General features: G+C 56.4%; 10 protein-coding genes and 1 long non-coding RNA gene across 25 annotated transcripts; 6 read left to right on the top strand and 5 right to left on the bottom strand.

The window, feature by feature from the left end:
• Positions 1–1,093: 1,093 nt before the first annotated feature.
• THAP4 (THAP domain containing 4) lies at positions 1,094–43,065 on the bottom strand. 4 transcript variants are annotated; one of them, XM_082396036.1, is made up of 6 exons: positions 42,930–43,065; positions 39,639–40,825; positions 16,336–16,495; positions 14,499–14,608; positions 13,587–13,690; positions 1,094–1,383 (listed from the first exon to the last, which is right to left on the bottom strand). In XM_082396036.1, the coding sequence occupies exons 1-6, from the start codon at positions 43,004–43,006 to the stop codon at positions 1,264–1,266; spliced, it is 1,758 nt and encodes a 585-aa protein (XP_082252162.1). In that variant the 5' UTR covers positions 43,007–43,065; the 3' UTR covers positions 1,094–1,263. The 4 variants fall into 4 exon arrangements, with proteins under 4 accessions (XP_082252162.1, XP_082252163.1, XP_082252164.1 ...); XM_082396037.1 differs by lacking the exon at positions 42,930–43,065 and adding an exon at positions 42,515–42,737; XM_082396038.1 differs by lacking the exon at positions 42,930–43,065 and adding an exon at positions 42,076–42,226.
• Positions 43,066–43,155: 90 nt separating this feature from the next.
• On the top strand, positions 43,156–65,341 carry ATG4B (autophagy related 4B cysteine peptidase; the record flags this gene model as incomplete). Its single annotated transcript, XM_082396040.1, is given in 14 exon segments — positions 43,156–43,638; positions 43,641–43,677; positions 52,880–52,981; positions 53,133–53,204; positions 54,814–54,912; positions 55,304–55,405; positions 55,931–56,003; positions 58,158–58,237; positions 60,584–60,777; positions 61,287–61,365; positions 61,561–61,706; positions 62,882–62,938; positions 63,208–63,301; positions 64,223–65,341. Coding segments are annotated over 14 exon segments (1,692 nt in total). The 3' UTR covers positions 64,297–65,341.
• A 2,294-nt stretch (positions 65,342–67,635) lies between these two features.
• On the bottom strand, positions 67,636–84,208 carry DTYMK (deoxythymidylate kinase; the record flags this gene model as incomplete). 7 transcript variants are annotated; one of them, XM_082395904.1, is made up of 7 exons in its annotated part: positions 84,057–84,208; positions 79,124–79,772; positions 77,397–78,321; positions 75,966–76,074; positions 72,343–72,433; positions 70,598–70,795; positions 67,636–67,908 (listed from the first exon to the last, which is right to left on the bottom strand). In XM_082395904.1, exons 3-7 carry the CDS (start codon positions 77,572–77,574, stop codon positions 67,798–67,800), a joined length of 687 nt encoding a protein of 228 aa, XP_082252030.1. In that variant the 5' UTR covers positions 77,575–78,321; positions 79,124–79,772; positions 84,057–84,208. The 7 variants fall into 7 exon arrangements, 6 of the variants coding, with proteins under 6 accessions (XP_082252030.1, XP_082252029.1, XP_082252031.1 ...); XM_082395903.1 differs by lacking the exon at positions 84,057–84,208 and having other exon boundaries at positions 79,124–80,857; XM_082395905.1 differs by lacking the exons at positions 77,397–78,321; positions 79,124–79,772; positions 84,057–84,208 and adding an exon at positions 77,220–77,389.
• A 116-nt stretch (positions 84,209–84,324) lies between these two features.
• ING5 (inhibitor of growth family member 5) lies at positions 84,325–106,697 on the top strand. Its single transcript, XM_082395902.1, has 8 exons — positions 84,325–84,440; positions 86,811–86,882; positions 89,348–89,514; positions 90,605–90,716; positions 90,882–90,975; positions 101,512–101,647; positions 101,740–101,801; positions 103,338–106,697. The coding sequence occupies exons 1-8, from the start codon at positions 84,404–84,406 to the stop codon at positions 103,378–103,380; spliced, it is 723 nt and encodes a 240-aa protein (XP_082252028.1). The 5' UTR covers positions 84,325–84,403; the 3' UTR covers positions 103,381–106,697.
• A 2,360-nt stretch (positions 106,698–109,057) lies between these two features.
• Positions 109,058–130,871, top strand: D2HGDH (D-2-hydroxyglutarate dehydrogenase). 6 transcript variants are annotated; one of them, XM_082396828.1, is made up of 10 exons: positions 109,058–109,115; positions 110,282–110,649; positions 115,537–115,594; positions 116,827–116,966; positions 117,725–117,918; positions 119,053–119,221; positions 121,178–121,321; positions 122,621–122,763; positions 124,095–124,260; positions 129,684–130,871. In XM_082396828.1, the coding sequence occupies exons 2-10, from the start codon at positions 110,292–110,294 to the stop codon at positions 129,941–129,943; spliced, it is 1,632 nt and encodes a 543-aa protein (XP_082252954.1). In that variant the 5' UTR covers positions 109,058–109,115; positions 110,282–110,291; the 3' UTR covers positions 129,944–130,871. The 6 variants fall into 6 exon arrangements, with proteins under 6 accessions (XP_082252954.1, XP_082252956.1, XP_082252957.1 ...); XM_082396830.1 differs by having other exon boundaries at positions 109,074–109,119; XM_082396831.1 differs by having other exon boundaries at positions 109,091–109,115; positions 110,287–110,649.
• Positions 130,872–149,644: 18,773 nt separating this feature from the next.
• Positions 149,645–156,551, top strand: GAL3ST2 (galactose-3-O-sulfotransferase 2). Its single transcript, XM_082397639.1, is given in 7 exon segments — positions 149,645–151,021; positions 152,153–152,174; positions 152,176–152,213; positions 152,215–152,401; positions 153,098–153,298; positions 153,302–153,565; positions 153,569–156,551. Coding segments are annotated over 7 exon segments (1,425 nt in total). The 5' UTR covers positions 149,645–150,836; the 3' UTR covers positions 154,097–156,551.
• Positions 156,552–156,965: 414 nt separating this feature from the next.
• On the top strand, positions 156,966–162,929 carry NEU4 (neuraminidase 4; the record flags this gene model as incomplete). The annotated part of the gene is given in 14 exon segments (XM_082396765.1): positions 156,966–157,011; positions 157,282–157,439; positions 159,714–159,951; positions 160,459–160,661; positions 160,737–160,822; positions 160,824–160,981; positions 161,926–162,063; positions 162,066–162,170; positions 162,173–162,402; positions 162,404–162,527; positions 162,530–162,634; positions 162,637–162,809; positions 162,813–162,837; positions 162,840–162,929. Coding segments are annotated over 14 exon segments (1,839 nt in total). The 3' UTR covers positions 162,890–162,929.
• Positions 162,930–170,073: 7,144 nt separating this feature from the next.
• On the bottom strand, positions 170,074–181,245 carry PDCD1 (programmed cell death 1). Its single transcript, XM_082397638.1, has 5 exons — positions 181,069–181,245; positions 174,633–174,992; positions 174,050–174,211; positions 173,299–173,333; positions 170,074–173,023 (listed from the first exon to the last, which is right to left on the bottom strand). The coding sequence occupies exons 1-5, from the start codon at positions 181,142–181,144 to the stop codon at positions 172,793–172,795; spliced, it is 864 nt and encodes a 287-aa protein (XP_082253764.1). The 5' UTR covers positions 181,145–181,245; the 3' UTR covers positions 170,074–172,792.
• Positions 181,246–187,301: 6,056 nt separating this feature from the next.
• RTP5 (receptor transporter protein 5 (putative)) lies at positions 187,302–193,462 on the top strand. Its single transcript, XM_082396469.1, has 2 exons — positions 187,302–189,971; positions 191,710–193,462. Exons 1-2 carry the CDS (start codon positions 189,820–189,822, stop codon positions 193,196–193,198), a joined length of 1,641 nt encoding a protein of 546 aa, XP_082252595.1. The 5' UTR covers positions 187,302–189,819; the 3' UTR covers positions 193,199–193,462.
• A 19,418-nt stretch (positions 193,463–212,880) lies between these two features.
• On the bottom strand, positions 212,881–225,268 carry LOC309631042. Its single transcript, XR_014246032.1, has 3 exons — positions 225,162–225,268; positions 215,573–215,721; positions 212,881–213,109 (listed from the first exon to the last, which is right to left on the bottom strand). It is a non-coding gene; the product is annotated as an uncharacterized lncRNA (long non-coding RNA).
• LOC309630519 (uncharacterized protein) lies at positions 217,575–225,026 on the bottom strand (the record flags this gene model as incomplete). Its single annotated transcript, XM_082395830.1, has 5 exons — positions 217,575–218,155; positions 218,394–223,004; positions 223,687–223,930; positions 224,067–224,553; positions 224,887–225,026. The coding sequence occupies 4 exons, from the start codon at positions 225,024–225,026 to the stop codon at positions 222,259–222,261; spliced, it is 1,617 nt and encodes a 538-aa protein (XP_082251956.1). The 3' UTR covers positions 217,575–218,155; positions 218,394–222,258.
• Positions 225,269–244,402: the final 19,134 nt, after the last annotated feature.

The following is a 244,402-nucleotide window of genomic DNA, read 5'->3' as shown; positions in this document are numbered from 1 at the left end:
GACCGCCCCAGGGGGGCCCGGAGGACAGACACGGAGCCACAGAGGATCGTTCCTCTTAAGCCTTAAGGTTTTGGACTTGCTCAGGACCTGTCACGCCTTCTTCTTTCCTATTTCTCCCTTTTGGAAAGGGAGTGTCCATCCACTCCTCTCCTGTCGTTGACTTTCGGAGGCAAGTAACTTGTCCGGTTTCCCAGGTTCACAGCTGGAGGGACGAACTGTGCCTGAGTCTCTGCTGACCTGACTCTCTCGGCAAGCCCAGCCCGGCCACCACGTCCACCCTGCACGCAGGGGGCCGGCCGCCTTCCTCACGCTCCGGCCACACTCCTCTGAGGGTTCAGCACCAGCCCCGGTCCCTCCTCTGCGCTCCCAGGTACTGACAACCCCCGCGGTGGTGACTTTTGTCCCCAGGGTGTGTGACAAGGGGATGTGTGGCTGCAGACACTGACCCCTGCTCTTGAGCACGGCCTTCTTTCACCCCGTGTCTACGTTCCTGGTGAGGCTCCTGATACCGTGCTGTGCTCCGGAAAGGAGAAAGGCGCTGTTTTGCTTTTACACACATGCTGAAGTGTTCCAGAGAAGTGACACTGTGTGTGGAATTCGCTTTAAGATGCTCCAGCCACAAAAAGGGGGCAAGAGCAGACGGAAGCACCGGTGTGGCCACACGCTGGCAGGAGCTGGAACGGGGTGAGGTCCAGGGGTCAGTGTATGTCTGGAAACTTCCATCGTAAACAAACAAATGAAGGTGATATTATATTGCCGAGAATAAATCAAATTTACAGAATGATGATAAATTCACTACTATCCTCTTGCCTTGGGAACACCCTTCGTCCATATGGAAATGAGGTCCTTATACTCTCAGCTCTTTAAAAATAAAGGAAAATTAACTGCAATCCTTTTTGTCCTACCTTTGTCTTCACCTTGTTACTGACTACTGTAGATTTATTAATATTTTCAGATCTTGTCAAAATTGCACAAAGGAAAGGAGAGTCACCCCTTTTCAATTTTTTAGGGAAATGACTCTGAAAACAAATAGTCACCAGCAGATGAAAGAAACGTAGTCTACGCAAGTGATAATATTCAAAATGCTCAGCCATAAAAATAAAGGCCTTTTATTTGGTTTTTCTGTGCCATTACAGGAACACGTGGCAACACCCTTGAACCCATGGTGACCTGTGGCCACACCCACACCTGCTGCGGCGTCTGCTGAGAAGCCGAAGTGTCACCACACAGGCCGGCCCCGCCGGGACTCAGCTCTACCTGGGGTCATGGGGTCACCTTCTTGTAGGTGACGTGCAGATGCTGAGTCAGGGGCTGCGTAGTGGTTGCCATGGAGACCGTCTGTTCAAGTTTGCCTTCGGAATTCAGCCTGAATTTTCGGGTAATCTGAGCAGAACAAAACAAATACAAAACACCTTAATTTTACCTTCCAAAGATTCAACAACCGCTGAGGTGCCACCACAGGCCACACGCTCCCGCGGCAGCTGCAACGTTTCACCTCAGTGGTCAGGGGCTTGTGAGCCAGGCAGTGTCCCCGCCAGGGGGTGCCAGACACTCGGCCGGCAGCCGTGACGGGCGTCCTGAGCCCTGGCCCGCGCCCTCTCCCTGCCGCTCAGCTGTTCCCAAAAGACCGAGGTGAGCACGGGCGTCAGTCTCGCCGTCTGACTAGGGGCCGACTGTCCAGCGCGTCCCTCTCCACACAGCTTGAACTGATGTCAGATGTGTTCTCCGAAGACTCGGTACCAGCACTTTTGGAACCCCCGATTCATCAGGGCCAATTACGGCAGCTGTTTCTAACAGGAACACAGATCTGCAGCATCCGAGCCCCCGATGAGAAAACGGGTTTGCCTGGAATGTCTGTGAGCAGAGGGTGAAAGCCCGACGACTGTGGAAGCCGCCTCCAGGGGTGGGGGCCCACGAGCGCCAGAACCCGTGCTGGCCAGGCCCCAGCGACCGTCGGGCAGAGAAGAGAGGAGAGCCAGATCCCAGAGCCTGTTTAAAGCAGCCAGGCTGCAAGGCCAAGGCCTCAGGGGGAAGGACGTGCAGGGGAAAGACCCAGCTCAGAGCAGCCGCCCCCTCTCAGAGGCCACCCAGAGGCTGGCGAGCCGGGTGGGTGCGCCCGACCCACGGGGCTGCGCGGCACGGGCCACCCCCTGGAACCGCTAGAAGGAGGCGTCTAGAAGGAGGGGCCGCGGAAAACCGCCCGGCTGTCGGTCAGGACCCCCTCAGGGCCGCACCCCAGGAGTAAGAGTTCCCCAGAAACAGACTGGGAAGTCCAGTTTCAAAGTAGTGCTGTCTCTGTGGACAGGATCTGCCCTTCCTGGACAAACCAGCAGAAGCGCAAGAACTGCCCTTTGGTGGGAGACAACATCGAACAAGGCCTCAAGTCACCCACGGTTTTCACACACGATGTCTAGAATTCAAGAAATTCAACAGAAGGGATGGAAACTAGAAGACAATGGAAGGACATCTTCAAAGCAATGAAAATAACTGTCCCCCTGGCATTCTGGGTGCAGTGAAAATACCCTTCAAAAGTGAAGGCAAAATAAAGACATTTTTAGACAAAAAATCCACAGAGAATTCACCGCCAGCAGGACTCCCCCCTTCTGTACACAAAACACTAGAGGAAGTTCTTCAGGTTTTAAGGAAAAGGGTGGAAGCAGAGATGCAGGAACGAAGGAAGAGCAGCAGGAGGGGTGAACGCGTGGAAAACCGTGCGGAACCCGAGGCTGGAAGTGAGGGTGAGCTGTCACGTATCCAGCCTCGTGGGGTCTCGTGTGCATGCGTAGCTACAACACGGGACGGCAGACGCAGAGGCGGGAGGAGGACACAGAGTCAGTGTCCCACGTCCCTGCTACTCGGTGGGCTCCAGGCACCAGCCCCACCTGGGCGGCTGCTGGAAATGCAGAGTCTCAGGCTCCGCCCCAGACCTGGTGCCTCAGAATTGCCACCCTGAGCCCCAGGGACCACCCCGCGTGGTGGTCCGAGCGGCCCTGTCCTAAGGTCCTTGCCACCGTCCACAGGTGTCAAAGGTCAACGCGGTGTCCTCGCCACGGTAACCGCTGAGGACGGGAGAGGGCTGCAGAGGGCAGGACGTGGGGGGGGGGGGCACAGCCCCAGACGAGGCGGACAAACAGAAAGCAGACGGGTGGCGGGCCAACATTCTCACACTGGGCTCGCTTCTTCAACTCCACAGCCTTTGTTCTGGAATTTAATTGAAAAACAAAGTCAAGGCTCTTACCCTTGAGACCACTGTGCAGAGGAAGCAGAAGTGCAGTGGAGAGAAACAAAGCCCGCGTTGCCCGCGCCACGGGCCACGTGCTCAGCTTCCGCAGGACAGCGGCCGCCTGGCCTCAGAGCCCACGGCCTGCGGGGGGCCCGCTCCCCGGACGCCCCACTGCCGACGCGGGACACGGCCTCTCGCCCTCACGCCGGACGCCCGGTGCCACACGTGCCGGGGCAGCGCGGGCGGGGGCAAGGGGAATGCCTCCCCGGGGACCCGACGGCGGGGGCCCCCCGCGCCCCGTGAGCCTTTCCACATTACAGGGGAGACACTGCGTATCTCTCACGCGGAGCCCGCCCGACGGGCCGAGGCTGCGGTCACCCCCGAAAAGCCGCACCTGAGGACGGACGACCTGGCTTCCGGCGCGGCCCTGCACCCCCCGTGCCGCCTCCGCGCTGCCGCGCCGGCTGCTGGCCACGCCGCGAGGACGCAGCCCATTTCACCGCGCGCTGAACCGAGGGCCGCCTCTCCCTCGGCCTTCGGCTCTGCCTCTTCGTGCCGAAGTCCGTGAACATCCGGTAACAGCCACCGGGCGGCAAGACGCAGGGCAGCAGAAGGCGGGAGACGGTCACGGGGGAGACCCCACGGCGGAGACGCTGGTCCCCCACGACCTCCGCAGGTCCCAGCGCGAGGCTGTGTGAGGGCTGTCCGGCCGCTGCAGCACACGCGCGGGGCTGTGTCCAGCGTGGCGCCCTCAGCGACGACACGGCTCCTGCAGCGTGCCCCCGTGCCCGGGAACCACCCGTTAGGTTCCTCTGGCCTTGGCAGCCTCTTGGATGAAATTTCTTGTGCTATTTTCCTCTTCAAATGAAAGTTATCTGGAAGAACTTAAAGTTGAGGCAGGTCGTAGATGGCATCGCTCAGGCTCAGAACCAGACCTCTCGCGGCGCCCACGGCCTCTGCTGGCAGTGATCCTGAGGTCACGCCACGTCTACCCTCAGGATGAGAATCCACCTGAGCTGCAGACTGACCCTCGTTTAAACAGGTTTAAACAAGGTGGGGTTGGAAGCAACTGTTTGCCTTTAAACCGTCAAAGCGGAGCCTGTCGGGGCCACTGGGTAAGCGGAAGCTGCGGGGGCCGCATTCTGGAGAGAAGCCCGCACAGCTGGGGCCCAACTCCGACGGCAGAGGCAGGTTAGGAGGCCAAGGAGCCTCTGAACACAGGGACAGAGGCCATCTTGACAACAACACGAGTTCTTACTTTAGCCAAGTGTGCTCACTTCTCCTCGACTGCACAGACCAAAGAGAAATATTACTGCAGAGAGAAGCTTGATGTGAGAACTTCTTGATGTTTTAATGATTTCTCAAACTGTTTTTTTTTTTTTCTTGTTCCTGTTATGTCTTTTCCAGTAGGGAAAAGGTGGAGAAGGAAAGGCCAGGAGAGAGTAAGATGGATTTGACTTTGTTTTAGGTCCTAAAATAAAATACCGAGAAGCCACCCCATGCAACACTTGAGGCATCAAGGAGGGGGCTGAGTCACGAAGAAAGGGGCTGAGTTTGATAAACAAGGACATCAGGACACTGTTGGAGAATTACAGACAGTGCAGGCCTCGCGTTTCTCTCGCTGACTTGCAAGAGGGAGGGGATGTATGTATATGTGCCGCTGACTCACTTCACTGTACAGCAGAAGCTAACACAACATGGTACAGCAACCCTACTCCAACTTAAAAAAAAAAAGAATTAGAACAGATGCAGGCTGCTTGCTGCCAATACCGGCTCCTTTCCCCTCCTTTGCCCCCTGCTTTATTGAGATATAACTGACATGTAACACAGTATAGGTTTAAGTTGAAACATGATGATTTGATACATGTGTATATGGCGAAATGTTTACCGCAATAAGGTCAGTTAATACATCCATCACCTCACAGTTATGTCTTTTTCCTCTTAGCAAATTTCACTAATACAACAGAGCCCTGCCAACTCTAGTGCCGCACTGTCCATCTTACACCTGGACGTTCACACCCACTGAGCAACACCTGCCCATTTCCCCCACCTGAGCCCCCGTAACCAGCATTCTACTCTGTTTCTGTGAGTTTTCTTTCTTTTTTTTAAATTTCACATATACTGGGCTGGCCAAAAAGTGCCTTCGGTGTTTAAGTAAAAATAAAAGACACATTTTTCATTTTTACCAAGAACTTTATTGAACGACGTTTTCACCCTTTTGTTCCACTACCTTCTGCCGTTTTTCAGGCACCTTCATAATCTCACCTTTCCAAAACTTTTTACCTTTTTGAGCAAAGAACTGTTCCAGGTGCCTTTTACAGTCTTCAAGGGAATTGAAATTTTTTCCATTAAGAGAATTTTGTGAAGACCTAAATAAATGGAAATCCGAAGGTACAATGTCTGGTGAATACGATGGATGAATCAGAACTTCCCAGCCAAGATATAACAGTTTTTGCCTGGACATCAAAGAAACATGCCGTCTTGCATAATCCTGATGGAAGATTATGCATTTTCTGTTGACTAATTCTGGACACTTTTTGTTGAGTGCTGCTTTCAGTTGGTCTAATTGGCAGTAGTACTTGTTGGAATGAATCGTCTGGTTTTCCAGAAGGAGCTCATAATACAGGACTCCCTTCCAGTACCACCATATACACAACATCACCTTCAGACCGGACTTTGGTGTGGTTGGTGGTCGTTTATTTCCCTTGCCCCACGATCTCTTCCCTTCCACATTATTGTACAGTATCTACTTTTCATCACCTGTCACAATTTGTTTTAAAAACGGAACACTTTCATTACATTTAAGTAGAGAATCGCACGTGGAAACACGGTCAAGAAGGTTTTTTTTGCTTAACTTACGTGGAACCCAAACATCAAAGTGATGAACATAACCAAGCTGGTGCAAATGATTTTCAGCGCTTGATTTGGATATTTTGAGTATGTCGGCTATCTCCCGCGTGGTATAACGCTGATTGTTCCTAATTAATGTCTCGATTTGATCACCATCAACTTCAACTGGTCTACCCGACCGTGGAGCATTGTCCAGCGAGAAATCTCCAGCGTGAAACTTTGCAAACCACTTTTGACACGTTTGATCAGTCACAGCACCTTCTCCATATATGGCACAAATCCTTTTTTTGCATTTCGGTTGCATTTTTACCTTTCTTGAAATAATGAAGCATAATATGCTCAAAATGTTGCTTTTTTCTTCCATCTTCGATATTAAAATGGCTATACAAAAATTCACCAATTTTGATAAGTATTTACTTATTTATTTATTTGGCTGCGTTGGGTCTTTGTTGCTGCGCTCGGACTTTCCTCTAGTTGTGGCGAGCGGGGGCTACTCTTCGTTGCGGTGTGCGGGCTTCTCATTGCAGTGGCTTCTCTTGTTGCAGAGCACGGGCTCTAGGCATGCAGGCTTCAGTAGTTGTGGCACGCAGGCTCAGTAGTTGTGGCTCGCGGGCTCTAGAGGGCAGGCTCAGTAGTTGTGGTGCACAGGTTTAGTTGCTCCACAGTATGTGGGATCTTCCCAGGTCAGGGCTCGAACCCATGTACCCTGCATTGGCAGGCGGATTCTTAACCACTGTGCCACCAGGGAAGTCCCAATAAGTCTTTTTATAAATGCACGCTGGTATGACAGCTGTCACGCACAATCTAACAAAATTGTTTTGAATGAACTTAAAGACAACTAAGTGCTAGTAGAGCCCTCTTAAGGAAAAAAATGAACGAACATTTTGGCCAACCCAATACAAAACATTCCAGAAAGAAATTAAAGAAGACATAAATAAATGGAAACACATCCCATGTTCATGGATTGGAAGACTTAATATCATTAAGAAACAAATACTACCCAAAGAGACCTACAGAATTAACAAAATTCAAATCAAAATGCCAATGATATGTTTTGTAGAAATAGAAAAATCCATCCTAAAATTCATATGGAATCTCAAGGGACTCTCAACAGATTTCAAAACTTACTACAGAATGACAGTGACCAAAACAGCGTGACACTGGCATAAAAACAGACATATAGACCAATGGAACAGTTTTGAGAGCCCAGAACTAAATCCTTGCATATGTTATCAAATGATTTTCAACCAGGTTGCCAAGACCATTCAATGAGGAAAGGACAGCCTTTTCAATAAATGGTGCTGGGAAAACTGGATATCCCCTCGCCAAAGAATGAAACCGTACCCTTACCTAACATTAATACAAAAAACGAGTGAACAAAAAAAACCCTCAAAACGAATCACAGCCTTGAAGGTAAGAGCTAAAACTATAAAAACTCTTAGAAGAAAACATAGGGAAAGTGTAATGACATCGGATTTGGCAATGCTTTCCTGGATACCAATTTATAGCCAATGAAGAAAAAGCAGACAAACTGTAATTCATGAAAATTTAAAACTTTTGTGCATCAAAAGATACTATTTACAGGGAAAAAATACAACCCACAAAATAAGAGAAATATTTGCCGATCATATATCTGATAAGGGATTCATAAACAGAATAACAGAGAACTCCTAAAATTCAACAACAGCAAAAACAAAAAACAAACAACCCAATTCAAAAATGGGCAAAGGATTTGAATAGACATTTTTACAAAAACGATATACAAATGGCCAAGAAGCACATGAAAAGTTGCTCAATATCGCTATCATTTAGGGAAATGCAAATCAAAACTACAATGAGATACCGCCTCTCACCCATTAGGATGAGTGATATCAAAAAACCAGAAAACAGCAAATGATGAGAATGCAGATAAATTGGAACCCCTGTGCACTGTTGATGGGAATGTAAAATGGTGCAGGTAAAGTGATTGTGCACTGTTGATGGGAATGCAAAACGGTGCAGGTAAAGTGGCGGGTCCTCAAAAAATTAAAAATAAAATTAACCACGTGACCCAGCAATTCCTCTTCTGGGGATACACCCCAAAGAACTGAAAGCAGGTCTTGAAGAGATATCTGTACACCCATGTTCACAGCAGCTTCATTCACAATAGCTAAAAGGTGGAAGCAACTCAGTTATCCATTGATGGATGAATGGAAAAGCAAATGTGGTCCATCCATACACTGGAATACTACTGAGCCTTAAAAAGGAGGGAAATTCTGACCCAGGCTACAACATGGATGAACCTTGAGGACACTGTGCTCAGTGAAATAAGCCAGATGCAAAAAGAAAAATAACTGTATGATTCCACTGATGTGAGGTACCTAAGAGGTCAAAATCAGAGAGATGGAAAGTAGAGAAGTGGCCGCCAGGGGGTCAGGGGAGGAGAGGACAGGGAGCTACTGTTTAGTGGGCCCGAGTTTCAGTTTTGCAAGGTGAATGTGTTCTGGAGATGATTAACAATGTGAATATATTTAAGTGTAACCTTAAAAATGGTTAAGATAATTAAGTTTTATGTATCTATTTTTCCACAATAAAAAATACTGAAGAAGAAAAAAAAGTTGGGGGTGAAATAAACTCAAAAGAAATATTGCCAGACCTATACTACAAGAAATGCCACTAATGCAGGTTTAGAATGAAGGGAAATGATACCACAGGAAACTCTACAGAAGGAGAAAAGAGCAACACAAAGAGAAACTAAGTGGGTAACTATAAGAGATTACTCCCCTGCCCCCCCCACTGTAATTTCTTTGAAAGTCAACCGATTATTTAAAGCAAAAATCCTAGTGTGAAGGTTTATAATGTATGTGGATACTTTTTATATGTAAAAGGTATGATGACAACAGCACAAAAGGAGGATAAATGTAATTCTACACAGCTGTAAGATTAACACACACGTGAAGTGGGAAATGTAACAGTGTATCACTGATTATAAACAGACTTTGATAAATTTAGCATGCATATTGTTAGCCTTAAGTTAACTATTAAAAAAAAAGATACAGTTAAGCTAATAGAAGAAATAAAACAGAATGCTAAAAATACTTAGTTAACCCAAGAAAACATACTGTAGGAACAAAAGAGGAACAAAGCCAAGAAAGAAGCAGACAAATCAAGATGGTGGATGTACAACCACCCATACAAATACTTATGTTAAACATAAATGAACTAAATACTCCAATTAAAATACAGAATTTTCTGACTAGAGAAAAAAAGCAAGACTCTATAAGAAATGTACTGTAAGTATAAAGACACAATTTGAATGTGAAAAGGGTAGGAAAAAAGATATACTGTATAAATGATAAGCATAAGAAAGCAGGTGCGGTTACATTAGTATCAGACAAAGCAGATTTCCAGGTATAGTATTACAAGCTATAAAGGACATTTCATAAATATAATACATATATCATCTGTATGCATCTAAATTACAGAGCTTCAAAATTATGAAGCAAAGATGGAACCAAAGAAAAGAACTGAAATATCTTCAGTCATAACTGGAGATTTTAATACCTCTCAGTAATTAGATACAACGAAGAACCCCCCCACCCCCAAATCCTCTAGTATACAGAAAATCTGATGACATTATCAATCAGTTTGACCTAACTGGCATTTTCAGTCCACTACAGCCAACAATTGTCAAATACTTATTCATTCTGAGTGCATATGAAATATTCACCAAGTTAGATCATATACGGGGCATAGAATAACTTTCAAACAGACCACGTTCTCTGGGTTTTATAGAACTGAATTAGAAATCATAGCAAGAAAGTCCTCCAATAGTTGGAAAATAAGTAACATTCTTCTAAATAATCCTGTTCAAGGAAACAAAATCATTGGAGAAATAAAATATTTTGAGTGAGGATAAAAATAATAAAAATGGGTTAAGGACTTCCCTAGTGGTGCAGTGGTTAAGAATCGCCTGCCAATGCAGGGGACACGGGTTCGATCCCTGGTCCGGGAAGATCCCACATGCCACAGAGCAACTAAGCCCATGTGCCACAATTACTGAGCCTGCGCTCTGGAGTCTGAGAGCCACAACTACTGAGCCCTTGCGCCACAACTACTGAAGCCCATGCGCCTAGAGCCCGTGCTCCGCAACAAGAGAAGCCACCACAATGAGAAGCCCGCGCACCGCAACAAAGAGTAGCCCCTGCTCGCCCCAACTAGAGAAGGCCTGCGTGCAGCAACGAAGACCCAACATAGCCAAAAATAAATAAAGAAAGAAAGAAATTTATTTTTAAAAAGGGTTAAATATCAATGATCCAAATTTTTCCTTTAAGAAGCACCCCCCCACAAACCAAACAAACAAAAAACAAAACAAAGAGGAAGAAATTAAACCTGGAATGATTAGAATAAAATAAATAATATGACACAAAAATTTTCCAATTTACATATTTCAGTAATACATAAATCCGGTAATATAAAAAATGACAGATCATCACAATCAAAAGGGGTTTATCTGAAGAATGCATGGTTGGCTCAACATCAGAAAACCTATTACTGTAATTCATCATGAGCATCTGTCAGAACTTAATACCCATTTATGATTTTTTAAAACTAGCCATACAACCATATATAATAAACAACAAGGATTTACTGTATAGCACAGGGACCTATATTCAATATATTACAATAAACTATAACTGAAAAGAATAAAAAAAAGAATATACACATATATATGCATAACCGAACCACTTTGCTGTACACCAGAAACTAACACAATATTGTAAATCAATTGTACTTCAATAAAAAAAAACTAGCAAGCTAACATCACACCCAGTGGTGAAAGACTGAACACCTGCTCCTAAGACAGAGAACAAGGTACCAACGTCTATTCCCACTACTTTTACTGAATACTATACTGGTGGTCCTATCCAGTGCAGTCAATGCAGGAAAAGAAATAAAAGGCATCAGAATGGAAAAGGTACTGTCTATAATAGCAAATGATATGATTGTCTATGCAGAAAATCCTAAGGAATCTGTTAAAAAACTACTAAAATAAATAAGTGAATTTAAGAAGGTTATATAAGATCGATCTACAAATATCAATTTTATTTCCATATACTACAAACAAATAATTGGAAAAATTTTAAAAATCACTTATAATAGCATCTAAAACCATGAAATTAGGAAAAATTTAACAAAATATGTGTACGGCTTGTACATTGAAAACTGCAAAACAATTTAGGGTGGAAAAAACCTAAATAAATGTAGACATTTACCTGCTACTGATCACAGGACTAAGTTTGCTGAAGATGGCAGTTCCCCACGTTCATCTAGAAACTCAAGCAATCCCAGTAAAATTTTTTCTAGAAATTCACAGGCTGATTCTGAAATTCATATGGAAATGAGAAAGATCCTGGATAGCCAATTTTGGAAAAAGAAAAAGAAAAAAATTGGGTAACTTATATTACCCGATTTCAAGGATTAATACAAAGCTATCGCAATCAAGACAGCGTGGTACTGCTGTAAAGACAGCTTAGAGATCAATGGGATAGAACAGAGTCCAGGAAAAGAGCCACATAAATATAATGAGTTGATTTTCAATAAAGCCACCTACCTACTTCAACAAATTAAGGATAATTTTCTTTTTAAAAAATGGTGCTGGGCGACTTCACTGGTGGCACAGTGGATAAGAATCCGCCTGCCAATGCAGGGGACACGGATTCGGTCCCTGGTCCAGGAAGATCACGTGCCGTGAAGCAACTAAGCCCGTGTGCCACAATTACTGAGCCTGCGCTCTAGAGCCCACGAGCCACAACTACTGAGCCCACGTGCCGCAACTATTAAAGCCTGTGCGCCTAGAGCCCGTGCTCCACAACAAGAGAAGCCACCACAAGGAGAAGTCTGCGTACTGCAACGAAGAGTAGCCCCCGCTTGCCACAACTAGAGAAAGCCCATGAGCAGCAACAAAGACCCAACGCAGCCAAAAATAAAATTGTAAAAAAATAAAGTAAAATAAAAATAAAGAAAATAGTGCTGGCACAACTGGATATCTATCTAGGAAAAAATGAAAGCATCTTGACCCCTACTTCACACCATACAAAAATATAAATTCCCAAATAATAAACCTTAAAGTAAAAGGAGACACTGTAAAAATTCTTGAAGAAAATGCAGGTGAAAGTGTGTGTTAGGCAAAAAATGTTAAGACAGGGCACAAAAAGCACAAACTGTAAGAGAAAAAACTGATAACAGAACTTCATCAAAAGTAAAACATTTTGTTAAAGCAATGAAATGGTAAGTTTTAAGTTGAGAGCACAGTCTTATCAACACGACTACCTGATAAAGGACTTGTGTCCAGAATACGTAACAAACTCTTACAGCTCCAAGATAAGGCAAACAAGCTGCTGGAGAAAAAGGACAAAGGATTTGAACGCTCACGTCATGAAACAAACAATACAACGGCACATAAGCACGTTGAAAGGCTGAGCCACATCACTCATCACTGGGAAAAGGTAATTAACAGCTCACTGCAACAACGCCACTCGGTAGCCACCAGGACGGCCTAAGTTCAAGGCCCAGCCCGGGACAGGGTGTGCGCTGCTGCAGGGCAGGGCTACAGAGTGGCAACAAGAACCACAAAGCACTGAAGACTTCACCATGGAGTGTCCAAGGCCTCTGTGGTTGACGCCAGAAAGAAACCAGCTTTGGTATCTACACCAGAAAGAAACCAGCTTTGGTATCTACTGAGATACACCGAACAAGATCCGAAATCCCTGCAGCGCACCCCCGTGCTGCTGTGCGCGGCTACCTGCGGGGTCTCTGGCGCCCATCACGTGAAAATAAAAGTAAGAGAGACTAACGGTCTACGCGTAAAAAAGGAAAGCTGTGACAGCACAAGAAAATGGAAGAATAATTTTATCCTTTTGGAGCAGAAGACATCTTCCTGAGCAAGAGCCCAAATTCATACGGCATTTAGGAAAAGACCCCGAGAGGCAACTAGAGAAAGATGTACAGCCTGTGGGTAGAAGACATCGTCAATCAGGCTAACCTAAGTCACCGGATGGGGGTGTTGTCACAGATACAGCAGACGACAGATTGATATCCACAGAACATAAAAAATCTCCCAGAAATCAACAAGAAAATGACACCTCGCAGAAAAACAGGCAATGACTCTGAACATCAAGTATCGGAACAAGAAATACAAACAACCAGTGAGCACGAAGAATGCCCCCTCACTCATAAGTTAAATTTAAAACACCAATGAGATACCACCTTTTATTTATCAGATTAAAAAAATCAGAAATCCTGAAAACACACCGCACTGGTCAAGGAGTAGGGAACAAGGTCCCCCCCATGCAATGCTGGTGGGGACGTAATTGTTCAACAAACCTGAGGACAGCCAACCGCGCACGAGCAGGGATAGATAATCACATCACGGCCTGTGTGAGCGCGAGAAAGAACCAGGTGACAGGAGACAGCCAGGCCTCCAGGATGGAGTGCAAAGGCAGGGGTGCCGCGCGGTCCCACCCGGGCTCACCTGCTCCACGTGGGGCTCCTTGGCGAAGGAGATCCTGGCAATGGAGTGGGACGCGATGCACAGCTCCTGCCCGTTCACCTCGCCCTCCTCCACCTCCACGATGCCTGCAAGGGACACCGTCAGTCCACGCAGCCTGCCCGGGGCTCCCGGCTGCCCTGCGCTGACCACCCTCCTCTGCAATCAAGGGCTCAACCAATCTGAACGTCACGGCCATCGAGGCAATAACTGCCCAGTCACCTGCGATGACCCCCCAGGTATCAAGAGGGAAAAGACACAACTCCTCCTGCAGCCAGGGCAGGTGATCTCTGGGGGTCGCCCTGACCCTGGCCCTCCCACTCCCCCCAGCGACCTGACAGGAGGGACACGAGGCCAGGGGAATGGACGCCCCTCTGGCTGCCCACCGATTTCCAGGCTGCCAATACCCTGGGCAGCTCGGCTGGCCCTGACTGTCCACCTGCTTCCTGGAAGTGAGCGCTCACTTGAGCCAGTGAGCAAGGTTAAGGGTCACGTAGGTGGGTGTTGAGTAATTTCGAATTCATGAACCTGGTTAACTATTTTAGGATGAATTCCCCCTGGGGGCAAAGCAAACTTCCAGACATAACTTTTGCTCCCTGGTCTAGGTACCCCCAGAGCCCCACCTGCCTGGGAAGCTGAGCGACAGCACAGATGTGAGCGCAGAGGGCCGGAGATGAAGCCGGCCTGTTCCCACAGAGCCACTCCCGCAGCCCCCCGCCTGCCGGCCCCCCACTCTCCAGCTCCCCCTGAGCCGTCCAAAGGCCCGACACTGTCCACCCTGAAAGGCACTCACGGGGCCACGTCTGCGGTCACATAGAAATCGGGGGGCAGATGCCACCCCACCTGCTGGCAGCACGCAGGGCACGTGGGTGGAAGGCAGGCCGGCAAGGGGAGTACCTGTGTTCTGGGCGCTGACGAAGGCCACCTTGTTGGTGTCGGGCTCCAGGCGGATGAAGCCACACTCCCTGTGCATGGGCTTGTGGGTGTCCGGGTGGAAGGCGTTGAACCTGGATGGGTAATGCGACAGGTGAAGCCCAGGTACCAGGTGCCCACCAGAGCACATGCCAGACTGTGGCCCGCCCCCTCCTCACTTGGCAAGCGTCCCACCCACTGAACGTGAAGCACTGCGTGGAAACACAGACACGTGTAAAGGGCGCCGTGCGGAGACACGGGAGACGACAGGTGCGGGCACCCCCGCTCCCCCGTCTCTCCTCCCTCCCCATCCTCCCACCAAGGCCTTTTCAGCCCCAGCACCGCACACACTTCTCGGCCTAAGCCCTCCACCCACACAGTAAAGTCCCAGCCAATGCCGGGCCTTCCCTCTTCTGAGCTATTATCTTGCTTAGGAGCCCAGTTAATTCATAGGGTAGGAGAACAGAGCAGGCGATGAGTCAGCGTCTTATCACCCGGCCACTGCTGCAAGTTCACGGTGGTGGTAAGAGCTGCCCCTCGACCCGAGAGCACCGACTCACAACTTCAACACCAACGCTTACAGTCTCACCAGCACGACGTGGGGGAATCTACGGCCGCTGCGGATGAGCTTCTGACAGGCTGGTGGTGTGGCTACGGCTTACACGCCCTCTTGCGACCACAACCCCTCACTGAGAAATACTTCTACTACATACACGTAGACCACGACATTGACCAAAATACGTATTTTCTATTCTATTTCATTTTTCTTTAATGTTAGTCACAAAACTGAGTGACCAGCATTAAAAGAAAATTAATTAATGCTAGTCATAAATGTCTCTAATGGGTTACAGCTCATAGTTTAAAAAGACTGCTTTCGGGGCTTCCCTGGTGGCGCAGTGGTTGAGAATCTGCCTGCCAATGCAGGGGACACGGGTTCGAGCCCTGGTCTGGGAAGATCCCACATGACACGGAGCAGCTAGGCCCGTGAGCCACAACTACTGAGCCTGCGCGTCTGGAGCCTGTGCTCCACAAAGAGAGGCCGCGATAGTGAGAGGCCCGCGCACCGCGATGAAGAGTGGCCCCCGCTTGCCGCAACTGGAGAAAGCCCTCGCACAGAAACGAGGACCCAACACAGCCAAGAATGAATGAATAAATAAATAAATAAATGTACTATTCAATTAAAAAAAAAAAAAAAAAAAACCTTTAAAAAAGACTGCTTTCTATTAGGGGTTATTCTGCATTATCCAGAATTTCCACCTTTTGTTTATGTGCAGGATATTCTTTCCCTTCACCCATTCAGTCAAGAATAATGCAAAAAGGTATGAGACAATGTATCCTCCGCCACCTCCCCACCACCCCACGCCCCGGGGTGCCCCCACCTAGCCGCCCTGCCCTGCGACCCGCTTCCTCAGGAGTGGCAGGGAAAAGCTTTGCTGCACGCTACGAATCTGAGAGCCACGATACACCAGCTTCTCTGAGCCCTCGGCTGGCTCAGGGGTAGGACTAAATGAAAGCCGGGCCCCCTATTTTCAGTAATCTTGGGGTGACTGATTTCCACACAGGAATACCGCAGGAGATGAAGGATTTAATCGAGCACACGCACTTATCTCCACGTTTGGATTACCGAGCCTGAGATTCTGTGGTCACCTTCACGTTGTCTAAGACCCAGGAAGGTACCATTTCCATCCAGTGTGTGTCTCAGGGGCCGGTGCAGGGCAGGAAGAGGGCACCTTTCGGAAAGAGACCACCAGGTGCCCTCTGTACCTTCCCACCTGGCGTTCACCTGTCTCATCTCAGAGAGCAGCGCGGCGGGCGGACTCACGAGAAGTTCAGCACGGGCTGGCCCACGTGCGAGATGTGCACCTCCTCCAGGTAGGGGCAGGGCTGCAGGGTCGGGAAGGTCCCGGCTCCCGGCGGGTCGGACAGCCAGGTGCCCAGCATCCAGGACAGCGGCTCCACCACGGGGTTCATTCTGGGGGGCTCTGAGGACGGAAGGAAGAGGGCGTCAGCGGCTGCCGCCAGCGGTCCGCGGGGAGCTGTGTGCGGATACTCACACTCCGTACTGGGGCAGGCCCCAGTCACTGCAGCTCACCCTGCGGGCCCTGCACACGCCACCAGCCACCTGTCAAGAGGGGGAGAAAAAGGCCAAGCAATTAGCAAACGTCATCTTGCCAGATGCAGCTTTGGAGCCCTGCAGCAGCCCGACACGGGGAAGAGAAGGAGAGGGCCTGGAGGGCAAGGAGAGTCCAGAGGCCCTGGGGCCTCCGAGGAGGGCTGGGAAAGCGGCAACGCCAGGCCCCACGCCGGGTGAGCGTGCCCTGGCACGGCGGCCCGGCGATGGAGGTGAAGGGCAGAAGGAAGATGCGGGGAGCGGAGCGGGGGGCTTCGGGGCCAGCAAGACGTGAGAGCGCACGGTGCGGGCGAGACGCGACTGTGGACTCAGCTTCCCGGGAGAAGCCGAGGGTCTGCCCCAGCGGCTCCCGGTGGGCCTCCTTTAGACCATTACCCAGACGGAAAGGACCCTCAGAAGGACCCACCGTCACTGAAGAGTGAAGGACGACAGCAAGGCCTTGAATGGGGAGGAGCCAGGTGGCAAGGCCCCAGCGACAGGACCGCGGGCGAGGGTCAGGTGGCCGCTCCCACCTCCAGGGGCCCCCAGGCAGCAAGCCCAGCCCCACGCCCCAGTCCTACCGGCCAGCAGTCAGGGGATGGAGGCTGACTAAGGGCCACGTGCTGCTGAGCAGCTTTTCAGAAACGGGCTCACGCGATTCTCACGCCCGCCGTGTACGGTGGACTCGCCCTGAGACCACGGGAAGGCGGGGCTGGCGCCCGCACCTGGCCCACCGGGGGCACAGGGACAGGTGGTCTGAGTCCCAGATGCAGCCAAAGTGCTTCTCCCGGTACGCCTGCTTCCCACACCCTGTCACGCCTCAAACCCAAGTGCTTTCAGGCAAACAGTGCAAGCAATACAAAGCAAAAGCAGAAGAGGAGAGAGGCCGGTGTCAGCTGAGCCGCGTGGGAGGCTACACTACTTTTTTTTCTTGGCCGCACCACGGGGCTTGCGGGATCTTAGTTTCCCTACCAGGAGTCGAACCCGGGGCCCTGGCAGTGGAAGTGCGCAGTCCTAACCACTGGACCACCAGGGAATTCCCAAGGCCACACTACTGATTTCTGGGTTCTATCAACAAGCTCCAAAATGCCAGAGCAAAGGAACCCGCTCCCCAGTCACACACACCAAGGGGACGGGAGTTCCGGAAGCATCTCGGCCTCTAAAATCACACAACCTTCGACTAGATTGAAAGCAGTCTGGGAGAATGACACCCAGGGGAAAAGGAGCTCGAAGGGCTCTGGTGGTGGAGAAGCGACAGACAGCATCTAAGAACAACTGGGGACCACGGAGGAGGGCCGAGCTCCCGGCCAGGCCTGGGCATGCGGCGCAAACCAGAGGGTGGGGAACAGGGACTCACACCTGTGACTTCTGAGCCTCACGAGGCAAAAAACGGGCAGGCTTCGGGGGGTGGGGCGGGGTGAAACTCCCCTTCTTCTCCAACCTGGCTATCTCTTCCGGTACTTCCTTTTCAAACTGCCCGTGGAAAGTTAGAAAGCGAGGATGGCAACACCGGAGGCTTGACTCATCAAACCTTCATAATTAGACAGCAAAAGAAATTTACATCAGGCTTCTAGTTACAATCTTTGATGGAAGCAAAGAACAGAGCTTCCGAATCATCAGTCTGGGCTCCAGCAGACCCTGCTGCTGCTGACTCTCGGGGACGCATGGCTCATTCATTCACCCGTGCGACGTGCCACACGATCGTCCAGGGAGAGGGGCCCAGCAGCCAGCGGACGGGAGACAGACACTCGTCCCGGCGAGGGGAGCCGGCTGGACACAAGGAGAAGTAGAAGGGGCGGAACCTCCCGGACACTAGGTGATGAGCCAGAAAGGGACCTGGGGGCTGTGGGGACCTTCTGCGATCTTACTAAGCGGGGCAAGTTTGGCCCCTGGTGGGCGGGGAGCAGAGCCCGCGCTGGGGACTGGAGCCGACGGCTGCTCGGGGGGGCGGACAAGCTGCAGACACAAGTTCCCGCAGACACAAGGCGGGCTGGCCTTGCTGGGCAGGAACAGGCAGCCAGCGTGGCTGGGGAGGGCCGGCTGGGAGAGCCTTGTGAGCCCCTGGAAGGGCTCCGGCCTTGACTCTGAGCAGAGCCTGGAGGTCTGAGCAGAAGGGCCGAGGCCTCTGGCTGCAGGAAGCAGCTGGTGGTAGAGGAGGGTGGCCCCCGCGGCCGCGAGGGAGGCGGCACAAAGGGTAGGAAGCCACGACCGGGCGGCAATCCTGCCCTCGGAGCACCCGAGAGAGACGGAAACACGCCCACCCGAGACCTGAACACGAGGCTCATCTGGGACACCCCAAATGTCCTCCAACGTCGAGGGAATCAACAGATCACGCAGACACGGAGTGCAACTTGGACACAAAAAGGAGGGAAGCTCTGGGCTTCCCTGGTGGCACAGTGGTTAAGAATCTGCCTGCTAATGCAGGGGACACGGGTTCGAGCCCTGGTCCGGGAGGATCCCACATGCCGCAGAGCAACTAAGCCCGTGTGCCACAACTACTGAGTCTGCGCTCTAGAGCCCACAAGCCACAACTACTGAGCCCACGAGCCACAACTACTGAGCCCGCGTGCCACAACTACTGAGCCCGCGTGCCACAACTACTGAAGCCCGTGCACCTAGAGCCCGTGCTCCGCAAGGAGAGAAGCCACCGCAATGAGAAGCCTGTGCGCTGTAACCAAGAGCAGCCCCCGCTCGCCACAACTAGAGAAAGCCCGCGCGCAGCAAAGAAGACCCAAGGCAAACAAAAATAAATAAATCTAATAAAATTTTTTTAAAAAAAGGAGGGAAGCTCTAGATGAGGACGACCTTGAAAACGTGGACGACCTTGGAAATGCAGGCTGAGCGAGGGAAGGCGGACGCTGAAGGCCACTCGGTGCGCGATCCGGTTTGTAGGAAAGGCCGGAAGGGCAGGCCCACAGAGAAAGCAGGGCAGCACTCTGCACCGCGACACGGGGGGGGCTCCCCAGGGACGCGGGGAGGGGACGCGGGTCCGAGGGTCCTGAGGCCACCAGAGCCCTGCCTGCCGTCCAGGTACAGGCCGGGCCATCCAACACTGAGCCTGTGAAAGGCGGCTGGTCCGCTGAGACACGCTCTAAGTGTAAGACACGCACTGAATTTCAAAAACTCAGTCCAAAAAAAGGAACTTCACGTAAATCAGCAATTTTCAAGTATTGGTGGTTACACGTTGAAATAATAATGTTTTATATAATATTGAGTTAAATAATTTACTAAAGTTAACTTCACTTGTTTCTCTTTACCTTTTTAATACGTTTAGTAGAAAATTTAAAATTAGGTAGGAACTCACGCCACATTCCGGTTGACAGCACTGGAAAGGCCAGTTTTCAACACTCAGGGAATGCTGTCCTGTGAGTTCTCCCTGAGGGTGTTCCTAGAAGACAGACTTCCCCAAAAGGCGATGGGAGATGGTGGCAGAGGAGTTGCCGTAAGTCCTGAACACGTTCCACGGGACAGCAGAGGTGAGCACAGGGCATGGGTGGGGGGTGCCCCAGCCGCACACAGAGACCGCGGGAGGAGTGGGAGCCCGGGGGGCAGGGCAGGCCGGCCGGTCCCTCATGGAGAGTCCGTGGCCCCGAGGCTGCCCAACCAAGAACAGACCATGCGGGAAAGATTTACTTTAAAAACAAAACACAGCAGGCACACTATAAAGCACTAAGAACTAACACCAAACACACCTGAAGTCACATGTTGAAAGAAAAAGCTCTTTAGAATGAATCACAAAGCAAGATCCTCAACACTTGCTGTAAACAAGAGATACAAAGGCAAGCAGCAGGAAATCAGGCGTCATGACCCTAAAATCAGGTAAAATGAAGTTCAAGCCAAGACGCATTCAAGCAGACAAGGAACAGCTTCTCAGAATGCGAAGGGCGCAGGTCACCATGGAGATTATGTGTGAATACGCATGCACCAAATGCCGGCAGCAATGTTTATAAAGCAGAAATTACTGAAGACGCTCAGATGTTGATAGAAAGAAACTAAAGGAAATCTCCATTCATGTCTCTCTATGTCCAAGTGAATAATATTCAAATAATGAAATAGAAAGCCTATACAATATAATTAATGAGGTGGTTCTGACATACACTGAACTTTGTAGCTTAAAACTAAAGGATACGCCTTCAAGTTCCTCTGAAAGACTCATGAAGACTTACCTTATAAGGGGTCAGAGAAAACCTGTAAGTTTCAAAAACTGAAAAGAGTTCCCACCATACTGTCCGATCACAATGAGAGACTAGAAATTAAAACAGTACAGATATTCCTTAAAAACATGTCACGAAAGAGACGCCAGACACAAAAACGTACACATTCCACGACTCCACTTGTAAGAACGTCTAGATCAGGCCCGCAGATCTACGGGAGGGGAGTCAGGAGGCACAAAAGAGCCCAGGGGAGCTGGCTGAGGGGTCTGCACCCATCAAACCTCATCCAGGGGACACCTAAGCTGTCTCACTCATGTAAATGCTACCTCAGTAGAAACGTTAGGAGGTGAAACTTCCGTGAAACAAACAGGCATCAAAAGAAAGCAGAGACGCCCGCCTTTCCCTGGCCTGCTGGCTGTGCGACAGCAGCATGGGGCGGCCTCGCCTCCTGGGTCTCGGGTCCCCGCAGGCGGACTGCTGCCCCGCAAGGACGGGCTCTCTGTTGCAGGTATTCTGGTATTTTAAGAGAAACCAGAAATATTGACTTTGGGGGTAAAATATCCCGGTTTCTAAACATGTGTTCAAATTAAAACAAGAACAGGCTGTGGTGAGTCCCACCCCCTCGTCCCCAGCGGTCCCGGTCCATGAGCTGTCACAGCCTTGGCCTCACGACACAGGGCTTGTGGAGGGCCCGGCGCTCCCCTGGCCCCAGGGTCAGGGCCCGTGAGTGCCCCCCTCGCGGCCTCTCGTCCCTTCTCTCTTCCAGCCTGAGTGAGAGGCTGGTGACACCAGCGACCCCCCTGCAACCTGAACCAATGGCTTCCAGAGTGTCAAGGGACATTGCAGCTGCCCTCAGCTGGGTTTCTAAGTGAGGAAGGAGCTTTCTGCACTGTCTGAGATGCACAGGGAGCTGCTCTGGACACAGGGACGCTGCCCGCGTACGGACAGGCCCGCTGCCCTGATGTCAGCACGAAACCAGCAGCCTGAACAGTGCAGGAGGAACAGCCCCAGGACCTGCCGGGAGAGGCCTGTAAGGACGCGGTTGTGGCGGTCCACGAGGAGGAGAGCACAGCCGGTCCAGCGGGAGAACGGGGCTGCAGAGCCGGTGAAGTCTACTGCAGGGGTGCTCCGCCGTCCCCAGCCCCCAGGGGCCCAGGGACTCGCCGCAACACCGGCACCTGGAAGGTGGGGGGAGGCGGAGCAAAGACGGATTAAAGATGGACCTGGGGGGTCTCCACTGCACCCTTGTTTGCTAGGAGGCAAGAGAGGATGTTTTTATAAGAAACTCCAGCAAGATGCAGGAACTGCCTCAGGGACGCGGAGACGAGACAGGAGGAGCACAGGTGGGAAAGGGTTCCACGGAGGGTCCTCTGAAGGGACAAGAGCCCAGCTGCTCTCGAATGGGTGGGACGGGGCATGGGGGCGGCTGGCCGACATACGCAGAGCCCAGCTCGTCCCGGGAGAGTTGGGCTGGGGGGCCTGAGGCGGGCCCGGACCGCGCGGTGTACACCTGCAGGGTCGTGGGATGAGATGGCAGCGCTGGCCGGCGGCCCACCACCACTGGTCCCGCCTGCCCTCCTCGTTCCGGGGTAGCGGCCCCGGGCCGGGTCTGAGCGAAGGCTACCACCCACCAGGCTCAGGCAGGGGAGGAGCTGGGTGTGCAAACCGCAGCCAGGTGAGGCGAAAGGCGGGGCTGACCAGTCCCGGGGATGGGGACCAGGGAGGTGGCCAAGGGGACTGAGGGTGGAAGTCAGACACCTGGAGGAGAGTCGCCAAAACCAGAACATGGGAAGCGAGGCTTAAGATGTGACGTAGGTTAGGGAGTGAATGAGGACAGAAGGTGGGGGGGGGAGGCGGGGGGAGAAGTCCAGGTGCGGCTGGCGTCCTGGGGGGTTGGCACTGTCAGGGCGGCGGTGTGGGCCACACGAGCCAAGGTGGACACTGCCACCAGCACGGGTCAGAACCACCAAAGAGGCGGACTCAGCCAGGCACAGGCCCCTGGACAGAGGGTGGCAGGGTGTTTCGGGAAGAGCAGGCAGGGTGGGGTGACTGCTGAGGGCCTTGCTCCCCGCCTCCAGGAGACTCAGCCCCACACGCGCTCATCCGCGGACTCGGCAGGGCCGGATGGTGCCCACGAGGCCATGTGGAGCCTTCCCGAGCCGAGGTTCCTTGAGTCCTCGGGAAACAGAACCCTCGCTCAGGTGTCGGCTGTCGCTGAGCACGGAGCTCACCTGTGATGGACACTGTCATCACACTGAGAAAGTGGAAGGGGCAGCAGTGTGTTTATAAGACTGCATAGTAAAAAAGACTAGAAAATTCTAAGATGACTCTTCTTTTAAAAGCCAGAAGAAATACTGTGAGTAGAAATGGAGCGCTTGCTTGGAAAGGAAGGGGCACGCTGTTAAATAAACGTCAGGAGACTCCTGGTGCGGCCCGAGCGCACGGTTACAACCCAGAAGGTCCGACACCTGGCTCTGCTCCGAGAAACGCTTCAAATCCAGTCCTCCTGGGCTGCTGTCACTTGCTCTTAATCGTAATGAACTTCACCGTGGACAACAGTCAACAGGTGGGCGTGGGCAAGTCCCCGAAGGTTGGCTGCCCCGCCCCCGCCCCCACGCCGAGCTGCCACCGATGGGTAGCCACTGCCAGCTCCTTGTGTGCACTGAAGTGTTGCAGGGCAGAAAGACCAACAGGATACTTCTAAGATCCGAAGGTCAAGTGACATGCGCCTATACATATGCCAGAATCCATCCAACTATATCCTTAAGATTTGTGTATTTAACTCTAAGTTATACTTCATTAGAGAAACAAAAACAAAATGAATTTAAAAGTCAAACAAATGAGAAGTATAATAAATAGGAAATCTAGCCTACTTGCCACTTTCAACCTCTTCAAGTAAACCAGACAGGTTTTTCTATGCACTTTTTCCCCCGATTTGATTTTTCTTTTATTAAGATCTCAACCAAAACGCAAAAACAAAAATTTAAATTTTCTCCAAGAAATTTAAATTTTCATTTTTTTTGGCTCAAGACAGTGAAAGCAGGCTTACCCATCCCTAAGTTTTCTACCCTCCAGACACCGTCAAGGTTCTTCAAGGTTGTTTTCTGCCAATACACGGGAAATGTTTGCACCTGGCTGTTAGCAGCTCGACAGGAAGTGACTGCCAAACCTGAAGGATGCATTCTGGGAACTGTAGTTCCATGATAAAAGGGGATTCCTCAGGAGAAAGTGGAAGACAAGGACAGACCAGAGACGACCGAATCTTAGAGCTGAGAGGGGCTTTGGAGGTCAAGGTGAATTTATGAAAGTCAGACAGGCCAGAGGGGCGAACCGTGTGGAACAGAGCCAGGAGTGGGGCCTGCACCCTCCGCTGCTCCCACTGATGACCAGAGGGGACTGCCCTGTTCAACAGGGAAAGCACGTGGGCCAAGCACGCAGCAAAGGCTCTTTCTGGAACACACACTCTGGAAACTCCTGCCGTGTCCCCTTCTGTGTCTCCTGGCAAATGTGTCAGCAGTGTACAGGCCCAGGACCCCCAGGGGCAGGAAATGAGCACACCCGTCCATTGGGACCTAGGGACCGATGCCTTCCTGGTGCCACCCACGCCCACATCGCTTTGCGTTGATGCCAGCATTCCCGCCAGGGCACAGAGAAAATGACGTCAACTGCACACACATAGGGTGCAGAGCCCAGGTGGCCCAGCCAGCGCTGACTGTCCCAGGCAGAGAGGGCATACACGCAGCACACATGGTCCGGCTGGTTCCCACTGGATGGGCACCCCAGGGGAAACTGTTCTTTTAAAACGATGGCAAGGCCTTCACTTCATCACCCAGGAAATGGAAAGGCACCCATGCACACAGGGGGAAAAAGGAAATGACAGAAAATAGAGCATATTTTCTGTAAAATACAAAAGACATAAAAAGAGGCCAAATTATTATTATTTGCGGATAAATGTTATGGTTGGTTATCTAGTTAATCCAAAAGTCTCAACTGAGAAACTATTAGAATTAATAAGTGAATTTGTTAAGGTGGCAGTTACTAAAATGGGCAGCTTTCCCGCAAATTAAACTCAACAGGGGAGGGGCCGCCATCTTCCACTCTGACACGTAGAGCTTAGAAGTCATAACTCCTGTCTTTACAAGAAAAACACTGAAAGAACTGAAAATCAATGACTGTCCTTGGACCCATCAGAGAAGTGCGGCCACAGATGTCTCCCCCAAACCTGCAGAAACGTGCTCACCTGGAGCAGAAGATGGCGGGAACCCTGGACCAGATGCCGGGCTGAGTGCGCGAGACTGAGAGAGTAAGCATCTGTGGGGCCACAGTCCTGCAGGCCCCGCACTTCCACGGCGTTCATTTCCAGAAACCCACCAAGTTCTCATCACAAAAAGCCAAGAAAAAATCACCTGGGTCCTTGGCAGGGGTAGGGGAAGGGAACCATGTTGAAATAAGCCCAGAGCATTCTCCAAAACAAAGGCCTGTTCTGCAGTGAAAAGACTTCACCAGAGCTTGATCTCACCTGGGGGAAGGGCTCTTCCCCACTCGGCCCGCTGGCCTTCCGGTCTTACCCCAGGGAGGGGAAAGAAGGGGAAGAAACACTTGTGAAGGTCACAGCCCAGGAATACAGGCCACTAAAAGGCTGAAATTTAATCATAAGATTATAAAATGCTTCCCTTCCCCCTCACCGCTACTCAGGGCTCCAGCGTAACAACAGGATTACAGGGGAAAATGCCCCAAGGTACGGACTCTATGAAAACAGTCTTCAGAGAAACCCAAAGACAAGAGGGGAGACAAAAAATAAGGACATGGAGGAATCTGAAGACTTGGTACGTACAGCTGCAGCTGCAGGAGAGATGAGACGCTGCCCAATCGCTAGTCAGGTTATGGTGACACTTCAAGCGGAGAGCCCATCTATGTCAGTTTCCACTGTGATACATGACACCATATCCACCTCTCCAAAAAATTACATGGTATGCTAAAAAGCAAGAAAAAAAAAAAAAAAACACAGTCTGAAGAGACAGAGCCTGACTCAGATATGGAAGAAATTCTGGAATTATCAGATTAATATGCTAAGGATGCTAACTGAAAAAGTGGACACCATGCAAGAAGAGATGAGTAACATCAGAGGAGAGAGGAAATGTGGACAAATAATCAAAAACACTGATGGACAAGGCTGAGGAAAGAGAGAATCTGAAGATATGTCCATGGAAACTTCCCCAACTGAAATGCAAAAAGAAAAAAGAACGAGAACAGAATATCAGGGAAATGTGCAACAATAAAAAAGTGATACGTATGCATGATAGGAATAGAGAAGAAGAAAGGAGATAAAGAAATATGTGAAGTAAAAAGAGCTGAGAATTTTTCAAAATTAATGACAGACACCAAACCACAGATCCAGGAAGCTCAGACAATACCAAGCACAATAAATACCAAAAAATCTACATCTAGGCATATCATATTCAGACTGCAGAGAACGAAAGACAGAGAATCTTGAAAGAGGCCAGAGGGGAAAAAACCTCATCTACAGAGTTAAAACGATAAGAATTACAGTGGACTTCTCGTTAGAAGACATGCAAGCAGGAAAAGTGTAGAGTCCTACATCCAGTGAAACTATCCTTCAAAAGTAAAGAGGAAATAAAGACTTTTTCAAACAAAAACTGAGAGAATTCACTGCCAGCAGACATGCCCTGCATGAAATATTAAAAGTTCTTCAGGGAGAAGGAAAATGATATAGGTCAGAAAACTCGCATCTATATAAAGAAGAGAGCATAGGAGAAGGAATAAATGAAGGTAAAAATAAAATGCTTCCTTTTCTTATTCTTAATTGACACAATAGACAAAGGTTTGTTCAAATTTTTAGTAGTAACAGGGTGATTATAGCATAAGTGAAATGAATGACAGCAATTTCATAAGGGACACTCTGTTAAAGGCACCTACACTACCTGTGAAGCAGTGTAGTGTTATTTGAAAGTGGACACAGATTAGGTGTAAATGTATATTGCAAACTTTCGGACAACCACTAAAAAACTTTTTTAAAAGAAGTATAATTGATATGCTAAGAAAGGAGAGAAAATGAAATCAAATAAAATGCTCAATTAAAAACAGAGAAGGCTGAAAAGGAGAGGAAGAAAACAAAAGAAGCAAATGGAAAGCAGTCACAAACATGATAGACATCAATCCAGCTGAAGCAATGACCAGTTTATATTTGAGTGGCCTAAGACCACCCATCAAAAGATGGAGACCATTAGAGCAGATTGAAAAAAAAAAAAGACCCACTATATGTTGTCTATAAGAGACCCACCTTAAATATAAAGACAGATTAAAAGTAAAGGGATGTAGAAAGATATATCACGCTGACAAGAATCAAAAGACAGCTGGAATAGCCGGAAAGCAGACATTAGGACTAGAAAAATTACCAGGGGTAAAGAGCAGCAATAGTATATAATAACCAAGAGGCCAAGTCTCCAAGAAGATTAATAATCCTCAATGCTTATGTACCTAACAACAGAGCATCAAAATACATGAGACAAAGCCCGACAGAACTGCAAGGAGAAATACACAAACCCACTATCACAGCTGGAGACTTCAACACACTACGAGGAAAGGACAGATCCAGCAGGCAGAAAATCAGCAAGGACACAGATGAACTCATCAATCAACTGAATATAACTGATCTCTATGGACCACTATGGTGGCTAATTTTAGGTGTCAACTTGACTGGGCTAAGAGAATGCCCAACTAGCTGGTAAAACATTTCAGGGTGTGTCTGTGAAGGTGTTTCCAGAAGAGATTAGCATCTGAATTGGTGCACTCAGTAAAGCTGATGGCCCTCCCAATGTGGGTGGGCCTTGAGGGCCTCAACAGAATAAAAAGGCTGAAGAGAGGCAAACTTGCTCTCTCTGTTTTAGCTGGGGCACCATCTCCTGTCCTGGGGCCTTCAGATGGACCAGGACTTCCCTACCCCCTCCCAGGCCTTTGAACAGGGACTGAATTACTCCACAGGGTTTCCTAGTTCTCGAGCTTGCCATACATAATGGTGGGAGCCAATTCCTGTAATAAATTTCTGTGTACACACACACACACACACACACACACACACACACACACACACTACTGGTTCTATTTCTCTAAAGATCCCTGACTAACCACTAGTTCAATCAACAACAGCAGAACACACACTCTGCTCAAGCTCAAGCTCACAAGAAACATTCACCATGACAGGCCACATTCTGGGCCACAGAACACATCTTAACACATTTAACAGAACAGAAATCATAGAAAATACGTTCTCAGATCACTGGAATTAAATCAGTAACAGCAAGATACCTGAAAGATTCCAAAATACTTGGAGATTAAACAAGACACGTCTAAGAACAAAGTGGGTCAAGAAGGAAGCCTCAAGAGAAATAAAAAACACTTAAACTAAATGGAAATGAAAATAGAACTTATCAAAATTTGTGGGACGCAGAAAAAACAATACTTAGAGGGAAATGTATATTAGAAAAGTAGTATCTGAAATTAATAATCTAAGTTTTCACATTAGGAAAGTAGAGAAAGAAAAGCAATTAAGTTGAAAGCAAGCAGAAGAAAAGGAAAAAAATTAGAGCAGAAACTAATGAAATTGAAAACAGGGAAAAAAAGAAAATCAACAAAATCCAAGATTGGTTTTTCAAAAAGATCAATAAAATTGATAAAACTCTAGCCTGGTTAACTAAGGAAAAAAAGAGAGAAGACACAAATTACTAATATTATAAATAAAAGAGGAACATCACTACTATCCCATGGACATTAAAAGGTTAAAAAGGCATACTATGAACAACTTTATGCCTACAAGTTTGATAATTTAGGTGAAATGGATCAATTCCTTAAGAGACACATACTAGCAAAATTTATACCAGGAGAAATAGATAATCTGAATAGGCCTATCTCTATTAGAGAAATTGAATCAATAATTAATAACCTTCTAAAACAGAAAGTACCAGGCCTAGATGGGTTTCTAGAATATTGGTGAATTCTACCAAACACTTAAGGAAAACATTTTACCTCTTCTTTACAATCTCTTCTGGAAGGCAGAAGCAGAGGGACTACCCCCTAAGTCATTCAATTGAGGCCAGCATCACCCTAATTCCAAAACCAGACCGAGACATTACAAGAAAGGAAAACTACAAATATCTCTCATCAACATAGATGCAAAACTCCTTAACACGAGCAAATGGCATCTAACAACGTAAAAAAAAAAAAAAAAAAATTATACACCATGACCATGTGGGTTTATTCCAGTATACAAGGCTGGTTCAGCACTCTAAAATCAGTTAATACACTCCGTCACATCAACAGGCTAAAGAAGAAAACTCAAATGATCATATCAATGGATGCAGAAAAAGTGACAAAATCACTTTTCATGAAAAAACTCTCAATAAACTAGGAATAAAGGGGGAACTTCCTCAACTTGATAAAGAATGTCTATTTAAAAAACCCTACAGATGGGAATTCCCTGGCAGTCCAGTGGTTAGGACTCCGTGCTTTCACTGCTGAGGGGAGGGTGCAGGTTCAATCCCTGGTCAGGGACCTAAGATCATGCAAGCCGCATGGTGTGGCCAAAAAACCCCCCCAAAACCAAAAGAACGCTACAGTTAATGCCATACTCATGGTGAGAAACTCAAAGCTTCCCTACGAAGATCAGAAACAAGGCACGGATGTCCCCTCCCCACTCAAACAATGAACTGGAAGGTCCAGCTGATGCTGTGAGAGAAGAAAAGGAAATAAAAGGTGCACAGAGTGAGACAGAAAGATAAAACTGCCTTTGTTCTCAGATGACATGACTGTCTGTAGAAAATCCTAAAGGATCCACAAAAAAACTACTAGAGTTAATCAGCAATTATAGCAAGGTTGCAGGATATAATGCTAATGTACTAAAGTCAATTGTTTTCCTATATACTAGCAATAAACAACTGGAATTTGAAATTAAAAAAAAAATAACATTTATACTTCTGCCAAAAAAAGAAGGAAATATTTAAGTACAAATCTAACAGAATATGTAATAAACAACTGGAATTTGAAATTAAAAAAAAAATAACATTTATACTTCTGCCAAAAAAAGGAAATATTTAAGTACAAATCTAACAGAATATGTAAAGATTTATAAGGAAAACTACAAAACTGATGAAAGAAATAAAAGAAGATCTAAATAAATGGATGGATATTCTATGTTCCTAGATTGGAAGATTCAATATTGTTAAGATGGTCAATTCTGCCCAACTTGATCTATTGATTCAACACAATCCCAATCAAAATCTCATCAATCATTTTGTGGATACCGACAAACTGATTCTAAAGTTCATATGGAGAGGCAGAAGACCCTGAATAGCCAGCACAGTACTGATGGAAAAGAATAAAGTTGGAGAACTCACAGTACCCTATTTCAAGACCTATTATAGAGCTACAATCATCAATAAAACGTGGTATTGGCGAAAGAACAGATATATCAATCAGTGGAACAAAACAGAGTTCAGAACTAGACCACCACAAACAGAGGCAACTGATTTTTTACAGAGGAGCAAAGGCAATACAACGGAGAAAGAACAGTCTATTCAACAAATGGTGCTGGAACTGGATGACTGGACTGAAAAAAGCATCTAGACACAGACCTCACACCTTTTACAAAAATTAACTCAGGATGGATCACAGGCCTCGATGTAAAACGTTAAAGTGCAAAACTCCTTAAAGAGACATAGGAAAAAATCTACGTGACCTTACTTGGCAATGAGTTTTTAGATACAACACCAAAAGCACAATCCACGTAAGAAAAAAACTGATAAGGACTTTATTAAACTTAAAAATTTCTGTTTTGCAAGATGCTGTTAAGAGAATAAAATAAAAAGAGAATAAAAAGACAAGCTACAGACTGGGAGGCTATATTAGCCAACCCCTACCAACCCCTCCGACGCCCCCCACCCTGCCTAAAAGCTGCACTCGTCACCTTCCCTGCCTCCTTCTTTGGACCCTAGTTTTAGAAAAATTCATGTTCCTAACCCATGTTTGGTTTTTTCCTACCATTTCTATCCCATATATTTTCATATATTTAACTTTATTACATAAAGAAGTAAAACAAAAAAGGACTTGTACCCAAAATACACAAAGAACTCTTAAAACAATAATAAAACAACCTAATTTAAAAATAGGAGAACCATCTTTGAAAAGATGAACAAATTCAACAAACCTCTAGCTAGATGCACGAAGAAAAAAAGAGAGAAGACTCAAATTACTAAAAATAGAAATGAAAGTAGGGACATTACTACTAATTCTACAGAACTAAAAAGGACTATGAAAGGACTATGGACAATTGCATGCCAACAAACCGGATAACCTAGATGAAATGGACAAATTCCTAGAAACACAAAACCTACTAAGACTAAATCACAAACAAATAGAAAAGCTGAATACACCTACAACTAGTAAGGAGATTGAATCAGTAATCAAAAACCTCCTGACAAAGATGAGCCCTGGACCTGATGGCTTCACTGGTGAATTCTACTGAACATTTTAAGAAGAACTAACAACAATCCTTCTCAAACGTTTCCAAAAAAATTGAAGAGGAGGAAACATTTCTAACTCATTGTATTGAGGCCTGAATAACCTTGATACCAATGCCAGACAAAGATACTCCAAGGAAAGAAAACTACAGGCCAATATTCCTTCTGAATACTGATGCAAAAATCCTCAACAAAATACTAGCAAACTGAAGTTAGCATCATATTAAAGAATTACATACTGTGACAACGTGGGATTTATTCCTGGAATGCAAGCATAGTTCAACATACAAATATCGATCAGTGTAATATGCCACACCAACAAAATGAAGGGAAAAGAACACATGATCATCTCGATGCAGAAAAAGCATTTGACAAAATTCAAAACTCTTCCATGACAAAAACACTCAACAAAATAGGGATAGAAGAAAACTACCTCAACACTATAAAAGCCATATATGAAAAGCCCATAGCAAACATAATAATCAGTGATGAAAGACTGAAGCTTTTCCTCGAAGATCAGGAACAAGGCAAGGCTGCCCACCTCACCTCTTCTATTCAACATAGTACTCGAAGTTCTAGCCAGAGCAATTAGGCAAGAAAAAGAAATAAAAGGAATCCAAATTGGAAAGTAAGAAGTAAAATTATCTGAGATAGCACGACCTCATATGTAGAAAATCCTAAACACTGCACAAAAAAGCTATTAGATTATAGGTCATATAACTCAATATCAAAAAACAAACAACCCGATCCAAAAATAGGCAGAATACCTAAAAAGACATTTCTCCAAAGAAGACATACAAATGGCCAACAGGCACATGAAAAGGTGCTCAACACTGCTAATTATTAGAGAAATGCAAATCAAAACCACGATGAAGTATCACCTCACACCGGTCAGAATGGTCATCAACAAAAAGTCTGCAAATAATAAATGCTGGAGACTGTGGGGAGAAAAGGGAACCCTCCTACACTGTCGGTGGGAATGTATATTGGTGTAGCCACAATGGAAAACAATATGGAGGTTCCTTAAAAAACTAAAAATAGAGCAACCATAGGATCCAGCAATCCCACTCCTTGGCATATATCTGGAAAAGATGAAAACTCTAATTCAAAAGGATACATGCACCCCAATGTTCCTAGCAGCCCTATTTACAATAGCCAAGACATGGAAACAACCCAAGTACCCATCAGCAGACAAATGGTTTAAAAAGAAATGTGGTATATATGTACACAATGGAATATTACTTGTCCATAAAAAAGAATGAAATACTGCCATTTGCAGCAACATGGATGGACCTAGAAAATAACATAATAAGTCAGACAGAGAAAGACAAACATTACGTGATATTACTTATGTGTGGAATCTAAAAAATAATAGAAATGAATCTATATATAAAATAGAAACAGACTCACAGACATAGAAAGCTAACTTCTGGTTATCAAAGGGGAAAGGGAGGGGAGGAGGGATAAATTAGGACTATGGGATTAACAGATATATGCTACTACATATAAAATAAATAAGCAACAAAGATTTACTGTATAGCACAGGGAACTATATTCAATATCCTGTAACAACCTATAATGGAAAATAATCTGAAAAAAAAAAGACTGAATCACTTTGCTGTATACCTGAAACTAACACAATATTGTAAATCAGCTATACTTCAATTAAAAACAAAACAAAACAAAACATCAATAAACCCATGGTGATTCATGGTGAGCCAGCTAAGGTAATTTGGTAATCCTTTAGGAAAAAAAAAAAAAGCTGTTGGATCTAATAAATGAATTCATCAAATTAGCAAGATACAAAGTCAACACACAAACATCAGTTGCATTTCTATACACAAACCATGAACATGAACAATCTGAAAAGGAGATTACAGAAACAATCCCATTTATAATAGCATCAAAAAGAATAAAATACTTTGAAATTAACTTAACCACGGAGGTGAAAGACCTGTACAATGAAAACTACAAAACACTTCAGAAGGCAATTAAAGAAAACATAAATTAATGGACACACATCCCATACTCATGCACTGGAAGGCTTAATATTGTTAAACGTCAATATTAACCAAAGCAATCTACAGATTCGGTGCTCTCTCTCTCTCAAAATCCCAATGTTTTTTGCAGAAATAAAAAAACCCATCCTAAAATTCATATGGAATCTCAAAGGACTGAGAATAGCCAAAACAATCCTGAAAAAAAACAAAACTGGAGAACTCACATTTCCTGATTTCAAAACTTACTACAGTAATTCAAAACAGTGTGATATTGGCATGAAGACGTATATAAACCAGCGGAACAGAAGAGAGAAGCCAGAAATAAACCCCCACATATATGGTCAAATGATTTTTGACAAGAGTGCTAAGACCATTCGGTGGAGAAAGGACAGTGTTTTCAACAAACGGTCCTGGGAAAGCTGGACATCCACGTGCCAAAGAACGAAGGTGGGCTCTAACTGGTCCGGTATACGGTTATCTAACACCATATGTAAAAACTAACTCAAAATGGATGAAGGACCTAAACGTAAGACCTAAAGTAATAAAACTCTTAGAAGAAAACATAGGATGAAAGCTTCACGACACTGGACTTGACAATGATTTCTTGGATATGACAACAAAGGTACAGGTAACAAAAGAAAAAATAGACAAACTGGAGTTTAAGAAAATTGCTATAATTTGTATATCAAAAGGCAATATTCACACGATAAAAAGGCAACCTACAGAATGGGAGAAAATATTTGCAAATCATATTTCTGATAAGAGATCAATACCTAGACTATATAGAGAACTCCTAAAACTAAACAACAAAAAAACCCAAATAACCTGATTGAAAAATGGGCAAAGGACTTGAACAGACATTTCTCCAAAGAAGATATACAAATGGCCAATAAACACATGAAAAGATGTTCAACGTGACTAATCATTAGAGAGATGCAAATGAAAACCACAGTGAGATATCACCCCACACCCATGAGGATGGCTATTATCAAAAACACAGAAAACAAGTGCTGGTAAGGATGCAGAGAAACGGCAACTCTTGTGCGCTGTCGGCAGGCATGTAACGTGGTGTATTCATTATGGAAAATAGTACGGAAGTTCCTCAAAAAATTAAACACAGAACTACCATATGAACCAGCAATCCCACTTCTGGGTATACACCTGAAAGAATTGAAAGTCAGGTCTTGAAAAGTCACTTGTACACCCACATCCATAGCAGCATTATTCGCAAGAGCCAGTGGGTGGAAGCAACCCAAATGTCCATTGATGGATGAGTGGCTAAACAAAATGTGGTCCATCCACACAACGGAAGAAAATTCTGCAGTATGCTACAACATGGATGCACTTTGTGGGCACCAGGCTAATTAAACAGCTAATCACAGACGGACAAATACTGTACCATGTCACTTACATGAGTCAAAATCATGAAGACAGAAAGTAGAATGGTGGCTGGCAATGGCTAGGCGAGGGGAGAGGAAGGGATATTGTTTAGCTGGTATAGAGTTTCAGATTTACATGAGTTATGGGGATGGGTGGTGGTGACGGCTGCTCAACAACGTGAATGTATTTAATGCCACTGGACTGCACACTGACAAACTGTTAAGAAGATAAATTTTTTGTTATTTGTACTTTAACTCAATATAAGAAAAGGAACAACAACAAAAAAGAAATGAACTATCAAGCCATAAAACGACAGAGGAACCCTAAATATATACTAAGTGAAAGAAGCCACCCTGAAAAGGCTGCATGCTCTGGTTCATAGCAACCAGACATCCCAATCACACGACAGCCTAGAAAAGGCAAAACTACAGAAACAGTCTAAAGATCAGTGACTGCCAAGGATTGGGAGGAAAGGCATGAACAGTGGACGGAGAGGTTTTTAGGGCAGTGAAAATACTCTATGATATTGTAATGAGGATACATGTGCTTATGTATCTGTCAAAATCCAAGTATAAGGCGTCCTGCGGGCTGACCTGCCCGAGCATCTCCAGGGGCGCACAGACCCTGGCCGGGACTCAGACGCGTGCAGTGGTCGCCTTCCTCCCCAGGCCTTCAGTGGGGAGGCCGGTGCTCCTGTGTTTGTGTTTGTTTGAAAGATTCCTCTTTTTGTCCCTTTCCCAGCCGTGTTTTTCTTGCCCAGCAATGATTCATCTTCAATGGTTTGAAATCACAAAATTTCTACCCACCGAATCTTTTACTTCATTCTACTGAGTTGGTCTTAAATAAAATCCTCTTGAGATTTGTATCTTTGAAAGATATTCTTTCTTGTTAACAATGGTTTGTCAGTGGACGAAAAAAATCCAAGTATAAGACAGCGAACCTGAATGTAAACTGTGGACTTAGTTAATAACAACGTGTGTATATGGGTTCATAACTTGTAATGAACGAACCACACTAACACAAGTGGAAATGCAAGATGTTAGTAGCAGGGGCAACTGTGGGGGAATTTCCTGTACTATCTGCTGAATTTTTCTGTAAATCTCAAACTTTCCTAAAAAAAACCTCTATTAATCAGAAAATAATCAATGGAAGGTAGGGAGTAGGTAGAAATATAGATGAAATAAGAATATCATAATACTGATAAATGTTGAAGCTAAGGGGTAGGTACAAGGGAGTTATTATACTTTTCTGCTTAATTTGTACATGTTCAGGATTTCCACAATAAAAAGCTTTTAAAACTCCAGATTAGCTCAAGAACTGTCTGTATAATGAATAAAAGAGCGGGAAGAAAACTGAGATATTTTTGGAGCAAGTATTAAATTAAAACTGAGGGCATGGCTGAATCACACTTGATAGTGGACATCCTTGTCATATCAGGGACATTCACAGGTCAGTGAGCAAGGCGGGAATGGCACGGGCAGGGAAGGACGGAGAGGGGATGAACATGGAAAGATGTTCATCCTCACTGGTTCACAGAAAGGCCAGCAACGCGGCCTGGTGCAGCATGATGCCTGGACTCAGCACGGGCTCGGGGACAGAGCGCCCCATCCTGTGGGAATGCCACTCAGCACCAGCTTTCTGGAGGGCAAACTTCCCAGAGCCCGGAACCTGCAGGCCCACTGGCCGGGCGTCTCTGCTTCAGGGACTCTGTCCAAAAAAATGGGACTGGCTGAAGGTCATGGACTGAATAAACAAGTGTACAGTCCCTTCAACACACCCTATAAAACCACCAGAAGGTTCCTTCACCGATGAACGAAGTCATAAGCACACCGGGAACGGTCAAGGGAGCAGACGCCAAGGAGAGCCGCAGGCGGTGACCGTGGCGCTGAGCGGGGCCCTGGGTGGCCTCTCTCCCTCCCGCCCCTCCCACTGCCCCAGCCCAGCTCCTCCTGCAGCCTCTCCCTGCACCCCAGGGAGCCCGGGAGCAGAGGTGCAGCACCCCCCCCCGCCCCTCCTCAGGGCCCAGCACGCTCCCCTCCGTCCTCACGGCTCTCCCTGCCCATCTGGGCCCCAGCAGACACCTGCTCCCTCGTCCCCATCCGACACACAAAACCTCCCTGTGGAGCCGTGCTCCCCTCTGGCTACTGCCCACTGTCCCCACAGCTCAACCTCTTAAAGTGCCTGGTCCCCAGCCACCCTCACCGGCCCCTCCCTTCACCGGCTCTACACCCAGCTCCATTCCCACCACTCCACGGAGACTGCGGTCACCAGTGACCCCATGTGGCCGAGTCAGCCATCCTTTCTCCATTCTGATCAGAGCTGCTGCAGCCCAGCAAAGCACCCCCCTTTCTACAACACCTTTTTCCCCCGCCTCTGCAGGCACACACATGCAACCTCAAGAGGCTGGGTGCTGGCTCTCTGGCATCAGCACCTATGAAGCATCTCAAACTGGATTCCTCTCAAAATTTCTCTGTCATTTGAGCTCCCCCCAAATCATTAACTATTTCCCCAAAAGAGGGAAAAATTGGTAACAATAAATCATGGTGAATAAAGTAACCAATACCACGTGTACGTGCATCTACTGGGGAGATGAGGATACGGAGCTCAGATCAGAGACGACCTGCACTGGGGGAGGGGGCACAGGAGCCAATCAACTCAAGCATTTACAGAAAGACAGGATGAAGGCTGACAGACACCCATCAGAATAGAAAGAGAAGCAATGAGAAAGCCTAACAAATTAAAAAATAAAATTAAGAGGCAGGCCCAAGTTTCAATTTATCAATAATCCCAGTTGTAAATGGATTAAATTACTTTATATATATATATATATATATATATATATATATATATATATAAAGGCTCTCAGATTGAGCTAAAATATAGCTACAAAATAAAGGGATATAAAAAGGTTGAAAATAAGGAGACAAGTAAAACTTTAAATGGGACAAAATAGGCTTTTCTGTTTGGTAACACGCAGGCATACTCACGTATCTAATAACACGGCCTATAAATACAGTTAAACTGAACATTCAAGAAGCAATGGCACCTCAGGAATCACAGTGACAGACCTACCTCACCTCTTAAAAATCAACAGATCAGTGGATACAATAAGTTTGGAAACAGATCAGTTGACCAATAAAATAAGCTAGATCCAGCCTCAGCCCGACAGAACAATGTAACCAATCGATGGACAGGACACATTCTTCTCAAGCTGTAAGGAAACAGTCACAAACACAGAGCGTACTGAGCCACAATGAAACCTCAGAAGATTCTATAAAGCATGTATCTTTAAGTCACTGAACCTTAACAATAACACAAAAAATTAACTCCCTTCCCCCAATCCATCCACTTGAAAACCACAACACCCTCCTAAACAACTCAAGTTAGAGAGAATCAAGACTGAAATTACAAACTCTTTAGAAACTAAGGGCAAGGAGAGCGACAGGAGGCGGGTCTGTGGCGCAGAGCCAAAGGGACAGAAGGAGGGATCCAGCCTCCACTCCAGGTACCGGGAAACATTAACTGTCCCCGAAGACGTTATGCACTTCCCTCCAGGAGCCAGAACAGCTATAAAACCCAAGAAAGCAAAAAGAAGTCAGGAAGAAGGAAGCAGAAACAACAACGGAGACCTGATCAATGCAGGCTGTTTGGAAAGACCTGCAATAGTGACAAACTTTGGGGCGTCTGACCAAGAGGAGCAGAAAAAGGTACCAAGAAGTAATACCAGGTACAAGAAACTACAAAAAACACTCTGAAGTAACAGGAGGATGTAGCGTGTAACTCTGACCAGTACATCGGGATGGCTTTGGGCTGTGCTTTTGTTTTTGGTTGTGCTGATGGCTGTTGACCCGGGGGGTCCAGGAAGCCCTGAACAGCCTGTCACACACTGGAGCCTTTTCTCACCTGCAGTGTTAGTTACAACCTGGAAGACAAACGCTGATGCAGACTAAACGCACGACGTGGTAGGAAAATGGTTTCCACCTTTATACACGTAACAGGCAAAAGATACTAACCTCAGAACTGATTCTACAAGAAATAAATAGTAGACTAGGAGGAAAAGCAGAAACATAAGCAGTAATGTGTGAAATATATATCCAACCTATTTGTATAATAGACACAAAAACATGTAAGTGAAAGCATAAAAAAATATGGACTTCCCTGGTGGTCCGGTGGCTAAGACTCCACGCTCCCAATGCAGGAGACTTGGGTTCGATCCCTGGTTAGGGAACTAGATCCCGCAGGCATGCCGCAACTAAAAGTTGGCATGCTGCAACTAAGAAGCCCGCATGCCACAACTAAAGATCCCACGTGCCGCAACTAAGACCCGACGCAGCCAAATAAATAAATATATTTTTTAAAAAGCATTAAAAAAAGTCTAAGATTACACACTAAATTTTAACGGCAACCAGGAATAAAAGTGGGGAGGTGAGTGGGAAAGGAGAATTTTCACCACTTCTTAGCCGATATATTTCTGCAGTGTTCTTACGAGAGAACATACTCTACTCGAATAGGTGTTTAAAATTTTTAAAAAGTTATTATTAACGTTCAAAGTGCTTTAACGTCAGGATATTCATCACAACCCAACTGGAAAGAACCTCCTCGTGATTTTAAGAGTCTCCTGCGATCTTTCTAATGGCTCACCGCATCTGTCTAAGCTTACGTTTCAACCCTAACTCGTCAGCAATTTCTGTCTGCGGGAGGTCTGCGACAGGAAGGGACCCCGGTGGGGCGGAGGACCAGCCGTCCAGGCCCCACCACCGTGGTTCTGGGTCTCCCACCCCTCCTTGCTCACCGGCTAAAGCTCCCAGCTACAGCCACCTCCTGAGTGCCCTGGAGCCCAGCCGGCGAGGCGAGCTCGCCAGCCTGGCTCCCCTCTCGGGAGGCACCGCGCGGCGCAGGCCCCGCGCTCGCGAACCCCAGCCGTGCGGGCGCCAGGCCCGGGTACTGACCGCGGCCGGGGGCCAGCAGGCTGCTCAGGTGGGGGACGCTCAGCCGCCGCAGCCGGTCCAGCTTCTCCCGCAGCTCGCGCACCTGGCTGTCCGAGCGGCTGACCCTCTGGCGCAGGGCCCTCAGCTCGCCGTTCTTCTTCTCCACCTGCTCCTGCAGGCAGCACACCTGGCTCTTGCTCTGGCGGGAGGAGAAGCAGTAGGAGTGCAGCGAGTCGATGAGCTTGCAGGCCCCCGACGCCGACAGGATGACCTCGTTGATGGACATGGGGCTGGCGTCGCTGTGCTCGCTCTGCACGGCCTCGGCCGCCGGCTTCGGGGTCACGTCGGTCGGAGGCGCCGAGGGGCCCTGCGTGGGCTTCTGCGGCGTGGCCGTGAGCGATGAGCTCGCCGTGGGGGGCGCACGTGGCGGGCTCTGCGCCGGCCCCTTGTCGGGCCCCGGGCTGCTCCCGCTGCAGCCGGGCTCGGCGTCTCTCTTCGGCCTCTTGCGGTCCACGGGCTCCCGGGGGACGGCCGGCCTCTCGCGGGCGTGCTTGGAAGAGAAACTGTAGGAATGAAGCGAGCCGATGAACTTGCAGGCCCCGGACCCCGGGGGGGTAAAGTCATCCACGGAAATGCCGCTCCTGTCCACCAGGTCCCCGTCTGGGGAGGTGGCGTTCTCGTCGCCGGCATCCACAGCACAAGCGTTGGCTTCTCCCCGGCTGCCGGACGCGGTGGCGGAGGCCGGACCGGCATCTGCGTGTCCTTCCGGAGGCTGTCGGGCCCGCTGCGGACCGGCGGCCTCCCGGGTGGCCCTGGCTGCGGTTCTGCCCTGTGACGCGCCCCGCTTCAGCTTGCGGGACTCGGACTTGGCCATCAGGCTTTCACTCGAGGACGACGACGACGACCCTGCAGCTGCCTTCCCGTCGGCAATGTCACTTGCATGTGCCCTCAGACCCCCCGAGGCCTTCCTGGCGTCCTTTCTCCGGGGGCGGCCATGGCCTCCGGGCCCCCTTTTCTTCTCAGCCAGGTGGAAGATGGACGGCACGGCCGTGGGCTTCAGCAGGCGGTGCTGATCCTCCAGTCTCTTGGAGAAGCTATCTTTGGTGAAATGTTCACTACAGAGGAAAGAATACTTAGTGGGCGTCCAGTTATCCCTCTGAACAGCCTTCAACCACTGGATCAGACGTTTTGAGTCCTTTAGGGGGAATCTGCAAGACAAATGACAAATTAGAAAAAAATAATTAAGTGCCTCCCCCTACTACTATCAACTATAAAAGCAGAACAAGTGTATTTGCAAACACCCAAACCTGTGCTGACTTTACCCATTTAAAAACTTAACAAAGAACTAAGGAATACCTTCTACTTGCAACTTATTACTGAAATAGAAAGATGAAAGACGCATTGTCTGCCCTTAAGAAGCTTACAGTCCGTAGGGTGGATAAAGAGTGAAGGTGAATACCTCCTCCCAGGCTGTGATAAATGCCCTGCAGGGATACAGAATCCTTGGAGAGACAGCACCAGATGGCATCACGACAGCGGGAAACGCTTCAGGAAGCCCTGGAAATAGTTCCTAGAAGCTCATAGCTGGCCAACCCTCCTGGTGTGCCTGGGATACAGGACTTGGGGTGCTCAAAGGAAGATGGTTGCCCCTCCCCCCACCCCATTTAGAAGTCAAGCCAAGCGTCAGACAGCAGAGATGGGAGCAAGAGGCCAGGAGAGCGTCCCAGACACCCCCACGTGCCCCAGCTGCGGCTCGAGGAGCCGAGGACACGAGACCAGCTCGCAGAGCAGGTGAGACTCAACAGCCACGGCTCTGCGGCTCCCTCTGAAAAGCAACCAGTCCCTGGCAGATACTGAAAAAGACACTTAATGATCATTTTTTTTCTCATTCAGGCAAGATGTCTACTTAGAAAACTCTGGCGAAACTACACATACGAGGGTGGGAGTGGGGCGGCCATTCCGGAGGGCTGTTCTGCTGCACCTGAGGTCACCTAAGCCACCTGCCGCTGCTGGGGATCAGGACCGCGGGGACACCAACTCCTCACGAAGCTCCAAGCAGCAGGACCCTCTAAATTTCCTCACTGCTTTGGGAGCCCGTTACCTGAAGCTCCCCTCCACCCCCAGTTCCCACGTCCTCGGCCATTATGAATGCCAACAGCAGCCTTCTCTGCAATGCTTTGCCTCCGTTTTCAAATACAGTAACAAAACTAAGGGCTCTGAAGGAAACTCAAGTAAGCATGCTGGCTGACCGCTGAAACAACCTGCTGTTACTATCTTGATAGGTTGTAACGACTGAGGACTTAACGCAAACCACCATGAACTTTCAGTAAGACTACACAACAAATGTCCTCCAGGTTTTCAAAACTTGAACACCATCCCGCAATATCAAAAGGAAAACAGAAAAGTATCCGGGAGGAGGTTTTTAAGGTGGAGTTTCTTCTGCTCACGGTTCTGGTACCTCCAGCGTGGAAGTCGTAGAAAAGGACTCGCTGTAACGGGCTGAACTCCAGAGCCTTCACGAAGCAGGCCAGGCCAGAGAGAAGGCCAGTCCCTGCCCTGCCTCGGGCCGGTTTCCGTGGGCGCCCACGGAACGGAGCCCTCCACGGCTCGCAGCTACGCCCCGGCGAGGAGCGGGCTGGGCCGGCCCCACGCTGGGTGCTGCCAGGGACCTCCCGGGACTCACCTCCGCGCGGCAGGGCTACCTTCCCCGAGGCCGACCGCGAGGCCCCTTCTAGGACACAGCGTCTGGAGCGCGTGTTAATCCATGAGGCACATTTGCTCGGCCACATCTCTGATCGCAGAGATCAAGACGGGCTCCCCCGCGACGAAAAAAGCAGAAAAGTCACAGCAAACGCAAGACGACAACCGACCGAAGGAAGCGCGATTCCAGAACACACCGTTTCTGGAGACTGGCGGCGCCAACCCGAACCCATGGGGCGCAGGGTGGCCACGGGGTGGTGGAGGGGCTGCCGAGGCCGCGGCGTGGGCGCCGGGCGGCCTCCGAGTGGGCATGGGGCGCGCACCGGCGGCCGAGGGTCGCGGGGGTCGGGTGGCCACGGATGGAAACCGCCGGCCGCGGTGGCCCGAGGCGCCCGGCCCAGAGACGCCGGCCGGGCCAAGGTCACACAGCGCCGCGCTGACTCACTCGCGGGACCGGCCCGGGGCCCGCGCCCTGAGCGACCCCGCGTCCGACCGGGCCGCGCGGCCTCAGTCTCCCCGCGGGGCCGGGCCGGGCCGAGCCGGGCCGGGCGGGGGCGTGGCCCGCGGGCCGCGCGGGCGGCGGGCCGGCGGCGGCGGGCGGGGCCCGGTTACCTGTGGAAGGAGACGGCGCGCTTTTCCCCCTTGCCCTGCCGGTTGGAGCAGTTCGCGGCCGCGCAGCAGATCACCATCTCGGGCCTCGGGCCGCCGCGCCGCCGCCAGGCTCCGGCCCTCGTCTCGCCGCGCCGAGCCCCGGGCGGGACCGCCCCGAGGGGAGGGCGCGCGGCGACACGGCTGCGGGACGTGGGAGCCAGCCCCGCAGCTCCCGCCGTACGGCAAGATGGCGGCGCCCGGCCGCCCGCCGCCCGGCCGCCAGGCCCGGCCCTCGGCGCGCCCTGGATACCCGGCACCTGGCGGGGCGCAGCCCACGGCTCGCGGCGTCTGGGGTGGGCGGGGGCGCCCCGGACCGGCAGCGCCCTGTGGAGACATGGCGCGCGGGGGGCATCCGTACGGCAAGATGGCCGCGCCGGCCGGCTTGAGGGCACGACGGGCTCACGCTCCCGCCCCGGTGCCCTGCTGCCCGCTCGCGCCTGCTTTAGCTGCCCCGGCGGCTCGCTGGTGGGATCCCCGGAAGCACGGCGCAGGCCGCCGTGGAGCCGAGCGCGCGGGCCCGGGCCTCCGCGCTGGGTCCGCCGTACGCCAAGATGGCGGCGGCGCACTTCCGTCGCGTACTTCCGGCCCCGCCCGCGCCCGCGCCCGTTCGGTCCGGATTGGCCACGGCGGCGGCCCGTCGCGTCGCTCTGCGGAACCGTCGGAGCGACGCCGCGCTCAGTCGGCGGCTCTGGAGGGAAGATGGACGCAGGTGAGGGCCGGCGGGGCGCGGGGGGACCGGGGCGGCGCTCGCCGGGCCGCTTGGCGCCGGGGCCTGGGCCGGGGCTTCGCCGGCGCGGCCTGGGCGCGGGTCGGAGCGGGGCCCTGGGGCGGAGCGGGGCGCGGGAGGCGTCCGCGGGAGGCCGGCGCGGGTCTGACAGCCCAGTTTGCGTGTCTCGCGCTTTTCTGGGCCGCCCTCAGCGCCCCGGCCGCCGGTCTCCCGGGTCCGCGGCCGGCTCGGACGATCGAGGCAGCGCGACGTCCGGGACGGCGGGTCGGGACGCCAAGCGGTGCTGGGGGCCGGGCGGAGCCGGTCCATGACACTGCGGTGGAGAAGCTTTTGTCCTTTCGTTAGGAGTTACGAAGGGGAGACTTTAACTCTTATAAAGTTACGGGGGTGGGCTGGAGGCGAGCAACATGCTCCACCACTCAAAATATACGCATTTTTTTTTTTTTCAAATTTAGTGATCAGTAGATGATCTAAGCGTTTTCCGTGACTGAAAAGACAGACTGAATCCATCTCATCATGTCTTAACTCTCTAACACAAAGTGTGCGGGGTCTGGGGAGGGTGTGTGCGTATACGTACGTATGTGTATATCTGTGGATGTGCTGTTTTGCTCTGTTTCATCATGTTTCTGCTCCAGGGGGGAGAATTGTTTAATTTTTGCTGGCACGCTATTTTGGATTTTGTCCAGTATCCTTGAAAGCATTCTTACACCTTGAAAAGCCCTCTTTTTCATCCCACAGCAGTTTTAGTTCTTTTATAACTTGTAGGGAGTGATTTGTGTTCAAGTATCCCCCCATCTGTAAAAACTTTCTTCTGGTTTAATTCCACCTACCATTCTGGATGGCATTGTTTTTGCTTTTTTTTTTTTTTCTGGCAGCTGCAATGTAAACTTAGTGAACTCTCAGTTTGGAAACTGTAATATAGACCTGTATGGCCAATATTTCAGTGACTTGTGGCATCTTGTCACTGGAGTGTGTTAGGTAGTAGGACAGAATGGTAGCCATGACTCCAGAAAGATGATGTTAACCAGATGTATTGTGAAGTTGTTCAAAACAGGAAAAGTACTAGGCCCGGGGTCGGGGAAGGAATAGAATTATTTAGTTGGCTACTTTCTTTTAGGTTATGACTGCTTGGGTGCCTAAGAGCATTCACTTGGGAAACTCGGTTAGGGTGGAAGGCACAGTTTTGTGATGGTCGTTTTACGTTAAACGTGAAAACCATCATGTTAAAGTTGAGTAGCCGCATGGTGATACCCTCATGGGACACTGATCACTGCTTCAAAGCAGAAAAGGTGTTTGCGTTTGAAGGCCTCTCTTGATGCTAGTAAAAACGTATATGATATTTGTAGGGTGTTGTGGAGAGTGTTCTTTCTGACGTGGTGCTGTACCACCTTTTAGGATGATTAATGGTCCAGCCTCCCCTGACCCCTGGAGTCCTTACAGGTTCTGCCTTCCTTGCCAGATGTTATGTAGTTCCTGGTTGTTTTTATAGTCATCCATTCAATAACTATACTTATTACTGAGTGTGGGTTTGTGTCTGGCATTGTTCTAGACCCTGGGGCTAGAGAAGTGAACGAAATAGATAAAAACCGTGTGCTGGCTGACATGCTAGACATGACACCCACGGTGTGGCTCGTGGGAGGGTGACATGGGTCAAGCAGGAGGGGTTTGCAGTCGCCAGGATGGCCCGGAAAGGTCTCACCACAGAGGTAACTTTTGACCAGGACTCAGAAGCAGTGCAGGCGGAGGGCAGGTGTCCTGCTCCGGGAGCAGCCAGTGGCCAGTGAGGCCAGGGTACAGTGGGTGGGGGTGAGAGAGCTGAAGGTGGAGCAGTGATGCGGCCCAGGCGAGGCCTTGTTGGCTCGTGGTGCTGGCATCTGAGCTGGCTGGGGGTGCTTCGGAGACTTTTGAGAGGAGGAGTAACGCGACTTGCTCGGGCTGCTCTCCTGCAGACGGGCGACGGCGAGGCCAGGAGACCAGTTACGAGGCTGTCGCAGTACGCCGCGCGCGAGCCCTTGGAGGCCTCGGTCAGCTTGGGGAGAGGGCGTTGACCTCTGGCTGCCTCTGCAGGTTGAGACAGTGGGGCTGTACCAGTGGGACGTGGTGAGGGCGGGGTGGAGAGGGAGGAGTTGGAGGTGGTGTGAGGTTTATGGCTTGAGCTGAGAAACTCATGTGGGGAGACTTGGGGAGATCCCGCTTGGTGGGGAGCTGTTAGCGGTTTGGTCTTGTACATGGTGACCATGAGGTACCTGCTAGATGTCCATGTTGTGACATCCAGAGAGCCTTGGGTCTGCAGGCCTGGAGCTGAGGGAGGAGGGTGGGGCTGGAGGTAGAAGTGTGCGGGGGCCACTCTGGACGAGGTCGCTGAGGGTCTGAGTGTGGGAGGAGAGAGACAGAGCTGGGGATGGGGCCCTGGGGCTGCTGCGTAGAGGTCTGAAGGCGGCAGGCAGGCCCCAAGCACTGTCCGTTCAAACACGCTCCAGGGACTTCCCTGGTGGTGCAGTGGTTGGGAGTCCGCCTGCCAATCAGGGGACACGGGTTCGAGCCCTGGTCCGGGAGGATCCCCCATGCTGCGGAGTAACTAAGCCCGTGCACCACAACTACTGAGCCTGCGCTCTAGAGCCCACGAGCCACAACTACTGAAGCCCGCACGCCTAGAGCCCGTGCTCCGCAACAAGAGAAGCGACCGCAATGAGAAGCCCGCGCACCGCGATGATGAGCGGCCCCCGCTCGCTGCAACTATAGGAAAGCCCGTGCGCAGCAACGAAGACCCAACGCAGCCAAAACGAAACGCTCCACTTGGCACTTAAATCCACATGCTGTCCGTTCCTTGAGGACAGAGCCGGTGTCTTGTGCTTCATCTCCGGTGCTTTGTGTTGTGTCTGGTGTGTGGCTGGCGATCGAAGAAGCAGAACTTGAATTGGTGTTAACGCACACATCCTTGTCCTGTAGATGTTCCTGGGCTGCAGAGTCTGTGTGTAACGGAAATCCAGTGTGTTGGTGTAAAGTGTGGCTGATGAGGGCAGCTCACTGCAGGGCAGCGGGGCTCACTGTGGACGCTCTGTCCAGCGCGGTCACTGAAGCGGCGTGTGCAGTATTCTCATGCCGCTGAAGTTCCAGCTTTTCTTCCCTTCCATCCTCCTTCCTCCCTTCCTTCCTTTTTTCATTCAGAACTGAACCACCAGCGTTTTCATATAAACTATTTGGGATTTGAAAAAACTAATTATTTGCAAACCTGTTATCTTTTTTTTTTATATATAGGTGTTCAACTTTTTTCCAGATTTTATGTTTTTGGTATTTATTTTAAATTTTTTATTTATTATTTATTTTTGGCTGTGTTGGGTCTTCGTTTCTGTGTGAGGGCTTTCTCCAGTTGCGGCGAGTGGGGGCCACTCTTCATCGCGGTGCGCGGGCCTCCCTCTCACTATCGCGGCCTCTCTTGTTGCGGAGCAGAGGCTCCAGACGCTCAGGCTCAGTAGTTGTGGCTCACGGGCCCAGTTGCTCCGCGGCATGTGGGATCTTCCCAGACCAGGGCTCGAACCCGTGTCCCCTGCATTGGCAGGCAGATTCTCAACCACTGCGCCACCAGGGAAGCCCCCAAAACCTGTTATCTTAAACATAAGCATTTTCTGAAGGAAAGGAAGATCCCTTCTTTTAATTTTTATTCATAAAGCATATATAATATATGTATTTACGGAGTATAATCTCTCAGAAACATAAGCATTTTGGGGAAATGTCTTTGAAATGTGGTACATTACACAGAGCTCTAAACGAAAAGTAATGGTGCATAATTTTTGTGGTTCTCCCTGGTTGAGTTATGTAATTGGGACTAAGTCTTCTGGTTACATTTATTGAGCACAGTTTGCTGTTTTCTACCACATTAATAACATTAAATTGAAACATTTTAAAAATGGAATTGCCATTCTGTTAAAAGGCTTTCCACTTCCTCTTCTGGGTGTGATCAGGGACACCCTAGGGAGGAAGAGGTGGAAAATCAGGCGTCTGGGACCCAGGTGACCAGGTGGGAAAAGTGTTTCTGAAAGGCTTTTTTCTCAAGGTGGATGGTGCCTGTCTTGCTTCTTCTGTGTGTCATCTTATTTCAAATTAAAATCATGGGACTTCCCCGGTGGCGCAGTGGTTAAGAATCCGCCTGTCAGTGCCGGGGACGCGGGTTCAAGCCCTGGTCCGGGAAGATCCCACATGCCGCGGGGCAACTAAGCCCATGCGCCACAACTACTGAGCCCGCGCGCCTAGAGCCCGTCCTCTGCAACAAGAGAAGCCACCGCAATGAGAAGCCCGCGTACTGCAGCGAAAAGTAGCCCCAGCTCGCCGCAACTAGAGAAAGCCCGTGCACAGCGACAAAGACCCAGCGCAGCCCAAAATTAATTAATTAATAACAAAAAATAATTAAGTTAAAAAAAAGATTAAAAAAATTAAAATCATTACCTGGGCATCTGGAGACTGGCATTCTTTGGGAAGTTGGGCTCCTTTTAACTCAGGAGGTGTGTGAACTTCAAATGAAATGATGTGGGATGTGAAGGTGCTGAGGTTATCACAGGGCTGGGGTGTGAGACGAGGGAGCCTTCTGGGCGGAGTGCAGAGGCTGCTGGCCTCAGTCCCCAGTGGAGCTGGTCAGTCTGAGAACAGAGTCGATGAAGGAACCTTCGAGGGGGGGCTCCTCGTGTTGGTCGGTCTCTGTGAAGCTTAGTGAGTGTGAACTTTAGTTTTAAAATGGAAAAGTATCAGTTTTTCTGTTGGAGTCTTTTGTGGACTGGTGTTCTGTAACGTTTTCTGTTCTGCACAAACATGAATACATATTTGTGCCTAAATTAATACCGGTGATAAAACAAAAGTGTTGTTTGGTTCAGGGAAGGGGGAATTTAATTTCATCTTGTAAGTAATGAGGTCTGAGATCACACGAGGAAGAGGCACAGGAGGTGCTCAGAGCCATGGTTGGGGGTTGCCCACGGTGCTGGAGCCCGTCCTGTGTTCTCACCCCACTGGGCAGAGCTGGCAGCTTCTCCCCATTTCGTAGGTGAGGAAACTGAGGCTTAGAGATTTGAGTCGGGTGTCATACAGCTAGCGTGTGGGTTCTCTGTCTCCAAAATCAAATCTTAATACAAATTAGAAAGTTGAACACTGGAGGTGAATGGAATTCAGAAAAGTCTTTCCTTTCTCCGTTACAGAGGCTGAGCCGAAGGTCAGGGAGCTGGGGGTCCGGTCCAGGTGCCCCGGCCCGTGGCCTCGCGGCTGGGTGTCGGGAGGGAGGGTTGGTCCCGTCCTCTGCGCAGGCCCGTGGGGACTTTCTGACAGCGGCCCAGGAATGAGGCCCTCCGCTCGCTGCTCTTCTGGTTGAAGCCGCCGCAGGTCCGTGGACTCTGTGCTGGTTTCCGGGGTGGAAGCCTGAGGACAGTGAAGCAGCCCGGGAAGTGGCCGGCGGCCCTGCCCTTGCGAGCGGGCTCCGTTACCGGCTCCAGGTCTGGTAAAGTCACTCAGGCGGTGGACGTCGTCCCGGGTGTTGCACCTCGCTGTGGTCGCGGGCTGTGGAGACGAGGTCTCCTACCCGCTTCAGTGATGCCCCGCGTGCGCTGCCCGTCGCCACCCAGTGAGGATCGGAGCTCCTCGCGTGTGTTGACGTGTTTGTTCCTCCCGTGAGCCTCGAGGAAAGCAGCACCGCTCCTGCTTTGCCAGCGAGGAAACGGGCGCGGAGGGTTCCCAAGGAGGGAGCGTCGGACTTCTGGCCCTGTACGCGGTCAAGTTCAGGGCGCGCTGTTCGGACGCTCCGCCCGGTGCCCCGTGTGGCACGTAGAGCGGGAGCGGGGCCTGCGGGGTGTCTGCGGCTGGTTCAAGAGGCAGGTGTGACCCGCACCCGACAGGGGGCAGGACTCGAGTGGTCCTGCCGTCAGGAGGCGCAGGGAGGTGTGGGCCCAGGGGACTCGGGGACCACCTGCACTGTCACCTCCCGGCTGCACCTGAGCTGCCGGGCCCTGCGGCTGCCACCTGCCCATTTTTTCCCTTCAGGTGCCTCACGCAGTGAAGACGCTGAGGCTGAGACTGCTCCGCCCGTTATTTTGTTAGTTACAGCAGGAAGCTCAGTGATGTGTTCTAACTTAATGGGTAGGATACCTGTTGCTACCTTCCCTTGGAAGTTGGCTTTGTTGCCTATAATGTTGGCTCGGTACCCTGAGAAATGTGCCTGCTTTGCATGTGGTGTCTTTGGGTATGAAAAAACCCCTCTACAGCAGGGCGGCCGGCCGTCGTCACCTGGCTTTCAGAACGAGCCTTGTTTCCTTCTCTTCCTTATCTGCTTGTCTCCCTCGTGGTGGTAGTTTCCTCACTGTGGGAAGCTAGGTTTCTCAGGAGTGTCTCAACGGTCCTTTGATGCGTGCCGCGTCCCTCTGCCGCCCAGAGCCTCCAGCATTTAGAAGGCATGTCTGCCTTCAGTTCAAGGCTGCAGTCTCGGTGGGGTCTCGGTCCAGCAGGGGGAGAGTTGCTGTCCCACAGTGCTGTCCGTTGAAATCAGGTCTTGCTTGCGTGCTTTTTCCTTGGAGTAACCTTTGTGGGTTTTGAGTGTACGTATCGTTTAAGCCTCGAGGTCAGAGAAGGCCGTGCTTTCTGAAGATGTGGGGTGGCTTTCGAGGGGCAGCAGAGACACGTGATGTTTTCAGCTCCTTGAAAAGGTAGAACTTTAATTCATCTCAGCTCGGTTTTTATAATCACCTGCAGAAACAAGTAATCTTATGTAAAAAAGGGGAGAGAGAAACTTGGACATTAAATTGTTTACTCCTGATCCCAAAGCGGCCTGGCCGACAGCGTCTGGGGAAGTGTGGAGAAGCAGACACATCAGAGCAGGGCCCCTGCCTTGCACCCGCCCTCTGGGCGGCAGAGCTCGCTCTGGAAGCACGCGACTCCTCTGACCCTGTAGGAGTTCCGGTGAAAAGAAAAAAGGCAGAGCTGGGTCTGGGTTCCCAACGTTCGAGAATTGTATTTTTTTTTTTTTTTTTGCAAGGGGGAAGATCCCTTTTTTAAAATAATTAATTAATTATTTCTGGCTGCGTTGGGTCTTAGTTGCGGTACGGGGAATCTTTCGTTGCGGCGCGCGGGCTCAGTAGTTGCGGTGCGCAGGCTTAGTTGCCCCGCGGCATATGACATCTTAGTACCCCGACCAGGGATCGAACCCGTGTCCCCTGTATTGGAAGGCATATTCTTAACCACTGGACCACCAGGGAAGTCCCAGTTTGAGCATTTTTGAAGCGGTGAACACAGGGCCTTCTGTTGATGCGGATTTGTTCACTTAGTGAGCGCTGCTTTCCCAACCCTGTGACTGTGAATTTGCTGTGCATCCAGTTAATCCTTTTGGGTGTAGTAAAATTGCTTGTCTTCGTCCTTGATGTTAGTGACACCAGCTGACCTTGGAGCCTTTTGTCTGCCAGCCTCCTCGTGAGCCCCTCATGGGCAGGGTTTCAGGGACACTTCAGCGCTGCGCTGCAAGGGCATCCTGTTACATGTGCCGTTTTATGGGTGAGGGGCTTTCCACACCGAGGGGCTAAGTGCCTGCTCGGGAACTGCAGCCCGTGAAGGCCGGAGCTGGGAGGTTGTGGGATGTGGGCTGGCAGGGATGTGCGTGCAGCAGGACACTGTGAGGCCCTGAGACGTCTGGGTGGGGCGCTGTGACCACCGCGTGGAAAAGGATGAAGAAGAAACCGCAGGTGTGGCGTGGCTTCATTTATGGATCTACACATACAGGCTTCTGGGAGGAGAGTCAGTCCTGGGCATGAAGCTGAGAGTGATTTTTTTTCTTTTTCTTTTTTTTTTTTAAATAGAAGATTGAGAAAGGTGGCATTTTTTTTTTTTAATTTTTTACTTATTTATTTATTTATGGCTGTGCCGGGTCTTCGTTTCTGTGCGAGGGCCTTCTCCAGTTGCGGCGAGCGGGGGCCACTCCTCATCGCGGTGCGCGGGCCTCTCACTATCGCGGCCTCTCTTGTTGCGGAGCACAGGCTCCAGACGTGCAGGCTCAGTAGTTGTGGCTCACGGGCCCAGCCGCCCCGCGGCACGTGGGATCCCCCCAGACCAGGGCTCGAACCCGTGTCCCCTGCATTGGCAGGCAGACTCTCAACCACCGCACCACCAGGGAAGCCCTGAGAGTGATTTTTTACATTTTGTAGTCTTCAGAGTTTGTTTTTTTTTTTTTTTTATAAATAGTATATGTCATTTTTACCAAAAGGTAGGGCTGTTGAAAAATAAACTCAGGTGTGGGGGAAACGCATTTAATAATATCTTTGATTTTCCAAAGAATTGAATGGAGTTGCAGGTGAAGGGTAAGAGAGCACTGTGGAGCTGGCGAGGCAGCAGCTGGGGAGATGGGATACCCGGGACACACCGTGTGCCCCTCACCTCGCGGGCAGTGGCTGAGCTCTGTCACCTCCGGGGCCGTGTGCAGAGGGAGGGTGTCCTCCGCCGGAGCTCCGGGGCGGGAGGGACGCGGCCTCTCGAGCTTCTTTGAGGAAGCCCCACAGAAGGGGGTGCTCACAGAGGGGGCGCTCAGGGCTTGTAGGCACAGCAGGTGGCCGCGGCTGTGCGCACGGCACCTCCTTAGGAAGTCGGGGTGCGCCCCCCAGGTTCCAGGCCTCGCGGCGCCCGGGGCCCTGGAGGGCTTTGCACTGGTTTCGGGAGGTCAGTGTCCCTCCCAGGAGTAGCGCTCTGCCCCTCTGCCGCTCACTGCGTTACGGCTCCTAACCCAGAAGTCGGATGGCCTCGGAGCCCTGGGGCGGCCAGGAGAGCTTGCTCGACCTTCTGTGCCATCTGGGGCCGCCCTCATGTACAGAGATAAAGGTTTGGGCTCTTGTGTTTTTATCTTTTTAGAGTTAAATCTAAAATAGCTAAGGGCTTAAACCAGGTGCCTTTTTTTCCCCTCCTTTCTGTGCCCTGGGCCTGGCCCCCAGCTGGTCTCTCACCCTTGGGTCTGCCAGACAATGACTCTGTCTTGAATTTGAGAGGCTCAAGAAGTGGGTGCAGGGCCGCTGCCGGGTCGTGAGTGTTTGATTTCTCAGTGTAGTGGTGTGGCTGGTGCACTGAGGTGCACAATTCCACGTGGGCTCTGTGTACGGAGATGCTATAAATGATCTCTGATATTGTTTTATGAAATCATAGAACTGTCATCAGAGTGTGTCTTTGGTTTCCATAGCTACTCTGACCTACGACACTCTCCGATTTGCCGAGTTTGAAGATTTCCCCGAAACCTCGGAGCCTCTTTGGATCCTGGGTAGAAAGTACAGCATCTTCACAGGTACCAGCCCTGCCGGAGCCTGCTGTGCTCTGCGTGCTCAGTCTGCAGAAAGAACTGTTTGGTGATGCTAGTTATCTGCTACCTCTCTGTACCATGTGCCCTAGAAACTTACGGCTGTGTGTGCATGTTTCTTCTCTCGAACGCTCTCTAGAGAAGGACGAGATCTTGGCCGACGTGGCGTCGAGACTTTGGTTTACATACAGGAAGAACTTCCCGGCCATCGGTGAGTACTGTCTGCTACAACGTGGGGTGAAGTGCATGTGGTTCAAGCAGAAAACTTAGGTTTCTAGCTTTGACTTCAGTGTGTCAAGTACTTGTCACTTGGTGTCATCCTGAGGCAACCCTAGTTAAATAAACCGGCTGAGGTCTTGTGCCTGGTCGTGGTAGAGCTGGATTCCAAACGCAGGGCTCCTGATTCTGCTGAGGCAGTGATGTTTCTGACTGTAGGCCACACTCTATTACTGGGGCCTAAAATCTGGATAATGGGTCACGACTGGCATTTGAAACGTAGAGCAGAACGGGGCGGGAGGTGGTGTGGCACGTCACGGTGGCGCTGCAGTTTGCTGCTCCCGGGGGGCTCGTATGCCTGTGCATCTGGCGTTGCCTGGGTCGTAGCTGTACAGCGTGCTTCTTGCTGTTGGGCCAGGATGTTGGGACGCCCTTGCTCTGTACCTGCTGCCTTTTCTAGTATCTCCCACACCTAGTTGTGGTGGGAGCTGAAGGTGGATGTGACGGGTTTCACATAATACGAAAGCATGTTCCATTGAAGTGGTTCTCCTCGCGGTACCCCTGGAGGTAGACAGATGGGGCCTGGCTCCGCGCCTGGCCTCTGCCAGTCGGAGAACCCCAGGCCGGAGGTTCGGGACCAGGAGACGGCCCTGCCTTGGTGGCCTGTCTCGGTTGGTCCCACTCCTAGATGTGCTTCCATCCATCCCCCAGAGCTCGACGTCCGGGAACGCTGGAAGGTAGGGGATGTGGCCACTGTCACCAGGGTTAGTGTCTAGCGACAGGGCTTGTCAGACATGCTCGGGGAATGTTGGTTCATCCAGCAAGTTGTCCTTTCACCCCTACTTGGCCCTGGACGCAGGGGCGGGGTCGCCTGGCCTGTGAGGCGCACTCACTGTGCTGTCAGGAGGACGGACCCCTGACCTACAGCGTCCTGAACCCACAGGGCTCTGAACCCACAGGGGCAGGACGGGCTGGAGGGCAGCCCTGTGTTTGGAAAAGCCATCGGGTGGAGCGCGGTGGCTCTCCCGGCCGTGTGGCCTGTGTCGGCCTTGGCCGCGTGGAGCCCACCGTGTGGGGCGTGGGTGGGTGGGTGGGCGGGGCTGAGTCCACGTGGGCGGGGGCTGTTTCTGCGCACCCGGCTCTGCCTACCCCGATCCCGCTGCTGCCCCGGGAGGCGGGCCTTGTCCCCTGCGCCTGTGTGCGGGAGGGGCTGCTGGAGGGGCGGGCAAAGGATGCAGCCCCCCCACGGCGGCCCGCGTGGTCTCAGCCCTGTTTCCTGTCATCTTTGGGCCTGTCTCACGCACACCTGGTACCGCGGTGCCCGGCGTCAGCGTCTCCCTGTGCCCGGGCCGGCGGGCGGCGTGTTCTCCACTTCTCATGAGGCTGGGCATCTTTCCATGCTTCCAGACGTTCTTTTCTCTCTGTGACGTGTTCACGTCTTGGCCCATTTTGAGGGGGTTGTTAAGATGTTTCACTTCCCAGCAAACGCAGCCTTGGCGTGAGCAGGTTCAAATGGCGTGTGTCGCCTGACACGGAGGTGACCCGTGCGTGGGCTCTTGGCCTCGGTCTGACGGTGAGTGCCTCTCTCTCTCTGTCCATGGCAGGGGGCACCGGCCCCACCTCGGATACGGGCTGGGGCTGTATGCTGCGGTGTGGACAGATGATCTTTGCCCAAGCCCTGGTGTGCCGGCACCTGGGCCGAGGTGAGTCAGCGCTGGGGCGGCCACGTCCTCAGGAAGCGAGGAGGATGGTGGGGCGAGGTCAGCGGAAGTGGATCACCACGAGACGCTTTAGGATTTGGGGTTTTCTTCAGCGATGACCCAGTGGTTCTCGTTGATTGAAGAAAGTGGCTTTAAAGAAATGCTGATAAACGTTTGTCTTGTAGAAATTATTTTTAAACTACTGAACCATTCTCTCCTTTCTGTATGGATTTGTCTTGATGTGTTGGCATCTGTGTATTTGAAATCCCGGAGAACTCGGTTCTTAAATTTAGAAAGGTTCGCAAGAGGTTTGGATACCACGAGCGCCTTAGAAAACTGAAGGCTTCTTGCCTGTATTTTGGTGAAACTGAACTTGCGCACGTGTCTCCCGTAGACTGGAGGTGGACGCGGCGGGCGAGGCAGCCGGACAGCTACTTCAGCGTCCTGCGCGCGTTCCTGGACAGGAAAGACAGCTGCTACTCCATCCACCAGATAGGTGGGGGGTCGCGGCGCGCCGGCCCCGTGCCTTGGGGCGCTGCGGTGTCGGGTCCCCGAGAGCTCTGCTGTGCCGTGAGGCGCAGGCCAGCGGGGTGGGGACGGCCCCGGGCCCATGGTGAAGTGCTGCTCTGCGCCCCGTCTCCGGACACCAACTTGGTGGCCTTGGAGGCCGGTCCTCTCGGGCTCCGGCCGGGAGTCCGGGCGCTCCTCTGTCTTAATTCAGCTTCTGAGCGTCGTGTTTCCACCTGTAGACGGAGGTGCGGGTAGAGCCCTGAACTCGCTCACCTGAGCCGTGTCCCCAGGGCTGCTGCTCGGTGGAGGTCTGTGGGGAGGGAGCACCTTGAGGAGGAGCCTCTCCCTTGGGGAGGAAGCGTCCTGTGCCCGTCAGGAGCTCGTGCCCAAGGCAGGCTTCCTGTGACGCGCTGCTCACGCCGCACGTGCTGGGATGGGCCTCTGCGAGGCGCGGGGAGGGGTGTGGGGTTGGCGGGGCGCGCGTGCCGCTGACTGGCTCTGTCTCCCGCAGCACAAATGGGAGTCGGCGAGGGCAAGTCCATCGGCCAGTGGTACGGGCCCAACACCGTCGCCCAGGTCCTCAAGTACGTGCTGAGCGCGCCCCCCCCTCCCTCCGGGGCAGCACGGGTACCTGGGCGCCCAGCCTCGCCTGAGTCTGTGCTGCTGAAGGAAATAGGGGTCTCGTCCTCGTTTCAGGACCCTCAGGAGGGTCCTCAGAGGTGACCGTGCCGGTGGTCTTGTGAACTGGAACTTCCCTTCCTAGTGAGGCTGAATGCCTTCATCCGGATGCAGCCACTGGATCGGGCCTTTGCTCCTTGTGTGCCGCGTCCCCTCCTGTGCCGTGGTGTCTGGTGGCCTGGGAAGTGGGAAGTGGTCGTGGGGCGACAGCATTCAGGCGGGCAGCCCGTGGCCGCCGTGGGCCTCCGCCTCTGTTCCCGCCCACCCCCTCCCTTGAGACCGCTGTCCTGGGCCGTGGCTCCCCGGGCAGCCGCCTCGCGCCCCTGCTGCCCGCTCCCGCCCTGCAGGAGTCCCCGGGGGCGCCTCCCGTGGCCCCTGGGCCCAGCCTGCTCGTCCTGCTCGCCTGCTGCTGGGGTCCGTTCCTGGGGTCCAGGACACTGGCTCCCCTTCCTGTGCAGCTTCCAGCTGACCCCCAAGCCCACTGTCTCTTGTGTCTCCTTGCCCAGCCCCTGGGATTTCCAGCCCCCACTGCCCTTTGGCGTCCTGGCCCAGCCCCGCTGCCCTGAAGCAGCCCGGTCAAGGTCACAGTCAGTTCCGTCATCACGTCCCAGGGCTGAGTTTCAGCCCCGACGTACTCAGCCGTCTGCAGGCAGCCCCTGGTGTGGGTGCTTGCCGCGCTCCTGGGAAACTTGGGCTGCTCGGCCGTCCTCCTCTGTCCATCTGGGCGCCTGCTCTGCTGAGCCCTGCGGGCTTGTCTCACGCCTTTGGTCGCGGCTTTTCAGCTCCTGTTTGCGCACGCGCAGCTCCTGATTTGTCCCAACTCCAGACTCACATCCAGACGCTCATTCGGCAGTGCCCCTCGGATGCCCAAGGGGCACGTTGACCTAATAGCCCAGACCCAGAGCTGGCCCCGCCCTCTCCTCCAGCGCAGCCCACTGCCCCTACGGGACGCAGCACCGCCCTTCTGGGGGCTCAGGCCAAAAGCTGGGGTCACGCCAGACCCCTCTTCCCTTCAGCACACCCCGCCTGCATGTGCCCGAGCTCTGAGCAGTGCTCCCTGCCCCCGCCCAGGCCCCCCCCCTCGCCGCCTCCTCTCTCTGCCATCCTGGCGCCTCCCTCCAAACTGCAGCAGAGTCACCCTCAAGAAACAGACGGTGGCCATCTGTTCCTCCTCTCTCAGCTGTCCCGGGGTTCCCCGCTGCACCCGGGAGGGCGGCAGGCACAGGCCAGCGTGCCGGCCCTGTCCTCCCCCCGCGGTGCTGTGCCCTTCGCCTGGAGCCCCCCCAAGGCCTGCCGCGTTGCTCCCCGGGCCTCCGCGCCGAGGCCGCTCCCACCCAGGCCTCCCTGCGCTTGCGTCAGAGGAGCGCCCTCCCCTCTGCCCCGGCTCTGTGCTTTCCCCAGGCACTTAGCTCCCCTGGAGCGCCAGCCTCTCCTGGGACCTGGTCTCCTGTGTGTCCGTGTCTCTCAGCACGGGGGCCCACCTGGCCCTCGGTGAGCCCGGGAGGGAGGGGAGGGAGGTAGCCGGTGGAGCCCTGCAGGTGGCGTCCGCTCTGGCCTTCCCACCAGGAGACCAGGGGCCTCCGCCCTCCACCCGTGTCCCCAGGTGCGCTGGGTGCTCTCCCACCTGGGGGGCCCCTCTGCAGCCCCCGAGGTGAGCTCAGAGGCCCTCCCGTCGTGCCTTCGGTCACGGTCTGCTCCTCTTTCAGAACCGTAATTCCTCGGCCACAGTGGCCCACCCAGCACGGGGACTCCCTGCTGGGCTCTCCGTCACCCGCAGGTTCTCTGTGAGGACTCAAGCCGGCCGTTGGCTCAGGGGGCCTGGGGGATAAGGCGGGGCTGGGCCTGCCTCGGGCAGCGTCCGAGACCTGGGCTCACGTTCTGGTTCCTGCCCGTGTCCAGCCCGATCGGGAAGTGACACCCGGCAGGCTCCTGCGCAGGACCTTCCCTGCACGGTGGCGGCTGGGCGTGGCAGGCGTGGGGCCCGGGCGAGAAGCAGCGGCCGGCAGAGGCCACAGGTCGAGCTGTGAAGGCTCCTCAGTGTGTTCTGCCCTCTCTGGTAGGAAGCTCGCCGTCTTCGACACGTGGAGCGCCCTGGCCGTTCACGTAGCGATGGACAACACGGTGGTGATGGAGGACATCAGTAAGTGAGCCAGAGCGCGGTGTCGTGGCGGACGGGACCAGGGCAGCTCGCTTCCCTGCCTGGCCCGCGGGCCCTCGAGGGCAGTGCCGGCCAGGCTGAGCGGAAGGCCACTTGGTGCCCCACCCTGCTTCTGCGTCTTCCTTACAAATAATTGACGCCCGTGTGCTGGGTTCAGCTGCAAGGCCCTGTGTGTGCCCTGATGCGCCACGAAGAAGGGCGATTCAAACTGGCCCTGGCCATCTTGTCTTCTGGCCACGCCAGGCGCTACCGGAAGTGTTGAGAATTCTGAGGGGCACCTGGGTTCATGAGGTCTCCTGATGGAAAAGCAGAGAATTTAGACATGTTGACAATGCTAATGGGGCTAGAAAACTACAAGTGGGGGCCTGGTGCAGCCGGAAACCCACCCCTTACTAACAGGGCGTTTGTAGGGGACAGGCCACGCGAGGACGCAGTGAGCCCCGAGCTCAGCAACGACAGCCCCACTTCTCTGCTCTTGTTCCAGAGACACCAGAGGGGCCGCGCTAGTGGTGACCATCTAGTCAGCAAGGAAAATGTTCTCATCACAAAAAAGCCTCAGAATCAGCGAAGCGAAACTTACAGTAAATTAAGAGAGACTGTATGGCAGATCGAATATATAAAAATAAAGTTACAAGGATCTGAATAATACAGTAAGAGAGCTTAGTAGAACATGTGTCAAACCCTAGATTCTGGTGGCAGAGCATACCTTTTCAAAAATGTCCATGGGACATTTATATAAATTAATGCAAGAATAGATAGAAAAAAGGACAAACTCTTATTACCTAGAAATGTCAAACTTCTGTCTTAGCTTTTGGGTCAAAAAGAGTCAAGTTTACAGACTACATATCAGAATCTGATGTGTACTGAACTCAGGAGAAAACACGTACCTTTAATACTGGTGACCAGATCATAAGAAGTGAAGATGAATGGGCATCCTGCAGTTCAGCTCAGTTCTGGCCCTGTCTGCACACCTGGAGATGGCATCAGACCCACAAGACTGCCCTCTCACCCCCAACTTAAGACCCCAGTGGCAAGTCCAGGTGGTCACCTGTGCTTCCGACAGACTGGCTATGGATTGGAGGTTCCCACGACCCTCTCCTTGGCTCCGTTACTTTGCTGGAGCGGCTTGGAGAACTCAGGAGCACGTCCCTCACTAGGCCACAGATGTGTTCAAGGACACACCTCAGGAGCAGCCCGATTGAGGAGATGTATGTGCCTGGGCCTCCTGGAGTCTATGGAGGCTTCGTGACACAGGCCCGTTTAGGTTTGGATCGGGCGTGTGACCAAGAGCGTGCCTGGTGGTGGTGTCCGCGGCAGAGCGACACGGGAAACGGCTTGCTCCCTGTCAGTAGCGCTGCCTCGGTCACCTGCTTAGGACGCGCCCCTGGTGCCTAGCGGCTCGCAAGTGGTCTGGAGGGGATACGTTACGCGCACTGAGGGTTTACTACGTCGGGTCTGGAACAGTGGTCTCTCTAGGGCGTGTATCCCTTCCACATTTATCTGTTGGCACTCTTCTTGGGAAGAGCCCTCTTTTCTCCCCTCTTCCCTCTCCTTATTTACATTTGGAAGACCTATTTTTAGAGTCAGCATCTTCATGGATTCTATTTTTAATTCAAGGTGTTACCCCTTATGGTCATTACTTACTCCTTGTCCCAAATTTGGCTGGCTGTTTGACAGAGTCCTGTCGTTTTTGTTGTTCAGCGTTTTCTTTCTGGCATTAACTAGACTCAGGCTCACCTGGTACATTCCCTGCCCCATCCCTGGAATCAGCCATTTTCCCCTTGGTTCCTTTTAGTGGGGAAAGGTGTTTAGGAACCACGGACGGGGTGCCTGGTGTGCTTGGGGTACTGGAGTGGCTCTCTCCTACCACTAAACCCCGTAGTTAATCCGATTATTGAAGGATTACCCAGTGTGTTTAGACAGAAGAAAAAGGAAGGAGAAAAGTTATCGCTCGATGCTCTCCTTGCTTAGGGGGGACCAGAGGGGCCCTGGGTCAGTGCTGCATCCACTAGGCTGGTGGCTCCGTGGTGCCTGTTTTATTATTGCTTCTAAGGTGCACGTAAATGTTTTCTTGCATTATTTTGTGTGTATGCTTTATTTCACAATAAAAAATTTAAGTTAAACGCATAGAAAATGTGCAAATTTATTTTTTTCCCTCTGGGCAGCAGGGTTAGTGTCATACTTTATTTTCCAAGTTTGAGGTGTACTTTAAGTACTTGACTTTTTTATACTCGTTTCCTGTTAACAGTGTAAATTCTGTACCTGTTTCTCTTGGGTGAACTTCTGCCTACTTCTTTTAGCCCATAAAAGCACGTCTCCCTTTTTCAGGAAGGTTGTGCAGGAGCAGCCTTCCTTGTGCCGGGGCCGCAGCGTTTCCTGCAGATTCCGACCGACACTGTAATGGGTTCCCGGCTGGGGCCGAGGTCAGCAGCAGGCCGTCGCCATGGAGACCCCTGGTGCTGCTCATCCCGCTGCGCCTGGGGCTCACGGACATCAACGCGGCCTACGCGGAGACACTGAAGGTGGGTCTGTGCTGGCCCGTGCCCTCCCGCCTGTCATCCCTGCCCACCGGGGGGCTGAGACCCCGCTTCCTACTGGAAGCCCCGGTTGTCACCGTCTTGCCCGGCCCCGCCCTCTGACCGCCCTGTGGGCCCCCGGCCCCGCCCCTCCCGCTGGCCCCTGGCCCCCACCAGCTCGCTCTTCCCTGCGGCCACCTCCTGGGGCCCTTGCTCGTTGTGCTGACGTGGTGCTGCTGGCCTCCCGTCTCCATCTCTGCCCCCCGCCCCCGCGGGGTGCCGGCCCCTCCCCACTCCTGTCCGCCCGGCGTGCAGGCTGGGCCGACCCTGTCCGCCCCGCCAGCCTCCCCTTGTCCCTTCCGGCTGCCCGGGGCTTTCCTGAGGACCTGCAGCCTCGGTGTCCGGAACCCGCACCCTGTGGGTCTGGTCTTCCGTCTGCGGTTGCCCACGCCTGGCGCTGCAGGGGGAGCGGGGAGCCCCTCGCTCAGCGGCCCGGCCTGTCTTCCGCCCCGCAGCACTGCTTCATGATGCCCCAGTCCCTGGGCGTGATTGGAGGGAAGCCCAACAGTGCCCGCTACTTCATCGGCTACGTGGGTGAGTGGGGTCTGCAGTGACGTCGGAGGAAGGGGCGTGGCCTCTCGGGCAGCCCCCCCCCCCCCACTTGACAGGCAGCGTGCCCCCACCTGGCCGGTGCGACGTGTGCCCTTTTCCCGTCCAGCCGCGTGGCGCTGGTGGCTGTGGTGAGGCAGCTCTGCCCGCCTCCCGCTGACCTGCCTGCTGCCCGCCCAGGTGAGGAACTCATCTACCTGGACCCTCACACCACGCAGCCAGCCCTGCAGGCCGCTGAGCACTGCCCGATCCCGGACGAGAGCTTCCACTGCCAGCACCCGCCCAGCAGGATGAGCATCGCGGAGCTCGACCCGTCCATCGCCGTGGTGCGTCCGCCGCTTGGTCCCGCTGCCGCCAGCTGCGCGTGCTTGTGCCCGGGTGCCCCGAGGCATCTGGGCCCAGTCCTGCTGCTGCTTTAGGATGAGAAGGAGAGCATCCCCGTTTCTGTAATCTCAGCGTCTTGGAATAAGTATTGTGATCACGGGGCTTAGAACTCAAAAGAGCACAAAGGGCTGGCAGCCTCAGGCGTGGCCCAGGCAGGCGTGTGCGCGAGTGAGCGTCCCACGCCGCTGCCCTGCACCCCCCCCCCCCCGCGGGGCTTCTCGGTTCGCCTTTACTTTTTAGAGTAGCTGCATCTGCAAGGTGGTCCCTAAGAATGAACCTCCTTGCTCTCTCTCTTTTGATTACAAGGCTGGAATTGTTGGTTGTTCTCAAAATATGTTTGAAGGAGGCCAAAAACACCTAGGAATCATAACACCCCTAGGGGAGTGATTAACTGAGTTGTGGACACGACGAGGCACTCGGTCCTGAGAAGGGATGACCCCAGACACACTGCCCATGGGTCTCGGTCGTGCCCTGAGGTCGGTGGCGGCGGGCTGGCGCGTGGGGCCTCTGCTGTCACAGGAGCCCCCCCCGTGAGCTCGTGAACATCAGGTCAGGTGGGAGCGCGCATCCCAGCTCTCGGGGCCGCGGAGGACGGCTGCTCTGGGGAAACAGGCCTCCGTCTTCCGGCCGCAACCCGCGTGTCCTTGCACCAGGGCCCTGAGCAGAGCCCCGAGTGCCTCTCTGCGGTTCCCCGGTTTCTTTTTCTCCACGTGGCGGGTTGAGCGTTCCCAGTAGCTCATCCCAACCCTGGAGTCCTGCAGACGGTAGCTCCAGGGGGGACGGGGTCCGCACGCCTGGTGTCCCCTCGGGAGGGGTCCGCTGATCCCGTTGTGCCCCGTGCGTGCTGTGGGCCACTGAGGCCTGCGGCCCAGCCCCAGCGGCGCGGGAGGAGCGAGCTCCCTGCTTTGCCCTGACTTGTCGTCGTGACCGGCTCGCTGCCCGGTTAGTCCAGGCAGAGGGCGAGGGTGGAGCCGTGGACGCAGCCCGCGGAGGGGCGTAGGGGCTGGAGAGGCGAAGGGGGCCGGATGCGCGGTGGCCACCACGTCCAGGACGCACACGGGGGCCGGCGGGTTGGACGTGTGTGCCGCTCTCCGCTTACCGCTGGCTTTGGTTTCAGGGGTTTTTCTGTGGGACCGAGGACGACTTTAACGACTGGTGCCAACAAGTGAGAAAGGTCGGTGGGGCCCCGCCCCTGTGCGGGTCTGGGGGTCCTTCCTCCCCTGCTCCGCTGGCGCTCGGCTGCACAGCGTCTTGCGCGCCTTGCCTGGCCCTTGGACGCCAGGTGCGTCCCTGCTGGGATCAGGGTGCGGGGCCGGACTCTGCTGGAGGCTCCCTGGGACTTCCGGTCCCGAGTCGAGGTGGTGAGGGGCGGCGGGGTTCCTGCCTGCGCACGGCGCCTCGCTCCGCCCGCGGGGCCCCTGACGCGCTGTGCCCCGCTGACAGCTGTCCCTCCTTGGAGGCGCCCTGCCGATGTTCGAGCTGGTGGAGCGGCAGCCTTCCCACCTGGCCTGTCCTGACGTCCTGAACTTGTCCTTAGGTGAGTCCGGACGCCCCAGGGCCCCGTCTCAGGTGGGGACGGGGGCGTCCCCTGTCTTGAGGCTGGGGGTGCTGCCTGCGTGATGCTTCTGCCCTGCCCTCCGCCTCCCCAGGTCCCGTCCCAGTCACCTTTGGCCTTTCACGTTGCACGGCCCCTCGGCGGCCCCTTGTGAGTGGGACCAGGGACGCTGCCGGTGCCACCCTCCCTCCTCCCACCTGCGTGGGGCAGCACGCCTGCAAGCCCGCCCGGCCCCTCCGCGCTCCTCCCGTGGCCCCTGGTTCTGAGAGCTGGAACAGGCCAGGCTTCCTGTGCTGGTGTGGCATAGGTGGCTCCGTCCCCCCTGCCTGGTGGCTCTGGGCTTGGGGGCACCTCGCCCAGAGTGCATCGAGCACGTGGCACGTGGGGAAAGGGGACCCGCCGGGGGGCCCTGAGCACGTAGAGACCACCCTGGGGAGGACCACAGCCCACGGCCTCACGGGAACCACGGGGGTCGGGGTGCCAGTGCCAGACTCAGGACAGATGCCCCACCAGACCTGGCTGGTGCAGGGGGCGGGCACCCCTCCTGGGATGGGACTCTTGCCCTCCTGGCCCCCGTTGCTTCCCTCTGGGCTCTGGTGAGGGGCGTGTCTGCCCCCAGCCGCACATGCCCTCACCCGCCCAGGCCGTCGTCCCCATGCTCACAGGGCAGGAACCCCTCTCCCACCTGCTCAGACCCACCGCCCGGGAGGAGGGCGCCTCAGCCGGGCAGTCCTGGCATCCTCCGACCTCCCTCCGCGCCCTGGCCACCCTGGATGGTCAGGCCCTGGGCGGGACCTGCTCCTTCGTGGGGCGGGTGTGCTCACACGGGCCCTTGTCCCTCGGCCCACACCCCAGACTGACCCACGCCTGGCACCTGGTGAGGTTTTGTCATGTTCCTTCTAGATTCTTCTGACGTAGAGCGACTGGAAAGATTCTTCGACTCAGAAGATGAAGACTTTGAAATCTTGTCCCTCTGAGGATGCTGCAGCTAGGGGACGGTCTCACTGGCCCCGCAGGGGCGCTCGGCCGCCGCATCTCATCCCGCCCGCCGTCCGCCGCCCACACAGAGGCCCGCGCCACCGGAGACCCAAGCGCCAGGCACCCACGAGGGGCTCTCCCGCCACACTGCCAGCCCTGCCCGGCCCCGCTTCCTCCTGGGCTCCAGGCCCGGGTTCGCTTTGGAATTAAAGTCCTGTTTGAAGTTTCGTGACGGACCTGGCTTCTGTTGGGCGTGTCCTGAGCCAGGCTCCGAAGACACGGCCTCCAGGGCCATCGCGGCGGGAGAATGGGCCGAGGAACCACGGCCCGGGTCTCCTCGCGTTGGGAGGAGAGGAGCAAGGGGTGGGGGCGGTGAGGCCCAAAGACGTCGCCGTGCAGGTGGCGCCGGGACAGACGCGCCGCCAGAGCCGCAGGTGAGGCCGCGGGGCCCCCGAGCTGCTGCTTGCCTGTCGCTCCAGCTTCCCCGGGGCCTTCCTCCGCCTCCCGGTCAGCGAGGCTTCGGATGGTTTGGGGCCGGAGGGTCAAACCTCAGCTTTGTGCCTCTGCCCCTCGCGCCGCTGGAGACCTTCCAGATGGACGCCAGCACCTGCCTCCTTAAACCTGTGTTCTGGGCCCCGGGCACCGCCCCGCGCAGTGGCTTTTGTCCCACCAGGGAGCGCAGACGGGGGTTTGGGAGCCCAGGAGGTGGCAGCCTTCTTCCCGGGGACCTTCCTTGCAGAGCCCCGGCTCACTCCCCGTGAGTTCTTCCCTCCGTCTCCCATTCTGTCTCCCCCTCATCCCCCGTCATCCCTCAGGTCGAGTTGGGTGGGAAGGTTTCCATTCCTTCTGCTGTGCCACTGCTGGCGGGGCCGGGGGTCTCGCTGCAGCTCCTGCTGGCGGCACAGACGGCGGAGGTGGGGGCCCCCCGAGCAGCGGGGGCTCTGTCTCGTGTGCGTCAGGAAAGGCTCACTGAGGAGCATTCACTCTTAGCTGTATAGTGCGCGATTCTTAACGGCAAATAATAACAGTTTCAATAGAAAACAAGGTTCGTCTGTGTCTTGATTTTCTCGGAGCTGTAGTTGGACATGGTAAGAGCAAGAACAAGTGTTTTCTGAGCTCACGAGGGGTCTGAGGAAGGACTTGGTGGATGGACGCGCTGAGCTCGTTCGTTCCCAGACCTGAGCGAGCGGCGCCCTCCTGTTCGGACCTGGTTCCGCCACGCTGACTCTCAACTCTCTCTGGCTCCTGTGGTTTGCGGGGGAGCTTGGTTTTGGGAAGACGCTCTCCTTCCTTCATAGACGGGAGGGAGTAGCTGCGGTGCCGGGAGGCGTGTTGGCTCCCTGGGCAGCGTCCCTGTAGGCGCCCCGTGCCTCAGCCGGTCACCCCCGAGCGGGCCACCAAGGATGTGAACAAGGGCCTCTCGCCCTGCCGGGAAGTCCTGGTGGGACGCTCGGAGCGACCCCGGCCCACTCGGCTCCCCGCTTCCGCCTGCCCGCCCACCCTCCAGTCTGGTGCAAGGGGACCAAGGCCAGACAGGACAGCAGGAAGCGCCATGGCTCAGAACCTGAGTCCTGGCCTCTAGAAATGGTCGCGTTGGCTTCTTGAGCTGCGACGCCCTCCACACGCAGGGGCCAGAGACAACACTTACCTCCCAGGGTCCTGGCGGGCAGAGGTCAGCAGGGCTGTCCCCCTGGGGCCCCAGGGAACTGGCTACCTGTCCTTTCCGGCTCCTAGAAGCCCCCGCGTCCCCTGAATCAACACCCGCCCCCCCCCGCACCCCCCGCAGAGCCGTCATCGTCTCCTCTGAGCGGGCCCCTCCCGCCTCCCGGGCGATCTAGGGTGGCCTCCCACCTCCTGGTCCCTTTGGCCAGGTGGGCGCCCTACTCCCAGGCTCCAGGGGTCAGGACGAGGATGTCTCTGGGGGCTGTCATTCTGCCGGCCGTGGGGCCCAACAGGCTTCTTTAGGGGAAGCCAGAGGGTCAGGGCGCCTCTGGACACGCGGCCCCCTCGGCAGTGCCGGCTGCCGCAGCCCTGGCGAGATGTTTTAAAACCCGTGCTGGGCGTACTGAAGAAAGTTTAAGTGGCCCGTTAATTTTGCGGCCTCCGGGGCCATTTCTGTCTTCACACCATCCAGCTGCCCGTGGGCCCCACTCAGCTCCGGCCTCTCCTCCCCTGGGCTCCGGCCCGCCCCCGCCTGCACGGCCGAGCCCTGAGAGGGTCTGCGCTGGGCCTCCGTGGCCCCGCTCCTGGCCTGGGCCAGAGAACTCTCGTCTGGTGCCCAGCTCCCACTCGGGGGCCCGCCCGGCGCGCTCCGGGCGTCCCACCCAGGTCCACAGCCGACGCAGCCTCCCTGACGGCCCGGTACTCTCAAGACCCCCGCCCCACGTTTCGTTTTCTTCACCTAGGACGTGGCCTTGGTCGTGTGAAAGATCAAAAGGCAGGTGGATGGGAGGGTTGCCAGGCCACGCCCACGGGTGACCCTGGGACTCCGGAAAGAAAGTGGTCTGACTCTGCGAGCGGTTCCCAACTGTTTCTGTCACTGGGTCACGGGCCCCAAGTTCTGACCTCGAGCGTGTGCTGCACGTCGGGGTGGACACAGCCAGGCCCTTCAGACAGACGGGCGCCCAAGGCCAGCCTGGTGCCATCAGCAGGACCCGCTGTGAACTGACCGCACAGCCGTCCGCGTGCACAGCTCCAGCCACCCCCAGCGCTTGTGTCCTCTGTCCTCCCTTGAGGGCTGGGCTGCCCCCACCTGCCAAGCACCTGTGGATGGGCAGCCTCATCTATTCAACCTGGACGAGAAGGGACCCTGCCCGGTGCGGGGAGCGGGCGCCACCGCTGAGCTGGGACCCGCTTGGCCACATGCGGGTTTTCCCTCAAGCCCTGGTCAGACTGTCTTGTGACACTTTAAACTGTCACATCCTCTTGTTCTGCTCGGAATCCAGTCTCCTGGCACGCACAGAAGGGCGCTGAGACCTGTGGTGCCCTGCAGACGGGGGCTCTGCCCACCGTCCACTGCAGGGCCACTGCATCCTGGAGTAACTTCACAGGATGCAGCGACTACACACCTGCGTCTCAGACCTTAACAGAGGGAAGAGCAAAGCGAGCACTGGGCGTGCTCTGAGGAGACGGGCGCCGCCGCTCGGACGCAGCCCAGTCAGGCCTTGTGAGGTCGGCACGTTAGGCCGGCGCTCAGAGCCCAGGCACGGCTGATGCATGCCAGGCCCAGGGCTGCCCACAGCCGTTTTCATTTCATCTTTACGGGTATCTGAAGACGTCCACAAGGAGATCAGCGACCCCGATGGAACTGCCTGGACACAGTCACTGTGAAACTTCAGTAAGCAGAACACAATACCTAATTTATTAGTATCTTCGGGGCACAGGTGAGGGCAGGAGAAGGCCGCCCCGCAGGCCGCTCCACGGGGAGCCCTGCTTCGCCCCCCGGTCGCTGTGCACACGCGGCTCCTGCCTTGCGGATGGCAGACGGGGGTCCTGTCCCTCTACGTCCACAGCTGCCCCAGCGGCCTGTGTGCAGCGGCCCGCATGGCGCCCTCAGACAGCACGCAGATTTCCCGGTGGACGTCCTCGATGCTCCTGGAGGCGTCCACTGTCTGGGCCGGGGCGGGGGCGGGGGAGAGACAGGTTAATGTTCTCAGTGGGCGGGTCAGGTTCCGGAGGGCACGGCTTCCGCTCCTCCGGGGTCCTTGACCCCTGGCCTCCCCTGGGGACAGGGAGCTGGACGGGTCCTTGGGACCGAGCTGCCCGGCCCCCCGGCTGCAGCCCTGGCCAGACGCTCACCCCCAGGGGACCCCGGTGCCACCAGCAGAGGCGGCGAGGGCAGCGCCCATTCCCGCCCCTCCACGGCTGCGCCCAGACCTGCCTGGACCCCAAGTTCTGCCGGGAGCCCAATTCGGGTCCGACTCCTCTCCCTGGTACGACGGGCTTCGTCCCGACAGCTGGCTGCCCCCCTTGCCGACCCGTGGGCCTTCGGTCACCGGGGAGCCAGCCCACGGGAGGAGCGACCCTCCACCGGAGGGAGGGACACGTACTGGGCCCCACGAGGGTGGACGTGCCTGGGAGCCCCTCCTCAGCCAAGGCTCGGCCCTGGGCGCCAAGAGCCTCTAGGCAGCCTCTGGGGCAGCAAACTCCGGAAAAGCTCCAGGGTGTAGACACGCTCAGACAGCTGTAACCGCTGCACGAAGTCTATCAGGAGCGACACCGCCTCCCCACGGGCCCCCCTGCCCCGCCTGAAGGTCACCCTACCGTCCACAGCCCCAGCGGCAGAGCTCTGGCACAGAACCAACCCAGGCAGCTCACGGTGCGTGGCACCCCCCGTGTGAACCTGTACGTGGATACCCCTCGTCCTCTGGGGGCCCAAATAACCGTCTCTATCTCTTTCTCCATAAAATGGAATCAGGAACAACTCGGGACGCTGGGCCGGGAAGGCACAGGGTGAGCCCAGAGATCGATCGTAATGGGCCGGGAGCGGGAAGGGCCCGGAAGTGAAGGGAACTGATCAGAAGGCCCCGGGGCTGGGGTGGGGGTCACCCAGGGGCCAGACCTGGGGCCATCTGCGCCTCCAATTGCGAGGAAAACGGGTTGCTGGTGAGTAAGCCATACAAACATGAGTCCGTGTAAGTGTAAACATATAAACGAACTGCAAATCTATGAGCAGCGAGGTTTTTACATGGCTTCAAAGCACCACCTCGCAGAGGGACGCGGAGCGACTTCACCGTGAACCGCTTAACCCAGAGGTCAAGGGGAGCGTCGCTGGAGCGCGACACACCGAAGGCGCGCAGCCCGTGACGGGGCAGCGACAGCCCACCAAGGACACACGACCTGATCCAATCACAAAGTCATTCTGAGGTTTGGCTACAAAGCGACTGTTGCGACCTTCAAAAAAGTCAAGGTTGAGAAAGTCACAGGCTGGAGGCCAGAGAGTGTGCCTGTGAACTACGTCCTTTGTTACAAGGGTCACTAGCAGGACCAGGGGGGTCAGGCACTAGGAGCAGATCCATGTGACTGGCCCCCATTGTGACAGGGAGGGGGTGTCAGCTACTAATTTATTCTCAAATGGTCCTGGGGAAGAATTCCTTGTATCGTACTTACAACTTTTCTGTAAGTTTGTGACTGTTTTAAAAATTTGAAAAATAAGTTTTCAGATAAACAAAAGCTGAGGATGCTATGCCAGGAGACCTGCCCTACAGGAAACATTAAAGGAAGTTCTTAGAGCTGTGGGAAACGAGACAAGACGAAAACTCAGTGCAGGAAGAAGAGGAGAGCGCCGGCTGGCCTTCCCCTTTCACGTTCCCGATGCTGTTAAGTCTTGTCGTGTTCCTCCTAGCAGGTGCTGAAATCTAGTATAAATCAAGAGGAACTCACACCATGTAGAACTAGTTAAAAAAAAACAGAGAGGGACTTCCCTGGTGGTCCAGTGCTCTCAATGCAGGGGGCAGGGGTTCGATCCCTGGTCGGGGAACTAATCCCACACACAGGCCGCATGGCACAGCCAAAAACAAAACCCCGAGAAACGGAGGAAAGCTCTGGAATTCAGTAGCTGATAGAAGCAGCCAGCAGAGAGGTGACGGGGATTTGAGGCACCACACTGCAGCCTCCGTCTGGGGAAAGACACGCCCTTCCTTCCACCCCCCTGAACACACAGGAGACAAACGGAAAGGTCAAGGGTGTACTTCGCACCTGCACACAGAGGAGCCCCGGCCCTGGCCACAGACCAGCACCACCCAGGGCAGGACAGTGGGGAGGCACAGCCGGAGGGCGAGGGAGAAGCACGAGGTGCCAGAGCCAAGAACCCAAACCCCGGAACCTGCCCAAGTGGCGAGGACACCACCAGCAGTGAGAGAGCAGCGGCCGTGCCAGGCGGGCGCGTGCAGGGAGGATGGGCCGGGGCGCCGGGGCACGTGCCCTGAGGTGGGCGGGCGCCAGGCTGCGGGGACGGAGAGCAGGGAGGCGGCAGCTGTGGCGGGCGCGGGCTGCCTGGAGCCACGTGGAGGGGCTGGGAGGCCCCACGCTCGAGCCGGTTACGCGGGAGCGGAAGTGCCGCCGCCTGACCCCTGCGGACTCGGCGTTCTGGACACTGGCCTTGCACAGCTGACGCCCAGCAGGGGACGGGAGCCCGCTGGACGGCCGGCTCGGCACAGGGTCCCCCGCGCGGACGGCTGCTCTGGAGCCGCTGCCCGTGCAGCCCTGCCCTGGGCCAGCATCAGGGCACCGACCCACGTCCTGCACCAACCCCAGGACCAGAAAGCGCCGCCCCCAGGAGGGCCCGGGCACCGCGCCCACCTTCCACGGCAGACTGGAGTCTCCCAGGAGCTGCTGGAAGCGCTGCAGGGCCCGCTGCTGGAAAGGGCTGCTCTCGTAGCGCTCACGGCCGAACTCGCCCCTCGCGGCGGCCTCCGGCAGCTGCAGCTGCAGGAACACGACCAGGTCCGGCTTGGGGAGGCCCACGTCCGCCTGCTTGCACCAGTCCAGAGAGAAATTCTGGCGACGAAGAACCCAACCGTTATGGAGCCAGCCTAACGCGCTCTCACTCCTGGTTTCAAAATTCATCAAAAACGGGGAGAGGCGAGCTGACGTTTGAGGGGAGAGTTCTTACACAGCAGCAGCTCTGTCCTTAGGTCTCCAGCGTTTTGCTTTCTCTCCCATCACCTTCCTGTGTTTTGACGTGTGAATACGTACACAGTGGACAGAACACCCCGGGGCCCAGGACGCGTCACTCAGGGCCCGGGACCGAGGGCATCGTGCGTGCGCCCCACACCCTCTGGCCAAGCAGCGGCAGCAGACGGGCCAGGGCGTCACCCCCTTCCACAGAGAGGGGAGGACCCCAATCCTGGAGACGCTCGCCAGCGCCCCGTGTGCTGTCTCCTGCACGTCCCATCTCATTCATCCTCGCGACTCTAAAAATAGTGTCCCCACTTCTAGAGGAAGAGAGAGCCACACAGCTCTGAAGATTTAGGGTTAGAACCCAGCTGTGGGCCCAGAGCCTTGTGCTGCCAGGACGCCCTGACGGGAGAAGGGGGCCCGTCGGCCCTGCCCGAGCCCGCGTGCTTTTCACAGACGGAGCCGTGTGGCCGGTGCCTCGGGGGACCGCCCTAAAGGAGGACCCAGCTCGCTCGTGCGGGAGGACTGGCGGGGCTAGAAGGCTGCCATTGTGCAGCGCTTCGTGAACTAACCGCGATAAAGACTGTTAGCACAAAACGCAGACAACCAGGCATGCTGGGCCTCTTGATGGGCGACTTGGGAAAATAAACAATTCAAACATTTTAGCGGAAGGAAGAAAAGAGATGCAGGAACCTACGTATCGAGAGATTCAAGAGACGTTTCAAGAATGGACCTTAACTGGCTGGGTTCTGATTCAATCGAGCTGTAAAAACACAAGCCGGATCACCCGGCTCCTGAGAGCGCTGGGACCTCTGCACTGACTGAATGATGACATTCCGGAATGGGGTGAGACGAGGGTTCTGAAAAGTTGTTTTGGGGATGTGCACCGACATGTTTATGAAGGGACTGATGATGTGTCTGGGGGTCACAGAGACCAGAAGGTTCTGAGGCAGGTGACGGTGCTGGGTGGCTTCTTTTCTCTGCTGGTGTATGTTTGAAAATTTTTAAATAAAAAGCAGGAAAAAAGGGCAGTGTAGTCACTGCCATTATGCCTGTGAAACAGCAGCTCCCTGGAACAGGGGGTCAGGAACACAGCATGAAAGCAACCCAGACACTCTCACCGTCTTTTCCGAAAACAAGACGCTGGATGAAACAGGTCTGCCGATGGACCATCTGTGTAAATGTATCATGTGAAATGTGTCGGCCAAATGAAAAACGCAGTTGTTATCTGTGAAAACAACCTGCAGCTACAAAAAAGGTCTCTCTTCTCGTCAATAAAGACCAAATTAACCTGGCGAACACGGGGATCTCAAACCCCTAGAGGCAGTGACATGAAGAGACTCGTGCTGCGACTGCTCTGTGCCCACGGGGACCACACTGAGTCCACACCAGGCACAAACCACGCGCTGGGGCCGAGCTGCACTCACCTCCTTGGCGCTGGTGAAGGCGACCCCGGAAAAGGCGTACCTGTCCACGACCAGGGTGACGCCCTGGCTCAGTTTCTCCTTAATTAGCGGCCTACAAAAAAGAGAATGCCTGTGAGCCATGGTCCTGGCTTCGTGGGCCCTGAAGTCTCATGCTCAAATCACCCTGACGACACAATTCAATTCAGAAGCCAACATGATGAAGGAATCATGCACGGGCAGCAATCTGTAGCCTGACTGTCATCCCCCAAGGCTCTGACTCTTCACTCCCAGCAAAGCCCAGCACGAAAAGACAACTCCACTAAAGGGGATAAATACAACTGGCATTGGCAGCTGTCCAGAGGCAGCTCGGCTGTCCGGGAGCGGAGGGGCCGGGCCCTGCGGGGAGAGGAGGGGCCGGGCCCTGCGGGGAGAGCAGGGGCCAGGCCAACAGGAGGGAAGGCTGGACGTGGCCCGGAGGTGATGAAGGATGCTCGTGCGTCCACCTGGGAGCCAGGACACCCTCCAGCAGGAGGCAGCAGGTCCCCACCACCCTCCGGCCCCGAGACCTTAGCAAGGTGGGTGCAGACAGAGGCTTGGCATCGGCCAGAAGCACTGCTTGTACTTGGGGAACAAAAGGCGTCTGCTACTGTCACGGTGAGAAGCTCACAGAACAGCACGGCAGGGGCGCCTCCAACAGTGAGACGCGATTCCCACCACAGCGTCATTCCTAAGTGCAAATTATCAACACTTAAAACTACCTCATCTTGTGAACAGAACGCTGGTAGAATACGGCACGAGCACAGAAGATGCAACTGTACAGAGAACGAGAAAGATGCCCCATAAACGCCCTCCTGACACGTTGCTAACAAAGCAAAGCACATTGAGCACACAGGTGGCTGCCTTTATATCAGACAGAAGGTGAGTCAAGACAACAGGTATCTGCTGACTTTGTTTAGAAGTGAATGGGCCTGCTTACCGACAGGGGAGGGCAGGGCTTGGATGGAAAGGGGATGGGCAGGACAGTGACCTTTCTGTATGATTCTGACCCTTAGAACCATTTCATGTTTTACGTATTCAAAAACTGAAATCAACAAGAATGGGAAAAAAAAAAGAAAAAAACCCCTAAAATTGTATACAGTCAAATGAACCTACCCATATCCCAAATGAACACAGTGGAAGGGCAAAGGCATGCTTGAGATGTTTGGACACAGCACCGTGTGCCCTCGTTCTAACGACAGAGCTGCAACCACCCATGAGCCCCAGGCAGGCTTTACATAGGTGGGGGCGGTGATCCTAAAACCAGCCCGTGGAGGGCAGGCGGGGCAGAGGAGCCCGGGTGCTGGACGAGATGGCAGGGGTCAGACAGATGCGGGGGACGTGAACACGTGCAGACGCTGAGGAGCAGACGTCGGTCTCTGAAGTCCACCCTCCACAAAGCGGAGAGAACAGCTGGCCCCAGCTAACGCAGGAGAAGGCACGGAAAGCCGGAACACCTCGCCATGCTAAGAACACGTCCAAGGGACGAAGGAGCCAGCCTGAAGGGATTCCCACAGGCCAAGGCTGGGACAATCCGAACAGCAGAACGACGACCACTAGCGCTTATGACCCAGAGTCCGTACTGACGATGGACGGACGGATGGATGGACGGGGAAGGCAGGAAAGCTCTTCCTTACACAGAATGCCAGCTGATCAGTGTGGAGGGAATGACAGAATCAGAAAATCACAATAACGGACTCCAGCAGGATGACTAACCAACACAAACTAGGAGGTGAGTTTCATAGAAAGGGGATATTTATGGGTTTATGAGTTCCCCTTTTGACTATTTACAACAGGAAAGAGAGTCACTTAGTGGAAGAGCCTGGCCAGCAGCCCCCTTACTCATCAGGGGAAACCCAAGTGGCCTCGCATCCTGCCACGATGCCCTCAAGAGGACCCAATGGCACTTCTGCGGTATTCCTACCAAAAATGCAAACCCAAATCTACTCGTGAGGAAACATCAGGTAAACCTAGCATTTCATAAAATAGCCCTTGATTTTTAAAGAGTGAGCAAATGGTAAAGCAAATGTGGCAAAATGTTATTAACGGGTGAAGCTTGGGGAAGGGCACCGGGAATTCTCGGTGCTACTCCCGCAGCTTTCCTGTCTGATTGAAACTATTTCGGAATAAAAAGTTTAAAAATAGGTAGAGAAGAACATTGCTAAATTGCTATGGAAAGTAAGAGATATTGCTCATTGCCAGGAATTTAATTCCTGGATGGCCCTAGAGGATCAGTAGGTTTTGGCAAACAGCCGGGGAGGGAAGCGGAGGCCGTTACCAGAATCGGTGCCAGGGAAACCGCACAGCAGCTGGGAGGGGAGATGACTTCCACGACCAGCAACTGACCTAGTAAAGACGCAGCACAGCAAAAGAGCAGAAAACCAGGGGCTGAGGAAGTAACCAGAGTTCCCTCAGAAAGTGCTCCGAGCACCAGGGTGGACTCAAAACAGCCCAGGTTAACTGAGCACCCATCCCAGGCCCGCCCTGCACACCAGACCTGAGGGGTACTGGGGGCCACAGCGCTGGCCGGCATCCGACCTGTCAGCCAACGACTTTCAAGTGTCAGCAAACCTGATCTGATGGCAGTGGCTGGAATAATCAGAAGGGGGAGCTGTGGCAGAACAAATGGCCCAGAGACTTGCAGGCCTGTGTCCTGGAAGCAGACAGCGTTAGGGAATGGAGTCAGAACCGTTTTTCATTTTCAGTTGCTCTGACATTACTTTTCTACAAATCCACAAAAAGCGAAAAGCACAACATTTACGTCAGTAAACTCCAGATGTGTTAACGATTGTAAATCTGCCCTCATTTTCATCTAATACACGGAGGGGGAGGCCTTTCCAGACTAGACTACCAGCTAAGCCAAAGCCAGAGGAGAGTAGTGCCAGCTTGCTTGTGAGAGGGAACAAGGCACAACCAGCTGAACGTCCGTCCACTGGCATCACTTAATCCAAGGTGGAGCAGCCTTTCTGGAGAGCAGGCCGCCGGGACGGGAGAGAAGAGGAAGAGTGTAGATTGTGAGGCGGACTTAGGAAGCCAGCCGTGAGGGAATCTGTACGGTAGGATCCCATTTGTTCACGTTAAAACAAAACACCTCCGATGACATATGTTACCTACATACGTGTGTAAATGGAAACAGAAGCACCTGAGAGTGTACCCCACAGGCACTTCGTCAACAGTTGTGCTGGGTGAAGAGGGAATCCACCAAGATGATGTAAATCAAAAAGAGGGCGTGAGAGGGCACACCCCAACACAAACTCACCTTCACTTAATGATGTGTCAACACTGGTTCATCAAAGACATAAATAAGAGCAGCTCTGGGCGAGGAGGAAGGGACAGGGGTATGGGGGACTCTTTTCTGTGTATCTAAAACTACCTACAGTCTATTAATTACAAAAAGCCAGGGGCGGGGGGGGGGGGGGAGAAAAAAAAGCATTAACTAGTGCTCTTTGGGATCTGTGCATAAAAGAACCTTGTAAAGGTACAGTCTCCAGCATGACTCTCAACCACTCAGAAGCAAGAGCCGCACTCAGAGTCCCAGGGGGAGGCACAGAAGCGGGGGTGGGGGTGGGGGTGGGGGGGGTGGGCGGCAGAAGGACAAGGTTGTTTACACGTGTTCCCAGCGGTTCGCAGAGAAGAGCAGGTGCACCGAGTGGTCCTCCACCTCGCTCTTCTTTTCCAGGTAGGAACTCAGAAGCTTGCCAATTTCAGTTGATCTTTCTAAAAAAGAGAGCAACACACAAGAGTGACGTCAGGCTCTCCATCCACATTAACAGTTTGTGCCAGATTTCCAGGCCCTGACCCAAGTCTAACTTTGAGTTTTATTTTACAACTTTAGACAGGTTCACCTTTTCCTGAGAAAGGGCAGCAGTGTGCAGACACTCTGGGATGAAAAACGCTTCAGGAAGAAGGAACTCAGGTAGGAAGCAGCAACTGCAAAGGCACTGCCAACCCAGGGGGACCGGCACCAGGAGCCACCTTGATACCAAAAGAAGGGTATTCAACTCCCAGAGTCGGCCCTCCATATCTGAGGTTCTGCATTCTTGCATTCCACCAACCCAGGACTGCGTGGTACTGTAGGTGTTTATTGAAAAAAATATGCATGTAAGTGGACCACTGCAGTTCAAACCCATGTTGTTCAAGGATCAACTGTGTAAGATTTGTAGACTGGCTGGCTTAAAGATTAAAATGATAAATATTCAAAAAAAGCACTTTCGGACTTCCCGGTGGTTGAGACTCGCAGGGGGCACGGGTTCAATCCCTGGTCAGTGAAGTTCCACATGCCACAGTGTGGCCAAAAAAAAAAAAAAAAAAGAAAATTTAAAAAAGCATCCCCCCATCCCCCTACCCCTGGTTTGTAAACCTTGAACTTCTCTTGATTAAGTATGGATATTTTTACAGCATTTTCAAGATCAATGTTCTACCTTAAAAAATTAAAAATATGACACAAAACCCTTCACAGGGTAAACAACCATGCAAGGGCGGGGGGCGGGAAACCCAAGACAAAATGGAGACTTGGATTACAAAGCAGCACCAGGAAACTTTCAGGGGTCACAGATACACTCATTCTCTTGGTTGTGAAGACGCTTTCCTGGGTGTACATGCGTCAAGACTCACTAAACACGTGACTTTATGCACATCAGCCGCGGGGCAGCTGCGCAAAAACAGAACCACAGACTAGTCCCACTGAGGCTCGGGGACCACAGGGGGGCCCAGTCCCCGCGCTCCGACCCGCGGACAAACGAGGGCGAGTCCAGCGCAGGAGGCCTTCGCTTCTCGCCCTCAGGAGCCGGCGAGGCCCCCGTAGCCCCCGGATCCCCTCCCCGGCCCCCGACATCCCGGAACCCCGCGCCCGCCGCGCCCACCCGGGAAGCGCAGCAGCTCGGCGCAGTGGCCCGCGGCGCACAGCGCGTCTACCAGCTTGCGGCTCTGCGTGCTCTTCCCCGCGCGGTCCACACCCTCCAGCACGATGAGAGCGCCGCGCCTGCCCGCCATCGCCGCGCTTCCCGCCTCCGCCCCCAGCGCAGCGGGGCCGCCCGGACCTCTCATTGGCTGCAATGGGCCGGCGCCCACGGCGCGCGCCGGGATTGGCTCAGATGGGCCGGATTGGCTGGGACTAGTCCGGCGGAAGCGGCGCGACTGGCCCGACGGGGCCTCGGTCGCACCGCCTCTTGCGGGCCGGAAGCGGGACGCGCCTTCTGCCGCGCGGGCCGCTGTCATGGGCGCGGGCTCCCGTCCCTGCTCCTAAAGTTCGGGGCTGCGGCCTCGGGGCCCACCCGCCGCCAACTCCCGACGGCGGGGACCTTGAGGGCGGGCGCCCCGGCACCGGGAAGCGCTCAGTCAGGTTGGCCGCTGTCGTCTTAGGGGCGGTTCCAGGTGAGACCGCGTCCGCCGCCTTCTCGTCGAGGGGTCCCGCCCTCTGGGCCTCATGGCCCCGGAGGCCTGTCCCCAAGTACTGTCACGGTGGGGTCAGGCCTCAACCTAGGGGGTTGGGGCGGACACCAGCGTTCGGCCCGTGCCAAGCTGGGAGCCGCGTTTCCCAGAACTGCCTCTGGAACGTTCGAGTTTGCCGAGGAGAAATCCGGAGGCAGCCGGCAGCGTGGCCGTGAACTTCAGGGCTGCTCTCCAGGGAGCCTTCGTGAAGCACCTGCTTCCCTGCTGCAGACGAGAGACGGGCGAGGGCTCTCCAGGGCTGGGGACGGCAGCGGACCCCCGCGAGCTCCAGACCGTCCACCTCGGTGCTTGGGCTGAGGTCGTGGCAACAGTTTACCTGACTTTCCTCCCCCACCTCATTCGGTGCAAGCCCCTGATTTCCCGTGACCCCAGACACCTATGGTCGCTTGACGTTTTCCTGATGGACCGTTGCTTGATTTGGTTGTGGGTTCCAGAAGGGTGGTAGATTCTATCATTCCCAATTATTGGCTTTCTTCCTTGATGTTGAGCTTGGCCCTGTGACTTCCAAGGCATCTGTAAAGTAACCAGAGCTGACTTTCAGGAAGAAACTTTAAAAGCTGTTGTGCGGGTCACCCCTCCCCTTCCTGCCGCCAGTGTGAGAACAGCATGTGCACGATTAGGGCTGCTTTTTCACCCTGGACCTTGGAATGAACAAACAGCCACAGCCAAGCTACAGCCACTGCAGCTGACAGGTGGCACCAGCAAGAAATAAACAGTTGTGATGCCGGGTCCACCGAGACTTTGGGGTCCTTTGTTACTGCGGTACAACCTAGTGAAAGGTCATTGATACAAACACTAGTACTTAACATTGCCTTTGAATAATCAGTCTTGTTCTGAAATTTTCATCTCCTTGCCTTCAAAAGGATGAAGGGGTTAGGGATTACAGTACACAAGAGAACCCTCCTGGGGTTGGGCAAGTCCCAGGACAGCCTTGTACCACATCTGTAGGATGAACTTACCAGGCAGACGGGCAGGAACACGTGCAATACCTCAGCTTGTGGCCACATAGCCTTCCTGGTCACCCATGGAAATGCGGGGAGCCTGGCTGCTGGGTCCTTGTATGCGGGGGATGCCCTTTTGATGGCAGAAATTGCTAAACTGGCACAAGTACAGTGAAATTTCTTATTAAGATACAGGAAGCAATTTTGCTTCCACCTCTTCCAACATGCCTTTGACTGCAGGTACCAGAATGCCAGCCTAACTGGCTTAAATCACCAGGATATCTAATCATCTCACATAACACAAAGTCCAGAGTTAGGCAGCCAAGAACTGTTTCTGCTACTCAGTGACGTCAGATGTTGGGTCAACAACTTACCAGTTCTCTTAGCTTGTCCCTCGTGGTCACAGGGTGACTGCAGCACCTGCATGCATGCCGTCGTGACCTCACATCCCTGACGCAGGTACAGGAGAGTCCTTGCATCTGTACATCCGTCTCTGTGCTTGCTATGCTGAGAACCGTCTCCGCACAGTCTGCCCTGAGCAGTGCGAGTCTCCACTGCCACGGAGGCCTGGTAGCGGGCACAAGGGCATCTGCTTCATGGAGGCAATGCCAGCTAGGGCGCTGGGCCTGAGTGTGCTTGGGGCCGGTGAAGGGCCAGAAGCTGGCAGGAATTGCTGAAGCTGGCTGATGGGCATGTGGAGTTTGTTAGGTCCTCTCTGCTTTTGTGAGTTTGAGACTTGCCATTAAAAAAGAGGCCCCATAGCTCTCTTACTGTCCTACTGCAACTTCCATCACAGGAATTGGTCAGACTTTGCTACTACCCATCAAAGACTCTCTCCCTGTCTTAGCCGGGTTGCAAGAGCAAAATGCCACAGGCTGAGTGGCTTAAACAGCAGAACATCTTCCTCACGGTTTTGGAGGCTGGAGGGCCAAGTTCAAGGTGCCAGGAGGGTTGATGTTCTCCCTCTGGGTTGCAGGTGGCCACCTTCTCACTGTGTCCTCACATGGCCTTCACACTGTACAGCTGTGGACAGAGAGAGAGAGGTCTGGTTTCTCTTCCTCTTAAATGATCTCTCAAATACAGTCACATTGTTGGTTTAGGGATTCAGCCTATGACTTTTGGGGGGGATATTCAGTCCATAGCACTCATCTACTTCCAGAAGAATAAGATTGTGCTGGGCACATCACTGCCCTGTTAGATGCCATCGCTCAGCCCTCCCTGCAGGTAGATGGGGCCAGGTGGCTACGTTACTGCCAATGAGATGTGAGCAGCAGTGGTGTGTGCTCCTTCAGACAGTGGACGGAGCACTTTCCCTCTCCCCCAACCCCCCCCACCACCTTCTTGCAATCCAGCCTTGACCATGAAGACAATGGCAAGGCCCTTTGGGGGCAGACGCCACGCTGGAAGGAATCTGGGTCCCTGAGGAACCCCACGGAGCATGGCTGCCTGGCCCCTGGACGGTTACATAAGGAATAACATTCCTTCTGTGCTAGTGGGTTTTGGTTGGGTTTCTTTGTTAGAGTAGCTTAGCCTTCCCCCAAAGCACTGGCTCTTGACTGGGGGACATTTTGACTGTCACAGCCTGGGGGGGGGGGGGGTCTAAAAGCATCTAGTGGGGGAGGCCAGGGATGTTGCCGGCCATCCAAGCACAGGAGAGGCGCCCCCCCACCCCAGGAAAGACTTACTGGTCCCAAACTGTCAATAGTCCCAAGGTTGAAATTTGTTATCAAAGATTTATCTAAAGTATTGCAACATACTGAAAGAAAAAGCATGGATGAAAAATAGTCTCTGCCGCATCAGTAAACAAAGGATGTTGCAGCCATCAAGCCGGCAGCTACTGCAGACACCCTTGACGGTGCACCCTGAGGGGATTCAGGAGGGAGAAAAGCCGGATCCTGGCCCTAGATAGTTAAGGTGCACATCAGAGGAATGATTTCAGTGAGCCCAGACTCTTGAATTTTCCCATACATAGAAAAGTGTTAAATCCATTAACTTGAGGTGTCTGGTTTCTTTTAATTAACAGTACTCTTTTGATGTTCCGACTGCGCGGTTTTTGTTGCAAAAACTCTCATATATCCTGGCTCCTCTCTTACCTCCTCAGAGCAGTCTCTCAGAAAGTCTGACAAATAAAGCTGAATTCTCAACTTTTAGGTTGTGCGTTTTTTTTTCAGTCGACAATAGTTAGGGAATCATCTCTCATTTTTGCAGTTTCTAAAACGGTCTTTGTAAGAGAATTCATCACTATCTGGGAGGAGTTATTTTCATTATATGATACAGGAAGACCACTACCCTTCATAATAAAGAATTTTTTTTTAGATGAAAGGCATGAAGACCAATTTCCCCATCGATAACAGTAAAGGACATAAAATGATAGAAGAACTACAAACAGCCAACAAATGTGTGAAAATCTGTTTAGCCTCACTTGAAATCAAAGAAACACAAAACACTGAGTTTTTTTTTTTTTTTTTTTTCCCTATCATGTTAAGCAAAGATAATAAAGCCTGGTGAAATCTAGGGTTAACAAAAGTAGAAACATACTCAAAGGAGTGTCAGTATAACCTTCCCCTCGGGCAATGCATTTAGAAATATCAGCACTTAGAACACACCCTTTGAGCCAGCAATACAATTTCTAAGAATCTATTTTGAAGAACTAATAAGACGGGACTTTCCTGGTGGTGCAGTGGTTAAGACTGCACGCTCCCAATGCAGGGGGCCCGGGTTCAATCCCTGGTCAGGAAACTAGATCCCACACGCTGCAACAAAGAACCTGCATGCCGCAACTAAGAACCGGCGGAGCCAAATAAATAAATAAATATTTTTAAAAAAAAAAGAACTAATAAGACAATGTGGCAGATTAAGATGGCCACAACTGCGCTATTCCTCCCATTGAGAGGTGGGGGTCCACTTTCCCTTCCCTTCGAGTCTGGGTTGGCCCCAGACTCAACCAATAGAATGTGGTGAGGTGATGTCCTGGGATGACCAAGGTGAGGTCACAAGAGTCTGGCAGCTTCCACCAGGGCCTCCTGGAAATCTCCAGAAGCCCTGAGCAGCCACATAAGAAGCACAACTGGGCTGGAGAGGCAACGTGTAGGTGCTCTGGTCCCTGGTGCCAGTTGAATGCAGCCTTCCAGCCACACCAGCGATCTCTACCACATCACAAAGAACAGAAGAATCATCTAACTGAGCCTTGCTGGAGTGCCTGACCTACAAAAATTGTCAGCTCTAATAAAATGCTTCTTTTAAACCACGAAGTTTTCAGGTATTTTATTATGCAGCAGTAGATAACTGGAACAGATACATACAGGTGTATGAACAAATGTTCACAAGAGCACTATTTATGGTAATGAAAGATTGGGAACAATCAAAATATCGTTCATCTATTAGGAGTATGGTACACTAACACTGTGAAATATATCTAATAAACAGAATGACATAAAATTAAGTAAAACATGGCCAGAATTTATGAAGAGTATTAAGTTAAAAATGTAAATGGTAGAAAAGTGGATAGTGTGACACCAATTAAGAAAACCAACAGCTCAGTTTAAAAACTGGGCAAAAGATCTGGAACAGACACCTCACCAAAGAGATGTACAGGCAGCAAATATGCATGTGAAAAGGTGCCCAACATCATTTGTCATTAGGGAATTGGAAATAAAATGAGATACCTCTACACATCTATTAGCATGGCCAAAATCCAAAACACTGACAACACGAAATGCTGGCAAGGATGTGGAGCAACAGGAACTCTCATTCATTGCTGGTGGAAGTGCAAAATAGTACAGCTCATTCTGGAAGACAGTTTAGTGGGTTCTTTTTTTTTTTAATTAATTAATTTTTATTTTTGGCTGCACTGGGTCTTTGTTGCTATGCTCGGGCTTTTCTCTAGTTGTGGCGAGCGGGGGCTACTCTTCGTTGTGGTGCACAGACTTCTCATTGCGGTGGCTTCTCTTGTTGCGGATCATGGGCTCTAGGCGAGCAGGCTTCAGTAGTTGTGGCTCGCGGGCCCTAGAGCGCAGGCTCAGTAGTGGCACAGGGGCTTAGATGCTCCGCAGCATGTGGGATCTTCCTGGACCAGGGCTCGAACCCGTGTCCCCTGCATTGGCAGGCGTATTCTTAACCACTGCGCCACCAGGGAAGTCCCAGTTTGGCGGTTTTTTACAAAACTAAACATAATCTTACAGTGTGACCCAGCAATTAACAGTTCTTGGTATTTACCCAAAGGAGTTTAAAAAAAATGTCCACATGAAAACCAAAACATGAATGATAATAGCAGCTTTATTCATAATTGACAAAACTTGGATGCAACCAACATGTCTTCAGTAGGTTAATGGAGGGACTTCCCTGGTGGTCCAGTGGTTAAGACTCTGCTTCCACTGCAGGGGGCGCGGGTTCAATCCCTGGTTGGGGACCTAAGATCCTGTGTGCTGCGCAGCATGGCCAAAAACAGGTAACTAAATAATAGGTGAATGGATAAATTGTGGAACATATAGACAATGAAATATTCTTTAGCATTAAGAAGAAATGAGCCATCCAGCCACGAAAAGGAATGGAGAAAACTTAAAATGCCTATTACTAAGTGAAAGAAGCCAATCTGAAAGGGCTATATACTGTATGATTTCAACTATATGACATTCTGGAAAATGCAGAACTAGAGACAGTGAAAAGATCAGTATTTGCCAGGGGTTCGGGGGCAGGGAGAGGGATGAATAGGAGAAGCAGACGAGTTTTAGGGCAGTGCAAATACTCTGTATGATACTGTAATGGTGGATACTTAACATAATTGTACAACACAATAATTCGTAATGTAAACCATGGACTTTAGTGAATAATAATGTATCAGTATTGCTTCATCAATTTTAATAAATGTACCCCACCCATGGAAAATGTTTATAATAAATGAAACCGTGTGTACGTGTGGAGGGGGTGTATAAGAACTCTATTATTTCCTTCTCGATTTTTCTGAAAACCAAAAACTGCTCTAAAGATAAAGTCTATTAATAAAAACACTTATCTACTTAAAACAATAAAAAGGTGGGTAGAGTGCAATTATGTACGCGAGCGCGCGTGTGTGCATTTTCACATCAAGCATTAAATGGGGCCAGAAAGGTTGCACCGAAACTGCTATCATTTAGATTGAAAGGTGAGCAAGATAATCACAGTCCTGTAACTTCGGGAGGTTGGGAAACTGTAAATTCCTGTACAGTTTGAATTTCTACAATGAAGATAAAATTGCCAAAACAATGAACGTGTTTCCACTCTTAAATATCTGCCTGGGGTTTAGTGAAGCGTTCACGGAGGAGGGTGTACCTTTAAGCGTGCATTTTCAGTGATAAACGACTGCCCCCGGCCGACCCCCGGAATCGCAGGGGTCTGGGTCCGCGGGGCCCCGGAGGCCGCTCCTCCTGTGGGTCGCGACGCGCTCGAGCTCCCCGCTACCCGACACCTGCTCCACCCGCCCCGCCGGGACCGCCCAGCTCCCGCGCGACACCTCGCGCGGCCCCGACCGGAAGCCGTGGGGCGGGTTCAAACGGCGCCCCGCCCCGGCAGGCGACCAATCAGCGCGCGGGGCTCATTAATAGTGACCACGCCGGCCCCGCCTCCGCCTCTCGCGGGGCCACCGCCCGCGCAGACCCAGAGCGCGGCCGCGGACGAAGATGGCGACTGCCATGTACTTGGAGCACTACCTGGACAGTAAGCGCCCCTCGCGCCCCCTAGGCCCACCGCCCTGGCCGGGCCGCCCCCGCCGCGCCCGCCCCCCGCGCACTAGGCTCCGCGCGCGGACCCCGGGGCACGTGGGGGCGGCGGGACGGCCCGGAGGCGGCGGGAGCGGCTGAGGCACGCGCGGGGCGGGAGGGCCCACGAGGGAGGGGCGCGGGAGGTGCGGCGCGGGGTCCCGCCGTCACGGCCGCGCCAATTCCAGGTGCGTCACGGCGGGGCGGGGCCGGCGGGTGCTGGGCGGGGCCAGCGCGTCTCGGCTCCACCCCCCCAGGCTCAGCCCCGCCCACTTTCGCCATAGGCCTCACTCTTTCCTACCTAGGACCCGTTTTCCTTGGCTGGGCCCCGCCCCTCATTCACTAGGCCCCGCCAACTTCGTCGTCGGGCCCGCCCTCTCCGCCCCGGCCCCGCCCTCTCCGCCTAGGCCCCGCCCCTCCGAGTCCCGTCCCGCCCATTCCCGGACCCGCCCCCACCGTGGGGACCCGCTAAGGTGGTCGAGTTCCAGTCCCCTGGGACTCTGGGCCGGGTTTGGGGGGGCCCAGGGCCTGAGGGTTCTGGGTTCTGTGCCTGCTTGTGCTGTGACCTGGGAGTCGCTTCCAAGCCTCAGTTCGTGCATCTGCAAGGCATGATGGCGCGGAGGGTCTCTGAGGGCACCTGTCTTTTCGCAGGGGGTTGGGGGCGCTACTTAGACGTGTGGGTAGGGTGTTCAAGGCAGTGGTCATCACAGTGGGCCAACGTCCCGAGGCGTCACACAGATTGCACCCTCTGGAGGACTCCTGAGCAGGTGGTTATTGGCCGCATTTCACAGCGGGGGTGACGCTGCGTCAGAGGCTAAGTAGCTTGTCAAGGTCACTCGCTGGAGAGTGGCGATCCCACGTTTGAGCCCTGCGGTCCGACTCCAGTCTGACCCTGGCGGGGACATGGCCTGGGGATGCGGGCTGGTGGGGATTTTGCCTGGTAGTTCTGGAGCCCTGTGCTGCACTGGGGATTTTCAGTCATCCGGGCCTGGGCGCCCAGACCCCCACCCGAGGTTGCTGAGAGTAGGGAGTGAACCCCGGCTCCGGGGAAGGCAGTGGGGATCCAGCCCTCCCCAAGGGGGTCTCCCAGGCATGGCCCAACCTGAGCACAGCGTCCTGGGCCGGAGAGCACCGTGGAGGGAGGAGCTTCCGCCCCATCCTCACTGGAGAGGCCTACACCCAGGTGCCTGTTCGGGGTGCTGCGGCTCACCCTCTTCTGACCGGTGCCTGCCCAGGGGGCCCCAGGAGGAGGGTCTGAGGAACACAACTCCTGTCCCGTGCGGGACACCCACGTGCAGGCTTGCGGACGGAGGTCACTGCTCACTCCCTGAGCACCTGCTGTGTGCCAAGAAAGCAGACATGATCCCTGTTTTCCTGGAACTGGCTCTCAGATGGGAGAGACAGAATTTTTAAAAGTTCACAGAAGTTTAAAGGTCATGGAGGAGCCCAGCAGGTCTGAGAGTGCAGGGGTGGCACTGTCTTGAGAGCCCTGGTAGGACAGCAGGGGAGCCCACGGGGAGGGCGTGGTGGGCCTGGAGGCCGTGGGTGGGTCTGTGCTGCTCTCCGCATGAGCTGGGAAACACTGGGGCTTAAGCAGCAGCTTTGTACAATTAGACAGAGCTCTTAGAGCGGTCATCTGTGGAGGGGGCCCGTCCTGGCTGCGGGCAGGTGGGGAGCTTGGCCTGGACCAGGAGCCTGGCCATGCGGACAGCAGAGCAGTGTGGGGCAGGGTCCTTACCTGTGCTGTCCCGCACGGTCTGTTTGATTTTAAATAAACTCAAGTAAAATGAGAAGTTGAGTCCCTCAGTTGTACTGGCCCCATTTCAGGTGCTCAGTAGCCCCGTGTGGCCAGTGCCTGCTGTGTCGGGAAGCTCTGTCTTGGCATAAAGTTCTACCGCACAGCCCTGGTGGGCACCAGCCAATGCCCTGAGTTCAGAGTAGAGTGGGGGGAGAGCAAGGAGGACCCCGGGGTCTGGGCTTGTTCTCTGTGGCGGGGCGTCTGCAGGGGAGGAGTGGCCTGCGGTCTGCGGTGGGAGAGTCGCACAGGCATCTTCCCCCCTCTGCCCTCTGTTCGCCTCAAATTTCTCGAGTTTCTGACAAGTTCTGAAGCGCATCAGCCTATTACCAGTGTGAAATAGGGGAGGGCTGGATTCCCCACTGTCTTCAATGTTTGGCTCGTGTCCCTGAAAAAAGATACCTTGATTCTTCTTCTCTCCAAACCCTAACAGAAACAGAAGCCAGAGTGGGCTTATTGTTTGTAGCCTTGAAGTATGAAGCTTGGAAGGCGGGTTTTTGTCCTGCTGTTGAGAAGCATGTGTCTGTGTTTCAGGTATCGAGAACCTTCCCTGTGAGCTTCAGAGGAACTTCCAGCTGATGCGAGAGCTGGACCAGAGGACAGAAGGTGGGTTCAGACCTTTCAGAACAGCCAGGGTGTGGGGAGCAGCTCCCCAGGGCCAGGAGCGGAGCACCCGGGTCCTGGGGGTGGCGCACTGGTCTTCCAGGCACCTGGGGCAGTGGGGCTGCTGTCCAGCCCTGGGCCGCAGGTGTTGGGTAGTGTGTCAGAGAGAGGGATGAGTCTTTTTTTTTTTTTTTTTTTAATTTATTTTTAGCTGCGTTGGGTCTTCGTTGCTGGGCGCGGGCTTTTCTCTAGTTGCGGCAAGCGGGGGCTACTCTTCGTTGCGGAGTGCGGGCTTCTTATTGTGGTGGCTTCTCTTGTTGTGGAGCACGGGCTCTAGAGCGCAGGCTCAGTAGTCGTGGCACATGGGCTTAGTTGCTCCGTGGCATGTGGGATCTTCCTGGACCAGGGCTCGAACCCCTGTCCCCTGCACTGGCAGGTGGATTCTTAACCACTGCACCACCAGGGAAGCCCCTAGTGCTGAGTCTTTAAAGTCAAACTTAGTCCCTTGTGTCCCTACACGTCTCCATGTCACATCTTTATAATCGTCATCCCCTCCCGCAGTCAAAATATTTGTTACCTTTTCTCTCCTTTAAAAGATTTTCTGTTTTCAAACTATGTGTACATAGTTTAAACAGTTAGTCCTTTTAGATCTTTTGGTATTTAACTCCCTATTTCCAAACAAACAGGTCATTTTTGCTGCTGTTTCTTACTTTATTTCCTTTTGGTTTTAGACTTTATTTATTCAGTTATTACAAAAAGTGAAGATTTACGTCTCCAGTTGTGCCCTGCTCGGTTCATGCGCACACGGCTCCCTCCTCCCGTCTCCTGGGTGGAATGGACTGGGATTTGAATTGTGGTGGTGCTGGGCTGTCCGGCGGTGCTGTTTCTTTCCTGGGCTGCTGTGTCGGTGGTTTACCGTACGCTGTGCTCACATGCCCTGTTGGAGTAACTGTCTTTTTCTTGGAGTTCTTAATGCTTTGCTTGTTGGTTTTGTTTTCCTCGTTTTCAGTGTGCCTGCTGCACCAGGTTACCTGCCAGTTCTGTGCGTGCTCTCCATGGAGACCTCTCTCCTGGAGCCTCTGTCCTGCGGTCCTGTCCGGGCCGACTGTTTCCGGGCCTGCCACGCACGCCTTGCCCTAGGTATTCCGAGGCTCTCCCTTTGTTCCTCTTCGGCGTGGAGCCCTGTTTCCCAGATTGTAAACATACCACTTCTTGATACGCCCGTTTGTTTCAGAGGAGCCTTTTCTCTGGGAGCTTCCAGGAAGAAATTTACGGCAGGGTAAATTTCTTATACCGTTGCATGTCTGAAAATGCAGCAGTGAATGGTTTGGCTGGGTATAGAATTCCAGATTGACAGGCATTTCCCCCAGAATGTGGCAGGTGTTGCCGCATTGTCTCCCAGCTTCTGTGTTGCTGTTGAGAAGTCTGATGTCATTTGGATTTCTCATCCTTTGAATATGTGATCTTTTTTTCCCTTTCCTATTTAGAAGCTTTTAGGCTTTTCTCTTTATCCCTGAGGTTTTACATTTCATGGTGATGTGCTTGGGTATGGGCACTTTTTCACTCATTGTGCTAGGCACATGTTTTGCAAGATTGGAAGAGCTGTGGTTTTTCACTAAGGAACAGCTTCCTGACTAGTGAATACAGAGATTTCTTTTATGGTGAGATAAAGCATTTATATTCAGAAATAAGCATAAACATTTGTAGATTGCTTAGCAAATAGCACCCGGAGAACCTCTCCCCAGATGGAGAAATGGAGCCTCTAGTGCCTGGGGGCCTGTGTGATCCTCATGAGCAGGCCCCCCTTCCCCAAGGGGTACACCCTGAGTTTTCACCTGCAAGAATGGTTTTCTCACCTCTCTAAACCAAAGAGTTAAGAGTTGCGTCTGTCTTTGCCTTTAACATCAATGTAATCATACAGTGTGTCTTCCTTTGTGTCTTGCTTTTCTTGCTCAGTGTCACCTTTTGTGGGATTAACCGATGTTGTTATGTTTTTTTTGTTGCTGGGTAGCGTTCTGTTGTGTGAATGGACCACAGCTTATTTATCTGTTTTACTGTAGATGGGACGTTTGGGTTGCTTTCTATTATCTGCAGTTATGAATGTTTTCCCATGTGTACCCTGGCCTCTAAATCTTTAGGGTGTGTACCTGAGAGTAGCCTGCCGGGTCATAGGTAAGGTGAGCACATCATTATTCAAACGATAATAAATGGACTCTTCAGACTTGAGAGACCAAGAGGGCACGATGAACCCTTGCTGGGGCAGTGTCATACGTTGGGACTGTCATGGGCACACTGCCCTGGTCGGGGTGTCTGCTTGTCTCCCTGATCCAAAGTGTTTGGGAAGGCTGTGCCCGCCACCGGCGGCCAGTTTGGGCCAGCCACTTCTTTGCTGGCCCTTGTCATTGTCAGGCTTTATTGGTTGCCAGTCTGGTGAGCGTGTCCTGGCTTTTCGCCCCTTACTCTCTCAGACAAGAAAGCCGAGATCGACATCCTGGCCGCAGAGTATATCTCCACGGTGAAGTCTCTGTCCGCGGATCAGCGCGTGGAGCACCTGCAGAAGATCCAGAGCGCCTACAGCAAGTGCAGGGAGTACAGCGACGACAAGGTGCAGCTGGCCATGCAGACCTACGAGATGGTGAGCGGGAGGGGGGGCGGGGGCGGGGCCTCCCCGCCCGCACGCGCCTCCCTTTCACGCAGCGAGGGGGCGTTGAGGTGGCGGCTGGGCTGCGGCAGAGCGATGCTGCTGGAGAAGGTGCACGTTGGAGGAGGCCTCGTCCTGGGACCGTTACTGCGGGCTTGTGTCCTGTGCCCGTTTTGCTTGTTCGTTTATATACGCTTTTAATGCTTGTTTTTGTCAGCTTTAGGTAAAGTCCTAGAATTGGTTTTGTCCAGTTTCCTCTCAAGTCCGCTTCTCTTGGGGTTTGCAAGGTGGCACAAAGCCGTTCTGCGACGCACCTGAGGTCGTGTAGTGCGGCTCCCGTCCTTGCCTCCTCCGATAAAACAAACAGTGATTTCTTAAAGCCTGAAATCAGTCGTGTTTGAGAAAGAATCCTCTAGGAGGAGAGCTTAATGCCTGTGTGTGGGACTTTGATGCTCCAAAGTGCTAAATCCTTTGAGTAATCAGCCTGTCTTCCAAGGAGTTAGGTGTGATCAACGTCCTTAAGGCAGTCCGTTTTCTCTCTGACGTGTAATGAAGCTTAGGACTGTGGTTCATTTCCAGTCGGGGGCCGTGATGGACGGTGTTGGACGGCTGTCACCAGCCAGCTGGTGCTGTGTCTCGTGACGTCCTTGTCGCTACAGGAGCCCCTCTGTCACGGGCAGTTGTCCTGTGCGGTCCTTCCTTCCAGCTCCGGCCTGAACTCCGTCTTCAACAGTCATTTTCTGTTGACAAACCCATAGCTCTTCACATTTTACGTCAGGATCTAGTATCCAAGGTCCTCAGCCCTTTACTTCATTGCATCTTACGGCTCTGTTTCTCATTGTTGCCTGCCTTCAAGTTTTTTTCCCTGAGTAGGATTTATTCTGTTGATGGGGAACAGAATGTGGGGAAAAAAGACCCTTGCATCAAGTTGGAAATAGCAGGCCTTGTTCTAGCAGAGTGTTGTTACTTCTAGACTCAATTTAAGGGCCAGACACTGCTTTCTGCTTGACGTCAGGAGCATTTGTGACCCTGAGGCGTTTTGCTCTGAGTTTCGAACGGAATATGTGAGCATCCTTCTGTGTAGGTGGATAAGCACATCCGGAGGCTTGATGCGGACCTGGCTCGCTTCGAGGCGGACCTGAAGGACAAGATGGAGGGCAGCGACTTCGAAAGCTCTGGAGGACGGGGGCTAAAAAGCAAGTCTGTTAATTTGTCTTCATTTTGTTATTGTTAACTATGGAGTTTTGAAGAATTTTGTCTGATAAGTGTGTTAGGAACATTATGGTAAATATCATATTTGGATAAATCTTGTCCTGCTTCAGTGAAATCTGTGAACAAAGTTGTGGTCTTTGTTGTTTCAGAAGGTCGAGGTCAGAAAGAAAAGAGGGGCTCCCGGGGTCGTGGCAGGAGGACCTCAGAAGAAGACACCCCGAAGAAGAAGAAGCATAAAGGAGGGTGAGAGGTGCTTTTTTTCTCTTTTTCCCTGAAGAACACCATTGGTATTTGCTCAGAATGGAAGCACCGGTGACTGCTTAGGCTGAGGAAGTGCTTACCTGTGCGAGGTGTGCTGTAGCTCCTCCTGCTTTACCCGTGCCGGGTGTGCCGTAGCTCCTCCTGCTTTGCCCGCGCCGGGTGTGCCGTAGCTCCTCCTGCTTTGCCCGCGCCGGGTGTGCTGTAGCTCTTCCTGCTTTACCCGTGCCGGGTGTGCCGTAGCTCCTCCTGCTTTGCCCGTGCCGGGTGTGCTGTAGCTCTTCCTCCTTTACCTGTGCCGAGTGTGCTGTACCTCCTCCTGCTTTGCCCGTGCCAGGTGTGCTGTAGCTCTTCCTGCTTTGCCCGTGTCGGGTCAGTTGGTCCTCACAGCAACCTGAGGGAGCAGTGTTGCAGTCGTGGAGACCGAGGCTTCGGAGCTGTTGGGTTTGCACCAGGCGGTCTGACTCCAGAACCCATTCTCTTAGCCACTGCGTGCCCTGCCTCTTAAGGGACACGGTGATGTTTGGTGCGGTTCAAGCTAAGCCACTTCCTAGTAGTTGAATACACATCAGTTGATCATTTTATATATAAATACATGTTTTAGATGTATTCATTTTTAAATTGTGTGACTGCATTTATTAAATATCCATGTCATTTAACTTGAACTTCAGAATATTTCATTTAAAGCACTCTCTCACTTGCTACCCCCTACCCCCCAAGATAGCTTCATAGAATATGAATGTGATTGCTTCGTCCTCCAAGATAGTGTAACATTGCTTCATAGAAGATGCTGAAATGCCAAGTGGCTTCTGTGGAGATGATTCTGATGGTTATGGGGAGAGCTCAGAAGAGTTAGTTTTTGACAAAAGAGAAGTTTTGGTTCTTAAACCTGATGTTTAAACTTTTATCTTTAAAAAAAAACAAACAAATCCAAATAGCGTCTTTGTAAAGTAATGCACAGATGCAGAAGACCACACAACACACGTGTAGTTTAACGAATTACTGTAAGAGGCACATCCTTGTAATCATTGCCTGGTCGGTGACTAATGCTCCCTGGGGGGCCCTTCCCTGTGCCCTGTCAGAATCACCACTTCTCAGCCCCAGACACACAAGACCCAGACAGACAGGGTGTTCACTTCCATTCTTTCTTTGTAGTTTTGTCCCCGACACGTGCACTCCTGGACCCTATAGTTTAGTCTTGTTGCTTTTTTTTTTTTTAAGTTTTAGATTAACTTCATTAAGGAATAATTTACATAACAATAAAATGTTCTCATTTTAAGTATACAGTTTGATGCTGTATTCAACTTCTTTAAAATTATAGAACTAGTCAACCTTTCTATTTCTTCTTGAGTCAGTTTTGGTAATCTACATCTTTCAAGGAATTTGTTGTTTCATATAAGTTGTCACATTTATTGACATCAGGTTATTCATAATATTACTTTATTATTCTTCTGATGTTGTAGGTTCTGTACTGATGCTCACTCTTTCAGACCTGAAATTGATGATTTATGTCTTCTCTCATTTTGCCTTGATCTTTTCAGAAAACTAGCTTTTGGTTTCATTGATTTTAATTTTTTTCTCTACTGTTTGTTTTCTATTTCACTTATTTCTGCTAATATCTTTATTCTTTCTGTCCTTCTGCTTGGCTTGGATTTACTTTGCTTTTCTTTTTCTAGCTTTTTAAGGTGGAAGTAGCTTAGATCATTGATTTTCATACTTCCCTTCTTTTCTAATATATATATTTAAAGCTATAAATTGTCTTCTAATTACTGTTTTAGCTGCATCACACAAATTTTGATATGTTTTTATTTTTATTCCATTCAGAATATTTAGAATTTTCTTTCGTGATTTTTCTTTGACCCATAGCTTATGTAGAAGTATGCTTCTCAGCTTCCAAATAATTTGAGATTTTCCAGCTAACTTTCTAATTTCAATTTCTAATTTAATTTTGCTGTGATCAGAGAACTTCTGTAATTGAAATCATCTGAAAGTGATTAAATTTTGGGTTATGGTTTATGGTCTGTTTTTCTGAATGTTCCATATATACTTGAAAGCAATGTGTATCTTACTGTTGTTGGGTAGATGTCAATTATATAACTTGGTTGACAGCACTGTTCAAGTTTTATGTATCCTGACAGATACTCTGTTTACTTGTATAAATTACTGAGAGAAGAGTGTTGAGATCACCAACTCTAGACATGGATTTGTCTATTTCTCCTCCTGCTGTGTGGGTTTCTGCTTCACGTATTTTGAAGCTCTGTTATTTGGAGGTACATACACATTTAGGTTTTTTAAAAATAATTGACTCCTTTATCATTATTTATTTTGTTGTCCTTCATAATATTCTTTGTTTTGAAGTCTGTTTTGTCTAATATTACTATAGCCATTCCAGGTGTCTTGCAGTGAGTTTTTACATGGTGTGTTTTTTCCCTTTTTCATTCTTTTACTTTCACCACATTTGTGTTTTTGTACTTAGAGTGAATTTCTTGAAAGCAGCAAATAATTGAGTGTTGCTTTTTTATCTAGTCTGAAAATTTCTCCCTTTTCATTGCACTATTTAGACCAGATTTAATGTAATTAGTGATATGGTTGGCTTTAAATTTACTATCTTGCTATTAGTTGTCTCCTTGTCCCATCTGTTCTTTTCCTGTCTTCTTTTGGATTAATCGTGTATTTTTTCAGTATTCCATTTTTTTTAAGTGGGTGTCAATGGCATCTCAAAGAAGTCTTAGTTTTCATTTTATTTACTTTTTATTTTTTTGTTTTTTGTTTGTTTGTTTTTTGGCTGTGCAGCATGGCTCGCGGGATCTTAGTTCCCTGATCTAACCAGGTCCCCGGCAGTGAAAGTGCTGTGTCCTAACCATTGGACCACCAGGGAATTTCCTCAGTATTCCATTTTAAGGACTATTCCAGTGTGTACACCCTGTTTCATTAACTTATCACAAAGAATTTCAAATAATACTATACTATTTCATGTTTAATGTAAGAGCCTACATGGTATTCTTTTGTTTTCTGCCTTTTGTCCTTTGTGCTATTATCAAAAATTTTACTTCTACATATGACATAAGTCTCTGAATATATTGTTGTTATTGTTTTAGGTCTAAATCATTGCTTATCTTAAACACATTTTAAAATATGAGAAAAAGTTTTATAGTTAGTCCATATATTTACCATTTCCAATGCCCTTCACTATGCGTAGATGCAGATTTCCATCTGGTATCATTTCTCTTCTGCCTGAAGAACTTTCTTTAACATTTTTTACAGTGCAGGTTTGCTGATGGTGATTAATTTTCTGGTTTTGTTTCTCTGAAAATACCTTTATTTCACTTCCATCTTTGAAGGATATTCTTGTTGGATATAAAGTTTTAGGTTGACTTCTTTTTTTCTTTCATCACTAAAGATGTCCTGTTGTTTTCCATCTTGCATTGATACTGATGAGAAATTAGTGGTAATTCTTATCTTTGTTCTTCTGTATATAAGTGACTTTATTTATTTTTGCTGTTTCTAAGGTTTCCATTTAGCAACTTGATTTTTTAAAAAATTTATTTGTTTTATTTAATTATTTTTGGTTGTGTTGGGTCTTCATTGCTGCACGCGGGCTTTTTCTAGTTGTGGCGAGCAGGGGCTGCTCTTCGTTGTGGTGCGCAGCTTCTTACTGTGGTGGCTTCTCTTGTTGTGGAGCAGGGGCTCTAGGCGCACGGGCTTCAGTAGTGGCAGCACGCAGGCTCAGTAGTTGCGGCTCGCAGGCTCCAGAGTGCAGGCTCAGTAGTTGTGGCGCACGGGCTTAGTTGCTCCGCGCGGCATGTAGATCTTCCCGGACCAGGGCTCGAACCCGTGTCCCCTGCATTGGCAGGCGGATTCTCAACCACTGCTCCACCAGGGAAGTCCACAGCAACTTGATTTTTAACAACTTAATTATGATGTGTCCTCGTGTGGGTTTTTTGTGTGTTTTCTGTTTGGAGCTCATTGAGCTTCTGGGAACTGTTAGTTTATAGTTTGCATCAAATTTGTAATTTTTCAGCCAGTTTTTCAGATTTTTTTTTCTGCTCTCTTTTGTCCTTTTTATGGGACTCCAATCATATATGTGTGTTAGCTTGATATTTTCCTACAGATCACTGAGGCTCTGCTTATTATTTTGTCAGAAATTTTCTTTCTACGCTTCCATTTGGATAGTTTCTATTACTTTATCTTCAAGTCTTTTCTTCCTTGTTGTCTAATTTAATCTTAATCTCCTTTAGTGAATCTTTCATTTAAGAAATTTTCTTCTCAGGAAGTTCTGTTTGTTTCTTTTTTTATATACCTGCCCTGTCTATTATTACACATATACTTTCCTTTATGTCTTCGAATATATCATTTTACAACAGCTTTTTAAAAAACTTTCTCTTCTGATTCTGTGTCATTTCCAAGTCTATTTCATTTTTTTTTTAAAGCCGCTTTATTAAGATATGATTGATATACAAAGAACAGTATATAATGCATACATTTTGATGAGTTTGGCAGGTCTGTTTCTGTTGACTGCTTTTTCTCTGGTTGTAAATCACATTTTCCTCCTCCTTCACATGTCTAGTAATTTTTTAAAAAATTAATTTATTTTTGGCTGCATTGGGTCTTTGTTGCTGCACACGGGCTTTCTCTTGTTGCGGCGAGCGGGAGCTGCTCTTCGTTGTGGCGCACGGGCTTCTCATTGTGGTGGCTTCTCGTTGCAGAGCATGGGCTCTAGGCGTACAAGCTTCAGTAGTTGTGGTGCGTGGGCTCAGTCGTTGTGGCGCATTGGCTTAGTTGCTCTGCAGCATGTGGGATCTTCCCGGACCAGGGCTTGAAGCCGTGTACCGTGCATTGGCAGGCAGATTCTTAACCACTGCAACACCAGGGAGGCCCCCATCTAGTAATTTTTGACTCGATGTTAAGACAGTGTCAGTGTTATGTGGTTGAATATCAGGATTTTGTTGTCTTCGTTTAATGGGTGTTGAATTTAAAAAAATCATTTAGGGGCTTCCCTGGTGGCGCAGTGGTTGAGAATCTGCCTACCAATGCAGGGGACACGGGTTCGAGCCCTGGTCTGGGAAGATCCCACATGCCGCGGAGCAACTGGGCCCATGAGCCACAATTACTGAGCCTGCGCGTCTGGAGCCTGTGCTCCTCAACAAGAGAGGCCGCGATAGTGAGAGGCCCACGCACCGCGATGAAGAGTGGCCCCCGCTTTCCACAACTAGAGAAAGCCCTCACACAGAAACGAAGACACAACACAGCCATAAATAAATTAATTAATTAATTTAAAAAAATTCATTTAAATTTTTGTCACCAGTTTAATCACCTGTGGAGCAGCTTGATCCTTTGTAGGCACATTTTTTTTTTTTAATTTATTTTTGGCTGTGTTGGGTCTTCACCGCTGCGCGCAGGCTCTCTCTAGTTGCGGTGAGCGGGGGTTACCCCTCGTTGCGGTGCACAGGCCTCTCACTGTGGTGGCTTCTCTTGCTGTGGAGCACGGGCTCTAGGCGCATGGGCTTCAGTAGTTGTGGCACGTGCACTCAGTAGTTGTGGTTTGCAGGCTCCAGAGCGCAGGCTCAGTAGTTGTGGCGCACGGGCTTAGTTCCTCCGCGGCATGTGGGATCCTCCCGGACCAGGGCTCGAACCCGTGTCCCCTGCATTGGCAGGTGGACTCTCAACCACTGCGCCACCAGAGAAGCCCTGTAGGCACGTTTTTAACGTTGGTTAAAAAAAACCTTTTTCTTAATATGCCAGATAGTAAATATTTTAGGCTTGTAGGCCATATTGTCTCTGTTGTGACCACTCAACTCTGCTGTTGAGTATTGAAAGCATCCACAGAAAATATGTAGATGAATGATGTGACTGTGTTTCATTAACACTTCATTTGTAGAAAAGGCAGCCAAGTGCAGGCTGTATTTTGCCAACCCCTAGGTTAGAGTAGCCTTTACTCTAGGCTTGGTTAAACCCTCCTGCTAAGGTGTGACCCTTCTGGGTTCTCCTCTGAATGTATTTGGTGTTTGACGAGGTCTTTCCATTCTGGCTGGTTGGAACTTGAATGTCACCCAGGCTGCCTGTGAGCTCTGGGAATTGTTCAGCTCACGGGTCCCTGGTATTCTCTGCCTGGCCTAGTGGATTGTCACTCTGTGCACAGGCAGCTTAATTTTTAGCTAAAAACTCAAATGGATCTGTTTGCAGGTTTCCGGAGTGCACTCTCTGTGGCTTCCTCCTTTCCAGCACCTGCCCCCAGGTTCCAGCAGCCTCACCCTCCCTGAGCTTTGGTTTTTCCCTCCTTCTAGACATGCAGGCTTTGCTCCTCTCTAAGGACTGGCGTGTGGAAAGTGCCTCCATGCAGAAAGCTGAGAAGGTCATAGGTCTCACCTGGCTTGTTTACCTTCTCAGGAACGCTATCCTGTGCTGCCTTCTGTGTAGTGTCTGGAAACTTCTACTTCAGGTATCTTGTCCAGTTTTCTACTTGTTCATAGTAGGAGGGCAGCTCAGTACCTGTTATTTCGTCAGGGTCTTTTTTTAGGTAAAGTTTCTTTAATGTGTAAGTTATTCTCCATCCCTTTCTTTTCTTCATAATTTTCCTTCTTGAAGGACCTGCGCTGTTTGGCTTGTAGCATTCTCCAGAGTCTGGATGTTGCTGACGAGATGTGAACCCTTGTGAGAGCTTCTTTGTTGAGCATTTAGACAGCGCATCTCCTTCTTGTTTGCTCTGCAGGGTGACCCTGGGGAATGCATCGACCTGTGTGTGTTCTTACTGAAGCCGGTTTTGTAGATCTGGCGGGACATTTAATGCTGGGCCATGAGACCTGTGTCAGAGGTGATTGAAAGCATCTGCCTTATGGGGGATGTTTGTTGACTGTGTGGGAACAGTTAGGCTGTGTCTGTTGTAGATGGATGAGACCATAAACGTTACAGGTGACCCTTGAACAATGTGGGGCTGGGGGCACCAGCCCTCCGTGCAGTTGGAAGTCCGTGTATCACCTTACAGTCAGCCCTCTGAGCCTGAGGTGCCACATCCGAGGGTTCATCCAACCACGGGCCACGTAGCACTGTACCATGTACCCACTGAAGAAAACCTGTGTGTTAGTGGGTTTGCGCACTTCAAACCCGCCCTGGTCAAGGGTCAACTGTAAGTCCGCGTGCTGTAGTCTTCATTCTGGAGCACCCATTTGATTCCTTTTTTACGGATTTTAGTTCCTTTTTGAGAAGTCTCCATATTTGCATCTCTCTTATTTACATTTTCTTCATAACGTGTGTTTAAAGCCCTTCTCTGCTAATTTTAACATCTGGGTCGTCTCTGCGTCTGCTTCCGTCTGCCCGCTTTCCTCTGGTTACCACTCCTGCTTTTTCACGTCATGTGCTTGTCTCGTCGTCTGGCCTTGGAGGCACGTGGAGAGGGAAGTTCTGCGCTCCCCCGGAATGGCTTGCCCTTCTTTGGTCCAGGCAGATGGAGCAGGCTTGGGGCGGGGTGGTGAAGGTGGCAGGGGGCCTCCCGGCTCTTGACGGAGAAGCCGAGCGTCTGTTTTGCTGCCCCAATGGCCGTCTGCGGGCGGTGCTTGGCTTTCCTCTCCGCGGAGGCCTTCCTGCGGAGCTCTGGAGGAGGAGGCTGGCTGCTCAGAGACCAGGGATGTCACTCTGCAGCCTCTGCATGGCCCCAGGGTCAGGAAGCGGACCGTAGGGTCACGGCCGTGTGTGCAGGGTCCTGCAGTGTCGGTGTGGTCCCCGGTGGGCATCTGGGCCTCGGCCGAGCACGGGAGGTGGATGGCCTGCTCCCTCGGCTGCTGCCCCTTCCTCAGCCCTCGGGCATCTGGCCTGTGTCACTCCACAGCTGTCCAGGGTCTTTAAAGTATGACCTTAGCAGTCTGTCGGGTTTGTCTTTCACCTCGTGGTGGCAGCAGTGTTCTGCGCCTTCCTGCTCTTTCCTGCTTAGGGCCCAGAGTCATGCCGCCCTCCTCTGGGGACGAGCAGGTGTCCTCCTGTGTCCCTTCCTCTCCATGAGTCCCCTTGGAGGGACAAGACGCTGGCTCCCCGGTGCAGTGGGAGCCTCCCCGACGGGCGCGTGCCTGGCCGCGGCGCAGACCTCGGGGGTGACCCGGGTGTCTGACCCTGTCTCTGCGGGCGCGCTGGAGCCGGCCGGGCCCGTAGCTTTCCCCTCACTGCGGGGGCTGGCATGCGTGTCGCTGGCTGCTGTTCGTAGCACTGGCCGCAGCAGCAGCAGGTGAGAAGGGCTGGTCAGGGGCGGCGACGTTGGCAGAGCCCTCGGTAAGTCAGGCTGGACCCGGCGCTTCCGCGTGAACCGTTTCCTCTCCACGGCCACCCTGGGCGGCGGTGCCGTGACCGCCCCGATTTACAGACAGAGGGGGCCGGGGGTGCTGAGGCCCGCCCTGCAGTCCCGCTCTGCCAGGTGACCGGGAGCGCCCTGTCCCCAGGGGCCATTGGGGCAGGACGGGGCTGGGCGGTGTCTGGAGAGGACAGGACACCCGCGGGCTGGGTGCGCGCCAGTGTCCTCCGTCTGCCGGCGCTGGGGCTTCACAGCCTGCCTTGGGGTGTGGCTGCAGTTCCAGGGTCAGTGGCAGGTCCTGTCGCCCTGCGGGGCCAGACAGGGGGGCCACCCGAATGGCGAGCGCCAGACCTCGGGTGCGTCCTTGCCGTCTGTACGGCCCGTGAGCCAGGCAGGATCTGCTTGTGGATGTGGGGGCCGTTCCTTCTGAGGATGAGTAGCCGTGCCTGTTGGGGGGCGTGTCCTGAAGCGCCTGGGACGCGCGTGGGGGGCGAAGCGTGTGGGGCTCCCTGGGGTGGCTGCTGAAGGGTGCCCACCACATCCCGGGGTCCGGAGAGACGGGCAGCACTGCTGCCTGGGGCGTCACCCTGGCCTGCCCCAGGGATGGGCTCGGCCAGCAAGAAGGGCCCTCGTGGGCTCGTCCCCCGTGACCTCCTGGCCGCTCCCTCCACCCTCCCACCCTGGAGCCCCCTCCAGGTCAGACTGGAAGGGCGGTGGTGCGGGGTCCCGGGCCTGCTCGCTGGCTGGGGGGGTCCTCGCTGGGGGGTCCCCACAAGCCCTGCAGCCTCTCCTACTGCCACGCACCCGGCCAGTGCCCTTGAACCCGGGGTGACGGGCACAGGTTGCGCGGCAGCTGGAACTGTGCAGCGCGGTCGAGCCTTAAGCAGACGCATGGAGCAGGCGAGGCGAGGTCTGTGCCGGAGGCGGGAAGCACCGCAGGAGAGGCGCGAGTCCGCTGGTGGGTGCCTGCCGCGAGGGTTTGCACTGATTCCCCGGGGGGCGCCTGGGAGGGAGGCCCCTGGCGGCAGGACAGGACCCCGTGGACGGTGACACAGCACCCCAGCCCGAAGGCCTGCTCGCGGCTGCGCCTGAAGCAGTTTGAAAGCACAGGGGCCAGGACGCGTTTCCGCGACATCCCCAGAGACGGAGAGCAGGGCCCACACAGAGGGAGGGCCCCGGGGGGCAGCTGCGCGGGCACCGAGCGTACTTGTGTCGGACGGTGTGCGGCCGGGGCCCTCGCTGGGCCGGGAGGCAGGTCGCAAAGGCACAGCGTGTTTCTAGACTCTGGTGCACAGGGAGCACGTGAGCAGTGAATCCCTTTGGGGACCAGATTTTCTTCGTTTCACCCCGGTCAGTATATTCAGATCGCCCGGCGGCCGCCGTGTCTTAGCTTTCCCTTTGCCGTGTTCCTCGTGTGACTTGCTGTGTTTGGTTAGCAAGTACGCATTTGAATCTGCGCCTGTACTTTTTACTTTGGGGGTGGGGGAGGGAGGGTTTTCTTTCTGTACTGTTGGGAACGTACTGTCTGTCTACACCAGCCTGAGCTCGCGGCTTTTGTTTTAAATAACGAAACACATGAGAGTCGATTCCACGAGCCCTTCCCTGTGTGCAGCTGCCGAGCCGCAGGCTGCGGATCGGAGGGCGCTGTGGAAGGTGCAGGGGTCTGGCTGGGCTGTGGGTGGAGCCCAGAGGGCAGCTGGGGGGTGCAGGGCGACAGGACGCTTCCCTGGCGTGGGCAGGTGAGGGCGGCCCTGCTGACAGTGGGCAGCTGGGTAGGTGGTGGTGGGCTCCTGGGGGTTAGAGCCAGGGCCGGGCGAGGGGAGCAGGGGCTCCCGTGGCTTTGGTGGCGGGGCGGTGGCCCTTCCTGTGGGGGAGGTGCAGGGCGAGCTGGCGGGGTCAGGGCCGCTTAGACCCCTGGGCTGCCTGGATGGGCTCAGGTGGGTTCTCGGACGTTGCCAGGTGTCCACTGGTGGTGGTGACGTGTGCCTGCCCCGGCCGGGGAGAGGCCACGGGAGGCTGGGGGCGCTGACCCAGGCTGGGGGCGGAGCTTGGGGAGCAGGCCCCGTCGGGCGGGGGCTGGGCGGGGGCCGGGCATGGTTCTGGTCCCCGGGGCGACTGGTCTGGATGCTAAGTGGTGAGCGCCTGCCCCCGACACCCTCCCACGCCTTCGTGCACGGCCTTGTCTGGCGTCATCTGGGGCAGCTTGTCCCCGTACCCCCCCGCTCACCGCTGTCGTTTCCCCGCAGGTCCGAGTTCACTGATACCATCCTGTCGGTGCATCCCTCTGACGTGCTGGACATGCCCGTGGACCCGAACGAGCCCACCTACTGCCTGTGCCACCAGGTGTCCTACGGGGAGATGATCGGCTGTGACAACCCGGACGTGAGTGGGGCCTCGCTGGGGCCTGGGGTGGCGCCCTCGGGGCGGGTGGCACCCGGAGCGCGGGGCTGACCACCTCCTCCCTCGCCTTGCAGTGCCCCATCGAGTGGTTTCACTTCGCCTGTGTGGACCTGACCACGAAGCCCAAAGGAAAATGGTCAGTATGGGCGCCGGCTTTCCTGGAGAACTGGGTGAGCGGCTGGTCCTGGTCCCCGGCGCCGAGCTGCAGGGGACACCCACCCACCTCACGCGGGGTCGCGGCTTTTATTACGTTTGCATAATGTAGGGACCCGTGAGCAACATGGGTTTGAACCACTTAGATGCGGATATTTTTCAATGGTAAATACTGCCGTGCTCCGTGATCCCCCGTGGGTTGGATCTGCGGGTGTGGAGGAACCGCGGGTGTGGACGGCCTACTGTAAGTTATATGTGATTTTCAACTGTGCAAAGAGTCGGCGCTCCAACCCCTGCCTTGATCAAGGGTGACCTGCACTTCCGGTTCCCCCAAACCACGGCCATTCTGACTCTTGAGCGAGGCAGAGATGATCGCAGATGCAGACAGGGAATGGGGAGTCCTCCCGGGGAGCTCTGACGAAAGACGAAGAACGTTAGCCAGGCCTTGGCCGGGCGCAGGCCAGGCACCCTCAGCGCCGCGGGCTTTCTGTTCCACCGAGAAGACATGCCGTGGGTCATGGCTCCATCTGTTCCGTCCTGTGTTCAGTGGGCAGCGGCAGCTTTGGTGTGCATAGACGTCTGGTTTTGCTGACCTGCGCTGAAGCGAAGTCCCGGGAACAGGAGGCGGGGAGGGCGATTTGAGTTTGACTTGGACGTGGTGGGTTCGAGTTGTTTGTGGGACTTCTGGGTGGAAGAGTCTAGTAGGCACTGGAAAATCATTTCCTTCTGGGAGGAGAGGGTCTGCCCACCACTTGCTGGGAACAGGGCGGGACGTGCAGAGCCAGCCAGGCAGCCGGGGCGCGGCCCCCGCCCGCCGCTGTCTAACTCCCGGCTCCCCCTGGGCTCCCCTGGGCTCCCCTGGGAGATGGCAGAGAGCAGGCTGCTTCCCGCCTAGGTCCGAGACCTGAGCCCGTGTCTGGGAGTCTGCACGCTGTGCGCGCTGGTGCAGCGTTGCCCTCCGCCCCGGGGCCCGGCAGGGCCGGGCTCACTCGCTGGCCTGGACCAGGTGCTGGTGGCCGGGGCCGGGGCAGCTGCATCACACGGGATCAGCTGCCTCCCTTCTGTTACGGGGCTGCCAGGGCCCAGGAGGGACCAAGAGCAGCCCCCTGTGTCTCTGGCTCTGGAACCTGCTTGCCCAGGGTCACCAGCGCCCGCTCAGCCCCGCGGGGCGGGCAGGGTTCTGCTCCTGCCCGGTTAAGGGGCCCTGCTCGACTGCTTGCCTCCCGTTCAGTCCCAGTGGGTGCTGTCATCGCGCAGGGAGGACCCATGAGCTTGGTCGAGAGGAATGCTCGTGTGTAAACACCATTCTGCTCGCCGACCCGTATCTTATCCACCGACTTCAGAACAGACGTGCTGGATGGAATGGCCCGCGTCGGGGGTTTTCCCCGATGGGAAGGCTGCACTCTCTGTGTTTGTGGGTCTCTGTCCTGGTGCCGTTTCAGCAGCGTCCAGCCATCCTGGAGATGGGGTCTGGCTGCCCACGTGCAAAGGGCCCCTCACTGTGCCTTTCTCATCACAGGTTCTGTCCACGGTGCGTTCAGGAAAGGAGGAAGAAGAAGTAAGGAAGAGGTGGACGCCCGGACCAGAAGAGCACGTTAACACATCCCTTCATTCACGTCGCAATATTTTATCTTCATTTTAAAACGACCTTGTTTCCAATGATATTTAATAACTCAATGGCCAGTTGTAATTCTGGATATTTCCTAAAACAAACAAGAAGCCACCTGAGCCCTGTTGCCCAGAGAAGTGACCCTAGGGGACTTACCACAGTGACTCCATTCTCATGACTTTTCGTACAGACCCGTGGCCCCAAGCATGGCGGTCACAGCGAGTGGCCCCAGGACTTCGAGGGGTGTGCGTGCCTGGTACACTGCCATCGCTTTGCAGCTGGAGGTGTGAGCCCTGGTCATCTGTCTGTGGTTTCCTGGGGCTGCTCCCCGAGAGCCCGGCACCACTACAGGCACCTCTGACCCTCACTGAGAGCGGTGCACGTGGAGCCTGGTGACGAGCCTGGGAAGGGCCGGCTCTCCCCGGGGCGGGCAGGGGTCTCAGCCTCGCTGTGCGCTGCCTTTTCGTCTGGACTCCCGCTTCCCTCTGTGAGGGGTTTACTTTCTGGAGTAAACGGCTCTCCATTAGCGAACGATAAGAGATGGCCCCGCAGACGGGCTGATGTTCTGTTTCCCTGGGAATTCCTGGCGTTTTTACTGTGAAGGTGAATTATCGTGGTAGCATGAAGATAGTGGTCTGTGTGAATATGAAGTGAGTCCAGGCCACTAGGGGCTGATTTGAAACCTGTTCATTTGCACAGCAGATGAGCAGCTTAGATCAGGAGACAATTATGTGATGTGATTTGTGAATTTCTTGTGCCACAATAGCAGTTCTGGATGAATCTAGGAAACTAGAGTGTCCTTTCTTTTTAAACAGCATTCACCAAACCGACTTTGAACCGTCTTTTTGGTAATAGTTGGGGGAGATTGCGTACCTTTGGTGTGTTGATTCTGTGTGTGATGATGGTCCATGAAGCGTGACTTCTGCAGGTGTCCTCGGACTTGAGAGCCTCCGGCGTGCATTTACGGAAGGGGAAACCTGCTTCTGTCTTCAGGCCAGAAGTCCGTGAGACAGACTTGGGGCTGAGATTCCCAATTTCGAAGAACCTTGTTTTCTTTATAAGGAAGGCCATCTGGAATGATACACCCGCTTCCTCCTGAGGCCTTGTTACTATAGATGCTTCTCCTATTTTCTAATACCAAGGAGAGGAAAGAAAGCAGAAGGGAGCCTGTGAGGCTGTGTCCTAGACCGGGCCACTCCCCGCAGAGTTAGTTAATATTCAGCAGATGAAAGCGGGGTGTGGCCGAGGTCTGCATCTCAGCTTCCCAGTGGGGCGTCGCCTGCGCCCCGTGTCCGACTCTGTCCTTTCTGGAGGGAGCTGACGGAGTGGCACTTGATCCCAGGTGACCGCGGGCAGTTGGGTTCAGCACGTGTGGCCTGTCCAGTCTCGGGCTGGGGGTGGGGTAGGGGGTCGGCCGCTGCTGTAGCTTGTCCCTGGAGGATCCCGGAGCCACACGGCTTTCTAGAACCGATGCCCTTCTGCTGCCCCAGAGAAGGGGGGCTGTGTCCGGACGAGTGCTGTCAGCACCCTCAGTCTCAGCATTGGCTGGAAACCCAGGGGCGTTGGTATTTAACTTAGGTTTTTGTTAACACAGGTGTTTAAGGATTGTGGGGAATAAATGTGGAAAAAAATTTTTTCTTCACTCTTTTACCAGTTTTTGTGGAGAAGATAGGTAAGTACAATAAGCTTGTGGTGATTCTTTAGAAGCTAATTTAATATTTGCACTTCATCTGTGAACCCTTCACACCCGCTGTTACTGCGGGAAAGCGATGGTGTTTGTGGATGCGGGTTGCTGGCTGATTCAGTTGGGATTGTCACCTGGTTTCCTGAGGCCGCGGTCGTTTCCCAGGAAGGATGACCGACTTCTCTGTCTTAAGCTTTTGTTTAAAGTCCGATGGTACCATCCTGCTTGTCGCTGTGTAACATCCCACGTGTGGACCTTTTTTTTCTTTTGTTGTTGAAGTTTCTGTGCTTATATGTTTCTAGTGTTTACTTTTTGCTGGTTACAATAATATCACCAAAATAATGTGCACGTAGCCTAGGAGAAAACGGAAAACACGAGCAGAGTAGAAAGAGTCCCCGGAGCATCGTTTGGCCTCCCCGAACGCCAGTGCTGCCTGTGACAGAAGGTGGTGGCCACGTGGTCGGGAACGTCCTGGCCCGAGGGGTCGGCTGGAGCCCACGCCGCTCGCGCCGTCGTCTGAGGCCCACCGCCTTCCTCGGGATGCTCGCCGGGCCCCGGGGCTGAGGCCGGAGGCCGCTCTGGAGCCCCGCCCGGCCCTCGCCGAGGAGGAGGCTGCCCTGGGCCATCGCAGCATTTCCGAGCGAGCGAGAGCACCGGCGCTGTGTGGCTGTGGGGCTGGCTTGTGAGGGAAGAGGTTTCTCGTGCAGAGGAGACGCACAGTCGTTCCCTTGTGTCCAGTGCTGTCTTATCTGTCGGCCGTTGGAGAAACATCCTCTCGTTTTCCTGCAGGAGAACACATGCTGCACCAGTAAAAGCAGGTGTTAAACTGAGCCCCCAGTCTCTGTGGCCAAGCTCGTGGGGCTCGTGGCTGGGACGCGGACACCGAGGCCTGTGTGACTGTCCCCACTGCAGGCTGGGCCCCCGAGCAGGTGGCCGTGAACCTGGTGCTGGCAGGGCCACGTGAGCCGGGTGGCTTCCCATCTGCTCAGGGCAGCAGATGCCGGACGCGGCCCCAGGCAGCAGTGACGGGGGTGGGCGTGAGGGGGTTGCAGGGGTGTGTGGGGACAGTGGCCAGCTGTGTGTCAGCCCTGCCTCCTGACCCGTCACTGGCAGCCCTTGGCGGGGACTGCGTCGAGCAGTAACGCTGTCTGAAGAGCAGCTTCCCCGTGTGGCCACAGCCAGGGCCTGCCCCGGTGCGGGGCTGGGACGCTTGTCACGGCGTGGAAGGTTTCAGGCTTTCCTCAAGTTCTAGTGAACAGTGGTTGGGCTTCATTACCTGTGTCGAGAGGAATTTTAAAATGGGACGTCTAAGAAAAATGTTCTCGTTCAGGAGAGAGTTCTGTGAAGTTCCTTCCTAGTGTGTATTTGTGGTGTTCATCGTACCACATCTCATCCAAAATGATGCAGCTTTAACATGAATGTTACATTGTATTTTCAAGGAATTATTATTGATGTTCTCTTTGTAAAGGAAAGATAATATTGTAAATCTTTTTATTAAATAATGTAAAGATGTATATCTGTATTTTTGGATCATGTTATAGATTATGGATATATTGTTTAATGAATAAAGTATTTTTTGGAACAAACATTTGAGAATGCATCCTTTCGGGAAACGATAAAACTTCAACATCGTGTCCGGAGATGAGAAGTACATCCTGTGTGGCCTTTTGAAGGGGACGTGCAGTGGACCAGAGGGGGTGTGTCACTGCCACGGGCCTGGGGATCCTGCCACACCTTGGTCGGTGGACAGCCTTGGGCCTCAGCTGTGTCATGGCATCACAAGTTGGTCCCCAAGCTCACAAGAAAGATAAGTGGTTAGAGTGCTGTGGGCCACTTTCTAGAGGCTTAAGGCGCTTCCTTTGGAACAGAAGTTTCACCCTCTAGGCCTGCTTGGGCGCCAAGGCCCTGTGGGAACTAAACAGCTCTTAGGACGTTCCCTTGATGAGTGTTAACAGTCAGGGTCCAGAAACCCAACCTGGTCACGGTGGGTTGGGAGAGCACAGCTGGGCAACCACTTTCCAGATGAAGCACAGACTCGGGTCCTTGGCTGGAGGGGCGCCTTCGGCTCTGGAGGAAGGCCTGTGACCTGCCTCTCCCTGCACCATCTTGCCCCACGCACACCAGGGCTGCCTGCCTGGGAAAAGGAGGCACCAGCTCTTTGTTTCGGGGGTGGGGTGCTAGTCTGCACTGTTGCTGATTCCCAGAGGTCCAGGATGCCACTGGTCTGGTCAAAGCGAAGGCCCACAGCAATCAGGTGCTTAGGTAACATTTGTCTGGATGGGTCCACAGGCCCCTCTGTGGTTATCTTCCCAGTGCCTGAGTGTGTCATTGAAATAGGCAGACGTAATGGCTGGCAGGATGGCCACATTGACCTGTGGAGTGAGGGTCGTCAACGGTAGGAAGGGCCAGGTGGAAGGCTTGGAGTGTCCTCTCCCTGCCAGGGCATAATCGAATGGCAGGATGTCTCCTTGACAGGAAGGTCAGGGGTGGTGTTCCTAGCACACCCCATTAACATACCTGTGAAGAGGTGGGCGGGCTTAAGGAGTATGGTTTACTGAAGATGTGGGTGAGACCCCCGCTGCAGCTGCTGTTCCTAATAAGGCATGGTTACCAGAACAGAACGTACACTCTTGGCAGGTGGCAGGCAGTTGTTGATCTGGCCAGTGCCAATCTGCAGGGACCACCAGAATCTTTGTTCTGTTGGTACTTGGCCGAGCTGGCAGCACACCGTCCCGGCCCTGCCTTGGGCCATGTACACACGCTCGCTCTCCGCAGTCCCCGGGCCAGGGATCGTCATCCTAGCATCCCACGGAACATCCCTCCTGTCTGCCTCACCAAGAACTCTGCAACTGATGAGCCAGACACATACTGGAGACGCCTTGGTAGGACACGTGGGGGCCAGAGGGTGGGAAGAGAACTCTACTCTGGGTACTAGGGACTGTGTTAGCCAGCAAAGTAGAAACCACTGTTAGTTATTGTAACAATTTAATTGAGGGCATTCCAGGGCTGAAAAAGCAAAAAGGGAGCACTGAGGTTAACAGTAATTGGAGGAAGCAGCTGCCATCCCTAAGTCGGCGAGGGGGGCGGGGGGCGGGCCGGGTAGGGGGGGGAAGTTGGAGTCTGGATTTGGCTGCTTGGAGGAGGGGCGCTGATTAGGATTCAGAGCTCAGAGGAGGGCCGGCCGCACGGCCACCTAGAGCAGGTGTTACTTGGGTGGCCCCGGGCCTCAGGAGCCCCGGGAAGGGGTGCCCCATGGAGCTGGGGCACTCCTGAGGGAACGTGATGCGGCTGGGAACTGGCACCGTGCTGCTGGGGTGACGAACATCCATCAGGCCGGAAGCTTCCCCCTCCCTTTGTCCCCCTTGGGTGGGTGCACTGGAGCTGCAGACGGCAGCCCAGCACCGGGCAGGTGCAGACCTGGAGGGGCCAGAGGAGGCGGCAGGCTGGAGAGGCTGCTTCCCTCCTGGTGTGGTTCAGGCCTTCCTGCAGCCGGGTCACCAACCCAGCCCAGCTCCTCTGAGGCCCCCTCACTAAAGAATGCTTGGGCAGAGAGCTTCTGGAGCTCCGCGGGTTCGGCCTGCCTGCAGTGCGTACCTGACCTGCACAGATGTCTGCCCTTCTGCCAGAGTGGGGGCCAGGGTGTCCCTGGGGCAGAGGAGGGGGGTGGTGAGCCAGAGTCCCCTGGGGACCGCCTGTAGGATGAAGGAGTGAGCAGTTACTCTCTCACCCGGGGCCAGTCCTCGTGGAAGGGGTGGGAGGGTGCGCCGGGACCCCCGCTAGCCGGTGCCAACGCGGGTCAAGGCCAGCTGTCCCCCCGTGGAAGCTGCATCAAACCGCGCTCCAGGGCGCAGGGGGCTGGAGGCATCAGGGGCGGGGCCCGGGGACGGGGGCGGGGCCCGGGGACGGGGGCGGGGCCCGGGCCGGGGCCTCCGGCGCAGGCGCAGTCTCGCCCGTCCCGCCCACTCTTGCTGTGGCGGCGCGAGGCCTGCGGCGGGGACGCGGACGTGAGTGCGTGCGCGCGGCCGCCCGGGGTCCGGGCTGAGGGGCTGCGGGGCTGCGGGGCTGCGGGGCGCGGGTCCGGGGCGGCGGGCGCGCGCAATCGCGGCGGGGCGGGCGCCCGCGGGGTCCTTGGGCCCGACAGCCCGGGCTGGTCCCGTCATGTGATCGCGCAGGCCGCGCGCTCCGGGCCCTCCGGAAGAGCCGGGGTGGCTCTGCGCCCCCGGGTGCGCCGAGGCCACCGCGATTAGCCGTTGCTTCCCAGCCGGGGCGGCCCCTCCTGGCCCCTGGTGGTCACCTGTGGGCTGGCCCGACGGCCGTGGCCCCAAGCTCCTGGTCCCGGTCGGGGGTCCCAGCGAGTTCCTTTCCTGAGCTCGCCCACCTGTACTGCGTACCCCCTAACGGTGAGGGTCACCGTCCGTGGTTCATTTAATCCTCACCCCCACCGGTGAGGCACATGCTGCATCAAGGCACAGAGAGGCTCGTTCGTTTTCTCAGGGTCACACAGCGAGTGTGAACCCACGCGAGAACGCTGCCCCCGCTGCCGACTCAGGTTGTCTGAGCACCAGGTGAGGTGGAAGTATCCAGAAAACGGGTGCTCCACCCCTCCCCCCTCCCCGGGGGGCTGCAGGGCTGTGTGGTGTTTGTGCGAATCCCGGCTCTCCCACCGTGGGCAGCCAGAGGAACTTCTCCCTGTCCCCACTTTCTTTGATTCCGTGGTTTTTAAACTTGTAACATATCCACGAAACATATGATTTATCATATTAACCATTTTTAAGTGTACGATTCAGCGGTATCTGTCCCTTTCCTTTTAGCACCTTAACTCCTGGTTTGTTCTGAAGGAAGGGGGGTAAAAGGGAGATATGGTTGTTGCAGATGTTAAAAGCTGACACCCAGGGGTGGCCTCAGCGAAGGGCGTACATCTCAGTGACTTGTCAGGAGGTGACTCCACACTGGGTCAGGGTGAAGGCCTCGTGTCCCTTGTCCCCCCCACCCCCAGCCCACATCTCCTGGGTGGTCCAATCTCACTCCGCCACCACCACCGTGGAAACTGTTGTCTGTTTCTGGACCTTTCCTGGGCTTGGGCCCTGCCGAGGTCTCTCCCCAGCAGGTGCTTCCCTTTCCGTTGCTCCGTAGTATTCCAGAGTTCCAGGTCCAGTCACTTGCTTTTCAGGGCAGGAGCGATGATGTCCCGTCTGGCGCCCAGGTGGCCTGCGTGGCTCTTCTGGTGGCGGGCGGCCTGCGCTCAGGGAGTCTCCGCACAGCAGAGGACATGGGCAGGGGCGTCCAGGATCCCTGGGCCGGGCGGCCCTTGGGGGGCCACGGGCACCAGCCCCCTCGTTCGAAGAGGCAGCTCCTCGGCTTCCTCCGGTGCTCCCGAGGTGACGCTGACCCGGGAGCGCTACTCCGTGCGGCGGCTGCCCTTCTCCGTGGTGTCTGAGGACGACCTGGCCGCCCTGGAGCGCATCGTCCCCGGCGGGGTCATCACAGACCCAGAGGAGCTGGAGGCTCCCAATGTGGACTGGCTGAGGACGGTCCGAGGTGAGTAAGGGTCTGTTCGTGCTTCTTGCTTGGCGGGGCGGGTGGGCCTGAGAAACAGCATGAGGTGAGGTGAGGCGGTGAGGAGCTCTGGGTGGCGCCACCTAACGCTTTTCTTACGCCCGACATCTACACATTAAAAGATGAAACAGCGCCTCCCCCGCCCCCGCCCCCCCCACAGCTGCTCCGAGGTGGGGGTGTGTGTTAACTACTGCTCACTTCCTCTCAGCGCCTGCATTAGTCTCCCGGGGCCACTGTGTAACAAAGAACCACAAAGCAGGCTCAAAACGATGCATTCATCCTCTCCATTCTCAAGGCCAGAGTCTGAGATCCAGGCGTGGGCAGGGCTCCCTCCAGGGGAGGGCCCTTCCTGCCTCTTCCAGCTCCCGGGGGATCCAGGTGTCCTCGGCTCGTGACAGCATCACTCCAGTCTCTGCCTCTGTCCTCACATGGCCTCTCCCCTGTGTCCTCTCTCCGGTCTCCTGTGAGGATGCCTGTCCTTGGATTGAGGTCCCACCCTTATCAGGATGATCTCATTTCAAAGATCCTTAACTTAATTACACCTGTAAAGCCGCTTTATCCAAATAAGGTCACGTTCGCGGGTTCTGAGGGGTGGGAGGTGGACGCATCTTTTGGGAGGCCTGTTCTCCCCAGTGCAGCTCCCTCTCCTCCACTGTGCCAGCGGTTCTCCTCCTGGACCCAGCACACCCTCTTGATAACAGAGATTTCCTAATACCCTGTGTTCTCTTCTGAAATGATTTCAGAGGTAACGTGACCTAGTCCCTTAGTTACCGAAACCAACATGACGTTCTTGCTACAATATTAAGGAGAGCTAGGAGACAAGCAATTTACAACATGGTGACATATTTAAACCTGTAATTCCAGGACACGCTGGGCGGCCAGGTCCGCAGGCTGGGCCTGGATCCAGCGCACTCGGGACTGGACAAGAGTAGTGGAGGGTGTGCTGTGCTGTTGACTCGGACACCCTGAGGGCTGCGCTGCCGGCGGGAAAACCTTCGAGTGAGGTTCCAAACCACAGTGCAGAGTCTTGAGCGAGTGGAACTGGGGCGGAGGCACAGATAACGGGGCGGCCCTGCCCCTGTGGGAGGCCCGAGGCATTGGACAGCCTTCGGCTCTACTTCTCTGCTGGGGCGCCCTCGAGTGGAAGGGCGTCCAGCCCCGCCCTGCCCACAGGGGTGGCGCTGCCCCGTTGAGAGGCCCCGCCCAGCAGGCGGTGATCCTGGAGGCCGGAGAGGGTGATGCCCACCCCGGCTCAGCCAGGCCGGTCGCGGTCCCGCCTTGGTGCTGCTGTCTGGGCGGACGGACCTCAGTGCCCAGCCCCACGCAGGGCGCCGCACCTGCTCGTCCCCGAGGCCCGCGTGCTCCTGCTCCGGGGTGCCCCGAGCGGGCGGGGGCTGCAGTCTCCTGGGGGCCCTTCTCCCTGTCAGCCGCCCTCCTGGGGGCCGGGCAGTGGGCAGCCTGCCCTGCGTGCCCGCGTGGAGGACCCCCTCCGGGCTTCCTGTCTCCCTGGGTTCGGGAAGGTTGCACGGGGCCTGCTCAGCTCTGAGTCCGAGGGCTCAGGGCCCAGCGGCTGCTCAGTGGGTGTCTGTTGGGGGACTTGGTGAATTTTTGTCGAAATACTCCTTTATGTGGCTTTCTTTTGGAGAGAAAGCCTGTCTAAATTTTTGATCATTTTAATCTCAGAGTTATGTAGAAAATGTAAGCTAGCAAAAGCTGATTAGGGTCTTTTAATTTTTCTTAAAAAGTGAGATTTTATTTGAAATGGAAACTTATTGAATATTTCTTCCTTCAAAACTTAGACCACTCGCTCGTGGGTGAACCCCACAAACTTTGCGCCTGCACTGAGTGAAAGGCTGGGGCCCTGGCCATGCAGATGGACATGAGGCTGGCCTGGGGGAGGCAGCAGGAGCAGGGAGTGGGCTGTGCTCCACGTGGCCGTGAGTGCCCCGGAGGCCGCCCCCCAGCACAGGCCCTTTTCTCCAACCGGGGCAAGCCTCTGGAAGGGCGTTCCTAGAGCAGGAACAGCCAGCCAAAGCCTCAGAGCAGGGCTGCACTGGGCTCCTGGGAGGAGCCGTGAGACCCGAGACCCCATGAGCGGCCGGAGTGGATGGAGGGGGGGAGGTCGGGGAGGGACGGGTCAGTGAGGCCTCGAGGGCCCCGTGCATCCTGACCTTTCCTGCGAGCTGATGGGGAGTGCGGCCGGAGGGCCACAGCAGAGCGGGCCTGCGCTGTGACCGGCCGCGGTGGGTGTGCGAGAGGCCGGGCGCCTGGGGGGGGGGCTGGCCGCTGAGTAGCGAACGGTTGGCTCCGGGTGTGTCTGGAAGGGAGGTCGGCTGATGGCTGGATGAGGGTGTGAGGGAAAGACGGCAGGCACACAGGGACGTTTGGCCTGAACAGTAGCAAACACTGGACCCATCTGCTGCGTTGATGAGGAAGGTGACCGGAAGGGTGAATCTGTGCGGGGAGAACCAGGAGTCTGGGTTTGGACGCGTTCACATGGCCACTCGAGGGGGCCTGTCGGGCCGTGGAGCAAGCTAGTCTGAGGTCTAGGGCGGGGCAACACCGGGCGTTCCGAGGAGGCGGATGACCGCTGTGGTCAGTGGGGGGGCGACGGGCCAGCCAAAGGGGCGGAGCACCAGGGGCCGGGGGAAGAAAGGCAGGGAGGCGGGGTTGTGGGGTCAGATGCGGCCGCAGGGACAGGCTGAGACGGGTCACGTGGGCGTCCTTGGGGACACGTGGGAGGTTCTCCATGGCGTGAAAGGGACGCATGCTCCCCTGGAGCCGGCCCTGGGGTGTGAGGGACCAAGCGGGGCAGAGAAATGGGTGGGGCTTGCAGGGCTTGGGGGGTGAAGAGAAGGGACTTTCCGTCTTTGGTTCTAGGATGAGAGCGCCGTCTCGGCAGGTTTGTGGTGTCATCGGGGATGACCAGGTGGAGAGGGAAACGTGGATGACACAGGGACAGGAGGGACGTCCTCGAGGAAGCGTCGGGGGGGGGGGCACAGTCCCGTGGGCGGTGCAGATGCTGGGGCGGGGGGCAGCTTGTTCTGCGGGCCACTGGACGCCAGGAGGCCAGGTCTGAGTCCTGCTGTTGACAGTCTCCATGGCCCGGCCAGCAGGCTCCTGCGGAGGGTGGGCAGGAGGTCCTGGGCCTCAGCTCTGCCCCCTCGTGTGCAAGCAGCCCCGACGTACGCAGGGGGTGGCAGCCGGGCGTGCTGTGCTGGCCCTGAGGTCGGGGGGCACTGACACCCCTGGGACTCGGCTGGGAGACCGAGAACCGGGGTGCCGCCAGGTGCGTGTGCACGAGGAGGGTGCCTGGACGAGGCCCCTGGGGAGGAGGGCGCCTCTGGCACCCCAAGCCCGGAGGCGTCCTGAGGGAGGGAGAGGGGCCAGTGCCCTAGGGCTGCAGGGGAAGCAGAGGCAAGAGGCAGGAGTCTCGGCAGCCGCCGGAGCAGCTGCACCAGGGCTCCGGGCGCTCAGGAGGCAAGGAGAGCGGATGGCCTCCTGGGGGTGAGGCACCTGGAAACGCTGGGATGCCGCTGGCAGGTGGTGGGCGGGGTGCTGAGCGAGCTGGGATCCAGGGCGGTCCACCTGCAGGGACAGCCCCCAGAGCACTGTGAGGGTGTTGAGAGGGAGGAAGGCCGCAGTGGGGTGGTGTTCTGAGCCTGTGCAGCCGGCCTTTCCGCCTGGCCCCTCGCTGGCCTGTGCGTCCCGGCCTGTCCGGCCTGGACGCTCCTTCCCTCCGGTCCTGGGCGGTTCCCCTGAGTTGCCTCTGATGATTCTCTGCTCTGTGCTCCGTTCTCTTTGTAGGCCCCCCTTATTAACACGTTGGGCCATTTTCTTATCCTTTCCCCCACGAGAAAGTAAACTTCCCAGGGGCGGGAGAACTCGTCTGTTTTTATTCTCTGTGCCCATCACAGGGCACATAGGGTGGGCACTCAGGTGTTGCTGAGAAACAGTGTGTGAGTGAAACCGACAGGAGCCTCGGGGGTGACCAGGGTCCCTGGACTGTGCTGTCCTGAAGGGCTGGATGCCGAACGGCCAGCTGCCTGGGCAGACGTGGTTCATTTGATGCAAAGCAAGTGAGAAATGGCTTTCAGAATAGAAAAGGGTGAGGTAGACACTACAGCCCGAGCTCACAGCTCCATGAAGTCACGGACCAGCAGGAACACCTGCCAGACGCCCCCCTGTCCTCCTGCCGCCTCTTAGCTACTTAAAGTACTGATACTTCCCACAAAATTGAAAGGGTGGAAAGAGACTCGATTGTCTTGGAGGCAGTGGTCAGGAATGCCGACAGACGAGGCCACGGCTGGACAGCAGATACATCGTGACAGCAAAGAACTGTAACCAATGAACAAGCTAAGAACCCATGAGCCCGCACTGCTGTGATTAAATAGCCAAGGACACAAATACGTGAGAGGGAAGGGGAGGCCCCTTCTTACAGCAGAAGGTTGACTCGAATGCAAGCGGATGGATGGATTTAGAAACATCACCTCTGGTACCTGTCCTGAGAACAGATTCAGGTAAGGATGGTCAACAGACGCTAAAGTTCACGGGCGACTGTTTGCGGGGCGACAGGGTATTGACATAACCTCAAGTGTCTCTGCACGAGACATATATTAATTACAAGGGAAACCCAGTAACTTTCAGTGGGGAAGCCGGACAGACGCCCCTGCCCCGGGGCCCGGCCACCCTGCTTCCCAGGGCCCAGCTCGGGACCACAGACCACCACCCACTGGCCCTCCACCTCCTCCAGCTAGAGACGGGCCGCTTCTGCCATCGGGTTTTGGCCCTTGAGGTTTGTGGGCCAGCTCCGCCAGGAGGTGGGATGCGCCCCCGCCGCGGGGTGACCGCGCAGCTTCTGTCTTGCAGGCTCCAGCAAGGTGCTGCTGAGGCCCCGGACGTCCCAGGAGGTGGCGCACATCCTCAGGTACACGCCCTGCCCGCTCTCTCTCCTGTGTCGCTCACCAGTGGTTTCCTCACAGGCACAGGACACAGAACAGGCAGACCCCGTGAAGTGGGCAGTGACCGGGGCCGGGGAGGTGGTGGGGGCAGTGCCAGCCTGAGCAGGGCTGAGCCCGGAATCTTGGACCCTTGGGGTACCAGGTGGGCCTCGGGTGGGGAGCGGCTGCAGACTCGAAGCGCAGAGCAGGGAAGGAGATAGACCTTTTCTTGAGAAATGTGTTCTTTGATGTTTTATATCAATACACTCTCGTGTTGATTATAGAAAAATTGGAAAACGTACAAAACCATAAAGAAAAAAAATGCAAAAGCAACCAGTAATTTCCCCTCCAGAGAAAACCACCAATGACCTTTTGGTGTGTTAGCTCAGCATCTTGCTTGCGCGGGTGAGGGTTTTTAAATGTTACCACATTGTATCTACAGCGTCAGAGTCTTTTTTCCCTTCCATTTGGCAATATCCGTGCCCATCTCTTGTTGCTAATTATTCTCCCACGCCACTTTCATTGCATGGAAGGTGTGCGCCCTGTGAGTGCTTTGTCCCCACGGTGGCACGTTGACATGTGTCCAGTGCGTCAGAATAGCTGGCAGGTGGGCGGGCGCCCCGGCCTTCTCTGTCAGAGCCACGGCTGGAGGCTGACCGCACGGCAGGCGGCTTTTTTGACGCACGTGGGCAGCCTGCCTCTCGGGGCAGGTGCCCTGCTGCCCAAATCCTGACCCATCGGGGCCCTCGTCGCTGCAGGTCTTGGCGCGGTGGGAGCCTGGTTGGGGACGAGGTGCTGCTGATGAGGCTGACGTTTGTCTGGAGGGCGGTGGGCGAGGGAGGGGCATGCGGCCAAGGTTAAAGGGGAGAGGAGACGTGGGGCGTGGAGGTGGGAGAGGGCCCAGAGTGCCTGGGGGCTGCGGCTCTTCAGGTGAACAGGGAGGGCAGCAGCTGTTGCTCGGACTGTCTGTACTTGGAGCAGTGGCGTCTCAGGGCAGCTGGGGCCTCAGCCGTGATCTGGGAAGATGCTGGCCGCCAGCTCCCCGGGGGATCGTGTGATGGACGTTTGTCCCCTCAGACTCCCATTGTGCGTGGGGACCGAGGAGGCACCCCCTCGAGGCTGTGGCAGGAGGGCCTTGGGGTCTCACAGCCCCGAGAGTGTTCCCCTGGGCTGCTGGTGTGGGAAAGGGGCCCTGACGCTGGTCCTGTGTGTGTCCCAGGTACTGTCACGAGAGGAACCTGGCCGTGAGCCCACAGGGGGGCAACACGGGCATGGTGGGGGGCAGTACCCCCGTCTTTGATGAGATCATCGTGTCCACCGCCCTCATGAACCAGATCCTCAGCTTCCACAACGTGTCCGGTAAGGCCAGCTGCCCGTCAGGACCTTCCCTCTCAGCCGCGGGGCTGGGCCATGGGGGACCCGGGCCGGGGAGGGCCCAGAGGCCACCACCACTCCACCCGAGCCGGGCCCCCGGGGGCGTCTGCAGTGGGGGCTGTTATTCAGTTGGTTACTGGGGTGACTCACCCCTTGGGCTTGAGCTGTCCCCGCGGCCCCTTTGGATTGACATGTCCTGACTGTGCCGGCCCTTCCCAGGGCGTGCAAGGCGTCTACGGGGCTCCCTGCTCATGGAGCTCGGGGCCCGGCAACGGCGAGTCGGTGCCTCTCGGGCAGGACATCTGGGTGGATCGTGCTGTCTGGCAGGGGTACCTGGACACCGGGCGGTGTCGAGCAGCACCCTGGCCTCCACCCACTCGATGCCAGCAGCACCTCCAACCCAGATCGCCTCCAGAATTGTCACGTGTCCCCGGGGGCAGAATCACGCCCACAGTTGAGGGCCACAGCCTTGTAGCAGCCCTCCGTTTACGGCTCCCTTGCATAAGCGTGTATGTGTGTGTGGGGGTGTGGTGTATGTGAGGTTTTTTTCCTCCATTTTGCCTCACTGTTTTTTTCTTTTCTCACGAAGGCATCTTCTGGGGAGGGATGGGGGACACGCCCCTTTCCCTCCTCGCCCGAGTTCCGGGCGGATGCCCCTTCTGGGGGTTTTCGCCAGCAGGGCCCCCCGCGTGGTCCGGCTGGTCCTGAGCTGAGTTCCCGCGGGCGCTCTGGTTGCTTGGCAGGGGTCCTGGTCTGCCAGGCGGGCTGTGTCCTGGAGGAGCTGAGCCGGTATGTGGAGGAGCGGGGCTTTGTCATGCCGCTGGACCTCGGGGCGAAGGGCAGCTGCCACATCGGGGGGAACGTGGCGACCAATGCAGGTGGCCTGCGATTTCTGCGATACGGCTCGCTGCGAGGGACGGTCCTGGGCCTGGAAGTGGTGAGCCGGGGACGCTGTCGCGGCTCGGCGCTGGCCCTGCTTCCAGGGGCGCTGGCCCTGCTTCCAGTGACACTGGCTGGGCTCCCTCTGGCCCCCCGGTCGGTCCCAGGGTGGCTGACCTTCCCAGTGGTCAGCACGCGAGGTCTCTGGGTGAGACCCCCTGCCAGGTCCACCCTTGCTCCCTGCAGACACCTGGGGTGGTGCAGGCCCAGCATGGGGGCTGCCCTTTTGGGCCCCGGGTGGCGCAGGTGCATGAGGCCACCTCCGGGATGGGGCCTCGTCCCAGCCTGGAGATCCAGGTTCCCACCGTACCAGCCCCGGTCTCCTCTCGGTCCCAGCAGGGCCTTGGGGGTTACACGTAGCACCCCGCTCTCTGGCTTCCCACGAGGTGATGGCGTGCCCGCTGCCCTGCTGCCCCTGTGAGCAGCTGCCGTGGGAGCCCGAGCGGGTTCCCGGACCAGCAGCATCCCGCCCGCCAGCTTCCTGGTGGCTCGCGCTCAGAGGAGCCCCGTGGCGCCACCGTCACCACCCCTAGGGCTGCTGAGTCTGTGAAGCACACCTCGGGGCTTTCTAAAGCCAGGGCCCTCTGTTTACCCAAGGAGGGAACGACTTCCATCTGCTAAATCACGAGGTTCCCGTAGCTTTGTCCTCTGGACGCAGGTTATTTTTTATTGTAACTCACTTTCTCATTTTCACAAGCTGTTTCACTAAGCTTCTGACTAGATGAACCAAGCAAGACTCAGGACGGGCTTACAGAGCATGACCGAGGGGCCTGTGGATGAGGAGTGCAGGGGTGGGGGGCCTGACGCACTGCCGTTCTCTGCCCTCCTGCACCCCAGGTGCGCCCGCTTTGGGCCAGCTTCCCGTGAGCACTGAGCCCTGAGCTTCCTGATCGTGGTGGTGGGGGGGGGGGTCGTCACTGCATCCGGGGAAGACAAGCCCCTCTTTCAGCCTGTTAGGGTGACTTCAGGCCTGGTGCCACCCTAGGGACCGCTGTGTTCCTGGACCAAAGTGGGGCGGGGGACTGATGGCTGGCTCAGCTTTCTCAGGGTGCCCTGGGCTGGGTCGGCCTCCCCAGGGCGTCTGCTGGGGCCGTGGGCTGATGCAAGAGTGCCCGTCTCTGCTCCCTCCCAGGTGCTGGCCGACGGCACCATCCTTAACTGCCTCACGTCCCTGCGGAAGGACAACACGGGCTATGACCTGAAGCAGCTCTTCATCGGGTCGGAGGGCACCCTGGGGGTTATCACCGCCGTGTCCATCTTGTGTCCGCCCAAGCCCAGCGCTGTGAACGTGGCTTTCCTCGGTAGGTGCCCTCCGTCTGCCTCTCGAGCGGGTTCTCAGGCTGTGCTGCCATGTGCGGTCCCTCCTGTTTCTCCGGGCTTCTCGCTGTTTCCAAAGGTTTTGGGACCTGGCCTTGTTGGTGTCCGCAGTGGGGTTTGGGCAGAGCACACTCTATTCTGTAACAAAACCGGGGCTTTGCACGTTTCATCCACCCAGCGTTTGTTATTTAGGCAGCTTATGCAGTAAGATTCACAGGGAAATGATGTGGTTTGGCGCAAGATCAAGGGCACGAGTCCGTTCATCACGGGGTTGGTGGGGGGGGGGCAGTAAGTAGTACCCTCTGTAAGCCAGCGGCTTGCCTCCCCCGTCTTGGACCACCTGTCTCTGCGAACGCGTTGGGACATTCCCCTCGCCGGCCGTTCACGTTCTCTGCTTCCCTTCACAGCAGGCTTGAAAAACGGGCTCATGTCTGCTTTGTTCCGATCCCTCCATCACCTGTTTGCACCTCCTTTCCCGCCGTCGTTCAGCTGCGTTAGGTTGACCGCGGCCTCCGCTCCTCTGCTGGTCCAGAGGCCCGTCTCTGGGAGGTCCCTGCGCCTTGCCCGGCGGCGGGATCCAGGGCCCGCGGTGGCTCCCGCCACGCACGGGTTCTTGTCTTGAGTCCGTCAGTCTCTGATCTCTGGTGGTCCTTACTGTTACTTTCCACACGTGCCATTTTCTTCGTCTCCTGTGTCAGGCCTTCCTCCGGAGGCCGCGTGCTCGTGAACACGTCCTCCGTCACTTCCTGTCGTGGATGCCTGCTGCTGTCCGTTCTCGCTTTGAGTCTGTCCAAAACCATCTCCGTTTCACCGCATTCTTGGAAGACACTCTCGTGAGCACAGGCTGGCATCTGTGCCCTTTCGTCCTGTGAGGGCGTCACTCCGCGTGGCTCCGTGGCTGTTGGTGGCGTCAGCCAGCCGTCCTCTGTGCCGCTGCTCTGAGGGACTCTCTGTCTTTTTCTTTGGCCGATTTAAAGATTTTCTCTTTACCTTTGGCCTTTTATGGGTCTCGGTGTGTTGCATGTGAGAGTACGTCTCTTTTTCTCTCTGGGTTTCCTGAACTTCTTAAACCCATGGCTTGGTTCTCCCACTTCCAGAAGTTTCCTGCCACCCCCCCCCTCGTCAGCGGTTGCCCCCGTTTTGCTCCCCTCTCAGGATTGCGATTAGATGCACGATAGAGCCTATCAGTCTGTCCACCCTCCCTGTGTCTTACCTGCACCCGAGTTTCCATCCTGTCTCACTCTGTGATGCGTTCTGGAAGGTTTCTTCTGATCTGTTTCCAGTTCACTGACGCTCCCTGTGGCTGGAGTTCATATATCACCAAACCCGCCATGTCCAGCCCTGCGTCCAGCTGGGGGGCCTGCACGTGTTCCTTGGGCCTCAGCCCCTGAGCTTCACTCGCCGGATCTTGTCTCCAGACCCTCCTCCCTGACCTCCACACGACCTCTCAGTGCCTTCCCGTCCCTGCCCTGAGAGGCCAAGTGTGCCCACCCCTCCCCCCTGCTGACATATCCACGTCCCCTCTCTGCCTTGGGCCTCTTGGTGGTCAGCTCCAGGCACCGGGACACCACGGAGAGCTCAGGGGTCAGTAAATGTGCCTTGAACGACTTGCTGGGCCCTGGGTGTCGTCAGGGACGCACAGCTAAGCCGTTTTCCGGGGCGGCCCGTTGCTGGCCCTGTGTTTGTGGACTTTCCAAGTGGCTTTCCCGAGCGTCGGGGCTCTCAGGCAGGCTTTTCTCTTCCTCTTCGATGCCTGTGACCTACGACGTGGCGGCTGACCCGGGTGGCTTGTCCCGCTCCGCGAGGCTACCCAGCTCAGCGGCACTGTTGCCGGGAGACGGGTTGGTTTTGCTGCTTGAAAGGGGGCTCAGGTGGGCCCGTAGGTGAGGCCCTGCCTCCGCATGACCAGCTCGCTTGTCCTTTCTCCACGTCTGTTGCAGGCTGTCCTGGCTTTGCTGAGGTTTTGCAGACCTTCTGCACCTGCAGGGGCATGCTGGGCGAGATCCTGTCCGCATTCGAGTTCATGGACGCCGAGTGCATGAAGCTGGTCGGGCGCCACCTCCGTCTCGCCTGCCCCGTGCAAGGTACTGTCCCCGCCTGCTGGCAGCGCCCACCGCCCCTATTGTGCTGTTTGATGTGTGGGCTGATCGGAGCCTCCGTCCTGTCCGTGAAGTAGGAGATGGCAGGGAGCGTCGCCACGGTTCCCGCGTCCCCGTAGTTGTTGAGAGCAGAATTCTCCCTTAAATTCGTTTTATGTACGCCCCGGGAGTTCAGTCAATGCTGTCGGCCGTGCTGTAGCCCTGGGGTCTTTGGAACAGCCAGACGCACAGTCAGGGGCGCCCTCCTGGCTCCTGCACTGGGAGAGGTGTCATCCCATGAAGTGCTGGCCCTCGGAGCTCAGCCAGCTCGTTCTGATTTAGCCAGTGAGCTCGTCATGCCCAGGTCTTTAGTCCGCGCTCTGTGTAAAGCTAAGTCCATGCAGCTGTACACCTTGGTATTTTCACTTCTGGAATCGACCTGGAAGAAATGATCGTTGTCTTACCCCAGGCTGCCCTAACAGAACACTACAGCCTTAAAAAAGGAAATTTATTTCCCCCAGTTCTGGAGGCTGCAAGTCTAAGACCAGGGTTCCATTGGGGTTGGGTTCTGGTGAAGGTCCTCATGGGGTGTCTTCTGTGTGTGTGTGGGAGAGACCTCTGGAGTCTCTTCCTCTTCCCATGAGGGCACCAGCCCTGAAAGATCAGGGCCCCACTCTTAGGACCTCAATTAACCTGAATTACTTCCCTAAAGGCCTAATTTCCAAATACAGTCACATAAGGGGTGGAGTAGGGCTTCACCGTGGGAATTTGGGGTGGGCGGTTACACAGTTCAGTCCATAATAGTCATAAATGTGGAAAGAACTCTATGCTTTAAATTTTTACTGAGGTATTTGTTTTCGTATAAAATAGGAAACCACCCGTCCAGGGTAGAGAAATAAGACATGTACAACCATTGGAAAGATGGAGGGTCCCTGGGGGGTAGGGGCGGAAGGTCCCTGGATGGACAGAAGGTCCCTGGATGGTTGGAGGGCCCCTGGGGTGTTATCGGCCATTGCAAAGCGCTGGGCCTCCCCTTTAGCCTACAGTTTGGTAAGAGGAGCCCCTGGGGCGCCTCCCGCCCTATCCAGGCACCAAGAGTACAGCTTTGTGGTGTCTCCAGGGGGCATGGTTTCTCTTACAGTGAAAGACCTATTTTTAAACTGTCTGAAATTCAGCCTGAGTAGCCAGCAGCTGCTCTGCAGGCAACATGAGAGCCGTCAGGGGTACTAGAGCTGCGGCTGGCCTAGACCTGTCCTGGCTCTCGGCCGACCGCCTTCCCCTCCGCTTTCCCTCTGCCCCCTCCAGAAAGTCCGTTCTACGTCCTCATCGAGACCTCGGGCTCCGGGGCAGGGCACGATGCGGAGAAGCTGAGCGGTTTCCTGGAGCAGGTGCTGGGCTCGGGGCTGGTCACCGACGGGACCCTGGCCGCCGATCAGAGGAGGGCCAAGGTGTGTGGAGGCTGCGGCCCTCGTCCTTCCCATGACGCCTGAGGTTGGACTGTGGCCTGTGGCTGAGCGTGAGCGGGCGTGCCCAGCGGGGCCATATGTCCGGGCCGGGCGCCGCATCCCTGGGGGGTGGTGCCACCTGCCTCGGTGTCCCCTCTGGTCCTGCCCTGTCTGGGCTGCTGGCCCCACAGCCCCGTTCTCAAACGTCGGTGCCAGGGGCCCGGCCGGGTGGCACAGGAGGGGCCTGGGCCAGCATCCTTCCTGGGTGGGTGAGGGGTCAGGAGGACGTCCCTGAAGGGGCATTTGAGCACAGATGGATGGGGGGTGGGGAGTGAGGTACCTGTGCATGTGCACAAAGGCCCTGAGGGGCTGGTGCCTGCCGTGTTCCAGACAGAACTTTCTGGAGAGGGTGGGATTGGAGCGCAGTGAGAGGGGGTGGACAGACAAGGGGGCAGCAGGTCTTGTGGACGTGATGGACATAGGTGGCCGTGAGCGGGGGTTGAGGAGCCTGTGGGCACGGGGGACGGGCGGGGCCGGCCGGCTCAGGCTGGCCGTGCAGGGCTGTGGCTGGACTCCGGGTGTGAGGGCGTCAGGCCAGAGGAGGGGCTGCCGATGAGCGTGCGGGAGGCGGGTGCCGAGTGACCCTCTGCTGTAAAGGTCTGTGAGGCGGCTGGGGAGGTCCGGGCGCTGGCTGGGTAGTCCGTGGTGGCGAGGAATTATTGTTATTTTTTCAGGGGTGATCATTGCACTGGGGGTATGTTAAAAAAGCAAGAGAAAGGAGCTTTTGCCTTGCCGAGGAAGTTGGTTTGCCAGGAGGTTTCCTGAAATGGGGAGTGGGGAGTGGGGGGTGGAGGGCGGGGCAGGGATGAGGCCCAGGTGGGACGGGCGTGCCCAGGCCCTCTGTTCTCTGACGCAACAGGGAAGGCGTTCTCGCGAAGCACAGCATGACCGTGATGAGGACACCCTGCCTCTCTGCTCCCTCAGTCCCTCCCCGTGTCCCCCAGCCCAGGCCCATGATGTCCCCCCTGTCTGCCATGCTCCTCCCGCACCTGCCCTGCCCCCGCCCTCGCTCGGGGCCCTGTCATGGGGGTCACAGGATCTGTTCCGATTGTCCCGAGAGGGGCCCTGGGTGCCTGGGTCCCGGGGGCCAGCCTGTGGCCTCATTCGGGGACCTTGTCCCATATGGACTCTGGGACAGAAGCCACACACCTGTCACGACACAGAACGTTTCTGTCACCTGGAGGGTTTCCTCGCGACCCCGCGGTCACCCCGCAGCAACTCAGCATCGCTGCCCTGCCTGCCGCAGGTGACCGTGCCCGTCCCCTCACTTCCAGATGCTGTGGGCCCTGAGGGAGAGGATCACCGAGGCCCTGAGCCGGGACGGCTATGTGTACAAGTACGACCTCTCGCTGCCCCTGGATAGGCTCTACGACCTCGTGAGCGACCTGCGGGCCCGCCTCGGCCTGCGTGCCAAGCACGTGGTGGGCTACGGCCACCTGGGTGAGCGCCGCCCGCGGTGTGGGTGGGGACCCGGGGCCGGGAGGGGGAAGGGCGTCCTCACCACGCGGTCTCTGGGGCCGTCTCGGAGGTGGAGTGCAGGGTCCGGTCTTGGCTGGGGCAGCGGGAGGTGGGCCCTGAACGCGGGGGTCTCGAGGTTTGATGAAGGGGCCTCACCCCTTCCTCCTCAGACGTAAGGATCTTAAAACCAGTTTAGATAATTATTTTTTGCAGAAAAGTCACGCAAAATGAAAGGAACTGTTTCATTCCCCTTCATTCTCGGCAGCCTTTGGAACTGGGCGTCTCAGAGCCCCGTCCACAGGGCAGGTGTGCTGGGGTGGGCCCCTCTGGGGCCTCCATCCATGTCTTCAGGGTGGGATTCAGCAGTGCCTCCTGGGATTGTGAGGGTTTGAAGAGGTGCGGTGAGGGGCACATGGTGGAGGGCTGGCCCTGGCCCGGCATCGCTCTGAACGCTTGAGTGGAGGGATTCCACTTTCAAGAATTGAGGAAGAACGTTGGATTTGTCGAATGCTTTTTCTGGGTCTGCCCAGGTGCCCAGTGCTGGTTTTCCTTTGACCAGCCAACAAGGCTCATCACTCCAGACCTCTGAGGGCAAGTGGGCCTGTGTCCCAGGATAAGCCCAGCGTGGCCATGATCCTTTTTGTGTCTTGTTTGATCCCGTTTACTTATCTCATGTAGGGCTTTCTCCATCCTGTCCTGTAAGGCTTCCTTCTTCTGTCCAGGCTGGATGTTGGTCTCAAAGTCCTAAAACGATTTGGGGGTCGTCTCTGGAAGAGTCTGTCGGGTTGAAATTACCTTTTCCCTGAATGTTTGGTAGAACTTGTAAATGAAGGTATTTGGGCCTGAAGGTTTTTGTGGGTATTTTTTGGGGGGGTGGGATTGACTACAGAGAAATTTCTTTAACAACTAGAGGGCTCTCCTAGCTTTCCTTTTCTTCAGAATTGGTTGTGGTAATTTTTTTTCTGGGCATTAGTCCATTTCTTCTAAGCCTTCGAGTATATTGGCATTACCTTGTTCATATTATTCCTTTTTTGCCTTTGTGCCATGTCCAGCCTTTGGGGAGAGGGGCTATTTAACTGCTGATTTGGTTTGTTTCTTGTATCTGTCGACTGAAGAAAAATGCACAACCTAAAAGTTGTGAGTTAAGTTTTATTCGGGGACCATACTGAGGACATAGGCTGGGAGGCAACCTGTCGGATAGCTCGGAGGGACGGCTTCAAAGAGGCAAAGGAGGAACCAGGATATAGAGGAGTTTTTGTAGTCAAATATCAAAATATTATTGCTAATCATGAAAACCAGACCGCTGAAGTTAATGATTTTAGTGCTTTTCTTTTCTTTTTTTTTTAACATTTATTTATTTATTTTATTTTTTATTTTTTGGCTGCGTTGGGTCTTCGTTGCTGTGTGTAAGCTTTCTCTAGTTGCAGAGCATGGGCTCTAGGTGTGCGGGCTTCAGTAGTTGTGACTCACGGGCTTAGTTGCTCCGCAACATGTGGGATCTTCCCGGACCAGGGCTCGAACCCGTGTCCCCTGCATTGGCAGGCGGATTCTTAACCGCTGCGCCACCAGGGAAGCCCCAGGTCCCACCCTGTCTGATGGCACTTTCATTATCTTTCGGGTCTGAATATTTTCTCATTTCCATTGTCATTGCTTCCTTGACCCATGAGGTAGGCAGAATTGTGTCTTTAAATTTCCAAACATATGGGAGTTTTCTAGCCATTTTAAAGATCATGGGCTTGTTGACTGTGCTGTGGGCAGAGAGCTGGGTGGAACTCATCTTCAGTTGAAGCGTGGTCCCTGGCCCAGAGTGCAGCCAGTTTCCATGGCCGTTTGGTGGGTGCCTGAGAGGGGTGTGCCCCCTGCAGACCCTCCAGATAAAGTGTGCACTCTGTGCCGCCCCCTTCCTGGAACCTGCTCGCCTGTCAGCTGCCGAGAGGAGCCCCCACTGTGACAGTAGACCCCTCTGCTTCTCCTGGTGCCTCTGCTAATTCTGAAGATAGGAGATGCGGGCTGTCAGTTTGATGCCGAAAGCTCGGCCTCGGTGACCGGCGCCGAATGGAATCTCAGAGACAGAGTTTTGGGTGAAGTAGAAAAGAATGGCTTTATTGTTTGCCAGGCAGAGGGAGACACAGCGGGCTCCTGCTCTGAAAAACTGTGGGTCCCAACGCGGGAGGATTTGGTGAGGAGTTTTGTAGCCATGGTTCAAGGGTGGGGTTGCTCATGAGATTAGGGTGTGTGCAGGGCCTGCGCTCCTTTAATCTGGCCTCAGGTGGTCTCCTGATGAGCTTCTCTGGTTCCTTTAATCTGGCCTCAGGCGGTCTTTTCTGGAATGAAGAATGCTGACATCTTCCATTTGTTGGGGGTTTTAGTTCTGTAAAGAGCTCAGATACATTGTTCTGTGTGTCCAGTGAGGGGGAACCGGGACCTGCCCCAGGGCTGCACTGTTGTTTCTGGGCTGCTCCTCCCTCGTCTCTGCAGCCCCTCCCTTCCCTGATCAGCAGCTGTTCGAATCTGCCCTTTGGAGCTCAGGGAAGGTCATGGAGGCTGAACAGAGGGGCTCTCTTGCCCAGGAGCCCCACAGGGTCCTGCTTGGTTTCAGTTAGAACTTGGGCTTATAGGGCATCTTAGCAAAGAACAGTACATCTTTGGAGATGGCACAGATGAAGAGGACAGAACTTCTAGGCAGCAGATTGTGGGAAGGTGCATAAACACACGGGGAAGCTAATGGACATGAGGCTTGTGTAGACCGAGGCCAGAGTTGTCTCAGGTGGGTACCGTGACCTTGCTGGAATGTGGGGACACCTTTACACACTCACGTCCTGCTTTTAGGTGGACGGAGGGCAGAGAGCTTCTCTTGTGCCTGGTTCTTTTCAATTGCCTTCAGCTCAAAATAATCCTTACGCCAAAGCAGGCTGTTTTGAGGTGGCATATTTTGTAATTTACATAGACTGTAATTACTCAGTGACCTGGATTTGTCTGACTTTGGGCCTTCTATTTGTCCTTCATTTCTTCTATTTCTTTTTCTCTGATTTATTACCTTCTTTTGGTTGGTGTTTTTTCTCATATAACTTGTTTCCATTTACTAATGAGGGAAGCGTGCCTGTCTAGTCTTTTGGCAGTAGCCCTAGAATTGTGGCCTTACCAGGGCGGTCCTGCCTTCCCAGGGTTGGAAGTTAATCAGTGTCATGATCCCCCTCCCAAACAGTGTGGTGGCTCATTTTGTGTGTCAGCCTGGCTGGGCTGTGGTGCCCAGATGCTTGGTCAGACACCAATCTAGATGTTGCTGTGAAGGTATTTTTAAGATGACATTAACATTTAGATTGGCAGACTTTGAGTAAAGCAGATTACCCTCCATGATGTGGGTGGGCCTCATCTAAGCAGTCGAAGGCCTGAAGAGGAAGGCACAGGTGTCCCCCGAGGGAGAGGGGGTTCTCCCCATGGCCTCTGGACTCGAGCTGCAGCGTCTGCTCGCCCCCAGGTCTCCAGCTGCTGGTCTGCCCTGCAGGTTGGGCTCCCACGTCCCCACAGTCGTGGGCCAGTTCCTTAAAATCCACCTCTCTTTGTCCCTCCGTCCTCCTAGCCCTCTCCCTCCCCCCGACCCCCACTCTGTACATTGCGTGCATCTGCAGGTGTCCTACTGGTTCTGTTTCCCTGAGAGCCCTGATCAGTACTTGGGGCAGGGACCTGGGGACCTGGGGACCCTGGGACCCTGTCACTTTGATGCTACCATCTGCTCCTGGTCACACACTGTGTTTTGGAGTGTGTTCCATCGTGTTTTTTAGCCCCAGATAGCAGCAGTGCTGTTGTTATTACTCCACGAGGTCAGTGTTTGTCTAGACTCACCCACACCTCTGGTCCTTCTTTGACCTGGGGTCACAGCCCTGCCTTTAGAATTGCCTCTAGTGTGGGAAAGTAGGTGACAGCATGTCTTGGATTTTATTTACCTGAAAATGTATGAATTTTGTTCTTCAGTGGTTGTTTTTCCAATGGATTTCAAAATTCTCTGTTGACAGTTCTGTTCTCTGCAGAGTGAAGACATCATTCTGCCGTCTTGACTTCTGTTGCTGCAAAGTTAGCTGTCAGCGAGTGTGGTTCCATTGAAAGGAGTCCATTTTTTTCCTTTTTGTTCCTTTTAAGATCTTTCCCTTTTCCTCGGGGTTCCTTGGCTTCACTCTGCTTTGGTTTAGGTGAGCGTCGGCATGCCCTGCTGGGGTCTGGTGGGCTTGGCTTTTGGAAATTGCTCCCCTGTTGTCTCTGCAAATATTGTCTCTCCCCACCCGCCCCTTCTTTCTGGAGCTTCAGTCGAGGGCTAATGATGTCCCCACGCGTCTGTCTCTCTTTCCTGTTGTCTGTAGCTCTGATCCTCTGTGTGCTTGATTTGTTTTCCATTTCATTAATCTCTCTTTGCTTGTTGACATTTCAGTGACCATATTTTTCATTTCTAGAAGATCAGCCTGGGTATTTAAAAGCTTTCCCTGGTCAGTGTCTTATATTTTTCTCTCTCTCATTTCTTTAAACACGTGAAGCATTTATTTTCCGTCTCTGGAAATCACCAGGTCGCAGGTCCTGGCGGGTCTTGGTCATCATCGTTTCTTTTCTATGTGTTTACAATTTGGGGCTCACGTATCTTAGGCTTGTATCTGTGGGAATTATTTGAGGCCGAGGTGGGGTGATTTGCTTGTGCAGGAGGTGGGGAGGGTGGGAGTGGGGCTGGGTCCCGGCCCGCAGCCAGGAATGGCCTTGGGGCCACCGGGGCCCTGTGAGCTGTGCTGCAAGCCCGTGCAGGCTGGCTGCTGGTGTGGATATCTGAGTGTCAGTGGAGATAAGGTTCTCTCTCCCCCCGCAGTGTTTCCCTTGGGAAAGACCCTTGTTTTTAGAGCCTTCGCCCTGAGGGTATCAGCGGGAACCACTTTTGGTGGGAGAGGGATCCCTGGTTCGCTCCCTACATTTGACAAATGTGCATGGAGGGAGGGGGTCTAAGAAGCCCCAGGTCACAGGGTCAGAGGCCCCCAGGTCACCTGGTCCGAGACCTCCTGGGCACTGGGGACCCAGGTCTGTGGCGGCTTCGGTGGTCCAGCCTGGGGCTCTCGCAGGTCGGGCGGGTGTTTGTCCCTCTCAGTCCGGAGCCCTCGGGGAGGGGTTGGGGGGTAGGCTGTGCGGGTGGAGATGGGGGGCTGGGGAGAACTTGGAGAGAAAAGTACGTGAGGCCAAGGGAGCTGCAGCCCCCAGAGGAGGGGAGTGGTCACCAGCAGGTCAGTGGCCAGTGACGTGAAGGGCTGGAAGCCGGCTGTGAGGGCAGAGGCGGGTGGGACCAGCACTCCCCCGGGCGGCCTCCAGGCAGGGCAGGGGCGGGGCTCGGGGCTCCCGGGAAAGGGGGCCCCAGCCTGACCTGCGCGTCCCTCCAGGGGACGGCAACCTGCACCTCAACGTGACGGCAGAGGCCTTCAGCCCGTCGCTGCTGGGCACCCTGGAGCCCTACGTGTACGAGTGGGTGGCCAGGCAGCGGGGCAGCGTCAGTGCCGAGCACGGCCTGGGCTTCAAGAAGAAGGACGTCCTTGGCTACAGCAAGCCACCCGAGGCCCTGCAGCTCATGCAGCAGCTCAAGGCCCTCCTGGACCCCAAGGGCATCCTGAACCCCTACAAGACGCTGCCCACCCGCACCTGACGCCCACTGCGGTCAGCGGGAGACTCGGGAGGGGGCCTCGATCCTTGGCTTTGCCTGTGGGGCGCGCCCGCAGGCTGGCGTGGGCTCACAGGGCCTCCATCCGACGGAGCCAGCGGCAGGCGGGGTGACCGGCCCCCTGGTCGGCGGTGGGGAGCCGGCCCTGTGGAGCCTGGGATACGTGGCTCTCGGCAGGATTCCTCCGGCTGCTCTGCCGGTTCTGTTGGGTGGGTCGAGTGGAGAGGGCTGCTCGGTCCTCACTCCATCCTTGGGGCGGGCACTCCGTCCCTTTGCAGGTCCTGGACAGGCCAGGTGGGTGAGCAGTTCTGCCCAATCAGAATAGACCAGGTCACCCCTGCTTTGCCTGTGGCCCCTGGGGTTCCACCTTGTGGGGTGCAGCTCTGGGAGGGGGCACGGGTGGTCCTTCCGCTGGTCCCCCACGCAGTGTGAGCCTCTGAGGTGCCCCGGGCAGAGGTGATGAACTCCATGTGGGCAGCAGAGCACCGTGAGGTGGGTCCACGCGGAGCTCTGACCAACAGAGCCTGGGCCATTGGGCGCTTTACGGATGACTTTTAGTCACATTTGAGCCAGAGTGACAGGAATGCCCCCCACTGTGGAAGGTGTCATTTCCTCTGTTTTCTAGAAGGCCCACGAGTTGGCAAGACCGTTGTCGGAAGACAGGCATTGGTTTCTTGCACTTGGTGGTTTGCTGTGATGTGTCTTTCCAGTTCTGCTTTGACCACGAATGTCAGTAGTGCCGGGTGAGAAGCCCCGCCCGGCACAAGCATCTTCAGTCACCCCGACCGGGCCCTCCCCATTGACCTTGGTCCCTGGGGCAGCTGCTCGGGCTGTGGAGACAGTCTGGGAGGCTGGACACGTTTTCTGTTTCTGGCTGCTGTGAACTTCCAGTAAAAGTGGGAATTAATCACGATACTTTCCTTCCTTCTGTTCTTAGAAATATAACCTCATACAGGTGAAGCGCCCGTGTACCCTGTTCCTCAAGCACCCGAACGTCAGTGACCCGGGGCCTGGCAGTCTGTGGGGACAGGGCATCCCTGTCCCCGTCCCCCATCCCCATGCCATGTCCCCCGTCCCTGTCCCCCACTGTGTGACTTGGAGCCCCGCCTCATCGGGCCCCTGAGGTGTGGTCTCACATGGGTAATGTGCAGTGAGGGGCTTTGCGATGCAGAGAGACCTCCTATAAAAAGTTTTAGGACTAAGCAAGTTTATTTTGGAGAATTAAAATAATGCATGGATTACTAGAGGGCTTAAAACTTTGAGGCATTTCCTGCTAGAGTAAGGGTGGGGCTCCGAGAAGGTGGCCTAGTGACTGGGGGTGGGAGGGAGCAAGTGGCAGGGGGACCCCTCCATGTCCTTGAAGGATAAGCTGGCCCCCAACATGTCAGAAAGTGAAGTGGCACCCACTGGCCCTGCGGTTTACTCCTGGGGCTCGCCCCTCAGGATCCACCTGTGCACGCGCACACGCGCGCACGCACCTGCACACTAATGGCACACGTGCACGCATGCACGTGCCGGCGCGTCCCCGGGCCATGCTCGGAGCACCGTCTGCAGGTGGTGTCGGTCAGTGGCCGCGTCGCCGGCCGTGTGTCTGTTGAGAAGGAGGCGGGTGTGTGCCTCTGTGGCCCCTGGACAGAGGGACGGCCGGAGGAGGGGATGGAGGGGGCAGCTCACCTCCTGCTTCTGAGAAAGGCCGTTGACTCTTGGAAGCCGGTTCAAACAGAACCTTCCTGCGTGTCAAGACCGCGGCTGGGACTCACTTTGGGTGCCTGGAGGCCGGGTTGGGTGGGGAGGAGATGTCATGTTCTATGTTTTTGGGATGCTTTGCCTTTTTTTTTGCCAAGTGCCCGTACACTCTCATAAAGCGCGAACAGACCAGGCGCAAACTGATTCAGAGGTCCGATGGCTGCTGCTGGGCTGGATGGGTGAGGCCGGGCATGGCTGCATCCACGGTCCCCTCCCCTGTCACCCAGGAGAGGGGCAGCCCCAGCAGAGCCTGGTCCGAAGGGGACACAAGCCCCTGCCCCTGCTGACGCGGCTGGCCCGGGTCCACCTGCCTGGCCAGGGTCCTTGGCTGCGGATGGGACACACCCTGGGGGAGGTGGGTGCTCTCCTGGGGGTGTCTTGGCCCCAGCGTGATTTCAGGGCCTGGGCCAGGGCCCATCTCCAGCCCCCACGCCGGCCCAGCAGGGCAGGCGTGTCGGGACACCCGTGACTGCCTCCAACTGACCCTTCCTGCTCTCTGCCAGGATTTAAAATGCAGGTCCCCTCCCCACCCGTTGTCGGCTGCCTGTGGCCTCGCCTGGTTCCAGGGCCTGCCTGGGGGGCCCTGCAGTGGGTCCCTCCGGCCTTGCTGGCCCCATGGCTGGCTCTGTCCCCTCTTCCGTCATCCCCAGCTGGGCACTCAGCACGATGGAGCTCCCGAGAGCCCTGGTGGCTCGCCTGTCTCTCCTCCATCCGTCCAAGGTCAGCGGATGGCCCGTGGTGCTCAGCTTCTGACCCTCTGGAAGCCAGGTTTGAGGCTGGCGTTTCCCCAGTTGTTTCTGGGGCGGAGCCGGGGCTGCCCTGCCCAGCGCCCTGGGTGGAGGAGGTGGCAGTGGCGGGTCATAGAAGGCAGGCACACACCAGGCGTTCCCTGCTGGTGACGAGGCCTGGGGCGCGGCGCCGCGGGCCAGGGGCCTTGTTTCAGGACCCACAGCGGCTGGGGTGGGATATGCCGTTTTCTCTGCACCCCCTTGACCAGCGATGGTTCCCTTCTGCCTCTGAGGCCCCCTGTCCACTGGTCTTTGTGCCGTCTTTGTGGATGGTGTCCTGGAATCAATGAAACAACGCGGCCTGCGGAGGGAACACGGGAAGGAGGCCTGCCAGCCGGACCCCCGCTTGTGTGATGGTAAAACGTGGGCTCCGCAAGGACAGGGAGGTCTTGGGTTTTCACACGTCCAGAAAAAGCTGCTGGAACAGCAGGAAGACCAGAGGAAACCCCGTCGCATCCAGCAGGCGACTCTCAGAACCTGCGTGGACATGGGCCGTGTGGACCACACCGCAGAGCCCGGGTGTGGGCTGTGCCCGCGGAGAACACGTGCCCTCCCCGGGGCCGCAGGCGCAGACGGCAGGACACCCGGAGCGCGCGTCCAGGCGGGGCCTGGGGAGGCTCACCCATCCAGAGCCTTGCGGGCTCTGCGGTCACACGAAGCGTCACAGGCAGAGGGAGGGAGCCAGGCAGGCTGGGCGCCAGCAACAGGCACCTTCGGACCAGGAGTGGACCCCGCGGCGGGGCGGGGGCAGGGGGAGACCACCCACCTCCCGGAGCGGCTCCTCACCGGACACTTGCCCGAGGACAGGCTCCACATGTGCCTGCAGGTGGCGAGGGAGGGGCTGAGGGCGCTGCTGGGTTTGGCTTAAAAAAAGCTTCTGGGGGGGCTTCCCTGGTGGCGCAGTGGTTAGGAGCCCGCCTGCCAGTGCGGGGACACGGGTTCCAGCCCTGCTCCGGGAAGATCCCACGTGCTGCGGAGCAGCTGAGCCTGTGAGCCACAGGTACTGAGCCTGCGCTCTAGAACCCACGCGCCACAACTACTGAGCTCACGCGCCACAACTACTGAGCCCACGTGCCTAGAGCCCGTGCTCCGCAACAAGAGAAGCCACCGCAATGAGAAGCCCGCGCACAGCAACGAAGACCCAACACAGCCAAAAATAAAATAAATAATATAAATTTATTAAAAAGAAAAAGAAAAAGCTTCTGATTTTCACCTTAAAACCTCTAAGCTGCTGCAGTGTGAGAAGAGATTACGTGAGAGGACCGCTCAGAGCGGAGGCCGCGGAGAGCGGCTGGAGGGGGCCCGGGGTGGGAGGAAAGCCCCAGGCAGGGGTGCAAGCAGGCTGTCGGGGAGCCGGGGGAGCAAGGAGGCCGCCCCCCCTCAGCCCCAGGGATGGGTTGCGGCTAGGGGGTGGGCAGCCCTGCCAGCGCAGGACCTGTGGTCCAGGACCCGGGGGCGCAGAGGAAGACTGGGGACCTCGCGGCCCTGCAGGGAGGGCCCCCTGCGGGTGTCCACCAGGATGCTGACCCCACGGAGAGGTGGAGGTGACTGGCCGCGGAGTAGTGTGCCTGACCCCTGACCTCGCTCACACGGGGTGCCGGCTCAGGCCCACTCCTCCACCTCCTCCCTGACCTCCACCAGGACGGGGGGTGCGCTCGGCTGCCCCACCAGCCCCGCTTCTGCCTGGCACACCACCCGCCGTCCTAGGCTTGAGGCACCTTGGACCTCAGGGGCCCGTGGAGGACAGGCTGGGTTGTCCTGCTCAGGCCCCGAAGGCCACATGGGCAGTGGGGACATGGCCCCTTCCTGGGACGGGCGCACTGCTGGACGCACTCACGACGGCCCTTGGGTGACCCCCCCACCCCAGGGAACATCAGCCCTGCCCTCCCCCAGCCCTGCGGGACAACCGAGTCCTGGGAACTTTCTAGAGCAGCTCCTGGTGCAGGGGTGTGTGAGGAGGAGCTTCCGGGGTGGGCCTGGCGGGCCTGTCTCCCCTGGGGCCTCTCTTCCGCTCCCCTCCCCCTGAGGTGGTGCAGAGGTGTCCCGTGGGACGGTGGCCGTGAAATCAGCTGATGTCCCTTTGCTTTTGGGCAGTGCCCAGAGCCATCTTCCCATTCCATGGCCGTGGGCCCTCTGGACAGCGAGGGAGGTGGGTGCTGGGTGGAACCCGCTCGACCTGGCTGCTGGGATTCTTGGCTGGCCCCTGGACCCAGAAGCAGAGAGCTGGGGGCAGCGGTGCTTAGGCTGCAGTGCCCCTGCCCCGGGTCCGAGCCGGCTCCTGAGGTTCACGGGTACTGGCCGGAGCTCGGAGGGGCTGCCGGCAGTCAGCGGGCAGGGGTCCTGGCGCTGGCTTCCCCGAGCCCTGGGCTGGTGACGGGGGCGCGTTTCCCGGGCTCTGGTCTGGAGGGAGCCCTTCCCTGCTGGCTCTGCCAGCCCCTGGCTCACAGCCACCCCTGCCTTACTGTTCATGCAGAGCCAAGGGAAGAGGAGACAAATACTTGTGGGCCTCCTGTCCCGCTGTGGGTCCGGCCCGGCGCCGCCCACCCCGCAGGACCCAGGCCACACGCCCAGCACAGAGCATGGGTGGGAGCAGGGCTGGGCTAGAGGAGACAGAGCCCTGCACCCATTAAACTGTCCCTCACGCGGGAAGGAGGGGCTGGCAGGGCGGGCTGGGCATGGGCTCTCCAGCTGGGCAGGCACGGAGGTGACCTTCAGCCCTCAGGGTGCGGCTCTGCCGGCAGGGGCACCGCACCTGCTCCCAGACTTTGTTGGAGTCTTCTTGGTGTTCCATCTACCCCTGGAGTCCCCAGACCCTGGGCTCATGGGGGCTCCATCTGGGACCATGAGTCACAGCTGGCCCCCTCCCTCTGTCCCTGGGCCCACCTATGCTCCATGTCACGTTGCTTTGTCCTGTTCTGCAACCCCAGCCCAGACCTGAGCCGGGGATGCCGTGAATGACCCCTGGGCCTCCCCCACATGGCCCACTCTCCCTGCCCGGGATCCTTTGGCCCCGCCCGGCATCCGGCCCCCATCACCCCAGGACCCCGGCTGCGCCTTCAGGGCTGAGGCTCTGTGGTCTCCCCTGTCCCCTCAGGTGGGGCCCTGGGCGCCTCTTGGGGTCTCAGCTCAACGGCCCTTCCTCCCAGCTCCATCACCAAGTGTCGGAGGCCTGAGGTACATTTGGAGGAAGGGAAACATTTGAAACAACCATGAAATCTGAGTCCCCCAGTGGGTGGGGGAGTGGGGTCTCTGCCCCAAGCGTCCCCACGTGTGGCCCTTAGCATCCCCACCCCCGGCCAGAGGGTCCCGGTTTTGCGCCCAGGCTGGGGCTCTTTTCCCCGGGTAATTGGTCAGGCAGGATGCCCCTTTCCCTGGGAGAGCCGGGGCCGCGTGTGGCCTTGTTGACTGCGGGAGGAATGGCCCTTCGAAGCCGTAGCGATGGCTGTTTACCGCGGCTCCCTGAGGAGCCAGGCGGACACCTGCCTCTTGGCCAGGGAGGGGGACCCCGAGAAAGCCGAGGAAACCCTCCGCCCTGCACGACGGGGAGGACCAGCCACCCCTGCACAGGGCTTGGTGACCAGAGCAAAGCGGGGGCTCCCTGTGCCGGGAGGGGACTGGACCAGGGGACCCCGGGGACAGAGGGTGGCTTCGAGTGGCCGATGCCCTGCCCCTTGTCCCGGGGCTCGGCTGTGTGGCTTTGGTGGCCTGTGAGGTGTGAGGGGTGGCGATGCAGCAGGTAGGACGTGCCCTTGTTCCCCCGGCACGTCCTAGCGGCCGCCGCGCGCTGGAGCCTTCGGTGGTCTGTCTCGGCGCCAGTGCGTCGTAGGTGGGGACTCCCCGGTGAGGTCGGGTGCCGTGTGTGTAGCGCTTCCGTCTTTTTCTCTCTTCACCCCCCACGCCCTCATAGAAGTGAAATACGTGGTGCTGGGCTGCAGCTCCCCCGAAGGAAGACCCTCCCGGAACCGCCACCGAGGACGGGGGGGAGCCTCAGCCTTCTCCCCAACCCTTTCAGTCGAGCGTTTTGGGGTGCGGGCCCCCTGCACTCTGAGCTGCACCCTTGCCCCCCAGCTCCTGCCGGGTCAGAGGTGCCCTCGGAGGGGACATGAGTGCCAGCACCAGAGGCCGCTCCGCCAGGCTCGCCAGAGGCGTGGGAAGGTCCCGAGCCTATTCCTACCCACCCACCGCGATGGGTGCCGACCGAACTGGGAGCCCTGCCTCGCTGGCACAGAGGGGGCCTGTGGACAGGTGGCCCCAGAGGTGCCCGGCCGCGGCGAGGCGGGGAGGTGACCCCCAAAGCCCATGCTGCCAAAGCCCACAGGGCTGGTCGGGGTGGCGCGGACACTCCACGGTGGCCGCCCACTGTGCTGTGGGGATTTTGTCTTTTCCTTCTGGACTTAACGTTTGGTAAAAATGCTGCAGACGTTTCCCCGAGTCTGTTGTTTGTCTTTGAATTCTATTTATTTATTTCCCAAGGAGAGAAATGTACTTCCATGGAGTAAAATCTACTAAATTTTTTGTTTATTTTCTACTGGGGTGTCCTCTTCCCAAAGTTCTTTTCCAGCCCAGGATGTAAATAATAGTTAACTTTCTCCTGGTATAGATCAAGCTTTTGAGAAAAAGAAGGAAGGGAGGAGAGCGCTTGGCTTGGCCTGTTCCCCACTCGTCCTCAGAGCTGTTGGCTGACTCATGAACGTTCGCATCTTGTGCTGCCTTCTGGTCCCAGAGGCCTTGACGATGCCCACGGCTGCCCCCAGCCCACCTGGGCCGACTGACCTGCACTGGGGCGGGGTGAGCAGGTAGCAGCCCCACGGCAGCGAGCCCGGATGGGAGGCCTGTGCAAGGAGCCAGACTCCGCACGCGGCACCAGCCGGGCCCCAGGGAAGGTCCGGTTCCTCCTGAGAACGCTATGTTAAGCCCTGGGCTTGGGGTGAGGGTGGAAGGCGTGGCCTCCCACCAGGGCTGGGCTGGCGGGTGAGCTTCTCTGGGAGTCGAGTTCCAAGCGTCACACCCAGACTGGTACCTGTGCCCTGCGGCTCCCAGCCAGAGTGTGGCAGCGGGGCCAGGCCGGACCGCCACCTGCCAGCACGCTGTCTGCTCCGGGGGGCTTGCAGAGGTAAGGCAGGGGCTCCGGGTCAGCGCGGCAGACAAAGCACTTCTTCAGTCCTGGGAGCCTGAGAGCCTGGCAGAAACAGGCCCTTCTGGGAAGTTGATGTGGACTCGGGGATACTTCCCTGAATTCACCCTCCTTGGGCTTCATTTCAGACAGCACGGAACCCCTCCCCTTCCTTCCAGGCCTGGGCCTTGTCCTGTGCCTGGGGGGGTGGGTGATGGGTGTGGGCCCTGGGCCGAGGAGACGGCGATTTGGTGCTTGGGCTTAAGGCCTGGGTGGTCGGCTGCTGGGGTCAGGGCCTGCTGGCCTCTGTCCTGCGGTCGCCTTCCTGCGGCACTGGCCGTGTCCCTGGCCACCTCCCGGCACTTTAGGGCCAGTTATCCACGTGTGCATTTTAGGATGTTGGCTGGGGGCCCTGAGCCACTTAGAGGGTGTCCTCTGATGGGTGCGGGCGCCCGTGCCTGCCACCTGTGGGTAGTAAATGGCACTGCTTCCCCGTGTGTAACGGAGGGAATTAGACTTTTCAGCACCTTTTGGAGGGGAGGTGGGTGTGGTCTGGACGTGCCTTCTTTTTCTTTCCTGGCTCACCCCACCTGCTTCTGGGAGATTCCAGTGCCTCTGGGTGCCCTCCCCTTGCCCCGCTGCCGCCCCTCTGAGGGCCTGGGGGGTGGGCATGATCAACCTCTTTGTAGAGGTGACTCCCCTTTCTTGGGTGAGGATGGGCTCCCCTGGAGGGCCAGCCGAGAGGGGTGGCGTGACGGCTGAGGGGTGTCACCCCACTATTTGGGGTCAAGCCTGGGTCCCGCGGGCTGTCCCGGCCCCGCGCACTTGGCAGGCATGGGAGGCCCTGCAGAAGGGGTCAGGCGCCATCGCTGGCTGCTGGGACACAAGGCCGGGGTGGCGGCCGCTCTGAGCGTCCCAGGCTCACGGGTGCAGCGCAAAGCCCTGAAGGAAGGGGCTGCACGGAGCCGCTGTCCCCACAGCGCTCGATGGCACTGGCCGTCCGGAGCCTCTTGTTGATGTTCCTCGAATTGTGGAAACATCTGGAGGCTCCTCTTGCTTGGCCAGCGCCCTGGGCTTGGCAGGCAGACCGGCCCGCGGCCCTGCGGACAGGGCACAGGCAGGCTCGGCCGTGCGGGCAGATCTGGGCACCACGGGGACAGAGAGGGGACAACCATGGGCCGGTGGGTGAGCCCAGTGGCCCTGGAAGGCCAGAGGAGCGGCCTGGAACAGGGACTAGACTTCTTCTGCCGGGTGGGGCGAAGGGTCTCAGTGAGTCTCCTGGCCTGTGGTGTTTAGGAAACGAACCCTCCTCAGCTGCCTCAAGGCTTGGGGTGACCCTGACTTGGGGGGATCGCTGCCAGGCTCCTCTCTGCTGGGGACCCCAGACCAAGGTTTCGGAGTCGCTGACTGTATGGCAACCATTGGGATGGGTCCCCAAATGTCCCCAAGTCCTGGCCTTGGCCATTTCCTTCGGGCCTCTGGAAAACCTGTGTTTCTGGTTGTTCAAGGTCAGCTGTTTCTGGGAACTAACATCTCCTGGGGTACTGAGCCCCAGGGAGTGCCCGTGGGGGTCTGTGCAACCCCGTGGAAGGCTGTGTGACCCCGTGGGGGGGCTGTGTGACCCCGTGGGAAGCTGTGTGACCCCGTGGAAGGCTGTGTGACCCCGTGGGAAACTGTGTGACCCCGTGGAAGGCTGTGTGACCCCGTGGAAGGCTGTGTGACCCCATGGAAGGCTGTGTGACCCCGTGGGAAGCTGTGTGACCCCGTGGAAGGCTGTGTGACCCCGTGGGAAGCTGTGTGACCCCGTGGGGGGCTGTGACCCCGTGGAAGGCTGTTTGACCCTGTGGAAGGCTGTGTGACCCCCTGGGGGCTGTGTGGACCTATGTGGGGCTGTGTCTCTGACTCCAGGCCCTCGGGCCAGCTCTGAGGGTGGGGAAACAGCCTGTGTGTGCGTGCAGGGGTGCAGGGGACAGGGCAGCGGGCTTGGCAACAGTCTGCTGCTGTACAGCTGTGGTGGCCACGTGTGGGCTGGATGGGGCGCCAGAAACAGCCCGGGGCGGGCGGTGTGGACCAGCCAGGATGCTTGCAGTCGATGGGTTGACTCTGCATGGAGTCTCCAGCGCCCTCAGGAAGAGTCTGGCTTGTGCCTGAAATGTGTCCTGGCACCAGAGGGTCAGTGCGCTGGCCGGTCCGTGACCGGTGGACGGGTGTCTGCAGAGGCGGCTGGCCAAGGTGAGGCGTCCCCTGGGGGCTCCGGGGAACGTGCTGGAGGAGGGGGTGCTGGGGGCCGGTGGGACCTGTGGGTGGACCGAGGAATCCACTGGCTGAAAGACATGCCCCCAGATGCCCGGAGCGGTTCCCATCTCCATGGACCGGCCCAGTCCCGGGCCTCCTGGGAGGCGCTGTCTGGCGTGAGGGCGGCTCTGAGGCCTGGCCATCCTGACCCGGAGGCTGACCACCCCAGTCGAGGGCCTGTCCGGGGCAGGGGCGGGGCGGGAGGAGGACGTGCCCAGACTGAGGAAGGCAGAGGCCCAAAGGCTGCGAGGTCGCACTCTCCCCCCGCTGGCCTCCTGGCCCTGCACCTCTCGAGGGCCAAGCCGGATCTGCCCCAGGGCTGCTCTCCGAGCCAGAGAAGCTTCCCGAGAGCCACACGGCAAGAACTTTGCCCGTTGTCTCATGTTTTCCCAGCTAATGGGCCCCTGGCACTTGCTGGGAGCAGCCCCCTGGAGAGGGGGGTCCAGGACACCGGCCTCGCATTCACCTCTGTGGCAAAGGCAGTGACCACCAGCCCGGCCCGGGTTGCCCCTGGTGGCACACCCTGCAGGGGTCCAGAGGGCAGGGCTGTGGCCCCGCCAGCTTCATGTCGCCCCAGCAAGGCCGGGAGGGGTGGTGGGCACGGGAGGCGCCTCTGCGTCTGCGGGGCTCACCTGGGCTCCAAGGCAGCCCGAGCCCGGGGGCCACACTGGGAGCTCAGGGGAGACCAGGATGACAGTGCCTGCCGGTCCCCTCCTCCTCCTGTGCCCCCAGACGCTGAGAGGACGTGTCAGCAGACTGTTCACGCCTCTGCTGCCGGATAGGCGGCTCCTTCCCTGGGCAGCTCCAGGCGCTTCGAGTCCTGAGTCTGGACGCTGGCACCTGCGGGGCCGGAGGAGGGGCCGGCTGTGTGGCCCCTGCACCCCACAGCCCACCGAAGCCCAGGACGCACCGGCATCTGGAGGACTTTGTGGTCCCCTGAGGTCAGTGGCCATGCGATGCTGTCCCCAGGGAGGGGTGGTGACTGCAGAAGGGGCTGAACCTGCTCCCCCAAGAAGAGGGCGTGTCCAGGCATGTGGGGTGGGGGGCAGGGAAGGAAGGCGCTGCACCAGGGCGAGTGTGGGGCGGGCAGGGGCAGGGGGTCCCAAGGAAACTGGCCAGAGAGGTTGTGAGACGGAATCTCGGCTGCCGTGTGTCAGAACTGCCGATGGCCTGCACGTTTCCTGCCCTGGACTTGGACGCCTGGGCCTGGGGCAGCCACTTCTCAGTGGACAAGGGGACTCCTTGGCCTAAGCATGAGGCGACAGAGGCAGATGGCACCCGACTGATGTGGTAGAGTGGACGTGTTTCCATGGTGACCTGGGTGGAAGAAACATGGCGCATCGCTGTCGGGGACACACGTGAATCTCTGTGAGTGTGTCGATCTAGACAAGTCTCCCCGCAGCCTTACTGCACCCCATGCTCTCAGATACTCTCTCGTCTGTTCTGTTCTACTCCATATTTAATCTAGTCTATGTTTATTCTTTTCTATTCTGTATCTGTCCCACCCCATCCCGTTCTACTCTATATCTATTCTATTCTATATCCATCCTATGCTATTCTTTCCGTTCTATTTTGCTCTAGTCTACTCTATTCTTTAAGAGTGTTGGCTACAACCTCCAGTGCTGGTGGTGTGACCCACTGAATTGCCTTCAAGGCAAATGTGGTGCAGCCCGGAGTTGAGAAAACACCACCCAGTCTGTACAGCATGAAGCAGTGGTGTTTGGGGAAGGATTTGGAGGTCCCCGTGGGGTGGCGGGGACACGGGCCACCCTGGGTTTTCCTTGTATCAGCAATCTTGTAACGAACCACCAGAGACCCGGCCGTGCAAGGTGATGCTGAGCTGTTTCTCAGGGTCAGTGTCTCGACTGGCGCGCCCCCCGGCGGTGGCGTTCAGCTGGACGGCGGTGGGGCCGCAAGGCCCTGGCCAGCCCCTTGCTCACTGGCTCTCAACTGGGGCGCCTCGGTTTCCTCCCACGGAAAGTGGCACAACAGCTTCCTTGGGGGGGCCGTCTCAGGATGGTGTTTTGGGGGAGCAGAAGCGGAAGCTGCCGGCCTCAGCACCCCACAACATCACTTCCTGTCAAGACACGGCCCAGTCATTCCCGATTCAAAGGGAGGATTGCAGGTGGGGAGTGGGTGTGGGTCCAGGCCTCTGTGGCCACGTTTCTCCTCTGTCACACCCTGCAGGCGTGACAAAGTGACTTTCTTTTCTTTTTTTTGGAAGGAGCCCCTGGGTGGAGGGTGGCCCACACTCCCTCTCTCTATTATTTGGGGGATGTTGAGTTTGGACATCCGGGCCCCTGTCCCTGATTCTTTTTGGTTTGGCCTTTATATGGTTGGCTGTGTGCTCTGGACTCATCGGCCCATGGCCTCCACTCTCCCTGATCACACTGTCCCCAGCCCCAAGGAGACCTTAGGCCGCCCTGCGCCAGGCCTCGTGCTGACGCGTCTGTGGGGGGACGGGGGGCCGGCATCTCCCTGCTCTTCTCCAATGGCTGAGCCAGGGCGGGGCCTGGTTTCCCGAGGATACGTCCTTTCTGGCCAAGTGCTCTTCCGTGAGGGGGGAGCCCTGAGTAACTGTTCTGTCTTATCCTCGGCCTGTGCTAATTAAATGCTCCTGCTGTACCTACCCTCTCAGCTTGTCCACATGTCTTATGCACTGGGGATCAACAAGGACCAGCTGAAGGGACGATGGATGGACGAACCAGCAGTGACCACTTTCGGGGGGGGGCGGTTTTATCTGACCACTTTGGATCCTACACAAGAGCCCTGGGTTGGGGCCCTAGATCAGCCAGAGGAGAAAAAGCCAGAGGACAGATGGAAGGCTTTGTAAGTTTGACCTCGTATGTGTGTGAGAGGGAGGGCTAGCTCTTTTCAGCCCATACCTGCTTCCTTCAGGCTGTGGGACCACCGGGAGAGAGAGAGAGAGAGAGAGGGAGAGAAAGAGAGAGAGAGAGAGAGGGAGAGAGAGAGAGAGAGAGAGAGAGAGAGAGAGAGAGAGAGAGAGAGAGAGAGAGAGGGGCAGGTGACCACGTGTAGCCCGGGCCTCCAGGTCCTCTGCCTGTGCTGCTGGAGTTTGTCGGGTACTGTGTTTCTGGGTTCTGGCTACAATTGGCTGACCACAGAATGGCAGTCAGACCTTCAGTTCTATGTCGTTCTGGAGAACTTCCCTGAGTTGGAGATGGGATGTCCTTGTCCTAAGGCTCTTTATTACCCATAATTTTAGATCTTTTATTGGTTCTTACTCAGATGCCCAGGAATTCTCTCTGAACAGCCTGGGAACGGCCCCACCTGGGGGCGCTCAGCGGTCAGCCAGCTGCTCACCTGGGCCTGGGCCTGGGGGGCTGGGGGCCTTGAGCTCCTCCTGCCAGCCCCCACTGGAATGGGAGCAGCGCCCCGTCCCGCAGACCCCATCGGCTCCTGGTCCCTCTGCTGCAGGGTTGGCTGCTGCCACTTCTGGGGCCCGCACTCTGTGACCCTAATAGCAAAGCCTGACCTAGGGGTGTCGGCCAGCTGGCAACCCCTGGAAACCAACCCTGTCCCTGAGGAGGGCAGCCAGAGCCCCCAGGCTTGGGTTCCAGACGCAGGAAGTTTGAGGCGCTTTGGAGTTTATCCACTGAGTGATCCAGGCCAACCCTGAAGAAAAGGGAGCTTCACCGAGAATGCTTTGTTTGAGCGGCCAGGTCCTTGGGGATGGTAGGAAGGCTTTTTAGCCAACAGCCCTCAAAGCAATGTTACATGGTTTATAATTTTCAGCTATATTTAATTATTTTTCCACAATTATTGGCTTTCCAAAGTTTTTTAGAAGCTGAACTCTTTAAAAATATTTCTAATTATTTTTTATTTTTTACAAACAGCTTTATCGACATGTAAGTCCCATACCAATTTCCCCAAAGCTGTGCAGCCGCTGGGCTGGCCCTAAGGAACGGACGCCTGTGAGTAGCCCCGGGGGGTGAGGCAGACGCAGGACTCCATCCCTCGGCTGGGAAGGACACCCCACCCCTTTGCAGCCCTGGATAAGTGGCTCCCGGTGCGTCAGCCCTGCTGGGCTGACCACCCGGCCCATTCAACACCCAAGACCCTGCTGACCCCGCAGGCGATGGGACCAGAGGGACTTTTGCAAAGGAAGAGCCTCTCTTTAGAAACGAGGGATTTCTCTGAAGACGTCCTTGCTCTTGGGCAGCTGTGGAGAACTTGTTGCCTTAAGGTCAAAGGGCTTATTGTAAATGTTAAAGCAGAACTTTCGAACAGATGGTCAGTGTGTGCCGGAATTCCGCCAGCTCCTCTGAAGGGGCCAGCAAATGTGCAGTGTTTGCGGAAGGGAGTTTTATGTGTCGGAGCAAAGTCAGGAATGGGTGAGACTGAAGGGAAAAGCCAGGCCGGTTAACGTCCCATCCAGCAGGGGTTAAACTCTAACTCTACAGGGCTGTGAAACCACGGTGGTGGTCGGCACTCGGGCTCCAGGGCTGACAAGCCGTCTTCCCTGGGAGGGTCTCAGGAGCTCAGCAGAAGTGGCTCAACTGTAGGGCGGGAACCTGTGAGCCCGTGACCAGGGTGTGGCCTTCTAGGAGTTGTACCCCTTTGGGGTTTGGGAAAGCCTGTCCCTTCTAGCTCGGTGCAGACGACCGGCCCCGGAACCGCGCCTGCAGCCGGGACCCAGCTCCTGTGCTGGCCGCAGGGTCTCGCTGTGCCTCGCCGCTGCCCCCCGCTGCAGCCCACGGGCCGGCCGGCTACTCGGGCCGACGCCGGGGCCCTGGCCCATCCGGCCCCATCCGGCCCCACCCCGGCGTAAGCCTATCGGTGACCCTCCATCCACTGTAGTCCTACGCTTGTTAAGGCTCCGCCTTTGCCTCCTGGGAGCCTCTCTGAGGCGGGTCCCAAGCTCTCGGTCATGAGGGCTCAAGGGAGCATCGGGAGAGAATGATCCGAAGGTGGGGGTGGGAGAAGCTCGTATCACATCTGTGTGACCTGGAGACGCAGGTGTAGTAGGAGCTGAAAGTGGTGGAGAGAGGGGACGGCATGTGCCCAAAACGGCTCGACCTTGAGGCCGTGTGTATGACGTGAGGGAGCGATGGCGGGGGCTCGAAGTCCCCCAGCCTGTGTCTGGGACCACGCTTCCCTGGGAGAGAGGGTCCCCGAAGAGCTGCCGTGTGGTGTCGGAGCGACGTGTGGGGGTGGACTCCCGGGGAGTTCCCCGCTCCGTCCGCTGAGGGGCCCAGAAACCGCGAGCTTCCCAGAGCAGCCGGCACCGCCGGCCCAGACTGTGGTCCCCAAAGCCCATTTCCTACCAGTGAGACCAGGCCCTCTTGGCGATGGGGCCGGTCCCAGGCTGGGCCGGCAGGTGTACAGGACGGGCCCGGAGCGCCCTGTCACAGCAGGCACGGGAACGCTAGGATTCGGCCACAAGAGGCGTGTAAAGGGGCTGGAAGTGACTGGATACAACGCACCTTTAAACAAAGTTCCTTCTGCCCTAGTGATAAGCACCAAGAAAAGGAATGTGAATTAACATTCGTTTACAATGGCAACAAAACCCAGCAGATTGCAGTAAACACGCGAGGCTCTGGACCTAGGTAACGAAAACGACAAAATCCTGTTGAGAGCTCCGAAGACAGACCCTGGACACACGGACCCGGCACTTCCTGCGGGAGGGGAACGTCGCGACCGAGTCCGGTCTCTGCAGATCCGCACCAGCACCCCCTCTGTTCGCTTCCCAGGGCCAGCACCCAGGAGACGGTGGTGCCGCTCGGTCCTGCCGGGCTGTCCTGCCGGACGTGTCTCAGATCTCGACCGCTGCCGGACCTTCCGCCTGGAGTCCTGGCCCCGAGGTGATTTCCCTGCCCTGCCCCGTATGGAAGGCCGCCAGCGCATTGCTCCGTCTGCTTAGTCCCCGGATGGGCCGGCAGCGGGGACCACTGCGAGCGGGGACAGTGTGGCCGCTGGTTAACTCGGCCTGGGCCACAGGCCTCTTCGCCGTGTCCTAGCGTGTGGGGACTCCACGGGGCAGAGCATGTTGGTGTCAAGATCAGGGAACGTGGGGTGACTGTGGAATAAATCCCTGGATACCTCTTTGCTGGGCAAAGGCTCTGAGGTCCCGAAAGGCAGCGCCAGTCAGAGCAGCAGCCCCAGGAGGGACAGCCTGGCCACACCATGACCGTGTGTTGACATCTTTGACCAATTTATTCTGATCGATGCGGTGAGGTGGGGATCCGGCACAGGGGCCCGCTCGTGGTGACCCGCTGCTCCCCTCCCTGGAAAGCCCCCCTTTATCATCACGTGCCCTCCGCCCACTCCGGGTCTCCTCTGGGACTTTCTACACCTCCTAGAACCTGTGTTCCCTGACATTGTTTAGAATTTTCCTGCTATTACTGTATGATTTGCTTCCATCTGAACTTTAAATTTTTTTTTTTTTGGCTGCGTTGGGTCTGTTGCTGCACACGGGCTTTCTCTAGTTGTGGCGAGCAGGGGCTACTCTTCGTTGCGGCGTGCAGGCTTCTCATTGTGGTGGCTTCTCTTGTTGCACAGCACAGGCTCTAAGTGCGTGGGCTTCAGTAGTTGTGGCTCGTGGGCTCTAGAGTGCAGGCTCAGTAGTTGTGGTGCACGCGCTTTGTTGCTCCGCGGCATGTGGGGTCTTCCTGGACCAGGGATCGAATCCATGTCCCCTGCATTGGCAGGCGGATTCTTAACCACTATGCCACCAGGGAAGCCCCCCTTCTGAACTTTAGAATTGACTTCTTAAAAATTCTCTTTGGGGGATTATGTTAAACTTCGAGACTGTTTTGTGCAGAGGTCTGGCCATCTCCTTCCCCCAGAGCAGAGGAGTGGCGGCCACAGCTGTGGGCGGTGGGACCTATGCCTCGCTTGGGGCCAGGGGGCCAGGGGGCCAGGGGTGTCCCACAGGGCAGCACATGAACAGCCATTTCTGGCCTAGCAGTGCAGGCCAGTGTGAATCCACTTCTGAGTTTCAGTTTCGGGAGGGTTAAGAGTGGTTCATATGGACTTCCCTGGTGGCACAGTGGTTAAGAATCCGCCTGCCAATGCAGGGGACACGGGTTCGAGCCCTGGTCCGGGAAGATCCCACATGCCGTGAAGCAACTAAGCCCGTGCACCACAACTACTGAGCCTGAGCTCTGGATCCTGCGAGCCACAACTACTGAGCCTGTGTGCTGCAACTACTGAAGCCCACGCGCCTAGAGCCCGTGCTTCTCAACAAGAGAAGCCACCACAATGAGAGGCTCGCGCACCATGGTGAAGAGTAGCCCCGCTCGTCACAACTAGAGAAAGCCCGCGTGCAGCAACGAAGACCCAACGCAGTCAAAAATAAAATAAATAAATTACGTAATTAAATAAAATGAAAAGAGATAATTCTATTAAAAAAAAAAAGAGTGGTTCATCTAAGGCCTGGGTCGGGTCTCCCTGCTGTCCTTGTGTCACCCCCACCCCGAGTGGAGCTGCCATGCTTTGCCCTTTCCTTCCAGGCTTCTTCTCCCTCGTGTTTCCCCCTGGTTAGAATTCCTCTTCCTCTATTTGCCTGTAACACTCTTATGTACCCCGTAAAGCCCTATGTAGAAGCCCCAGTCCAATCAGGAAGCTCATCCCTGGGTCCACTCCAGGTGCCAAGCTCTTTGAGTGCAGGTATGTCATCTGGTCCCCTCACACCTGTGACTTGCCCCCTCCTGCACTGAGAGGCCATGGCCTGTGTGGCACGACCCCCCTCGTCCCCTCCAGCCCCTGCCATGCCCTCCATCTCCCCCCACCCCCAGAGGCCTTCCTGGTACCAGCTGCCCCTCCACGTTGCTGGAGCCCGAGGGACAGCCTGCCCTGCCGGGCACAGGCTGCGTGGAGACTCGGGTCCCAGAGTTAGGTTCCAGGAGGACTCTGCTCTTGCCCTTCTTTTCCTTCTCCTTCTTCAGACTGGGGAAGTCTAAAGCTCACCCTCTGACCTCAGATCAGCCTGAGGAGAGGCCCAGGGACTTGGCTCTGACTCATAAGCAGGAAGCAGGTGGATGAGGAAGGTGTTGGAAAGGCTATGAAAGGAAAGGCTGTGAAACTTGGGACCGACCTGCGAAAGGCAGTTGTGAAATCTTCCCAGGTGTCTGGGAACAGGTGATAGGCACCCGCCCACCTGGTGACGGGTGCCTGGGCTGGGCGGCTCCTCCCAGGGTCACTCCCCTCAGGAGCTCAGAAGGCAAGGTTCACGCGGTTATTGGCAAAGTCAAGGCGAGCACACGCAGGTCTGCATAGGCACCTCCCATCTGCAGGAGGTCAGGATGCTGAGCCATCCGCGTCGCCTGGTTGGTGGGATGGTCAGGCCGTGCGCCAGGCGTGACGGGGGCCAGAAGCTCAGAAGAGGCTGCAGCCCCTAGGCTGTCTCAGGCGGAGGGACAGGCCCTGTCTCCCCGGCTTGCTCCCGTCTGCAGGAGGGAAAGGAGCGGTGAGACGTGACGGGGGAGGTGCTGTCCCGGCCAAGTGAGGGGTCCCGGTGGCCCTCTACCCAGTAACCACCCGGCGTCCCGCTCGCTGGAAAATCAGGGCCAAAACACCTCGATGCAAACGGGGGCCGCAGCCGCTGAGGAGGCCCCGAAGACGGTGGCTTTGCCAACACTCCACTGAGGCCGTGCTAGGGTGGGGCAGTGCCGTGCGGTGGCTCTGTGTCCAGGACCGCCTGTCGTGAACTCCGTATGCAGACATCCGGAACGTGTCTACAGCCTGAACATCTGGGCTAAGCAGGCCTGACTTGCGGGTTGTTCTTGCTGCTGGCTGGGACACCGGGGTCCTGGGCCGCAAGCCAGGCCACGTGCGAGAAGGCCACTTGTATTTCCTTCAGAGATGTGTCTGCCTCCAGGGCAAGCCCAGCTAGGCCCAGGCTGCAGCCCACCGTTCCCGTAGAGCTACACAAATGTAACTGAGGCTGACACCCATCACCTTCTCCCTTCCCCCCCGCCCCACCCCCAACCACCACAGAGGCTGTAAACACTAAATAATGCTTTCCCAGCGCCCCCTTGCAGTTGGGGGTGACCATGTGACCGAATTTTGGCCAAAAAGATGGAAGTGGAGGTTTGCTAGAGGCTTCTAAAAGGCCTTTGGTTCCTTATCATGGCTGGTCCTGTCCCTTCTCCCTTCTTGCTGATCCAAATGTTGATATGATGGCTGGAGCTTGGCAGCCATCTTGTGACTATGAGGCCACATGCGTGGAGAGAGAGCGAGAGATGTCAATATCCTCAGCGTGGTGGGGCTGAGTCTGCCAGAACCAGCGGCTTCCCTCCCAAGCTTCTAGATTGGTGAGGAAAGTCCACCGTTGTTTTCTGATTCTTGCGGCCGAGGCTCCAACTGACATGGGTTTTTATGCTGATGTGCAAATGTGTGTCCTGGCCCCAGCAACTCCTTGAGCTCCAGACTCCCTTTCTAGTCACTGCCTGGCATCTGCACTGGGTGTCTCAGGACATTTCACACTCAACAGATTTGCTCCCCCACATCAAAACCTGTCCCCGCCCCATGGTTTCCCCTCCCCCTGCATCCCACGCCAGCTCAAACCAGGAGGTCCGCGGTGGGGGGAGGGGACGTGTGCTTGGTTTCACTCACTTACTCAGCAATTACGAGCTGAGCACCTTGCACATACCAGCTGCCCTTCCAGGAACCGAGGAGCTTACACGCTAGTGGGCAGCACAGACCACAAACAGACAGACGCATATGCAACCCCCTCAGGTGGCAGTGAGGCTGAAGGGAGAGACAACGAGGGGTGGGGTGAGCAGTGCTGCAGGGAGGCTGGGGGGACCCCCCGCCCCGAGCCCGAGCCCGAGCCCGAGCCCAGAGGAGCTGGGGGTGGGTCGTGCAGTAACTGGGAAGAGTGTCCCCTGCTGAAGCCTCGTGAGTACAGAGGCCCTGGGGCTGGAGTTTTGAGGAGCAGGAGGAGGGCAGTGGCTGCAGAGTGGGGGGGGAGGGGCAGAGGGCCTGGGGAGCTGCTGGGAAGACATGCATTTTCCTGGAGGGTTTTAGCAGAAGAGCCTTTTCAATTAAGGGGTTTAATCAAGGGTTTGAGCACCTTGGGCTTTTTAATAAAAGGGTCCTTTGGGCTGCTGAGGGAGAGTGGACCGTGGGGGGCAGGGACGCAGGTGGGAGTAACCAGGCCCCCAGGGTCTGGGAGTGGCGTGGGTCGAGACAGAAGATGGGGGGCCATGTGGCCAGAGCAGGTGGAAGGAGCCGCTGTCCCCTGTGGGTGGGCTGGGTTTGGAGGGCAGGGCAGGAGCAGTGGTGTGGACCTTGGCGGCTGCGATGCCTTTGGACACCCCGTGGAGATTTGGGGCAAGCCAAGGCTGGGGATGTAAATTTGGGGCGGCCTGCAGGTGGCTGACACAGCCGAGACTGGCTGGGGCTTCCTCTCCCTTTCTCAGTCGGAAGTGGCCCTTGGGGTGGTGAGGGCCAGGGAGGCCCCTCATGGCTGACCCACTGCAGCTTCTTTGTCCACGGGATGGCAGGACATAGGAGGCGGTCACTGCCCAGCTCCGAGGGGCGCCCCTTGTCCCAGCTCTGTCTCTTCCCTGACATGGTCACAGCATTTCCCTTGGGTGTTCTGGCCCAGGGACCACGGCCTGCACCCCACATGCCGAGCTCCTGGCACCCAGGCAGGTCCCCCAAGGCTCCCCTCTGGTGGGCCCCTCCCTCCCTTGATGTGCCACAGTCTCTCAGGGGGCCCTGCTTAGGGTTGGGGGTCCCTGGACCTGCTTTCACCTCTGCCCACCAGATCACCCTTCTCTGCCCCCCACCCCAGGGAGCGGGTTCCCCTCTTGGCTTCTTCTGGCTTCTGAGCAGTGGATGGTGTGGTAGGGGGACCCGGTGGGGGTAGAGTCTGATGATTCATGCCCATCCCGGGTTTCACCCCCTCACCCCAGGGCCCCTGTGGGCCAGCGCACAGTAGCAGGTGTTGGATACAAGCTGTTACATGGACAATGGGGAGGTGGACGGGGTAGGAATGGGGGTGGGCAGTGCTGGCTCCTCCCGGGCCCCTGACTTGGGGGCTGAAGGGCTTCCCCCTGCCCACAGGTGCTTCTGGGCCATCCTCCTCCTGGCCCTGACGGTGTTCCTGCTGGCTGGCTTCCTCCACGTGGACGTCGGGCTGCTCGTGCCGTGAGTCCAGAGTTAGGTAGCCTGAGGTCTGGGCGCTGCCCCCTCCCAGAGCAGTAGCAGGACCCCAGTCTGCCCACCTCTGGGAGGCACCCAGCACTGGCCGTGATGGTGGTGGGCCACGCCTCCCTCAGGGCCTCAGTCTCTCCTCTGTAATGGAGGAGTGGGCCCTTCCTTACGGTCACCCTGTCTCCCGGGGGCCTCCCAGTGTCTCCCATGGGCAGTAAGCTGCCCAGGCCTCCGGGTAGGGCTACGGGAGGGTTGACTCTGGGCCCGGGCTGGGGTTGTCTTGGGCAGAGGGCGACGGCGAGGCAGGGCTGGGGAGGTCAGGACCGCTGTTCCCTTGCTTGCTGGTGGTATGACCTCTGTGAAGCCCAGGGTCCACACCGATGGCCACCCAGGCCCAGTGCTTTCGCCTGGCTGCTGGAAGGGCCCTCCAGCCCCAGGCCAGCCCCCACCCCTCTGGTTGAGGTCCACAGGAGAGGGGGGAGTGTCAAAGCCCCCGGGTATCTCTGCCTACCCCTCAACTGTCCCCGGGGCTGGCACAAGCCTCTGCTTCCTGTCCCCCACCCTCCTGGGTCACTCTTACCGGCCCTGTTTTGGGGCCCTGCGTTGGGGCAGGGAGGGCATCTGTTGCTCCAGGCTGGCTTCCACAGCTGGGTGGGTGCCACTGTGGGATCACGGGAGTGGGCACCGGCGTCCACTCCCGCCCTGCAGTGAGGTCAGCTGGCCTCGGCATGAAGGGTCAGCCAAGAAACGCCAGCCACGGGGCCTGGGTGGCAGGACCAGAGCCATGCCGGTGGCCTCGGAGCGAGACAGGAGGTTGGGGGGGCAGGGAGCCAGGGCCTGGGAGCCCAGCCTGCAGTGTGCGGGGCCAGATGGTGCGGCCACTCACGAAGCAACGGTGTCTGTGCCGGTGGTCGTGCAGGGCTGCAGGGCTGGGGTCTCCAGGGTAAGGGGAGCTCAGTGATGGGGCTGGGTTGGGGTGTCGCCAGTGCGAGGAGTGTGGGCTGCGGGAGCACGGCGCCGGGAGAAGGTCTGAGGGCCTCCAGCTTCCGAGGTTGCTGGGCTGGGGTCTCCGGGTGGGGAAGCGCGGGGGCTCCCTGGCCGATGGCGGCTGTGCTCTCCCCCCAGCCCCCTCGGGGGCCAGGATGAGGGGCCCCCCCGTGACCAACGTCATGTTCCTCAAGACGCACCGTGCTCAACACCCTCTTCCGCTTCGCCGAGACGCACAACCTGGCGGTGGCGCTGCCGGCCGGCGGCCGCTTCTACCTGGGCTACTCCTGGCTCTTCCTGGCGCGCTACGTGGAGGGAGTTGAGCAGGGCAGCCCCGAGCGGCGCTTCAACATCATGTGCGACCACCTGAAGCTCAACCGGAGGGAGGTGCGGCGGGGGGCGGGGCTCCCGGGGGGCGGGGCTCGGTTCCAGGCCCGCGCAGCTCCCTGGCTTTGCGGTGTGACCAGCCGGGACCGGAGAGGCTGACGCTGTGGGGGTGTGCGCGTCAGGGACCAGGCCGGAACCTTGCATGGGGGCTGGTGAGGCCCCCCGCAGCCCCTGCGGCCCCCTCCCGGCTGCCAGTCGCCTGCGGCGGGCACCCCAGGGTCTACCGCCCTCTCCCTCTTCCTCTCCCGCCTCCTCCTGGTTGCCAAACCCGCCAGCTCTTCCCACCCCAGGCCCTTTGCACGAGCTGTCCCCTTTGGTGGGGAGGCTCTTCACAGCTCCTTCTCTGGGTCATTCGGGTCTCAGCTTAGAGGTCACCTCCTCCCGGGGTCTTCTCTGACCTCCTTCCGAAAGGCTTAGCGGGGCTGAGGGGGAAGGGTGGGGGTGAGGGGCCTGGCCCGGTTTTAGGTGTTTTAGGGTCACTCCGGGTGCTGGTGGAGAGTCGCGGCCAGGGGAGCCAGGAGGCCTGGACTGGGTGCAGGGAGGCCGGGTCGGGGAGGCGATGGGGCGGAGCGCAGGGGGCAGGTTCAGGTGTGCTGCGGGGTGGGGAGCGGGGGAGGCGACACCACCTGCCTCCGGGGGGGCCGCTGCGAAGGAGTCCGGAGCGTCACCAGCCCTTCCTGTTCTGTCACCGAACAGGTGCAGAAAGTCATGCCCAGCGACACCTACTTTTCCATCCTCAGAAACCCCGTCTTCCAGCTGCAGTCCTCCTTCATCTACTACAAGGGCTACGTCCCCGCCTTCAGGGGCGTCGCCAGCCTGGAAGACTTCCTGGCGTCGTCGCGGACCTACTACAACCCGAGCCTGGGCTTGCGCCACGCCTACGCCCGGAACAGCATGTGATTCGACGTTGGCTTCGACCACGACGTGCCGCCCGAGGAGGGCTACGTGCGCGCGCGCCTGGCCGACGTGGAGCCGCGCTTCCGGCTGGGGCTCATCGCGGAGCACTTTGACGAGTCCACGGTGCTGCCGAGGCGCCTGCTGCGCTGGCGGCTGGACGACGTGGTCGCCTGCAGGCTCAGTTTGCGCAGCCCGCGCAGCGTCGCCAGCCTGACGACCGCGGGCCAGGAGCGCGCTAAGCGCTGGCGCGCCCTGGACTGGCGCCTCTAACAGCACTTGGACCGCACCTTCTGGGCCCGGCTGCGCGCAGAGCTGGGCCCGCGGCGGCTGCGCTCCGAGGAGCGGCGGCGGGAGCGGCCGCGCGGGCTGGCGGCCCTGTGCTTGCAGGATGGCGCGCCCAAGGGCAAGTCGCAGGTCACCGACCGCCGGCTGCGCCCCTGCCAATCCGGCAGGGCCGACATCCTGGGCTACAACCTCAGGCCGGGCCTGGACAAGCAAACGCTGCACATGTGTCAGAGGATGGTCATGCCCGGGCTCCAGTACGTGGCCCGCCTGTACACCGTGCAGTTCCCCGACAAGCCCCCCAAGAACGTCCACGTCCTGGAGGCCTGGCGCCGGGGGCTCTGTCTAGCCTCTCTCCTGTCATCCCTGGGAGGCCCTGGGCACCGCCTCAGGCTCGGGGGGTGTCCTGGGGCATCGGGGGGACCCAGGCCCTGCCAGACCACCAGTCCTCAGGGTGAAGACGCCTGTGAAGAGACCACCCTTGATCCACCCTCTTGGAGGCGACCTCTGTGGTGAGGATCCCAAATATAGGACACTGGGCACACCTGGACTGATGACGTGAGCCTATCCATCAAATAGAAAAGTCTTACCAGGTAGGAAAGTGAGGGATATTTAATTACGTGTCAGCACACTGTCCATCAGAAGAACAGGAGTCCAGGGAATCTGGAGGGCTTGGGTCCCTGAGGAGCTCAGAGGCGCTTCCCTCAGTTTGCTGGCCATGGGGACACGGCTCTGGTCACTGAGACACTGGTTCAACACCCACAGGCAGTGCTTTGAAGATGGGCCTGGGGAGCTGGGTCTGGAAGGGTCTGGAATGCCCAGCTTCCCATCTTTGGCTGTAGGAGGCTTATTTCCAACCGAAGAACGGTTTTTGATTGAGAAATGTTAGAAATGCTTATGAGACAAATGGTTTAGCCCAAACACAGGTCAATGCTGCAGCTCTGTGTTGGGATAGCCCCCTCCGTGAATGTGCAGCGAAGGAGAAAACCTGCTGGAGAGCTTGGATGGGCCAGTGCACCCTTGGTTGTTGTGGAGACCACGCAGGATGCAATCCCAGAGGAGGGCGCTTCCAGGCACCCCTGTTTGTGGCTGTGGGGAGACAGTGAGGGTGCCCTGCCTGGCAGAACGTGATCCCTGGCTGCTTGGGGGTCCAGTGGTTAGAGTGGGGTGCACACACCCAGCACCATGGGCCCTATGCCCTGAGAAAAGTGGGGTGCCTGGAGCACCCAAGCAACAGAGCCACTGTCTCACACTCAGCTGAGAGGCTTAGCCTGGCCTGTCCACCTGGTGCTGGGGTCCCCTTCCTTCCACGTGGGGCCCTCAGCCCTGAAGACCCTGGCAGCTGCTCAGGTGCTCCTGCATCTGGCCATGTCCACACTTTTCAGGGGAATCAGCATTTCTAAGAAAAGGGGGCTCCCACCCCCAGAGCAGGCAGCAGCTCCCTTAGGCATAATTTAATGGAGGGACTTCTTTTTTTATAAATTTATTTATTTTATTTTTATTTTATTTTTGGCTGTGTTGGGTCTTTGTTGCCGCGCGCGGGCTTTCTCTAGTTGCAGCAAGCGGGGGCTACTCTTCGTTGCGGTGCGCGGGCTTCTCATTGCGGTGGTTTCTCTTGTTGCAGAGCACGGGCTCTAGGCACGCAGGCTTCAGTAGTTGTGGCGCAGGGGCTCTAGAGTGCAGGCTCAGTAGTTGTGGCGCTCGGGCTTAGCTGCTCCGCGGCATGTGAGCATGTGGGATCTTCCCGGACCAGGGCTCGGACCCGTGTCCCCTGCATTGGCAGGTGGATTCTTAACCACTGCACCACGGAAGCCCCTAATGGAGGGACTTTAAGAAGAATGAATTTTCAGTAAGATTAGAGGACATATTGCAGCATACTTGAGAATAAAAGAGAATATTTGGAAACAGAAAAGATGACTTCTGTAAAAACGGAATAGAGACCGTGAAGGATAGATGGACACTGCAGAGAGCCAGGGTCAGCCAGGAGATCCTCCGGAGGCGCCTCCATCCTCCACCCAGAGGAAAACGCAAAGAAGGAAATTCCAAGGGAGAGTGGAGACGGGGAATCAGATCCAGGATGGGCCATCCTGATAGGAGTCTGGGAAGGAGAGTAAGGGCCATAGATGAGAACCTATAGCCAAGCAAAGAATGGGAAAAATGACCCCGATTTAAAGAAAGACTCAAAGCAAATCACTGCCCTGAGCATCAGGCAGCTCTGCGAACCCCCAAAGAAAACCAGACGCCGCACTCAGCCAACGTGGGCAAGCGAGTGAGCCCAGGATAAGCAGAAAGCACTGCTGCTGCTTAATACGGAGAGCGGACTGTCGCAGGGGAGGGGGTGTCAGGCCAGCAGCGCTGGGACCGCGGACGTGGGCCCGTGCTCAGTGGCACAGTAGCCAAGAACACGAAGTTACCATAGAAACTCAACGGGGGTTACTCTTGCCTTTGAGGTTGGCAGGAATGTAAACTGGCACTGTCTTTTTGGAGGGAAAATTGGGGGTATTTATCACAACGTAAAGCGTATATGGTTTGTAACAGAGAACTTCAGAAACAATCTGTCTGGGTGTCCATCCAAAACAAACTCAGTTGTTTAAAACGCTAAGTCCTACACAACCAATAAAGCTGGGAGCGCAGAGTCTGTGAATCTCCTCTCCGGAGGGGCGTCTCCAGGCCTTGTGATGCTGGGTCAGGGTTGGTGAGCAGGGCTGTGGGTGACTGGGGTGGGGTGTGCTTGTCCCAGCCAGTGGTGCCCATGGGAGTGGGGGAAGCCGGGGAGACAGACCGTCTGATTTTTCAAGAGAAGCTGGAAATACAGGTTTTTATGTGAAATCTCTAGATTTAAAAAAGCTGGCATCTAACTAAAACATGAAAACCCCGGAGAGAGGGAACAAGGCGTGTGTGTGCGGGCCGCCTCCTTCTGTGGCCCCCGGGCACCCTGGTTAGACAGCCCTGCTCTGGCTGGGGGGCTTCGAACAGGTGATGCGGGGACTTGGAGGCCCCATTTCTCCGGGGCCTGGGTGCTCAGCGGGCAGCCTGTGAGACGGCACCTGGCTTGGACTTGGGGGACAGGAGAGGAAGGTAGACCCTGCCTTCTGGTTTGGATGGGGCTCTAGAGGCGGGAGGCTGTGTGAACTGTTCCTTCACACTGTCTTCCCCTTTCCGTTCACGGCAGACCCCTGGGCTTTTATGTGGGCACGGGCTGCTGGCTGGAGACGTCCTGGGGCCCCTGGAGGGGGCAGAAGTGATGTGTGCCACATCTGAGCCACCTCCGTACAGTGGGTGCCACGGTGCCAGCACCACCCCGCCCCGCCTTGCCCTGCCGGTGCCCAGCTCTGCTGTGTGGGAGGAGATGGTGGCCCAGACACAGAGGTAGGATGTGGGGCCCATGAGGGCCAAAGGGGCTGGCATCCTGGGGGCCAAGGGAACGGCAGGCAGGCACCCAGGTCGTGGTGTGAAGGACCACAGAGAGCTCACTTGGCTTCTCGTGGGAGGCATCTCTGGGGGCAGCTGATGCCCGTGTCCCCCACGGAGGTCAGCTGTGGCCCCTGGTGGCGGCCCGCCCCCAGCACAGCCAGGAGGGTGAGTGCCTAGGGTGGAGCCAGTTGACCAGCAGAGAGGAGCCCTGTGTGGCCCTGTCCGGACACTGCCCCCTCCTGGCTGCCCTTCTTCACCCCCCCACCCCTCTCTGTGCTGCACCACAGTCGCATGGCTGGCGGGACGGTCCTGGATCCTGACGCAGCCCTGGGGCACGGCCAGCTCCCGGCTCCCGGCCACGGAGTGGGCCCTTGTCTCTGCCTGTGAGCGGGTCGGAGAGGCAAGCATTCCTGCAGCCGCCCCGCAGCCAGCTCTGCGGGGCCCGGTGAGTCCCCTCCCTGCTCACCTATATCCCCGGCCCTCGGGGGCCAGGACCTGCCTCTCTTTGGCCTGAGGGCAATGGGCTTGTGGACGGAGGGCCTTCAGCCAGAGTTGCCACATGGGCCCCCCGCAATGGGATGACTTCCTGCAGGGCCTCGGGGTAGATTTAGAGGATGGGGTAGATGTAGGCTGGGTGTCGGGGCCCCGCTCCACCGAGCACGATCACTTGGGCCCATAGGTGACGCTTCACCAGGCAGAAGTGTCTGAATTGAGTCCTTGCCCTGGACAGGGCACAGGACACCCGGGTTAGGCCGGAGACCCATCCTGAGGTGACACAGCCAAGTCTGCCCGTCTTGTGTGCAAAGGGCCTGTGCCCTTTGTATGCGTGTGTTTCATAGCCCCGCAGGCTGAGTGTGCCCAGCGCCAGCAGGCCCACGGGACAAACGTGCTGGCCCAGAGGGCGTGGGGCAGGCGACCTGGGCTGGCTCGTGCTCCAGGGTGGAGCCCAGACAGGACCGGCTGCAGGAGTTCGGGGCAGGTCCCTGCTGGGGCAGAATGACCCCCGATAACTTGCCTGGGTCCAGGGCCAGGCGACCAGACTGTCTTGGAGGTCCCATCTCCTCTCCAGGCCTCGGTTCCCCTTCTGTGTTGCATCACCCCTGGGGAGGGCCCCGCTGGGGAGGGTGGATGGGCATGGAGGCTTATGGGAGCCGGCCCCGCTGAAGGCTGGGTTACGGCCATCCTGGTCGAGCCAAACCCCCGGAACCTGCTGCACAGGCCCAGCTGGGCAGGGCCCGCAGCCTGGGAGGCCTGCTCTTCCTCTTAGATTGAGGGCCCCCCGAGACTCTGGGGCTCCGCAGAATCCCAGGGTGCGGCCCGGCGCGGGTGCTCTGAGTGTCCGGCAGCCTGTCCCACTCTGTGCGGTGAGCAGGCGGCCCAGCTAACTGCTGGAGCCTCCATGCCTGCCGCTCCGCCCCACGGAGGGGGCTGGACCTGAGCCCCCTGCTTCTGCTGGCACCAGCTCCTGGCGGTCCTGGGCCCTGCAGAGCAAGCCAAATGCAGAGAATGTCCCATTTGTGTCCATTCAGCCTGGAGGGACATGTGGCACCTGCACCTGCTTCCTGCTTGGGCACAATTGCCCCTTGGATGCAGAGTGGGGGTGGGGGCCCAGGGCTTCCAGGACACGGGAAGCTGCTCTCAGAAGCCCCAGAGGCATGTTGGGGTGGGTGGACCTGGCGTTGGGCAGGGGTCTGCTGGGCTCAGGGGGCAGCGCGGTGGGGCTAGTGCACTGCCCCAGGGAGCTTTCCAGGAGCAGGCGGTCCTGGGCAGAGTGGGCGTGTCTGTCTGTTTCGGGGACCTCGGGCATGGAGGTGTATGTGTGCATTCATTCCCGTCACCCCACTCTCCATCCCGACTGTGTCCTTCGATGTGCGCCAGCCTCGCTGTACAGGGACTCCCCTCCCCCCAGCACCCTGTCTAGTTACCGCTGCGTCTGGCCCTCAGCTGCTCAGACACCTCCGGTTCCTGTCGCAGCCCCTGGACCCCACTGCGCTGGGGGGAGCAAACGCACTGCCATCCCTGGTGGGGGCTTGGCCAGCCCACCTTTGTGCGAATCAGAATGGGACCCCCGGCAGGGGGCCGTCGGATTGCAGACCGTGTGTGCCCCCAATGCACCCGCACCCGAGGCCCCGCCCCTGTGAGCCTCCCTCAGGTGACCCCACCCCAGAAAGGCCGCCCAGGCCACACTCCGTCACCCCTGCAGGAACCTGGGCCTGTGGGCGAGGGGGCTGGGGGACCAGCCAAGGTTTAGGGAGCCAGGCTTCGTGGGGCCTGGGCTGTGGCCTTCCTCATGGTGGCTGGATCCTGCGCCGCTCCCTCCTGCTGGGGCGCTCCTGGTGCCTGGCTTGTGGTCTCCCCCCGCCCCTCCCCTCTTAGCTCTCAGCTCTGAGAAGCCCACCCAGCCTCCACCCCCTGTCCCCCAGCCTGGCTTCTCTCCTGGGTGTGCTCCCGCTTCTGGGGGGCTCCGTCGTGGAGGGCGCTCATCTTCCTCCCATCACTGTGTGGGAGCCGCTGCTTTTCAAGTTCAAACCCCTGCCCCCTCCTGTAGACTAAACCCCCCGCCCCACACTTGGTTCCTTTCTGCCTGGAGGGGGCAGGGGCAGGACGGCAGGGTGGTGACCTCTCTGGCCTCTTTGGGGTCCCTCTTGTTGCCCCACTGGCTTGTACCGCCCCTAGCTCTCTTGGGGTACACGTGTGAGCTATTTGGGGTACCCCATAGGTAGGGGTGGCTCTGCTGGACTTCCCCACGTCCCCCAGCCTTGCTCAGGAGCCCGGGGGGCAGGGTGGCGGGTCCCCTACCTCGCAAATGTCCCGCTGGGGCCTGGAGTTCAGGACCCTTATCTGCAGGAGAGCTGCTGGGCCCCCCTTGGGTCAGCAGGCAACCCTCTATACGTCTCCTGGCCACCCCCAGAACCCCAGGTCTGAGAGGGTGATGGCAGCGGAAGCCTGGAGTCTGGGTGCGGCACATGTGAGCGTGTCTTCCTCTGTATCTCCCATGTTTCCGTGCTTCGTGTCTGTGTCCTTTTCTGCGTGTCTGTTTGCACGGCTCCGGTGGTTGTGGGGCCCCTGCTTGGGGACACTGAACCCCTCCTTGTCCAGAGCCTTGGGGTCCCCTGGCAGCCTCCTGCCCGGCAGGCTCTGTGATGACCGCAAGTCCCCAGCACGTGGGTGGGCAGCGTCGAGGGGCTCTGGCCAGGCTACCCTGCTCCTGACGCCAACCCGTTCTCTCTCCGTGGGCCATGCTGAGAGGAGCACGGCGCGGATTCCAGACATTTGGGGTGCAGTAGCCGTCGGGGAGGGACCACCCTGGACGGGGGTGAGGGGCCCTGGGACAGGGCGGTCTCCGGGTGGGCACAGGAAGGCGGGCTGGGCGGGGTCAGGGACAGGGCGCCTGCACCCGCAGAAAACCCTCGCCCATCCGGAGGGACCCCGCTGACTCTGGGGTCCTGGGCCCGCGCCCGCAGAGCATGGGGCCCCGCGTGTCCCCGCGCAGACCGTGCTCTTCCAGGGCAAGAGGGCCGGCCTGACGTACCGCGTGCCCTCACTCCTGCCCGTGCCCCCCGGGCCCACCCTGCTGGCCTTCGCGGAGCAGCAGCTGAGCCCCGACGACGCCCACGCCCACCGCCTGGTGCAGAGGACCGGCACGCTGGCTGGGGGCCCCGTGCGGGTGAGCCCGGGGTGGGCGGCGGGGCCCGCGCCGCGCGGAAGGACTGGGGACTGAGGCTCGGCCCCCTCCCCGCAGCGGGGCGCCGCGCGCGTGCTGGGGGCGGCGGCCCTGGACGAGCACCGCTCCAGGAACCCCTGCCCGGTGCACGTCGCGCGCACGGCCGGTCTTCCTCTTCATCGCCGTGCACGGCCGCGAGGCCGCGCAGATCGCTGCGGGCGAGAACGCCGCGCGCCTCTGCTGCGTGACCAGCGGGGACGCGGGGCGCAGCTGGGGTGGCGCGCGGGACCTCGCAGCGGAGGCAGTGGGCGGCGCCGAGCAGGGTAGGTGGGCGCCCCGTCTGCACGGCGCGGGGGTGGGGGGGAAGGGGGGTCCGAGCAGGGTGGGGGTCGCGCGGGGCGGGGATGGGATTCTGCACCGCGGGGGGGTCTGCACCCCGGCGGTGGAGGGGGGCCTGGCTGGAGCTCCCGCCTCGCTCCGCACCCAGCCTAAGCGCCACCAACACCGTTTGCTGGGCCGCCCCCGTCCTGTCCCCGGAACCCCTCAGTCCTGCGCCCAGCAGGCTCTGTCATCTTCCCGAGCCTGTCTCTGTCTGAGCGCTGAGGTCCCTTCTGGCCCCAAACCCCAGGTGGGTCACCTCTTTTACCCCTTCCTCTTCTTCCTTCTCACCCCTCCCCCAGGGCCCAGCCCAGGGCTGCAGCCGGGTAGGTCGGCTTGACACCAAAGCTTTCCCTCTGCTCTTGCTGCCCCTTCCGCAAGGGCCTGACCACCCACTGCCCTCGGGGCCACTCCGACCCTGACATGTGGAAGCTGACCCAGGGGTCACCTAGGCCCTGGCTGGTAGGAGCTAAACAGAGGGGTGGGGCAGGCTCTGAGACCCAGACAGGACACAGCGGATCTAAAGAGCTGTCTGCTGGTGTGGACCCCGCCCCAGGGGACTCGAGCCCATTGCCAGGAGGGGCTGCCCAGAGCCTCCCGCCCTCAGCTGCCCCTCTGCCTGGGCAGCGCGCACACTTGGGTGCTGGCCTCCCGCTCACCTGCTGAGAACCTGGCCCAGCGGCCTGCCTGGGCTCGTGGCTCCTGCTAATGACCCAAGAGGCTTGCACAGCCTGGCGGTGGCCGGAAGGAGTGGACGGTGGGGGCACAGTGAGCCGGTGGCTGCCTCCTGAGCCGTCCCCTAACCCGGGCACTGGTCCCCCATCCTCCCCGTCCCCCAGGGCGGTGGTGCTGCCTGACCGTGGGGACCAGCAGCCCTTCCTCCCTGCAGACTGGGCCACGTTTGCTGTCGGCTCCACCCATGGCGTCCGGCTGGGCTCGGGCCGCCTGCTGGTGCTGGCCTACACGTACCGCGTGGACCGGCGAGAGTGCTTCAGTGAGATCTGTGGGACCGACCCCCACTCCTTCGCCGCACCTGGCACCGCGGGGGCCTCGTGCCCAACCTGCGCTCGGGCGAGGGCCGGTTGGCGGTGGTGGACAGAGGGCCGGCCGGGGGCATCCTCTGCTGCAATGCCCGGAGCCCCTGGGCAGCCATGTGCAGGTGCTCAGTGTAGACGAGGGCGCCTCCTTCCTGCCTGGGGAGCTGGTACTTGCCCTGGCCGAGACCGCCGGGGGCTGCCAGGACAGCATTGTGGGCTTTCCGGCCCCGCCCTCCAGCAGGCCGGAGGATGAGGGGTGCTCCATGGGTACCAGGAGCCCCCTCCACCTTCCACACCTCTGCCCTGAGCCCCAGGAACCCCCAGAGGAAGGAGGGCGCTGGAGACACCCGAGGGGGCGGGGGGCTGGGTGGGACAGAGGGATGTGGGGATGGCCCCGGTGAGCCTGGCCCAGGGTCTGGGCTTGGTGGGAACAGGGGGGCCTGGACCCCCGAGCTCCCGGTCCCCCCTCGGCCTTGTCTCAGAGCCCCACGTGGCTGCTGTATTCCCACCCGGTGGGGCGCAGGGCGCAGCTCCACATGGGCATCCGCCTGAGCCGGTCCTCCCGGACCCCCACAGCTGCACGGAGCCCTGGGCGATCCACGAGGGCCCCAGTGGCTACTCTGACCTGGCGTCCATCAGGCCCACCCCCGAGAGAGCCCTGACCTTCGCCTGTCTGTACGAGAGTGGGACCGGGGTCTCCTACGAGGAGATCTCCTTCTGCATGTTCTCCCTGCAGTAGGTCCTGGGGAACGTGAGGGCGGCGCCGGGCGTCCCAGCCTTGGGGACAAGCCTCCGGGGCGCTGCCGGCCCTCCTGATGGGCCTCTGGCCAGGCCCAGGAGGAGCGGGGAGGAGAGCAGGGGCGGAGGATGCTGGGAGGTGGCGGGGCGGGGGTGTCGGCGTGACCCTGACCCAGGCCTGGACGGGGCTCCAGCCTGGAGAGGCGCCTTTGCTCCTTGGCTTCTCCATGGAGGTTCGTGAGGGTGTTTGTGAGGGACCTCGCTGAATTTCACAGAAGCTCAGTTGTAACAGTGTCCAAGCAGGGCTGGTCTTTAGGAAGGAGGTGTGCAGCCGGGAGGGAGGGTGGCCCGGATGGCCCGGATGGCCCAGGGTGGACGGACGGGTGGCCCTGGATGGCTCACCCCGCCCCCTCCCAAGGCCGACAGCAGGGGCTGGGGGGTGTGGCGGTGGGAGGGTGGCGCCGGGATCCTTAGCCTAGCCCGCGGTGCTTGGTCGCCTGTACCATTTTCCTCTTTCCTCTTGCTCTGCTGGCTTTTTTCTGGCTTATGAACAAGAAATAAAGGGATCCTGCACGTCTGTCCAGGGGTGTCTCTCCTCAATTCTTTCCACGTCGAAGCCTGGGGAGGGTCCCCAGTGCTCTAGCCACGTCACTGTGGGGTCTGCCCCCCTAAGCTAGACTCTCCAGTGCTGGAGGCTGCCAGCCGCGGGGCAGGAGGCGGACAGGAAAAGCCGTCTCTGTGTGGCAGCCCCAGATCTGCGTGGTCTCGGCACTGCTGGCCGGAGGGGCCGGTGGGGAGTGGGGGCAGCTGCCCCTCCCTGGATGGGTTACCTCCCAGGACCGGCCCTCTGTGCCCTTGTGGAAGCACCTTTTTATTTCCTCTTCTTTGTAACATCTTCTTTCTGGTTATAAAAATAAAATGCGTTCGTTGTAGAAAATGTGGGAAATGTATAAAACTATAAAGAAAAAAGTGACCCACACAGACCCTTCTGCCCACCACAACTATGATTATCTTTTTGGCATTTCTTTCTGATTCCTTGAAGAAATTCTTTTTAAAAAAATACGGCTTCATTTTAGCGCGTTATCACCCTCCCCGCCAGCTCTGTTTACGGGCCCTGATGCGCCATGATGAGGACCCTGCAGGGCGACCTTCTGGGGCTGGTCGGTTTCCCCAGTTGCCAGTCATGCGTGATGAGCCTCTTTGGGGTGTCCCTGGATGGCCCCAGTTCCTGTCACCTCCTTAGCCTGGACTCTGGGACAGCATGACGTCTTACACTGTCTTCCCGAAGGGTGGGGACGTCCAGGAAGCCTCTGAGCAGTGGCGGCCCAAGGGTCCCCAGGGAACTCAGAACAGCCAGTCCCCTGGGAGCCGGGAGGCCCCCTTATTGCTCTCCTTCACTGTCAGCCGTCCCTGCAGGGGTGGCCACCTTTCAGGGGTCACCACTGGGCTCCAGGCACCCCCCCACCTCCAGGCCACCTCAGTCCCCCGTAAGGACAGCCCCTCTACCTGGGGCTTTTGGGCAGTGGCTTGAGTCTGCTTTTCTGTTTTCAGGTTTAAGCCACAGAAACCAGCAAAGACGGGCAGGTGGGGCTTTCCAGAGGCCCAGAGGTCACAGATGTGTACGGCAGTGTCCTGTACTCACTTCCAGACTGGGTGATTAGTGTCTCCTAAATTCCACCTGGAACCTCAGATTGTGACCTGTTTGGAAGTAGGGTCTTTGCACATGTAATTAAGGTTAGGATTGAGAGGAGACCATCCTGCGTTAGGCTGGGTTCTAAGTCAGGCAGGAGTGAGTGTCCTCATAAGAGAAAAAGGCCGTCAGGGAGAAGTCATGTGAAGATGGAGCCCCGGACTGGAGGGGCGTGCCCACAGGCCCACGGGCACCTGGAGCCCCCGGAAGGTAAGAGGCAGGAGGACCCTCCCTGGATCCTGGGGAGGAAGCGCGGCCCTGGGACTCCTTGACGTGGGGCTTCTGGCTCCAGAACCGGGAGGGAACAAACACCTGTTACTCAGGCTGCCCTGTTTGTGGAACTTCGGGAAAGCGCTGCTGTCCTACCTGGGGGAGGGAGAGCGCCAGCCAGGGCAGGTCCCGGCTGCCCCTGTGTGGGGGCCGTGACAGCGGCTCGAGTCCTGGCCGGCACGGCAGGCAGGCGGCCGGCCTCCCACTCCTGCACCTGCATCCTGGGCAGGCTTCTCCCGCCACGGGGCTCCCAGCGGGCCGGTGAGTCCCCTCCGTCGAGCACCCCACGCAGGCCAGCCGTGGAGTGAGGTCTCCCAAGTGAGCAGAGCTGGCCTTCGGTGACTGGGTCCATCCCAGAGCTGTGGCTTCCTCGGGGGGCCCCATCCTGGCTCCTCGTGGTCTAGGCCGCGGCTGAGGGCTCTGGGTTAGGGCTTCCCCAGGTGTGACCCACCCCCGGGCAGGGAGGGAGGCTGTGGGGAGAGTCCCTGGGCTCAGGGCAGCTCGGGCCCCCTCCTAAAACGGTCCTCACCCACCCCTGAGGCCTGTCGCCACCTGCACCTGCTCTGGCTGGTCCCCGAGGGCTCAGGGCCCCTGGTGCTTGCTGCTGTAGGGGGCAGCTGAGCTAGGGATGGCCCTCCCCGCTCTCTGGGCCTGGATCCAGCTGCTGGCCTGCAGGGCTCAACCTTGCTGGGGCCTGTGGCCCTGGCTTCCCTGGTCCTGGGTGACTGTACCTCGAGCAGTGCCCAGCTGTCTAGCCTCCGGGGCCACTGGTCCTCAGAGCGGCCCAGCCTGACCCCACAGGAGCTGCTCCTCTGCCCCCTCCTCCCACTGCCCCCCAGGCTGATCTGACCCCCCAGGCCCTCTGGGATGGCCCTGTGCTCTCCCAGCCTCTTCCTTCCTTCCTCGGTTCCAACTTGATGGACCAGCCCCTGGGCATTTCCCCAGGCTCTGTCATGCGCCTGTGGTGCTGTCCCCAGGCTGGGTCGGGCCTTGCTGGGGGTTCTAGTGCAGACTGCCCGTTGCGTTGTATCCTCTCCAATGCTGTTCCTTTTGTTTCCTTTCCTTGTTTTACTGGACCGGCAGGACCTCCAAGGAAATGTGAAACAGACGTGATGTCTGGTAGACAGAATACAGGCTCCCAAAGGTGTCAGCGTCCTAACCCCCGGAACCTGTGAGTGTGTGATCTTCGTGAGGAAGGGACCTCGCAGCCGTGATTAAGTTAAGGGTCTTGTGATGGGGGACTGTCCTGGGTTATCTGGGTGGGCTGGCACTTAGATGGGGGACAGAGGGTCAGAGGGGAGAGCAGGTGTTACGATGCTGGGCTTGAAGATGGGTGAGGGGCCTGGAGCCAAGGGATGCAGTGACCCCTGGAATCTGGAAAAGGCAGCAAGCGGATTCTCCCCCGGGGCCTCCAAAAGGAACCTGCCCTGTGGACACTGTGACTTTAGCCCAGTGAGACCCATTTCAGAGCTGAAGGGGGATGAGTTTGTGCTGCCGTAAGCAAGTTTGTTCCAGTGGCCGCGGGAGACGCCAACAGGCGACACTGGCTACCTAATCCCACTCCAGAGTTTCTGGGACCCAAGTTCCTGAACGCTACCCTTCTCACTGGATGCTTCTTACTCTCTTCTGTGTGTTTTTCATCATTTTCTGTCTCTGTGCTTCACTCTTGACTTTTCTTCCAACTCACTAATTCTGTCTTTGCTGTGACTGATTGGCTGCAGTCATCGCCTCCCTCCTTCTCTGTCTCTGTCTCTCTGTCTGTCTCTGTCTCTGTCTTTATGTCTCTCTGTCTCTCTCTGTCTCTCTAGCTTTCCCTCCCTCCCTCCCTCCCCCCATGTCTCTCTGTCTCTGTTTTTCTGTCTGTCTGTCTCTCTCTCTCTGGCTTTCCCTCCCTCCCTCCCTCCCTCCCCCACCTGTCTCTGTCTCTGTCTGTCTCTGTCTCTCTGTCTCTGTCTCTCTGGGTCTCCCTCCCTCCCTCCCTCCTCCGCGCTGTCTCTCTCCTCCGTCCCTCTCTCGGCTTCAGTACTGTGCTCCGTTTCTGTGTGTGCACAGAAGGGAAAGGATAAGACACTCACAGAAGGTCTCCTGTGTGTCACATGCTTTGTGCACTCCATTCCCTTTAATAAATCAAAGCCCCTGTGAAGCAGGTATTATGTCCATTTTCCAGATGTGGAAGTTGAGTCTCAGCGGCCTGTGCTGATCCCACAGTTCGGGGTAGAGACCAGCTTGCAGTCCATTTGGTGGCTCCCACATTGAGTCTTTTGAATGTTTTCCGCTGTGTGTCATTAAAACAATTTCAGTGGCCACAAGTGCTTGTTTTAATTAGTCAACCCAGAGTCTCAGCCCTCCCCATTCTGCCCCTAAAGGTGACAGCAGCCCGCTCCCCTCCCAGGGTTCATACAAGAGGAAATAAATGGGAACATACACGGACGTGTCTCCCTTTGCACCAGGGTGAAATAGTCGCATGACTGTGGTCCTGCAGCTGACCGCCCGAGTGCAGCAGTGCTTGGCCGGGCTGTGTGCCCTGCGGATGAGGCTCGTCGCTGTGGTCTGGTGTGGCCCACTTTCCAGGTGACCGTGAGCTTGTGCTTGCACTGCTGGCGTGGACCTGCAGGGGAGGGGAGCGTGAGCGTCGCGGCCGCAGCGGGGTCTGAGCCTTCCCGCCGAGCCTGCTCACCTCCTCCTCCTCCTTGACAGAACGCAGGGCTCTGCAGGTTCCCGCCGTGGGAACTCCCCACCACCGTGCCAGGGGAGGCCGGGGTCCTTTCCGGGCAGTGTCTGTAACAGGGGAGAAGGGAGAGGTTCTGTGCGCTCAGAGCGGCACCGAGAATAAAACCGTGATGAACGTGGGGTGGGGCGGGGCCGTAGTCTTCTTTAGTCTGCAAACCCTGTGCCGTCTCTGAAGAGTGTTTGGAAGGTGGGAAGGAGGGAGGCTGCCCACAGAGCTATTTTTAGATGAGATTAACATTTAAATCCGCAGACTTTGAGGAAAGCACAGGTATCCTTTATAACGTGGGGGCCTCCTCCAGCCAGTTGAAGGCCCTAAGAGAAAAGAGTGAGCTTCCCCGAGGAAGAGGGGATTCTGCCCTTGACAGCTCAGATCCCAGCTGCAGCACCGGCTCGCCCGGCTCTCCAGCCTCTGACTTGCCACAGCTGTGGCAATGACCATTCTCTACCCCAGCCCCATGTTCATCTTCCTAAACTGACACTGTCGCCACTAAACATTAACTTCCCAACCCCTCATCCCCAGCTGTTGGCACCCTCCATTCTACTTTCTGTCTTTATGAGTTGACTACCTAAGTGCCTCATATAAGGGACTCATAGGTGTCCACCCCCTGCGTCTGGCTTATTTCACTGAGCGTCGTGTCCTCACGGTTCATTCGCAGTGTAGCGTGGCTCAGAATTTCCTTCCTTTTGAGGCTGAATAATATTCTGTCATGTGGACGGACCACGTTCTGTTTATCCTTCATCAGTTGATGGACGTGGGTTGCTTTTGTCTTGTGGCTGCTGTGAATGACGTTGCTATGAATGTGGGTGGACAGAATTTTTAAAATTAATTAGTTAATGTTTTAAATGGCTGAGTAATAGAATTTGATAGTATATTTTCAGAATTCAGACTGAGATAAAAACATAAAAACAAAAAATTATCATGGATTTTGCCGCCGCGGGTCGGTGGGATGCTGGTGCACGTGTGCCTGAGACCCCGCCCCCCAGGCCCCGCCCTCAGGCCGTGCCCTTGGACCAGCCCCATTTTGCCCAAAGGACCAACAGGAGCTGAATCTAGAGGAGCTACGACCCCCACTGGGACCCCTGGCTGGGAGAAGTCAAAGCAGCTGGGGGGTGTTGGATGTGGCTCGGTGCCCACTGGGCAGGCCACTGGGGGCCGGCGCCCCTCGGGGCGGATGTGAGGCTGGGCGCCGTCTGCCTGGACGTGTGGGTGCCTTGGCCCAGAGCCTCTTCCCGCCCGAGGGCCCAGCAGCCGAGCGCCTTGTGAAGCTCAGATAACGGGGCCTGAGACGCAGGGCTGTGGGGCGGTGACACATCTTTCCCCTAAAGTGGCTCTCAGAGGCGGCCCTGACCTGCGGCGAGCGCAGGGCACCGCAAACCGCAGGAGGCGAGGGCTGTGGGGACCCCCCCCCACCCCTGCCCACCCAAGTCAGTGGGCTCGGGAGCCAGGAACACAGGCTCCCCCCAGCGGATGGGGCAGCCCTACCGGGTCGAGGTACAGGACCCCCGGGAAGGGTCCCCCGCACCGCCTTGGTCACTCTCAGGGGGATCCCCACATTCTGAAGTCTCCAAACACTCAGGAACCTCACTCAGACCATAGGGGCAACCGTGCACGTCAGACCACCAACCCACAAGGGCTGAGAGCCCAGGCGCCGCACGACAGCCCCGCTTCCCTGTTCCCAAGGCTGGGTTCCCTTTGAGACCTTAGCCCCTCTGCTGCCAGGAGGCCTTGGCCACAGCGCCCGCCCGTCCCGCAGGCCTTGTGGGACCTCGGACTCCTATGGTGAGGTGTCCGGCCACCCCCACTTCCCAGCACAGCAGCTGGGGACAGGGAGGGCACAGGTGGCCCGAGGGGGTGTCCTGCTGGGCAGAGGGGCTGCCAGGGTGGGGCTCGGCTAGGTAGCACCTGGAACCTGGTGGGCTGCCGGGGTCTCAGGCTGGGAGCAGGGAGCCCTGAGACCCGCCCTCCCCCTCTCCCCACTCCCGGACGCTATGGGTCCGTGAGATGCACAGACGCTGATGCAGGGACTGACCCGCTGGAGCGGGTGTGGGCGGGAGGTGGGCGCGACGCCCCACGAGGCCGGTGACACACGCGGCTGGGGCAGAGCAGGGGAGCGGAAAAAGTGAGTGGCGGCAGGCGGCAGGCGGCAGGTGGCAGGGGCCGCCTTACGGGAAGGCGGATGCAAAGTGCTGAGTGTCGCTCTCGGTCTCACTTCTTATCTGAGCGCGGCTGCCAGGGCGGGCGGCCGGCACTGCCAGCACACCCGAGGCCACTTCCTTCCCTCCCTGCTCTTTCATCTTAAAAAATTTTTTTCCAGTATCAATATGAGCTCGTGGTCTTTTAAACTTGCTCAGAGTGTGTGAATCAATTAGATTTTTCATGTTAATTTTGGCAGTTTTGATGCTCAGATTGCCCCCTTGTCTTTTGACCGGACCCCAACCTGGTTCCGTGCTCCGGGGCCGAGTGTGTCCATCCCTCCTGCACACACCTGAGGGCTGGCGGCCACCCGGGAGCCAGTTCACCCGGAGTCCGGGCGGGGCCCCTGCTCCTGCCGCCCCGGGGCCTCCCCGCCTTCGGCCATCAGGTCCAGCACAGGGAACCCCGCGTGCTCCTGGTTTCTGCCAGTCTCGCCGGGAGCTGTTGCACAGGTGGGGCTCAGGAGTGAAGGGCAAATGCTCCGCTAACTGCTAAGCAGCCGCTTCCAGCATCCTTGCCCAGGGTGTGGTCAAGCTTTCCGAGATGGCCGGTGAATAGGTGTGGCTGTGATCTGCAGTTTCCTTATTTTGAGTGAAAATAAGCATCCTTTCCCTGTTTAAGGGATATGTGTGCATATGTGTACATATAACATGTGGGAGGCATGTGCGTGAACAGTCCGTCATTTCTCTGGCTCGCTTTTCCATTGCAACTTTGACCTTGCTGTCTCCCCGATTTTAGACCTTTCTCTAATTGGAGCATTGGCCTTCTGCGCGATATTGCAAATACTTTCCCCAGTCTGCTCGTGCTGATGTTTCTGCTGTGCTACAGGGTTTTCCCCAATTTACACAGTTGAATTTCCCCATCTTCTCTTCCATGGCACCTAGGGTGAGCCGGCATCCCTGCCCTCCCTGTGAAGTTCTGGTAGGTTTTTCTCCTGTGTCTCATAGGGTTGGGATCGATGCAAGCACAGGGTAGGAGGGACGTGTCTACCTTACTATACACTACTTTCCAAATAGCTGTGCTGTCCCAGCACCACCTAGAAAAAGTCTATGGTTCCCCACTCATTGGCTCTATTCCTGCCTTTTCATGTGCTAACGCCACTGTTTTAATGATCATCAGTATTAGATCTGATAAAGCTGCTCTTCTTTCACTTTCCTTTCCTGGTTTTCTTGGCTGTTACTTGCCTGTTTATTTTTCCAGATGAACTTTACGGTTGCAAAAATGTGGGGTTTTACTGGGATTGTATTACATTTGTAGAATTAGGAAGAACTGACGTGTCGATGGCTCGAGGCATCCGCCCCAGAACATCAGGCCACGCCTGTGCTCTGCTCTCCTCCTGCGGGTTCGTGCTTTTCTCACTAGATCTACGTCTTGGACACGCAATCTTTTCTGTTGCTGTCATAGGCGGAATATTCGCTATCACTTTTTCTTCTAAGTGGTCACCGTTGGATGTACGGAAGCCATTTATTTCTGGATGTTAATTTTACAGCTGCTCCTGGACTAGATTTTCCTGTTGCCGTAGCAGTTTCCCCACAGAACCTCCTGGGTTTTCCAGGCACAAAAGCCCACGTCGTCTGCAAGATTCACCAGCAGTGTTCCCTCCAATGTCCCAGACCCGGTGACTCTCCCTCTGCCTGGGACAGTCTCCAGGATGGCAGGCACAGGGTGTGGGCTCAAGGGCTGAGGAGCTGGTGGGGGCCGCTGTGCTCCTGGCACCTGCGGGTTTGGGCGAGGCTCGCTGTGGGGGGCAAGGTTGGGGGTGTCTGTCATGGTAGTCAGGGACAAGAGCCGATGACCTGTGTGGTGGCAGTGCATCCCCTCCCTGGGGGACTGAACCATCATCCAGTTTGCAGAGGGGAAGGGACTGGGTTTCCCCACAGATGCCAGCCCCCCAGCAGCCTGGCACCTGCTCACTCATAGCATGCGGCAGCCCACTCGCTCGCCTACCCGCTCCATCCCCTCGCCGGCCTGGTGTGGGGACACGTGGGGCTGGGGCAGCACATTCAGGCACAGCTGCTCAGTTGGGGACATCCTGTGCCAGGTTCGGGGGCAGGGGGCTACAGGACCTGGGGGCGTGGAGCCTGGAAAGGGCTTCTGGGGGGGGGGTGCCCGGTGGCCCCCTGAAGTCAGAGGGGTTTCAGGCTGTGGGCGTGAGTGTGGTGGGGATGGAGAGGAGGGGCCTTGGAGGGCCAGGCCGGGCAGGCTGGTGCGTCCTCCTTCCTCAGGCCGGTGTCCAACGAGTGAGGAGGAAAACTCGGCGCCTTTCTTAGAGCTTTCATCACTCTTTAATTACAGTGTAACAGAGCAAGGAAGTGTGTGTGGACCCCTAGATGGGACACGTGCCTCCGAGTCCCCCACACCCAGCTGCCCCGGCCACGCTGCCCCGGACGTGTGTGTGCAGGCCACGGGGAGTGGCGGCTCCGTCGGAGGGGTCCCTGCTGAGGGGGCCCCGCACCTGCCCCACTGCCCTGGAGGGAGCCCGGCGGAGGCCCCTTTAAGTAGCACCGTGAATGGGCGCCAAGGAGAAGTGGGGATACACGGTGGACACCAGGGCCCCCAGGATGGCCTCGGCGGGGTGACTCCAGCTCCGCCAGCTCCCTTCATTGCCTGTTTCCTGGGCTGCATGACGGGCCTGGGCACACGTGAGGGTGGAGGGGCCCCACCACCGCCAGGAGCTCTCTTCCAGGCCTGGGGGAGCACGAGGCCCCAGGGGAGCCCTGACCTTGTGCATTTCCCCGTGTGCCCCTCGGGGGATCCGTGCTGGACCTACCAGGCCTGCTCCAAGGCGGAGTCTCCAACCAGGACCCGCGGGCCCCTACGTCCAGGCACCAGGCCCTCCTGGGAGGCAGCTGGCGTGTGTAGGAGGGAGGCTCTGGCCAGCTCAGCCTGAGACTGGGTCTGGAGTCCGGGGTGAGGCTCCTTCCCCTGCCCATAGAGCCGGGCAGGGCTGGCAGGTGCTGGCAGGGGTGGGCGCGGTCACCCTTGGACAGGCGGTCACCTCCTGGGCGGCCCTACCACTCTGTGCTCTTCCAGGGAAACTGTCCACCCCGGCTCTTGGCGGAGGGTCTGAAGGACTCGGGCCAGCCGAGGAAGGCGGTCAGAGGGGCCAGGAGCAGTGTCCGTCCTCAGTCCTCAGAGGCCGGGGCCCCTGCGGGCTGTCTGCGGAAGCCCTGCGGCCTGGGGAGCCCGGCCTGCCCGGGAAGACGATGGTGGCGTACTCGGTCTGCTCAGGGACACAGGGGGCCGGGGGATCCGGGGTCTCCTCTCGCCACTGGAAGTCCAGCTCCCCGTAGTCCACGGTGCACGCAGGCCCGGCGGGGGAGCCCTCCTTCTTGGGGAGAGAGGGAGGGACGGCTCGTCGGTCTCCGAGGGGCTGACACGTGCGCGCGCGCGCACACACCCCCCCCCCCCCACACTCGCACGCGCGCGCACAGCAGGGCAGGGCTGGCCACCCAACCTCGGACACACGCATTGGTGGCGGGCGAGGGGCGTGGCTGCTCTGAGGCCGCCCACCCCGGGCAGTCGCCCCGCCCCCCGGCAGTCGCCCCGCCCCCCAGGGAGGTGCGGCCGCGGCGACGGCACCGCCAAGGGAAGGACGCTCACCGGAGGCTGGTCTTCGCTCCTGCGCGCGCAGCCCTCTGCAGAGAAGCACACGAGTCAGGGAGCCCCGAGGCCCTGCTGTCGTGGCGTGGGGTCTCAGGGGTCCCTGGGAAGGGCACCAGGCTCGCCGCCCGCCCCGCTCGCCTCCTGAGGGTCCGGTTGGGACCTGGGTTGTCTGGGCCCCAGAGGCCCGCCTGGCTTCCAGGCCTCACGTGCGGCCCAGCCCCGCGCCCAGCGCCCGCTCGGCTGCCGCAGCGCACACAGCGGGCGCATCATCAATGATCCCCGCACGTTCTCAAAAATATTTGAGGGCGGGAAGAGCGATTCCCTGGAGAGATGACCTCCCACAGGGGCTCTGCTGTCAGCTGGGCTGCACCCCTACCCCGCTCAGCGGGTGGGGTGTCCTCAGCGGTCTCCAGGCGGTGGGGCGGAGCCGGGGGCTCCAGGCCTGCAGTGGCTGTGGCTGTCACCTCGGGCGCCCAGCGGTTAGAAGAGCTTTCAGTGTCCTGCAGCCTGAGGTGCAGCCCGGGGTGACTCAGCCTTGCGGGGGGCTGCCCTCCCCACTCCCCTCCCTCAGACCCCTCCTGAGAGCAGGCACAGGGCAGGGGCACTGCTGGGGTTGTGAGGGGACCTCAGACCCTGGGAAGCCCAGTCTGGCCCCTCCTTGTGGGGGGACACGGAGGGGCTAGGAGTAGGGGAGGGGTGAAGGGAGGGCGACTGTGGGCTGCGCCTGTGGGGACCGGCGGGGCATTACCTCGAGTGGCCCAGAGGAAGACGGCCGCCAGGACCCAGGTCAGCAGCAGCAGCAGCAGAACCCCCAGCAGGGCGCTTGTGATGCCGGTGACCAGGCCCTGCAACTGGCCTTCGGGCCTGGGTGGGGGGCTGGGGCGCTCTGTGGGCAGCTCCAGGACTCCCTCTGCAGGGGCAACAGGACAGGAGTCAGAGCCGGGGACCCAGGGCCCTGCCCTCTGCCAGTCCTAGACCTGCACTGACCAGTCTCGCCCAGGCCTGCACCCCGGCAGAGCTTCCGAGCACGAGCTCATCCTGAGAGGCGCCCGCCACCGGCCCCCTCCCTCAAGGACAAGTGGGTCTGGGGGTGCTTCCAGTCATGGAGAGCCAGCGCCATGGGTCGCCGTGGTCCTGGGTGTGGGACAGAGCCCTGGAACGGAGCCTGGCAACCCCTGCCCACTATGCCCCATGGCTGAGGCTGCTCCTGCTGGCTGCCCAGACCCTGCCCTGCTCACCCCAGCCTTCGGGGGCCCACCCCAGCCTTCGGGGGCCCACCCCAGCCCTCGGGCCCCCCCTCCGCCCTGCGCTCGGGTCTCCGACGCCCGCACCTGTCACCGTGAGCTCTGCAGGCCGGCTCTCGTTGATCTGCGTCTTGGGGGGCAGGTAGATGGCCCCACAGAAGTAGACGCCGCTGTCATTGCGCTGGGCGGCCATGATGCTCATGTGGAAGCGTCGCCCGCCGGGCAGCGGCGTGACGTGGAAACGCCGGTCCCGGCCAGGCTGGCTGCGGTCCTCGGGGAAGGCGGCCAGCTTGTCCGTCTGGTTGCTGGGGCTCATGCGGTACCAGTTGAGGACGAAGTGCTCGGGCTTGCTGGAGAAGCTGCAGGTGAAGGTGGCGTTCGCCCCCTCGGGCACAGTGAGCCGGGCCGGGGAGAAGGTGAGGGGGCTCCAGGGCCTGCTGGGGGCATCTGAGGGGTGGAGAGAGGAGCGGTGGGCGGGCATGCGGGGGGGGGTATGGGGACAGCCCACCAGCCCCTCCCCCCCCACTTTCCCAAGGCCCGTCTGATGGGAGGGTTGTGCAGTGCTTCTGCCACGGGGCCTTGCACGCCCCCAGGGACGGGGTGCTCACCTCTCACGGGCCACTCCATGGTGGGACTTTGTCCTTTGACGCTACTGAGACCTGGGGCCAGGGCTGCGATCTGGCTCTGACCTCCAGGCCCTCGTTTCTCCCCCGCGTGGTGGTTTAAGGGCCTTCACCCCCTCCCTCCTTGAGTCCCAGTTGCCAGTCCCCGCAGGCCCGACCCCCACGCTCCCAGACCCGGCATACTGGTCCTGCCTGCTCTGCGCTGGGGGAGGGGGAGGGTAACCGGGAGGCCGGGCTGGGCTGGTGGGGGCGTCCCACGGAGAACCCAGCCCCGGCAGGCTCCATCTCAGGACCAGCTCGGAGCTGGGAGCCCCCCCTCCGCTCCCCCCGTGGGCACTGCTGACTGGGCAGCAGGAGGCCCTCCGTGTCTTCTGCCACGACGGGAGACTGGTGCTCAGAGGCCAGCCGGGCCATCGCCCCTCGCGTGGACGAGCCTGGGCTCTGCCTGCAGGCCCCCAAACAAGGCCAGCCGTCGCCTGCCAGGCCCCACCTGGGGACGCCCCGCCACCTGCAGGGGCCCACCTCGCCGACACACACACGCAGCTCACGCTGGCACGCGCACGCATGGGTGTGCACGCCCTCACACCCAGCTCGCTGGCTGGGGGGTGGGGGGAGGGGCAGCCCCTCCCGGGAGATGCCCAGCCGCACCCCACACGGAGTCCAGGCTGACGTGATGACCCGTGTTGCAGGGAGGGGCCCCGGGTGGGACCCACACGTGGCCAAACCCACACTCGGTGCTTTAGCCCCTGCGGACGGACGGCTCATGCTGGGAGCTTGCGCAGTGGCCCCTGATTTGCACACAGCGGCAGGCCTGAGGCTGCCCCCCCCAGACCCAGCTCCGGGTCTGCGGCCAGCTCCCCTCAGCCCCCTGCCCGCTCCTCCAAGCGGGGGTTCCCCCGGCCCCTGTGGAGGGGCAGCTCTGTGCAGGGTGGGCGGTTGTCCTCGCATCTCTGTGGAGGGCCTGTCCCACTGGCAAAGAGGGGCGGGGGCAGCGGGAAGGCCGAGGAGGCCTGCGGGCGGCCGGGCCTCCCCTCTCAGCCAGGCCCACGGCCCTGCGGGGCCCGCATCTGCTCCCCCACCACCGCCCTGCCGCCGCTTCGGTACAAGCTGGACACAGATTTGGTCAAAGTCGCGTGGTGGCGATGGTGCACCGGATCTGAGAGCCCTGCTCTGCACAAGGCCCTTGGGCGCCCCCCACCCCCGGGCTCCCACCTGCAGCGAGCCCACGTCTGGGTCCGGAAACCCAGGACGCCTCACAGGTACCCCAGGAGCCCCTGTTCTGGGTGGTGCCCCCCAGACTGTGCTCCCACCCGTCCTGTGTCCACGCCACTGCCCCTTTCCCACCTGCCAAGGCCTCGAGTGAGCCCCCTGGGGAGCCCCCCTTCCTGCACAGGCCCCTCCAGCAGGGCCCCCATGAGCGCCTGCGGGGACCTTCGCTGACGAGCCCTGCGTGGACGGCGGCCCTGCTCGTCTTCAGTGCAGGCCCTCACCATCACCCCCATCCGCCAGCCTGAACTGGTGGCCATTTGAGTCTCTTGTCTACCTGCTTGCTCTTTGTGGGGACTCTCACAGAATCTGGACCTGAGCAGCTGGGACCCTGGGCTGCCTGGGTCCCTGGCCTGGTTCTCTACACGGCCTCCCCGTCCCGCTCAGGCCCTGGGAACTCCAGGTCCCTCCCAGGGGCTCTCCAGGCCCTGCTCCCTCTGGACCCCATGGCCTCCCTGCTGCCCCTCAGACCCCTCCCCCAGCACAGCCCTACCTGGGTGCCTGTCCCGGCCCCCCCGCCCCCCCTGGATCCTCACAGTGTGGGCAGAGGCAGGGGCTGGATGCAGCTGCTGGGGGGCCGGCCTGGGACACATGCATCCCTTTACATCAGCCTTGGCCTGGGAGGCTGATAGCAGAGCTTCCTCCCGAGTCCTGGGGAGTCCTGGGGTCTCACTTGCTTTATCCCTGCAGTATGAATGTCTATGAATCTTTTCTTATGTTGTTTGAGTAATTGAAAATTTAAATATTGTCTATTTATGTAATAATGGAATGTCAGTGAGGGGTCTCCAGGCCTGTTTTTCTGTTTGAGGAGTGGGTTGAGGAGAGAGCCCCTGAACCCCAGCAGGGTCGGGAGGGAGAGACCCTGGGGGGGGTGCCTGGGTGTGGGATGGAGTGTGAGTGTCGAGGTGGCACCAGCCCGGGGCTCCCATGGACGGAGGCCTGGCACGGGCTCAGGGTGGCCTCAGAGACCACATTTCACAACTACCATCTAACACCTGATATAGGCAACACCCGTCAGTGGGTGCTGAAAGCATTGCCCAGCGGACTGCTGGGTCCCTACCTCGGGTCTCTGATTCATCCCGAAGGGAAAAGAGCACCTTCCCCCAATACTTTGCAGTGGACCCAGAGGGAGCGACCCCGTCGTGGGGTCTCCGATGGGTGCCCCAAGAAGGACCATCATGTCTCTGACCTCCCACAAACAAACAACAGACACACCCAGGTGGCAGGTGCTTGCACACCTGGCCTGGCTCCTTCAGGAATGCCAGCACCGGCAACAAAAGCAGAAATAGACAGGTGGGGCTACATCAAGCTAAAAAGCTTCTGCACAGCAAAGGACACCATCAAAAAAGGACACCATGAAAAGGCAGCATAGTGAATGGGAGAAAATACTTGCAAATCATATATCTGATAAGGGGTTGATATCCAAAGTATATAAAAAACTCTTATAACTTAATAGCAAAAAAAGAATCTGATTAAAAAGTGGGCAGAGGACCCAAAGAGACATTTTTCCAAAGAAGACATGCTGACGGCCAACAGACACATGAAAAGATAGCTGCTCAACGTCACTAATCATCAGGGAAATGCAAGTAAAAACCACAATGAGGTATCACCTCACACCCATCAGAATGGCATCGTCAAGAAGTCTAGAGATAACAAGTGGTGAAGAGGATGTGGAGAAAAGGGAATGGAAACTGACACAGCCGCTGTTGGAACAGTACGGAGGTTCCTTAAAAACTAAACATAGAACTACCATGTGATCCAGCAATTTCACTTCTTAGTATTTATCTGAAAAAAATGAAAACATGAACTTAAAAGATATATACACCCCAATGTTCACTGCAGCACTATTTACAATTGCCGAGCTATGGAAGCAACCTCAGTGCCCATCGACAGAGGAATGGATAAAGAAGATGTGGTGTATATACAATGGAATACTACTCAGCCATAAAAAAGAATGAAATCTTGCCACTTGAGACAGCTTGGATGGACCTAGGGAATATTATACTTAGTGAAGTAAGTCAGGCAGAGAAAGACAAATACCGTATGATTTCACTTATATGTGGAATCTAAAAAAAACCCAAAAAAACAAAACAAGACAAAAACTGAGCTCATGGATATAGAAAACAGATCGGCAGTTTCCAGAGGTAGGGGCTGAGGAAATGGGTGAAGGTGGTCAAAAGGTACAAACTTCCAGGTATAAAATAAGTAAGTCCTTGGGGTGTGATGTACGGCGTGGTGACTAGAGTTAATAATTCTGTGTTGCGTATTTGAAAGTAGCTAGGAAAGTGGATCCTGACAGTTCCTTTCACAAGAATAAAACCTGGTAACTGTATATGGTGATGATATTAGTTGGGCTTATCGTGGTGATCATTTTGGAATATATACAAATACAAATACACTGTATACCTGAAACTAATATAATGCTATGCCGATTACACCTCAAAAAATCCTAATTCTAAGGATTTCCATATCTAAAATAAAATTGAGGTTTGATTAAAAACAAACAAACAAACAAAAATGCCTGCTGTAGATCAGAGGAAGCTGAGGACAGTGGCGTCCAGATGAAGCCGAGGTTCTGGACTCGGCTCCATCAGGGAAAGAGTCCAGCCAGAGGGCAGGCTCGGGACGCCAGGGCATCTGATCTATGGGACTGCATCAGCCACCGTCCCGGGCGTTAGGAGAGTCTGTGACTAATGCTTAGGTGACCAGCGGTGCGCGGATGGAGAGGGCTGTGGGCTGCACCGGCCCCCAAATCCCCGCGTTCAGCAGCACCCCGCAATGTGACCTTATTGGAAACAGGGTCTTTGCTGATGTGATCCGTTGAGATGAGGTGTGGGGTTGGTGGCCCCTAACCCGACACGACCGTGTCCTTACTGGGGAAAAGGGGACACGTGGACAGCCCTGCACACGGGAGGACGCCGTGTGACACGGAGCAGAGCTGGGGTGACGTGTCCACAGGCCGAGGGACACCAAGCATCGCCACCACCGCCCGCAGCTGGGAGGGGCCTGGAACCACCTCTCGCTCGCAGCCTCGGGAGGAAGGGACCCCGCGACACCGAGGTCCGACTTCCAGCTTCCAGAACTGCCGGCCCATAAGCTTCTGTGGTTCCAGCCGCCTGCCCAGTGTGGGGCATTTGTTACCGAAGCCCCAGCCAACTAACACAGAAAGCCAGTGTGCCAGGGTTACCAATCGGAGACTCTGGGTGAGGGTGTTCACTGCTGTGTTTTTGTAACTTTTCTGTATCTTTCAAATATTTTTCAAGTCTGTAAGTTGAAAAAAATAACACATATCTGACTTGAAAAAATGTGTCATAGGCTGGGCCAGACAGTTCTTATAAGATCGAATTCTCATGACGCTATAAGGCAGGCATTATTATCACCAAACTGCAGGAGGGAAAACCGCAGCTCAGAGAGGTTAAGGGACCTGCCTGAGGGCACAAAGCTCACCAGTGTCGGCTTCAGTTGGAACTCAAGGCCGGCCCCTTTCACGTTTTGATCTTCCCCTGCTTTGGGAAGGGGCCCTGGTGGGGAGTGGGCAGCCGAGGGTAAGTCACAGCGCCCCCCAACCCCCGGGCCTTGGTTCCTCCTCCTGGGATGACACGTACCCCGTCTCCACCCCCACGCCGTGCCTGGGCTCCCCAAGTCTCCCCACGGGGCACCTTTCGGCCACAGGCTCTTGGACCACTGACTGCAGCCGTGAGTTTCTTCCGTCCATCCTGAGAGCGAGGCCAGGTGAGGGGAAAAGCAGGGCGACCTGGGCGCTGAGCAGGTGCTGAGCAGGCCCGGCTGGGCCGAGACAGCTGAGGGCCTCTGGGCACAGAATCCCGGACTGGCAGCCAGTGGGGGTCAGGGCAGCCCCACCTCGGCTTGGCCCTTCTAGGGCCCTTGACCCCTGAGCCCAGCGAGGTGTAGAGGACAGGCCCTGGGTCTGGCTGGGGACCCCTTCCCATCAGGGCAGCACCGGGCGCAGTGGCTGAGGGCAGGGCAGCCAGGAGGGGCCTCTGCCTGACCACCGCTCTGGCCACGGGCCTGCAGGGCCTGCCTAGGGGGCGGCCTGTACTGAGGGCCTTGGGGCCAGGGCGCCTCTCCAGAACCTGCTGTGGACGCTCTCGGATGTGCCCGGGCGCTGTGCTCCAGGCCATCTCGTCCAGAGGCCCAGGTGGGGCTCATCCCAGGCCCACGACGGGGTGGGTCTTTACTGGAACTCTTACACTTCTGACATAATCGGAGAAACATCTCCAGGCCACCCAGCCTGTGCCCTCATGGAAACAGTCAGTCCCTTCCCCCCAGGAAAACACAAGCGGGGCCGAGGTTTGGGGCTCTGGCGGCCCAGCCCTTTCATCCTACAGAGAGGGGCATGAGCTTGCCCGTCCCTCGGGACTCCCAGGAAGAGCTGGGATACTCCTGCCTGCTCATGAGCAAGGAAGGGACTCACCACCAGGTGAGGGGAGTGGGTGAGGAGCCGGAGCCCAGAGAGGGCCCTTCACCTGCCCAAAGCCACACAGTGCCCTGCCAGGGGCCGTGCTGGGCCTCAGGGGCCTGGTTCCCAACCCCCCCTCCCCCCCCGCCAGAGACTGAGAACTGGAGGTCTTTGCCCAGCCTGACCCCTCGCCACCCAGCCCCGACCCACATACCTAGGAGCCATCCTGGTTGCCAGCCCAGCTGCAGCACGGCCCAGACGAGTGGCCACAGTGCCCGCGGGGTCCCCATGCCCGGAGCGCCAGCCCGCCCGGCATGCTGTCTCCTCTACTGCTTGCAGAAGTGCAGGAGGAAAGGAAAGTGTCCCGGGTCAGGTCGGAGGGCCACGCCCCAAGCCCCTGCCCCCTCTTCCTCCTCCTCCACTTGGGCAGGGAGTTGGTGGGAGGGAGAGAAATGCTCTGCGCGGAGATAGAGATGAGAGAGAGGGAGAGAGAAACAGAGAGACAGAGGCAGGGGGAGGGGTAGGGGCGCCTCCATCCCGGGCACTTCTTGTCTCTTTATTTGTTGGTGACTCTTCCGGAGGCTGTGGGTCCGCTGGGAGGGGGTGCAGGGTCTTCTCTCCTCCCCTTCCCCAGCCGTCCCTCTGCCCTCTCTGGGCTCAGGTCCCTGGAGCCACAGTGTTTGAAGCACCGCACTCTGCCACTGCTGGGCCAGGCCTCTGCTGCCCGCCCCCGCCACCCGACGGGCTGTGGGCAGCGGGCACACTGCTGCCCCAGTGGGCAGTGAGGGTCCGGGGCCTTTCCTCCAGGCCCACCTGAGACCCTTTCCCTCTTGTCCTACCCGGGGCCCTGGGCCCCTCCCTGCCCCCATGGTGGCCCTGCTAGCCCCGTGCTGAGGGGCGTCGGGGCCCAGCACCAACCCCCTTCAGGAAGCCTTCAGGGGCTTCCGGGGCCAGCTTTCAGGAGGCCCCAGGCTGGGTGCGGCCGCGTTTCCAGATATTTCCACTATCAGCAGCTTCCTGACCTCCTCCAGTGCTGGGGCTTGACCGGTAATGCAGACCTCACCTTCCAGGACTGACTTGCCTCAGGCTGGGGGAGGTCCTGGGGTCCGGGGCCCCCTCACAGCCCGAACATTTGTGAAGTGATTGGATTATTCACCGCATTTCGCTCTAAGCATTTTGTTCTAATGAATGGAAAACAGGAAAAATGAAACTGCTGATATTAGCGGCGCAATGTGTAGGTCTCATCAGCTAAGATGACAGAGACAGAAACCGCCTGACAGCTGGTGTTCAGCTCCGGCTCTGAGACACTCAGGGTTCGCTGTGAAGGGAAAACATTAAAGAAAGCTGAAACGGTGGAAAAAGAGCATCAGAGATGATGTCTCAGGCGAGGCGTTGGGCGGAGGAGGCTTCGGCGGCAGATGGAGGGCCGCTCCCCGAGCCTCAGCTGCTGGGGCCCCGGCAGGGCACGGCCTGGAGCGTGGGAGGGGTCCCTGCCGGCCAGGTGCACTCCGAGCGTGGAGCGTGGGGGGAAGCTGGCCAGATGGCTCTGGTGGCTGGTCTGGGAGAGTGTGGCCCGCAGCTGCCCCGTGTGACACCCCATGCAGACAGGCATCTCCTGGCAAACCCTCCCCTGTGGCCTCCCCTCGGGGGGCTGGAGCCCTGGGCCGCCAGGCACCCAGAACTCTGCTCCCTGCTGACCCCTGTGTCCGTGAGGCACGTGGCACTCACACTGGGGCCCTGAGGCTCTGTGCCGGGGGACTCAGCTGTCCTCGGAGGACCAGGGCTGGAGGAGGCTGGGCTGGAGGGTGGGGGTGTGCTCTGGGATGGGAGGTGCTGTCAGACCCTGGGGGGGGGTCTCCTCACCACCCCTCACCTCAATTCCATCTGCGAGAGCTCAGACTGTGTCCACAAAGGGCGATGCAGGGCCCCTCCTCACCCGCCCACCTCCCTCCATCTCCCTCCATCCCTCCCCCTTCTCCCCCTCGACTTCCTCTTTCCCTCTCACGCCCTCTTCCCTTCCTCTCCCCTCCTGATTTTCCCCTCCCTCCAGACTCTTAACCCCTACCCCGCTGACACCCTTGGGGCTGGGGGCTCGGTGGGGGACCCAGACTCAGGAGGCTGAAAGGGGCCCAGAGACCGTGGAGGTGGGGAGGGGGTGCACATGGCCTGGGGTCGGCAGGACCAGCAGGGCAACCGGGTCAGAGCCAGGGAGGGGCTCAGGCAAGTGAGGAAGGGGGAGGAGTCCCAGAGCCTCTGGGGTGCTGTCCCCCCAAAGTCAGCTCCCCCCGAGCTTATCAGCTCACTATACCCCAAACACCCCCATCCAAACACATGCTGTCCCCACCACACACTGTCCCCCCCAAACACACAAACTGTCACCACACACGCTGTCACACCACACACACCATCCCCACCACACACACCGTGCCCACCACACACACACCGTGCCCACCCCACACACCGTGCCCACCACACACACCGTGCCCACCACACACACCGTCCCCACCACACACACACCGTGCCCACCCCACACACCGTCCCCACCACACACACCGTCCCCACCACACACACCGTGCCCACCCGTCCCCCTCCCTCACCATCCTTCCTTAGGGACAGAACAGGCTCCCTGGGAGGAGGGCAGAGGGAAGGTCAGGGCTCCATCTGTCTCCCTTCTGTGTCCCCTGTCCTCTCTGTCCTGCGTCCTGATTTCACCCCTTCAGGTTTGGGAGATTCCAGCCGAGGTCCCAGCCAGGGCCTCCGTTCCCCTGGTCCCACGTATTACCCTCTCACATGACCAGGCACTGGACCTGGTCATCAGAGCCAACAGGGGCCCCCAGTTCAGTGGGCTTTCCAGTGATGAAAGCTGCGTGTTACTGTCATCGAGGTGATTGCAGGTGTGCTTCCAGCTGTGAGGATAACAGAGCTGGCCCTGCACATGGGGCCGAGTCTCTCTCAGTGATAACACTTTGCACAACTGCCGTCTGCTATTACAGCCAGGATGCTGCCATGGGTACGGCCCAGCCAAGGAGCGCAGAGGGCCTTGTCTTAGTTCACTCACTCGTGTGTGTTTAGTGCTGTACGATGTAGCCACGTGACAGCCCTGGCATCCAGCCCTCTGAGATGATGCCAAGGTCTGTCACCACGGGACACCCTGTGCCTCTTTGAGCCACACCCATCTCCCTTCTGCTCTCACCCTGCATCCACTGGTCCATTCTCCAGCATATACTTTTGTCTCCACAAAGTACAGTGGGATGGCCCGGCAGTGGCCCGCGGGGTGGGTCTCTCATGCTGCACGATCCCACGGACAGTGGTCCACGCGTGCGTTTGTCTCCACTGGGATCGTCGCTGTGCCCACATGTGCTCCATGGCAGGTGGCACACTTGGCTCTTCTCTGCTGAGGTCCGCTGGGCGGATCCAGTTTGGGGTGGTCCTGCTGGGAGGATCCCATGTGCAGGGCCTGGGTGAGCAGCAGCTTTGGTCCTGGGATCCGTGGGTGTCTGGGTGCAAGGTGCCGCGGGGTGTGTGTTCTGTGTCTGCGGGGCACCCCACCTCTACCCAGTCCATCAGGCTGCCGGCTGCTTCCTGCCCGACCAACGGCAGCAGCCCAGGGACCAGCAGTGAAGGAAGCGAACGGCCCAGAAGGTTCTCAGCAAAGCGGGCACTGAGGACGCAGGGTCTGGCTTTTAGGAGCCTGGGGAAGTTTCCCTACTCGGGCCACCCACCCTTCTACCTGGAGAAGAGGGGCCCTAGAGTTTCCAGGTGTGCCGGCCGAGGTGACACGCACAGCCGCACAGGAGCGGAGGGAGAGTGGGGGAGAGGGGATTCCCGTGCTCCTGAGGCACCACCAGAGCCGGAGGGAAGTTTCCATTCACAGGAGAAACACAGGAAGCAGGAGGGTCATCCTGAAACTGCTTCTGAGGGGCTGGAGGGTGGTGGTGTCGGTGACCTCTGACCCAGACTGGGAGGTGCACAGTGGAAACGATGTCCCCCAGCCCGGGAGGGCGGTGGATTCACAGCTAGTCTGAGGTTGGAACAGGAAATGGTTAATAGTGTTTGCAAATACAAACTTTCTGCTCTATCCTGTTTCTGAAGCATTTCCCAGAAGTTAAAAAAGAGCGCCTAATTTATCTGCCCAATTTAAGAATCAAATTAAAAAATAGGGACAAAATATTTCCACCATTTATTGTACACAAGAATAATAGTTGGCTTGTTTGTTAAGGTGGTGGGGTCCCAGAAGATTTCTTACCCCCTCATTTCTAAACTTTCTAGAATGCTGTTGGGAGTTTAAATGCAAATTTATATTTTAAATTTCCTAAAGTGTGTGTTTGGGTGTATGTGTTCATGTGTGTGTGTGTGCGTAGGTGTGCAGGCATGTGTGTGTATTCATGTGCAGGTGTGTGTATAGTGTGTGTTCATGCCTGTATAGGTGTTCATATGTTTATGTGTGTTTTGTGTGTGGTGTGTGTTCGTGGGTACCTGTTCATGTGTGTGCACGTGCTCATACATGGGTTGGTATTTGTATATGTGTATATATGTGTGTGGTGTGTTTGTGTGTGTATAGTGTGTAGGTATGTGTGTGTTTATGGGTGTGTGTTCATGTGTGTGTAGTGCACATGTGTGAACACTTCCCTGGCCTCTCCCACTGGGTGTCATTCACGCTCCTTGCTGGCTGCTCGCCCAGGCAGCTGAGGTGCTGCCCCGCGGGCTCTGGTGCCAGACTGACCTGGGTGGACGTGCAAGAGCCACTGCCCTCTGGGCAGGCTGTCCTCAACATGGAGGGCCGGGGTCCCCTCTGCCCAGCCTGTGCCGGCTTACTCAGAAGGTGCCCCCCCCGCCTGCGTCCCCTCCGTTGCCCGATGTCACGGCTCCTTCCGGGACCTGGTGGAGGTGCCGGCCCCTCGCTTGGCGGCAGCCGGGCTGGATGTTGGAACTTGGGACGGTGGGAAGCGCCTTTAGGAACAGAACCGGCTGGACGGGGGCTGCTGCCCCAGCTGCTGGCCAGGACCCCCTCCTGCTGCCTGCAGGCCCTGGACACACACCTCGACGGCGTGCTGGGGCTCGGGCCTCCCGGGGGGCCACACGGCCTGGGGTTCGGGGAGTGGCCCATGTTCCTGGAGCTGCACCCCCTCTGCTGAGGTCTGGGGGGCTGAGGTGAGCCCAGCACGGGCTGAGCACCACGCTGCTGCCCGAGTCTCTCTTCTTGTCTGTCTGTCTGCCTGTCTGTCTCAACCTCTCCTGCCCAGACACACAGGGTGGGGCCCTGTTGACAGAGCAAAGCCAGTCGGCCGGCTGGCCTCATGCTGGGCCCCGCGACCCCGCGACCCTGACCCGGCTGCCAGGCTTGATGCCCCCCTGCTGGGCAGTCCTGCCTCTGCCACCTTCCCCCTCCCCCTCCCCACCCCCGGCCCAAATGGGGCAGTTCCCTGGTCCAGTGTCGCAGTGAGGGGCTTCGGGGAACCAGCCAGGCCAAGAGGGGGACAGACACTCCTGCAGGAGACTGTCCTCGTGTCTCACCTGGGCTGCGGAGGGTCTGCTTTCACACGCTCCACCTGGAGGCCCCCAGTGTGAGGGCTGCCCCTGGCCCCCGATCAGGGAGGTGAGTGTGAGTGAGGAGGCCAGAGGGTGTCCACGGGGAGAGGGGCCTCAGCGTCTCCCTAGGGGGGCGATCGTGTAGAAATGGTACCTGCTTCCTGACACTGCTCTCCACACCCATCCCACCCTGGCCTGGGGTCGTCAGCGCCCCAGGGAGGCTGTCATAGGTCAGAAGGTGGAGGGCAGAGGGCGGAGGGCAGCGTAGGGGCAGAGGGCGTGGCTACGAGCCTTGTTCTTAGAGCCTGTCCTTAGAGATGCCAGCATCCTTGCACCTGCTCCGAGGAAGGGCTTCTCCCACCCCACCTACGGGATGCACAGTCACACAGCCGGACCCATGGTTCCAGGACGCGCCGCACAACCCAGGAATCACGTACGGAGTGGTGCGTGCGTTTTGCTTCGCCCATCGTTTCTCTGGTCAAAAGGAGGGGATATTTATGGTTGAAGAATTTGTTAGCTGACCCTGTAAGTAGTTTTTGCAGGGGGTTTGGCTCGTGGGTTTGGGGAGCAGATAAATGGGCAGACGGATAGAGGTATGTGGAGGCTGACTTCCCCGGGGTCTGCACCTGGTCCTTTGGAACAGGCTCTGGGACAGACTGAGGAGGTCCTGAGAAGGGTTGGAGGCGACAGGCTCCTTCCATTTTGAAAGGGTCCGTCTTGTCACCCAAAGGTTATTTTCCAGGGCGGGGGGTGGTGAGTCATGATTCCAAGACTCTCCTCCAGAGTCAGAGACAGTTGGTGGACTTGGAGCAGAGGGGCCTGCAGGGTGGCCTGGTGTACAGGGCTGTGATCTGGTATGGGCAGAGCGAGGGTGCCAACACCCAGCATGGTGCAGGCACAGCCGGGGCCACTGTGCCTGGAGGGGCTACCAGAGAGGGAGAGCTCGGTGGGGGCTCCTTGGGCTAGGGCTACAGCCACCCCCTCAGCCCCCTGCATGGGCACGTGACAGGACTGCATGGGTGCCCCCATACACACACTGACCAGCAAAATTCAGGACCTTAGAATTGCTACGATTGGCTGGGTGATAACCAAAAAACTCCCAGAAAATGGCTGCTAGAAGTTTATTTCTCTCTTGAAGAAGAAATCCAGAGGTAGGCGACCCTGAAGTGGTATTGCGACTCCAACTGCCATCCAGGATTCAGGGTCTCAGCATGTGGTTTCCATCTGCAAGGTCACCTCATGGTCTAAGGTGGCTGCAGGAGTGCCAGCCATCACCTCTGCACTGATGAACTGAGAAGGTGAAAGTGGAATGGGAAAAGTAGGACTTTCCCTGGTTACCTGGTCCCATATTATGGAACCTTCCCCAAAGCACATCCCAGTAATTTCCTGTTCTACCTCATTGTCACACTTAGCTGCAAGGAAGAAAGATGTCACCCAGTTGAAAGAGAGCCAAAAGGAAGTTTGAGAAATGAACAAGTCACTTGACAGGATCAGCTGTAGTCTGGACACAGAGAAGGAAAGAATCAAGGAACTGGGAGAAAAATGAGAAGAAACTGCTCAGCATGCAGGGTACAGAGGCAGAGTCACGAGACAGGTGAATATAGGGAGGAGGCCCACAAGGAGGTGAACAGGCCGTGGGCAGAGCATTCACTGGGGGCGAAGGCTATGCTAAGTTTGCGCCTTGGAATTTCTAGGTGGCTCTGGGCGTGAACAGGCTGCAGGAAAGGCCCGCGAGGCCCGCTCCCAGCAGGGGCGAACGCAGCGATTCTCGAACCTGGAGCCGGCCGCCCGGGAGGTGCCGTAGCCCGCGGCAGGGGACACCACAGAGCAGGCAGCTCGCTGCTGCGGGCACTGCCGCCTGCCCAGGGCGAGGGTGGAGGCCCAACGGCCCAGGGGCAGAGTCCACGACCCTCATTCCGGGAGGGGGTCCGGATGAGGCCCGCTCTGTCCTGGGAGCTGCCAAACGGCCTGGGGGAGCATCCTTTCCCACCACCCGCGGGCGCCGGGGGGCTTGCTGGCCGCTGAGCACTGTCCCTGCCAGCGGACGTCCCTGTTTCACTCGCTCAGAGCCTCTTCCTCTCGTCAACACGAGCCGCCGTTGCACGGCCTTGGGCCCACGGAGAAACCCGCTTCCTTGGCACTGGACCGGCCAGCTCCTCGGCGGGGTCTTGGAGCCACACTGCCCAGTGGACAGGGCGCTGGGCGCCGCCTCCCCACGGTCACCGAGGGCGGCCTCCCCTGGGAGCTCGCTTGAGCCCTCCCCCCGCCGCCCCGGGCTCAGGCCCCTCCCGGCTCTGCTCGACCCTCGACCCTCGGCTGGTTCTTTCCTCGAGCCATGTCGCCATCTCACCGTCACCAAGTACTGGACACGCATGGGGTGAAGCTGGCCCGCGGTCAGGAGGGGAGCCAGACGCATGCGCACAGGACGCGAGGCGGGGCTTCCTCTGAGGGGAGGCGCAAAGCCCCCAAACAGGCGGCATCCCAGGTGGAGCTGCCAGGGGTACCAGGCCGGTGCCTCTGCTGGGAGGGGCGTGCTGGCGGCGGGTAGGGGGCACGCAGACAGCTTTGGGGGGCTGGCTCCCTCGGGTCCTGAGCTAAGACTTTAGAGTAATTTGTGAAGTTGTGCATTACCTTTAAGGCATTTTTACGTAAATGTACATTTCTAGCCAATAAAAAGTGTGAAGAAAGGAAACGTCATGGGAGGGACTTCCCTGGCCGTCCAGTGGTTAGGAGTCCGCACTTCCATTGCCGGCGGTGCGGGTTCCATCCCTGCTCAGGGAACTAAGATCCCGTAAGCTGCGTGGCACAGCTGAACAAACAAACACCAAAAAAAAAAAAAAAAAAAAAGAAAAAGAAAGAAAAGACATGGGAAAATTCGCAACGATACATGTTCAATAAAGTTCCTCAAGCTTTGTTTGTAATGGCAAAGACTTAGCACCGTGTTCAAGGACAGAGGCTGGGCAGGTAGATTATGCCCCAGCCACAGACTGCAAAATATCAGATATTTAGAAGAATGGGTATCACCGTCCATGCTATGCTGTGGGTAAAAGAAGCAGGCCTTAGGATAATATGTTTAGTAGGATTTCCTATTTGTGAAAAATAATTATGGAAATGTATATGTGCATAGGCACCGAAAAACACGTGGATGTCAGCACCACGATGACTATGGGCGATTTTTATCATATTGTAGTTTGTCCTTTTTATTTATCTGTTTCTGATTTTTCCTAAAATGAAAATCCACTGCTTGCGTAATAAAAAATACGCAAAAGGATCAGAAAAAAAGGGCTATTTCTCATTTCTCTGAGACAAATCCGGTTGCTATGGAGACGAGACGGTTGTCAAGGCGGCAATTGGTCGGTGCCGGAGGCGGGTGGGCGCTCGCTAGGAGCCGGAGCCAGCGCATCCCTCAGACCGCACTGCGGAGCCCAGCGCCAGCATGGACGGCGTGGATGTGTGGGCCAGCACCTTGGCCCAGCTGATGGCCAAGAGGAAGCCCCAGGACACCTGGGAGCTGGTCCCCGAGGAGAACCTGGCCTCAGGGCACCTGGACAGCAGCGGTTTCCAGTACCGGCTGCGGGGGCTCTCGAGGTGCGGCTGAGAGTGGGGTCTCCTGTGGGGTCCTGGGAGGGAAGGGCCGAGGCTACTTAACCACTTGGCTAGGCTGGGTGTGGCCTGGCCGGTGAGGAAGGTGGGGGGGGGAGGGGGGGGCATGTGTCTGCCTGGCCTTGGCACCCAACAGGTGGGTGGTGGGCCGGGTGTTGCTCCTCCCTTCCGGGAAGTGCGGGTGTTGGGGGAGCAGTCTCTTCATTGCCTTTCAGCACAGGCGAGCTGAGACCCTGCCTGGCAGTGCCGGCACCGCCAGGCCAGCCGGGGCCCTGCCAAGGGGTGGCTGGCGTGGTGGTGCTGCCCCCGCGTGGAGGACTTTGCTTGTTCACTGCAGCACCTCCTCGTTGCCATGGCAGCGCTGACAGCGGGCGCAGGGGGTGGGCAGGCACCCGGTCAGCGCCCGGCCCTGCACTGCACAGAGGCCTGAGGGGATGGAAGAAGGGAGCACGGGCCCCAGAGGAAGGAGGATGTCCCCGGCCTGGGCTGTGGCTGAGTGGGGGTTGACTCACGAGCCCCGGGGACCACGGGTCACCACGTGAGCCTCGCCCTTCCGCATCGTGATGACAGCTGCCGTCAGAGCAGCCAGGACGGGCCAGACCTGCGGGGGCCCTGCCCAGCCAGGCAGCCTGGTCCCCCAGGGGCCAGCTGGGAGGGGGCTGGGGGGAGAGGGGGCCTCGCAGACCAGTCACCGTGTGGACCCTGCAGGCAGCTACCCTTTGACACGGACGCCCCAGTTCCCCAGCGTCCGAAACCCCTGGAGTCAGGTGTGCCGTGGGATGCCGGCTTTCCCAGGTGTCAGGAAGTAACAGCCTTCGGTGCATCTGAGGGGCCCCTTCCAACCCGGTACTGTTCCCACAGCCCCGTGGAGGAGCCGCTCTACACAGGTGGGACGAGGACCCTGAGCGCACATTCATTTTCCGTTTTCATGGACAGAAATGCCAGCTGGTGGGATGGTCACTCGGGCAGACCCACCTCTCCACGTGCAGCCACTGGCCACGTGCAGCCATGACGTGCTCATTAATTAACAGATAAAGGAGGACGTCCAGTCCCTAGGGCACCATCCGTGTCCAGGTGCTCCCTGGCCACGTGTGGCTGGAGGCTGCATGCAGGGGCGCAGTGGGGACAAGCCCACCATCCGGGGAAGTTCCGGTGGACGGGGCAGAGGGTCACCTGTGACCTGACAGTCTGGAAACAGAAGCACACAGGGCCTTCAGCCTCCGGAGCAGCCCCCTCACCGTGTGAGGGCCAAACCCGCCGCCCAGGGAGTGGTGCCCGCAAGCGAGCGCAGGGCCACCCCGGCATCCTGGGGTCCCAGCCCCTCACCGCTCTCCTCACGCTTCTCTGCCCACCCCCAGCCTCCCCATCGCCTCTCTCCCGTGGGATGGGCTCCCCAGGTCCTTTCTGCAGCCCCCCGCCCCCGCACTGGGCATCACAGATGCTCTTCCTTCCCTCACTGTCCTGGTGACGTCTCCTCGGGCAGTTGAGACCCAGGTCAGCAGGCGACAGACCAGCAGCAGCAAGCGCAGACGTGGCCCTGCACGTGGCAGTCCGGGCTTTGCCGCTGAGGGCGTCTTGGTGCCAAACGGACGAAAGGCGTTTGCTTCGGCTTTTCAGGTTATGGGTGCAGCGAGGGATGTGCACACACGGGCTGGGGTCCTGAGTTCCGCTGGGCCCGGGGGAGGGCCACCCCGGCCCCGCTCACCCCCTCTCTCCTCCCCAGGCTCCAGTGTGGCCGCTGCCAGTGGGGCTGGTCCTCGGCCCACGTGCACATCCTCTTCCACCTGTGGTGGGACGAGGATGCCCGGCAGGGGCTGGTGAAGATGCGCATCTGGGCCCAGCGGTGCCGCCTGTGCCCGCCGGGCGGGGCCGCCTGCCAGGTCAGCCTGCTCAACGTGCGGCTCTTCCTCAACAAGCTGGTGCAGTTCATCGTGCAGAAGTGCTACGGGGAGGGCCCAGGCTCTGACCAGTGCCCCGAGATCTGCTTCGGCGAGCACTGCGAGGCCTGCGACCTGGGGGTCTGCTTCTTCCAGAAGCCCCCGGACCCCGCCTGGGGGCCCGAGGTCAAGAGCCCCAGCACCATCAAGGGCAGGTTCACCCTGTATGGCGGCAGCAACGTGGACGCCCCCACCGCCAGCCAACAGCTGCGCACACTTGGCTGCGGGCTTGTGGTGGACCGCTCCAGGGGCTACACCCCCAACTCCATCACGGTCCCCCTCTCCGTGGCCGACTTCATCAAGAACCCCCTCTCCGAGGGCAGGGACTTCTTCGGCGAGGATGAGGAGATCGTCACTGTCCCCTTCTCCCTTGTGCGCAAGGACAAGGGGCCCGTGGCCGACCCTGCCGGGCCGCTCATCGTCGGCAGGGGCTCCCTCTACCTGCCCACCAGTTCCAAGGCCACGTCCAAAGGCAAACGCTTCCCGGTGAACATCAAAGCCCCCGTCTTCCACGGCAAAGGCCTCCTCCTCAGCGGCACCAAGGAGATGACGGGCTTCATCTACAAAGGCCACGGCTGCGTCTCCGACCCTGATGAAGATGAAAATGAAGACGAAGATGCAGACGACGGCTGGGGCCCCGCGTTCGGCAGCAGCGGTCCCATCATTGAAGTCACTGAGGGAAACGGCCTGCGGCCAATGACCTACATCATCGGCCTCATGAACAACGGGGAGGGCTCCGTCACCTTCCCCTCTTCCTTGACCAATGTGGTCCTTGAAGGCGAGGACCCCTTTGACCTCATCTACGGCTCCCTCACCTTCCCTTTCATCTTCGCCGACAAGGGCAAAGGCGGGGCTTCCTCTGCTGGCATCACCGAAGGCAAAGGGAAGGAGGATGGCGGCAGCGGCCCTGCCACCGCTGGCCGTGAGCCCCTTCCAGGGACCAATGCCGGTGGCCCCGTCCCCATCAGCGAGGGCTCCGTCACTATCCCCTTCTCCGTCCTCAGTATCATTCAGAGCAAGGGCTCTGGCAACGATGCCAGTGGCCCTCAAAGCAATGGCCTTGTCACTCATGGCTTTTCCAAGAAGCAGAGGCACCCGGGGCCCAGGGCGGGCAAGTCCGGCCCTGGGTCCTACTGGGAGGAGGACTTCTGCTGGGCCGAAGGCTTCTGCTTCGACCCCTACGAAGAAGTCTGGATCTGGGTCTCCATGACCGTCTGCATCCTCTGGATAATGTACCTGTACAAGTTCAGCCCTGACCACTCCCCGCGGGTGTGAAGTGTGGCGCCTCTCGTTGGTCCCCACTTCACCCCCCAGCAGGGCCGCCTGGGCAGCCAGCGAGCCCAGTGACCTCCCTGTCCCCCCAGCAAGCCCCCGGCTGCCTTGGCCGCCCCCTGCTTCCGTGTTCTGTCTCCTGCCGTGAGTTGTGGTGTCGTGGCAGCTCACGCCGTGGTCATCCCCCGAGCTGACCGTGTGTGTTCCAGGCGCTTTTCTGTACGTGTGTTACACTCCGATAAAATAAAAGTTAAGAAGCAGCAGCCACACGGCACTTGGGCTGAGCTGAAGGTGTGAGGTGGGAGGGCGAGGTGGGCACACGGGCCGACCCCTGGGTCCCAGTCCCCGCAGGGTCTCCTTCCCTCGATGGCTTCTGGATCACTGGACGGGATGCTTGAACCTGTTCAGCACAGGCTGTCAGGGCGGGGTGGGCGGTGGGGGAGAGGAGGTCCTACACCACCCACTCTGCGAAGATCACAGCCCCTTGAGGTGTGGTTGGCAAGCCTCTTCCTCCCCCCCACCGCCCCCCCCCCCAACACCAGGGTCCCAGGAGCTGAGGAGGTACCTCCCCCATGGGAGGGGCAGGAGGCCAGCCAGCGCTTTACCAGATTCTGTTCACGGTTCCCCTGGAGCATTTACATCCACAGTGCTGTTCTGGATTAAGAAACGCCATCTGTGCTGTAGGTCAGAAAACTGTCCTGTCACTTGTATGCACACCCTGGATTTCCATCTTAAAGGCCGTAGGTCCGGTTCTAAGGGGCAGGGGTGTTGGGCCATGTGGGTCCAGGCAGCTGGGGGCGTGACAGCGGGCAGCTGGGTCAGGCCACCCTGTAGCCCCCCATGCAGAGCCAGCCCCAGGACCCTGGTGGGGTGTTGTCTGCAGAGCCCTGAGGTCTGAGACTTGCATCCCCTGGCTGGATGAGAGTTTGGGAAGGCCTGCCCTGTGGGGAGGGGTGAGTGGATGGAATCCAGTGGTGCTGGAGATTCAGCCCTCAGGCCTGCCCTCGAGGTGAGTGGGGAAGGCGGGGCGGGGCTCCCGCACAGACAGGGCTGCCTGAGACGGCGGGGGAGGAGGGGGCTTTACATCAGCACCAGAGCGGCATGTGCCAGCCCCATGCCTGCCCACAGAGACCCCACACGACACCAGAACCACGGAAGTTTCCACCCTACAGGGGAGGCCAAACCTGCACGCGACGTGAGCCTGGACACCTCAGCCAGTCTGAGCAGAGCCTCACCAGACAGCACGAGGCCAGGCCACCAGGTGCCCTATGCGCTAACCTCACCCTTAGCTAACCTTAGTGCGAGACCCACCCTCCACCCTCAGTGGTGTGTCTACACTGAGTAAGACCCTCACTATTTGGGCAGGATCCACCCTCCACCCTCAATGGTGTGTCTACACTGGGTGAGACTCTCACCCTTAGTGCAGGACCCACCCTCCCACCCTCAGTGGTCTGTCTGCACTGGGTGAAACCCTTACCTGAGAGCAGGACTGAGCCTCCCACCTTGGTTTTCCCATCTACACTGTGGTGTGACGACCTAGCCGGGTGGTGTCTGTGGTGGTTGGGGTTCTAATTTACTTTTATTTTTAATTTTTTTATGACATAAGCACTGTTTTATTCGGGGGAATCAGGAAAGGCCTTTTGAGAGGCCTCTCTCCTCTTTTGAGAGAAGGCTTTTGATCAGGAGACTTTTGAGAAGAGGCTTGATGGAAATAAAAGTAGCAAAATGAGGATTAAAATAAGTAAATCTATAGGATTTTTCAGTTAGGAAGCCACTTCAGTTAGGAAACCACCTTTACAATGATGAGTGGAGTGTGGGGGATGAAATCTGAGTGCAAAGGGCTGAGAATGAGTAAGAGGAGACAGTGTTATTCTTTCCAGTAGTTCGCTGCAAAGGGCAGAGGAGAGACAGACAGGGGAGAACACGCATATCTGAAACAACACAGGATCCGATAGGTCTCTGCTTGCAATTACCATCGGACTCTTAGCTCCCTTCCTGGGGCCACCTTTTCTGATTCCGTTTTCTTTTAGCTTCAGGTAGTCTTTTCCCCTGCCTAGCTGTCCTCTTCGGCCCTGCCCAATTCCTTTAGGGAGCTGTCTTTAAGCCCCATGTCACATACTAGGCACCACAAGGAGGTGACCGCCTCCTTGAACTCTTGCGCTGATGGAGGCTTTTATTTCTTCAGCTTTTGCACAAAGTTATTCTTCAGTTGCTTCCTCCTTCTGTCTGTTCTCCCCTATCCTGACTTCGGCCTTCATTGTTCACTTTCCACTTTCAACCCCGCCTTGTCTTTTAGACTAGATTTTCAGCATTGTCTTCTTACCCATAATCTTGTCTACCTGTTTTCCAAGAATTAAGTCCTTTCTGTACACTGCTTTGGGCTGCCTCTCAGTCCAGCCCCAGGAGATATGGTGTTTCCTGAAGATACAGCAGAGGAAACCACAGATTAGGTTGTTAACCTGCAGTTCTGGATCACCTCCTTGGTAAGACCATGGCCACTTCATGCCCAAATTAAAGTCCTCCATGGCTAGCCAACCTGGCACTAGAGGTAGAACATTACTCTAGGGACTTCCCTGGTGGCACAGTGGTTAAGAATCCGCCTGCCAATGCAGGGGACACGGGTTCCAGCCCTGGTCTGGGAAGATCCCACATGCTGCGGAGCAACTAAGCCCGTGCGCCACGACTATAGAGCCTGCGCTCTAGAGCCCACGAGCCACAACTACTGAGCCCACGTGCTGCAACTACTGAAGCCTGCACGCCTAGAGCCCGTGCTCTGCAACAAAGAGAAGCCACCGCAATGAGAAGCCTGTGCACCGCAACGAAGAGTAGCCCCCGCTCGCCACAACTAGAGAAACCTGCACACAGCGACAAAGACCCAACGCAGCCAAAAAAAAAAAAACCAAGACCAAAAACAAACACCCCTCCCTCGCCAAAATAGAAAACCATTACTCTAATAACTGGAATCCCTGGGCTCATTAACCATTCACGGAGCCCAGGGCCGAATTGCTGGCTCTACATTGAGAGGCCCAACCCCCACGGCTCTGAGAGCCCTCCGAGTTCTGAGGTCTGTTTTCCCAGAGGTTCAGTTCTGCTCTTCTCTAACTGATAGCATGCCAAGTGTGCATAAAGCACTTTTGCTGAACTGGGGGGTCTGACCGAAAGGGCAGTTGCAGTTCCTGCGCTGGGGTCAGCACGGACAGTGGGCGAGCTCCCTCTGCCCCCACCTGTCAGGGGCCCCCTGCCTCTGGCTCTCTGGCTTTGCCCGGAACTGGCTGCGTGGAGGCTGTGCCGTCCATAGGGGCGTCCCCTCTGTTCCTGGTTCCAGTGCGACCGCTGCTGGCGCAGGTCTCTCCCTCCCCAGCCCTGGCCGAACAGCAGCGTCACCTCCATGGTTTCCAATTTCTAGATAAACTAAAATTATTTCCCAGATGCAAAGCTTGCCTGGGTGGCTTAAACTGGATGTTGTGACAGTGAGAATTTCAGCGCTGGTCGGTCACTCTTCCTGTGGATGTTCAGTCCGGGAGTCCGACCACACCGGCTCAGAGGGCGGAGTCACCCTTGGTCCTGGGGTAGGTTTGGGGAATCTGCCCCCAGCACCACCTCCCAACCGCCTCCCTCCCGTGTGGGTGGGGTCTGCACCAGCTCCTGGCTTCTGGGACCTCCTGGTGGTCAGCTGGGCCACCCCAGGCAGACAGTAACCTGCCCCTCCCCCACCACCACCACCGGCCAGCGCCGTGCGGCGGGCGGTCCTGGGCCTGCTGGACTCACGGTAACGGTCTGTGCCTCCCCGGGCCCTGCTGGCCGCACACCTTGACCTCATCTCTGTCCCTCCCATCGCCCGCCGGCCCCGCGCACGTGCAGGGAGAGGGAGGGTCGGGTTCCCGTATGGCCCCTCTGGGTCTTCAGCACCCCTCGCCCTAGGAACCTGCGAAGAGCGGTGTCCCCTTAGGTGTGAGCACACGGGGACCTCAGTAAGGTCCCCACCAGCCGGAAGCAGAAAATGTGGGGAGCGCTAGAGTCCTCCAAACAGAGAGTGGGGAGAGGGCGGCATCACGGATGGCGTAAGAGGTGGGGGTGCAGCGCCTCCGGGTCCGGGGGTCCTCAATAGGCACTCCCAGCCCCGCCCCGTCCCTCCCACCCTTCCCCAGCCCCTCGGTCTCCTGCCGCCCCAGGCCCCGCCCCCAGCTCCGGCCCCTCCTCCTGCCCCCGCCCGGCCGCCCGCATTGTCCTGCGGCGCCCCCGTGTGGCCGCTGCCGGGAAGTGCAGTCCTGCGATGGGGGAGGCGGGAAGGCCCTGCCGCTCTTTAACTGTTTACTGTTTAATCAGAAGGTTCCTTAAAACCCAGCAAACTCCACCCATCGTCAATATCACTAGCACACGTTTTCATAAATAATTAAATTTCATTTAATTACTTAATAATTAATTCATTCAGAATTAAGATTCAGGAATACCATGAAAGCGAGAGCAATACCCACACTTGATCTGTGCACCCCCCATGGCCCCCCCCTCCCCCCCCCCCGCCAACATTCAGGCGTGCGGGCTGAGTGCGTGGTCAAGGGAAGTTCAGGCTCGCGGACACTGGATAAAACGCCAAGGGCGAGCCTGGGGCTCAAATCCAGGGCAGCCGGCGCCCCAGCCCCTGTGCAGGCTGAGTGACCACATTGGGCCTAAGAGGACTAAAGGCAGACACGTTTCAAATGTAATTACTATTAGTTCAACCAAAGATGGGGCACTTAAAGTGTGAACGATTTCCTGATCTCTTGCCCTCTAGGGAGAGGCCATAGGGTCACGGCCGGCCGGGGACACAAACCCCTGCTCTCCTCAGCCTGTTTCCAGAGCAGGTTCAGGGGACCACACGCAGGGCAGGGGGCTTGATCTGGCCAAACCTGACTAGCTGGTGCCCCTCCCGAGGACGGGGGCGGCGGCTGGGCTGCACCATCTTTTCATCACCTGTTCTCTTAGTTGAAAGATTAGACGGCAGACTGTTGACTTTCATTATGATGAAATAAAATTCATATTTTATGGCAAGATGAGAAAAATTTTAAACAAAAACGTTCCCTTGCCCGTTTGGGCCTCCTCCCTCCCCTTTAGTGTGTGCTGTGCATCTGCGTCAACCAGACCTCCTTAGGAGGGAACCTTCCTTCCTAATCCTGTGAGGGCCCACAAGGACCCGTGCCCCACTATTCACTCTGTACGTGCAGGTCTGGATTATGTGAACTGTCAATAATACGTCATTTGATGCATAACTCTGTCTCAAGACCTTATGTAAATGGGCTTTGACTTCTAATGGGCAGAGCACTCCCCAGCGCTTTCTGAAAGACTCTCCGCAGTTATAATCCTGAGGTTGGCTAGAGTAAAATTTTCTATTTCTTTCTTGGATTGACTATTGATTAATTTTCATTGACAATTAGGAAACACATCTGTTTTGTAGTCCAGATGTTCTCATCCGCTAGGGCAGTCTGGCATTCCCTTCTAGAAAGTTATACAGCTCTAGTCAGAAAGGGGCTGGTGAGTGTGCCCTGCCCTCCGCGTGGCCTTGAGTGGAGTGCGTGGGACAGAGGGCCATGTTGCTTCCTTTCCCAGGACATGTGACTCTAGACACGGGGTGTGGGCTTTCTTCTGGGGGGAGCTGCTGCTCCGGGGGCCTCGCAAGAACTGCACACTTAGTATTTGTGATTTGAACCACTGGGTCCATTTTCATTATGAAAGTAAACGAAAAATTCTGGCTCCCGGAGACAGAAGGTTAAGAACTGCTTCCTGGGACGTCTGCAGTTTTTCTCCTCAAGTTTCTTCTCTGCGTTATCCAGCAGCATGGTTCTCTCTAGATAACACAAAATGGGATTTGGGGTGTAGTCTTTAACAGTCAAAATACTGACATATCTCGGAGATAGTGGGGTTCAGTTCCAGACACTGCAATAAAGTGAGTCATATGAATTTTTTGGTTTCCTGGTGCATATGAAAGGTATGTATATACCATACTGTAGTCTATTAAGTGTGCAATAGCATTGTGTCTAAAATACAACGTGCATACCTTAATTAAAAAATACTTTATTGCTAAAAAATGCTAACCAATGTCTGAGCCTAATCTTTTTGTGGGCGGAGGGCTTTGCCTCGATGGGGTGGCTGCTGACTGATCAGGGTGGGGGTTACTGAAGTCTGGGGCAGCAATTTCTTAAAATCAGATGACAATGAAGTTTGCCTCATTGATCGACTTTTCCTTTCATGAAAGATTTCTCTGTAGCATGCAATGCTGTTTGTAGTCTTTTACCCAGAGTAGAACTTCTTCCAAAACTGGAGTCAATCTTCTCAAACCCTGCTGCTGCTTTATCAACGAAGTTTATTTAATTTTCTAAATCCTTTGTTGTCATTTCAACAGTCTTCACAGCATTGTCACCAGGAGTAGATCCATCTCAAGGAACCACTTTCTTTGCTCACCCATAGAAGCAACTCCTCATTGCTTAAAGTTTTATCCTGAGACTGCAGCAATTTAGTCACATCTTCAGGCCCCACTTCTATCCTAGTTCTCTTGCTATTTCCACCACATCTGCAGTTCCTTCCTTCACTGAGGTCTTAAACCCCTCAAAGTCATCATGAGGGCTGGAATCAGCTTCTTCCAACCCCTGTTAATGTAGGTATTTGGACCTCTTCCCATGAATCACGAGTGTTCCTAATGGCACCTAGAATGGTGAGTCCTTTCCAGAAGGTTTTCAATGGACTCTACCCAGATCCATCAGAGGAATCGCTGTCTTATGGCAGCTATAGCCTTGTGAAATGTATTTCTTAAAAAATAAGACTTGAAATTTGAAATGACTCCTTGATCCATGGGCTGCAGAATGGATGTTGTGTCAGCAGGCATGAGAACAACCTTCATCTCATTGCGCATCAGAGCTTTTGGGTGACCAGGTCCATTGTCAATGAGCAGTAATACTTTGAAAGGACTCTTTTTATTCTGAGCAGTATATGGTTTAAAATGTTCAGTAAACCATGTTGTCAAGAGATGTGCTATCATCCAGGCTTTGTTAGTCCATTTATAGACCAAACACAGTAGATTTATCATAATTCTTAGGGGCCCTAGGATTTTCAGATGGTATATGAGCATTGGCTTCAACTTGAGTCACCAGGGGCATTAGCCCCTTTGAAGCTCCAAAGCCAGGCATTGACTTTTCCTCTATAGTTATGAAAGTCCTAGATGGCATCTTCTTCCAGTAGAAGGCTGTTTCGTCTACACTGAAAATCTGTTGTTTAGAGTAGCCACCTTCATGAATTTCCTTAGCTGGATCTTCTGGATAAATTGCTGCGTCTTCTACATCAGCATTTGCTGCTTCACTTTGCACTTTGATGTTATGGAAACGGCGTCTTTCCTTCAACCTCATGGACCAACCTCTGCCAACTTAAAACTTATCTTCTGCAGCTTCCTCACCAATCTCAGCCTTCGCAGAATTGAAGAGAGTTAGGGCCTTGCTGTGGATTAGGCTTTGATTAAGTGAATATTGTGGCTGGTTTGATCTTCCATCCAGACCACTCAAACTTTCTCCATACCAGCAATAAGGCAGTTTCACTTTATATCATTCATGTGTTAACTGAAGTGGTACTTTTAATTTCCTTCAAGGACTTTTCCTTTGCATCCACAGCTTGGCTAACTGTTTGGTGCAAGAGGCCCAGCTTTCACCATCTCTCAGCTTTAGACCTGCTTTCCTCACTGAGCTTCACCATTTCTAGGTTTTGATTTAGAGTGAGAGACATGCGACTCTTCCTTTCATGTGAGCACCTGGAGGTCACTGTAGGGTGATGAATTGGCCTAATTTCAATATTGTTGTGGCTCAGGGAATAGGGGGTCTGAGGAGAGGGAGAGATGGGGGACCAGCTGGTCAGTGGAGCAGTCAGAACACACCACATTTATGGATTAAGTTCGCCTCTTATATGGGCGTGGTTTGTGATTAAATTATGTTACTATTATAATTGTTGCTATTTGAAACAGTTAAAATAGTAATATCAAAGATCATGGTCACAGACCACCACAACAAATATAAGAATGAAACAGATCGAAGTATTACGAGAATTACCAAAATGTGACACAGAGACATGAAATGAACAGACGCTGCTGGAAAAGTGGCCCCAACGGACTTGCTGGATGCAGGGTCCCCACAGACCCTCACTTTGTAAGAAGTGCAACGTCTGTGAAGCACATTGAAACGAAGGCTGTCCGTAATTCCCAACAGGACGACTCCGTTCACCAAACAGCCTGGCCCGCCCGGCCCTGCTGGGGTTTTCACCTCCCGTCACCGTGCCAGCCCCGCAGCTGCAGGGGACACACAGAAGGACGGCGTGTGTTTCCTTCAAACACAAGAAAACCGTGAACATGACACGTGCTTATTCTAGAGAAGGAGGAAAACAGGGAAGAAGACGGAGGAGGAAACGAGAGCGATGGACCCCACGGTCCTGCCGCGGCCCAGGCATGTCCTCCCGTTGCTTCTCCCGTGTGCGGCCTCGGTGACGTGGGACACGCCCGCGGGGAGCAGGCGATCCTCCCGAGGAGCCTGCCTGGGCCCCGGAGGGGTGTTAGCGCGGGGGTGGGGTGGGTGGTGCCTGTGCGCGTGCAGGCAGGGACACGGGGACAGCCGTGCGCCTGGCGGCCACGAAGGGTGGGGCTCATTTCCTTCCTGGGTGTGGAGGGTGGGCGCTGCCCTCCGCGCGGGACTCAGGGGTCCGGCTCCCCGGGAACTCCTCCCACTGTCAGGCTCCCTGTGGGGGGAACGGGGGTCCCTGGGCCCAGCTGGAGCTTGGTGCGTGACCACAGGCGGTAGCAGGGTCCCCAGGCACCTGGGCAGACAGGCTGAGTGGCCCCGGTCAGCACCGGGCTCCACCACTGTCTCCACCTGGGTCCAGGTGGAGGGACCGCCAACCCAGCCCGAGGCCACAGCTGAGTTCTGCCCCGGAGGGGGCCTGGGAGGCCGAGGACAGGCCTGGTGGCAGAGCAGGCGGCTGGAGCTGGAGAGCCACTGGCACGGCACAGGTGTGACCCGCACCTGCAGCGGAGGTCACGGGGACCCTGTGTTCTCTCTGCTCTGGCCGCTGTTGCCCAAGGTGCACCCCGTCCCTCCCACTTCCAGGGTCTCACATGCGGCGCCTGTGTCGTGGCCCCGCTGTCCCATGTCCCACCCCCAGCACATGTCCTGCCCCAGCAGCCTTGACCTCGGCCCCAGCCGTGCCGGCCGCAGGGCCCTGCTCGGTGCAGAAGGGCAGAGGGTCAGAGGGTGGCCCTGGCTGAGTCCCTGAGGCTCAGGAGACGCTGCGACTCCTGGGCTTCTGGCGTGTGGAGTCCCGGGAGGGGAGGCCCCGCTGCCCCAGCGCCGACTCTGCGTGTGGGACGGGCCGCCGGGTCAGGGGGCCACCAGGTGGATCCCTCGGCCCACGTTGTGCGATTTCCTGTTTTCAGGCTGGTGGGCGGGGCGGAGGTGCACACCTGAAATCGTCTGAAATCATCCCCCTGGCTTGGTGTGTCCCTGGGGCAGCAGGCAGAGCCGCTGCCGGGTCTCGTCCTCTTCAGGCTGCCTGACCCTGGGACGCACGGTTCTCACCTCTGGCCACAAGGAGGGAGGCTTCCACTCCTGAAGGGCCGCTGCTTGGTGGGGGACCCTGACCACCTCTGGGCTCACCCGAGGGTGTGGGGGTCTGCAGGGGAGGCTGGGCCGCGACTCTGGGCCTCGGGTGGGAATGGCCAGAACCTCTCCCCACCTGGCCCTGGACTCTGAGGGTCGATGCCCTCTTTCCTGCTTCCCGGGTTCCGCCCTGGACCCCAGTCCTACCCTCCTCTCTCCCCGGGAATCACTCACAGTGGCTGCCAAAACTTCCCGGGGTGTGGGCGGCCCAAGGCACTTTATTTCTGCTAGTTTTTATTTAGATTTGAAAGGAGCCTGGTCCAGCCAAAACACAATGCCGCTTAACCAAGGGAAGCTGTTTCATGTTCTTTATTGAGCTGCGTTTGAAACACAGCCACTTAGTGAAGAGGCAGAAGTCACTCTGGGTCAGACAGGAAGGCGCTTCTCCCAGCCCTGCATCTGCCCCCCCAGCGGTCGCTGGGCCTCCTCGCCTTTTAATTCCTCTGTTGGTCCTTTGGCTGTGCCTTGCTGTATTACTTTTTTGGTAGTTATTCCAGGGGTTACAGTATGCATCCTTAACTATCACAGTCTGTTGCCACTTCGCAAAAACCTAAGAGCCTAGCAACAGTGTAATTCCATTAACCCCATCCTTGTGCTGTCGTTGTCGTGTGTGTAACTTCTACACTATAAACTCTGCAACACGAGGCGGCTCTTACTTTAAGAAACTAAGTGTATATATGTCTGTATGTCAATCCTAAAAAAAAAAATAGATCAGTGAAAAACAAACAAACAAAAAAAGAAATTCAGTGTCACAGGTTGGGTTGTCCGGGAAGCAGATGCTGGGAAGGAGTTTGGGGGGCACATGTTTTATTGGAGACACACCTGGAAAGGGAAGAGAGGTGGTGGGATTGGGTGGGGGGCGTCGGGTCTGCCTCGGAACGGCACCACCTTACTCCAAAGCCACGAATTCTTCAGGCAGTTTTTTCTCTGCCCATCTGCTCCCTCCCTTTCCCCTTGGGGGCTTGTGTATGTTCCCCCAGGCTGTACCCAGGGGGGTTAGGCGTTGCACTTTTATTTTCTTATTTTCTCTTTGCTGGTGGGATAATTCCTATTCCTCTGCCTTTCGGCTCACTTGCCTTTTTTCTGCAGTTAAGCCCGTCAGTGAAGTTTTTGTTTCAGACATGGCGCTGTTTCCTTGGCGACCCGTCCTGGGGTCCTGACGCTGCTGATGGCGGCCAGGTTTGGGGCCGAGAATCGACTTCCTTCCTTCAGGGCTTGAGTTTTGCCCTGACTGGTGAGGAGGCTGGTGTGCTGCTTGTCGGGTCCATTTTAGCTCCATTTTCGTCCGCTTGTGGCCCTTGCTGCAGGGCACGGTTCTCGTTCGTGCCCGGTGCTGCGGCTCCCGGGAGTGTCTGCAGCCCTGGACGCTGGTGCTGGTCTCAGCAAGGTCACGGCTCCTCTGGGCTCCACCTCCCAGGGGAGGGGCAGCAGCCCCAGGCAGAGGGCCGGCGACAGGGCTGTGGCTCACGGTCGGCTCTGCCTGCTGCCCTGTATTTGTCCAGTTTTACAGCCATGGTGGCAGCAGGGCAAGTCGGCCCCAGTCAGTCTGCCAAGGCGAGAGGTGTTAAGTTTCCTGCCAACCTAGCAACCCAAGGGGACCCAGGTCAGCGACAGGGCAGAGTGAACACGCCTGCCCAAAGCGCTGTACGGTCACAGCGGCAGCTCTCAGGGTGCTGACGGCAGAGTCAGACTTGGAATTGCTGTAACCTTGGCAGAAGTGGCGTCTGCTGGGGGCACAGGGCTGGGTCCGCCCCTCCCGTGAGGACAAGGTCTTCCAGTGGGCGTGCTGCCCACTTAGGGCTGCTTACGGAGCCCCTGGGGGGAGGCACGCAGACCACCCTCGGTGGGTGCCCTCTGACAGCACCCTCGGCCTCGGGAGACCCTGCGTCGGCTCAGCGCCTTTCATGGGGGCCTCTCTGGTGATGCCCCGCTTTCTTAGGCATCGTCTGAGTGTGTCTTTCGAAGCTGCAGCCATGAGCTGCCCAGCCTGGGTGCTGGGCAGGAAACCATGCACCTGGGCTTCACACGATTTGAGAAGATCAGGGCTGCAGGTGGGGGCACTTGGGGCATTCATGCAGGGCTGCGGCGGGGGGTGAATTGCATGGGCTGGTGTTGGGTGGCTAGACCCTCGGAGAGGACGATAAACCCACACACGGGGAGAAAAGAGGAGTCAAGCCTTCCCAGGCGGCCGTCCACCCAGTGACCACCGGCGGTCTTGACCCAGGGCCACTGTCCCCTGGCCCGGCCACTCCGTGCTCTGCCTTCTCATCCACAGAAGGGGCTGTCCCGGGCGGGAGCTCCTACGCTCAGCGGCTCCCTCGAGGTCCTTCCCAGGTAGCACCCCTACCAGCGCGTGAACTAGAAGTTGGATCCTCTCACCTGAATCGGGATTAACCCAAGAAGGATCCTGGCGGGGAGGGCAGGTCTCTGTTCTGGGGCCTGCAGTGGAAGCAGGGAGGTGCGCCATGGCTTTGCACAGACACCCTCACGTCTGGCTTTCGGAGCCGCAAGCCCTGTGTTGTCACTTCATCCTGATAAAGTTCAAGCTTCCGTGTTCTTCCACATCACCTGTCCTCAGGTCTCACGGTGAATGGCTCTGTTGGATCTCTGGGGGCGTTGGGGGGCGGGTAGGTCCTCGGGACCGGAGCGGAAGCGTCTGCATCGGGCGGTGAGGGGTCCCCTGAGCTTGTGCTGCGAAGGGGGTTGGGCTGAACCTGAGCGGCGGGTGCGCCGGAGGCTTGGCCACCTGCCCGAGGGTCTCTGTGCAGAGCTGGGAAAGCGGCCCGTTGTATTTTCTCCCCTCTGTGCTCAAGAATAACTGCTTTTGTTTATGATTTTCTGAAACGTGTTTCTAAGTTGATTACCCCTGAAGGGTGAGCGGCGCCCATGTATGGCCCGCAGATGCACCTCCAGGGAGAGAGGCATCCAGGGGCCGGAATCAGGCCAGCGCCACCTCCTCCCCCCACGTCCTCGGCTCCCAGACCTGAGGGGACGACCTTCTAGGTGGGCGACCCCCTCCCCCGCCCCGCCCCTGGGCACCATCCCCCACCCGCACGACTGAAATTCTCTCCTGGTCTTCTCCACCCCATGCGATGTAACCAGTTTCCCCACCTGAGGGGGTCCAGGCGAAGCGCACTAGTTGGTATGATGTAGTTTCTGTAACAAATCATCACAAACTTACTGGCTTAAAACAGCTCAAATTAATTTTCTTACAGCCCTGGAGTGGGACTCATGTTGCACAGTGCAGAGGGGGTCCCATGGGGCTAAAATCAAGGTGTCCTCAGGGCCGGTTCCTTCTGGAGGCTCCAGGGAGAATCTGCCTTTTCCAGGTCCCAGAGGCCACTGTGTCCCTCTCCCGTGGACCCTCTAATCTTCTCTGATTCTGACCTTCTTGCCTCCCTCCTTTTTTTCCGGCTTTATTGAGAAATAATTGACATATAACATTGTGTAAGTTTACGGTGGTGACTTGATACGTGTATATGTTGCGAAATGATTCCACAATAAGGTTAGCTAACACCTCCATCACCTCACATGGGTACCATGTTTTTTTGTTTGTTTGTGGTGATAACATTTAAGATCTACTCTCTTAGCCACTTTCACGGATACAGAACAGTCCTGTTAGCCAGAGGCACCACGCTGTGCGTTAGATCCCAGAGCTTGTTAACCTTAGAACTAGACGTTTGTACCCCTTGACCAATATTTCCTCATTTCCCCCTCCCCACAGTCCCTGGTAACCACCATTCTGCTCTCTGTTTCTGCCATGTTTTCCCTCTATTCCACACGTAAGTGAGATCATATGTTATTTGTCTTTCTCTGTCAGGCTTATCTCACTTAGTGTAGTGTCCTCAAGGTCACAAATGGCAGGATTTCCTTCTCATGGCTGAATAATTGTATGTATATATTTATACCACATCTTCTATATCCATTCATCTGTCTACAGACACTTCGATTATTTCCATTATTGTAAATAATACTGCAATGAACACAGGGTGCGGACATCCCTCTGAGATAGTGAGCTGCTTCCCTTTTATAAGGACCCATGTGATGACATTGGTCCATCTGGATAACCCAGGATAATCCCCCATCTCAAGACCCCTAACTTAACTACATCTGAGAAGTCGCTTTGTATGAAGGTCACATACGCACAGGTTCTGGGGATTTGGACGTGGATACTGGGGGGAGCGTTGTCCTGCCGACAACAGCACGAATCAGATGGCCCCGAACAGTTCGCAGCTCACAAAACACTGCACTCTGCACAAAGTCTCTGTCTTCCCCAGGTTGAGAAAAGTCTATTTATAGCCGTTGGTTTGGTTCTAGGCTGGGTTTATATTCATCATGCTCACACCGGCCTTCTCTCCGGCAGCCGATGAGGGACGCAGTGACCACTGGGCTGCACCCCCAGCCCCGTCAAGCACTGCTCCCTGGGTGGGGCCCGTGCACGGCTGCCCCTCCGCCGTCGTCCCTCTCAGACTGCCGCCCTGGCCTGGACCTCGCCCTCTGCACGAGTGTAAGGCCCGGCCCCTTGCTCGCCTGGACACGTCTGCAGAGCCCCTCGGGGACTGGCCACGGCCCCATGTCTCCCCTGCACAGTCCTGTCGACCTCCGGTCTTCCAGGGCCCCCTGGCAGAAGCCTGCACCCTGCTGTGATGGGGCCCCTGTCTGCCCCTGGGATCCCACAGCCCAGGCCCCTGGGACTGGCAGTGAGGACCCACCCCTCATGGCATTTCCATCCCAGGACCAGGGGACCCCACAAGTGCTTGCCATGGGCTGGGGTCCAGGAAGTGAGCGCTGGCGGGCGCAGACCAAGCGAGGGAGGGACAGTAGGGCTGGTGGATGATGTGGGGACAGTGACGGCTGGAGAGGGACAGAACGAGGCCGGATGAGGCACCGTCAGTCAAAGGCCGCATGTGAAGCCGGGAGGACCCTCCCCTCCCCCATCCTGAGCCCAAGGACCATTCAGCGGTCCCAGTGCACCTGCCCAAGTCAGGGTCCGACTGGGAGGAGAGGGACAGTGGATCCCGCTGGGCAACGTGTGAGACCGGGGACCCGAGATCCCTGGGTGGCATAAGCACCCCTGCCCCCATCAGGGCCCAGCACTCGCCCTCCCTGGGGGTGGAGTGGCCTCTCCCTGGGGGCAACGCATCCCTTCAGATGGGAGGTGCCCCCCCACCGGTCAGCAGCAGAGGTGGGGTGCACCTGCTCCTTCACTGTAAACCTTTTCTATTGGGATGAAATTCACACGCAATAAAGTGCACGATCCGAGGGTCAGCTCCATGCGCCATGAGGGTTGTGTGTCATGTAACCGCCACCCGAACGAGATCTGGAACATCTCCACCCCCACTCGGCCCCTGAGCTGTTCGGAGATGGTCCCCTGCCCACAGGGGACCAGGGTCCCGCTTTCACCATGACTCTCTCTGCCCCTTCTGGGGTGTCACCTGCAGGATGGGCACGTTTTTATCACACCCCAACCTCCTTTCACCACACGTGCCGCATTGGTGCACGTATCAGCAGTTTGTTACCTTTTTTTCCTATTATTTTACTATTGAATGTACCACAACTGGTTTATTCATTTTCTGTTCCGGGGCAGCTGCGGTACACACAAGCTTAGGACCTTTTGTTGTTTCAGAAAGCAAAGGAACTTTCAAGATGAGTGGAAAATCCTTTGAAAAGGTCCCACTGGTCAAATCTGTGACAATTCAAGCATCGAAGGTGATGCTCCGAGTTGACTGACTGCATCCAGTCGATGTAAATCCACGAATCCAGGGTCATACTCAATAGGAAGCCTGGGAAATAGATCCACGGTCATACTCAATAGGAAGCCTGGGAAATAGATCCACGGTCATACTCAATAGGAAGCCTGGGAAATAGATCCACGGTCATACTCAATAGGAAGCCTGGGAAATAGATCCAAGGTCATACTCAATAGGAAGCCTGGGAAATAGATCCACGGTCATACTCAATAGGAAGCCTGGGAAATAGATCCACGGTCATACTCAATAGGAAGCCTGGGAAATAGATCCAAGGTCATACTCAATAGGAAGCCTGGGAAATAGATCCACGGTCATACTCAATAGGAAGCCTGGGAAATAGATCCACGGTCATACTCAAGAGGAAGCCTGGGAAATAGATCCACGGTCATACTCAAGAGGAAGCCTGGGAAGTAGATCCAAGGTTGACATTAAGCCAACTTTTCATTTTGAATATTGGTGGCAAAGGGAAAATGAAACATTATCCTGCTTTCTGCACTCATGAGAGGCAGTCTAACCAAACCACTCCAGTCACAAGAAGAACCCACTTGAAAAACGGATGTTGTCTAATGAACATAAAAGTGGTGACAGATGAGCAAGCCCCCTTGTCAGCTTTCTAGAAGTGACCGGTTGGACAAGGTGGGGATTTGTGATCAGACCATGAGGAGTGTCTGCCGGGGACCTGGGCTTATCTGGCGTCAGCGGTAGGGGGACCGTGTGTCTCCCGGACGCAGACTCAGACTCAGCCTCATGCAGAGGGCACCCAGGTGCCGGTCTTTGGGAGGGAGGTGACGCAGCCCTGGTGTTTAGCTCGAACTCCTTGAGCCCTTGGAGCGAATTTCCATCTTTAAGAGGATAGAGAAGCAGACAAATGACACCGCGAGGAAGGGGCCCCTCAGGACGGGTGGGGGGGACCGTCCCAGGATGCTGGTCTCCCCCCGGAAGTAGAGTCACCTGTTCGATGCGAGTCTTGTTCACACAAACCTGCTGTCACAGGAATTTGGGGGTAACCGGGCACATTCGAAAAAGGACTCAGCATTAACTGGTGTTAAGGAATCTTTATACCTTTTTGTTGAGCATAGTAACTTAATTTTGGCTAGGCTGAGAAATGCTCTTATTCTTAAAAGACGTGTGCTGAAGGAGAAAGAAATGGTACACAGCCAGCCACCTCTAAGGATGACTGACTTCCTCGTTTAATTAGCCCTGTTCTTGGTTTGGCAGGTCCCAGCATCGCTGCTCTGCAGGGAGGACCCTCCTCCAGGGAGCCTCCGCGGGTGCCGCCCACGGGGTCTCGAATTCAGAGGCCAGCCCCGCGTGGGCGGCTTTCCTTCCCACCATGACAGCCCCTCAGTCCCTTGTCTGCAGTGCCCAGGTCCAAATAGCTCTGAAAAGTAGAAGCTTTCTTTGTAGCTCACTTGTCAGCCAGACCCTCTCATATCACACTGAGAGGAAACTTCCCTGTTTTCCCGGCAGAAACATTAAGATGCTTGACCACAGGTGTCAGGAATTTCTGGGCTGTGGGCTGTGGTTCCTGCCAGAACTGGGACCGAGTCCCACGCAGGCTGAACAAGGGGCTCGCGGATGAGGAAGAGCACAGCAAGCAGGGGGGCCCGGGCAGCCCTACGAGGCTCTGCCGGACCGTCACCTAGCTGCCCGGCCCCGGCTCGGTTCTGGAGGGCGAGCCGCTGTGGACTCAGGGTTACGGTTACTCTTCAGGGCACGCGGCTCTGTTCAGCCTTGCTGAGCTCGGCAAAACGTGGTGTGAGTTACGGAAACCCTTCCATGATACAGCAGGAAAAAACCCAACTAGCCACCGGGCGTTACCCTGCTGTGTTAGGATGAACGTCAGACCTGAGCGGCGATGCTGTTTTGGGGAAGAGCTGATGGGCACAGTGGACGGACCCCAGGTGCCCCGTGGAGGCCCGAGAGCAGCAGGTGCCCGCACAGACCCGCTGGGAGCAGGTGTCTGTGCCCAACCTGAGGGCGGGAGTGCCCCGGGCTCGGGGGTGCCCCTCACATCAGGCAGCCCGGGTGACCCCACACCCTCCGCCATCACGGCCCTTCCCTCAGTTACTCCCGATGCTGGGAAAGGGCAAAGGCTTGTGGAGAGAAGAGAAAGGCCCTCTTCGCTCTCTTCTCCAGGCTGCGTGGCTGGGGCCCCATCCCCACTTCTCTGTGTCTCAGATTCTCCTCCAGAAGAGGAACGAGTGGATATTCTGTTGGAATTCAGCCCCTAAACATGCTCTGCACACGTGGAAAATTACAAAAGAGCCAGGTGTGCAGAGGGCTCGGTCCTGAGCCCTCACGTGGGCCCCTGGGGCTGGGGTCCTGCCCGCCCTCGCTGCAGTGCCCTCTCCGTCCCCTCTCCCTCACCAAGTGCCTTCTGACCTCAGAGTCTAGCTTGGCTTCGCCTGAGGCTAAGATCAACGATAAAGAGAGAAGATGCAGTTGGTGAAGAGCCTTGTCTCCATGCCATTTTGGCTTTTGCCACGAAGGGAAATTCACTGGGTCACTGCAGAGTGACCACAGTGTGACAGGCAGTGAGGACAGAGATTGTGCACGGCCTCACAGCTAGGGCTGCTGCACCAACATGCCCGTCCACCGCAAACGGTCCAGGCCTCTGTTTATCAGTGTTGACAGCATGGAGCTCTAAGCACATCATAGATGAAATTACCTTCCAGCAGCCTGGGGCTTTGTGAGTCTTAGTGACGGACTTCTATTCTCCAACTATTTTTAGGGCAATTAATCACCACGTTCCCAGCATGTTTATCCATGGAAACTCCTGAGTCACGAGCAATGACAGACAGCCTGCGAGGTGACCCAAGGAACATGTGTTTGCAAGTTGGTGTCGTAAGGGACCTTTGCTACGTTCTCTCCACTGGGTCATTTGGGGAGCTAAACATCCACGCTTTGTGTCGGGTTCCAGACCTTTACTGCTGGACTTTCGCTTGCCTGTCCAGTCTGTGTGGTCAGCTCTGGAAATGCCCCACAAGGCATCTGTGTTCAGCGCAGGATGTCACGTGGATGTCACAGGATGTCACGTGGCCATTGGTGTCACGTTTTTTCTCTGGTTAAGTCTCTGGAGAGGCTCCCAAAACTGGTGAAGTCATGCTCCTTCCCCTCTGCTCGCCAACTGGACCAGAGGGTCAGAACAAAACAGAATCCAAACCCAGTTGTTACCGAGTCCGAGCTTGTACTTCTGGCCGCACGACAGGCCAATAAATTGAGAGACCAGGTGCTGGGGCAGGGAATAGGGACTTTATTAGGAAAGCCCGCAGACCGAGAAGATGGTGGATGCGTGTCCCAGAGAACCGTCTCACCCAAGTCAGAAGGGGAGGGGTGTGGCTGGTTGCTGCAGACTTCTTGGTGTAGACTCTTTTGTTCCTGCAGCTGCCCATGTAGGTCAGGTCCCGATGTTCCTGTAAACCTCCAACAAGACAAGTGGTATTCTCTGTCCTGCAAATTTTTCTCTTTATATGAATGAAAAGTGTTGTACCCTTACAGGTCAGAGCCTTGAGAATGGGCTACCTTGTATATTTCAGGTTATAGGCAACATTCTTTTAGTGATTAACTTGTAGCAAAAGCAATAAGATACAAAAGTTAAAGAAACAGACCCAATATGGAGTCAGATTTGTCCTTCCCTGTTACTCAGTCTGGAGAGATGATGTGAGCTAGACCCCAGCCCCATACCGGCAGTCCTGCACCGCCAACGAGGGGCTGCAGTGGCCACCGCTGGGCACACACAGGCAGACTGGCGGAGTGGGGTCAGGCACCGGCTGGTGTCTGGGCCTCATCAGGAGATGAGACAGACCAGGTCCTCCTGCTGCGGCCCGGCCTCTGCTGCATGCTCGGCCCTCCTGCCCGTTTGGGGTGGTCACAGCCCCCTCTGGGGGGCTGAGGGGGACACGACTGAGCCTGAAGCACCGAATCCCAGCTCGAACGGCCTCTGTGGACTCAGGAGATTTGTGCCTCCAAACCCGAGTGAAATTTCTGGCTGAGGACAAGACTGCTTAGCTTCCTGAGATGTTCCGGGTAATGAGTAAAGTGTGTAAAGGAATTCTGGGAAAGCACATGCTTTACACACCTTCACATCAGGCAGTATCCTGAGGCTGAGCTTTTGCACACATTTTGATCAAAGGTGAATGAAACTGTGTTTAAATTTGCACGAATCCCTGCAGCCCAGCGGCTTCTCTCTGTGGCTTGTTGTAAGTTAGTAGTGTCACTGTCGCTTTTAATATGTGTCCATTTTACAGATACAAAGAAAAATGCGCACAAAACATCCACTTATCTTAGATTTTATTGGGTGCTTGCATCACGCTAGAGATGCAAAACCGCAAAGCGGTTCTGCTGGCGCGGGGGCCACGGCGGGGCCGTCGGGGGAAGCAGGTCGGGCCTCAGGCTGCGGGCTGGTCGGGGGCGCCGGGCGGGGCGGGCCTGGGGGCGCCTCCTGGCGGCTCAGCATCGTCTGATTCCTCGTCTCCAGCTTCCGAGCCCACTCGCTGCGGAGCCTGGGGCGGGCGACCGTTTGGGCTCAGGGAGGACTGGGGTCAGCTGGGCCCGTCTGTGGGCACCTTGGCCGCGTGCGAGCTAAGCTGCCCCCTCCCTGCCGGCTGGTGCCCGCACTTCAGGCCTTGCCTGCCACGGAGGGTCTCACTTGGGCTCCTCCCGGAAGGGAAAGCGGGGACCCAGCTGCGTCCTGAACTCGCACCTGGGGACGCGCCCGTGTCTGCAGGCACCTGTGCTCCCAGGGTCTGGATGCGTCCTCACGCCGGCCCCTCGGGCGGAACCTTCCTGGGAAGGTGGCCCGCTGCGGTGACCACAGCACAACACACGGGGTGCCCCCGGGCGGGAACAGCCTGGCCAAGGGGTCAGGCTCCCCCAGGCCCCACACCTGCCTGTGGGCCACGTGTGAGCGTGTGGTTTGGTTTGGAGGGAGGCAGGTTGGGGGGCGCCTGGCCGGACTGACCTCCAGGGCTGGCGGGCAGACTGGCAACGAGCGTCCCCGCAGACGCCTGTCCCAGTGCCCAGGGACCCAGGTGAGGAGGGCGCCTCCCAGCAGCCGGTGGAGAGGCTGGGACAGCCGGGCCCCGCGCCTCGGCCACGCTCCTGCCCTTTTCCAGGCTGTGGGTGGCCCTGGGGACGTGGCCCAGAGCTGCTGCCGGCCAGGAGTAAGGTGTGGGCTGGGGGGGTCCGAGGCCCCATAACAGCCACTTCTCTCCAGAGAGGCGAAGATGTCACCCCCTTCCCCAGTCCGGCCCCTAGCAGCCCAGGACCTCTGTGACTAACTGGGCCGGTGCTGACCCGTGGCCCACTCTGGGGACCTGCCCCCATGGGCCAAAGACCCAGAACATCCCAGGGCCTGATGACACATGAAAGACAGGGACAAGGCCACGGAGACCCAGGAAGGAGCCTGGGGTGGGGAGGAGCCATTCGTGTGAGGGTTCTGTGCCAGGACCCCTGCCGCAGGAGGCCAGGTGGGCGCAGTGACCAGCTCTGGGGGCTGCACCGCAAGGAGAGGAGACGTCACGGCCCCCACACCTGTGTCGAGTGGCCGGAAGCCTTGGATGATGGGTGGGGGGCGGCCAGCACAGCAGCCAGACCTCTGGCTGCTCACAAGGTCAGTGAAGGCCTGGTCCCGCCGCGGCCCCCAAGAATCCTCCTTTCCAGCCCAGCTCCCAGGGCGGCAGCTGCTGGTACTATCTGGGGACTAAGGCTGCGCCCACTTTGGAAGTTTCTGGCCATTCGGATCCTTGTCTAGGTGCAAACTCTGTGCTAATACGCCCTCTTAGCTGTCCACGAGCGGTTACTCCTGGGCCTGCTCGGGGTCGCCTGAGCTCAGGGAGACGCCCTCAGAACTCACAGGCCCCTGGAGTCCACCCAGAAAAGAAAGGGGTGGCTTTGAATCTGCAAGTCAAGCAAATGTGTGGGAAGGAGTAGGAGGGACACGTTGTTTTATCCTGAACTCAGTGGGAACAACTGTCAGAAAACAGACAAAGCCAGACTAACCCTGGGCAACAACTTCCTACAAGACCCTCAGGAGAGTGGGGATGAATGGATGGGGTGATGGAGAGATGGGGTGAGGAGGGATAAGGTGATGGAGGGGTGGGATGATGGAGGAATGGAGTGATGGAGGGAGGGGGTGATGGAGGGAGGGGGTGAAGGAGGGATGGGGTGATGGAGGGATGGGGTGATGGTGGGATGGGGAGATGGAGGGATGGGGACAGGGAGGGATGGGGTGAAGGAGGGATGGGGTGATGGGGGGACGGGGTGAAGGAGGGATGGGGTGAAGGAGGGATGGGGTGATGGAGGGATGGGGGAGGGAGGGATGGGGTGAAGGAAGGATGGGGGAGGGAGGGATGGGGAGATGGAGGGATGGGGGTAGGGAGGGATGGGGTGATAGAGGGACGGGGTGATGGAGGGATGGGGGAGGGAGGGATGGGGGTGATGGAGGGATGGGGATGAGGGAGGGATAGGGTGATGGAGGGATGGGGGAGGGAGGGATGGGGAGATGGAGGGATGGGGGGAGGGAGGGATGGGGTGATAGAGGGACGGGGTGATGGAGGGATGGGGGAGGGAGGGATGGGGGTGATGGAGGGATGGGGGTGAGGGAGGGATAGGGTGATGGAGGGATGGGGAGGGAGGGATGGGGAGATGGAGAGATGCGGGAGGGAGGGATGGGATGATAGAGGGATGGGGGAGGGAGGGATGGGGTGAAGGAGGGATAGGGTGATGGAGGGATGGGGGAGGGAGGGATGGGGTGTCCTCTCTCCCACTAGTGATTCAATGATGTGACTCTGAAGCTGAGTTAATGCGGCTGGTGTTCAGGGTTTCGTACCCGTTTCTCCTGTGACACTGATCCGGGGGGAGGAAGTGGGAGGTAGTGGTGGGGTCTGCGGACGCCCGCGTCCTGAGGGCTGAGCAGCCCTGGTGCAGGTGTGTCTGTGCCCCCAGGTCGCTGGCTCTGCGCTCACCTGTCCAGGGCACTCCTGCGCATCCTCATGTCCTCGTTCTGCAGCTGTTTAGTGTGAAGCTCGATTTTTTTCTCCCAAAACATTTTTATCATCCCAGCATCATAGGATACCCTTCCCGGATTCTTCAAGGTGTAGCTTTTACTCATTTTCTGGGTAAAGGAGAATTACAAGACCTCAGTCACTTTGTGCTGTGTTGGTGCGAGAGCACATGAAACCAGCTTGTTAACAATAAAGAAGTTGGCTCGGCCCCAGACATTTCCCGGGCACCCTGTACATCTTTTTGGGGCGTTGGACTGTCAGCCCCTCATGGCCTGTCTAAGACCAGTGGCCCTGCCACCTTCTGGAACGGTTTCCTGTATTAGAGGAAGTAGCAGCTGATGGCAAATCCCATTTTGGGTCCTTGGATGTTTCACGCGGGTGATCTTGGGTGAGGACGGCTGGCAGTTCATATGGCTCCACATGGCAGGTGTCCCTTCCTGAGCCCCCCGAGCTGTCGCTGAACCGTGTCCTCCAAGTCCTAGGTGGGGGTCCCAACCCCCAGGACTGCAGAACGTGATTGAGGTAATTAAGGCTAGAAAAGTTCACTAGGGTGGCCCTGACCCAGTAGAGCTGGGGTCCTTATAGGAAGAGGAGGTCAGGGCACAGACACGCACAGAGGGGCACCCCGTGAAGACCCGGGGAGGAGGCGGCCGTCCACACGGCAAGGAACGAGGCCTCAGGGGACCCCGCTGCCCAGACCTGGCTCTTGGAGTCCAGCCTCCAGGATGGAGACGTTCAATGTCTGTTGCTTCAGCCTGTGGTACCTTCCAGCACCTCAGTGCATAACCAGGTTTCCAGCTTCTGTAAGCTCGGGGCCCTAGTGTCTACCCTGCACACACGACCCCGACACGCCTTCTTCTGGACGTCCCAGTGCTGTGCCTGGGCTTCCTGCCTCCTGGGTGCCTTTCCAAACACACCCCAACCAATCCAGAGACTCCCTCTACGGCTGCCACACGCCGGGCCACGATCCACTTGCCCTCATCACCCAGGACCAGGCACCAGAAAGCCAGGGACAGCCCTGCACCCCGGGCCACTGCAATCAGTCAGCTTGCCCTGCCTCACCTGGGCCTTCCCACGGAAATCACAGCCCCCTCTCTCCCTGCCCCCCAGCCGACCCTGCCGCTCCCCGGGAGGCCCTGCCGGGTGGGGCGTGCCCCCTCCTCTGGGGACCATGAGTGACAAACTGTTCAACGGCAGTCACAGCCTGATCTGCTGGCCTGGCTGCACCCCACGTGTTCTATCAAGACCCCATGTTTCAGAACACACAGGTGGACACTGGGTCAGAAGAAGCCCGGTGGGAGATTCCAGGACCCCAGTGGACCCCTGAAACCAGCCGAGGTCATTGGAAAGGCACCCCGGCTTAATTAGAAATCGAGATCAACGTAAGTTTCTGGGGACAGAATGAGCTTTTGTTTTTCATCTAGAGTTGGCTGCTGTTAAAACCTCAGGCCGGGGCTTCCCTGGTGGCGCAGTGGTTGAGAATCTGCCTGCCAATGGAGGGCACACGGGTTCGAGCCCTGGTCTGGGAGGATCCCACATGCCGCGGAGCGGCTGGGCCCGTGAGCCACAACTACTGAGCCTGCGCGTCTGGAGCCTGTGCTCCGCAATGAGAGGGGCCGCAGTGGTGAGAGACCCGCGCACCGCGATGAAGAGAGTGGCCCCTGCTTGCCACAGCTGGAGAAAGCCCTCGCACAGAAACGAAGACCCAACACAGCCAATAAATGGATAAATAAATAAATAAATAATAAAAGTGTTTAAAAAAAAAAAAAACCTCAGGCCGTGCGCTGAAGGGCCAACCAGGCTGCTCCCTGCTGGCAGAGGTGGAGTGGGGGGCGGGGGGGGGCAGCGGTGGGGCCGCGGGGAGGCGGAGCGGGGGGGGGGGCCGCGGGGGGGCCGCGGAGGGGCAGTGGGGAGGCAGAGCGGGGGGGCAGCGGGGGGGCCGCGGGGAGGCGGAGCGGGGGGGGGCAGCGGGGGGCAGCGGTGGGGGGAGGGCGGGGGGGGGCCCAGCCCTCAGCCCCCACAGCGCCGGCTCCCTTGTTGCTCCACCTCCACGAGGCTAGTCCACGGCTTCTAGCGAAGAAGGGGCCCAGCGCCAGCCTGTCAACACACGCTGCATGTGTGTGCATGTGTGCACGCGTGCCTGTGTGCGTGGGCGTGAGTACTGGGGAGCAACTTCTGTGCTCTGGACACTGGTTGACCCTCAGGACAGAGGGCTGGCCATAGGGACAGCTGCTCACATCTGTGGCCAGAGCTGGACCCAGGCGCAGTGTGGGAGAAGGAGATGGTGCTGGTGCAGGAACCCGGGAGAAAAGAGGAAGAATGATGAGCCGCCCGCTTCGCAGTCTAAAAGCTTCTCGGGGAGGCCAGCCCTCCACGCTCAGGCGCAGGATGCTTACAAAAACTAAAGAAGAAACCAGAGCCTGGAGACCGGCAGCAGATCCCTTAAAACAACTTTAAATCTCCGAGGCTGCTGGCTTGTTGGGTCGGGGTTTACGCGGCTGCGTGACTAACCCCAAAGCGCCAAGCCTGCACCTGCTGTGGATTCTGAAGGAGAAACAAAAAAGACACTTGCAGGCGTCAAGGGCGGAGGGTGGAGCTGGCAGGGAGGGTCTGGGCAGGAGGGCGGGGCAGGCGGGGAAACGGCTGGGAGGGCTGTCCTGTCCGAGCCGCGGGGGGGGGCCGCCCCCCCTCCTGGTCACTGCCCTCCACACCAGGAGCCCGTGGGGTGGGACGGCCTGCCCTGCACCCATCTTTCAGGGCCATCGTTTATTTTGGTCCTCACCCTGGCACGTGGGGCTAGGCTGTCTTCACCATGTTCTCGCCAAGCAGGTGGCGACGGGCTGGATCTGGGAGCAAGTGCAGCCCAGCTGGGGACAGGGTCTACTGTGACAGTGAAATTGCAGAACACCATGGGCGCGAGGCGAGACCCCTCTTCACTCTGTGTGACTCTGCGTGGCCCTCTGTCCCTCGTTCTGGAATGTAGCCCCTCCCCAGCCTCCAGGCATGAGCCCTACTCCGCCGTCACGTCCACACTCCGAGGACGCCAGCCTCTCCTGACCATCAGGCAGGGTCCCTCCTCTGGGTCCCATGGGCCTCGGTGTGTCTCCAGGTGACCGCAGGCTCCCTGTGGCACCAGGACACACACGTGTATTTGCAGAGCAAATAAAGGAATGAGTGAGCTCCGTGAAAGGAGGCTGTTAACAACTCCGAAATCAGCAGTGATGGGGAAGGAGCCAAGATGGTGGAGGAGACCCTGAGCTCACCTCCTCCTGCGAGCACATCCAGACTCTAACAACCGCTCACAGGGCAGCTGTCAGCGAGAGTGACCAGAGGCTGGCAGCATCTCCCACAGCTGAGGGTATACGGAAGGAAGGAGCCGCCACCAGACAGGCAGGAGGGCTGGAGACACAGTAGAGCCAAGACCCCCACCCTCGGGTCTGCAACCCACAAATGGGAGGGATTTCACAAGCATAGAGGTTCTCCCCAAGGAGCAACGGGTCTGAGCCCCACGTGTAGCTCCCCAGCTTGGGGGTCTTGCACCAGGAAGATGAACCCCCCGAACGTCTGGCTTTGAAGGCCAGTGGGGCTTACTTTCAAGAGAGCCAGAGGGCTGTGGGTAATAGGCTCTGCTCTTAAAGGCAAAATCTCACACACTCCAAGACCCAGGGCAGAGGCAGTAATTTGAAGGAGCCTGGGTCAGACCCCTTGCTGATCTTGGAGAGCCTCCTGCCCCCCCAGGGGACACAGATGTTGACACCCCCTGGGGACACAGATGCTGCAGCAGCCAGGTTTGGAGGCTTGTTCTACCACATGGACACAGATGCTGGCAAGGACCATTTTGGTGTCCTCTCTCTAGCCTATTAGTGCCAGGGGCTTACCCAACATGAGCCGGTCAGCACCAGTCCTGGGACTGCCCCCCTCCTCCCCGGCTGAGCAGCAAGTTGCACAGGGACCCAGCCCTGACCACCAGCAAGTCCAGGGTCCAGCCCCACCCACCGGTGCGCCAGCATCAGCACTGGGGATTCCCCCAAGCCCCATACTCAGCTGCGGTAGGACCCATCTCCAAGTGCCCCAGGTTGCAGTCGGCCATGTGGGGACCTGGCCCTGGCCACCAGTGGGCTGGCAGTGGTCCCACGCCCCACCTGGGCCACACGGCTAGCTGCTCAGGAAGGCTACCCTGCCCTTCACTGGGCCCACAGTAGTCGGTGCCACCACAACAGAAGGGTTCACGCAGCCCACGTGAAGTTCACCCCTAGAGCACAGAGCTCTGGTGCCAGAGGGAAGTGCACTGCTGGGCCCCACGGAACATCTCCTACAGAAGGCCACTCATCCAAGACTGGGAAACGTAACCAAATATCCTAACACATAGAAACAAACACAGGGAATTAGGCAAAATGAGGAGACAGAGGACCTCAGGAAAAGAACTAAACAAAAGGTAATGATCATAAAGATGTTCACGGAACTCAGAAGAAGAATGAACACAGTGAGAATTCCAACAAAGAGTTACACAATATAAAGAAGAACCAAACAGAGCTGAAGACTAGAATTGCTGGGGAAAAAAAAAACAACACTAGAAGGAATCAACTGTTGATTAGATCATACAGAGGACTGGATCTGTGGTCTGGAAGACAGAGTAGTGGAAATCATCTGAAATGAAGAGATGAAGATAGTTTAAGAGACTTCTGTGACAACATCAAGCGTACTAACATTCGCATGATAGGGGTCCCAGGATGAGAAAAGTGGGAACAAGGAGCAGATAACTTACTTGAAGAAATAATTGCTGAAAACTTCCCTAAGCTGGGCAAGAAAAAAGACATCCAGGTCCAGGAAGCATAGAGAGTCCTAAACGAGAACAACCTAAAGAGGTTCACATCGAGACATATTACAAGTAAAACGGCAAAACTAAAGATAAAGAGAGAATCTTAAAAGCAGCAAGAGAAAAGCGACTAGTTACCTACAAGGGAACCCCCATAAGACCATCAGCTGACTTTTCAGCAGAAACTTTGCAGGCCAGAAAGGAGTGGCAGTGTATATACTAAGTGATGAAAGGGAAAAAAACCTATAACCAAGGCAAAGCTATCTTTCAGATTTGAAGGGGAGAAAAAGAGTTTTACAGACAAACAAAAGGTAAAAGAGTTCAGCACCACTAAACCAGCCTTACAGAAATGTTAAAGGGATTTCTCTAAGCAGAAAAGACCACAACTAGAACTTATAAAAATTATGAAAGAAAAATCTCACTGGTAAAGGCAAACATACAGTAAAAGTAGCAGATCGGCAATGTATAAAGCTGGAAAGAAGGTTTAAAGACAAAATCATTAAAATCATCTACATCCACAATAAGTGGCTAAGGTGTAAAATATAACATCAACTAAACTAAACGTGTGTGTGGGATAAAAATGTAGGGTTGTTAAGATGCATTTGAGCTTAAGAGGTCATCAAATAAAATAATCACGTATTTATATAGGTTGTTATATATGAACCCCATGATAGCCACAAACTAAAAACCTGTAACAGATACACACACACACCAAAGAAAGGAATCAAAACATAACATTAAATAGTCATCAAATCACAGGGAAGGGAGCAAAAGAAGAAGAAAGAAACGAAAAAGAACTAAAAACTATCAGAAAACAACTAATATAATGGCAATAAGCACATATCTATCAATAATTACTTTAAATGTCAATGAACTAAATGCTCCATAAGACATAGAGTGGCTGAGTGGATGCAAAAATAAGACCCATATATGCTGCCTACTGAAGACTCACTTCTCATCTAAAGACACACACAGACTAAAAGTGGGGGATGGAAAAAGGTATTCCATGCAAATGGAAATGAAAAGAAATCTGGGGTAGCAATACTTATATCAGACAAAATAGACTTTAAAACAAAAATTGTAACAAGAGACAAAGAGGTATATTACGTAATGATGAAGGGGTCAATCTAATAAGAAGTTATAACAATTGTAAATATGTATGTATGCACCCATCACGGGAGCACCTAAATACATAAAGTAATGTTAAACATAAAGGGAGAAATAGATAGTAACACAATAGTAGTAGAGGACTTTAACTAGCAACTTATATCAAAAGGATGGATCATCTAGACAGAAAGTCAGTAAGAAAACACTGGCCTTAAACGATGCATTAAGCCAGATAGACTTAATAGACACATGTATATGTTTATATTTTATCCAAAAGCACCTTAATTCATTCTCTGAGGCCAGCATCACCCTGATACTAGAAAGAAAAGACACCACAAAAAAGAAAATAACCCCGATATCCCGTCCACAGCCAATATCCCATCCGTGGATGGTGAGGACCCCGACGGTGAACACCGTGTGCCCGCACGGCCAGCCTGCTCCAGCCGCTTGGGGTCTCTCTCTCCAGATCACAGCCTGGCCTCAGTGGCTTCCCCTCTGGATGCCGGATGGTGCCGTGTGCTTGCTCACTGCGACCCGCCCCACGAGCTCCAGCCCCATGAGCTCGGACCCAGGCTCTCACGGGCTTCTGCACGTTCACCTTTGGGGGAAGCAGAGCCCCCACCTGCCTGACCGCAGGGCCATCTTATCGGCCTGGTCACGTCTTCTCTTGCTGGGGACTCTCTTCCGGAAGCATCCAGGGCACCCAGGACAGCACCAGAAGCACCTATAGCATCTGGGGCTGTGGTACATGGAAGGAAGGAAGGAGGGAAGGAGGGAAGGAAAGAGGGAAGGAGGGAAGGAGGGAGGGAGGAAGGCAGGAAGGAAGGACGGAAGGAAGGAAGGCAGGAAGGAAGGAGGGAAGGAAGGAAGGAGGGAAGGAAGGAAGGAAGGAGGGAAGGAGGGAGGGAGGAAGGCAGGAAGGAAGGCAGGAAGGAAGGAGGGAAGGAAGGAAGGCAGGAAGGAAGGAGGGAAGGAAGGAAGGAGGGAAGGAAGGAGGGAGGGAGGAAGTGTTGTGGCCACAGGGACAGCTGGTGAAGGTGTTCACAGCTCCGTTCAGCGCTGGGTGGCAGCTGGTACTCAGCCCCTCCTGCGGCCAGAGAGCAGCGGGGGCCCCGGGGACCCTCCTCCTGAGTGGGGCAGACACATCCCTGACCCCGACCCTGACCCTGTGACCTTCGAGGTGAAGGCAGAGAAGGGGGTTCCCTGCTCTGCCCGGCTGCTGGCCCGAGTCCAGAGGAGCGGGTTTTGGTGGAGGAGCCCCTCCCCGGGGCCTCTGGGTTCCCTGCCTCCCACCGGCGGCACAGGGCAGGCTTGTGGGGGGCCCTGCAGGCACATGCTGCCCAGCCCCACCTGAGACAGCGCCAGGGCAGTGGGTGCTCAGCCGGGCTGCCCGCCTCAGCCTCAGGGGACTGGCCCCACCGTGCTCCCCATGGCTTCTTAGAAGCAGGTGGAGACCGGCGTCCGCCACACCTAATCAGGGTCAGGAGGAGGCTGTAGAATCTGGGAGATCTCAGCTAAGACGTTACACTAACTTGTCACGTTGGCCCCTCATGAGAGGAAGTGGGAGGCCCAAGAGGAGGTCCCCTGGGCTTTGGAGACTGACCCAGTGCTGGCCCCAGGCCTCCAAGGGGTGGAGGCCCATAAGGAAGGCAGGGGGTCCTGGGGGAGGGCAGGGTTCACTGGGAGAGGACAGGGGTCCCTGGGAGGGCAGGGGTCCCTGGGGGAGTGGGCAGGGGTCACTGGGAGAGGGCAGGAGTCCCTGGGAGGGCAGGGGTCCCTGGGGGAGTGGGCAGATGTCCCTGGGGTGGGCAGGGGTCCCTGGGGGAGTGGGCAGGGGTCACTGGGAGAGGGCAGGAGTCCCTGGGAGGGCAGGGGTCCCTGGGGGAGTGGGCAGGTGTCCCTGGGGGGGGGCAGGCATCCTTGGGGGGGCAGGGTCCCTGGGGGTGGGCAGGTGTCCCTGGGGTGGGCAGGGGTCCCTGGGGTGGGCAGGCATCCTTGGGGGGGGCAGGGTCCCTGGGGGAGGGCAAGGGTCCCGGGGGGGGCAGGCATCCTTGGGGGGGGCAGGGTCCCTGGGGACCAGCTTGTGGGTTTGAGTTTCCTGCCCCCTGCTCAGCCCTCGGGAGCACTCTGGTCTCAGTGGAGCCGGCCTCACCTCTGGAGCTGTGGCAGCTCCACCAGGGGTCCGTGGTGTCCTGTGTGGCCCGAGGAGCCTGTGACCCCTGGTTGCCTGGTAGGCGTGGCCTCTGGGCCTGCAGAGCTGACGGCACTGACCCTGAGCCCCGGCTCCCCAGTGCTGCCCCTGGCGGTGCCCCCAGCGGCCTCGCCTGACCGCCCAGGGGCAGCTCTCCCTCCGCCTGGGATACACCTGGCCGCGGGGGCGAGTGTGTCGGGTAGCGCTAAAACCTTCAGGTCGACTATTGGACAGAATACAGTAAAGTAAGGCTGACGGAAGCGCTCACTTTCAACCAGTTCTTCTGCACTCACCCGACGCAGAAATCAGGACCCCAGCAGCCCCTCGAGCCCAGAGCCTACAGCGAAGCGAGGCTGGTCTGACTGTAGCTCCCGTTCCTGCCCTGGGCCAGGCTGGCCCGCCAGCTGCCTGCCTGGTGCGGGTCTCCGCGGAGGCCGGCTGGGCTCCAGGGCGAGGCTGGAGGGGGAGCGGCGCCCCGCCCCGTGTGTGAGGCCCTCGGGCTCTGACCGCGGGTGACCCCGGTGCGCAGCCGCCCGAGCTCCGCGCTGCCCTGGGAACCTGGGCCGTGCGGTGGGGCTCAGGGAGCCGACACGGCGCTGGATCCCCTCAGATCCCGGGACAGCTCCCCCCGCCCCCCGTGATGCACCTCCCTGGTGGGCGGGCTCAGGACGGGAAGGTTCTGGAACCTGGCTCAGGCAGCCAAGAAGAGGGACCCGGAGCATCTTCAGGGAGCGCCGTGTGATGTCATATGGGTGTTGCTGCCGCCGTGGCCTCCAGCTCAGGGACGCGGGAGCGAGGTCAGGGCTGTGGAGGCCACTGGGGCCGGTTCTGAGGAGGCGGGAGGGCGACGGCTTTTCTGGGGGCCCCGTAGACCAGAGGACTTAGAAACGCGGCAGTTTATCCCCCCGGGGCCGAATCCTCGCTGGCGGTGCTGCCGGTGAACTAAAAGAGTGAAAACGTGGGCGACTGTGTGTGGGGCTGGGGTGCATCCACTCAAGGGTTTTGCCTCCGGGAGGGACCAGGGGTCGGCGCTGGACTCGTTCTGACCGAGGGAAAAGTTGACATTTTAGGTGAGGTTGGCTGTTCTCCTTGCGGGGCTTCCCAGAGACACAGGGTATCAGAGCTTTAACTCTCGGGAAGACCAGCCCTTCAAACCCTCACGGAGCAGAAACAACGGACAGACAGACAGACAGAGAGACAGACAAGGGGCACCAGAAAGCCAGCAGCGGACAGTGGAAACAGTCCAGCAGTCGGCCCCGGGGTGGGAGCAAGGGGGAGGGGGCCGGCAGCTTGGTCTCCATCCCGGGCTTTGTCACCAGAAGGCTGAATGGGAGAAGCTGCTAACAAAGTTAAATCCCCAGAAAACGCAAGTGTGCGGCCCTGGCTCCCACATCCCACGGACGGCCCACCCCCGGGGTCGCATCACCCAGGCTTACTCTGAGGTCTGTCCGGGCCGGTCGGCGCAGCCCCTTTAGGCAGGTGTCCTCCCGTGTCCCCAGCGCGCCTGGACTGTGTCTGCCCGTGACTTTTATACGGGCTTGGTGACACAGTGCCTGGCATCCGGTCAGAGGCCGGAAAGACGAGCTGCCTTCAGTCTGGCGGCCCCTGGAGACACAATGGGCTCCCGCCACAGGCCCTGGCAGGCACGCGGCCCTCGGCTCCCCGGCCAGAAACCGGAGGGCAGCCCGGGGGCTCTTCCCTGCTCGCTGGCTCCTGGCAAGATAGTGTTACCAAAATCACCGCCTTCTCTTCCGGATGGGCTGCTCCTGAGAAGCCTCGTAGGCTGAGGTTAAAAAAAAAACCAGCTGGCATCAAACCCCCTTTATCTTAAGATGTATGAGAGGAAGGCCTCCAAACGATACATGATTATGCTCATAGTAAGGCAGCCATATCGTAAATAGCATTCTTTTAAAATTTTTCTTTTATACTGGAGTACAGTTGATTTACAATGTTGTGTTAGTTTCAGGTGTACAGCAAAGTGATTCAGGTATACGTATACATATATCCATTCTTTTCAGACTCTTTTCCCATGTAGGTTATTACAGAGTATTGAGTAGAGTTCCCTGTGCTGTATAGTAGGTCCTTGTTGGTTATCTAGTTTATATGTAGTTGTGTGTATCTGTTAATCCCAAACTCCTAATTTATCCCTACCCCCTCTCCCCCTTGGTAACCACAAGTCTGTTCTCTGTGTCTGTGAGTCTGTTTCTGTTTTGTAAATAAGTTCATTTGTATCATTTTTTAAGATTCTACATATAAGTGATATTATATGATGTTTGTCTGACTTACTTCACTTAGTATGATCATCTCTAGGTCCATCCATGTTGCTGCAAACGGCATCATTTCATTCTTTTTGGATCCACCTCCTAGAGTAATGAAAATGAAACAAAAATAAACAAATGGGACCAATTAAACTTAAAAGCTTTTGCACAGCAAAGGAAACCATAAACTAAATGAAAACACCATCCACAGAATGGTAGAAAATATTTGCAAATGATGCGACTCACAAGGGATTAGTCTCCAAAATATACAAAGAGCTCATGTGGCTCAATACCAAAAAACCAAACAACCCAATCAAAAAATGGGCGGAGGACCTAAATAGAAATTTCTCCAAAGAAGACGTAAACATGGTCCACAGGCACATGAAAAGATGTTCAGCATCACTAATTATTAGAGAAGTGCAGACCAAAACTACAACGAGGGATCACCTCACATCAGTCAGAACGGCCATCATCAAAAAGTCTACAGATATCAAATGCTGGAGAGGGTGTAGAGAAAATGGGAAACTTCCTACACTGTTGGTGGGAATGTAAACTGTGGAGAACAGTATGGAGGTTCCTTAAAAAACTAAAAATAGAGCTGCCATGTGATCCAGCATTCCCACTCTTGGGCGTACATCTGGAGAAAAACATAATTCGAAAAGAAACATGCAGCCCTATGTTCACAGCAGCGCTATGTACATAGCCAGGACGTGGAAGCAACCTAGATATCCGTCCGCAGAGGCGTGGATAAAGAAGATGCGGCACATACATACAGTGGGCTATTACTCAGCCTCAAGTAACATTTTTCTTATTTCTTAGCTCATTGTGGGAATTTTATATTGAGTGTGGTCGTGTACATTGGCCCCAGGAGCCCTTCACCAGGGAAATAAGGTGCCTCCTGGGGTGGCCTTTGCAGGGCAGGAGGCAGGGAAGGGCGGGAGGGGGACCCCCAGGTGGACACTGAAGTGACTGGGAGGGAGGTGGGACAAGAGTTCCTGGGCCGGGGCCGGGTCCAGATTTGGGCTCGGCTCCTGGCTCCTGGGGGGAGGCGTGTGCTCCTCGCAGAGGAAAGGCCGGCAGGGAAGCCCTGAGGGTGGACGGCCAGGCCCCGGGCACAGTGGCTCACCTCGAAGCTTGGGCTGGATGCTCTTCGTAGGCCCCGGACAGCAGGGTGCCTTGAGATGGAAATGGTGCAGGAGGCACGTCCAGATGCATTTCGTCCTGGGGGGCCCACTTGGAGCATTTGCTAACCTCCGGCAGAGCCCGGCTGACTCTGGCGGGTAGTGCTGCTCTGAGCCCAGGGGAATCAGGGTCCGGCCCCTCTGGGCCCCTCCTCTGGGACCCCTGGGCAGCCAGGTCCGCTGATGCTCTGTCCACACTTTGTGCGCCTCAGCAAACGCATGCAACTCGCCAAAACGGGAAATGCAGCTGCTGTTTATTCTAAGTGCTTCCTCCGCAAGCCCCTCTCTCCTCCCCACCTGGGACTCGGATTACACAGGCGGGATCTTTGTTTTTGGCCCGCAGGTCAGTGGGCTTCTGCTCACTTCTTTTCCTTTTCTCTCTTCTTCAGGTGGATAAATTCTGCTGATTTGTTCTGTAGTTCACTGGCTCTGTCTTCTATCATCTCCAATCTGCTGTTTTGCACAGTAAATTTTTTATTTTGAATACTGTATTTCTTGGCTCTAGAGTTTCTATTTGATTACGTTCTACAGTTGTTTTTTTTTTTTATTACTGCTGACATTTCCTTTTTTTCATGCAATGTGAGCATATTCTTTCACGTTTTACCTGAGCACACATTGAATGGCTCCCTTAAAGTCCGTGTCTGCTGTCTTCATCACCTGGGTCACCTGGGTCACCTGGGGCTGGAGGTCTGTTCAGATGATAGGCCACAGTTTTCCCTCTCTTTGTATGTCCAGTAATTTTGGATTGCATCCTGCACATCTCGGACAATGTGGAGATCCTGCCTCCCCCCATGAGTGTCTGGATTTTTGTTTAATCAGGTCAATCAGGTAAACCCCAAGTTCTGTCTCCCTGCCATCTCTGACAGGTTTTCTCATGGCCACTTGGAGTCCCACACATGTGTTGGGGTCAGTGGGAGATTTGGGGTGAGATCTCCCCTGTCTGGGATTCCCCTTTGGTCTCCAGCTGCTGTGGTCACCCAACCATCTCTGGGTCTTCACACCAGTGGACGTGGGTTTTCCTCCCGAGGTTTCGCCCACCTGAATGGGGCCAACTTCCCTCAGGCAAAAGGCCCTGATAAGGGAGACGCACGCACACGTCCCTCTCCGTGTACCAACTCCTCGGTCTGCTCAGCCTGCCGCTGTGTTCTGCTGGCTAGCTGCTTGTCTGCCCAGAGGACGCAGGGGGCCGGCGGGTCTGACGTGCACAAGCTCAGCCGTGATGGGAAGTGGACCCTGGGAGCCCCTCTTGAGATAAAGGGCCTGGCCCCAGCCTCACTGGGCTGACTCTGAGGGGGGCTGCCCCCCACGAAGGAGCACAGACCCCTCACTCGGGGCTCTTGTCAGAAGGTGTGGCTGACACTCTCCTGGCCGATTCTGACCAAGGACAAGTTCCTGGAACCCGGGGCTGGGGAGGGGTTTCTGGCCTCAGTTTCCCATCTGTGCAATGGGCACAAAGGGGTCTGAGTGAACATATGAGCGGCACATGAACAGGGCTCTGCCTGTGGTGATGCTGGATCTTGTTGTTTTAATTGCTTTAATATGCTCATTAGTCGGGAAGATTGCATGAAGGGTGGAGAATCCTCTGAAAAAGGGTTCTGGGGCAGGTGGCCCCTGTTTTTCTGTCTGACTCTTCATTTTTCAAATGTATTTGATAAGAGGACCCTCCTCTATTTTTTTAGAAACCCTATCGACACCCTGAGGCATGTGCTTCGAAAACGTTATTGGGAGTAATCTGACTATTACCATCATTCTAAATAGTCTGAATTTCATTCACGAATCAAATCAGACTGCCATCTTCTCCAAACTGATCTGCCTTTATTTTCCTTTAGCCCTGATTATTTTTTAACAAATTTATTTATTTTATTTATTTTATTTTTGGCTGTGTTGGGTCTTTGTTGCTGTGTGCGGGCTTTCTCTAGTTACGGTGAGCGGGAACTACTCTTCGTTGTGTTGCGTGGGCTTCTCATTGCGGTGGCTTCTCTTGTTGCAGAGCACGGGCTCTAGGCGTGCAGACTCAGTAGCTGTGGCCTGCGGGCTCTAGAGCGTAGGCTCAGGAGTTGTGACGCACGGGCTTAGTTGCTCCGCGGCATGTGGGATCTTCCTGGACCAGGGCTCGAACCCGTGTCTCCTGCATTGGCAGGCGGATTCTTAACCACTGAGCCACCAGGGAAGCCCTACTCTGATTTTTTCATCCATTAATTTTTCATCCTGATACATCATAAGTATTTCTACCAGCCCCTTAAATGAAATTAATTGCTGTAGGTAAATAAATCAACTGTTTTCTAAGGGAAGAAATAGAAATACTGTTTATCCAGACTTGGGGGATATTAGGGAAAAATGTAAACTTCCACGAAGCCAGATGATGTCATGTTGTTCTCAAGGCAGATTCAGGGGCCGCCCTCGAAGCACAGAAATACTGACCCCTCCGCTGCCTCAGCCTCCTAAGCGCCCGTCTCCTCGGGCCGGCTCTCCCCTGGTGTGTGGGGCGGCTGGATGCCGGCCTCGCGCTGCCACGTCCGACGACCATGAGGCACCACGTATTTCTTGAAGGACAAACCGCCAAACTCAAAAACACTAACTGCAGAGGAAAAGACTGTAAAGAGGAAGTATGTTTTTAAATTTTGTTTGGCCACGCCGCTTGGCTTGTGGGATCTTAGTTCCCCCAACCACCCTGGTGCCCCCTGCAGTGGAAGCGCGGAGTCCTACCCACTGGACCGCCAGGGGAGTCCTAAAGAGGAACTGTATTAAAACTAAGATGAGACAATCATCCAAAGTAAAGACAAAGGAAACGAGAGGCAGGCACAGGATGGGAGAAGACCTTTGCAGCTTGTCAGCCTCAGAACAAAGGGTCGGTCTGTGCAAGTCAGCCAGAAATCGCACACAGTGTATCCGTGCACAGGCGCGAGATCGTCCCAAACACGTCAGAATCGGCCGACGGAGACAGGGCGAAGCGCTGGCCTCAGGGAGAGCGATGCCGGGGAGTAGGGCAGGTGTTGGTGAGGCTGCAGCAGCAGGCCCCCGACCACTGCTGGTGGTCACAGGAATTGGTGTCGGCACCTTGGAAAACAGCCTGACGCATGACATGCTAAAACCTTACCCACCCATGCACAGCATACAAGCCGGCAATCCCACTTGTGGGACGTGGTGGACAGAGGGCACGCCCACGCTCCCCCCAGGTACCTGTCCAGAGCAGCCACAGCAGAGGTATATGTAACAGCCCCAAATGCCCAAACGCCCCGCAACAGCAGATGGATAACTGAGTTATATTCAGACAACTGATTGCTCCCCAGTGATGAAAGTTACCGGACTGACACGCCACAGAACCACGCCTCTCACGAACGTGAAATGAAGGAAGCCAGGCACGAAAGAACAGACGCTCTTTATATAAGCCGCCGTTCTGTAAAGTCCAACCACAGGGGCAGGGGCTTGCAGCCTCGGGGGTCTGTGCGCTTGGGGAGGGGGCGGGTGATTAGAGGGACGAGTGGGGCGTCTGGGGCGACCCGTGTACAGTTAGCACGGCCCTCAGCTCTGATGTTGCGCAGAGCATCTCGCCTGGGATGCAGACACCGCTCTGGTCGTACACGACGCCTCCACCGACCTCTGGAAAAGCTCACTTTCTCTGTATTAATTTGAACCATAGGACATTGCTGATTCAGCCATTTTCTACCTACAAACAAACAGACACCAGCTCTCTTATTTGCCAGTTTCTGAGGCACATAAAAAGCTGTTTGCAGATGTTTAATTTAAGAGGAAAACTCATTAATCAGGAATTGATAAATTGGCAAAAGATGCTGTAAACGCCAACCTCCCCACAATCTTGCGGGTATCAGAAATCGTGATGATTTCTCAAGTAACAACAGTTTTCCTTCTAAAACTGGCATTTTCCTCTAACAGGTGTTGTTGTCTGCCTGTTCTGAATGGCACAGGCTGTTCTTCAGAGATTTTCTCCTTTGCTGGGTTTTTGAAGCCTGCTGTTCAGCGGTCAATATCAGCCATGGAGGGAGCTCTCCGTGGAAGGGGGAATATTCTCCCCTTTAAGCAAGATTGCAAAGAGAGATGCAATACAAATAGACTCTGTTTTTCCTGACAGATACACATGGTACATTTAAAATCCGAGGCAAGAATAGTCTAATCCAGCGTGTGAGGTATCCCTAGACACCAGGAGTTGCTGGCGAGGTTAAAACCTGTTCACTTTGGGGCAGGTTCATCCCGTGTCTCTGAGGGTCACTCTGACTACCACGAGTTTGTGGCTAAGTCACCAGGAGCTGGCCTCACCTGTGGATATCACCTGTACACACAGATGCCGACCGCTGAGGGTGGAATGCACGGACCTCTTCCACAAAGGAAGCTGGAGTGTTTCAGGTGGTCCCTCACTGTCCGGACCCTCGGCCCTGCGTCCGTGTACTGCACTAGAGGCAGAACCCACGGCACAGAACGTGGCAGGAGACTCATGGATGGAACCGGTTCCAGCTCCAAGCTTCCTCCTCTGTCTATATTGTCCCAAAACTTGAAGGGGAAAAATCCCGCCCCTCCTAAAAAAAGTGGAATTAAAACAAAAAAACAAAAGCCCACCTGCTATTAAATTCTCTGGGAATTGCTTTATTTCTCTTTGTTATCCCAAGCTAGACCCCAAATATTTCATTGCAAGATGAGCTCTTTTGAGCCTGCAAATGCTAATAAGACCTGTCTGCTCTTGGCCAGGATGAAAAGGAATTAGCCGTGGACCAGGAAGTTGGCCACATCCTAAAACACGGTCTGTCCTAAGACCACGTCTTCATCTGAGTTTCTAACAAGACTCAGCACCAATCGCTAAGGCTGTGCTTCCTTCTGGGTCCTGACAGCCAGGTGGAAATGACCTTTCCTCTCCTCTCCGTGAGGAGGGGCTCAGCTGGCCCCCTCCTGCTCCCTCCTGCCTGGCTCTGCGCTCCTTCCCCCTCCCCTGCCCGGTGCGCTCGCTGGCCTCTGGCCCTTTGCACGTACTGTCCCCCCTCCCCCAGCTCCCGCTTCCTGTCTGCCCGGCTGTCTTTGGGGCTTGGACGCCACCCGGGGTTTTCCTGGCCCTGGAGAGGCCGAGTGTCGCCATCACACCCCCTGCTCTGTCTTTCCTAGGTTCCCTGTCATGATTCTGTGCTTTGCCCTGTGACTTGTCCTCGGTCCTTTCCTCTCCTGCACTGGGGAGGCGGCTGCAGGCAGTTTATGTGCTGTTAGAGTCTCCGTCTGATTCTTTGTACAGATTCTGTCGATATCATCCGTCTTTTCAGCTACTTTCTCCATGTTTTCTTCTATTTATTCAACATGTTAAATGTGGTTTAATTCCTGTCTGTTAGCTCTAGTATCTGGGATACACATAGTACAGATCTGGGGAGTTTCTGTGTGTCTGAAAACTTCTTTAGTTAACCTTTATTTTTAAAAGGTATTTTCACCTGGGTATAGAATTCTGGTTTGGCCGGTTTTTACCTTTGTTACTTTGTTAGTGAACCAAACGAGAAGTTGATCTGTGAACTTAGTTCCCGCTTCTCCATTCTTTGGCCACTGAACAGAGCCTGTGCTGTGTTGGTCTCAGCTTTGGTTTTGTTATTTGCCTACTTGAACCCACATGGAAAAGGAAACCTTCCCCGCTGAGGCAGAGCGCCTCGCCAGGCCAGGGTCCGAGCAGGGTCCATGTGACTTCACTTCGTAACAGTCTGTAAGGGGACGGTGGTCTCTGCCCGGGGGTGGGGGGAGGGAACACCTAGAGCCACAGCACCGGCTCCGTGGATGGCACGGCCCCTCGTGGGCCTGGACCGTGTGCTCTCGTCCCCCCGTGCCTGACACCCCTTGACAGTCATGACGCGGTGACACTGGCTGCTGGGTGTCCAGTCAGGAGGGACCCAGAGGCAGCACCTGGTGCCAGATCAGACGTGCCTTTTCACGGGCAGGGGACATGGGAGATATTAGGACTTTGTGTCTGGAAAACAAACCAAGCGGCTAGAAGGTGATCTGAGCTGTGGACGTGAAACCCACGTGCGAGGTGAGAGCTCCCACTGGACACTGGCTCGGAAGCTTCCGCACAGAGGATGACCACACCAGTGCTTCCCGCCCGACCCCTCCAGGCCTCCCTGGCGGGCACGGCTGGACCTGCGCTCATCAGGCTCCCCGACCCGGAACCTGAAGGTCTGATGCTGGCAGGGCCTGGGGACGCGAGTGGTCACCCCACCAACGCTGCTCGGCTCCTCCTCCCCAGTGACCAGGGGAGGGAAGCCCCGTGGAGTCTGAGGCCCGGCACAGGCAAAGCTCGCACACCCCCTCCTTGGGACCCCCGGCCCCGCCCTGCTTCCTCAGCCCACAGTCTGCCCCTCCCGGTGCCCGCGTCCCACCGACCCACATTCCTGGTGTGGACATCCACGTACACAAGCTGCTCCATGTCCTCTTCCCACGTGGGACACCCCCATCCCTGCTTCTCCCTAATGACGGCCTGGACCTCGAATGTTCTGGGCAGGAAGAGGGCCGAGGAGGAGGCCGGCGTATCCCGTCTGCCTCCCGGGGGCCCAGACACAGGGCTTGGGGGCTGCTGGGCCTTGAGGTCTGGATGCTTCCAGGTGTGGGATGAACCTGCCACTGTCCACTGGAGCTGCTCCTTCCGAGATTCAGGAAACCGGGGGACCCACCGAACGGAGCCCATCCCCAGGCTCTGCTGCAAGTCTGCTCGGATTTGCTCTCCTGATCCTGAAGACAGACCTGCGGGAAACAGGACCTGCGATTCCCATACGGACGGTGTTCCGTGGAATTTCCACTAGACCCCTTCCTACCCTGTTCTGAGAAAATTACTAGTCAATCCATGCTACCCTCACCCCACGAGCAGACCAGGAAGCTGAGGCTCCGAGAGGCCAAGTAATCCAGCCAGAAGCAAGCTGTGGGACCACGGAGTGGGGTCTGCACCTGCTGCCCGCCCAGGGGGACTGCCCACTCCCCGCAGCTTCCACACCTGTTCCCTTCGCCCCCCTCCCGGGACCAGCTCACAGAGCCTCCTCTTGGGGAGATTCACTCACCTTCTTCTAACAGGATCCGTCTCACTATCCTGTTCTGGGATCATCCGGAAGGCTTGTCACTCTGAAGCAGGTTCAGCCTCACGTCACCACGGCAGCTTTCCTGAATCACACTCACCACCTGCACGTCCGCTCCCAGCTCAGACCCAGAAAAGCCCCCTAGGCCCCGAGCTCCATGGCTCTGCCTGGGCTCCCACCTCCTCCTACCTGGTCCGTCCCTCTCATGTCCCCTGCAGGTCACCAGGAGCTCCCACCTGCCCCAGACAAGCTGTCTGCTCTGTCCTGGGGAGACCTCCATGGTGTCAGGCGGAAGACACAAGAGGTACCCGTGGGGCCTCCCTCACGCAGCACAGTGGCCAGCACCCACCTACTGACCTCATCACTCTGGATGGACAGGGGTTCAGGGGGTCCGTGGCATCTCCTGGTTCTCATTTCATCCCAGCGCTGCCCACAGGGAAGTTGCTAAGCAACTCTGTGCCGGCTGCACAGAGAGGACGCTCATACACACCCCCCTCCCAGCACACGGGGCTCTCGTGGCCAGGCCCCTCCCAGGGTATGGAGCTCACCTGGGCAGGCACCCAGCAGCCCCCGGGGCTCTCGTGGGCAGACCCCTCCCAGGATATGGAGCTCACCTGAGCAGGTACCCAGCAGCCCCCGGGGCTCTCGTGGGCAGACCCCTCCCTGGATACGGAGCTCCCCTGGGCAGGCACCCGGCAGGGCTGGGCACACAGGAACCGTGCACGTGGCCCTCGTTGCAGAGCACCCCAGCTCACCTGTCGTGCAGAGCTGACCCTGAGCACCTCAGAGCAGGACCTGAACTAACAAACAGCAGCTCCGACAGGTCTGTGACCCTGGGCTTCACTCTGTGCGGCCTCCGTCCGCCTGGTCTTCCGGGGGCTTCCGCTGCAGCTGGGGCACCAGGCCTCTGTCTCCACCCACCACCCCTCCTCTCCCTGACTCCTGGGTTCCTCTCATTAGGAGAGGGTCTTCTTGAAGTTGTCTCCCACTCATGGACCAGATAAAATGATTAGAAAACAGGCCAGAGCTGCAGCCCCATGTCTATCCTGACTCTCAGGACCCCACACCTGTTCCTTGGGCCTGGCCGGCACAACAAGGCCCGTTTTCTGCAATTATGAGCCCCTGAGGGGCGAGGATTGGCTGACCTGGGCAGCCTGACCCGGCCGGCCAGCCCTCCCCAGGTGTGCCTGGGTTGAGGTCTATATAAACACCCCTCCCGGCAGCAAGAGCCCCTGCAGCTGTGCCTGACGTCATATGCTCTGCCCCGTCAGCAGTCTCGGGGCTGGGCTGGTGGGAGGGAGTGAGGGGTCATGGCTCTGTTAGTGGCCTGGTCTGAGTGGGGCTCTGCTGGACTTTCTGCAGGAGTTGCCGGGCTGCCACCTGCTAAAGAAGAGGATGTGTCACCCATACCTGCCGCTGGAATTTCTCCCCGGGCAGAGGTGAGGAAGGAAAAAAGCAGTGGGGGACGGGACGGGAGGGGTACCTCAGGCAGGGAAATGGAAAGCTTCCAGAAGAGCGCTGGGGGCCAGGACCATCCTGCCTGGCCTGCAGGCACCAACTCAGGCCTGCGTGCTGTCGCTGGTGTGGCCCTTCCTCTAGGCTTTAAGGTCCTTGCACACATTCAGGTGTTTTACCTGGGAAGGGTGGGAAAAGTTCAGCAGCAGCTGGCCTGGGGCTCAGCTCACGTTTACTCAGAGACGCCTGGGCACGGTCCCCCAGCTTTGCAATGAGGACGGTCCTGGTGGGGGGTCTGCTGGCTGCGTGTGAGACGATTCCCCACCTCTGACCAACTTCAGAATTGTTTACCACTGGAGCAAGTGTCCTGGTAGGGTTTTCATCTTTGTAACTTGTAGATTCTTAATGAGCAACGTGAAGGGTGACATCAGAAGTCCTGAATCAGGATGGAAATACTTATCCCCAGCATGTACAGGCGTAAAAACCTGGGGAGGCCGTGTGCAGCCGGCACCCTTAGGGATGGGCTTCCAACTGACCCCTCAACGTTCTGGTGTCCAGCCTCTGCTTTAGGATTTCTGGGGCCCAATGCTGCCTTTAAGGGCTCTGCAATCCAGCCTCTGTCGACCTTTAATGAGACCCGCACTTCCAAGATCCTACAGAGCAGGGTCTGTGTGACTGTTCTGTGGCTTCTGTAACAAATGAACACAAGGTGTGTGGTTTAAAACAACAGGAATTCATCCTCCCCCAATTCTGGAGACCAGACATCTGAGATCAAGGTGTTGGAGGACGGAAGTCTCTCCAAAGCCTCCAGGATAGGGTTCTTCCTGCCTTTTCCAGCTTCTGGGGGCTCCAGGCGTCCCCAGGCTCGCGGCTGCATCCCTCCCATCTCTGCCTCTGTCTTCACGTGGCTTCTCCTCTGTGTCTGTGTCTCTCCTCTTTTGTCTCTCACAAGGACTCTCTCAATCGGATTGAGGGCCACCCTAACCCAAGATGACCTCACCTCGAGATCCTCAACTACATATACAGAGACCCTTTTCCCAGATATGGTCCTGTTCACGTGTTCTGGGGGGGCACATCTTTTGGGGCCAGCATTCAACCCATTACCTGTGTGTGAAATAGCCCTCATTTTAAGAGATTACCAAGGTCCCGTATAGACTGGCACAGACAGCAGCCATGTGGATGAGGGTCTGGGGAGAATGAGGACCCTGGAATCACCTGGAAGGGATGAAGTCCTGGCTTCATTAGGTGAGCTCTTCCACCACGGGGCCCGTGGAAACAGCCACTCCGCTCTGTCTGTGGAAAGGGACCCAGTGCCGAGTCCAGAAGTGGCTATGTTGCAAAGCTGGCTCTTCTGGCATTTCATCATCAATAGCATCATGTAATCAATAACTATGGGCTTGGAGGAGTCACTCTCTGGCACATGATGACAGCACTGTCACTTCAGGCTCATCAAGCCTAGAATAGGAACGTTTGAAGGAGAAGAGTTTGGGAGATTGCGAAGCTTGGTTGTCAAGGAAACTGATCAGGTTTGTCAAAGTTGTCAAGGAAACTTCTCCCTTAAACTGAAGGCAGGGCTGGGAGAGCCGAACTCCAGGGATCTTTTAAAGGGGCTGCTCTGAAACACCATCACCTGAGAGGTTGTCTCAGCGTGAGCTGGGGTTTGAGAAAAGTGTGATGAGATTAAGCCTTTCTGTGACAGCTGGGGAGGGGTCTGTAAAGCACCTTGGCTTTTAAGGCAAAGTTTGTTGCTGGAACAGAGTGTCTCCCAAAACTGGGCTGAAGCTCAAGATGTCTCTGTCCCCTTCTTGTGAGAGTCCAGGGCAGGTGGGTGTCAGGGCCCAGACTCTGTCCCCCTTGTTTCTCCTCCCTGCTTCCAGGTGAGGGCTCCAACCAGCAGGGTGGGGTGACCAGGTGGGCATCATGCCCTCCGTCCTAGGATGCAGGCTGGCCAAGGCCCTCACCACCTCCACCTCTCCCCCTTGGTAACACGAGACACTGTGCCCCAGCTGTAAGGGGTGGGAAGGCTGGGAGGGGCAGGGTAGCTGTGAACAGGAAAAAGGGAAATGGGATCTGGTGGGCAGCTGCGCGGCTCTGCTGTGAGGGTCACCTGGACGGTAGCGCACAGACTCTGGGTCCTGTGAAGCTTCGATGCTTTGTGGTTCTGGAAATCCTATAGGAGATGGTCCACAGCAGGTGAAGCTAATGCTCTCAGTGGAGGTGGTGAAGCCAAAGATCTCAGTTCAGACTGAAGGTGCCGATGTACATACAGGACAAGACCATCTCGTGTGAATGGACTTCAGGCACGTTTAACGTGAATGCAGTCGTGTTAATGCCTAGCACCTTCTATCTTGTGCCTCTCCTCAGGGACCCCCTCCTCAGTTCCTGAGGATCCTGTAACTCCCATACCGGGGGATGGAGAGTGGGCTCTGTCCAGTCTGAGCCCTGAGTTACCCTGCGTGTGAGTCGGCTCAGGACCGCCGTAACAAATACCACAGACTGGGCCGCTTGAATAACAGACCGATCTCCCAGTCCTGGATGCTGTCTGAGATCAAGGTGTGTGCAGGCTGGCTTCTCCTGAGGCCTCTCTCCTTGGTGCTTAGACAGCCATCTTCTCCCCAGGTCCTCACGTGGTCTCCCCCTTTGCCTATCTGTGTCCTAATCTCTTCTTGTAGGACACCAATCCTATTGGATTAGGATCCTCCCTAGTGACCTCATTTTTACCTTGATCGCCTCTTTAAAAATCCCATCTCCAAATACAGCCACATCCTGGGGTCCTGGGGGTTAGGGATTCAGCATGTGAATTTGGGTTGACGTGACTCAGCCTATCCCATCCTCCTTAGGAGCCAACTGTGCCTCGGTCCTTCCTTCCCTCAAGTCACACAAGGTGATGTAGTGGCTCACGGAGAGGCCACTCGTGCAGAGTCTGTGTCCCAGCTGGGGAGCCCTTCTCTGCTCTCTCTGATCAGGCCGTGGCCGTGCCAGTCCCCTCCTGAGGTGAGCGGTTCTGGGGTTTCCTGCCGTGTCTCCTGGCCGGCTGAGGTGCTCATTGTCAGGGAACCCAGGAGCCAGCAGCCTCGTGGGGATCCCGGGGACTCTCAGGGCCTTGGCAGATGTCTCTCCCAGCAGATACCCTAGCGAAAGTGGGGAAACATTTGGGGGATTACAGTGGGGGGAGAGTCACAGTCTCGTTTATGCTTCGGAAAGACGACGTTGGGGTGGGATGTGAGGTGCACCGTGCGGGCAGGGAGTTTTGTCAGGGCCTGGTGGAGGAACCAGGCACAAGATCGGGCTTGGGCCAGGGCTGTGGGTGTAGAGGGGAATTAGTGTGGGAACTGGCCACAGACTGTTGTCGAAATCTCGGCTTCCCTGTGCAACGAGGCTGAACAGAAATACGGAGACAGAGATTTTGGAGGAAGAGAGAGATGGCTTTATTCTTCTGCCAGGCAGAAGGGAAGACACAGCCGGCTAGCGCCTCAAGAACTGGGCCCGCCCTCCTTGAGAATCAGGGAAGGTTTTATACGTGGGGCTCTCGCAGTCCGGGGTATAGGATGAGGATCGAAGTAGTGAAGGTCTTGCGTTCCTCCTTTTCTTTGCATTATTTCAAAACAGTCATAGTTGGCATCAGGCCGCCCGGTAATTGGGGTCTGGCAGTCTGGTAATTGCGTCCGTTTGCCTCTGGTTTATCGGCCGGTGACCTTGTTTCTGAAATGCAAAGACTATAGGGGGTGATTTGTTATGAGGGGCGTATAGAATGTATGTGCTGGACATAATAAGGTTAGGGAGTGTGAGGCAGGGGATGTAACTCACACAGAGTTAGGGGTGATGGGTGCTGAATGTAAATTACATAGTGTCAGGGAGTGAGGTTAGCTTTCTAAAGTACAAATCTAGTTACTACAAATTAGTGACAAAGTAAAACAAGGAGTGATGAACTCTTTCAGGCCAGGTTATGTTTCTTCTCTAGCCTGTTCGCTGTTCCCTTTGTTTTCCTTGTTCTCAGGGGAGGGAAAACTTCATTTCTGTTTTTGCTGCAACAAGACTCTGGAGGAGCAGATGACAGTCAGTGGGGCACAAGGAGAGTGGGAGCCTGGGAGACCCCAGTGTTACCGAACAAAACTTGGGTCCGCTTGCCCGAGTGCAGTAAAGCCAGTCTACTGACACCGGGTGTGGTGAAGGGAAGTGCAGCTTTAATTGTAAAAGTGCCAATACAAGGAGAACAGGCGGCTTGTGCTCTAAATCCCCGAACTCCCTGAAGGATTTCAGCACAGCAATTTTAAAGGCCAAGTGAAGGAGGGGGGTTGCAGGGTATGAGATCAGCTGGTGCACAATTCTCTGGTTGATGGTGAGGTAACAGGCGGTTAACATTCTAAATTCTTAGGCACCAGAAGTTCCGGGGCTACCTGTTCAAGATCATCAGGTAGTTAATTTCTTCCGTTTGGTGGTGGTTTTAGCAGCTGTAAAACAACTCAGGAAGCGTGCATCAGATACTGTTATCCAGGTACTTCAGAGAGGAGCTCCAGCAGAGGATGTGGGGGAGGGCTCTGTCCTGGGAAGGCCCCGTAGGGTCCTGCTCGGTTACACCCCGTGCCTGGGCTCAGCAACCTGGGAAGGTGGGGCTGCTCCTGGGTGTGGGGAGCTGCAGGATCCCGGTCCCCTGAGGGCCCTGTTAGCCCCCAAGGTGAGATGGGGGTGCAGTGACTGGACAGAGGCGTCTGGCCTGCGAGAGGGTTCCAGGCTGGAAATGTCACGGGACTCATCGCAGGGAGGGAGAGGAAAGGCCAATGGGGGCAGGTAGGTCACAGCAGACTACGTGCAGGTGACTGCGGTCCTGTTGGAAGCAACTCAGAGCCAGAAAGGAGTGGCCGTCAGGGGCTCAGCTCCATTCTCTTGTTCCTTTGTAAAACCGCTGTGTCAGAGTTTGAGACGCTGCCAGGAGACGTCTGGGGCCAGTGCTGCCATGGCTTCATCAAAGGGGTCCAGGGGGAGCACAGAACCACTGCAGACCCCGCCCATGTCCGCACTGGGAATGAATCCCATTGGGGCTCCTGGGCTCACAGACTTGAGGGAACCTCTGTCCTCAGGACTGGTCCTCCTCCTTCCTCTCACCTGTTGGTCAGAGGCCCAGGAACCCCCATCCTTGCTCCACCCCCAGGGCCTGGATTCTGGGACAGCTTAGGGGTAAGCAAGACCCTCATGCTCCTTTATCTGCCTGGGGGCGAGAATGTCTTAAACGCTGCAATTGACTGATGATGGAGGGCTGAGTGTTTCCAGCAGGTATGGGTGGAAAGATGGGGCGAGAAGTTCCTATGTCTGCAGGGTCTTCCCAGCGTGAAGATCTGTGTGTTTCCCCCGGCCAGTCAACATCCTCCCAGGAAGCCCAGATCCAGGATTACGAGGGCAGAGGCTCTCCCCTTGCTTATCTGTAACTTCCCACTCCCACAGCAAGGAGCCTGGCTCCCACCATCTGCCATTTATGTATGCATTGCTCCTTTCCAGGTTACATGTGCAGAGGTTTCAGAATTGTTAGCTACTACACCCTGGAAAGAACTTCGTAAAATGAAGCCCACTGTATATGTACGGTCCAGTTTGCCTTTAGTCTACAGATTCCATTCATTTCCAAAGGTAACTTAGGTCAGCACCTTTGATCCCATCCCCTACGGTGAGTTGTTTCCATATATTTCTAATACAGTTAGATTCTGTCACATTATGTATTCCATCCTGCCACACTCCTACATCCCAAATAACTAAATTTGAATAGATTATGATTGGCCCCTTGGGCTACACACGTCTGTGGGCTTAGACAAATGCACAGTGACAGGTATCCATCCTAGAGTGTCACATGGAACGCTTCACACCCCCACCCCATGATCTGCTTATCATCTGTGTAGCTTTGCCTTTCCCAGAGTGTCACCAATGGGGTCATACTGTGTGCAGCCTCCTCAGCCTGGATGCTTTCACGTAGCAGTATATACTGAGGATTTATCCATGTCCTTCCATGGGCTGATGGTGCATTCCTTCCTGCTGAGTAGTAGTCCACTGCACGTGTATGGGCGGAAAGACAATTTCCCTCTACTTTCCTAGGTTCTTGGTTGAGGCCCCCCTGCCCCTGAAATAAAAGACAGATTACCAGGAGAAAAGCAGAAGTTTAATTACATGTATACCTTCTGAATGCAGGGGGGATAGCAAGGAAAACTGAGTCACTCCCTGAAATGACCAAAACCATCCCCTTAAATACCGTCTTCAGCTAAAAACAGAAGAAAGATGCTGGGGAAGGGGGGGAAGGCCAGTTTTGGCAGGTTATCCTGCAAAGCACAGTAAACAAGGGTATGAGTGTTTGCACATTTAAGTCAGGACTTCTCCAGTGAAAAGAGTTACTTAAGATTTAATTATCCTTCTATTTTTAGTGCAAAGAGGGACATACCCTTATAAATGGAGACTTCTCTATTGTAAATGTCCTTCATAAAATGGCAATCTCTGTTTTCTGAGATTGTTTTTTAGAATAAATTTATTATTTTATTTTTGGCTGCGTTGGGTCTTCGTTGCTGCATGCAGGCGTTTCTCTGGTTGTGGCGAGCAGGGCCTACTCTTCATTGCGGTGCGCAGGCTTCTCATTGTGGTGGCCTTTCTTGTCATGGAGCACAGGCTCTAGGTGTGCAGGCTTCAGTAGTTGTGGCACACAGGCTCAGTAGTTGTGGCTCGCGGGCTCTAGAGCACAGGCTCAGTAGTTGTGGCGCACGGGCTTAGTTGCTCCACGGCATGTGGGATCTTCCTGGACCAGGGCTCGAGCCCGTGTTCCCTGCATTGGCAGGCGGACTCTTAACCACTGAGCCGCCAAGGAGGCCCTTTTTTTTTTTTTCAAAGCAGACCAATAATCCTTTTGCCAGAGAGACATATTTTGGGGTGGCATATTCTACTCGCCTTGACATGGATATACCCCAATTTGCTTACGCATTCATCTTTTGAAGGATATCCTGATTTCTTCAAGTTTTTAGCCATTATGAAAGTGCTGTTGTGCATAATTGCATCCTCGTTTGCATTTGGACATAGATTTTCAAAGCAGTTGCCTAAATGCTGGAAGCATGATTGTTGGATCCCAACGTGAGACTTGTTTAGCTGTGGAAAAAACTGCCAAATTGTCTTACAAAGTGGCTGCACATGCCTCCCCCCAGCTATGAGGGAGAGCTCCTTTTGTTCCTCACCCTCTAGCCATTGGTATTGTCATATTTTTGGAGCTTAGCAGTGCTAATAGGTGTGCTGTGATATCTCACGATTTTAATTTGTAATTCCCTAATGGTATATGATGTTGAGCTTGTTTCTGTATGACTTTTACTCCCTGTATATCTTTTTTGGTGGGATGTCTGTTCAGATCATGCTGTTCACGTTCACGCTGAGAGGAGCCCTGTCTCCTCAGGACCCGCTGGGGCTTTGGCTTCTGGGACACGCGGGGCTGAGTCTACACTGATGGCCGGGCTTCGGGACAAGCCGGGGTCAAGTCCACACTAACGGAAGCCGGGTCTCCTCAGGACCCCCTGGGGCTTCAGCTTTGGGACACTGTGGGGTCCAGTTCATGCTGACAGGAGCCTGGTCTCCTCAGGACCTGCCGGGAAGTGACGCCGCTGAGGGAAAAGGTGAGGAAAAGTGGGCAGAAGGTACCTGTACGTGGCTGACCGCCGAGGGTGTCTGTCTTCAGAGGAGCCAGGAGAGGAGGGGCTTGATGTGGAAAACTGGGTTTTTGGCCCCTTTTGTGTGTGGTGTAGACAGAGTGCAGTGTTGTTCTTTTGCGTGTGGCGTCCGGTTTCCCAGCACCGTTTATTGAGGGGACTGTCCTTTCCCTGGTGTATGTTCTTGGCTCCTTTCTTGTGAATTAACTGATCACATACCTGTAGGTTGATTCCTGGGCTCTCTGCTCTGTTCCTCTGGTCTGTGAGCCTGTTTTTGTGCCAATTCCACACTTTTTTGGGACTGTAGCTTCGTAATGAAGTGTGAAGTCAGGGAGCGAGATGCCTCCAGCCCGTTCTCCTTCCTCAGGGTCGCTTTAGCTCTTCTGGGTCTTTGTGGTTCCACACACATCTTAAGATTGTTTGCTCTGTTTCTACGGAAAATGTCATTGCACTTTTGGTAGGGATTGCATTGAATGTGTACATTAATTTGGCTAGGAGGCATATTTTTTTTTAATTATTTTTTTATTTATTTATGGCTGTGTTGGGTCCTCATTTCTGTGCGAGGGCTCTCTCCAGTTGCGGCAAGCGGGGGCCACCCTTCATCGCGGTGCACGGGCCTCTTCACCATCGTGGCCTCTCTTGTTGCGGAGCACAGGCTCCAGACGCGCAGGCTCAGTAATTTTGGTTCACGGGCCTAGTTGCTCCGCGGCATGTGGGATCCCCCCAGACCAGGGCTCGAACCCGTGTCCCCTGCACCAGCAGGCAGACTCTCAACCAATGCGCCACCAGGGAAGCCCGGCATATTTTTTTTTAATTAAAAAAAAATTTCGGGCCACACCATGTGGCATGCAGGATGCGGGATCTTAGTTCCCCAGCCAGGGATCGAACCTGCGCCCCCTGCAGTGGGAGCGCAGAGTCCCAACCCCTGGACGGCCAGGGAAGTCCCACCTTAGAATGCATATTTTCACACTATTCTTTTTACCCATGAGCACGGGGTATCTTTCCATTTATTTTTGTCTGTTCGGTTTCCTTTATCAGTGTCTTCCAGTTTTCAGTGTGCAGGTCCTTCACGTCTTTGGTTA

The sequence above is a fragment of the Balaenoptera borealis genome (genome assembly GCF_965194805.1).
Source record: "Balaenoptera borealis genome assembly, chromosome: 6".
Taxonomy (NCBI): Eukaryota; Metazoa; Chordata; class Mammalia; order Artiodactyla; family Balaenopteridae; genus Balaenoptera; species Balaenoptera borealis.
Note: the sequence above shows the minus strand (reverse complement) of the source record. Positions and strands in the feature narration are given on the sequence as shown.

Coding starts and splice junctions, on each gene's coding strand:
- D2HGDH (XM_082396828.1), top strand. CDS start 110,292: ATGATGTCCCGTCTGGCGCCCAGGTGGCCTGCGTGGCTCTTCTGGTGG. Junction 110,650..115,536: donor CTGGCTGAGGACGGTCCGAG/GTGAGTAAGGGT, acceptor TCTGTCTTGCAG/GCTCCAGCAAGGTGCTGCTG. Junction 122,764..124,094: donor CCGATCAGAGGAGGGCCAAG/GTGTGTGGAGGC, acceptor CCTCACTTCCAG/ATGCTGTGGGCCCTGAGGGA.
- RTP5 (XM_082396469.1), top strand. CDS start 189,820: ATGGACGGCGTGGATGTGTGGGCCAGCACCTTGGCCCAGCTGATGGCC. Junction 189,972..191,709: donor CGGCTGCGGGGGCTCTCGAG/GTGCGGCTGAGA, acceptor TCTCCTCCCCAG/GCTCCAGTGTGGCCGCTGCC.
- PDCD1 (XM_082397638.1), bottom strand. CDS start 181,144: ATGGGGACCCCGCGGGCACTGTGGCCACTCGTCTGGGCCGTGCTGCAG. Junction 174,993..181,068: donor GCAACCAGGATGGCTCCTAG/GTATGTGGGTCG, acceptor TCCACCCCTCAG/ATGCCCCCAGCAGGCCCTGG. Junction 173,024..173,298: donor GGAGCGAAGACCAGCCTCCG/GTGAGCGTCCTT, acceptor CTCCCCAAGAAG/GAGGGCTCCCCCGCCGGGCC.
- THAP4 (XM_082396036.1), bottom strand. CDS start 43,006: ATGGTGATCTGCTGCGCGGCCGCGAACTGCTCCAACCGGCAGGGCAAG. Junction 40,826..42,929: donor CGCGCCGTCTCCTTCCACAG/GTAACCGGGCCC, acceptor TTTGTCTTGCAG/ATTCCCCCTAAAGGACTCAA. Junction 1,384..13,586: donor AGGAGCCCCACGTGGAGCAG/GTGAGCCCGGGT, acceptor TGTTCTGCTCAG/ATTACCCGAAAATTCAGGCT.
- ING5 (XM_082395902.1), top strand. CDS start 84,404: ATGGCGACTGCCATGTACTTGGAGCACTACCTGGACA. Junction 90,976..101,511: donor AAGAAGAAGCATAAAGGAGG/GTGAGAGGTGCT, acceptor GTTTCCCCGCAG/GTCCGAGTTCACTGATACCA. Junction 101,648..101,739: donor TCGGCTGTGACAACCCGGAC/GTGAGTGGGGCC, acceptor CTCGCCTTGCAG/TGCCCCATCGAGTGGTTTCA.